The sequence below is a fragment of the Botrytis sinoallii genome (assembly GCF_014898435.1).
Source record: "Botrytis sinoallii strain Bc 23 chromosome Unknown BSIN_009, whole genome shotgun sequence".
Classification (NCBI taxonomy): Eukaryota; Fungi; Ascomycota; class Leotiomycetes; order Helotiales; family Sclerotiniaceae; genus Botrytis; species Botrytis sinoallii.
In genome coordinates this window covers 1952710-2217749 of record NW_024066036.1, presented here as the reverse complement: position 1 = coordinate 2217749, position 265040 = coordinate 1952710, and the positions used below count along the sequence as shown (strand labels likewise).

At 38.7% G+C, this 265040-nt stretch overlaps 56 protein-coding genes across 56 annotated transcripts; 27 read left to right on the top strand and 29 right to left on the bottom strand.

The window, feature by feature from the left end:
• Positions 1 to 1772: 1772 nt before the first annotated feature.
• EAF02_006144 (uncharacterized protein) lies at positions 1773 to 4535 on the top strand (the record flags this gene model as incomplete). The annotated part of the gene is made up of 4 exons (XM_038902192.1): positions 1773 to 2772; positions 2982 to 3346; positions 3403 to 3558; positions 4149 to 4535. 4 exons carry the CDS (start codon positions 1773 to 1775, stop codon positions 4533 to 4535), a joined length of 1908 nt encoding a protein of 635 aa, XP_038758409.1.
• Positions 4536 to 5050: 515 nt separating this feature from the next.
• On the bottom strand, positions 5051 to 6964 carry EAF02_006143 (uncharacterized protein; the record flags this gene model as incomplete). Its single annotated transcript, XM_038902191.1, has 5 exons — positions 5051 to 5266; positions 5322 to 5926; positions 6004 to 6135; positions 6523 to 6625; positions 6743 to 6964. The coding sequence occupies 5 exons, from the start codon at positions 6962 to 6964 to the stop codon at positions 5051 to 5053; spliced, it is 1278 nt and encodes a 425-aa protein (XP_038758408.1).
• A 6932-nt stretch (positions 6965 to 13896) lies between these two features.
• On the bottom strand, positions 13897 to 14889 carry EAF02_006142 (uncharacterized protein; the record flags this gene model as incomplete). Its single annotated transcript, XM_038902190.1, has 1 exon — positions 13897 to 14889. One exon carries the CDS (start codon positions 14887 to 14889, stop codon positions 13897 to 13899), a length of 993 nt encoding a protein of 330 aa, XP_038758407.1.
• A 917-nt stretch (positions 14890 to 15806) lies between these two features.
• On the bottom strand, positions 15807 to 16634 carry EAF02_006141 (uncharacterized protein; the record flags this gene model as incomplete). The annotated part of the gene is made up of 1 exon (XM_038902189.1): positions 15807 to 16634. One exon carries the CDS (start codon positions 16632 to 16634, stop codon positions 15807 to 15809), a length of 828 nt encoding a protein of 275 aa, XP_038758406.1.
• A 31677-nt stretch (positions 16635 to 48311) lies between these two features.
• On the bottom strand, positions 48312 to 49083 carry EAF02_006140 (uncharacterized protein). Its single transcript, XM_038902188.1, has 3 exons — positions 48892 to 49083; positions 48701 to 48826; positions 48312 to 48621 (listed from the first exon to the last, which is right to left on the bottom strand). The coding sequence occupies exons 1-3, from the start codon at positions 48976 to 48978 to the stop codon at positions 48517 to 48519; spliced, it is 318 nt and encodes a 105-aa protein (XP_038758405.1). The 5' UTR covers positions 48979 to 49083; the 3' UTR covers positions 48312 to 48516.
• EAF02_006139 (uncharacterized protein) lies at positions 49082 to 49871 on the top strand (the record flags this gene model as incomplete). The annotated part of the gene is made up of 3 exons (XM_038902187.1): positions 49082 to 49208; positions 49232 to 49335; positions 49530 to 49871. 3 exons carry the CDS (start codon positions 49082 to 49084, stop codon positions 49869 to 49871), a joined length of 573 nt encoding a protein of 190 aa, XP_038758404.1.
• Positions 49872 to 51150: 1279 nt separating this feature from the next.
• On the top strand, positions 51151 to 52111 carry EAF02_006138 (uncharacterized protein; the record flags this gene model as incomplete). Its single annotated transcript, XM_038902186.1, has 2 exons — positions 51151 to 51811; positions 51870 to 52111. The coding sequence occupies 2 exons, from the start codon at positions 51151 to 51153 to the stop codon at positions 52109 to 52111; spliced, it is 903 nt and encodes a 300-aa protein (XP_038758403.1).
• Positions 52112 to 52768: 657 nt separating this feature from the next.
• Positions 52769 to 53472, top strand: EAF02_006137 (uncharacterized protein; the record flags this gene model as incomplete). The annotated part of the gene is made up of 2 exons (XM_038902185.1): positions 52769 to 53327; positions 53378 to 53472. The coding sequence occupies 2 exons, from the start codon at positions 52769 to 52771 to the stop codon at positions 53470 to 53472; spliced, it is 654 nt and encodes a 217-aa protein (XP_038758402.1).
• Positions 53473 to 54001: 529 nt separating this feature from the next.
• On the bottom strand, positions 54002 to 55495 carry EAF02_006136 (uncharacterized protein; the record flags this gene model as incomplete). The annotated part of the gene is made up of 4 exons (XM_038902184.1): positions 54002 to 54753; positions 54825 to 55052; positions 55108 to 55253; positions 55308 to 55495. The coding sequence occupies 4 exons, from the start codon at positions 55493 to 55495 to the stop codon at positions 54002 to 54004; spliced, it is 1314 nt and encodes a 437-aa protein (XP_038758401.1).
• A 1324-nt stretch (positions 55496 to 56819) lies between these two features.
• EAF02_006135 (uncharacterized protein) lies at positions 56820 to 58400 on the bottom strand (the record flags this gene model as incomplete). The annotated part of the gene is made up of 3 exons (XM_038902183.1): positions 56820 to 57298; positions 57351 to 58262; positions 58382 to 58400. The coding sequence occupies 3 exons, from the start codon at positions 58398 to 58400 to the stop codon at positions 56820 to 56822; spliced, it is 1410 nt and encodes a 469-aa protein (XP_038758400.1).
• Positions 58401 to 60083: 1683 nt separating this feature from the next.
• Positions 60084 to 62913, top strand: EAF02_006134 (uncharacterized protein; the record flags this gene model as incomplete). Its single annotated transcript, XM_038902182.1, has 9 exons — positions 60084 to 60692; positions 60740 to 60784; positions 60840 to 60924; positions 61009 to 61273; positions 61322 to 61415; positions 61466 to 61569; positions 61619 to 61817; positions 61885 to 62062; positions 62129 to 62913. 9 exons carry the CDS (start codon positions 60084 to 60086, stop codon positions 62911 to 62913), a joined length of 2364 nt encoding a protein of 787 aa, XP_038758399.1.
• Positions 62914 to 65685: 2772 nt separating this feature from the next.
• On the top strand, positions 65686 to 67808 carry EAF02_006133 (uncharacterized protein; the record flags this gene model as incomplete). Its single annotated transcript, XM_038902181.1, has 5 exons — positions 65686 to 65839; positions 65977 to 66203; positions 66257 to 66693; positions 66739 to 66918; positions 66971 to 67808. The coding sequence occupies 5 exons, from the start codon at positions 65686 to 65688 to the stop codon at positions 67806 to 67808; spliced, it is 1836 nt and encodes a 611-aa protein (XP_038758398.1).
• Positions 67809 to 68221: 413 nt separating this feature from the next.
• Positions 68222 to 72957, bottom strand: EAF02_006131 (uncharacterized protein). Its single transcript, XM_038902179.1, has 7 exons — positions 72616 to 72957; positions 72270 to 72568; positions 72091 to 72193; positions 71438 to 72031; positions 70811 to 71382; positions 69585 to 70731; positions 68222 to 69480 (listed from the first exon to the last, which is right to left on the bottom strand). The coding sequence occupies exons 1-6, from the start codon at positions 72617 to 72619 to the stop codon at positions 70603 to 70605; spliced, it is 1701 nt and encodes a 566-aa protein (XP_038758396.1). The 5' UTR covers positions 72620 to 72957; the 3' UTR covers positions 68222 to 69480; positions 69585 to 70602.
• On the top strand, positions 68331 to 70434 carry EAF02_006132 (uncharacterized protein; the record flags this gene model as incomplete). Its single annotated transcript, XM_038902180.1, has 2 exons — positions 68331 to 69489; positions 69596 to 70434. The coding sequence occupies 2 exons, from the start codon at positions 68331 to 68333 to the stop codon at positions 70432 to 70434; spliced, it is 1998 nt and encodes a 665-aa protein (XP_038758397.1).
• Positions 72958 to 73823: 866 nt separating the features above from the next.
• EAF02_006130 (uncharacterized protein) lies at positions 73824 to 75931 on the top strand (the record flags this gene model as incomplete). The annotated part of the gene is made up of 5 exons (XM_038902178.1): positions 73824 to 73975; positions 74356 to 74376; positions 74428 to 74892; positions 74940 to 75615; positions 75674 to 75931. The coding sequence occupies 5 exons, from the start codon at positions 73824 to 73826 to the stop codon at positions 75929 to 75931; spliced, it is 1572 nt and encodes a 523-aa protein (XP_038758395.1).
• Positions 75932 to 78392: 2461 nt separating this feature from the next.
• EAF02_006129 (uncharacterized protein) lies at positions 78393 to 79331 on the top strand (the record flags this gene model as incomplete). Its single annotated transcript, XM_038902177.1, has 1 exon — positions 78393 to 79331. The coding sequence occupies one exon, from the start codon at positions 78393 to 78395 to the stop codon at positions 79329 to 79331; it is 939 nt and encodes a 312-aa protein (XP_038758394.1).
• Positions 79332 to 79861: 530 nt separating this feature from the next.
• On the top strand, positions 79862 to 81969 carry EAF02_006128 (uncharacterized protein; the record flags this gene model as incomplete). Its single annotated transcript, XM_038902176.1, has 6 exons — positions 79862 to 79986; positions 80181 to 80308; positions 80360 to 80552; positions 80608 to 80737; positions 80840 to 81685; positions 81772 to 81969. 6 exons carry the CDS (start codon positions 79862 to 79864, stop codon positions 81967 to 81969), a joined length of 1620 nt encoding a protein of 539 aa, XP_038758393.1.
• Positions 81970 to 82295: 326 nt separating this feature from the next.
• On the bottom strand, positions 82296 to 83394 carry EAF02_006127 (uncharacterized protein; the record flags this gene model as incomplete). Its single annotated transcript, XM_038902175.1, has 2 exons — positions 82296 to 83214; positions 83273 to 83394. 2 exons carry the CDS (start codon positions 83392 to 83394, stop codon positions 82296 to 82298), a joined length of 1041 nt encoding a protein of 346 aa, XP_038758392.1.
• Positions 83395 to 83877: 483 nt separating this feature from the next.
• EAF02_006126 (uncharacterized protein) lies at positions 83878 to 84664 on the top strand (the record flags this gene model as incomplete). Its single annotated transcript, XM_038902174.1, has 2 exons — positions 83878 to 84056; positions 84112 to 84664. The coding sequence occupies 2 exons, from the start codon at positions 83878 to 83880 to the stop codon at positions 84662 to 84664; spliced, it is 732 nt and encodes a 243-aa protein (XP_038758391.1).
• Positions 84665 to 84936: 272 nt separating this feature from the next.
• Positions 84937 to 87996, top strand: EAF02_006125 (uncharacterized protein; the record flags this gene model as incomplete). The annotated part of the gene is made up of 4 exons (XM_038902173.1): positions 84937 to 85201; positions 85309 to 85866; positions 85917 to 87084; positions 87141 to 87996. The coding sequence occupies 4 exons, from the start codon at positions 84937 to 84939 to the stop codon at positions 87994 to 87996; spliced, it is 2847 nt and encodes a 948-aa protein (XP_038758390.1).
• Positions 87997 to 88293: 297 nt separating this feature from the next.
• Positions 88294 to 89560, bottom strand: EAF02_006124 (uncharacterized protein; the record flags this gene model as incomplete). The annotated part of the gene is made up of 2 exons (XM_038902172.1): positions 88294 to 89031; positions 89117 to 89560. 2 exons carry the CDS (start codon positions 89558 to 89560, stop codon positions 88294 to 88296), a joined length of 1182 nt encoding a protein of 393 aa, XP_038758389.1.
• A 2291-nt stretch (positions 89561 to 91851) lies between these two features.
• Positions 91852 to 92827, top strand: EAF02_006123 (uncharacterized protein; the record flags this gene model as incomplete). Its single annotated transcript, XM_038902171.1, has 5 exons — positions 91852 to 91919; positions 91998 to 92025; positions 92178 to 92375; positions 92445 to 92579; positions 92678 to 92827. The coding sequence occupies 5 exons, from the start codon at positions 91852 to 91854 to the stop codon at positions 92825 to 92827; spliced, it is 579 nt and encodes a 192-aa protein (XP_038758388.1).
• Positions 92828 to 95550: 2723 nt separating this feature from the next.
• Positions 95551 to 97998, top strand: EAF02_006122 (uncharacterized protein; the record flags this gene model as incomplete). The annotated part of the gene is made up of 1 exon (XM_038902170.1): positions 95551 to 97998. The coding sequence occupies one exon, from the start codon at positions 95551 to 95553 to the stop codon at positions 97996 to 97998; it is 2448 nt and encodes an 815-aa protein (XP_038758387.1).
• Positions 97999 to 98024: 26 nt separating this feature from the next.
• Positions 98025 to 99844, top strand: EAF02_006121 (uncharacterized protein; the record flags this gene model as incomplete). Its single annotated transcript, XM_038902169.1, has 7 exons — positions 98025 to 98212; positions 98267 to 98305; positions 98362 to 99010; positions 99066 to 99288; positions 99353 to 99446; positions 99506 to 99621; positions 99720 to 99844. The coding sequence occupies 7 exons, from the start codon at positions 98025 to 98027 to the stop codon at positions 99842 to 99844; spliced, it is 1434 nt and encodes a 477-aa protein (XP_038758386.1).
• A 957-nt stretch (positions 99845 to 100801) lies between these two features.
• On the top strand, positions 100802 to 102144 carry EAF02_006120 (uncharacterized protein; the record flags this gene model as incomplete). Its single annotated transcript, XM_038902168.1, has 4 exons — positions 100802 to 100947; positions 101170 to 101385; positions 101476 to 101715; positions 101772 to 102144. The coding sequence occupies 4 exons, from the start codon at positions 100802 to 100804 to the stop codon at positions 102142 to 102144; spliced, it is 975 nt and encodes a 324-aa protein (XP_038758385.1).
• Positions 102145 to 103817: 1673 nt separating this feature from the next.
• On the bottom strand, positions 103818 to 106202 carry EAF02_006119 (uncharacterized protein; the record flags this gene model as incomplete). The annotated part of the gene is made up of 2 exons (XM_038902167.1): positions 103818 to 105670; positions 106034 to 106202. 2 exons carry the CDS (start codon positions 106200 to 106202, stop codon positions 103818 to 103820), a joined length of 2022 nt encoding a protein of 673 aa, XP_038758384.1.
• A 266-nt stretch (positions 106203 to 106468) lies between these two features.
• Positions 106469 to 108471, bottom strand: EAF02_006118 (uncharacterized protein; the record flags this gene model as incomplete). The annotated part of the gene is made up of 3 exons (XM_038902166.1): positions 106469 to 107280; positions 107447 to 108149; positions 108196 to 108471. 3 exons carry the CDS (start codon positions 108469 to 108471, stop codon positions 106469 to 106471), a joined length of 1791 nt encoding a protein of 596 aa, XP_038758383.1.
• A 452-nt stretch (positions 108472 to 108923) lies between these two features.
• EAF02_006117 (uncharacterized protein) lies at positions 108924 to 111347 on the bottom strand (the record flags this gene model as incomplete). Its single annotated transcript, XM_038902165.1, has 5 exons — positions 108924 to 109837; positions 109899 to 110095; positions 110179 to 110306; positions 110400 to 110462; positions 110937 to 111347. 5 exons carry the CDS (start codon positions 111345 to 111347, stop codon positions 108924 to 108926), a joined length of 1713 nt encoding a protein of 570 aa, XP_038758382.1.
• Positions 111348 to 111878: 531 nt separating this feature from the next.
• On the top strand, positions 111879 to 113831 carry EAF02_006116 (uncharacterized protein; the record flags this gene model as incomplete). The annotated part of the gene is made up of 1 exon (XM_038902164.1): positions 111879 to 113831. The coding sequence occupies one exon, from the start codon at positions 111879 to 111881 to the stop codon at positions 113829 to 113831; it is 1953 nt and encodes a 650-aa protein (XP_038758381.1).
• A 525-nt stretch (positions 113832 to 114356) lies between these two features.
• EAF02_006115 (uncharacterized protein) lies at positions 114357 to 115701 on the bottom strand (the record flags this gene model as incomplete). The annotated part of the gene is made up of 4 exons (XM_038902163.1): positions 114357 to 114419; positions 114476 to 114790; positions 114840 to 115295; positions 115396 to 115701. The coding sequence occupies 4 exons, from the start codon at positions 115699 to 115701 to the stop codon at positions 114357 to 114359; spliced, it is 1140 nt and encodes a 379-aa protein (XP_038758380.1).
• Positions 115702 to 116845: 1144 nt separating this feature from the next.
• On the bottom strand, positions 116846 to 118598 carry EAF02_006114 (uncharacterized protein; the record flags this gene model as incomplete). The annotated part of the gene is made up of 2 exons (XM_038902162.1): positions 116846 to 118278; positions 118337 to 118598. 2 exons carry the CDS (start codon positions 118596 to 118598, stop codon positions 116846 to 116848), a joined length of 1695 nt encoding a protein of 564 aa, XP_038758379.1.
• Positions 118599 to 120351: 1753 nt separating this feature from the next.
• EAF02_006113 (uncharacterized protein) lies at positions 120352 to 121962 on the bottom strand. Its single transcript, XM_038902161.1, has 5 exons — positions 121819 to 121962; positions 121703 to 121772; positions 121598 to 121652; positions 121332 to 121526; positions 120352 to 121267 (listed from the first exon to the last, which is right to left on the bottom strand). Exons 4-5 carry the CDS (start codon positions 121411 to 121413, stop codon positions 120663 to 120665), a joined length of 687 nt encoding a protein of 228 aa, XP_038758378.1. The 5' UTR covers positions 121414 to 121526; positions 121598 to 121652; positions 121703 to 121772; positions 121819 to 121962; the 3' UTR covers positions 120352 to 120662.
• A 1349-nt stretch (positions 121963 to 123311) lies between these two features.
• EAF02_006112 (uncharacterized protein) lies at positions 123312 to 124156 on the top strand (the record flags this gene model as incomplete). Its single annotated transcript, XM_038902160.1, has 2 exons — positions 123312 to 123891; positions 123951 to 124156. 2 exons carry the CDS (start codon positions 123312 to 123314, stop codon positions 124154 to 124156), a joined length of 786 nt encoding a protein of 261 aa, XP_038758377.1.
• A 938-nt stretch (positions 124157 to 125094) lies between these two features.
• Positions 125095 to 125952, top strand: EAF02_006111 (uncharacterized protein; the record flags this gene model as incomplete). The annotated part of the gene is made up of 1 exon (XM_038902159.1): positions 125095 to 125952. One exon carries the CDS (start codon positions 125095 to 125097, stop codon positions 125950 to 125952), a length of 858 nt encoding a protein of 285 aa, XP_038758376.1.
• A 1064-nt stretch (positions 125953 to 127016) lies between these two features.
• EAF02_006110 (uncharacterized protein) lies at positions 127017 to 128721 on the bottom strand (the record flags this gene model as incomplete). Its single annotated transcript, XM_038902158.1, has 2 exons — positions 127017 to 128296; positions 128382 to 128721. The coding sequence occupies 2 exons, from the start codon at positions 128719 to 128721 to the stop codon at positions 127017 to 127019; spliced, it is 1620 nt and encodes a 539-aa protein (XP_038758375.1).
• A 1603-nt stretch (positions 128722 to 130324) lies between these two features.
• Positions 130325 to 130507, top strand: EAF02_006109 (uncharacterized protein; the record flags this gene model as incomplete). Its single annotated transcript, XM_038902157.1, has 1 exon — positions 130325 to 130507. The coding sequence occupies one exon, from the start codon at positions 130325 to 130327 to the stop codon at positions 130505 to 130507; it is 183 nt and encodes a 60-aa protein (XP_038758374.1).
• A 3433-nt stretch (positions 130508 to 133940) lies between these two features.
• EAF02_006108 (uncharacterized protein) lies at positions 133941 to 134258 on the top strand (the record flags this gene model as incomplete). Its single annotated transcript, XM_038902156.1, has 1 exon — positions 133941 to 134258. The coding sequence occupies one exon, from the start codon at positions 133941 to 133943 to the stop codon at positions 134256 to 134258; it is 318 nt and encodes a 105-aa protein (XP_038758373.1).
• A 6691-nt stretch (positions 134259 to 140949) lies between these two features.
• EAF02_006107 (uncharacterized protein) lies at positions 140950 to 141990 on the bottom strand (the record flags this gene model as incomplete). The annotated part of the gene is made up of 2 exons (XM_038902155.1): positions 140950 to 141902; positions 141951 to 141990. The coding sequence occupies 2 exons, from the start codon at positions 141988 to 141990 to the stop codon at positions 140950 to 140952; spliced, it is 993 nt and encodes a 330-aa protein (XP_038758372.1).
• A 588-nt stretch (positions 141991 to 142578) lies between these two features.
• EAF02_006106 (uncharacterized protein) lies at positions 142579 to 143034 on the bottom strand (the record flags this gene model as incomplete). The annotated part of the gene is made up of 2 exons (XM_038902154.1): positions 142579 to 142892; positions 142947 to 143034. The coding sequence occupies 2 exons, from the start codon at positions 143032 to 143034 to the stop codon at positions 142579 to 142581; spliced, it is 402 nt and encodes a 133-aa protein (XP_038758371.1).
• Positions 143035 to 143477: 443 nt separating this feature from the next.
• EAF02_006105 (uncharacterized protein) lies at positions 143478 to 144170 on the bottom strand (the record flags this gene model as incomplete). Its single annotated transcript, XM_038902153.1, has 1 exon — positions 143478 to 144170. One exon carries the CDS (start codon positions 144168 to 144170, stop codon positions 143478 to 143480), a length of 693 nt encoding a protein of 230 aa, XP_038758370.1.
• A 678-nt stretch (positions 144171 to 144848) lies between these two features.
• Positions 144849 to 145686, bottom strand: EAF02_006104 (uncharacterized protein; the record flags this gene model as incomplete). The annotated part of the gene is made up of 2 exons (XM_038902152.1): positions 144849 to 145426; positions 145614 to 145686. 2 exons carry the CDS (start codon positions 145684 to 145686, stop codon positions 144849 to 144851), a joined length of 651 nt encoding a protein of 216 aa, XP_038758369.1.
• Positions 145687 to 157858: 12172 nt separating this feature from the next.
• Positions 157859 to 159028, top strand: EAF02_006103 (uncharacterized protein; the record flags this gene model as incomplete). The annotated part of the gene is made up of 1 exon (XM_038902151.1): positions 157859 to 159028. The coding sequence occupies one exon, from the start codon at positions 157859 to 157861 to the stop codon at positions 159026 to 159028; it is 1170 nt and encodes a 389-aa protein (XP_038758368.1).
• A 78-nt stretch (positions 159029 to 159106) lies between these two features.
• EAF02_006102 (uncharacterized protein) lies at positions 159107 to 160072 on the top strand (the record flags this gene model as incomplete). The annotated part of the gene is made up of 1 exon (XM_038902150.1): positions 159107 to 160072. One exon carries the CDS (start codon positions 159107 to 159109, stop codon positions 160070 to 160072), a length of 966 nt encoding a protein of 321 aa, XP_038758367.1.
• A 40760-nt stretch (positions 160073 to 200832) lies between these two features.
• Positions 200833 to 201561, bottom strand: EAF02_006101 (uncharacterized protein; the record flags this gene model as incomplete). Its single annotated transcript, XM_038902149.1, has 3 exons — positions 200833 to 201053; positions 201174 to 201452; positions 201519 to 201561. 3 exons carry the CDS (start codon positions 201559 to 201561, stop codon positions 200833 to 200835), a joined length of 543 nt encoding a protein of 180 aa, XP_038758366.1.
• A 1189-nt stretch (positions 201562 to 202750) lies between these two features.
• Positions 202751 to 207103, bottom strand: EAF02_006100 (uncharacterized protein; the record flags this gene model as incomplete). Its single annotated transcript, XM_038902148.1, has 4 exons — positions 202751 to 203129; positions 203186 to 203349; positions 203409 to 206629; positions 206746 to 207103. 4 exons carry the CDS (start codon positions 207101 to 207103, stop codon positions 202751 to 202753), a joined length of 4122 nt encoding a protein of 1373 aa, XP_038758365.1.
• Positions 207104 to 209324: 2221 nt separating this feature from the next.
• On the top strand, positions 209325 to 210761 carry EAF02_006099 (uncharacterized protein; the record flags this gene model as incomplete). Its single annotated transcript, XM_038902147.1, has 1 exon — positions 209325 to 210761. The coding sequence occupies one exon, from the start codon at positions 209325 to 209327 to the stop codon at positions 210759 to 210761; it is 1437 nt and encodes a 478-aa protein (XP_038758364.1).
• Positions 210762 to 214379: 3618 nt separating this feature from the next.
• On the bottom strand, positions 214380 to 215363 carry EAF02_006098 (uncharacterized protein; the record flags this gene model as incomplete). Its single annotated transcript, XM_038902146.1, has 3 exons — positions 214380 to 214495; positions 214574 to 215107; positions 215198 to 215363. 3 exons carry the CDS (start codon positions 215361 to 215363, stop codon positions 214380 to 214382), a joined length of 816 nt encoding a protein of 271 aa, XP_038758363.1.
• An 810-nt stretch (positions 215364 to 216173) lies between these two features.
• EAF02_006097 (uncharacterized protein) lies at positions 216174 to 217525 on the bottom strand (the record flags this gene model as incomplete). The annotated part of the gene is made up of 3 exons (XM_038902145.1): positions 216174 to 216404; positions 216461 to 216568; positions 216635 to 217525. 3 exons carry the CDS (start codon positions 217523 to 217525, stop codon positions 216174 to 216176), a joined length of 1230 nt encoding a protein of 409 aa, XP_038758362.1.
• A 365-nt stretch (positions 217526 to 217890) lies between these two features.
• On the top strand, positions 217891 to 219336 carry EAF02_006096 (uncharacterized protein; the record flags this gene model as incomplete). The annotated part of the gene is made up of 2 exons (XM_038902144.1): positions 217891 to 217925; positions 218043 to 219336. 2 exons carry the CDS (start codon positions 217891 to 217893, stop codon positions 219334 to 219336), a joined length of 1329 nt encoding a protein of 442 aa, XP_038758361.1.
• Positions 219337 to 221174: 1838 nt separating this feature from the next.
• EAF02_006095 (uncharacterized protein) lies at positions 221175 to 224407 on the bottom strand (the record flags this gene model as incomplete). The annotated part of the gene is made up of 5 exons (XM_038902143.1): positions 221175 to 221377; positions 221529 to 221874; positions 221928 to 223658; positions 223681 to 223824; positions 223877 to 224407. The coding sequence occupies 5 exons, from the start codon at positions 224405 to 224407 to the stop codon at positions 221175 to 221177; spliced, it is 2955 nt and encodes a 984-aa protein (XP_038758360.1).
• Positions 224408 to 225733: 1326 nt separating this feature from the next.
• EAF02_006094 (uncharacterized protein) lies at positions 225734 to 230594 on the bottom strand (the record flags this gene model as incomplete). The annotated part of the gene is made up of 4 exons (XM_038902142.1): positions 225734 to 227772; positions 227846 to 228826; positions 228877 to 229907; positions 229963 to 230594. 4 exons carry the CDS (start codon positions 230592 to 230594, stop codon positions 225734 to 225736), a joined length of 4683 nt encoding a protein of 1560 aa, XP_038758359.1.
• A 678-nt stretch (positions 230595 to 231272) lies between these two features.
• On the bottom strand, positions 231273 to 232016 carry EAF02_006093 (uncharacterized protein; the record flags this gene model as incomplete). Its single annotated transcript, XM_038902141.1, has 1 exon — positions 231273 to 232016. The coding sequence occupies one exon, from the start codon at positions 232014 to 232016 to the stop codon at positions 231273 to 231275; it is 744 nt and encodes a 247-aa protein (XP_038758358.1).
• Positions 232017 to 242958: 10942 nt separating this feature from the next.
• On the top strand, positions 242959 to 244950 carry EAF02_006092 (uncharacterized protein; the record flags this gene model as incomplete). Its single annotated transcript, XM_038902140.1, has 3 exons — positions 242959 to 243813; positions 243860 to 244022; positions 244089 to 244950. The coding sequence occupies 3 exons, from the start codon at positions 242959 to 242961 to the stop codon at positions 244691 to 244693; spliced, it is 1623 nt and encodes a 540-aa protein (XP_038758357.1). The 3' UTR covers positions 244694 to 244950.
• A 236-nt stretch (positions 244951 to 245186) lies between these two features.
• On the bottom strand, positions 245187 to 246555 carry EAF02_006091 (uncharacterized protein; the record flags this gene model as incomplete). The annotated part of the gene is made up of 2 exons (XM_038902139.1): positions 245187 to 246472; positions 246525 to 246555. The coding sequence occupies 2 exons, from the start codon at positions 246553 to 246555 to the stop codon at positions 245187 to 245189; spliced, it is 1317 nt and encodes a 438-aa protein (XP_038758356.1).
• Positions 246556 to 247162: 607 nt separating this feature from the next.
• EAF02_006090 (uncharacterized protein) lies at positions 247163 to 248385 on the bottom strand (the record flags this gene model as incomplete). The annotated part of the gene is made up of 5 exons (XM_038902138.1): positions 247163 to 247522; positions 247571 to 247687; positions 247739 to 248219; positions 248274 to 248296; positions 248359 to 248385. 5 exons carry the CDS (start codon positions 248383 to 248385, stop codon positions 247163 to 247165), a joined length of 1008 nt encoding a protein of 335 aa, XP_038758355.1.
• An 829-nt stretch (positions 248386 to 249214) lies between these two features.
• On the top strand, positions 249215 to 252806 carry EAF02_006089 (uncharacterized protein; the record flags this gene model as incomplete). The annotated part of the gene is made up of 5 exons (XM_038902137.1): positions 249215 to 249665; positions 249733 to 249753; positions 249807 to 249844; positions 249899 to 252426; positions 252477 to 252806. 5 exons carry the CDS (start codon positions 249215 to 249217, stop codon positions 252583 to 252585), a joined length of 3147 nt encoding a protein of 1048 aa, XP_038758354.1. The 3' UTR covers positions 252586 to 252806.
• Between the last annotated feature and the right edge of the window lie 12234 nt (positions 252807 to 265040).

Here is a 265040-nt window from a genome sequence, read left to right as displayed (position 1 = left end):
TAAAAAATAATGATCTATGAAGAAATAATATATATAATTAAAAATGGAATTTGGGTTTATTACTATAATTTCCTATTTAATAATAGATTGAAAGGTGGGACGGTTGAATATTTGTGATATAGTGTATTGGGGATTGGCAGAGTAGGGTGTGTAGCATAAATACTTGCTGTATCGAATAAGTTTTGTCTATACTCGGTATCTTATCATGCTCGTATATATGAATCTGTCTATGTGGATTGAATGTATTACATATACTGCCTGGCTTATTATGCCCCAGGACGGCTATGTCATATAGAGATGACAGATTTGTTGGTCTAGCTTTGCAGAAATGGGGGCTTTGGTATGATGTTATAGCTGCTAGGTGTAATTAGTATAACACTATCCTTCTTCAATGAAACTTACGAGATTTATCTCTCTTAGTAGATAGATAAGGTCCAGTATGATTGATGGCATGCGAGGGTATCCAGCGTCCGGACTACAGTCTAGTACAACAATATAAGGGTTTGAATGTCCCAAAGCAATTGATCATCTGAAAATGGTTTATTATTCTAATCAAGTTTGATATCTCAGATAGTTGATTGGTTGAATGGGCTTGGAGATTTGATAAACCTTCATTGTTGGACTGCAGCACAACAATTCAGGGATTTGAACGTCTAAAAGCAATTGAAACATCTGAAGATTGTTTAATGTCCCAATCGGATTCAATACCTCAGATGATTTAATTGGTCTAATGGGTTGGATATTTGATGAGTCCTTATTGGGGGACTGTAGTTCGGACTCTTGGATACTCTATTTGTAGGAACGAAGTCTTTTCGATACCGTGGAGGTATGTAGATAGATGGGACTTGCACTTTTTGATCCTTCTGTGTGCTGTATGCAGCTCTGGCATAGTATCGGGACTTTTGTGTATATACGCATCTCGCCTATTCTCTTCCTCTTGAATGCATTTGTTGTGTTGTGCAGTATCTCACCGTCGTCTTCCATATTTACTGGGTGGGTGCCACTTTTCCAATTCCATTCGGTGAAAGTTATCTGTGGGAATTCATGATTTATCTATAACGTAGTGTAATTGAAGAGAAGAACGATAAAGCTGGGAGTCTAGGAGGTTGTAGTTGTAACTCACAAAAATGCTTGTCAATTTGATATTCATCTCTGTAGGACATCATGTGTATGGTAGGTAGTCTGTGTATGGTAGTCTCCATCGCACCTTCCCAAATCGAAATAAGATTCGGTTGCTTCCTCCCCTTCCCTCTCTGATCATCTATGAAGATTGACAGAGTGAGTTCACCTTTCAATTTTGAAAGTGATCCTCCTTAGTTCTCAATCAACAAGAATCTTCTCACTTTACCTATTCTGATTCTACAACGCTACAACTCGACAACTCGACAACTCGAAACCTTCTACAACTCCAAGAACTTACTTCTCTTTGCGACAACACCAAGATATCCATCAAAATCCCTTGAATAAGAGCTTTATAACGGCCTTTCTTCCTTCTTTCTTGATACTTGAGCTCATTTTGCTAGATAATCGAGGGTTGCGGTCAATTTCGACTCAAGAGGTCAGTTATATGAACGATCTATACCCCTTTGCTGCCAATTTATCAAAGTCTGCTTGCTTTTCTTACTGCAAGAATTCAAGCTCCGCGTTTCAATAATTGATTTGAGATCTCACCGAGAAGTCAAATACTTAGTGGAGAAAGCCAATTGCGACGCAGTCTTTTACAATCCTCTTTCCATTAACCAACATCATTTCAGACCAGTTACAACAAAACCATGCCTCCCATTAACAGAGTAACGGAGTTCGTAAACAGAAACAACCCGACGGCCAAAGAATTCATACCCTTCCTCAAGAAGCAAGATGCGACTTTCTGGCATTTGGTATTTTCGGAATCGACGATTTTGGAAGCGATGACATCGCAGGAGGTATTAAAGGACATGCCTCCTCTGGAAGGACAGCAGCTTCAAGTTTTATTTGCAGGATTATGTCTCTCGGGAGAGGAACAAGGCCCCAAATGGATTCTGAGTGATAAATACAATGAGACACCATTGGAGAGGGCAGATGACCAAGAGCATGTTTCCCCGGATTTTCGTGGAGCTAAAATGGAGAGATCAAACAAAAGGCTACGGGGAGCAATGGGAGAAGTGGAAGTCCTTGATTCAGGATCAGAGAAAGAAGATGATGAAATCATTGATTCGTTTCAAAAATGCACAAATTGTCGGAAACCTAATTTCGCCCATGGTTTATTCTATAAGCAGAGAGATAATTTTCTTTGCACACATTGCCAAGTAGTTTCCAGCTTCCATCGCCGCAGATCAGGAACAACTTCAGTCTCATCCTTACCTCTTGGCTCTCAAGCAAATGATGCCGAACCAATCCAGAATAGATGCGAATCTGGAAGTCCACTACTACTCGCAAAGTCGTCAACTCTCAAAGCCATACTTCCGTCTGTCGCAGATTTACCTCATTTCCTAGGTCTTCAAACCCCGGAAACTCAGTCTTGTCAACGCGCAATCAAATCTGATCCTATGCCAATCCCATTATCATTTGATGATTCAAAATCTCCGGATAGAAGAAGTCAGGTCCCAGATATGCCAGTTGCATCAGTTGACCAAGATGCCTATCAGTATACTTCGAGAGGCGAGCCGTCACCCATGAAACTGGATGACAACATTTCAAGTCCACCATCGTTAGTCGCGCAGTCCAGAGAAGAGATTGCCCTGAAGCCATCGTCTCTAAAGTCGCAACCGCTAGTCTCAGAAAAGAAGAATTCACGTAAGGAGATCGATCTAACCGATGAAGCTTCTAACAAGAACAAATCTAAGAGGAATTGGATTGGGAGTCACAAGGTATTGACCTTTCCCATTCGCTCATGTGTGGCTACCTTCAGAATTGGCAAGTACTGTGGCCGTGCTATCAACGACGATGCTTTATTTTTAACTTTGTTGGATCAAAACTGGGAAACATTACGACTGATTGTCCAGTTAAAGCCTTCCTCTTCAAAGCCATGAAGGCGAAATCTGAATCCGTAACTGGTGATGTTGACGCGGTGTTACCTTCTTTCCAAGATAGTGATTTCCCACTGGAGCACATTCTAAAACTCATCATCATCAGCCAAATTTCTACTTGTGCAAAGAAAGATAAAATCTGCGCAGAAATTGCACAAGTTAGATGTGACTTTGAGTTACACAACTTGGTCGAGGAAGCAGGAATGGCGGTTGATCCGACTGTGAATCTCAAGAAAGGGCATCCTGTTGACATTCGAAAAGCTATGTACTACGAGAAGTTGGCTAAGATAAACTTCTCGAGGGCGGAAGGAAACCTGGCCACTTGCACTGAGAAAGATCTGGTAAGTATCATCGTCACTAGTCAGTAAATATAAGAACGAGCACTGATGTATTATAGAAACTATTTCTCGATGATTGCCGCAAGCAAAAGAGAGTTGGCGGTAAAATTTCTCAATTGGTAGATTCCTTTGGTAAAGGAGTTTTGTTCCTCTATCCATTCTTTATGCCCGAACTCCAAAAGGGAGGAGACAAACAGGACCGGATTCAAGAAGTGGTCAGTTGCTCGCCTTAATGTGCTATGTACTTTGATACACTCATCACAAAAGCGCTTTTGCAAAGAATTTGAAAATCTTAGCCAAAGCATTTGAGCCTTTTCTTGTCAAGTTATCTAATGATCTCGACATTGAAGCCTTGTTGAGAGGAATTAGATAGCCAAAATCTACACCCAGAAGGTTTTGAAGATTCCCGGGACCAACAACACAGCGGTGATAGTGATAAGATGGAAGAACTTTTTCAGGAATTCCCTGGAACTTCATCTGTTTTTCTTTGCGGGCAAGTCTCGAATCCGGGATTGACCATTCTATTGGAAGACCTACAGAGATTTGCCGAAGGAAGCTGGCTTTCAGATACTGTTGTAGATGCAGTCATGCAATTTATATCGTGAGAAAAAGCCGAAGGATTTGTACTTGTTGAGGTCATCCAACCTCAAGACTTTCAATAACAAGCCAAAGGGAGGATCAAGACGGTCTTCGTAAGATGTACATTGATTCTATCAAAGGCCCTGGTCTGTACTCAATCAATATGTTCATCATCTCTCTACGTTTGACTTGATTTTGGAGAGATTACACTAACATTGAAAAATAGGGTACTTTGCGTCAAGGCCTTGCAAGTCACTGGACTACCCAACTTGCACAGATTACCACACTAGCTGGACCCGAAGCAACTATCATGATCACCATTAAAGTATGGGACAGCCTCGAAAATGATCACATTCCGACTTTGGAGTTCCAACGATGGTTAACCGAAGTATTTATGTTAAAAGAGAGACCCCAAGACGGTGAGTGTACGGTGAAAAGAATGAGTTCCATGAGACAATTGAATTACGATGATTCTGGAATCATTGCCTTGCACAACTCCATTGCCATTTACGATGGTCAAGCTGATTACAGAAATGTTTTCGGAGGAATGGAGTCGTCAAGAAAGGTACAGATTTTGCTCCATGGTCGTGCAACATGCGAAGAAGTTGTATAGGGATAGAAGAGTCTAATGGGTGGATAACCGAGTTTATTAGTGGGAGGAGAGCTGATTTTATTAATGGGATCGAGATTTTCAAAATGCAATTTTCTCAGAAAGAAGATGAGATGACATAGAAATAAAAATAAAATACAATACAATAAACTAGGTACATTCAACAACAACAACAACCAACTCCATTATTCTCCCTCCAAAAAACGCCCGTGAATACTACATACATACATACAAACATACATACGACCCATTTTCTGCCTTTCGCGCGTACGTACCAATCATGGACTTTTGATTTTCATCAGATAAATAAAAGGCGTGACATGCTTTGCTCCAATCCGCTCCGCTCATCCCAACTGTCTTCATCTACTTTTTTTTTTTTTTTTCCAAATAACAATTTATCCCATCCCATCCCATCCCATCCAAGACTGTTTGTTCTATTCCATATATCTGTACAATTCATCTCTCTTGCCCACTCACTCCTCAAATGTTTTCATTCATCCACACCAGAAAGAAAATCACTAAGCAGCACTATCCGCACTATCGGCACTCAAATCACTCTTCCCACTCCTGGCTCTCGCCGTACTCGCTCTTCCCTCTCCCGCACTCGTATACGCATCTCGACTCTTCCTATCCGCCACAACGACCTTCGCAGCCAACGCATCACGGATTTCCTTCTCATCTCTGTTTCTCCACATTCTAACACCAGAGTTGCTTAGTGGCCAGAGAACTTTATTCTCGCGCATCAATTCTGCGTCGGTATCTGCCGTCACGCGTTCTTTCTCCGTAGACGATTTCATCCCAGGAAGGTGCTTTGACGGATGTGAGAATATCGAAATCGCGGGCGAGCTCGGCGCAATAGTGATCGAGGGGAAGATCATTGACATCGTTTCCAAAGGGGTTTTCGAGTTCGTTTCCAATGGCCATCAGACCGACGATGATGTATGCGGCGGCAATGGTTCCTGGGATGGTAATCCATTGGAGAGAAGCATAAAGTTGGAAGGGGAGAAGATAGACGTAAAGGTAGACGATTTGGGAAATGAGAATGTTATAGCCGATGGGGAGAGGAGTTTGGAGAACACGTTCAGCGGCAGCAGAACAATCGGTGAGAGCGTTGATACAGCCGAGAATTTGACCCAAGACGACGGGAGAATCGAGAGTGCCGTTGCGGATGGTTCCTTCGACGTAGGAGTTTAGGTAAGTGAGAACTTCATTGGGAAGATTTCCAACTGGCTTGCTGGATCTCTTGATGGCTTTTCGGGGGTTACTAGCAGCGAAACTGAGACCGAGGTATTCACCAGTGCGCTTCCACGGCGTTCTCTTTTTCTCGATGAGGACTTCGGGAGTAGTGGCCGATTGAGCATAAGTATTGAGATGATGGGTTAAAGCGGAGAGATCTCGGCATAATGGGCATATGGTTCGAAACGAAGTTTATGTTTGAGAGCAACAGCAAAGGTAAGAACGAGATTGATACCCGTTACTTTTGCGAGAAGATCTTCTTTTCCCATGTCACCTTCACGTTCTTGGATGTTGACCCAGATGAATCGAGCTAGGTTGCGGGATTGGACCGAGAGAGATGCCCATGCTTTACGTCCATCGGAAATAACTATTTTTTATGTTAGTTAAGGCTCTATAACAATGTTTTGATAATTTTGGTCTGCCTCCATGGCAATGGCCCTCGGAGAGCCAGCGGAGCGTCACTTCAAAGAGACTTGACTCTTCAATGTCTAACATTGACTGGTAAGATGGTATCATATATGGGGGGCAAGCCCCCAAACCCCCTTTTAGCTCGCTGCGCTCGAATTTTTTGATGCAAAGTTCCCATGCAGAAAGGGGAAGAAATGAAAGAGGGGAACCAACCGTTCATAAGCAGTGGTACTCTTGAAACTTAATGCCAAAGAAATAACAAAACCAAGGACCGTCAAAAGTAAGGTATTAACAGCCAATTCTGTACCCGAAAATTTCGAAATACATGTAATTAAAGTAGACCAACATGCGATCCAGAAAAGAGGTACTATCATTCGAGGAATAACGGATCCATGAAGGCGCATAAAATATGGAAGTTTGGAATGAGCATCGAGGTTTCTTGGTCCGACCTATTGATGAAGAGGTTGTTAGTCATATTGAGAGGTTTATGGAGGGTTGAGTTTGGGGTGAATCAGATGAAAGGTAGAAGATCTGACTGGAAGCAATGATGAAGGATATAAACATACAAAATAATCGTCCAAATTTAAATCATGTCTGCTTTGCCTCTTGAAACTACTTGGAGTGGTCGCTCCACTAGCATGTGCTTCAAATCCACCCTTAGACCTCATCGTGCTCTGTCTACTAGGAGTAATCTTCTCAGGATTTGGATGAATAACGGTTGGATTGGGATTGTCGTGAGGAAGAGTTGAGGAAGTTAATGGGTCATGACCCCCAAAATCGTCGGCCATGATGTCGGTTTTGTGGAAATTCTTTAAGGCTTGAAAGGTTGGGTCGACTCGAAATAGGAGTCTAGAATGATTGGAGAAAAGAGTGTATGGATGCCACGGTGGGTATCAAAAATTGTGGGTAGATGGTGTTTGTAAAGGAAAGGTCCAGATTCGGTTATGCGTATGTCTGGTATGAACGAATGAACGGACTTGACAAAGTGAATCAGATTTGCTTCGTATCCTCGAAATACCTGGTTAATATGTAGTATATGACTCGATATGTGAATGGGTTCGCAAGTTAACCCGGTTCTTGACTCTGCTATGAAATGCTGGAGCTTGGAAAAGAATTGGGGAAGATCTTAGTCAATGAGCGAGAGTCATGTAAGGTTGTAGATTAAATGGATGGATGGATGGATGGATGGATGGTAAAGGAGGGAGTGTTTGAAAATAAAACTGGATCTCTTCTTCTTTTTTATTCCGATTCGGATGAAATGAATGAATGAAGACTTCCGTATTGAATCTTCGGTGGCTCAGAGAGAGAGAGGGAGAGAGAGAGTCTGACAACAGACCAAATGGATGTGTTTGGATGAAAAAGATGTATTTCGGAGGTTTAAGGATGGATTTAAAAAAAGAAATGTGCAGTAATGCTTGCTTTGAACCCCTGAGAGATTAGATAGGGACCATTGAAAGGTGGAAGGTGTGGAAGGGAAAGAGCGAGGGTCGAGAGGTCGAGAGGGTCAATGAGAAATGATTAATGGTTGATGGTCAATGGCACGAATACTCGTGAATACTATCTAACCTTGAAAAAAGTCAGCTTATGAGCTTAGCATACCGTAATTAAGCCCCCGGGGGACATGGATAATTGTGGAGATGTATATAATTCCCCTGCTTCTATACATTCTTCATCGCGTGTATCAACTAATTAGGGAGTGATTGTGAATTAAAAGGCTTCTTTTTGATTATAGGAAGCGAGATTTGAGGTCAGCTTGGGGGTCAAAATACGGTATAAGTGAAGATATTCTATAATCTATAATCTATAATCTATAATCTATAGTTTATAGTCTATAGTTTATAGTCCTTACTCTTTATCTAGATACTCATTGCTCTCTAACTCACCCTCTACCCTCTCCTCTACTCTCCTTTACCCCATCCCGCATCTATAACAAAAAGCCCAATAACCTTTTCCAAGCATTCTCCCCCTGATATCGTGTTACAAAGTCGTTACAGAATCTGCACACGCGAAAAAAGAAAAGGTACCGACGATATCATGTACACGATCCATCAATCTCATCAATGATAGGCGTACCTTAAAACGCCACTCGCCTCTCAAAACGCCACCCTCCATCCAGAGCCCTGCGTCCAGTACCTTTTCACCATCTGCAACCGATTTTCAAGGATTCTTACGCCATGAACATGTCAAACATGTCACTCCCTCATGAATCATCCTTTTTTCTGGTTTCCCTTCACAGTCAGTCAGTTAGTCTGTCAATCAAGTCTCATTTGGGGAATTAGTCTACAATTTCTCCAACTCTCCACTTCTTTAGACACTCCCGTACCGTATTTTGTACTACATACACTAGTCAGTTACTAACCTACTACTTACTATTTACCACAAACTACCTAGACAGACACAAACCGTTGATCATCCCCTCCCCTCCCCTCCCCAAAAAAAGAGTTCGTGCAAACTTCACACGCTAGGAGACTAGGTAGGGGCTGAGTAATTAATTACGCACACATGCATACTCCATCCGTACTCTACCTGCGGGTCGGGCCACTCTAGACCATCCACGTCAGGGGAGGCTTCTTGGCACGTGAAAAGTTTAATACTGGGTGCCCCTTTTTCCAATTCTTTGGGGGGTGATTAAGCCTTGTGAATGGAGGGCTTACGCCATATGCAAATGCAAATGCAAATGCATCGATTTATTCTCCTCGGCATGCATATGCACAATGAGGTATAAATAAATTAAAGGTAGGTACGAAAATGTTACACGAGGGGCGAAGGACAGGCGAGTTCTGAAAATAGGTTTCATTTATTCAGCCTTGGGGATTTTTGTGCCTGCGGTTTGTAGATGATTGGAATGGGAAGGAATGGTTTTGTTGGTATTCTTACTTTAACGACAACTACCATATCAACACCTATCATTTATTACCTCTATAGAGTTACAAACTAGATACCTAGACAGGTAAACGTGAACATATGAGATGAATTATTCCATACTCAGGACCACTCCATAATTTCCATCCAATCCCATCCCTACAAGGATCCACAAAAATTACAAACAATAGCTCGTTTCATCTCGTATTTCCCTGTGGGAGAATTTTACCACCCCATGCACCACGACCCCAAAACGGCATGAGATCTCCACTTCCAACGGGACCTAATGAAACATTTCTGCGAAAGAAAGTGATGGATCGGCAGATGGGAGTTTGTGAAGTTCTGGAAGATGCGAGGATGGAGAGGCAGGAGGAGAGAAGGATTTGCCGATTCTGGCGATGTAGAACCGAGGATGAGGGGTGGGCTTGGGATTGTAGTGAATAGGAATAGAAAAGCAGAGTATACTCCGTAGAGAGGTACATGAGACATAGTATGTTACACAAGCATACATATAATAGCCAAAAGCTGGAATGCTTCAGAATGGGACTCTGCTTATTCTATTTTACAGATTGCTGTATCTGTCCCCACTGAGGTTATCTAGTACTCGAGTACCTATCCTATGTACGGAGATATAATTTTTCCCAAAAGGATTCGACGCCGTGACAACCGTGGCGAATTGCTTCCTCCTCATTCAATTCCTACCACAATCCATCGACAGGTACTAAATAGGTAACAAGCTCGAGACAGGATAATAGCAATACGTGAGTACGTGAGTATCAATCTCAAATCCATTGGACTAATCTTCCTCCAAACCCCGATCTCCAACATCCCGTGCTTACGAAGTACACCTTGGCCCTCGGCCAGTTGGCTCTTGGAGATATGGAACTTTCCATCTCTCCAATCAATGATTCTCGTTCCCGGCGGGCTCACTAGATGATCAATGACCAATGAGCTTGAATCTGGTATCGACCCCTAACTACCTCCTCATGAATCGAGACCGTCCTCAATGAATACATAAGATCTTACATACATGCATGCCATTGATAAATATCAAAAGAGTCCAGAAGTCTCCATCTTCCTGAAAACTTCTCTCTCATCCACATTTTCTTCAGTCCATCCGAATTCCATTCTTCCATCGCGGGGTCTCCGCTCCCAATAGGGTTTCTCCGGACTCTTTTGGGTTCAGTCTGACCCAGTGCAGTTGAGTTCGGTGAAGTCCAGGTCGGATTTTGATTCTGATGGAAACAAATATAACTTTGGAATGATGGAAGGTTGGTGCGTTGAGACATAGCATATACATACCTATACTATGTTCCTATGCAAAAATTATTTTCACGGTGAATAGATGAATATACCATATCATCATACCTAGTAACCTAATAAACACTACCCAGACAACATCTCAGACATATAATTTCGCGACCTGGAAGGTACACTGTACGTACCGAGATTCAACGCGGTTAATCTTACAATCCCATCTTCACCAGTTCCTTAGGTAGGTAGAGACCTAGATAGGTATTTAATAAAGTTTTCATGTTTTCTTATTCTCTTATTCTCTTGTTTTGGAGCTTGGAAGAGGAGTCATTGGGCATTACTTCGGGTATCGAATTTTCTAATGACGGATAGATACACTCGAGTAGGTACCTAGAGCCTACCTGGATAATAAACGCTTCCCTATTGATTCTTTTACCTCTGTTGAAGTGCAAAATACAAGCCCAAAAACTCAAAAGAAACCCGGGCCATACTTAACACACCCTCCTCATCGGGAAATTCAAATCAAATCTCACTTCTTACGGTCTTCCTAGGTACATAAACCTTCCAATTCCATTTCACCCCCGCCGCATTCAGGACACTCGCGTGACCTATACCGTGAGGTTACCTATACGATGGATGGATTGCCCATTCATTCATCCACTCAACAATTCTTTCATTATACCAGTATACTTTTCCTGAAATCCCAATTCGTAATCCTATCTACCATCTACAAGCCTAATAATTCAACTCCCTCCTCGTGCATACATACATGCGACTAGAAATATGCAGAAAATGCTAGATAGAAATGTATATACCTATTACCTATACTACAACTCCACAATGATAAACCACAGAATAAATGAAAAAGAGCTGATCAATCTTACCCTTGACCTAGGATTTTTCCTCAGCGACACGACATATCTGCTTATTTTATAAGAATACAAGTATAAGTATAAGGTTAAGCTTGGATGAGTATGGTTGGCATTCGGTAAACATTCATTTAGTCAACAAATATAGTTCTACGAGTATATTGTTTAAAAAATCTTTCCAAATATGCCACAAGATATGCAACAAATCTCGAGAAGAGAAGGATAGGTACGATAGTTAAATGGAGACGGAAGGAAAGAGCAAGAATAATCTAGGAGTGGAAGGTGGAATATCTGGATTTGATGTGTTCACGTGACTGGAATACGTGGCTATTCGCAGGAGAAAAAACAGGCGGGATTCGACCACATCTATGATACAATATCATTCAATTACTTTCCTTCAATATTATACAAAATAAAATATCGAAACATTATCTAAACAAAAAGGGGCTAAAATTTCTTTTGATCTTTTTAAATTTATATAAATCATTTGTAAATGATTTAATAAATCATTTGTAAATGATTTATTATTCAATTAAATTAGAAGATTTTAATAGAGATTTAAATTGTCAAATTCCGCCTGTTTTTTCTCCGGCGAATAGCGTGGTGAGGACTTACCTATAAGTACCTACCTAGTGTCCATAACCTTAGTGTAGTCTGGTGGTGGATCGTGGGCTGGTGGGCTAGTAGGTAAAGTTAATCCAGTACGTACGAATATGGTTTATTTTTATTTCTATTTCTTGGACGTCTATGTACACATGCTCGTTGTAATCTAAGAGTGCGATGCGGGTACGTGGGATTCGTATATACCTACCTAGTACATATCTACAGCAATGCATTCTCCGCATATAAGATTACCATTCCATTTCTCTTCTTGCTCACTTATAAAGTAAGATTACATGTAAAATTTACTCCATCTATCCCCATCCCATTTCCCTTCCCGCGATTTTCAAAAAAAAAATAGGTCTTTGGGCCCTAAGAATGCGGAGGAGAGAATGTTTATTTCTAGGATACTTGATATGGATGGATGGATGGATAAATGAATGGACGGGCGAGAACTCGCTAGAAATCGCCACTCCAAGTGGCGGATTCGTAATCTTGGGGCTAGTGCTAATGGTAGGGGGAATGATTGCGTTATGAGGATAGGATGGTTGTTTGGGTGGTTTGGGGTGGTTTCTTTTTGGAACGGGTGGATAGGATTGGGCTGGGTTGCTAGGATTGGTGGAGGGGGGAGGAGAGGAGGGGAGAATGTTGTGGGTTTGTGGGTTTGTGGGTGGTGATTGTATGTGATATGGTTGGTGTGCTGTGGTAGATGGTTTGTTACGTAGGTAATTAATGTGATGGATGGCATCTTGTGATAGATGCGAGTTGAGGTTTGGGGGTTGGAGGGTCGGGGGGTTTGATAGGTTTGTTTGGTGCTTAGTTGGCTTATTGGTTGTTTGTTGGTGGTAGGGAAGTGGGGAAGAGGAAAGTCGAGATAGGAGGTTAAGTGAAGTGCATTTCAGAAGGTAGGTAGGGATATATCAAAGGTGAAGGTGGAGAAGATGTGGCCTATTATCAATACTTTCACACATTTCCGCGAGCAGAGAAGAGACGGGAAACCGAAACTCACTGAGCATTGAGAGGTCTAGGGGTAGATGGAGATGCTACGTATGTGCACGGAGATGGGGATCTGGATGGAGAGTCTGAGGATGATTTCATGATTCTGTAGGAGGTAAGGAGAGTTCATTTTCTGGACTGGTGGGTGAGTTTTTGGAGTGTATTCCTACACAGTTACGCAATTTCTTTTGAATCAAGAAGTTGTGGTATGTGAGTGAGGAACTGTGAGAGGGGTGGGTGATGGTTGAGAATTGAGAGAATGGGGGAATGAGAAGTTCATAGTATTGTAAGTTTGGCAAATTGTGCTGGGTTTGCATGGAGGTGCTGGAGGTGCTGGAGGTGCTAGAGTTTTGGAAAAGTGAGAGAGTGGTAGATGTAGTAAATCGTAAAGGTAAAGGCTCAAAGGGTCTGCTAACTCACTTTGGGGTTTGTGAGATGGTAAGCGAAGAGTGAGAAATGTTGTTGTGTAGATGAATGATGTGGTGGGAGAGTTGAATTCAACCTGTTGCTCCGGTGCCCTCTATGACAGTGAATTGAAAGATGGGAGGATTAGATGTTTGTGGTGTGGTTTATTGGAGATGGTTGGGGTTTACGTTGGGTATGAAGCCGAAGGTTAACTACACAATAGTTACAGAATCATGAAAGAATAGGAGATGATGTGGAAAGAAAGAGAAAGGAGGTACTGAATGTGTTTACTGAAGTGGAAAATTAAACGGAATATACTGGGAGAAGAGAAGATGAGATGGTGAGCATTGATGGTTAGATTGATGAGAGATGATGTGGGGAGTGACAAGAGACTGAGAGGGGCAATGCAGAAGACGGAGAAAAGATAATGGTGGGATGGAGAGTGACTTTAAGATTTCCAGTGGTGAGTTTATTGTTTGTGAGTAAGTTGATTGTTTTGATTCTTTGGTATCTGCATTAGTGTGCACATAAAACTATTGCAAGGCTCTTTTTCACAGTGGAACATGAGTTGAGATATGTATTTTATTACATGGTATCCAGAAACAGCTTCTTCTGCAAAGAACTGAAAGTCAACCCGAGATCGTTTCTTGCTGGTCCTGAAATGTAACATCTACACCCTGCATCCTCGATGCGCCATCCAGTTCTCAATTCACACAGAAGCAATCAAAGGTTTATTATCTGGAAGCTTGCTCTTCACGCCAGCGTAACCTTTGAGCCACCGCCTCAGGATCGCTCGATTTGTTGATGTTGAAAAGCCAATCCGGCGGAGACCAGAAGCGCACCAGCACTGGAGTTTTCCTATTCCAGCTCGGGCCATTTCCCTCGCGGGAGTAATATTGGGATATGAAGGAATGCGCGTCGAACGAGGGATTGGGACGCGCGTTGGTACTCAATATCTGCACGATTTCCAGATTCTCAAACATCGCTAGGGCATCGCGACAGGAATCGAGATCGTATGAATCGCGATTGGATTCGTATGATCCTGCGAACTCGATCTCGATTTTGCGGATGCTTTTCATGGTTTCGACGGCAACTGGGTCGTGTGCAGGAAATAGTCTCTCCAGGGAGAGATGTATTTTGTCAAACGTGTATTGCGTCTTGTTTGCGGAGAAGATGGGGGTATCGATCTCCGGGTTGAAATAGAGCGTACACGGGTACACAAGATTTGGGCCGTGCTCGGGTGTATGAAGATCCTGGTAGAGACGAACGTAGTGGCGGAGTGTCTCGGCGCGACTTTCTCGATTGACAAAGGCAATGGGGATTCTGCTGGTAGGCGGAGTCTTGTGTTGCATGCAGATGAGACGATCTCTAGAACGTTGCTCGTACGGATAATCGTAGGGAACGTACTGGCCGCGTGGGATGGTTCGTACGACTCCACATCGGAGCTCGACTTTTGTGGGTTCGAAACTGGAGCGCCAGATTTGTCGTTGCACTTCGAGTGGTAGTCTGGGGAAGGGTGTGAACTCTGTGAGTTTAGGTGGACCAGTCGTTTGGGTTCCTTTGTCGACACCCCATGGTTTCTTCACGGCTTGAGACGTCTTAGCTAGAGGGGCTTGAGATGTCTTAGCTAGAGGTCTTTCGGTTTGAACCTTTGTGCTTTGTGACTTCTTGGACTTCTTGGCTTTACTGCCGGATGATCGTTTTGGAGTCCTTTGAGAAAGAACCATTAGTTATCATTCAACTTATTGGGAAGTGTTCCTTACATGGTGTTACTATGATCCGTAATTGTTGATTGAGTGAGTTTGTTGGTTGTATGATGGTTGTTGGTTGTTGGGTGTGTGATGGTTGTTGAGTATATTTCTCGAAGAAGTATTGTTCGAAACTGTTGTGTAGAGGAGAAAGGTCTTTACAATGAAGTAGTTGTTGATTGTATTCTCGAGACTGTGTTGTTCGAAAAGGTTGTGCGAAGTGAACGTTCATATAATGAAATATTGATCTCGGCTAATCGGCAGCTGTATCAAAACATTGCCCTAATACAATTCACCATACCGTATTACCATTAGTAAATGACCTCGGGAAGCTGTATATTAATCATGTGGCTCTCAAAGACATTGATAGATGCATCAAGAACATTGCTCGGATCTAATTCACCATATCATATTACCATGAATTAACAAAGCTGACCTATCAATAAGACTTCCAAAGAGGGTGGATAATGAGTTACCTAGGTACTAGGTATTTTTAGATACTTCCAAGGTTGTAATTTCAACGTCTATTCCTTAAATTTACAGAATTTATTGATTCACAAATATAGAATGGCCCTATAGATTCACTTTTCTCGAAAGATACTTTTCAAATTTTACAAGACTTTATGGAATTTGGGAATTCAATCTCATTTTATAGATCAGAAATGAAGCAATAGTAGATTCCCAATTGTTTGATTGTTTGCTGCTTGATTTTGCCAATGATAGCAAACTAAAGAACAATCTATAAAGCTCAGTCACCTGGACCAAACTATCAAGCTACAGAAAGCTTTTTGACAAACCGTCATCATCCTGTAATAAATCTCAATCTCATTCAAATTATCAATGAATGAACTATATCTCATGCTCTCCTCTTTTTGCCATTCCACCAGGTTCCTCTTTCATTTTAACTCAACCAATACGCCATTCTCGTCCTCCTTTCCCCATACAACTTTTAGTTCCGCCTGTCCAGTCCAATACTCCTTCATCCGCCTGTTGGTAAAGTCTCTATGTAATTGGTCGTCAATGTGAACTCTTGCGTACTTGTGCATGATCAAGTAAATACGTTGAAGATTCTTGAAACGCTTAATAATATTTAACAGACTAACCACATCAATTGTATAGTTAAGCCCTGTATAGTCAAGCCTGAGGTTTCCCAATTTTACGTGATACACCCTGACCTCCCGAATACTCTCGAGACATCTCACAATTTCCTGATTGTATGGTGGAAATATATCGTGGAGATCGGAAGATATAGCTTCAACATCCCAGTACATTAGGGTGAGACAGTCGATGTTCGGGTTGAAGTACATTACACGTGGTAATAGCAAATCTGTTGCACCACTCAAGTAGTCATTGGATCCGGAAACCGCTACCTGAAAGGCACTAGAAGACGTTGTTCTTGGATATCTGTAATTTTCTTGATAGAGTGCATAATAATGCTTCAAAGTTTCAGCTCGGCTCTCTCGGGTTGCAGATGCCATGGGGAGGTTGACATGGGTACGAAATAAAGATGAAGGCATGTGTCGGAAGGGAGACGATAGGGGTCTCATGAAGGAGTATTCGCTCAAAATGAGATGTTGTCGTGGAAAAGAGTGGCGCCAAATCTTGTATCGAAGTTCCAAAGGCAAATGAGAAAAACATAAGAAAGTTGTTGCCGGAACAGCTCTGGTTCTTATAAGCTCTGTGATTGTTTCTTGACTGAGACCCCCGTCTGCAATGCTCGGCATTTCTGAACTCAAATCTGTGATTGTATGATTGCCCGATTTCGAGTCATCAAAGGATCTGGATTGGGAAAAAGAGTTAGCTGTCGCCTATATAAATATCTGGATGAGAATGATTCTTACGTAGCTGTGATTGAAAATTGCTCATTCTCTGATGTACTTGATGAGACTTCAACCTTCAAGGCTACAAAAGCCTTTTCTTGTTCCCTAGGCTTCAGGTCAGAGAATTTTCTAAAGGACTTTGAATAGGTAATATAAGATAAGTTGATCTTACATGGTGGACGTCTGGTTTGACTTGATTTGACTTGACACTGGAGTTTATTTAAAACCTTTGCCATTCACAAGATGAAAGTCTGGAAATAAATGTGAATAGGTAGATAACAAGAGTACCTATTGCTTTACTGAAGCTGGGTTGACACGAGAGTAATTGTTGGTGTGAAGTGTTTCAGTCTATTATGGGTAACGTGATTTATCATCGAGTGGACCATATCATCGAGTGGACTACTTTTACCTCAATTCATATTTTCAAACTCATATTATTCAATAATAATTAAATTAATTAATTGAAACTATAAAGATTCTAATAATCTAGAATCTATTAAATCATTTTGACAAATTCTTATATTATGCCCAGTCTTTCCATACTTACTATAATATCGATTAGAAAATGTTTCTCTATTAGAATTCCTCTCTTTTTGATATTCATTATATTAAATCTGAATATCAACCTTTTGTTGAGATAATATATCAAGAACCTCTTATTTAGTAAATACTTTTCCTTAATATAATTAAGTTTTTTTCGTATATCGATATTTACTTAATGCCTTATTCATTATCTAGTCCCCAGTGACCTCCTGGAGGGTAAGCGGGACGTGTAAGGAAGGGCAGGGACGCCTACGAGTAATGACATATATCAGAACTGAGACTAGATTACAAATGCTATAATTAGTAGGAAAGGAGTATAGAGACTATATATGGCTTTCTATAAACAGAATTAAACTATTAAACCTATATAGAGAACTGAATACCTTAAGAGTTCTAGAGATGATTCTTGATCTAATACCAACTAGGGATACAATCATTGAGGAAGACTTCAATGCTCACCATATATTATTCAAGCTAAATATAAGTATAGCACATGATAACAATTGGCTCACAGAATGATCTAGTGATAAAGATCTCAAGTTTATAAATATCCTGGGTTAAGTGATATACAAAATAGGATACATGATTGATCTAGTTTTTTTTAATATCTTAGGAATATATATAAAAGTAAGGACTGATATGTATTATAGATCTGATTATAATACTCTTCTTATTATTATACAAAAAGCAAGCTCAGCATCGAGATCTTAATATGTATATTACATTAGGGAAGAAGATCTATTTCTGTTTCAAAAAATGATATCAGTTAATATAATAGGAATCAAATGGGAGATACAGATAGTAGTCATAAGTATAGCTCTAAATCAAGCTGTCGAAAATATATAAAAGATATTATAACAAGTAATCAAAATGATAGGAAAATTAAATCGGAAGATAGGAAAATCGACCTCCTGGTGAACACCCAATTGTATGATTACTCGAGATATATATTTTCGAAGCCGTATAATTAATAGCGATTATTTTATAAAATGCAGAGTATTCTTATTATATATATGATAGGCTAAAAGAGAATATTGGAGGAAATTCCTTAATGAGATGAAATCAGATTGAGATCTGTATAGAGTGATCGGATAGTATGATCTGAGCTTTATATATTGCTCTTTATCGATTATAATAGGCAAACATATTGCTATATCGAATGAAGAAAAGGCTAAGCTGCTATACTCGGAGATTCTACAGTGCTTCAAAGCTATCGACGATCTCCCAAACTCCGGACACAATTAAAGTAAGAAAAAACTACTCTAAGAAAAGCCCATCTCTATAGAGGAAATGGAATGTAATACTATAGAAGTCTTGAATATATCTCCAAGAATAGATCGGATTATAATGAGATTACTAAAGGCTATCTGGATAGAAATAGGCCTAGTGTCACGGGGCAGGCAGGCGGGATCAGGAATCTATATTCGACAGTGCTAAGAACAATAGGTACAGGGTGTAGACTAAGATGTAGCTCGAAGAGCTATGATATAGAATCTTCCAATATAAAGATATACAGAATTTTCACTTATAAGCTAGCCTAACAAAGCCTAGCTTATTGCTTATTGGTTATGTGTATCTATACCATAACATTACCCTCCTTTTTTAGATTAAGTTCTGATAAGGTAGTAAGTTACGATTTACAATTTCACAAGTAGGCAATTCAGGTCAGGCAGATTTAAATTTATCAGAATATTTATAGTAAAAGTTATAGATTAGTTTTCTATGTATTTTCCAAATAACTAGTAGATTCTTTGGTTAGCTCATTATAGTCAACCCAGCAAATGGTATACTTCAAACGAGATCCTCTACAATCTCTTCTTTTCTAATAGGAATTCAGAATCTTGATAGCTTCGAAATACTCTAAGCTATTGATTTCTACAAATAATGGTAACGGGTTATATTGTTTAGAGATAAAATCATTATATATAAGATATAACAGATTGATATAAAAAACAAAGTGAATCCTTATAGAAACAAAGAGTTCCAATTTATAGATATAAAAGCTTATTAGGCTTAGAATCTTGAATAAATTAAGATTCTTCTAATCAAACTTCTTCTATAAATATAGGGTTTTGATGTTTCTGGCATTTAGCTAGATCAGGTTACCAGGAGTATATCAGTAAATAGGGGAATAATAAGAATTAATATTCTTCGAGTATTGGGCTTGACTAGTAATCAATTTTATCTTTAGATATAAGGAGATTATCTCTATTTTGGAAACAAATTCCTCGGTATCTCTTATAATAGAATAATTGCTTTTAGATAGGGCAGGCTCAAAATCCAAATGGAAATGAAAACCGTAATTAAAGAAAAACAGAATCATTTGGGTATTCTTGGATCAATATTGTTGATAAAGAATTCAATAAATGAAAATTACTTTACTTAATCATCTTACAGATAAACTACATATAATCTGAGATATTGCTCTAATATCATATTAACTCTTTTAATTTATCCATCAGTTTCAGAATGATAAGCAGTAGAGAGTCTAGTGGATACTCCCAAACACTTATAGGTATACTTCCAGAATTCGAATACAAATTGAGCTCTATAATCGGAAATGATTATCAAAGGCAAACTATAAACTTCTAGATATTCTTTCAGAATAAACAAACAATTTCTTCAGAGTTACAGATACTATAGCAAAGCAGGAAATGCTTCATTTTGATTAGGCAATCGATTACTATTATAATGATATTAAAGTTAATACTTTCGGGTAGGTGTGTAATGAAATCTATAAAGATATCTTATTAGGCTTTTTGTGGGATTGGGAGCAGGCAAAGGATTCCTTTCTGGCCTTTACAATTAAGAACAGTGCAGTAGTAATTATAACAATTGCAAATCTATTGCATAATATAATTGTAGTAACCAAGCTAATAGTAATCTCGGAATAACAATTCGAAAGTTCGAATATAGTGCAGGTGACCAGTAGCAGGAGATTTGTAATATAAGCAGAGCAGGTGAGATTTCAGAGAATCATGATCAGGAATATATAGTTTCTCTTGGTAGTACAGTAAGCTATTGTTTTCAGAGTATTTAGCAAAAATGATTCTCGAATATTTCGGGGATCCTTTTTGTAAAGATTTCAGGATAGATTCGGAATAGGGTTGGCTTGGTAGCCTTTTGGAATAGGGATAACAGATCAGCAAGCAGATCTAGAAATGTTTTTCGGTTCTTTAGAGATATTACAGGATCAGGTTCTAATACAGCGAACAGGAGTTCCAAATTCGAATGCGATAGGATCAAAAGGATTAATAGTATCAGAGTTTCTTTGGCTTTGTATGGTGGTTAGCGAATTGTATTTTCTTAATAATCTTGGCTTTTTTCGGTATAATCGATATTGGGGAACAGATCAGAATCTAAGTTTTCTTTTTTTAGAATAACTTTGGTTTGGTGCAGGAAATGTTTATCCCTCTCTTTAAGAAAATCCTCGAATCTTCTGGTTAGGGCATTAGGTTTGGTATCTAGCTTTCCAAAGCGATAGGTAATTCGGAATTAAATCGGGATAGGAATTCGGATTAGCGGGCTGATAGCGGTTTTAGCAATTTCGTTGTTGTAAAGTATTCCAGGTCTTGTGATTTGTAATTATCTAGATCGGAGATGATGTACCTTCAAGTCGGAATACTATTTTTCGAAATAGTGAATAATGGCCAGGAGTTTTTTATTATAAATCTTGTAGTTATACTTAGCAGTGGAATACTTTTTTGAAAAGAATGTGATAGGTTTAGGATCCTCTCCTTATTATATTAAGAGAGGATTCCGCGGAAACATAATCCGATATATCGGTTTTCAGGATCACCTTCTTTTCCTAATCAAAGGAGATCAGAACAAAGGCTTTGGTAAATACTTTCTTTAATTGATCGAAAGTATCTTGACAAGCATTATTTTATAGAAACGGAATATTCTTTTTGGTTAGCTTTATCATCGGGCTTGATTATCTTCAAAAAGTTCTTAATAAATTAATAATAAAATTCGCGAATTCAACAAATGCTTGTATGTTAGTTACGATTTCAGGCGGTTTCCAGTTCACAATAATCCATATCTTTTCTAAATCTATCCGGATATCATTTTTCCTTACAATTAAGTCAAGAAAGATAGTTTCAGATTTCAGGAATTCGCATTTTTCGAATTTTGCGAATAGACCAGCTTTTCTCAATGCTTACAGGACTTTTTGAATATAGTAAATATATTCCTTTCGAATACAACTATATATCAATATATTATTCAGATATATAGTAGAGAATATATCCAGGTATTTATATAGAGAGTTATTAATAAACTTTTAGAATATAATAGATACCTCTATCAGTCCAAATAGCATAACTAGAGATTCGAATAAACCGAATCGGATATAGAATATAATTAGATATTTTTATTCTTTCTTGATTCTAATATTATTAAAGATAGAAATAATATTAATCTTACTAAAGTATTTTATTCCTTTTAAATTGTTTAGGGATTCTTTAATCAGTGGCAGTGGGTATCAATCTTTTATAAATAGATTGTTTAGAACTTTGTAATCGATATAGAAATGGAAGCCTTTATCAGTTTCTTGATAAATAATATAGGGAATATGGTAGGGGAGGAATTGGAATGAATAAACTCTTTCTTCAGATTTTCCTCTAATTATCCTTTCAGAACTTCGAGTTTGGTTTGGGATATAGTATATAAAGCTTCAAAGGGCAATATAGATTCCTTTTGAAATCGGATTTTATAATTATATATCGATGTAATAATATAGCTTATCAATATTTTGTAGGGAAAATATATCTTTTCAATTTTGGAATTTGGGTAGGAAATTATTCAAATCGAACTTTTTTTTCTTTTTCAGAATATTGTTAATCTGTTTAATAGAGATCTAGAATATTTCATACTTTCGGTGAGTATATGCAGAATAGGCTTTTAGGGAGATTGTGGCTATATCTCGATCCTTAAGATCTTCAGGACAATCAGGTAGATATACAGGTTGGACTTTCGGGGGAATATCGGAAGAGCTTTTATTCAGAACGAGCGGGACAGAATGTTATAAAATTTGTAGTACTATAGATTATCGAATTGAAAGGAGTTTATTGCAAAATCGATATAGGATTAGGACTAGTTTAGATGTAAAATCCGTGCTGAATTCACTGAAATATCTACACTTATGCTATCGCAGATTCCGCAATAGCATCAATTCGTTTCAAAAAGAGTGGATTATTAATCTGTGGTTTTATAGTTTGAATATCAAATTCGCCAAATAATCGTGGTTTTTTAGAATATTTCAATTTAAATTTCAATTCGATATTAAAACTCTATATTTAAAATTAAGAATTATATAAAAAAGCTTTAATAGAGTAATAATCTTGAAAAAGTGCTTAGAATTAGAAAAGAATATATTTTGATTTTATCTTTTTTCTTTCTTTTCTTTTCAAAAAAAGAACCTTTTTTTAAAGTATTTTTTAAAGCTATTTTCTATATATAAAATTATTTCAATGGCTAATGATATAATCATTACCCAAAACATCTCGAAAGTGTTTAGGAAGTCGAAAATTATTGATGATGATGGCAATCGAAGGTTTATATCTGTACGAAAAAGAGGTAGAAGATCTTGAACTCGAAGTCCTTCTTTTCCAATTCGTTATTCCAAACGAAAGCCCAAACCTATAGCAAAAGCAATCGAATCTTAAAGCCAACTTCGAGATTATAATATCTTCTTCTCTTTTTTTATTAGAGATTTACTATTTAGTTTCTTTTATAATAACAATATTACCTTTAATCAGAAGAAGATATTTTTTATAAAAAAGAAAAAGCTATATATAGATATTTGATTCAAATAAAGCTTATTTTAATTATATTAATTTATAATATATAATAGGATTCCGAAACCGATGAGAGGCTTTCAACAAATATCGATATAAATAGCAATAAGAACGATAACAATAAAAGAGATATCGATAATAGCTATAACATTAATCAAGACTCAAAATATAATATTTATAATAATTCAGAAAGTGAAAAGAATCTCTTTATTGATATTATTAAAAGGGAGGATAAATCAGTGAATTCGGAAATTGAGACTGAAGATATTTCGAAGAAATCTACAAATCAGTTCAAATGGAAATTCTATGAAAAGCTTCTTTTAAATTTAATGCAAAGTTATTTATAAAAGACTAATCAACAATCAGATCAATTCACTAGATGGAGAATATTTCATTATAATCAATTTGCATAAGCTATTGTTTTTAGAGCATAAGATATATATTAATAGTAATAAGAATCTAACTAATAATCAAATTAAAAAGAAAATCAATTCAATATAAATATCCTCTTTTTTATTATTTATTTGATCTAATTGATTTGATTTAGATTAAGGGATGTTATATAGAGTGTCGGTATCTTTTTAACCTATCTGATTGGAGCACTAGATTCAATGAAAAGAACAACACTATGCAGCCTTATACACCTGATCATCTATGGAAAACGCTTCTATAAGCAAGCAAAGCTAATAATCGAAAATATCGTTAGTATCGAAGTTACTATACAGAGAGCTGGTCGATTTTTCAATTTCTATTCGAAACTTGTACAGCTAGTGGTAAATTTGCATATCACCCTACAGCTTTAATGTAATAAACAATCGTTTTTTTGGATGAGGAGGATAATCTTGCTGATTTAATACGCTTTATACCTTTTTCAGATAAGAGTGCTAAAAGGTGGAATAAATATAGTTTTGGAATATATAAGGTAAGGAATTTATATTTTTGAGATGTATTTTATTATTAACTGATTTATAATTAGAAATAGAGTAATATAAACAATTTATTACGAGCTATATACTATCGAAAAGGCCTTGAAAAACTGTCTCTTCTGAAATTGCAGATAGTTATTTTATATTAATGAATTTTTAAGAGATTTTAATAAATCAAGAAACCACTTTAGCACCTTACATACTCAAATCGATAATTCATTACTCTTTTGGCATTAAGTATACTATATGATCATACAAAACTACTTTAGCAAATATGAGTCCCTAGGGGCTGATATTGCTTTCAAGCTTGTTGATTTTCTACAATATCTAATGCCTGGTATTCACTAATTTTATGGTGAACTGCTGATGTTTATGTGTATAGGCTTATTTCAAGCAGAATTTGTGGATAAGATTTATAGAGAGCTTAAAGAGCAGTATGAAAAGGAAAATAATGAAATACCTCTATTATCCGTTCCTTTATAATAAACTTTAAATAAAGGGTGACGTCCAAGTTCTAATAGCTTTTGATTTGGTAGTTTTATTCATTCTATTCTTTTTATTGTATATTTTATCAATGTAATCTTATATTTATTCAATTAAATATTAATATTATATTTTTCAATATCTTTATCTTATTTGATATTAACAATATATGAGTACGAATAATATCTATTCATCAGTTCTAGGTATATGAATAAAGAATATAGTATGTAATAACTGGCTAGTGAGAAATGGCGAGTGAGAAATGGTTGGTGAGAAACAACTAATAAGAAAACAGCTAGTGAGAAATGGCTAGTGAGAAATGGCTAGTAAGAAAACTGTAAAGTTTAGTTTTTCAAGGTATAATATCCACCAATAACAGGGGTTGCTAGCTTTATTATTCTTTAAAGAAAAATGTTATCTATATCTTTAATAATTTGCCTTTTTGTATGAAATGCATAATGTTGTAGTATTATAAATTAAATCAATAATCTATTCAATTAATAAATAGAAAGGATAGAAAATGTATTCTCAAAATGAGTAATTATAAAGGATTCAGCTATCTTTTGAATTGTTACAAGAGTAGCAGCATTCTATCTCCAATATTCTCTACCAAGTGCAAATTGATTCAAAACCTCTTTAACTAAATGTTGAAAAGGGGTTTTTTTAAAAGCAATTCGATCGATTTTTGATACTTTTTAATCTTTTGTAATGCCACCACTATATTCAATTAATAAGAAAGAAACTTAGAAATCACGAAAAGGTTTACTTACTCCCCGCTTTCCATCAATAAGCTCTTTTAGCAACTTCTGCTTTTCCTTTTTTAAACTGCTTTCTTACACTTTGAACCTTTGCTTTTGAAACTTTCTTTACACTCTTATTTTTAAAAAAAAATAATCTTCCACCTACACCTAGCTTTTATTTATTTATTAATCTCTTTTCAATATTAGTATGTGATATAGCTTTTCTATATAATACATTTATAGTTTTATATTACAACTACAGGATTTTCTGGAATGTAGTGTTTTTAAGGTCTAGATTTGAATTATTTTAATTTATTATAGAAAAGGTTTCAAATATTCAAGAGGTACATACCTAAAAAGCTTCAAGAATGGGGGTGAAAGGAATAAGTGTTGAAAATTAAATATTTAAAAATGTATGTTTGTGAATTAATATATCACGTATCGCGTAATTCAACTAATCATACTACTTATTTCTTATGGAATATAGTTATTTCGAATATGAAAATATTATAAACAGTACAAACAACACGCTTTTAGGAACAACAATAACAATAATAATAATAAACATTATATTTATAATATTGAATTTCTTCTAAGTTTCAAAGAATCAAAAAAATATTAGTAATAACTAAATCTAATAAGAAGAAGCTATAGGGAAAGCAAGAAGAATATTTGTAAAAGTGAAAAGCTAGAAATACACACAATCGAAAAGTAAAAATGATATTTAAAGAGCTAGAAGTTGAAAAAGAGAAAGATAAAAAAAAGCATTAGATTTCCTATACTTTGAAAATACTTCATAAAACTTCTGATTTTTAAAGGTATTGAAGAATAGATAAAATGAAATAGTTATATAAACTCAATTAAATATCGAAATGCAACAATCCCAGTATATAAATCCAAATGAAAATCTGATTTTAATTAACTTTATTTAGAAAAGTATTGAAAACAAAAAACCTTATTCAAAACAACGATAACCCTATATCAGAGTTTGAATCAAATAATTTCGAAATAGATTTTGAGGATTAGAAAATCGATATGATGAGAAAAAGGAAAAGGAAAAAAAGGAATCTGATAATAAAGAAGAAAATAATAAAATTAAAGAGCTTAAAAAGATTGATTTAAAAGATTTGAATATCAATCAAGAATTAAAACAAATATAAAGATATAATGTTTATTGGTTCTATAAATACTAATATATAAATTTAGACAATTAGACTTTCTGGGATTTTGATTTGGATTAGAGCTTGGAAAACTAGCGTAAAAACAGTTTATAACTAATTTAAAAAGTCTAAACGAAAAAATTGATAAAGAATCTTTGGATTTTTTATAAATAAAAGATTTGTTTGGATAGATTTATTTTGATTTTTTTTTATTAGCTATTTCTCTCTAGCCATTTCTCACTTACTATCCCTCACTTATTATTATATCAAATTATTAATATATTAATAAAATATATTTATATCCTAATAAACTCCCTCATAAAATATTCAGTTGTTGATAACATACTATTTGAAGAAATCTTATTTCTTGAAACTCTAATATTTTGAAACTAAAGGAAAAAATAATATTAAACTTCCTGGATCTGAAGAATAGTAGATCTTTAATAAAAGCTATAATCCAAAAAGATATGGATTTTGGATTCCTAAAAATAGGGTAAGATATAAGCAAGCTTGGAATCTATTTTATTATACAAAATAAAAAGAAGATTTCTTTCAACTCCTTAAAGAATTTGAAGAAATGTTAGAAACTATAACAGAAGATAATAGTAAATGAAGAAACCCTAATAATTACTTTTTATTCTAATTACATATACTTATCAAATTCTATTTCAATACAATATTGCTTTTCTTTCTCTCACACTTTTCGAATTTTTTTCACCTTACAATAATCTTTCACATAGCCTCTGCAATTTCTTATTGAAAGTAATTCATAGATTGTAACGAAATAAAGTTTAATTTATTATTGTTTAAATTCATTATTATATCATCCATAATGCTTGGAATACAATTGATAATATAATCAAATTGAACTTCGAATGGATCTTCTTTAAAGCTATTTTATTGAATAAAGTTATATAGAATGCATAAAGCATAAACTATACATATTTGAGTTGTATATAGATATTTTTATTATTGTATTAGAAATAGAAAGCGCATTTTGAGTACTCCAAAATTCTCTCAACCTCATTTTGTAAAAAAGAATATCGAAGGTTGAAAAGCTCTTCTAATGTTTTGAGTATCTTATTGAATCCCAATTACTTTTATAGATAATATCTTACCTTTTTAAATAGAATAAGAATCTGCCCAATATTTACATATCCTGTATTACCTAGATAATAATAATCTTCTGGAATTCGTAAACCTTTTGAAATCAAAATATCTGAAAGCATCTTTTGATTATTTGCAAAACCTTCCCAACTGGCTAATATATAGCAGAATTGTAAATTGAAAATAACTACTACAAGAACATTTTATACAATATACCCTTTTCGATTGAAATAAACAGATTGATCTTTAAAAGATACTATTACTAAAATAAAGGTGCTATTAAGAGCTTCTAGGCAATTTACAAAATATATACAATATTTTTCATCTTCTGTTATTTGAGGAAGAGCGAATTGTATAATTGGATCCGGTAGTTTTATTATTAATAAATATAATATCATTATAGTATTTAAAACTTAATAAAACCATCTTAAAGTATATTAGAATAAATTAATAAATAGATTTATATAAGATGTTTTTCGTATCTATAGATTGTTTCTTTAGAATGAGAAAAGGCTTCAGCTATACTATATATAGTTCCATACTAACCTATAATATAAAGAAATACATATAGTTTTTGATTAATTGAAGTATATTGAAAGTATTATAACTTTGTTTTTTCATAACAAAATTTAATCAAAAGTCGAAAAGTGCATAAAAGCATACACAATTATTCTTAACAACATTGAGAATATTTAAAATCAAAAAGAGATTGTATTTTAAATTCACCAGGAGTACCAATTCTTTTTTTCGAAATTGGAGTACAATAAAAGAGCTAATAATAGTAGTTAAATTATAAATCAAGATAGGAATAAACTGTTTAGAATCATTAATCTTATTATCATTCATTGTGAATAAGAAAAGGTAATTTACAATCTAAATCATTAATAAAATCTAAAGCTATAATAGAAAGAATATTAAAGAATCTACTTTTAAACTAAACTATATATATTCTAGTATGTAGGGAATAGAAATGTAAAGTAATCTAAATCGAAATTAGAGATGATTTGAAGAAAAATAAAGATATCTTATAAACTTAAGTATTTGAAGCACTAATATTATTATAATACTATATGAATATAGGATAAAAGGTTTATAAAAACCTATAAAAACACGGATTATTTGTTAAATTAAAAATGAGGACTACTTTTTCTAATCCTCATTTTCAATCCGCGCCCTTGTTTTTTTATACAAATTTAATGAAAAACGTGGATTATTTAGTATCATTTTAAAATAATCTATTTCTTCTTTACCTCGAAATATACTAAATTTATTGAAATGCGGATTATTTAATGAAATCTACAATTTGATGTCCAAATATGAATTCAAAATCCGCTTTTAAAAAAAACGAAATATTCAGCAGATCCAGCGCGGATTTGTATATTCAAACTAGCCCTTATACTTCTTAAACCAGGCTATACCTAATATTACAAGGTAATAGGCTAATTCAGTTATATATAGAGTAACTCTCTTCTCAATATAATTATTAATCCTAAGTCCAATACAGATATAGAATGTAATCCGATTTCCAGGTAGAATTTTGCTATTGAATCCAATGATTTTAAAGGTAATAGATAATTTGTATTTAGAGATCTTCTGGGATAATATTCAACTTTGATTAGCAAAAGTAGTCTCTTTATAATCACTATCCATTATGATATAGATTAGAAGAATCTCTTTCCCCAGAAGCAGGATAACAAGTAGGATTATTAGATTTGCATAATTATTCAATTCATCTTTTAAAAACAATCTTTGAGTGATAGCAACAGATAGACAGAGTTTACATAGAGAATTGCCCTAATGGCAATTTAAATCAGGCAAGTCCCGTTTCCCGATCTGGACAAGCTAGCCGGAAAGCAGGGCAGTGATTGTAGTAGGGAATGAGGCAGGGATCGAACAGATATTCTACCCCTTGGTAGGCTTCTCGGAGTGGGATTGTATCTGGGTAGACTGGAAATCCCAATTCTAAGCTGGATAGAGCAGGTATTAGGATATGGGCAGTCTCGAATCAAGTAATTGATAAAACTATAATGATAATATTCTCCTTATTTCTTTCAGAACAAATCATTATTAGTAATATAATATTGGGAACTGAGATCTATAGAATCTCCTTTCTGGGCGGGCGGAAGAGTAGCCTTGCTTGTATAGAAAGATTAGATTACAAGATTATAAACAGATTCAAATAACAAAGCGAAAGTCTTTCTTTTAGTAGAAATAAAAGCAATAGAACGATTCCAAGAGATTTATTGTTGGTATTAACAAAACCGATTATCAAATTGTTATAGATAAATAAAGTATTTTTAGAAATTATAGAATGGGAGTAGGTTATAAAATAGTATATCTTATAATTCTCAAAAGATTCTTTGAAATAATAATGGGATTAGAGCGTTATTAGATATCTCGCCTTCCAAAGCTAGTCTCTGGAACTCGGCAAAATAGATACTGAAATCAAGATATTTTTGTTTAAATAGATATAATTGGTTCTAAACATTCTGTTTGCGATTGGGATCCCCAAAAGTATTCTCTAAGTATTCCAAAAGCAGACTATAATTGATGAATTGCAGGATGCTGTGGATAATCTTAAGAAAAATCAATTCATAAACTTTTCCAGTAAATCTTCCAGTAGTATAAGTCAGACAAGCAGAAGCAATAGGAAAACAATCAGAGTTCGAGCTTATCTTTATATATATTTGTTAAACAAATCTTTGTAGATCGGATTGGGAATTATCAAATTCTTTGAAATCGGGAATGCATTTATTCAAACAAATAATAACAGATAGGATGAATATAATAATATCAAATAATTCGAGAATAGGTTTAGTAGGTATTGTTTTAAAGGGTGTAACAGGAATAGGTACAGATTCGACAAAATAATCGAACAGGTGGATATTCTGCACAGCGATTTGCTCGCGCAAGAAGACCTCAATACATCTCTCAATAAACATTTCTCGAATCTCATATTCAAGGGACAGATTAGCTTTTTCCAATCCAGCAGCATACACAGCTGCCGACTGGAGGTACTGGTACCACACTTGAGAATCCTCTGCCACAGTTATACTGAGTTTAAAGGTATCCTCCGGATAACTGGGCAGATGTGAAACTGATATTGCTATTGTAATGATATTGATAAGAGCTACATAATATCACAGGGCAGGCAGGCGGGATCAGGAATCTATATTCGACAGTGCTAAGAACAATAGGTACAGGGTATAGACTAAGATGTAGCTCGAAGAGTTACGATACAGGATCTTCCAACGTGAAGATATACAGAATTTTCACTTATAAGCTAGCCTAACAGGGCCTAGCTTATCGCTTATCGGTCACGTGTATCCACACCGTGACACCTAGTTCTATATACTATTTTCAATAAGTATTTATAGCTCAATCATTTCCCTATAGTATAAAAGCAAGCAGAGATAATTATACTATCAAAAGTGAGGAAGACAAATCAAATATCTCTATGATCATGGCAATCTATCGCCCTCCTCTCTTATATTGAGAAGGGCCCTTAAAAGAATTATAGTAAGATATCTAGTATGAATAGTTTTAATATAAGAAATACTCAGCCCATAACATTGTAATGCCTTTCCGAAACGATCGGCTATAGACTTAGTAGTATCATTCGTTTACAATATAAAAGTAGCGCTCAATAAAGGCCACGAAATCACAATGATTATGCTGGATATACAAAAAGCATTCGATACTCTATTTAAAAACAGATTTCTAAAACGAATAAGGGGATAAAGATTCCTATAGAATCTAATTACTCTAATCGACTTCTTTTTAACCTAAAAACAATTTAGGATTAGACTTAACAAAATAATAACTAGCTATAATATAATAGAATACAATATTCTATAAGGCTTATTCTTTTTGTTAGTTTTGTATATACTTTATTTTGCAAAACTATTTTAGTAAGACTTTAAATTCCGATTCGGGTATACAGATGATATCTATCTATATTGATTATCAATAAGTGTTTAACAAATGTTGTAATGTTAGCAAAAGATATGAAAAGCATATTCTGTGACGATTGCATCATTTAGAATACTAAGGTGAAGAGCTAGAAGAGCTCTTCGGAAGAAAATGGTAATATACAGGATTGTGGATCACGTGAGGACCTAGCCGATCCACTAATATGACAGGATCGTCACACTACCCCCCCCTTCTGAAAAGCTCGCCCTCGAGCGTACTAATAATATTCTAAATGCGATTCTCTAATCCAACTATATTATAATCTATATTCTCTACTATCACTAATATCTAATCCATAGTTTCAATACTAGTTTTAATGTTATCTATAATATAATTTATAACATTATCGATCGTTTTACGGAAATACACGTTTTGTGGTTTTATTGCTTTTGTAAAAGAGGCTTTGAAATCAATAGAAAAAGGTTTCGAAAATTGTTGAAAGATAAAATAAGCGAAAGAAAGAAGATCTGCTTGAAATGCATTTTTTGTTAGTGGTGTTGATAAAGCGATGGAAGCATTGATAGAATGTGGATTGATCTGATAGATTAATTAAATAAGCTGCTTTGTTATGGTATCGATCGTGTAAGCGTATTGATACTTCGAATCAATCAGTTCCTGTAGTTTGCGTGCTAGGTTCAGGATTTTCGGATTTATTGTCGATAGAGCAAGGAGACTCTAAATGATGTAATAATAAGGTATCAGCTTGTTGATAAGTGAGGTCCGCAGGAGTGAAGCTAGGGAGAGGTCTTGATCGGAAGTTGTACGAATAGTCGTATCAGGGAGCGGGCGTGGAAGGCAGTAGGCATTCGGCGAGCGGGCTAGCGATAGGAAGCTTCACAGAAGCGATCAAGAGCTTAAAAATTTATATAACCTTAGTATAATGTGATGATTGTATCATTTAGAATACTAAGGTGAAGAGCTAGAAGAGCTCTTCGAAAGGAAGTGGTAATATACAGGATTGTGGATCACGTGAGGACCTAGCCGATCCACTAATATGACAGGATCGTCACATATTCTGTTAGAAAACTAAAAACAAAATAATCTTTGCACCCAAAAAGATAGAGATGATTTATATAATATAGTACAAGTATTTTATCAATTTGGTATACAAAATAAACTGCAATTGTATTATCTTTTTGATCGTATTAGGATTGGCTTTACAATAACTAGGCGTATAGTTTAATTGTAAACTCATATTCAAATAGTATATCGAAACGTAAATAGCTAAAGACTGGAAATTGATTTATTATATTCAAAAACTAATTCGGATTACAAACGAATCCTTAGCAGTATTTTTATAGAAAGCAGTAATCACTTATTTATATCCAGCCCTATTCTATGGGGCAGAGGTATAATATGCAGGACAAACAAAAACCATTAGATAGCATCGAGATAGGATATTAATAATAGTAAGCACCTAATTAAAAAGAGTGATTTTAGCTATTAATAAGGTCCTATAAATAGTAATTAGAGGAATTCTTCTAGTTTAGTGAATAATCCTGAATATAGTGATAATAAGGGATAGTGCTTTTCTATTAGCAGAAATAGCATTAAAACAAATAAAATGGAGAGTAGCCCTCCATATTCAAATTATTGATCCAAAACATTTTCTTTATCATCAAGGGATAAAAGCTATCTACTCCTCCAACAACAAGAAAGACCAATTACAGCCAGTTAGAATAAAGGTTTAGGTAATCAGCCAATACCTTCCCCAAATTAAGGAAACAACTTTAGCAGGGCTTTATTATATACTAGGATATTAAACAGATTCTATTAAAAGTTTTACAAAAGAAATAGTGATAAAGCAATTTCAGGAATGGTAGAACAAGTGTATACACGATTAGATTATTATATTCTTTGATGGATTGAAACAGATTGATAAGGATGATAAGCAAATAGGATATGGATATGTTGTATATAGAGAATAGATAATAGTATACAAAGGAAATAGTAAATTGCATTACAACTTTTATATATTCGATATGAAAGCGATTAGAATATACCAAGGCCTTCAAGCAATGATTAGAAATATTACTGGTATAAAACAAATGGAAATCTATATATACATTAATAGTATATTAATGATATAAGGAATGAAAGGCACAGTCTTTATTATATTGCAATGGGCTTTCCTCAAATATTACAAATTAATACAAACACACTTGATCCAAATCAAATAGTCGTTAGGCTATATAAGGATCGAACATTCGACAAAAAAATATAACATCTTCAAGCTTTATTGCAACAATGATATTATAAATTACTTTAACAAAAAGCATCAATTTCATGATATATATATATGGACTCGATTCAATCTTACAATACCATGATACCGTCAATGTGCGGTCGTGAGCGACCTGTCGCGCCGCCGAGCGCGTCGGGTCGCGACCCAATCGCTCCAACGACGACGACGACGACCACATCGACAACTGAAGCGAGTGGAGATGGCGACACACGGTCTATCTACAAAGCAATAACCGATCAATTCTATAAGGAGGACGGAAAGCGACGAGTAACCCTAAAGATCGCGAGCGCGATCGACGCGTGCATTAAAACCCTGAGCAAGACGGAACTGAGCCACGCCGACGCGCTGAGGTCTGCGTGCATCGATGGCATGATCAAGACTATAAGACAAGCCGGGCCTACACAGAGAACCCCTACACCAATCACAAGAGCAACCCCAGAGGGAACTGCTAAATCCTATACTGATGCGCTCAAGACTGGGGGGGCGCCTCAGGCACCGAAGGGCGCCAAGGCGAGCACGCCCAAAACGACGGAGACGATACAGGAGCGCGAACGACGGGAGCGAAACAGCCGCACGATCCTTACAAAGATGGGAAGTGGGCAACAGATGATCGCCAATAACCCCTTCGAACTGCGACTGAAGATTATAGAAGCAGTTCCTGGATTAAGGCTCGAACTGATCCCCTCGCTCCATCGCAACAGGACGGGGTGGACCCTGGGATGCAAGACGCCAGAGGAATGCAAGAACCTCTTGCGAGACGAAAATCGCATACGGCTGATCACCGCGCTTGGTGCGGATGATGCTCAAGCCGCGGAGACCTGGTACAACTATGTTGTGCCTCAGGTCCCTCACAACACGCTGGGCGCGCTCACAACACTCCCAGACACGATCATCCGAGAAGAGATCAAGGCGCAGGCAGGAGAGGAACCAATGCAATACAGAGTCTCTAAGTACGGGGTGAACCCTTTCACAGGGAGGGCCAACTGGATTGTTAGTTTCAAGAAGACAGTAAAACCATTCCGGCTATTTAATGTCAGTGAATACTCGAAGCCCCTTGACAGGTCGCGACGCCCTCAACCACAACAGCACTCCAACGGGTGCCAGCTATACTGTAACCCGTATGTGTGTTATCGCCCGGCTCGCTGCTCTAGGTGCAGCGAACTGACTGCTAAACACACCGACGGAAAGATCCATGAGCAATGCCAAAACGATGCTCAATGTGCGGGATGCCTAGGACCCTTCCGATCCGCGCACAGCAACTGCCCAGCGGCACCACGATCAGTCAATGGAAAACTGATCAGGCTCACCCACCGACAAGTGAGAGAAGTCAGGACCGCTGGCCGAAGGGAGACTCAGGAAACACGCAAGGGAAAGGCACCTGCTCCAACGCCAGCCAAACAGCCTCAAGTGGTCATCCCCAGACCCCCTGTACCGGGGGCCCGCATCACTGCCTACGAGAACGAATGGCAACTGGTGGACCGATCACCCAAACGGGCCCGATCAGGGGAGGGCCCCTCCAACAGTCCGATTCACACCCCGGGCCGTAACCCTCCGCGCCGTGCTAACAAAGGGGTAAACTATAATGTAGCAGCTATAGCTGAAAAAGCCTTCTCACCTCCCGACTCTGAAATGAGCGAGGGGAGTGAGTCAAACGCCGACGAAAACCGCCACCACCCCTGTATGAGTCGCACAACCAGTGCGAACTCAACAGGGGGAAGGGGGCTCACGATCGCGTGGGCGAATGTGGGGCGCGGACACTCCAATCATATTACCCTCCTACAGGTCGCTGGAGAGGCTGATATGGATATCATCTGTGTCCAAGAACCCCGACTGTACGATAACTCGGCAACCCAAAATCATGCCGCATATGACCGATACCAGCCGATCGACACCTGGGGAGCGGCTGATGGCCCTGAGCATGGGCCACGAGTGATCACCTACGTACGAAAAGGAGGCAACTTGAAGGTCAGACAAATGAGGCAGACCGGAAGCAGGGACCTACTTTGGATCAATGTTAACGGGTACTCGATCCTCAATGCCTACCGCGCCCCGCTTGATCGCTGACAATAGAATACATACTCGGACTAGAGATCGCCCCAGGGACTGGTACGGTCATCGGAGGGTGACTTCAATGCTAAGTATGATCTGTGGGAACCCGGAGTAGCAACTGCCAACCAAGGTGACACGCTTGCACAATGGGCTGCCGAACAGGGAATGGAGTATATCGGGACTCCTGGTGCCCCTACGCATGCGAGGGGACACGTTCTGGACCTGACCTTTTCCAACCTGATCACCGCTACGACGGTGATCGATAACGACCTGCACAGCGGCTCCGATCACGCCACTCAAGTCACTACCATCTCGGACAGAGGAACCTCTGAATACGAGCAAGCGCACATCCGGATACGCGATTCAGATTTACCCTGCCTGGCAGGCATAATGGCCAACCGCTTAGCGAACCTCCAGAACCCGGACCTCCGATCTACCTACGATGTCGACAGACTGATCGCCAGACTCACAAGCGCACTGAGCGCCTCTGTAGTAGCTGTGGGGCAGAAAGGCCGCAAACCCTACCGATCATCCCCGTGGTGGACCGACGAGTGTAAGGAGGCACACCGAACATACACACAAGCCAGGAGAACTGGAACTGCTGACGGAATGGCAACTGCCCAGCAGGACCTACAGAGGGTCGTGCGAGCATCGAAACGAGCCTATTGGACTAAGCGCTTGGACGATGTACAGGACGATCAGGAACTATACAAAGTCATGAACTGGCACAAGCTGACCCCAGAAGCAGGCCTCAAGGCCCCTCCTCTGGTGATCGAAGGCCAGGAGATCACTGATACCAGGGAAAAAGCCGAAGCACTTCTTTACAACGGTACTCGACCGCTTCAAAGCATCGGACGATCTACAGCACGACCCTCTACAGGAACAGGGCTGCCAGACGACCTTACCATGGAAAAGAACGATCACCGCGGAGGAAGTGGAAAAACATGTAATAGGAGTCAGGAGCACGTCACCCGGAGTCGATCGGGCAACCGTTCGCCTCCTCAAGGCGTGCTGGCCTAGCACGAAGAGTGTAATACATGAGATTTTCGCGGCCTGCCTCAGGCTCAGCTACTACCCTAACGAGTGGAAACTCGCTGAAGTAGTCATGCTGCCCAAGGTTGGTAAGAAGGACAGGACGTCCCCGAGATCGTGGAGGCCGATTGCGTTGATATCGTGTATTGGAAAAGGACTAGAAAGGTACATCGCCAGTCAAATTGCATGGACGGCCATGAGATACAACGTTATCAGCCCTCAGCATTGCGGAGCGCTGCCGAAAAGAGCCGGTATTGATCTCACAGCTGCCTTCACTCATGATGCTGAGCTTGCTTTAGCAGCTGGCAAAGTGGTCACACTAGTAACAATGGATGTACAAGGCGCCTATGATGCACTCCTTAAAAGACGGCTCCTACAACGTATGAAGAAGCAGGGTTGGCCTATGGCGCTCTTGCGACTCGTTGATTCATTCCTGACTGGGAGACGTGTGCGTGTAAGGCTTGAGGGGATCACAACACAGGATTTCCCGGTCGCATGCGGTACCCCCCCAGGGATCGCCACTCTCCCCTATCCTGTATACCCTCTATCTTGCTGAGCTTCTCAATCAAGATAGAGCACAGCGCTTCGGATATGCTGACGATATAGCTATATATCACACATCTAAGGACCTATCCACGAATACACGTATGCTCCGCCGAACCGTTCGACGCATCCTACGATGGGGAGATCAGAATAAGGTCTTTTTCGCTCCGGAAAAGTTTGAGCTACTTCACATATCGAGGAAGCATGAAATTGCAAACCCGGCTATGAGGATAAGTCGGGACCTAGTCATCACGCCGACCCCTCTAGGGCTCACCAACGGAGCACAACCGACCTTACGCTGGCTTGGCGTCTTTTTTGATCGGCGCCTAACGTTCCTACAGCATGTCAAAACGCGCACCGCGAAAGCTATGCGTGTTGCATCCCACATCCGATCAATAGCTCATACAGCCCACGGACCATCTGCAGCCTGCTTGCGAAAAGCGATCATTACCTGTGTACTCCCTGTCGCCCTCTTCGGCTCCGAAGTATGGTTCGATGGGCTATACAAACAACGCCCAAATGCAGGCCATGTTCCGGTCGGCACCGGGATCAAGAAACACGTCGACCTAGTCAGCAAGACGATTCACAGTGCGGCACGGGGAGCTTTACCCGTCTACAAGACGACCCCGACGACCGCACTCCTCGTAGAAGCTGGTCTCCCAGCTGGAATTGTTGCACTAGAGCAAGCCAGACTGAGGTTCGCGTTCGGCTTCAGACAGTGGATGCACAACACCTACTTGTAAACCGATTGAAGCTGTGCATCAGGAAGAGAGGACGAGGCACAGGTACTCTGAAAGGTCCCAATACAAAACTGCAAAGAATGGGACGGGCGATCCCTGCCACCGAGCGCCCCAGACTCTTACGGCCTCACTTCTCTCCCGAGTGCCGCACCGATCCAACGAATGGTATGGACAAAGAGGACGCCGCGAAAGCATTCAAGGAATGGTGGGACTTAATCCCCCAAGAAGACTACTCTGTGTTTTCAGACGGGTCTGAACAATACGACGAACACGGTCACCGCGTGGGGGTACGGCTTTGCAATCTACCGCGGCAAGCAACAGATCGATAGCGGCTACGGCCGTGTACGCGAACAGTCGCATGTTTTTGACGCTGAGGCGATCGGCGCGTGGCGGGGACTAGAACGCCTCCTGAGCATCATTGATCGCCCCTACCAGGGACGAATATGGTTATGCATTGATAGCACCTCAGTAATCTGGGGAATGCGAGGAAGCGCCGCTGCCTCCTCTCAATGGGCATACCACAAGTGCCATCAAGCGATGCAACACTACAATATTGTAATCAAGTGGTCCCCTGGGCATACTGAGATTGAGGGCAACGAGGCAGCCGATCGCCTCGCTGATCAGGGCACGGCTGGGCCGCTTGACCCTGGCCCATCCTGCCTCCCCACAGTCAGCAGCTCCCGCTCTGTCCTACGTGCCAAATGTCGGCGCTCCGAGAGCAGATGGTGGAAGGAAAAAAGGGGCCTGATCTCCGAAACGTACAATGCATGGAAACCGGTATATGATACCTCGGAGCCGGAAAGCCTCAAGCTCCCTCGCGGGGTACTACACAGACTCATAGCGATGCGGACCGGACACGGTGACTTTGCAGCCTATCACATCAGATTCAATCATGAAAATAGCACGAACACCTGTACATGCGGGATTGAGAAAAGCCCACTGCATTTCTTTCAATGTTCAATCAATAATCAGACGCGCGGCGACTGGCCGCTTGCACCAAATCGACTTCGATCCGAATGGGACGCGATAGCATATGTCAACCGCGTCCTGCGAACACAATATAGCTTTACTGACCTTCTCGCTAGATCCAGATTCTATACTAGGATATGCTCAAACTACGCGAAACTACGCGAATTCCAACCTGCTCCAATACCCCGAGGATGAGCTCTCCACCCCAATCAACCTAAGACCCGCACCGAACAGCCATAAGCGCTCCGAGCGCTCTCCCGATCGACAGCGATCGACCTGATCATCCGCCGACACCCGGATGGCATACGAAACAAGGCCCTCTGAAACAGGACCACAAACCCTTAGACAGAACAGCCGCAGGATCGCCATGAGCGGTACTGAGCGGGGGAATACCAGAGGCAACAAGCCCCTGATTAGCTAACATTACACTACTATGAGCGGCTGGAACGCTAGCGGCCCGTAGGCCCGCTCCTTAGTACGTCTAGAATACCCCTTGGGAGGTCAGATATTAGACGTTAATCACTATAAATAAATAAATAAATAAATATAAGGATCGAAAAAAATAAGTATATGGATATACTTACTAATAAAGGGATAAGAAAATCAGCCTTAGGGTATATAAATCAATCGATAACAAGTAGTATTTGCTCTATAACAAAAATTACTATGAAATCAGTAGTATAGATATAGTGGATTAAACAGAAACCAATACTTTCCAAACAATACCAGAAATGGAATTCAAGGAATATAAATAAATGCCTTAATGAATTAGAATTCTTATAAGCTACTCTTTACTACATACTAGTGATTTGTTCAGCATATAGCAATTTCAAAAACTATTATTAACAATTTAAATATAAGGAAATAACGATCCATTATTTATATAATATATACAATGTCACGGGATCACTTCTGGGAGTATTCAGAAGCTTTACCGCTGAGCTAAACGCTCAAAAGACTAGGAGATAGAATTGGAAGTTCTACCTTACTCTCACATATATAGCAGGACAGGACAAAACAGAAAGGGCTTAATGTTATCCCGTGACACCATTTCTCTTCTTAAGATATAATCTCTATACCATCACCTACTAGGAGATTTCAGGATTCTGGATTCTAATGTTTCAGGCATTCAGATAAACAGACAGGATCTATATATGCTAGCCCCCAGACCAATGGCCTATAAGCTATAAGTGGGCCCCCCCACACAGCTTTACTTATAACTAAGAGTAATTCTATCTAATGTCACAGGATCACTTCTGGGAGTATTCAGAAGCTTTATTGCTGAGCTAAACACTCAAAAGACTAGGAGGTAGAACTGGAAGTTCTACCTTACTCTCACATATATAGCAGGACAGGACAGGACAGAAAGGGCTTAGTGTCATCTCGTGACACTACCCCCCTCCTTAAGGTATGGTCTCCATACCATCACCTACTAGGAGGTTTCAGGATTCAGGATTCTGGATTCTAATGCTTCAGGCATTCAGACAGGCAGACAGGATCTATATATGCTAGCCCCCAAACCAATGAAGGCTTGTAAGCTATAAGTGGGCCCCCCACACAGCTCCACTTATAACCAAGGGTAGTTCTACCTAATGTCACGGGATCACCTTTGGGCGTTTAGCTCAGCGGTAAAGCTTCTGAATACTCCCAGAGGTGATCCCGTGACAGAATCTATAGAATTTTAATTAGAAAAAGAAGATATTAGTAATATAATAATAATAGATATAGAAAATTGGATAGCCAGATCTAGATTTTCTGAAAATCCTAGATTTAAGAAAGTAGAAGCTCTTGAAAAAAAAGAAAAACCTGAAAGCGAATTTGAAGATATCCAATAAGAATTGGAAATCTAGGATTCTCAAGATATATTAAACAAAGAAAGGTTTATAGAACATATATTCAGGGAATGAAAGCTAATAAATTATATTTTATTAATTATATCGAAAATCAAAATACCTGAAAGCTATAAAAAAGCTATAAACGATTCTGTATATAGTATATATTGGAAAAAAGCTATTCAAAAAGAGCTAAATAAATTACAAGTTTTTGGAATTTGGGAATATATGGAATTGCTTAAAGAAAAGAAAGCAATAAAATATAAATGGATATTTATAATCAAATATACCCCTATTAGCTTAATTGACAAATTCAAGGCTAGGCTAGTAGCCCAAGGATTTAAGCAGATTCCAGGGGATGATTTTCTAGAAATATTCAATCCTATAATCAGATAAGAAAGCTTAAGAGCTTTATTAGCTATAAAAACCTATAAGAATCTGGAAATATGCCAAATAAATATAATCAGTATTTATCCAAAAGCTGAACTACATACTACGATATATCTTAAGCCTTTAGAAATATTAATAAAATATCCAAAAGATAAAGCTTTGTTTTTAAAAAGATTATTATATAGTTTAAAGTAATTAGAAAGAGAATAGTATATTAAGGCTTGTAAAGAATTAAATAAATTAGGGTTTAATTCAATTTATAACGATTTAAATATATTCAGAAATCCGAAAACAGATATATTAATAGGATTATATATAGATAATATAATTCTATTAGGATTCAATTTAAAGGATATTTAAAAAATCATAAAAAGAATATCGAAGATTTGGGAAATAAAAGATTTAGGGGATGTAAATAAGATATTAGATTTATAAGTTATCAGAAATCAATAAAAGAAAATCCTGAAAATAAATCAGAAATAATATATTGAAGATTTAATTGAGTGATTCAGAATAAATAGAACTAAACTTGAGAAACTATTAATAAATAATCGAAATATATTGATTATAAAGTTTTCTGATAAAGCTTAAGTAGATTAAGCTTTATATTAAAGTATTATAAAAGATATATTATGGACAGTTAAAGGTATCCATATTGATATAGCTTATATATCAGGATAAATCAGTTAATATTGTAATAGGCCTATAATAAAGTATTGGAATATTGTAATAAGGGTATTGTAATACTTTAAAGAAACTATTGATTATAGTTATCACGGGGCAGGCGGGCTGGATAGGGTTCTAATAACTTTGCCCTAATCTGGCAAGGCTATACTGATTCGGGTAATAGGTTCAGATTGAGGATTAAGATGTAGTTCAAAGAGCTACAATATAGGATCTTCTGAGTTGAAGATATACAAAATTCTTATAGCGAGCTAGCCCGATCGGGCCCTAGCTTGCTTGTATTCTGATATGAGTATTCCTTTTGGTCCTTTCTGATAGAACCAGTATATCATATAAGCTTATATCATAACATTATTCTCCTCCTAAGGGTCGAGCTCCGTCGAGGCGGCATATTATGATTTACAATCTATAGGCAGGCAGGGCCTGGTTAAGCGGGACCGGGTTTATCAGGGTATTTATAGTGGAAGTTGTGGATTAGTTCTTGTATATTTTCCAGATAGCTTGTAGATTCTTCGATCGGCATATCGTAACCAACCCAACGGATAGTATATTTCAGGCAAGGTTCTCTATAATCTCTTCTTTCCTAATAGAAGTTTAGGATTTTGGCAATCTCAAAACACTCGAGATTGTCTATTTTTACAAAAGGTGGTAATGGATTATATTGCCCAGAAATAGGATTATTATATACAGAATATAACAGATTGATATAAAAAACAGAATAAATCTTTATCAAAACTGGGAGCTCTAGTTTATAAACATAAAGGCCTATCGGATTCAGGATTTTGAAAAGCCCAAGATTCTTTTAATCGAACTTCTTCTGTAAGTATAAAGTCTTGATGTTTCTGGTATTCAGTCAGATTAGATCACCAGACAAATATCTACAGACAGAGGAACGGTAGGTATCGGTATTCTTCGAATATCAGGTTTGATTAGCAATTAGTTCGGTTTGTAGGTATAAGGAGATAGCTTCTATTTTAGTGATGAATTCTTCGGCATCTTGTATAACAGAATGGTTACTCTAGAACAATATAGGCTTGAAGCCTAGACAAGAATGGAACCCGTAATTCAAGAAAAACAAGATCATTCGGGTACTTTCGGACCAGGTGTTGTTGATAGAGAATTCGGTGAGTGGGAGCCACTTGGCCCAATTGTTTTGTAGGTAGACTATATACGACTGAAGGTATTATTCCAGTATTGTATTAGCCCTCTCGATTTGTTCATTAGTTTCAAAATGATAAGTAGTTGAAAGCTTAGTAGCTACACCCAAGTACTTACAGATATATTTCTAGAATTCAAAAACGAATTGAGCTTTACGATTAGATATAATAGTTAGAGATAAGCTGTGAAGCTTTTAGATATTCTTTCAAAACAGGTGGGCAACCTCTTCAGAGTTGTAAATACTATAACAAAATAAGAAATATTTCATTTTCATCAATCAATTGATTACTACCATAATAACATCGAAACTAATATTTTCGAATAAATATATAATGAAATCTATTGAAATATCTTGCCAAGCTTTCTACAGGATTGGGAGCAAACGGAGAACTCCCTTTTAGCCTTTGCGATTCGGAATAGTGCAATAATAACTATAGCAGTTATAGACCCATTGCGTAATATAATCATAGTATCCAGACCAGTAGTAGTTTTGGGATAGTAATTCGAAGGTTCGGGTATAGTGTGGGTGATCAGTGGCGGGCGATTTGTGGTATAAACGGAGTAGATAGGTTTTCAGAAGATTATGGTTGGGAATGTATAGTTTCTCTTGGTAGTATAATAGATTGTTGTTTTCGATATACTTGGCAAGAGTGATTTTCGGGTGTTTCGGGGATCCTTTTTATAGGGATTTCAGGATAGATTTGGGTACAGGGTTAGTTTGGTAGTCTTTGTGGAATAGGGTAAACAGGTTGGCAGAAAGGTTTAGAGGGTTTTCTGGATTCTCTAATTGTATTACAGGGTTGGGTATAGATATGGTATATGGGATTGCAGGCTCTATAACTTTGCTATTTTCTGGTAAAGTTATGGTATTGTTGGAATCCAAGTGGTTGGTGGTGTTGATAGGGTTGGGGTTTTTCTGGTTATGGGTGGTTACAGTGAAGTATATTCTTTTAGCAATCTTGGATTCGATTAGGGTAATAATAGTGGGAAATAGATCGGGATCCAGATTCTCTTGTTTCAGAATAGTATGGTTTTAATGTAGAAAGCATTCATCTCTCTTCTTAGAGAGATCTTCTAATCTTTTAATCAGTATATCGGGTTTGGCATTTAGCTTTTCGGGGTAATAGGTAATTCGGAAATTAAATCGAAACAGAAATTCGAATTAGCGGGCTTGATGGCGGTTTAATAGTTTTGTTGTGATAAAGTATTTCAGATTTCTATAATCAGTGATTACTTGAATTGATAATATGGTGTTTTCTAACTCGGGATGCCATTCTTTAAAGTAATGGATAATAGCTAGTAGTTCTTTATTATAAATCTCATAGTTGTATTTAGTTACTGAATATTTTTTAGAGAAAAATATAATAGATTTAAGTATTTCATTATTATTATATTAAAAGAGTATTCCAACAAATATATAATCGGAGGCATTAGTTTCTATAATCACTTTCTTTTCCTAATCAAAGGAAATCAGAATAAATACTTTGGTAAATGCTCGCTTCAATTGATTGAACACTTCTTAACAAACAAGGCTTTACAAAAACAGAATATTCTTTCTGGTTAGGTTTATCATTGGATTGATAATCTTCGAAAAATCTCTAATAAATTATTGGTAAAAGTTCGAAAACCTAATAAATACTTAGATATCGGTTATACTAATAGGCAATTTCTAATCCACAATTGTTTGGATTTTCTCTAGGTTTATTTGGATATTATTGTTTCCTATAATAAAACCTAGAAACTTGATTTCGGATTTCAGGAATTCGCACTTTTCGAATTTAGTAAACAAGTTGGCTTCCCTTAGTGCTTACAGGATTTTTTAAACATAACAAATATATTCCTCTCGAGTTTGGTTGTATATCAAAATGTCATTTAGATAAACAATGCAAAATATATTTAAATATTCTTGTAGAAAATCATTAATAAATCTCTAAAAAGTTGCAGGGGCCCCTATCAGCCCGAACGGCATGACTAAGGATTCGAACAGTCCGAATCGGGTATGGAATGCAATCAGGTATTCCTGCCCTTCTTTCATTCTTATATTGTTGAAGGCAGAGATGATATCGATCTTACTGAAATACTTCATTTCTTTCAGATTGTTTAGAAATTCTTTTGTTAATGGTAAGGGGTATTGATCCTTGACCGACAAATTGTTCAAAGCGTAGTAATCTATACAAAATCGGAGGCCTCCATCGGCCTTCTTGATAAACAAAACAGAGGAAGCGGCGGGGGAGGAGCTCGTAGTATCACGGGGCAGGCGGGCTGGATAGGGTTCTAATAACTTTGCCCTAATCTGGCAAGGCTATACTGATTCGGGTAATAGGTTCAGATTGAGGATTAAGACGTAGCTCAAAGAGCTACAATACAGGATCTTCTGAGTTGAAGATATACGGAATTCTTACAGCGAGCTAGCCCGATCGGGCCCTAGCTCGCTTGCACTCCGATACGAGCACTCCTTTCGGTCCTCTCCGATAGGACCAGCATATCACGTGAGCTCACACCGTGACAATAGTTTAGAATATAGTCAAATAAATAAAGCTACAAAACTATAAGGATATTGTAATACTGATTATGCTAGGAATATAATAAATCGAAAATCGATATCAGAACACCTATATTTATTATTAAAAGAATTTATAAATTGAAACTCAACTAAACAATACTGTATTAGTATTTTAATAATTGAAACTGAATATATAGCTTTATTAAAAGCTAGTAAATAAGAATAATAATTGAAAGAACTATTAAAAGAGTTTCATAGAGAATAATATCTAAACAAAAACTTAGAAGTATTAGTTTATAATAATAATTAAGAATATATAACATTAACTAAGAATCCTATAGCTCACAATCACACTAAGCATATTGATATCAAATATCATTATATTAGAAATCTAATAGCCTATAAAAAGACTATAATTGAATATTGCCCAACTAAAGATATATTAGTAGATTTACTTATAAAGCCATTATCAGCATCAGTATATATGAATTGTATCAAAGGGTTATTAAAGATCTAATAAGAATAGGAATATTTACAAAATACAGGAAGGGGATTGTTGAACCTTAATACCTTATATTTAAGGTTACTAAAAATAAAGAATAATCAGAATTAATAAAGGCTTATAGAAAATTCTAGTCTTATAGCGATAACGACATTGATTAGAAATACAAAAAATAAAATAAAAGGTTCTAGATAATCCTGAAAGGCCTATATATACAAGTCCTTTATTATTGTAAATAAATAATCAAATTGAAATCAATATTCAAAAAAGGACAATATTAAATCTGAGTCACCACTCGCGTATATATTATATATCACTTATATATATATATGATAAACCTCTGAACAAGAAGTTTGCCTGCTTCGGATTCCTTCCAATAGTCTGCCGGCTGATTTGGCATGTTTGTTTTCCCAAGGAGAGATCACTACGCTTATAAAGAGTTGACTTCTTCTTTAAAGAAAGAAGATATCGATTTTTTTCTCGTGCTAAAGCCCAAAGCAACGTACTTAATGCGGCAGAAAGATTGTACTCCTCCTATCACATCCTTCATCAATCAACAGTTTCGCCTCGAAACGGGAAAATGCTACGGAATGCTCATTCAACGAATTTAGAATGTTTTCAATTACGCGAAGATAGGTGAGAAGGAAGAGCTATCGGATCGTCTACGGTACAGCCCCGCTGCCATGGACGTCGATGCTTCTTTATACGCCAATAATAGTTCATAATATATGGCAGAATTTTTTCGTAATGATCTGCATCGAACAGTCAGTACGAGCTCTGAATATCAGAAACACGAGAGAAAGGCTCCATCTCCTCGAATTTGTAGAAGAGATACAGAAAGAATGTTCTCCTTCTCTTCCAGGGACAGGTCGATTTACGGTTGATTAGGCGTTATATGCTGGCAGATTATGATTCTGATCTGGCGGACTGTGAGAGGGTGACGCCACTTGTAAAGGCCAAAATAGAGAAGATGATTAAAAACATGCAAGACAGATTCCCAGGGTTTGAAACTCCAGGAATCTGAGTATTTTTATGCCAAGAGATTAGTTTTAGCAGTATACTCGGGACCGGCTATCAACAACAGTTGAGGCAGATGATACGAAGTCAGAGGAATACATGGAAACAATTTCCAGGAAAACTGGTCCGCGAATTATGAAAACAGTCAACTTTTTGTTCATAAAAGAAACTTTATAAGCGGAAGAAAGGGGGTTTCATAAGAAAGCACGTGAAACTTCCACACTAAGGATCTCATATACAAAAGCAAAATATGATGAAATTTGAGATTCTCAAACACCGCAGCCACCATACTCTAGAAGAATGTATAATTATAGTTTCTTAAGCGCTGTACTAAAGCACATAATTTCAAGGCAATGTAGTCTTGGGCAGTACCCTATGTGATTAAACTTTAGCAGACGGAAAATCTAAAAACACAGAATAGACTACTATTTCTAGCAGAGGTGACTATTTTAGTTGCCATTAGCTTGAGATGAAGACGCTTGGAACTGAGAGACCTGGCGAGGTCATTTATGACTCTCTAGCCCAATAATTCGGCACCATCATGGCCAGTCAAGTCCTTTCATGATGCAAATCCAAGGTTTCGTGATCTACCTAAGTAGCAAGTCAATTGGCATAGAGCAAAATGAATAAATTTCCTGGGGCGAGAGTCTGTATAGTTGCTTGAGATAGAGATTAGCAGAAAATAAGCATGATTTGTTCAGAGACAAAGATTGACGGTCAAGAAAGAGTAGATTGTAGCCATGAACGCCGAGGTATGGTGTGACGAAAGTGCAGTTTTGCAAACAAACAAGGTGGAAAAGAAGTGATTGGCGAGTCTATTCTGCTCTGAGCCTAGAGACAAATTAGATATTGAATTCTTGAAGACTAGAGAGAATTTATATAATGGATGTCGTTGGAGCTAAATTCTGCCCTTGCTTACCGCCAAAGCTTCTTTCGTGACCAATTCGAGATCTCTCCACACCCACTAATCGACACAGAAAGAACATCAACACGGACAAGAAGAGTAAACTACGCTTCTGGCAGACAAGTTCCCGGGGCTTTTAGAGTATTTTGGTTGCCAGGAGACGCTCACATGACGCTTTTACTTCTGAATAGCTATAAGTCATGACAAGCGCGATGTTTGTCTGTACATGTCTAAACGCTGGGAAGTCTTTAGCATTTAGATCACAATTTAATTCAAATGACGGGCCATGAGTTCATTGCTAGCTTTTAGATCTTTCAATGACAAGCTTCGAAGAAATGCGATGCTAACAATTAAGATTTTCTTTTGAAAAGATAGAGATAGGAGAAAGTGGTTTGGATTTCTAACAACAGAAAAGATGAGAATTCCCAAAGGCCGTTTGCCAGTGATAACACAGCAAAAGCGCATTTTCAATCTGCTATATTCTTCTCCTCACTTGCAAACACTATAGTCTGCTGCCACGAAGGTGCACTTTCCAGAACAGCATGTACCCTGGGGACCAGCGATGCTCACGCAAGTAGCACCCTTCGCCAAACACTAAATCGGAAGGCATTGTCAGTACAACCCTCATCCAATCATGTATCATATCTCAGGACACGGCACAAATGACACGAACCTTCTTCTTTCGAATGCAGTGAGCATCGTCTGCCACTCCCGGTTCGTTTTCACACGACAACCCATCGCAGCATGTGCCAACAGGACCGGCGAATCCAGAGCAGAAAGTACCCTCAGTGAGACATTGCTATGGTTCAAAGATCAGATTTGATAATTCAAAATCCTGGGGTAAGGGTGGAGAGAAAGAAATACTGTGCATGCTTTGTCTTGAGGAACAGCCACGGCGACAGTCGACACTACGAGGAGCGCGAAGATACTGAGGGATTGACTGAGCTTCATTTTCTGACAAATTTCTGGAAGTTTTATTATTAGATATGAGAGAAGTTATCGATGAGGAAACGAATGAAGTTATGGGATATCAATCCTTTTATCTCCTCATAAGATGTCCCTTAACGCCATCATAGGTGCATCGATCTCATCAGCTGTTTATGAGCTGACCCAAGCTGAACGTCTGCCAAGCGACTGCCAAGAAGATTTACGAGAGCCCCTTGCTTCCCCGAATTATTTCGGTATGACGATCACCCTTTAGCAGATCGTATGCATGACCGTTTCAAGTCTGTGAGTGGTGCGCTATTTTACCCCGCATCATATCAGCATATCGCGAGCAAATCTAGTTACCTAGCTAAACGACAACAGGTATGTAACCCAGCAGGAAGAAATATGTAATCTCAATGACGACTGGCGGTGAGCCAAAGAACTTGTTGACTTGAACAATCTAGTTTCTCGCACAGTAATAGGATTTTGTACATGTTCACAGCTTTCAGGCTTTAGATACCTATGATTTGAAGTGGATACAATCTGATACTCGAAACCAACATATAATTGTGTAGACAGGAAGGCTTTCAATTTCCATTGTTATTGATCATTCCACGTGGGGAACCGAACGGCATTGGACTCCTGTCTCAGAAGATGACAGCTTTTTTGTCTCATTAGTTCATAGTTTCGAGACCGTCCACCGTGTTTCCAAGCACTTCTTCGAGGAAAACTTGACCCCAAGTATGGCTCACAACCCGAACCAGTTCAAAAGGGGTCCAGATGGACCATGGTTACTTGTCGAACTTCATTTTCTTAGTGAGCAGCATGCTTTTGGATTGGTTTTGTTAACTTACCACAATGCTGGGCAGGGTCATATCCATATTTATACATGGCTGGTATCACGTCATACGACATGAGCTCTTGAGCCTGAACATTCCAACCTTCTAGAATATCCATAGGGATCCCGTTCTTTGCGATAAAATTTGAGCTCACCGTTGTATTTGCTTGGCCATGTTCTGTAAGTTCTAGCATGCCCCGTGCCACCATTCTGTCTGTAGACGCTTCGATTATTTACGAGCTTGAATATTTGGCGAATCAAGACGCGGAAGACAACGATTTCTCGAGTATCCAGAATGATCATCTTTAGATTCTGATCCCTTGAGAGTATTCCATTTGGTATCGCTCTTTGCAGCTAGCTTAAGTATTTCAACATAGCTGTTGAAATCGTCGATTGAGGTATATTTCAATACAAACATAGCTCATGATATCGGAAAGTCTTCTTGGTCTGACTGCACAATGATCGTCGAAGGCCAGGGGCTAGCTGACTTTAGTTATCATGTACACAATTCCCTCATTCCAATGAGAACGGTATTACCATGACATAATCTTGATCATATCGGATGTGTCACCGTAACTCGAAATCCATGCACATCGCACCTATCAACAAATTATAATGGTCGAGTGACCTTGCATCAGTTTGAATTGAGTCAATGGTTCTTTAGAATTGTCACTCCATAACTATGTAATCATATTCTGGTTTTAGTTCTTGAATAATCCTTTGGCCGTCGCTAGATTTGTTGGTTGGTTCTTACCGCGCGGTACTGTTCATGGTGTACTTGTTGGTCACTAGGAATTGAGGATGTCTTGGACTCCTAACCAATGACACGAGGAATTTCAAAGCACAATTCTTTATTTGAATTGCTTAATCAAAAAATCTTCCATCTTCTGTGCGGGGAGTCTTTGATATTGTACAGGAAGGCACATCTCAAGATGGTTTTGCCAAAATCGCAAATACCTTTCATATTACTAGGCTTGTTTATATTGTTATTGCCGTTCTAAATGATGGAAAGTTGAAATTTTGCCTGGGTTTGTGGTGCTAGTTACCCCTTGCAGACTGAAGACATCATAAAAAGCCGCGTTGAAGGTCGAGTTCAGATCCCAAAAATCATTGATGGCCAGAAATCGGGTTGGATAGGTCTTCACCTGTTCGATCGATCTCTTCAATGTCTCGTGAGCCATGAAGCGGATTCTAACCAAGATTTGACCTCCGCTACCCATGACCAGCTGCCGAGTGAAGCGAGTGATAACATGTTTTATATTTAGTACAATGCCTAACTGCAATATTTGAACCATAACACCCGTGCTATACACATAGAGATACCATACCTCTTTGAACCGTGTAATCAATGCTACCCCATGCCTGGGTTTTTTGGAAAAAGCAAAGACAAGGCGGCAAAAGACCCAGCTACCGCCTCGGTACAATCTAATAGTGATAGGCCAAAGCAAGAACGAAGAAGACATTCGGATTATGTCCAAGACAAATCATCTCATCGTCCTGGTTTATTCACATCCAAAACATGGCATACTCCCACAACTGGTGAGCCCAGCCCGAAACTTCCCAAATCAAAAAAGCATGGACGTGTGAGATCGTTATTCAGCCATTCAGACAGTTCGAAGGATGAAGATGAAGACGGTCTTGAATTCAAGTGTAAAGGCGACGGGTCTCTTGTGAGAGACGGGGGTTCTTCAAGCAGAGACAATGCTTCTCTTAAACCAGTCCAACGTAAAGGTTCGACTCGTAGTCGATCCACGGTTAAACCAAAAATTCCAAGCAGCCGTTCTAGTTCGAAAAATTCATTGGCCGCACGAAAAACAACGTCATCAGATGCGCCTCCGACCATGCTGAAATCACCATATACAGAATTATCAGCAACTTCACATATTAATCCACGCCCGCGTAGAGACGTGTACGACCCAAGAGATCGAATCGAAGACTCTGGTGCTGTATCTGATCCGAAATACTGCCGTGGAAGAGATGATAGAAATTCGAGCAGAAGTCGTGTGAGAGATGCGAAAGGTATGTTTCTGTGTTTCATCACTTATTTTGTTAGAGTAATAAGTTAACAACAAATTAGTCAAGCCCCCCAATAATGGTTACGATTCTTCCCGCAATGGACATAAGCCATCTTCTAGGAGAAGGGAGAATCCCGATTCCTCGGCCCCAAAAACTGCTGGGAATAGAGATAAGATTGGATATGTGGCGAGAGTCCCTCTCAATGATCATAAGCCTCATACTTATCAGGTTCAAGACTACAGAAAATTTAATTTAGCATCTCTCAATCAGCATCGTGTGTATGAGCTAGGGACTCGTGTATGATGGTGAAGGTCTAGGCCTATAGGAGTCACGATGTAATTTCTTCTACATTCGCTCTTTTCCCTCCATTTTCAGCCGGTATTTTGTTATTTTTATTGTCATTTCTTTTGATTGAGGTGATTGATTAGTTAGCCAATTTGTATTTATATCTTTATTACTATTTTTCTCCACACTCATGAAATATAGAGTGTCTACTCATTTTCAACGGTATTTCATGATTAAGTGTCCCTCGACTTACTCGAGCAACAGACCATTCTAAATATCAATATCAACTTGCGTCATAAACACCATCAACTTTTGATCTTTTGTTGTATTACAAAAGAAAAACCAACCGTTGATCCTTCAAGAGGCTGGAGCAAGGCAAATTCACAACCGCTAACCGCCAACCTCCGCCCCCCTCAAGCACACACCACTCCAGGTCAAAGTTTCAACTAACCGTCATAAATCCTGTTTTACTGCCACAACGAATCTTTTTCTCATACAAATTACCGAAGAAAAATGCCATGCAGGTGTTGGTAATATCTTATAATGTAGCGTCGCGGTACTATCCATAGTGGAGAATCATTATTCTAAAGTAACCTTAACACTAACCTTTTACTCCACAAACACCCCATTTCATTCCATCTCAACCCATCTCACACCATCTCATCTCATCTTAGCATGCCCTTCCTCACAAACAAACCTCTCATCTCCTCAACCCTTTACCAAACCCGCACACGCAGTAACACCGACCCCAAGCCCCCTAAAACATCACATTCCAATTCTGCATCCATAGACTCGGGATATGCAAGTGGATGGGGAACCATCCATTTCTGTTCCAAGGGACCATTCACTTCTCGACGAACCTCTATATTCAACGACGAACATCTAACTTGTGAGGGCCATCCTGTCATTTTCGAGTATGGTGAAGACATCAAGGTATTCTACATCGGGGAGGCAAAAATCGCGAATCTGAGGGAGAAAATGGGGAAGAGTCGGGAGGTATTTATCGGAAAGGCAGCGCGGAAAAGTAAATCGGGGAATAAGTATAAGAATGCAAGTAGTGCGAGTCGTCGAGACAGCCAGACATCAGGAAAACTTTTCCAAAAACCGAAACCGATTCGAAGGGGAAGAATGGTGAAAGATGAGAGGGGTCATGTGAGAGCTGTTTATGAAGATGAGGAACCTATTGATTTGGGGAGGAGAATTGCTAGGGAATCTATTAGGGATATCTCGACTCGTAAGTGTGTGTTGTGTTCTTGGCAGGGGGTGACGCTAATGTGGGTTTAGTTCTTAAAGTGCCGTTGGTGCCTGTAAAAAATACGATGGATGGAGAAGGTGAACATAGTGTTAGGGCACTGTGGAGTTGGGGGTTTGGAAATTGATGGGATTGTTTGGGATTTGATACTTTCACTTCCAACAAGGCGTCGTGGAAACAGGAAAATTGGTGTTTGGAGACTTGATGCATACTGGGAATATACTGAGGATTGGGCTATTCTAGTATGCTTTTTGCATCTTGATGTTAGCGAGTATATGATATTCACTTAAATGTTATTGTGGATGGTTCTGTGAGGAACTCTATGTGCAATTTTTCATTGTCAGCTGAGAGCAAGCAGCGACTTCATATTGATGTCAATGATATACAAAGTGGAAGGACGAAAGATATTCGAATCAAGGAGGTCAAATACTAAGAATGCGTCGAAGGCAATGTCTCATGAAGCTGATAAAAACAGAGAGTGTAGTTGTAAAAGTTGCGTATATACTTTTCTAAACCAACGCTATCTTGAAATCTATTTTACAAGTCATTAATCTATGGTGACGTTCGCTTCTTTTGAGGCTCATATCCATGATATTTAGTAATTCGTGCTACTCGTCCGCTTTTCCCATATCTATCCCGTAGCATCTTCTCCTAAATCAAGCGAACTTCTTAACATGCATCCCAGTTTTGCTCAACCTAGCTGCGATGAAAAAAGCCACTGTTGCAATAAGCAATGCTCCACAAAATGCTATGGTAGGAACATATCCGGAACTCGAGAGGATCTGTCCAGCAACTGGTGTACCGACCAAAAGACCCAATCCACCAATTGCAAAAGCCATACCCATTCTCGTGCCTACGACGCCCATGTGAGGGCTAAGTGTTACGATGATCGTGGGTGGAATTGATACGAAACACCCTGTGGAAAATCCATAGAGAAGGGCGAATACGACCAGACCGCCAACAGAATGAACACCAGTCCAGCCGAATGCCACAACACTTGCGATGAGTGTTCCTGGTATGATGATATTTAAGGGTCCGAATTTATCGGCAAAGTAGTTGGGGATAATACGACCAAAGATAGATGCCGCATTGATGGTACTCAACATATAGAATGCCGAGTTTGAATTCATGATTTTTTCATCCATGGCGTAGGATGAGATGTAGTAAAATGGAATATTAAGACCCATGAACCCGAAAAAGAGGCCGATAGTGAAGAGTAAGTATGGTAGTTCTTTGAATGCGGCCAGATCTATCAGCTTTCGCTTTTGCGATGGCTTCACACGCATCTTCATTATGCTGATGGAGATAGAAAGAGTAGCGAGGAATATAAATCCAAGGGCTCTTGTTGTCCAACCAAAGCCGATTTTAGGTTGAAGATTATGGAAAATAATTGGGTAAAGTACGCCACCTGAGAATATTAGCTACCGACTCGTTCCCGCTGTGTTGAATGGTATGATAACCAATGAGAAAATTACATACCAAGTGAACTTCCACTAGCCGCAATGCCAGTTGCGAAAGCTTTCCGTGTTGAGAAATAAGTGGAAACGATCGCAACACTAGGAACAAAAAGACATCCCAATCCAATCCCCATACACATAGCTTGTGCAAGCACAATTTGCCAATAGCTTGTGGAGATAGATGTCATCATCATCCCGAAGACAACCATGAATGTCCCAGTACACAGGAGGGGACGAAAGAGACCGGCATCTAGGAAGAAGTTAGTTTTTCGTTATTTTAAGACAGGTAAAGGGGGAAAGATTACCGAAGAGAGGACCAGTAAAAACCCCCACAAGTAAGAGCAAAAAAGCTTGTATAGAACCAATCCATGAGATATTAGATGGTGATTCGTGAGATAGTAAACCATTTTCATAAAAAGTTTGGAATGCACCAAACATATTTACTATACCCCTGTTGTCATTGTCAGCTTTAAGTGGGTGCCATTTCTTGGAATGAAAATCTTACCATGAATTAAAGAATAAGAAGAAACTCCCGACCACTTGAAGCCATGCAACAACTCCTCCATTTGGGATATCGGCATGAGGATTCGGCGCAACCCGAGGAAGTTCTTCGGCAATAATGTCAGAATCATTACCTGATAATTTTTCTCGCTTTGATTCAATCGACCCCCCAGCCGAAGTATTTTGATCCATATCGGTGGATATTTGATCCGTCGGGCGATTGACGGGATCGGTTTCAGATTTGTGATTGTGAAAAGTATGTGTGGTTACTATGGTACCGGTATGTGGCTTTCGGCGGAGTTCAAAAATTGATGGTATCAATTGAGTATTATCCCTTGTATATCAAGCGAGTACATTCTCCTCTCTTATATCCATCCTTTCGCGCTCAGAAGGTCCCGAAGTGAGAGACTAGCAACAGATTCACAATCTTGAGAGCGCGGATTGATACAAGTAGACCGCGGATGTTGCGGTAGGATCTCTTATATTCTTATATCCGCCAATTATATGACTCGCTAGCGCTAAGATCGCCCAAGATGTGGAGAAAGATCGTGGAAGGTGTCAAGAGTGGATATGAGACATGGGAAGATTTCTTCAATATCTTCTTTTAGCCCGAGCGTTTCTGACGGTATTGGGACTCGGGAAATACGTATAAGGCCGAGTTTCATGTCGGTGATCCAATGGAAAGGCGAAACTCATGGCGGTGGGTGATATCGATTTTGAAAGTGAAGTCAGAAGTTTCACGGAGATATGGTCGTTGGAGCTGTACTTTGAGGCGATGTCACTAGTTGTGGCATGAGATCGGCGTCAGCAGTGATCAGTCATCTTCTTCACGTCTCTTGGGCAGGATTGGCCTACAACCCTTTGAAGGTTTGTCTTGCATCACCCTCATTCCCATTACCCTCATTCCCATCGCCGCTGTCATCACTATCATCCAAAATATCGGAATCGTGTTATCTCGACATTGAGAGAACGCAACAAAAGATATCAAAGGCATACGTTGCCTAATATCATCAATGCTGTCTGTATCCGGGAGAAGATAAGCCGGCGAACTTCTCAAAATAACATATCGATGAGCTCAGTATTTTCACGATAACTATTGATAGTAACTTTCTGCACGATTGGAATAGATGACAGTGTCACCAAATGATAGGTCACTCGCATCCTGTATAACCTTAATTATGCGGTGCACTGTCTCTGATATTGAGTTCGTACCTACCTATCTAGGTAGACTTTTATCGATTTGCGCTACTCATCCCACCCGAAAGTATATAATACCTCACGACCGCTCACTCACTCACCCACGACCATGCATAAAAGATTAATCTTCACAATCGATCAAGACACAAGAATTCAATACCAGAATGGAATTGATCTTCATACTGCCCTTGTATAACTACCTAAATATATCGCCATTCAACGTGATCAGATACAAATACTACTATCTCAAACCATCAACCGTCAACCATTAACCTGCTCAACTCTTTTAATTTAGTACAGGGCTACTTCCAGCCTCGATCTATGCCTCTCCATCTCTTAAAAGCTCAACTCGTGCAGCAGCATAAGGCCTCAACGGATTGCCAGCAGGTTTGATACCGAGCAATAGCGTTATTTGTACCTCACCAAACTGTCTGCGGTTGTCATGGAATAGACGAACGTTGTCTTCAGAAACAACATCCCCTCGCACAGGACTATAGAATGTGACCGGTGATCGAGGTCTGGCTTTGACGATGAGATTCAACTCGCTGGCTAGATAAGCAATTTCGGTACACGATGACGTGCAAGCAGTGACGATTTCTTGTCGAGTCTTTCCGCTGAGAAGACATAGAGGTAGAAGTACGTCGACTAACTCCTTGCCAATTTTCTGAAAGGTAAAGTTATCTGGGAAATAACATAGATCTCCATATCCAGTTCTTATTGGGTCGTCGACAAAGCGTGTGCTGTTGTTCCGGAGACAGAAATAATTCTCAACCGCATCATCAATCTTCTCGGGATATCCTAGAGTATGTTAATATTCACTCATCTTCAGACGATACAGGGTATTACTGACCTTGCAAGTGGGGGTTTATACTGGCTCGAAATTGTTCTATGTCTTTTGGCATGCGCGAAAAAACAGCTTCCAACAAGTATCGTGATACCAACGCCCGAAATATTGTTCTCATGCTCAATTTTTCCAGGCTTGAAGATTGGAAGTAGTCGGGAATATCACTTAGATTCATAATTCGCAAAGAGTTCACAAGGAGTGAAACGGTTGTTATGCTTTTCCTATTGTTCCGGTCGTGATCATTGATCTGGGCAATGTTAGGTCCAGAAAGTGGAAGACAATCATCCCGTATGATATTCTCGCTGGCGAGCATATCTAAAGTGTAATCGACAAAGCGATGAATGCTTTCAAGGCGTTCTTGTACTTCTGCAGATTCAAGCGGATGCTGCATGATTACTTCGTTCTCCAGTGGTGATGGAATAAACGAAGAAGATTTGTTGTCGGTACAATTTACCGGTGCTGGTGTGGGCTTTTCCAGACCAAAAGGGCCCCAGAGCAGAGGAACATTTCCTGTAAAAATCGGATGGCTTGCCTCGTGCTCGGCATGGGTTATTCCATCATCATTGAATGTACAACTTCTGCTGATGTTTTCGGCCGTGCTCTCGTCAACGATGCAAAGTGCGCATCTGCTCGGCCGAGTGAACTCTGCAATTTTCGAATTTGGGTTTAACGCCCTACATGGTAATCCGCGTACAACACAGCGCTGGCAAGGTCCGCCGGACTTTGGAATACCAGAGACTTGTATTTGCTCAGCTTTGTATTTGTTTTGGTCACCCTGTGACAAGCTCTTGTACCATGGCGCTGTGTGGACAGCAAAGACATGTCGCTTCACCCCCAGTATCCTCGGAGCCTGTGGCATGTCGAGAACTTTCGATGTCTTTGGGTTTACTGGCAGGCTACACTTATTGTTGAGTTTCACTATGACAATTCGATTAGCAAGTTTCAACAATGGAAACCAAAAAGTGCAAAGAAGCCACACCACCAAAAAGACAGTTTCTAGTAATTAAGGGAAGTCAATATGTCATGGTTTCACTTACTGCAATTTAGACATGGCATCGTTCGCTGTTTGGACGGAACGTTTTCCGTTCTTTTCGGCCGCCTTGTGCATTCCATTTTGTGTGTGTGACAGTGGTCACACTTTCCATCGGCATCCTTCAAGTCGTATACACAATTGATCTTGTTTTGATAGCACAGCTCGCAGTGCCCGAGTGGATGGCTCGTTGAATCGAACTTGTAGTTTGGAGGGAATACAATACACTTGACTTCTCTTGACAGACAGCTTTCACATGCTGGTGAACGCTCAGTCCCGAAATCAGTCAAGTCTTTAATCTTCTTTGCTTTTCTCTCACTGTCTTTCTCTGCCTGTATCCTTTTTTGCTCGGCCTTTTCTCTCCTCCGAATTGTAGTTTCGCTGGTTGTGTCTCTCGGCATGTTGAATAAATAAATCGATCGAAGATGACGAGCTTCTACTGAAATGAGGATGAAGATATTACAAGTGTAGAACCTCAGGTACTGATGTATCGAGTGCTTGCAAATAGATGCTAGAACACCCAATAATTAAACACAAGATTACTAGGTAAACTTAAGATATCGAAAAACACAACCACAATCCAAATCAGGAACAATAAACAACAGAAGATAAACAATAAACAAACTGTTTGTTGTTTATCTTAACCTTTTCAAACAATTTATTATTCAGGTTGTCCCGAGGATTCCTTATTCCAAAACATAACAACAACTCGACGTTTGTCTTCAATATTCTGTTCTTTGGTCCCGATGACTGCGAAAGTTTTGGAGTTCGAGACTTCCCTAGTACCACCTGAAGAAAAAGTAAAGAAATTCGGATCGGGATGTCAAGATTTGCACAGAAAATGGCTCAGTTTTGGGACACGGATTCCAACAGAAGCCATTCGAGCGAATGAGGCAAGTTATATGGTATTGATCAAGGAATACAATGCCAATATATTCGGGACTACAGACGGGTATCTACATCGTTGCTGCTAGGCAGACACACTCGGTGTAGTGGTTTGAAGCTTTCTGTGGACACCTGCATCGCGGCTAGCCCTGGTTTAATATTGCGCCACTTGGTGGCGTCGAGGCCTTCCCTCCTCTAAAATCAATGGAAACCCAGGTAGGTATGCGCGATTAATAAAAGTTCTTGTTTGAAAGATCCCCTGCTTCACCACATCAATACCCGACATTTTTGTTCAATACTTGATCACGGATACGTTGCAGATATTACAGGGGGGCTACTAGGCAGATGGTGCATGTGCGGCTTCGCACAGTGCCGGGAAAAGCACATTTCTACAGCAAAAGGCAATCACTGCTTCAAGTTGCACTGAAGATACAAATCAACTGGGCAAAAGAAAAACTATGTACTTGAAAGAGCATTTGCAATCTCCTGCATTCTGCATCACGGGTGTTGTGCAGGATGAAAAAAGAAAATCACCCCTCTCTATGTGGAGATCTGACGGGTAAAGCCTTAAAGTCACGTCAATCGTTCATGCGAACGCGACTCTTGTTTATAGAAAAGTTGTCTGTTGTCAACAAACCCATCAGAAACTCAGGCAGATTATTCCAGATATGTTTACATCTTTCATATTCCAGCTTATTATTCTTTCAATCACTCCGTCTTTTGCAACAACTTTTCTGACTTCCATTTTTACACTCATTCTCAGTTTTCACCACTTTTCTTTTGCAAAGTATATCCTAGTACTTCTTCCACTTCAATAAACAGTCATGGACTCTAATTCAGGACTATTCGTTGGCTTGGACATCGGTACCTGCCTCACGAAAGTATGTTATCGAGTTGGAAGAAATGGAACGACGCATGATATCTTCCTTGGGTCAACAGCCTCCCCCGACGTATGCTCGACAACATCAACAACTATCCCTTCAGGATTATACTACCCCCCTGATTCCAATGTCCCTCTTTGGGGAGACGATATTACAGATGCAAGATTATCGATGAATTTTGATTCTTGTAGATTAGTTCGATATTGGAAAAGCGGTTTGCAACCAGGCTCCCACTCTTACATGGATATCGTCGCCAAATCACAGCTTCTAAAACTCAATGTTGATCAATTCCCATTTCAAATGGCAGTGCATCTTCTGAATCGATTATTCTTTGATGAATCTGCTTTATTGAAATTGACGATGAGACGAGCATCATGCAATCTAGGAGATGTTTGTCTGGTCTTTGGAAAACCATCAGGCTGGCAGATGTCTACTTACAAAGTGTTTCAAGATGCTGCAGAATCTCTTGGATTTACTCGTCGTCAGATCAAATTCGTTTCTGAAACAGAGGCATTCTTTCGAGAGTATCTCAAGAGTGGAGAAAGTTTGGATGTAAGTTTTCATTCTTTCAATGACCTCCAATGCTTACAACCGTACAGAAAGATGATGCAATTGTTATTGCTGATTGTGGGGGTTATACTGTGGTTTGTAAACTCCTGTCACTTCCAGTTTCACTCCCATCATGCTGATTCAATATAGGATATTGACGCTTACCAAATAGTTGGGTTGGATGAAGACAAGAAGTCGGTGACACAAGTCTCCCCAGCTGGCATTTTACCTTTGAGTAAGTACACTGTGGTAGCCACTACAACTTTCATTCTAGACTATGTCCTTCGCCCGCTATATTACTTACAATTCACGGTTTAAGGTCTTCCATACGGCTCCGAAAGTGTGTGGCCCATCGCGAAACAATATTTTCGCTCTTTACTCGAAGAGAAGAATGATTACATCGAGGATCATATCAAACGTATATTTGATGATCTTTTGCCTGTTTGGATTTGGCAGATTCAAAAGGCAAAGAATATACCAGGCCATCTTGCTTCGGATAATTGCTACGTCTTTTATCATGCCTTGATACGTGCAGATGAAACCAGATCTCCGCCTTGGTCAGCTGGCATGCTAAAAATACCATGGTATGATATAGTATCCCATTTATGCAATACATACTAACAAAACATTAGGAAAACAATCTTTGGATTCTTTGAAGAGGCATCAATTGATCCAATTGTAAGTGAGTTACGAATCTTTATCAAGCGGCTCCCTATAAAACCAGTCGTAAGTTCTCATTGGCCGATCAACAAGTATCTCGATGCTAACAAATTTAGCGTGTGATTCTTGGCGGTGGATACTCCATGATGAGTATTGTTAAAGATGCCTTGTTCGAGCTTGGCAAGGAATTGAATATTAAATTTTGCCAGCATCAAGATAGGTATGAATCTAAAATAGAGCTTCGAAGAAACAATCCTGACTTTCACAAGCAAGCCAGTGGCAGCTGGGGCTGTTGATATGGCCGCAAATCCTGATATCGTGGAATCAAGACTTTTAAAGTCTTCATATTCTATCTGGACAAAATTTCCATGGTCGGAAAAGGAAGGACCACGTGATATTTATCAGCCCTCCCGGAACCAATTTGATCATTCGTGGGAATTTAAGGCTCATGATTGGATGGGTAAAGTGGTATTCTTCCTCTTTCTTATTATCTTACTAGGTACCCAGTTTCTAGTCGGCTAATAAATTGGTTTAGGGTGACAAGATCTCGTCGAAACAAATCTTCACCTCAGATAACAATGAATATCTCTGGCGAGAACGATTCGTCCGTGAATATGATGACCTTTCTTGGCGGGAAACCATAAACGCTTGGGATGTTCACCCTGGACCAGGTAGATTCACTGTTCCAAAGAAACTTCAAGGGGCACAGTGCGGTATGCAATCAACATTTGCTCTCATTCTCACAGCCTACATTTGACTAATTCTTCCCGAAACTTTAGAAACTATTACCTTGAATGTTGATTTTCGCAAAAAGATTTCGGACCACTCCGTATTGAGAAAGAAGAAGGGATATTTCTACATACGATACTCCCTGGAACTCCACCTAGACGGAGATTCTCTAACCTTCCTGGTCAAGACGAAGGACAAGAATGGGAACCATTACATAGTGGAGATCGACGACCTGGGAACTACAATCTCTTCGGTGATTTTAACAGGAGACTGCGCTCAAACCCGCGAAGAACGTAGCTCGAACATTTCAAAGTCGACAATAGTGGATAAGATCAGTTCTGCTTCTACTTGTGGGAGCCATGTTAAGGCATCGAGTCAAAATATTGGTATCAATACATCTCCTGATGATGCATCATCTCAAGCATGCAATTCCGACAATCCAGTGACACCAACGCCAACTTTGGTCGATCCATTTGAAAAAATTGAGTACGACTCGGTGAATCTAAATCTCCTGCTGGATCAACACCATATAAGTAGCCAAGAATTAGAGGATCCCTTTTCGTCTAATTATCCGCGACAAAAAAGTGATCTGTATAAGCCAGCCCGTCGACCACGCAAGGGGATGAAGAGCAAGAAGGCTCCAACCTTGGAGACACCCCAGGTTCCACGACCGACAACACTCGATGACATAGGATTACCTAGGAGTGATGGCTCTCAAAGTATCGATGAACCGTCATTGTTGGTATTACCATTACCATCACCTGTAGTGCCAGAAGATACAATAGTTGTGCGGCGTCGAAGGATCTCCTATACAACCCCTGCACGACTCGGATGACTTTAATTTAATGGCGCTCTGTCTGGATTCCGCTTCATGATGTGTATTCTATTCTTTTCATATTCACGATTGTTTTACGGGCCGGGCTGTACTTAATTTTCACCACACTCTGGAGGTCTTGGTGAGGAAATGAAGGACACTGTATACACTCCCAATTGATGAGTCTAGATGGAGTTGTTTATTTTATTCTCTGATATTGACATAAGGGGGGTCGTTGTAATTATTTCAGCTGAGTTGGATAAGTGGCCTTATGTGTCTTACAACCCAACCACTGTAAATGTCTGTTTAATATTTACTTGATGTTTTTCAGATGATATCGCATGGGAATTGGTGTAATTCAAAAACATACAATTGATTTCGTGAGACGTTAGGCGTTGATTCCCCCACAGCTACTCCCCACAAATACGGAGTAATAAGCTTAAACTTTAAGGTTTGCGATGTTGATTAGTTTCCTACCTATCCTATTTTATCTTCGATCGGTGGCCCTTGCCTTATCAATACCTAGACACCCAGCGATAAGTAGGTGCTCCTCACGTCTATATGAAATCATTTATGCAAGTCTAAAATAAACACTCGAACGCATGCCGGCAAGCTTGGCTTATGTGCCAATGATGAATGGGCAGCCATCCTAGGTATTTTTGGTATCTTCAAAGTACTATGTCTTGAGATGCCCAAGCTGTGAAGTTATTCTTCTATCTTCCAATGACATTAATGGAGATTAACATCGTCAAAAATTCTCGACAAAATAGACGAATTGCTTTCCATGGATTATGATCACGCTGCGCCGTATCTACACAGATAAAGATTGTCCTATTGGAGAGTCTCTCCACAAGATAGAGTCCATTTCAGACATCCTCGACTGCCTACAAACTATCTGACTTGATCTATCATCAATCTTCTAGTATAAAATCCTAATCTCGCTATCATCGTTCTCCCCAGAATTAAACTTGATAGCTCACCGAATAAAGAAGTTTAAAAATTGGCAAAGCAACAATTCTCCCCCCACCTATGATGTACAGAGATAATCCAGCTCTCAATGATGCCTCAACTTCCTCTGCAGTCTCATTACATACCAGTGATGGGTATGAGGATTGAGATGAACTATCTCCTGCTTATTCATATACCGACGAACCTACTTCAACACCATCCGCGAGCTCTGTACCTACCCATCCAACTCGAGGAGTATGGTACTGGTACAACTCCCTTTTTGTTCTCTGTTTTGAGAGATGCATAATTATATCTAATGCTTTTCAGTCCTCCTCCCGATCTTCCTTTCTCACCCCATGACCTTGATGGCAGCGAATCCCGAGCCTGTCTTCCAGACTTCTCCACAAATGCAACTACTTTATATGATATGATCCGAGAGCAAGTTAAGTGACCACCAGGAAATCATGTGAACATCACTGGTTGGTACAATGAACGAAGCGTCAAACAAGGGGACCAAAAGCAAAATCACCGACCTTTTGAATCGGATTAACATCACTCATCTCCTCGCTCGCGGTGTTGGTTCGAACAGAGAAATTGAGTGTTTGCCTAACAGTATCAGAGGTTATGGAGGTGGCAGGATCCCAAGTTCCGAGCCGATAGTAAACGCAGATGAAGAAAGCCAGACTGATGATCTCAAAGCTTGGTGTGAAGCTTATGTTTCAAATCCTGCCGGCGTGTAATCTTTCATGCTTAAACGAGAGGTCATAAATCACGATACCAGGAAGTTAGAGCCACATCCCCGATCTACTCTTGTCGAGACAAACTATCGAGGGCATGTCGAAATTGATTTCCTTTCCGCCCATAAGCGACTTACAGTCTATTCATTCACCTGGCAAAATAAATGAATGGCGTATTACGACCTGGATCGGGTGGGTGTTCTACCCAACATTCTTTTGGCTCATCTCATGGCCGGTATTGTTTTTCCTCACACATAAATCCGAGGTTGTCAAAGTGGTCTTTCCTTACGCAGTGGAGGTCGTCTAGTTGACGATGGAGGTGGTCGAACTTGTACAGTTATGAGTGAGGTGAAATGGATCAGTTTATGGGGAAGTGTTATTAAAAGAGCTGCGATGAGTAGGATGGTATGTTAAGATCGATGTCTTGATGATGTTCTCCCTTTTTACTTGGTTCTTGCCTCTGTATTTGTACTCACCCAGCTACACACTGAATTGCTTTCAAACATCATATGAAGTCATGATAGAGTTTTCATAAGCTTACCTAACGTGATTTATCAGCATGTAGCCCATATTATCACACCCACTAAGGTAACCTTACCGAGGGTGCCAGTTGTGGGCGCCGATGTGGTCCGTGTATCGAGCAAAAACATCAATACCTCTACAACGTGATTCATCAGCATGTACGCTGTATCATGATATGAGCTACCCCTTTTTACATATAAAGTTTGTTTACATAGGTATATTCATAAACTTTCTTTATTTAGCAATATAGTTTTTTGAAAACTTTAAACGATAGAATTTAATTATATGGATATTATAAAAATCTATTCTAAAGACTTATCAATGCTCATCTAACAATGACAAATGCGGGGCGCACAGCATTAATTCGGCACTTCATGTGGACAACACAGAACTAGAAGTTGACGAGACCAATCAAAGCTTCCAATTGAAACGGCGGGATGTCAATATCATCATGAGCGTTCTCTGATACTATCTTTGAACACAAAATGGACCGGGGATCGTTGATATAAAATTAAGCCACAACCCACACTGCAAAGATCAAAACATCTTCTTCAATTCATCGCATTATCATAGCATTTACTTCAACATGTCGCCTTCCACAACTTGGCCTTATACAGATGATAAGGGGAATACTGAGAATGAAGCCGCCACGGTTACGGAAGCAGTTATTGAGACCGACTTGTTGATTGTTGGGGCCGGACCTTCTGGGGCGGCTTTGGCTTGTTTTCTGGGACATCATGGTGAGTCGATGCGGATTTCTCAGTGCCTCGGCACGTGACCTTTATTGAGCCCTCCAAAAGACTGTCTTTTATGATCAGATGACTGCGGAAGAAATCACGGGCAAAGAGAAAATGAATAATGATACTGACGTTCGTAGGCCTACGAGGAATGCTTATCGCGGGCACTCCCGGTACAGCCGATACCCCGCGAGCTCACATAACCAACATGGCCGCAATGGAATGTCTGCGCGATATAGGTTTGGAAGAGGAGTGTTTGCAAGTGGCTGTCAAGGGTGATTCAATGTTGCATACACGATGGTGTCGTTCTTTGGCTGGCGAGGAGTATGCGAGGATTTACTCTTGGGGAAATGATCCAAAACGTGCCGTAGGTCGACAAGCAGGTGATGATAGCATTCTGGTGACTAACAATTCTCACAGGGTGATTATGATGCTGCTAGTCCATGCAATCATGTCGATATTCCTCAGACGGTTCTCGAGCCGATTTTGATCAATCGGGCTACTCATAGTGGATTTAATTGTCGATTTGATACCTCGTTTTTGTCTTTTGAGCGAGACTCAACCTCGGGGGTAATTACCAGCAAACTGCAAGATAATTTGACGAAACAAATATATCACGTTCGATCAAAGTACTTATTTGGATGTGATGGAGCTCGAAGTCAAGTCTTGAGGCAATTACAGATCCCATTGATCAAGAAACCTCAACAAGGGTTGGCTATCAATATATTAGTCAAGGCCGAATTGAGACATGTCATGGAAAATAAAATGGGAAACTTACATTGGGTCATAAGACCTGAAGACAAAGATGCCACTTTTGGTTGGAATGGCTTGATAAGAATGGTGAAGCCATGGAATGAGTAAGTCCTTTATGAAGTCTGAATAGAAAGATGCTGACTTTCCAGGTGGATGTTCATTCTTATTCCATCTCCTGGTTCCGAAACGAACTTTAATCCTTCAGACGAGGAGTACTTAAGATGCGTCAAGGATATGATCGGAGATGATTCAATTCCTGCAGAAATACTTGGAGTCTCCAAATGGACGATCAATGAAACTGTTGCAGAATACTACTCTGATGGGAATATGTATGTACCCGAGCCCCCTTATCAAAAGAATTCCCTCGCTTACTTTAATAAGATTTTGCCTCGGCGATGCAGTCCACCGCCATCCACCAACCAATGGCCTAGGATCCAACACATGTATTCAAGATGCATATAATCTCGCCTGGAAGATCGCCTATGTCCTGAAGGGAAAAGCGGAAAGCAGTCTTCTCGATTCATTTAGCCCAGAACGCCAACCAGTTGGTCAATCCATCATCACACGAGCCAATCAAGGACTTAGAGACCACGGTCCAGTATGGGAAGCTTTAGGAATGATGGAGCCATCCATTGAAATGCGACGAAAACTTTTTGCAGAACTCTCGCAGGTGACACCTGAAGGGGCAGCTCGGCGAGCACGCTTTCAAGCGGCGATTGAAGGAACGGCACGCGAGTTTCATGGCGTTGGTATTGAAATGAATGAACGTTACGAATCTTCTGCGATTTACCTCGCGGATGAGAAACCAAGACCAGCATTACCGGCAGACCCGGTTCTTGAGCATGAGATTACGACTTATCCTGGAAGCCGTTTCCCTCATGCGTGGCTGAATACCAGACTTCCAGGAAAACAGTTTTCGACTATCGATCTAGCTGGACATGGAAAATTTTCTCTTTTCACTGGAATTGGAGGAGAAAGATGGAGAGCTGCTGCTGCGAAGGCCGCAGAGGTTCTTGGAATTGAGATTAATGTATATTCCATCGGTTGGAAACAAGATTATGAGGACGTGTATTTTGATTGGGCGAGACGCAGAGAAATCGGGGAGAGTGGCTGTGTGTTGGTCAGGCCGGATAGATTTGTAGCTTGGAGAGCTATGCAAATGGTTGATGGACCGGAGGAGAAGTTGTTGCTTGTTTTGAAGAGCATCTTGAGGGGTTAGACAATATTTGCTTGTTTTCGAAACACTTGAACATCGAACATTATGATTAGATTTTCATATTTCTTAGTCGAGCGAGGCAGGGATCATAGAAAGGGAAGCTTTTCCGGTGCCTGATTGTATTTAGCCATTGCTTGTATCTACTGCATCAAATGGAGAATATCAAAATACACCTTGTATTTTTTTGTGTCTTGATGATGATCGATTCTATTCAAAGCAAGTCCCACATCTCGAATCTGCAGCGTGTGCTTGTCGAATAGACTTGTTTGGTGCGCTTCTACATATGATGCGGGGTTGTGATTCCACGACCCCGCAATGGTACAACACAGCATCTGTAAATTTCCCATCAGCCAATAAATGTTGTCGAGTCATGATTTTCATCGATTCATGCCCAATGGAAAGGAAGGAATGTTTTTACCATCAATCCAGGAAGCAAAGTGATTAAGCTTAAAAGGAGCTCAGCTATCGTTGTATGCGCTTTCTTCCTTCAATTTCAAAGAAAGTCTATATCGATACTCAGGAACAATGCTCTACTCCGAAGGCAACCGTCTAATATATCGCTACGATGCCGAAGAACTCTGGATTGATTCCTGGGGACCAAATGCATTCCGAATACGTTCTACCAAAGAATCTCAATATCCCGATCCCTCTGAACTCTGGGCGCTCCAAGAAATCGACTCTCCAATACCAACTATCAAAATCGAAGACAAATCAGCATCAATCACTAATGGATCCATCCGTGCAACAGTTTCCTCTCGGGGGAAGATAATCATCTACAACGGCGAGGGCAAAATTCTCCTAGAGGAATACGCACGTCATCGTCTCGACGTCACCGACCCCAAATGTTCCGCCATAAATGTCGAAGCCCGGGAATTCAAACCCAATCCCGGCGGCAGCTCAACGCATCATCTAACCCAACGCTTCGAATCGCAGGACAAGCACGAAAAGATATTCGGCATGGGACAATACCAACAACCGTATCTCGATCTCAAGGGTCTGGATCTCGAGCTCGCGCATCGAAATTCCCAAGCCAGCGTCCCCTTTGCCATCTCCTCTCTTGGCTACGGATTCCTCTGGAACAATCCCGCAATCGGACGCGCGGTGTTTGGAAAAAATATCATGAGCTTCGAAGCGTATTCTACTTCTTTTCTCGATTATTGGGTTGTGGCTGGTGCTTCCCCGGCGGAAATCGTACATCGCTATTCAGACGTCACGGGAAAGGTTCCCATGATGCCCGAATACGGACTGGGGTTCTGGCAATGCAAATTGCGCTATCAGACGCAGGAAGAACTCTTGCAAGTAGCGCGTGAATACAAGAAGAGAGAGTTACCGATTGATCTTATCGTGATTGATTTCTTTCACTGGCCGCGTCAGGGAGATTGGAGATTTGATGAGAACTTTTGGCCGGATCCGGATGCGATGATTGGGGAATTGAAGGAGATGGGGATTGAACTTATGGTGTCGATCTGGCCGACGGTGGATACGCGGTCGGAGAATTTCGAAGAGATGCTGGAGAAAGGTTATTTGGTAAGGACCGATCGGGGCATTAGGATTGTGATGGATTTTGAAGGCGATACGATTCATTTCGATGCAACGAATCCGGGGGCGAGGAAATTTATATGGGAACAAGCGAAGAAGAATTATTATGAGAAGGGAATTAAAGTTTTTTGGTTAGATGAAGCGGGTTAGTACTTTTCATCATCTCATCTCATCCAGTTTGATACTATGCGTCTGTAGAATTTAATAATCTACCTAGGTAGGTAGATATCAATAACTGACCTGCCGCCCAGAACCCGAATATACAGCCTACGATTTCGACAACTATCGCTACCATCGAGGCACCAACCTCTCAATCGGCAACACCTACCCCGTCGAATACGCCCGGGCCTTCTACGAGGGCATGTCCGCCTCGGGGCAAACCAACATCGTGAATCTTCTCCGCTGCGCATGGGCCGGGTCCCAAAAATACGGCGCGCTGGTCTGGAGCGGCGACATAGCTTCCTCGTGGTCTTCATTCCGCAATCAGCTTACTGCTGGATTAAATATGGGACTTGCGGGAATCCCATGGTGGACGACTGATATTGGGGGTTTTCATGGAGGAGATCCAACTGATCCGGCTTTTAGGGAATTGTTTGTGAGGTGGTTTCAATGGGGGACTTTCTGTCCAGTTATGAGATTACATGGGGATCGGGAACCTAAACAGCCACAGGTGGGAGAGGGAGGTGGATCGACTTGTTTGAGTGGTGCGGATAATGAGGTTTGGTCTTATGGGGAAGAGGTTTATGGAATTTGTAAGAAATACATGATGATTCGAGAAGAGATGAGGGATTATACTAGGGAGTTGATGAAAGAGGCTAGTAAAAAGGGAAGTCCAGTTATGAGAACTCTATTTTATGAGTTCCCGGAGGATAAGAAATGCTGGGAAATCGAGGAACAATATATGTTTGGGCCAAAGTATTTGGTTTGTCCTGTGTTTGAGGCTGGGGCAAAGGATATCAAGGTTTATCTTCCAGCGGGAACATCTTGGTCTCTGGTTGGTCAAGAGACAGATAAATCTTGGGAGGGAGGGCATGAGATTGAAGTCGCTTGTTCTATTGACACTATACCTGTATTCACTAGACAAGATTAGAATGAGGGTAATGTCAAATTATAATTCTCAAGAAGTTTCGACAATGAGCCGAGCTTCTTTTTTCCAAGACCCGAATTGTTGATCAATACTGATTACTAATATGAATTTTGTTGTTCTGCAGGATTAAAAGGTAGAAATGCCATATGAATACGGGCTTCATATTCCGGTTTATAAGCTGGCCTTTCCCCGACTTTCATATGGCAATATCAACACCAACAGTCCTGCTGCAATAAAAAGAGCCCCGCTTGTATAAACTGGCGCTGAAGTCTCGAGATTGGCGAACATTGCAATAATCGGCTTCAGAAAGATTAGTCAATATTCATAGGGAATTCTCAACCTTCCTGTAATCTAAATTAATCAACGAGGGAAAACTTACAGCCATAATGCCGAATATTCTGTTCGAAGTCGCGGTAAGAGCATTGCCCGTACCGCGATCTTTCGTAGGAAATATTTCCGGTGTGTATGCGTACAAAACAGCATACATCACATTGGAACAAAAGTTAAAAGCACAATTCCAACCCAATAATGCAGTAGACGTCATGGCTGTGGTGGAAGCGTATAAGAATACTCCAGTCGCTGTTGTACTAAGAGCGAGAGTTCCTTTTCTACCCAAACTTGGTACCTCAATAAGGTAACCACCAATAAGAGCTCCAGGAATCCCAAGCACTGATATAATCAAAGAGTTGCGATACGTCAAATATGTACTTCCATCTCCAAATTCAGCACCTCGAGTGGCTTGGATATACGGAAGAAATGCGTTATAGAGTGGATATCCAAGACCAATAAATGCCCACACGAGCATAATCAAACCTGTAGAGAAGGCCAGCTTCCTTGTCGCAAATAAGGCACGAACATGAGATAAGTCCATTTGATGGAGTTTTCTTGACAAGGTTGCCGAGGCGTTGATATGAGGAAGGGTGCCGCAATCTTGGAGACGGGTGACAGTCACTAATATAAGTTTAGAATGGTTCAGAATAGGGAGAAATGAATGGGGTATACCTACAATTTGACTGTTTCCCATTTCTCCTCGCAACTTCCTGCACAACCTTAACTGCATCTTCATCTCTTCCTTTTCCCATCAAATATTTCGGACTTTCGAATATCGTAAAACACGTGAAACGAATGAAGAACTCAATCATAGAGATGCCTCCCATAACGATAAGAAAATATCTCCATCCCATATTCTGTGATCGAGTGCATGTTGAACCTTCTTGGCACGTGAGGTTTCCCAAGAGAGGCCAAGCAATTAAATTCGCGATAACTTGAGCTACGGCCCAATCGACTGAAAGAACAGTAAGAAGATATTGATGAGAACCAGGAAGAAACTCGAGGAAAACTGCTGAATCGACGGGAAGATTCCCGCCCACACCAAAACTCCACAGAGCAGCAAAACATCCAATAGCGGCAAAATTTGGTGAACCGGCAGCAATCAATCCAAAAACAGCGGTGATACCAAGCGTAGCATTAAAAGCTAAACGTCGACCGAAAATGTCGCAACCAAAACCCCAAAACATAGCACCAGCCAGAAGACCAATATTCTGAGCTAAAGTGAGTAGAGGCGGGTGCTTGGGCGAGAATTCATTGGTAATCGACGTGACTATGTTCATTGTTAGCTTTCTGACTAGATAAAAAGACAAATCGAGATCGAGCATATACATATAAGTGATGTAACAATTGGCCACAAGTTATCATTCGCCCAGCCAAATCCTACCACAACAAATAGTTGCCATTGATACCATCCCATGCCAATATCTTGAATCTGAGTAACATCACATGATTAGCGAACATCACGTTTGAGCAGAGCCACCTGGAAGTGGTAAGATTTCCAATCTTACAGCTTCATTTAAGACTCGAGCTTTTGCTTCATATATTGGATCGATTGTTCCAGGTGGTATCGCAGTCAAATTTAGACTCTCAACTTCCGACCGTTGTGTGTAATCATTGTTGACATTTCCGTCTTTGACATCAGGTTCACCATCGTTTTCATTTGAGGGAGCAGGGTCGTTATTAAGAGTCTCGTTCGCCATTTCAGCTTCTTCGCTGGTCGGTAATCTCTGGTACCTCATCAAGATTGCTGAAACCTGAGAAGCAGGCCTCACTAAGTACTTATGAATCGTTCTTGCTATCGGAAATCCTAGGCTAAATTAGTGCACGCCTGACGTCTGTTGTGTAAAGCTTCACTCATGCTGTGGAATAGTGAATTCAGTTCTTGGGATGCTATTGGACGTTGCAAGCCAAGAGCCCCGTCTGGATTCCTGTTTGGGAGGGATATGGTAAAGATGTGGCAGGTGAAATTCAATGTTCTGATATCAAAATTGTGAAGATCTGCGGTTGGGTGGCCAATATCAGGCAATCAATCTCTGGTAAGGTTAAAGTTGGTGTGTAAGCCTTCAAAACGGCGAAAAGACAGGCCGATCTCAACAAGTAGTTCGAATTGGACGTTGCATTAGGGTTTAGTTTGACCCATCACAGCAAGAGCTCATGAGGCCGCAAAGCAGCAACGGGGTGGTAGCGTACAAGGGTAAGAGTCAGAATCGAATTGTAACGCGGAGTAATCACACCATGCAAGCCCCAGATTTCATCGAGCACTTTCCCACTCTGAGCCACTTTGGATTTCTTTGAATATTGGCTTCGTACATTTACCTAAACCTCTGATTGGATATTAATAACCGGCTAGTCGTCCTCCGTGTGCAGATCTTCACCAACTAACCGCACACCGCGGGCACAATGTTGTGAAAGAAGCCGAGCTCGCATGACAAGCTATTCCCACACCCCAACATGTATATGATCGCACCTACAAACGGTTAAATCGATTGACAAATCGGCACCTGATGCTGGCTCGAGTATCAAGTGATGTACAAGAGTGTGATTGTACTATGCGGCGGTTCTTAATTCTTCAACTGCTTTTGTTGGTCTTCGTCGGATTCCATCAGTAAATCTCAGTCAAACATTGCTGAAGCCCCCAGCTTTCCACCTCTTTGAGGCCATACTAGTACTAGTCTCTTCTGCTCAATCATGATGATATTGATGTGCATAGTAAAATGGGTAGTTGAGTGATGGACAGACGAGCAATTACCTTCGGCTACAATTCATTGTAGCATTTTGGACATCTACTAGAGATTTGGGAGTTAGAATTCTTGTCGTGGAACCCGGTAGATTGAATCTTGGCCTGAAGACGTGCATCTTCCTGCCCTCAGTATGAAGGAGCTCTAGACCTTTTGCTTAGAATCATTTCAATATACTGGAGAGCGACTGCTTGTATACGTTTTCCATAAGCTCGCACGTGAGATATCAAAAGAATCAACAGTCATCTGCCTGTTGGCGTCCAGATACCCTAGTGCATTCTGCTCCGGCTTTGAACGTTGCATGAACATGAAATCCAAATTTTTATGCCATCAAAAATCCTTAAAGATGCGTCATGGAATGCCGTCGCTGTCCAAGTGAAGCTCAATAGGAAAGAAACTGCGAGATGCTTCAATGCTTACGCCCGTATCGTCCGCATCCCTGGACGCTTGGCGCTTACGGCCGAACAACATCTGCTGTCCGTCCATGAATTCGTTCAACACCAACTTATTTCATCCATCAATTGTCTTTTCAGAACCTTCTCACCTATGTTGAGGCTGAAACGGTTGGAATATCTCTCCGGTTACTAGACTGGCGTGCGGATTTAATCTCACCCACGGATTCATTCTCACCAACCTTTTTTGCTTCAAATCACCAGATAATCAAATGCTATATAAGATGGCCACTTCAGATGCATGATACGAAACGTCAACGACTAGTTTAATCATGTTTAACTCCACTTGCCTCGAGAGCCATGAATAAAAATACCCCCAAACTAGAGTCTTCAGCCTCCGATGAACCCATTTCCGAACCTAAACCCAACGCGCGAGGAAATGGTCCTAACATCCCCAAATAGAGGCTCGTCTGTCTATGTATCAGGTGATTTTCCGATCTCCCTTAGACTTTTAGAACTACGTTAACATTGTAAAGTCTATGTTCCGGTCTTTTCCTTGCGCTGCTCGATACCAGTATCGTAGCAACAGCTCTTTACACCATTGGTGTTGAATTCAATTCTCTCAACTCTGTTTCATGGATAGCTCTCGCATATACCCTATCCTATTTGGGCTGTGCTGTTTTATTCGCACGAATTGGTGATATTGCTGGTCGAAAGAATGCATATATTGCAGCATTCATTATATTCTTCGCATTCTCAATTGCATGCGGGTTTGCGCAAACACTCAACCAACTTATTGCATTCGGAGCTTTGCAAGGCATAGGCGGTTCGGGTCTTTATTCTCTGACAATGGTCATCTTCCCTGAAATCAGTCCCCCGGGAATGAGGAGATGGATTGGAAGTTTGGCTGGCGCAGTGGTTGCAATGAGCGGAGTGCTTGGTCCGGTCATCGGAGGTATCATTACCCAGTACACAAGTTGGAGATGGATATTTTGGATAGAGTAAATAAACCGACCTATTAGAAGAGCCAAAGCTAACAAATACACAGTGCACCAATCGGAATCGTGCCTTTAATATTATTCTATCTCGTCTGGCCAAATGAAAATCAACTTCATCAATCCAAACGTAGACCTCTTCGGCAACTTGATCTTGTCGGGGCATGTATTTTGATCATAGCTTCTATCCTTTTCGTCTTTGCATTCCAAGAAGCAGGTCTCAAGACAAATTCTTGGAATAAACCACTATTCCTGATACCCGTAATAGTGGGAATAGTCTTTTGGATCTTACTATTCGCTTGGGAATTCATAGTGCAGAGAAAATGGGAAGAAAAGCTCGCAACGATGTTCCCATGGAGACTCATCAAGAACAGAGTCTACATGTTCGGTTTGTCCACGACTTTACTCATGGGATTTCCTTACTTTGTGGTAATTTATAGCTTGCCGCTACAATTCCAAGTTGTGAATGGGAAGAGTCCGTTAACCGCAGGACTGGGACTATTATCTATGTTAAGATCAACAGCTATAGCGAGTTTTCTCGGTGGAATGCTTAATGGAACGAAAAACAGAGTATTTTTGACTCTACTCGTGGGATCTGGACTGAGTGTTATAGGCACTAGTTCGCTATCTACATTAGCGAATACTGAATACGTGGAAGCTAAGACCTATGGCTTTTTAGTATTTGTTGGGCTAGGGTTTGGATTGACAGTATCTACAGTATCGATGCTAGTAAGTACTCCTACTGAAATATTTCTCACTATGTTGTCTTTAGCTAACGACACTAAAGTCAAACTACGAATCATCCATCCGCGACCACGCGGTCGTACAAGGCATCACATCGCAAGCACGTATTCTAGGCGGCAGCATAGGAATAGCAGCCAGTACCGCTATTCTCAGTTTAGCACAACAAACACAATTAAATGGCATCGTGAGTCCGGAACAACTTGCTTCATTAGAGTCTTCGGCAAAGACAATGACATATGCGCAACTCCATGCAGTGGGACAAGCTTACTCAGATTCTTTTAGCGAGGATATGATAGTATAGTTGCGAGTGTTTGCATCATAGTAACGATAGGGACGTGGAAGAAAAATCCGGTTACAATTGAGCAGAGACTTAGGGAACAGATCGCGGAGGAAGTGCAGAGGTTGAAGGGTCAAATCACTCAAGTGAGGGTTTCGGAAGAGCCGAAGTCCTGATTGTTGGAAATTATCGAGAGCAATTTAATGTATCTACATCATTTATCATCAGAGATGATTTGTCTGCAATGCTGTATTCCTAGTCTTGTCCACCCAATCAGCTGAGATATCAGTGGGTATCACTATCGTCACATAGAGAGGCGCACCCTTTCTTATGATTCTCATCTTGAGCTAGTGTAACAACAAGTTGAATAAGCGAAAGGAGATCAAGAGGTATTCGATGAGAAAATGGACTGAAAGAGAAAAGGATGTTCTTTATGCATGTACCTTGATAGCGAAGAGATTAGTTAGGAGAAGTGGTGCTAGATGGAGCAGATGAAGCTGGCCCAATGTCCTAAGCTAATCAGATTATTTTTTAATTCCACAACATCAGAAAGGGCAAGAGAACCTAAATTCTTGGTAGTCTATTAGAAAATACTCATTGTTCGGTTAAATCACTCAACTAAAACGATCTGACGCTCTACTGAGCTACAAGAATCTAGAATATATCTAGCTAATTCCCAAAAACGAACTACCCCCACGTTTTTCCTCAACCATCTCAATACTCGCAAAAGCAGCTATCACCGAACCTATTCCTTCCCATTCGCTTTCTCCCACGAGCCCAGAAAATCATTCCAAGTCCTCCCAAACCTCAAATTCAGCCCAAACAATGACTCTTTTCTCCCACTATCCCTCTCGTCTGATTCATCTCATCTTCATTATTCACTAACTCCAAATTGCCGACTTGCCGAGACCGTCTGCGACATCTCACTTTATGACCGTCCAATTTTTATCAATATCATCAGCAACATTCATTCGGTCTATAAGTACTATTTCATCAAAACTGTCGCACATCAGAACAATCTAATGCAAATAGTCTTTGACGGCACCAATACCACGAATCAGACCAACCGCTCCCTCAAGTCATCTCCATCGAATTCCAACTTGGTAAATCCATAGTCGAAAGATCCAGTTGGTACGATACTAACCCGACAAAGCAATAGCACGCAGGCTCCGAAGACATCTCGAATTCTCCCATTCCTACAAACTCAGACCTTAGGAGCAGCTATACTAGTAAGCTATGTCTATGCAGATTGAATTGTATCGATCTGAAGGTATTTTGATAAGTTCTTCCTGGGTACCGACGGGGAAAGAAGGGTAGTGAAGAGTAAAGAGTGGTTAAAGAAGCAACAAGTGTCGGTTGTGCTTGAATATAAAAGAATATGTGCAAAGTTAGGCCAGCGACCTGAGGTTGGTTATTGGTTTTTTTCGATGGAAAACATTGTTAATGAATAGCACAAACCTCCTGTAGCCTTGTAAAATTGAGGTGAGATAATGGGCCAAAGGTTTGAGATGAGTGGAAGAACATACGGCAACGATTTTCGTTTGCGGAAAATAGGACGAAGTGCTTGGATAGAATGAGACACAAGACATTTTGGGCGGATGATATTTTCAACTTGCAGCTTGTAGCTATCTGACTACTTGCCGGTAGTTGTGATTACCAATAAAATCGTTTTGACACCGCAAAACTCGATGGATATCTTTAGTGAGGTCTTTCCAATGCTTGACATCTACTTAAAACTCGAAACTAGCATGCCGATGGAGCTTTTCTTGACTTGAGAGTTGCCTGCTCGAACAGTATTTCCGAGTTTACAACGAGATGTAAAGGAAATAGTGAGAGAATACATGAAGGAAAGGTAACATGAGAATAAATGGAAATCTCGCGCGTAAGTTCGAGGTGTTCCTTGGATGAAAGCTTGACTTCCTGGGCTCAGATCTGAGTATTTCATTCAATCCACCAACTTTGGTGAGCTTTAGAAACAGACAGAATAGTTGTGGAATGCGATCTTTGTAGTACAATCCTGATGAAAGGATATGATCCTGCAGACAAAAAGACAATATGCTTTGAAGGGCTTTCGAGGTTTTTGTCAGATCAGAGTCTATGAGACAGACCAATATAGACCTCGGGACTTCGAAGTGTCGAAGTTCCGAAGTTTCAGGTTGAAAGAAGATCTGGTGATAAAGTTAGTTCAGATATTCACTATCTCTTACCCCTCCCAAACTTAAAATTAAAGGAAAATTTTGAAAGTGAATTCACTCCATCATGCCCAAATGAAAAGCTCAATGGCATGAAAAGTAATGTGGATAGTTTGAAGCCTCAAAGCTGAAACCAAAGACTTGACCTTCTTCTTCCTCAAGGCCTACAATAGAAATGTATCTCCAAAGACAATAGCAGCAACAATCATTCAGTAAGTTATATCTGCTGCAATCTTTGGCTACAATGCTTCGTACCGGGTCGAACTGACAGCGAGATACAGTCTTTGTTCCTCATGGCTTACACATTCGTCTTGCCTTGCAGATCGGTCTCCCGTGGCCTTATCAGCCTCGATTCCCATGATGAGCAAGTCAACATTATGGGTCAAGAAAGCGAGTACGATGCAGATGTAGAATATACCGATATCGAGGAGGAAGTTCCGGAAATCGAAGTCAATAAAGCAACCACTGCAACCACTCAAGCAGCAAATCCCCTAATCATCGCTTGGAGACCCCTCAACACTACACAATCGGGTATCTCAGGGGTTGAGGTTGCTCAGGTTGATATCTTAGCTCAAGCTAGTATTCTTCAAGACGGAAACTGGCACGCTGTTCATACTTCGCAGATTGAACCTGTCCAGATCGGTCTTCCTCGATTTGGTGGCTGGACACCCATTAACAACCCACCGACCAACTCTTCACCAATCAGTCTCACGCAAGTGAAAACTTTGGAAACCGAGGATACTCGATCTAGCGCCGTCCATCCTAGTGATTGGTCGGTCACAAGTGGCTCACAGACTGATACTTCGCAGGCCACTAGTGTCGAGCTCGAAAAGCCATCTAGCTACCCACAGATCTGGAACCTATCGCATTTGCGCTCGAGCAACACAACAATTCCCGCCATGACGAACATGGTTAATGCACCCCTGCTCAAGCTCCAGTTCAGAAGATATAAGAAAGAATACACCTCCGCGACCACTCAAGAGCAAATCAAATGGTTCAGATACCGCATTGCATGCTTGAATCTGGACAAGAAGAGCGATGCAGATACTGAAATGGCAGATATAAAGTTACAATGGGGCAGACTCTGGGAGAGACGTAGATGGTTGAAGCAAGAAATGATGAAGATCAAAAATATTGATACAATGGCAAGACGTCGACGTCAAGAACGCCCGAAGTATGATTTGAGGGCAGCTTACGATATTGGATTTATCAAGTCACTTAAGGAGAATTGAAGGACGCCGAGGAAAGTAAAGGGCATTATTTTCAAGAAGTGGGAGACCTGAGGTACTTACATCCAGCAAATATCTTTTTTGGTGTATCAAAGGTCTTTTACCAGCAGTGTATGGTGGAATATGATGAGTTATCGACAATTATTAGCATAGGGGATATTCCAAGATAAATATGGGTAACAATTATAACATACCAAACTCTACTTTTCACTCACATGGTGATCAAAGACCTGTCATCTCCGCAATGAATCTGATAGTGAAGATGTACAAGATAATCATAGGCTAGATAACATGAAACTTCGTGAACAATAAAAAGATAACGATGATGCGTTTGGAATGAAGCTATCAAAACCACGATTACTGGAGGAAAGTAGGGTATAATGCGCTTGCAATTCCGCCCAAAAAACCAAAAATGGCAGTTGCGCTGTCGGGTAACTCTTTTATTTACACCAGGCAATTCCTTTCCATCAATCACAACATACAACCAACAACCTTCTTAGCAATCCTCCCATTCACCAGCAATATCTGCAAAAATGGCGATTCTACCTGGGGTTCCATTTATCAGAGTTACAGTTAACGCTCCTAAGATTTCAGCAGAATATCCCGATCTTGACGACAATGAGGATGAGAACACGCAAAATGGCCCTCGACACAAGATGTCCGTTTATATCGAGTCGAAATCGGGTGCAAATTTTGGATTGCAATACCTCGTTGATCCTGCGAAGATCCCAAAGCATAAAAAGAAGAAAAATTACTGCCTGGGATTTTTTGCTATAGTTGATGGAAAAAGATGAGGTAATTATAAAAATCAGATCTTGTTAAGCATCGTTCTTAAGCTGAGCATTTCAACAGTTCAACTGTAATTTGCAATGAGGATGGATTCAAACCCAATATCTGGGATCATACTTTGACAGGAGACCGCCTTAGACAACCCGGCAGCACAAAATTGAGACCCTTCCAGTTTTCTGAGATTCAAATAGGTAGACCGATCTTCAATTCAATCTTACACATAGCTGATGTTGATTCTGTAGGAGACGACGTCCCCTTCTCGCACAACCCAAGAGAAGTCTCGCAGCTCGGAGAACTCATAGTCCAGGTTTGGCGTGTCCGTAAAGTCGTTCCGGTGGATACTCCGATCTCCACACCGGATCAGGAGACGATGCCAATAAACACAAAGTTTCACGAAAAACAGTTAAAGGGCAGAGCTGTAACCCATACAACAAAGTATATGAGAAGATACAGTCTACAATTCAATGCGGAAGCTGACCTATTACAACAGGCTTGGAAAACCACAAAAAATATCGGACCAAGAGACATTCTATCAGCTTGAATATATTGATCCAGTTAGCAAGCCACTGGCCGAGTTCCATTTCAAATATAGATCAAGGGAAGTTTTGCAGCAGATGATGGTAAGTGCCTTGTTAGTCTTCTGCTTTCTGAAAATCAACCTCCAATTATCAAAGGATTGTCAAATGTTTTATTAGATAAGAAAAACTGACCGTAGAATTAAGATACTTCCTCAAGACCAGGGATTGACACCAAAAGTTAATCGAGCTCCTTTGCCTTCGAAGCCTTTACCCGGGGTACCAGTTCAACCTGCCTTGATTGAAAGCACAAGCAAAAGGCCTTGTGTTCTTAACAAGGATGCTGTTAAAGGAATCCAAGCATCGACTGCTCCAAAGCATAAGGCTATATCCGAAATGGCCACACCACCCCCACCAGCCACAAAGTCAGTGATCACAGGAAGATCTTTCGATCCGGTAACTGGTGCCTTCTTGTCAATGCCAGTACTACCCCCGCTGTCAGTTATTACTGGCAGATCGCTTGATCAGGCAACGAGCAATTTGTCCACCAGTACCTTCTCCTCATTAGCACCACCAGCACAGAAATTCGGTCAAATGGTTCCCAAAATTACGACTGGCTTGGCATTTGCACCATCCCCAAACGTGCTTCCAGTAAAGCCAACTGCTTCCAGAGAAGAGATCAGATATCCATCAGTTCCTGCTTTTGGATCAATTTCACAGGTAGCAGCACCTAGTTTTGTTTTGAAAGCTAGACCTGCAATGCCAGTAGAGTCACCAACAGAAGCAATGTTTAAACCGAATGCTGTGGCCTTCGCATCAGGTGAAATGTTTGAGAAAAGCACCGACAATCAAGGAGGAAAATCGGTAGACAGCCCAAACAACAATCAAGAACCTTCAACACTTCCAGTCACACCTGCTACACCTAAGCCTATCAGCCAAGTAGCTTTGGAGCCTGGTGCCACCCCATTTACACGAGTACTGATGGAAATCCAAAGAAGTTTAGGTCAATTAAGAGACATAGCAAAGGGTTTTAACGTTGTCAACGTAGTCGAGGTATGTGCCATCATTCAAAGATTTAATCCAGATTGGGCCATCAGATACCTCTGATGTATTATCAGTGACACTAACTTCCTATGCAGGTCCAAGAAGAGATCTCGCGAGTCGTTGATAAAGTGCAGGCAGAGGTCGAAGGACAGGCCAGATCTGAGGTGACACTGAAGCGCGAACATGTAGATGAACGCGATGAAGATGAACCCGAAGTTATCCTTGAGCGTCCTGTTAAAAGACGACACATCTTTACAGCCGAAGATGAAATCATTGATCTGACTACCGACTGAATCGAGCGGGTCGAAGCGAGAGGAAAAGCAATACTGTTTAGCTGAAACTGCTACACATGAATGAACATGGGAGAAAGGATTCCGGCGAAAGAAAATTCCGCAAAGTGGTATTGGGAAGGATTTGATCGATCATTGGGCAGGAGCGATTTTGGCGCTTTTATAACTTTGGGTGGCATATTTATCTTCACGACCACATATGTATACGAGTTGTATTGATGCATATGGGGAACATGCCGAGAGTTCTTATTATAATTCATAATGAAAGCTGTACTATAAGAAGGAACAGAATCGTAGAAAGAAAAGCTGAAGGATATAGCAATGTGACATCATAGTAATACCTTACTTGCGACGCTCAGAAGCCAAGCAGCATCATGCCATCCATCGGCTTCATTTGGATTAAGTGGTGGCATTTGCTCGGTAACTGGTGTGTCACTCATCCCATCGAGGGTGTGTCGCGACGGTCGTGATGACAATGATGATTCTTCTCCTTTCTCATCTGATGTGTCGAATTCGGCTTCTTCTCCATCTTCTTCAACAGCAAACAAACTCCAGCCTAGTAAATTTTCTACCAGGCCTCCAAGTCCCAGTCTGCTCGCTCTAGCCAACTTCTTAACCGTTGCTTCGTCTTTTCTTGCCTCGTCACCATCCTCAAGCCATTCTTCTTCCACATCTACAAAGTCTGGCTCTGCAGGGTATTCTTCATGTGCGAATTCTGTATCGAAGTATCCTCCATCTTTATCTGCTGTCATTGGTGTAATCAGCGCCGCTCTACTCCCTCTCCTGCTATTCGCTCGGCTTCCTATTCTACTATTTGCTCGACTGCCATGTCTACTCGCTGGCCTATTGTGTGCAGGCCCAAAACTTAAACTTCGTCTCGTTGTGAGTGGTGAGAACTCATCATCCGCATCGAAACTTCCTCGTCTACTTCCTCTTCTGCTATAATGTTCTCTTTCTCTGGCGAGCTCCCGCTCAAATGCATCTTCATCCTCATCCTTCTGCAAACTTGTTGAACTTGCGCGTGAGACGAGCCATAATTGGCCCTTGGACTCTCGAGTGGAGGATGATATCATGGCGCCGGCTCGCAGAAGCCAATCTGAATCATTAGGGTTATCTTCACCGAATGTACTGATCTTTAGATTATCTGGAGCTATCGTGTTTCTTAGATGCGAGTGGCGTGAGGGTTGTAGTTGTGCCGAGCGGTGGCCTGGTGCGCGGGGTGTGAGAGGAGTAGGAGCGAGGTGAATGCTTGATTTTGATTTGGGGATTGAGGAGATTCATAGGGGCGGGTTTGCGTACGGAAAACGCGGGATATGAGCGAGAGAGAATTGAAGGCGTTGTAGGAGAAGAGCGATTGTCAATATAGGATGTATGGTCGGGAAAATAATCGTCGTTTGAGGGAGGAAGTTTGGTAGTTAGTGGTGCCATGGTAAGATTTGTGAGATTGGATGAAGATCGATTGTGACGTCGGTTATGGGAGAGTGTTGTTGAATGCGATATCCATTATGGTCTATCTGAGAGGGTCAAGAAATCTATCGGAGAGAATTAGAATATAAAGTCTACAATGTACAAGTATCTCAATGACGCGATGGTAACTGTAGAAGAAGAATCGAATGTCTATTGAATCAAATGGGCCGAGAAGTGGAATGTTGATAGAGTGAGAAGAGAAGTCTCACCACCAATCCTCTGATTAAACCTGGGGTTACAGGGAAAGTCACACACTAAAGATTTAGCGTTTCTCGCTTACACGGTATGAGGGAATGCACCAAACAAAAAAAAACTGGCTTGTGAAAATGACCGGGATACGATTTTCCGACGAATCATTGCCTGAACAAAAAGGATGACTGGAGATTTATTTGCATAAATTTTTATTTTTCACATGTTTTGATAAAATATATTAATATCGAGAAGATGAGAAATTTAAGAGGGATCCAATATGAGCAATGGAAGCCTCCTGCGCAATATCAGAACAGACCTATAACGGCGGCGGCGTGGGATCTGGCAAATGATGCTGTCGTTTGTACCGCTGGTCCTACCGAAAATGACGCAGTAATACAACTTATTAGAGTCAAGACAACCTCGAAATCACAGTATATATAATTTTCTAATTGAGCGTCTTTGAAGTTTGCTGATTTGAAATCGCAGTGAGGATACTCTCATCACATCATGGGAAGCGCCATCACCAAATCCGGATTTGGCCTGTGACAAAGTTTTAAGTCTTCATCATTTTGGAGATAGCTTGACAACATGTCTTGTTCTTGCAGGGGGCGACATCATTGTCGTTAGAGAAGATCCTCAACCTGGTGAAGGTCAGATTGAAATCATGGGCTCAGTTGATGCTGGTATCACTGCGGCAAGATGGTCACCTGATGAAGAATTGTTGGCAATCACAACCAAGGAAGATACCGTCATCTGGATGAGTCGCAGCTTCGATGGCGTTGCGGATACTACCATGACCAAAGAGGACCTGAAAGCTTCGAACCATGTATCTGTTGGTTGGGGTAAGAAGGAAACGCAATTCCAAGGCAGAGGAGCCAAAGCTTTACGAGATCCGACTATGCCTGAGAAGACTGATGAAGGTGTTCTAAGTCAAAATGATGATTCGAGTGTCACTATCAGCTGGAGAGGCGATGGAGCCTATCTTGCTATATCTACTATTGAATCGGCTTCCCGTCGTATAATACGAGGTATATTCTAGAGAAGGTGAAATTGATAGTGTCAGCGAGCCAGTAGATGGTCTCGAAGGCGCTTTGAGCTGGAGACTTCCGGAAATTGATCGCCGGCATCCAACGACTGAAGAAAAGAATCGATTGTAGTGTTTTTTGACGTAATGGACTACGACATGGAGAATTCAGTCTACAGACTCACTCAAGAGCAACGCCAACTTCCTAATCAGTACATCAAATTGGCTTGGAATTCTGACTCTACGGTGTTGGCTGTTGTGATGGCTGATGCACTCAATTATGGACAATGGGTAATTATCATTGGTCCCTCAAGCAAGAGGTTAGAAACCATCACGCCCCTTTGGTTGCCACTAACCCTATCGCTTGGCACCCAGAAAAGCCGCTGAGATTCTTGTCCGTTGCTGAGGACACTATTGATCTTGCAGAGTATATTTTTACAACGGCGCGTGGTACTTTGGCACCACCAAACGATTTTGGAGTGCTCGCAGTTATTGATGGACAAAATCTCATGGTAACTCCTTTCCGGGTAGCTAACGTCCCACCTCCTATGGGTCATCACGAAGTACAATACAATCCAATGCCATCGATGTTGCCATCAATGCTGATGCTTCATTACTTGCCGTTTTACATCAAGATGGCATTTCAATTTTCGAAATAGATGCTACCAAACGGGTCGCACCTACTCCGACATTGTCTGGTCAATATACATTTGACTCTGCGATAAAATCTACCATTTATCAACAAATTACTTTCAGTGGCAAGAATGAAATACTCGCCTTGGGTCGAACCGAAACTGGCCCGGTTGTTCAAGGATACCATCTCGCTGAGGTGCCTGGGGAGATGAAAGAGAAGGCTCTTGAAAATTACCCTACATCATCTGTATCGATATTATCAAGCTTTGTTGAAGATGGTGTAATGCATCCATACGTCCAAACTAGCTCTGGTGACCTTCATAGCTTAGCTTTCGGCGATGCGTCCTTATCTTCTTGCAATTTCTCCAAGCAATTACCTTGGGTAGATATCATACCATTCGGTGACGGTCCAAATGCTTATGGAGACGGCCGCATAGCTTTTGGGTTGTCTAGTAACGGTCATTTGTTTGCAAACACACGCTTACTTGTCCGAAACTGCACATCATTCTTAGTTACACCGGCACATCTTATATTTACTACCACCACACACCTCCTAAAATTTGTGCACATCACAGAAGTCCATGGTACGTATTTCTGAATCTTGCTGCACTGTTTCAATGCTAATATCAAACAGACCTTGAAGTTCCGGCAGATGACCCAGAAATTGACGAGAGATGTAGAAGCATTGAAAGAGGAGCTCGACTTGTCACCGCAATGCCAACCTCTCTCAGTCTAAACCTACAAATGCCTCGTGGAAACTTGGAGACTATTTTCCCTCGTGCAATGGTCCTTGCAGGTATTCGAAAACTTATCGAGGAAAAGAACTACAGAAAGGCTTTCACTCATTGCAGAACGCAACGAGTGGATATGAACATTTTATATGATCATGCTCCAGAGCAGTTCTTGTCGAATGTTGCACTTTTTATTGACCAGATCAAGAAAATCACTTATATCGATTTGTTCTTATCGTCATTGAGAGAGGAGGATGTTACCCAAACAATGTACAAAGAGACAAGAGTTGTCTCCCAAAATGGCAACGTATTACCTACCACAAATGGTACTATCGCTCCTCAAAATCCTGTTGATATTACAGCCACCAAAGCTTCAAAAGTTAACAAAATCTGCGATGCTGTTCTCGAAGTCCTCAAAACTCGCACTGCAACTAACCTACAGAACATTATCACATCTAATGTGTGCAAGAATCCACCTGCATTGGATGATGGCTTATTGGTTGTTGCACAGTTGATGAAGGAAGATGAGGCTATGGCTGATAAAGCAGTTGAGCACATCTGTTTCTTGGCGGATGTCAATAGATTATATGAGAATGCTCTTGGTCTCTATAACCTCGATCTTGCTCTTCTAGTCGCCCAGCAATCGCAGAAGGATCCCAGAGAATATCTTCCTTTCATGCAAAATCTACAACAAATGACCGAGTTACGTCGTAAATATAGCATCGATGATTATTTATCTCGCCACACCAAAGCGCTTAACCATCTCCACGAACTCAACGCCTTTGAGGAACTTCAAAAGTATACTCAGAAGCACGCTCTCTACAAAGCTGCTTTAGCTATATACCGATATAATCCTGAACCCCTCGCTGTCATTACCGCCCTCTACGCTCAACATCTCGAGTCTAAATCCTCTTACAAAGAAGCAGCACTCGCTTACGAATCCCTTCACAACTACGCAAAAGCTACATCTTGCTATCTCGCCTCCGGACCTTCTCAATGGCGCGAAACTCTTTTCTGTGCTCTCACCGGCGGTGCAGATGGAAAACCAATGAGCGGCTCCGCACTCACCGAGTTAGCAAGCACATTGTACGATGCCCTCATCGAAAGCAAAGATTACTACGCCGCAGCAACCCCTCCCAACTCGATTACCTCTCCTCTCTCGAAACCGCCTGCAGAACCTTCTGCAAAGGATATTTCTTCGCCGACGCCCTTCACCTGATTGCACTCAAAGCTCGACCCGATCTCCTCGAGAGCGTAATCGACCCTGGTCTCGGTGATGCCCTCGCTTCAAGCACCGAGTTATTAGCAGACTGCAAAGCACAACTCCTAGCCCAAGTTCCCCGTATCCGCGAACTGAGACAAAAAGCACTCGCCGATCCACTCGCTTTCTACGAGGGCGAAAGAGGAGGCGATGGCGAAATCCCAGATGATATCTCCGTCGCGGCTTCTTCTCGCGTTTCGACGAATCGCTCGCTTTTTACTCGCTACACGGGTAATGGAAGTGTCGGAACCGTTGGAACGGGAGTCAGTAGAGCGACATCTAAAAACCGACGCAGAGAAGAACGCAAAAGAGCCCGAGGTAAAAAGGGAAGTGTATACGAAGAAGAATATCTCGTCGCCAGTGTCGGCAGATTAATGACGCGCGTCGAGGATTCCAGAGGTGAAGTCGAGAGATTGGTTGTGGGCCTCGTGAGAAGAGGTATGTGGGAGAGAGCGAGAGCGATTGAGGGTAGTATGGCAGAGGTGGTCGCTTTGTGTAAGGGCTGTGTGGGAGAGGTTTTTGGTACGGCGGATGCGGCTGCGAATGGAAATGGAAATGGAAATGGAAATGGAAATGCAAATGAACAGGCAGGCGCGGAAGGTCAGGAATACAGACCAGTAGGTGGTGATGCGGTTTATGCGGAGAGTTTGCAAGCGGCGGGGAGAAAGAAGGAGGCACCTCATCTTTCTGCGTTTGAAAAATTGACGTTGTTGGGTACTTAGTTTAGGTCCTCTGGGTAGTTTAGGAAAATTAAGTTGTGGTATTTCGGGAATCTCGCTCAGAAGTGTATTAGTTGGAAACTCAACAGAGCTTTTGAAGGTTGTGGACGTGACGTAGTTTACATGCGCAGTTTATCCACGCATCTATTTGTGCATGTGGAAATATAATGGAAGTGATGTGCGCTGGGATTTGTTGTACATACTACAAACACCACGAATTCCTCAAAGGTCCATGTGCCATACAATTCATATCTTTACATTTTTCTTTCATTCCAAATACATAATATACATGCATGATCATCAAGCAGCCACTGGCACTGGCTCTGTGGGTGTAGATGTAGATGTAGAAATGCTCTCGGCTTCTCCAGCTTCTGTAGCTCCAGCCTTTCCATCCGTGCTAACACCCACCTGTCTCATGATCGTTCCTCTCCTCCTCGAGATTACCTGTCCAATCTTCAATAACATGCCTCTGGTAAGTTTACCCTTGCCCTTGGCTTTTCGTAATTCTCTTTCTCTCTTATTAATTTCCTTCAATGGCGTCCTCATTGATGCAATTGTCTTCTTCTTTGCTTCGTTTTGTCTATCTTCCTCCAATTTTCTCTCTAGGTATTCGGGATCGTGTCTCGTTCTGAATTTGGAGTATTTATTTCTCAACTCGTTAATCACACTTCCAGGCATCGGTGGCGTAATGAGCGTGGGCACGAATGTCTTTTCTTCAACTTCCATTCGCAGGGTATCGCAATCGTAATCCTTCTTTTCTCGAGGTTCGACTTTAGGCCATGGAATTATAATATTGGGACGGTCACCGGCACCGGGAATTATGCGCTGCCATTTGACGGTTTGGGCGTGACGGTCTCGGAAAATCTTGTGGTGGGCAAGCTTTTTGGCAATGACATCGCGCGTCAGGCCGGTCACAGGGTCTGTGTATGGAAATACTAGTTTGACGTTTTTCAGGGAAATGCCTTGAGGAACGGAACGGGTGGGACGACGGTCTTGCTCGGAGTCTGATAACATCCATTTTGGTACTGCTATATCGATCTGATAATTTTGTTAGTTTGTGGCAATGAAACATTCATGGTGGGGGGTGATTGGAGACGAAGGCACAAAAGATCACAAATCATACCATGTTCAATCCATCGCATGTAACTTCCGCCCTCTGTTTGTCAACTTTTTCTACCTTCCCAATCTTTCCCTTGTCCCGCCCTGAAATCACAACAACTCTATCACCCGCCGTAATATTTAGATGTTTCTTCCCTCCCCATAAATCCAATATCTCCAATATCTCTTTCCTCCTCGCAACCGGAACCTCACTGAAATGAGCCTGAATGGCTCCATACGTCTCAGCCTGCGAGCCAACATCTCTCTTTGGAGCCAACTCGTTCAATTCCCAATCCTCCCTTCGCACCACCTTATTTTCCTTGATCCTTCTTAGATTTTCCGCACCCCATTGCTTCATCCTATCCTGCCGAAGGGCAAAAGCATCGAGCTCATTTTTGCGCTGCCTCCTTGCAAGCCGGCGGGAGGCTTGCTTTTCGGCGAGGATTGTACGCCGAATGACTTTTTGCATGGTGGTGGGGGAGAGGAGGGGGGATTCGTTTGGTGGTGGTGAGGGTGCTCAGTTCAACTTTTTTTGGATGGAGCTTTCGTTGATAATAGGCTAGTGATCTTTGGGTTAGCGTAGAATTATTGATCGGGGTGAGGGTCACGTGGGAAGCTCGGGGCTTGAATTGGACTTTAATTGGTTCAGGGGCTAATGGATCATGTGTTTATGTGCCAAGTGAGGCTATCCAATCAAAACATTATCTTTAAGTTTCAGGGACTCGGCACGTGAGGCAGATTTCATTGATTATCTTGAGTGTTCCAAGGTTGTGTTGAATCCATCCATTCCCCAGACAATGGATTTTCAAAAGATGACCTCGATCGTATTCACAAAATGTTGAAATGACATCAAGAGGGTGGAGAGAAGACAGATGTCATAGCAGAGAGAAGAAGGTATCGGAATATCCATCAATCTTGCGACTCTCATTCGCAGTCCTGTCTTTCCTGGTAGAAAGGAAATGAGGCGCGAATGAATGAGTGAGGCGTAGATTGTCTAGGAGCTCAGCCCCATATGAAGTGCGTAAACTTCCAAGGTTGACGGATATCTCCTGAAGTTGGGGACGTGCTCATCTCCATCAAAGGAAGGGAAGTTTCGATAACTCAACACTTAACAATTGGAAGGTCAATCATGTTGTGATACCGTGTGTGAGATACTATACAGTCTATGTATGCGGTGATACGATACGCCTGTATATACGCCTGATCGAAAGCGTAGAAGGAAGCATCCGTAATCAGAGTCATGTTTTTCAAGCGTACGAGCCAAACTATATACTAGTCATTTCATTCATCCCGTCAAGTCTAGACTAGACTTTTAAGCCTGGTGTCAGGACTCAGGAGTCAGGAGAGGAATTGAATGAAAGAAAGAAAGAAAGAAGGAAGGAAGGAAATATGGACTTTGCCAAGGAAACATATCAGAGCTTACCACTCTCTTTACAGTTATCATTCAATAACGATACTGTATTGATTTTAAAGTTGCAGTGGAAGGTTGTCGCTAGCGCATGAATGTATGTATATATACATATATGTTTTTTTAAGTACATATTCCTTCATGTTGAACAATGTTTTAGTACTCGTAGATGTGGTGGCTCAAATGAATATCAAATGTAAGGATCACTAAAAGTCCTTTTCATATATATTTTAGATAGTACACCGATGCTGAGAAAGACAGAGAAAGACACCAGGCAAAAGGAATAAGAAAGAAGAATAAAAGGAATCAATGTATTTTCGTAAAGGCAGAATTGTAAACAAGCCGTCGAACGGCTTAGGTACTTCCTTGTTCATTGTCATCAATCTTTTTGTTTCCTACCCATGGTGACATGGTGTGAGGTTGGTGGAGTGAATGATAGTATGGTATGGGATGGTATGGGATGGTATGGGATGGTATGGGATGGGTGCATAAAATACGTGGAGAATACTCCGTACAGCATGTCACCTTACCTAGCAGATACTAATGTATGAACCTTGGTAGCCCCTTAGTTGATGGCTAGGGTGATGATTGAGGAGAGTTAGTGTTGATAGCCGGAGATGATAGATGATAGATGATAGATGATAGATGGTCCCCTCGCAGACAGCAGACAGTAGTAGCATCGCATCTACCTACCGTAATAACAAGTATCCCTTATGTCCGACGGTTTGATGTGAAAATAGATGCTCCGTAGATAATGAATCAAACAGATTCCTCCCTGGTCTACCCACCCAAGCCACCTAGACAGCTAATGGAATAATACTGCCTCCTTCCCACATACAATAGACGAACAAGAATACATACTGTCGATGGCCATCACTCACTCTGGATGAACTCTAGTACGGGATCGTAGATATCATGAAAAGAAAAGAATGAGTGACATTGTATCCAATCAGATGAATCGTAAAGCATTCACGGTTTCTTTGAAAGATTCCTCACGCTGTTCCCCATCCAATCCAATCCCTTCATGGATGGATTGATTCACCGCATCAGCCCAGTTGCCCATAGCCCAGATTTTTTTTATTTATGCTGGATGATTCCCATAGTAACCAAATTGAATATTGGCTGCCTGATAATTGCAATCACAAATCATAAGGCCATAACATTGGAACCGACTAGCTATTAGGTTTCTCCAGAGGTTGCCTTCTTGAACTCATTTCCACCTTCAACAACCTTTCCAATTAACGAACTTTCATCTGCAACGACCCATACGATCAGTTTACATTCACAACAATTTAATCAACAACTTCACTCAGTCGCTCTCTTTAACAAACCTTATCACAACCTTTGCCAAAATGGCGGAAATTAGAAGAAAGCTCGTTATTGTCGGAGACGGTGCTTGCGGTAAGACTTGCTTGTTGATGTAAGTACCCATCTACCTTCCAACGGCTCTCTAGTTGATAAAATCAATAAAAGTTATATCCACTAACAAATCTTCCAGTGTCTTCTCCAAGGGAACCTTCCCAGAGGTAAGCCTTACACCGACTCCTTGGAATGATATGCGAATCAAATACAACGCGGCCATCGCGTCAACTATCTGTTGACACTGGCGAGCATCGAAGCTGTTGATGGAATCTCATTATATCATCAGATCCAATAACTGATGCATCTTCTACTATAGGTCTACGTCCCAACCGTCTTTGAGAACTATGTCGCCGATGTCGAGGTCGATGGAAAGCACGTTGAGTTGGCTCTATGGGATACGGCTGGACAAGAAGATTACGATCGTCTCAGACCTCTATCATACCCAGATTCGCACGTTATCTTGATCTGTTTCGCCGTTGACTCTCCCGATTCCCTTGATAACGTTCAGGAGAAGGTACGATTCGATAGATGATTCCATCTGCTGTTACCTTGATAAGACGATTACTGACACGTGCCTGAACAGTGGATCTCCGAAGTCCTCCATTTCTGCCAGGGCCTCCCAATCATCCTCGTTGGATGCAAGAAGGATTTGCGCCACGACCCAAAAACCATCGAGGAATTACACAAGACCAACCAAACCCCGGTCTCAGAAGATCAGGTAAGGATACATCAAGATACGGCGCAGTTTGAAGACAGCTGCATGACCGAGAACGAAGTTGATTAAAGAAAGAATCATGCTAACAATTCTATCAACAGGCTCAACGTGTTGCTGATAAGATTGGTGCTTACAAGTCTCTTGAGTGCTCAGCAAAGACCAATGAGGGTGTCCGTGAGGTGTTTGAACATGCCACACGTGCTGCACTCTTGACCAAGAAGGAGAAGAAGAAGAAGTGCATTGTCCTGTAAAGCTACTGTTATCGACTCTTCTCTTTCTCTAATGCGATCGGATTTTATTTTACTGCGAAAGTAGCTCGGTTGGGTGACAGGTTCATGCTAGCGAGAAGGAATTGTTCTTACGGAGTGCATTGCTCTTCAACGGCATATTAATCTATCATCCTCTTGATTGATAATACATGGACCAACATCTTCAAGTTTCTCGCACCAATACCGAACACTTCTTTCTTACTACACATCTGGGTTTCGACACAAATATCTCAGGGCATACGAACGGACAAATATGTCTCTTTTCTTCCGCAAATTGTGCCACGTTAGTTTCTTCTCTGGTCTGTCTTTTTTCTCGCAAGATCTTTGTTGTTTCCTCTCATCTTCTTTTTCATGCGTGCGGTCAAGAATGGATCTGAATCATAAGGGTGCTTGCTGCGTGCGTTACGTCCGTTCGTCCTCATTATTGCTCCTTGCGTCAGAGCGGGCTGTGTAGGGCAGGGAGGGCAGGGAGGATAGGGAACGAATGGACTCTCGCATTTTGGTAAGGTGTAATAGCAATAGGCGTAGTCTATCAAGAGATGTTTTCTGAGGTCTGATATTGCACCAATACACTTGAGGCGTTCATTCTTTTTATTTTACACTGGCTGAGTATTAATGGATGGGTAAATAGGTGGCAATGATCTTTGCGTTCTTTTTATATTTGATATTTGATGCGTGCGTGTTTTTTGTGAATTTGTGATTGAGGTAAGTGATTTTATCATCTTTGTCTTTTTTCTGGCACTTTACATGCGTTTTCCGCCTCGTGACTTGATTTATGCGAAACACTGTTCAACGTCTAGAACTCAACTACAAAAGATTGTTTTACTTGGCCTGCTAGATGGGAGGCCTTATCGTTCCTTTTAAGCTGTGATATAACGGAAAGCAATGGTTCGATTAAAAGCTCGCATAGAAGATCGAGCTTGTGCTTGAAGTCTGCATGCATTCTCAAAACCTTGATTTGGCATAATAGAAATATGAACATACACGTGTCTTGAAACGTTTCTCGCCATTCCCAGCCCAAGTCCTGTCTTTACGCATTCATCAACATTTTTTTCAAGCCGGTAGTACCCATTGGCGACCGGAACATGTTCTTCCACAGTCTTCTTTTTGCAGATGCACGTGTAGATCGGCTTTTTTTATTGCTGATGTACAGGAAAGTAAATTCCTTGGGGCTTTACATGCAGACCCATTGTAATGTTAGATTTCCTATATAAAGGTTCGTTTTTCCCCTCGGTGGGTTATCTATACAATATTCAACAATACATTAGATTTCGTTATTCTACATCATTGTAACTTGATAATCTATTTTTATACACTCATCAGTATTATAATAAATCTTTGTTATAGTCAAGATGGAGAGAGGATCCAATTCTACCAGCACCCATTCCGGTGGTGCTCCTGGTAGAGGTGGAGGCGATAAGCGGGGGGGAGACAAGCGGCAATATCGTGATCCCACGGGTGATAAGCCTAACCAACAATCTGATGGAAAGGCTGGTGGATCGCACGGTAATGGAAGTGATAAAAGTGACGAAAATGCGGCAGGGAAGAAGTCAGGGAATAAGAAGCCGAAGGTTAAGAAGTAGATGGCAGATGGCAATGATATATTCATTGCTTCCATCGAAAAGAAGAATGGCAACGCGAGCATCGCATCCGAGAAGCGTCAAACAATCGAAACTTGGTTCGGATAAGGATACATTCAACATAGCGAAATATCAAGATAGATGACTCATTTTTTGTAGGAATGATCTCAGACAAGAACGAGATGGTCAATGGGTGTTTTCGAGTAGGATTGGATTGTTAGAGCGGATGATGCTTCGAGGAGCGGAACTTGAATTGAAGGTGTTGCAATGGAAAGTAGCTATAGCTAGCGCTGAATGTCATACTTTTACCCATACATGCATTGTAATGTTGGTCCTTGTGTTTGTGATTGACTGCGTAGTGAGTGAGTGTTAATGGTTGGATGGGGTGGGATCAGGGAAGATACCTGGGACAATGTAATGGTGAGCATTGGGAGGGTAGTTGTGGTTAGGAGATGGTGCGAAGGCATGATAACGTTTGCTAATGAGCATCACTGGCGAAGCTGCTGTGTGTCGGTGATATATTGATGTAGTTGGAATCGTGAAGTGATAGTGATGCCTCTTTTGAAATCTAAGTTGCAAGATAAGATCAATGGTTCATTAAGTGCGTTATGTATGAAATATTGCTCGGTGTTGAGAGTCTCAGCATGATATGCAGAAGTTATAATTCATTCGGGAAGATGCTGCACGAGGCGAAGAAGTTAACTTCTCGAGAGAATGTGCTTAGGAACCTCTGTCAAGTTGATACAAAAGTGAAAACCCAAGGATTACTCAAGATTCCAGTTTCAAGAGAGCTCTTGATAACTTGTCTTCGTAACGTTTTCGGGATGATTTAATAAGGCTCGCGAGTAAAAAATTATTTATTTTGGTGTCTCCAGACAATCAGGTGATAACTAACTTCTTGACTTCACTTCTTCGAAACTTCACTTCATTCTTCACTCCGCTTACAGCCCACCATAATTGAAATTCACTTTACCTACCTACACCAGGTTAAATTCTCATTCTGCTTAGCGCCGTTCAGGCCGCGAGGCTGAAATGAACATGAAGTAAACTTCTCGTCAAGATTTGTTTATTCCTCCACAACAAACGAAACAAACACAACCACGACTGGAGTACATCATCATCAAGATGTGTATGTTCAGGATCACTACTTATGATGAGTGTTGGGGCCAGTACACTCACTTATTAATTTGCGCCAACGAATCATCCAATAAGAATGAACTTACGTCTCCGCAAGATCGCGTTCTTTCGGCGTTGAAATGTCCAAACTTGAAATCTGAGCATATCAACATCGGAGGTTCGAGATGTAATTGCAAACTCAATCCGCGAGCCTTCGACACTGTTTGTAGCAGGATGTGGGGAGGTGACTTTGTTGGAAGTGTTAACTGTAGCATGAATCCCGGATCTGCAGTAAAATTTCAATTTCGCGGCCGAGAATGGGAGAACTGCTCCAACGTGGATATGCTACTTAGAGGAGGAGATCGCAATGTTCCAGATGGTTACAACCCAAGTGCGCAAGCATGGAATGATAGTGAGTGGGATGGAGACGATAAGCAGGTAGATTGGAGAGACAAAGATTGGGTCATGTTGGCAGAGAAGGGAATGGTTACGTGGCAGAGCCGCAAAACTCGAAAGCCCAGTAATATTCAACATCCGATGATACCAGGAGGTATTCAGCTCCCTGAGGAGACTCAAACTTACGAAAAGGTTCAACTGGAGAAAAACGAAATGTTTTCGACCGAGCACAATTTGTCCAGATCAAAAGGTCAGAAGCTCCCTCCACGGTATAATGCGACAAACCATCATGTTGGCAGTATTGATGATGCTGTAGTTGAGTGGAGGCAATTGAAAGACCAGAAAGAAGCCGCTGCAGATGGTCGTCAGCATTTGCCATCTCGTCCGCCAAGCGTTGGTCTGCCACAACACCAGAGGAAAGCTTCGGCTCCACATATCAACCAAGTTGAATATGGAAGAAAACTAAAAACAAACACCGATCGTCAGAATCAACAAAGCGTGCTGTCATTATTGACTACTACTGCTCGAACCCAACCAATATTTCCAACCGGTCCAAAGGCTATGTCAATTCGAGAGGCAGAGCGACCGCGTAGAGAGAAAAAGAAGAGCCAAGGAGTTCAATCGGGGGTGCAATCGACTGCTGATACGAAAATGCGTTCAGCCATTCCAATTGGGCCGAAATTCATGCCTATTTGGCAGCTGGCTCAAATTCTGAAGGAGAAACAGGGAAAAGAGAAGAAGAATCTTGGAACACCGCCGGGAAATCACCAACAAAGTTTAATAGACCCTGCTACTACTACTGCCATCCGCGAGAATAATATTCACGACCAGGACGCAAGTGAAGCAAGACTAGAAGTCCCTGCTTCCTTGGAAACTTCTTCAGCTCCTGTTGCTGCGGGTGAAAGCTTGCAAGATCAGCGCGAGAGGGGACATGATCAGAAGAGAAACGAATTCTTACAAAATGCGTACACACAACGAGTTGTTTTCCGGGAGGAGAAATCGAAGGATCAAGGACACGAATCTGGTCTGTCTGTTCAGGATAATTTCCAACATCTCAACACGCACATCCCTAGCCGAGAGGATAATGACCCCTCTACCGTTGAGACCATCGAGGTTTTAGGTAAACCATGGAATGGAGTATCGGAATTTGTCGTTTCCCTAGAGTATAACGATACTTTGCCGGAGTCTGATGACAGGAATTTCGGATTGAACAACTACATTCCTTCCGAACAGCCGTTAGAAAAATTACAAATGGCAGACCTTAATGAGGCATCGAACTCTACACCTAAAGGTTTCTATGAAACTTCGCACCAAGCTTCAGTCACACTTGTGGGAAACCCGCAAGTAGCTCCACAAAATGCTCCGGATTCTTCCCGCAGAGATCCGACACCTCTTGAGCTATACCAAGTGGAAACATCTCAAGCGAAATATGCAAGCCCTGAGTCTCATCCTCATTTGAATCCCAGTGAAATCGAACTAGATGCCGAAAGAAGAGCTAAGCAGCATCAGGAAATTGCAGAGCAATCAAGACTCCAAGCTCTTGAGCGGGAACAGAAAACTCAGGATGCTATACAGACTTGGAGACGATCCGATGTCTTTAAAAAAGAACCAAGTTATTCACAGGAAAATTTCCAGAGAAAGGCAATTAGAAAGCTCCAAGAAATTCAAGATCAGTCGAAGATACCAGGCAACCGAAACGAGCAAGATGTTCTCCATGATTTTAGTCAGCTTGACGCTTTTCTACAAGATTTCACGCTTTCTCAGCAAGATACCGCTCGGGAGATGTGGATGGAGGAAAAACACAGGGTTGATAGGAAGTTGGGTAAGTTTTATGGAACCGTTACTACTCGTAACAAAGAGGCCACAGTTAGTCCACGTGTAAGCAACAACGTATTCAAGCAGCCGCGTCAAGAGAAAATCAACGAGGAAAATGATGTTGAAGAGAAATCTGTTGAAGACAAGTCTCTTCCTCAGAATAAAACTTCACCTACGAATAACTCTCACCTCCCGCTGAAATCTGAATTACAGAATCTACTCAAAAAAAGCGGAAGCAAATACTGATGGCAAACATGCTACATGATCAAGACATGAAGGAGAGATTTGTGCAGGATATTCCTTTCCCGCAACAAAACTTGGCCAATGATAGTTGGATTATTGTAGCAAAAATGGTAAATCACCGCTTACAGAAACTCCTCGATCAAATCAGAGCATGCACGGTCATTGAAGGCGTGGAAAGTTATGCTGAGGACGTTGAATATAGTGAAGAGGAGCACCGGTACAAATGACCTTTTTGATTCAGAAGACTGTAAATACTGATATGTTCTACTAGGCAAGTTCAGGAGAAAATACTGACAAAGGTCAATCGAAAGTAGGAACCAAAATACCCCCCGTCGTACTATTCTTGCTTTCGCTAACTATTTAAAGACTTCGCGAGCAACTCAGGAAATTTGAACCTTCAGCAAGAAATCGAGAAGGGAGAAGAACTCGTGGAGCAGAGAAGCAGAAGAATACCAATAATCGCAAATCTTCCAAAGAGGAAAACCAAGATGGTGATGGTGTTGATCTTTTGAATCACACTGGTCGTGCGGAAGTTACAAATAATCAACAGGAAGTGATCAGCACTTCACTTGGAGATCAGGTAATGGGAGATATTACGGATGCTGATGATGAAGCCGATATTGAAGTACAACAAAAGCGAAAGAGAGACGTCCAATACTTTGATTATGCTCCATGTAAGCCTGCCAAGAAGAGGAAGTCTAGCGAAAATAAGCTGGCTGGTGAGAGCGAACAGGCACGCAACCAGAGATTGAGGGATTTGTATTATTCTGGACTCATTGCGAGTATGGAAGATGTCACGGGTCTTGAGAAGGCTGACGCTGCCAAACTACAAGTCGAGAACAAACGAGACCAAGATACGCGAAAGGGTAATTCCCAGTATTCTGATCCAATGATCTTGAAAGATGAGATGTCTAGCAATAATAAACCCCAGACCGAGAACTCTGAACGCAAAATACGGGTAGACATTGACCACGAAGCTCAGGACACAGGCACTGAGAAAATAAACGAGAATATCGTCAGATGTTGTAAAGTTTTCGCTAAATCTGATTGAAAAACAAGCTAACATTTAGAACAGAACCCCCTTTGCCTTTCACCGCTCGTATCAGAAGCAATTCCCGAAACGGCCAAATGAATCACTGCTCGAGTTTCGCGAGAGAAAGCTTGCTGCATACATCGTCAGCGATGAATACAAACAACGTCAATCAGCTGGCTTAGGCACTAGGAGTAGCAACGTGACTAATGATCTAGAACAAGCCAACAGTGATGAGGACCTGTCAGAGTATTTACCATCAGGTGCGTATCTTTCATCCAATCTGACTAAAGAAGAATCATGCAGAGCTTACTAGATATACGATAGGTATGAATCAGTCGAGTTTGAGCAACCAAGTTGGTACGCATGCCATGAATGAGGAGATGACAAATTCAAGACTTCCGCGTCAAGCGAAGAATATGTAGGAAACTAGTCACCTGCCTAATAGACGTTTTGAATATTCGCTAATTAACTTTAAAGTTCTTCTCGAGAAGAATATCTTCGAAAGCAAGACGCCAGAATACTTGAGGAACAGAAGCAACAAGTTGGTAATGATTACCTGAAAACAGAAGGCGGCAGCCGATCGCAAAGCAGAGGTAAGTTCTTTTCCTGTCCATCTTGACTTGTCCCGTATACAATCACGCCGCGTAGTGGTGCATCACTGGAGCCTTTAAACTTAATAACATAGCTGTAGGTAGTTTCAGATCTCAGCAACAACTCCAGTCGTTCGATACAAATTTGTCAGCGGTAGTCCAGCACAATGATGCGGTTATGGCAGGGAGCAATGTTGAGACAGCTATTGATTTGACGTCTGATTGAGAATGGGGGTGAACATTGGCTAGTGGTTTGGGAACAGTACCTTGTACAAGTAATTTCTTTGCGTGGACATCGTCCTTTAGGAAGTCATTCGGTAGTTAGCAGGGTAGTAGGACAAACACTTGTCATTCTAAAATCAAGTGCGCAGCATATTCTTGATTTGTGGACTTAGCAATAGCAATATTTGATACTGCTTGATGTCGATGTGCTTGCAGCGGATCTACTAACGGTGACTATACTAGCTATAGGCTATAAAGAGAAGCTATCGGAAAGCTCTGTTGTTGAATCGCATTAATCACAGCCAGTGGGATTATACGATGCTACAGCCCTTTGGAAGAAACTGGTACTCTATGAAATTTCTGTTATGCTTTTCCAAGATGTGAATAACCTTGCTAAATAACATAAAAGCAACATAATGCTCTAATGCTTTGAAGTCATTTTTCACTATCATGAACTTATCATCCAAAATTTCAACAACCCCATTCACTAATTCCAGCATACAGACTTCTCTGATATCATCTGACTAGATAGTATACAGCAAACCTTTACTGTAGCCAGTGAATAGACAATCATGCCGCTATAGTTCCAGAAAGTTCCTTTGCAATCTCTTGCGCCATAAAAAGGAAAAAATCTTCTCAATTTCCAATTCCTGCACAACAAAGCTTCTTTCGACTTTGTCACAGAAAATTCCCGACTTCATCCATACTAGATATAAACAATAACTGTACATTAAAAAAGTTGTTTTTATCTATCTTTGAGTTCAAGCTAGAGCTTTCAATATAGGGAAAAGTCTTTCAACAACTTTGTTGTTTACTTTTTTGCCCACCTCAGCTTAAACCCCGACTTTTGCAACTCCGTCACATCCACCCTTATTTATTCAGACTCGAGCTTCAAGACTCAATTTATTCTATTACTTGATCGTCAGCCTCATCACATCTCTCAGTCTGCAGCTCTGTCAGGATGTGTGTAGATACTCTCATCACCTACACTGCTTGCAGTTGCAAGATTATGATCAAAACAATTTGTTTTGATCATATTCAGCATACACTCAAGCAAGAAGATAGGAATCCATGTCCTAAGAACGTTCATGGTCTTTACACAATGAGGTAAGCAGAGTGTGCGATTTTACTTTTCTTGGTCTTTCCATTGGTCTGGATTTCCAGATCCTATGAAGTTGCTTTTTTTCTGGTCAAACTTCGGAGCATACAGCATGCACTTCCATCTCTGACATGACTTCGGATCCCCTATTCATCTCTTATGCATGAGTCTTTCATTTAACCCCCTGAATTTCTCACCAAAACAAGAACTAATAAATACGTCTCCTACAGAGCAAACCCCAACCCATGCTTCCTCAAATCAGGTAGTAAACTCGAAGACGGCCGCATTTTTCGACATGGTTCCCACCGCACACGTCACTACTACGAGTTTGAACACGACCCCAATGATCCCAAGAAACGTTGGGAGAGCTGGGAACGTAAGAACCGTGGCAAATCTCGTCAGAGAGCGGATAGCATGGAAGCCAATGTCAGTGCTGGTGAAGATAGGTATGTTCGCCGTTGCACTTTGTGATCCCAAGCCTACCAGCAAAACTTGACTTGTAAAGTTTTGACTGTGACTAACTAGCTTTGTGATAGGATGAAGTTAAATCTTGAGGCTGATGATAACGACAGTCACAAGGAGAGAGAATCTGAGATCAGAGAGTGGCAAGAGGTGACTAAGAACAATAGACCACCCAGAGTGAAGGTTGAGGAGACGGTGACGGAGAAGGAACAGCCTGCTCCCGGTCGAAAGACTGTCAATCATGTTCTTTATGACATGTTTGATCCTCGCAGCGATGATGAATTCTCTGATGATGATTGGAAGCCAGAGCCTAAGTATATCATCCCATTCCCCTATACAAATATCGATCACAAACTAACACAACCTATAGGGTTGAAGTCGACCCAGAAGATACAGTCCCATGGTCCTCCAACAACGCCCGCTCTTTCTCTGACCCTACACGTGCAAGTGGCACCACCACCAACCAAGACGAATATACCTCTCCAAAGTCCCGCGACGACGAAGGAATATTTAACAATCACAACACCAATTTCTTCTACGGCGCCGAGCCCGATCGTCCCGCTACCCCTCACTCACAATTCAACTTCAATCCTCCCTTCACCGGCACACACACCAAATACAATACCGACAAATCAAACTCCAGCCACGGATCCAGCTCTGCACGCACCGACAAGGCCATGGATCTCGGCTCTCCTAGACACCGAGCTCCGATGCCAGAAAAAGACACCACCAAGAAGACATGATCTCTACCGGCCTCGGTATCCCTCCATGCCCGTGGATGCCAATTCCAGCTTCTGGGCTGGCCATCTCAATCAAACAGGTTCGAGTCGTCCTTCTCCGTACTTTCCCAGCCCTTCTACTCTAGCTCCATCTAATGCTGCAGCTGGTGTATTATCTGGCTTCTCCGGAGCTCGTGATGAGAACACTGCGAGCGGAGATGGAGAAATTCGGGGTGTGTATGGTAATTACACTGGTGAAGAGAGTTACGAGAGAGAGAACAAAAAGGCTCGGGTGGAGAGATCGGATGCTAACAATGTCGATTCCGATAATACCACGAGTTCTACCAGAGACAATGGAAGTGGTGGAGTACCCCAAAACGAGAGCGAGAAGCAGAATGTTAATGACATGAACGATGCTGGAGATGACGTCGAGATGGATGAATAAGCTGGCGGTATATTATCTAGAGGAATTTGTTCTGGCTTACGGTAGGTACTTTGAGTCGATGGTATTGCGGGTCTCTGTGCGGTTTTGAGTTGACTCTTCGAGTTTTGATTGATGCGGTTGAGGGATATACCTAGGTATGCAGCTATGAAGACGTTTCAATTGCTACGAAGTTGAGAAACCGGACAGGTAGGTAGGTAGATCTCGAAAACGTTAGCATAGGGTCAGGGATGGTTTGTAAGATAGATAGGAAAGGTTCTGATACTGGTAATGAGATTGTTCATTGCATTAGGTTTTTAATAGCAAATTGTGTTTATTAGCAACGATATGGATCCAGGACAATAGAAATAGCAATGGGATATGATTCTGCAATAGAATGGGGATCAGCAGAGTAGCTCATCGGCGAACGTTCCGCATTCTGTTCCTTCGAGGATAACTCATCTACCATTAGCATCTAGTGAAGTAGTGAAGACTTCTTCACATACCCCAAGTGGGGCTAAGTTATCAGACCAATTTAGTTAGAACCAGAAATTGAAAGTTTCTGGTTATTGGTCCGCAGTCTATACCTCCGAACAGCCCGAGAAGGAAATTCTATAAGTCGATGAGAATTCTCCTCGGGAAACATTATATACATACCTTTCACGATTTCTCATCACATCCATCACAAGTGCACTCGCCCATCTACCAGCAGTAGATGTCCACATTACGATCACCATTACCATTGTACTTCGAGCACTCGGCTGTTTTGATATGTTATTGAATTTTTTAATTCTGTTTTCTTTCTGTATCTATAATGGTTGGCTGTGCACAACCATCTAATTGATGCTCCAGGCATTGTACTCCTTACCCTCCAGGGCTCCTCTCAAATAATTTCTTCTTTTCCAAGGCCGCACGAGAATCTTTGAAGGAAAAAGTTTTGCGCGAGACCTGGATAAGTCATGCATAAATTCACCACCATTATTTAAAACGTCTCTAAACATTATCTGATTGCTGAGTCTATTTCCAGAACCTTATGGAATCTCTTAGAAAAACTAAAGAAAGATCGGATGTATAATTCCTCCAGGTCGTTATCATATTTTCTAATGCGGAGAATAAGCGATTTCGTCGAATGAGGCATAAATAACAAGCGTAGTGGTCGATTGTGGTATGTGATGAAGAAGGGCATTGTCAACCTAAACAGTCGTATGTAACCGAGTGGAAATAGAGACCATCTGGTTTTGACGAACGATAGATAGAGCATTACTCAAGATCTTTTTTATTTTCGAAGGGAAATTTGAGCAGCAGATTTTGATGCCAATGCTTCTTTCAACAACTTGTTTGCAGCTGCCACTTGCTGAGAATCGTCTTTGATACCTTTCAAATTGTCGAGCATTAGACGAATCTTTGCAGTAGGAGTGTGATTGGGACATGCAGGTATCAGCTTCGAGTAAGCAAAATTACAGTCTGGACAAGACTGTACCTGAGGCCGAGATGGACTTGGAAGGATTGGTGGCATTGATGACAAGGAAGTCCGCTGATGTGACGTAGATCCAGGAGGGCGACCTCGTTTACGTTTCACAGGGATCTCTATGGCTGGAATCAGTCGACTAGTTGGACTCGATCTGTTTGAAACACTGAATTCCGAACCAAGTTGGATAGGATCTCTTGCATGTTGACCAGATGATGGGCAAGTGGTGTAGCATTTAGGCGATTCTTTGAAATGTGATGGCGGATATTGTAGATCGGTAACTGGCATAGACATTCTATGAAGATCCTCTACTGGTGTTCTAGACGGCGTTCCTTGATGGAATGATCCCGCGAATCCTGGTACAGTTGCTGGATATGTTGCTTTGTGAAAGCTTTGCTCCGATCGGTTACGTTCCTCTGCTTTCAACAGTCCAACGGCGTAGTTCATGGCCTGTAGTTGACTTTCTGCACTTTCTCGTAGCTGTTGATCAAGTTTTTGTATGTGTGCTGCGTGATCCTCAATAGGAAAATACTTGACACCCGACTTTTTCTCAGCTATTTTGCGTTTCTTGTAAGCCAAGTCACGTTTGGCGCGTTCTGCGTCACGTGGTCTATAAATTCGAAATTGTTGGTCGAAAGCTTCTTGATAGTACTGTAATCTCTGTACCCGCTTTTCAATTCGTTGCACGTAATCCTTGAGTTTTTCGTAGTAACTTTCACTGTTGTCATGAATTGGAAGACTTAGCGGATTGTTGTCCAGATATGCAAAATCATTTTCGAGCTCTTTTACAAAAGGAGTTCCGGCATCTACGAGTTGGTCTCTGATAGAGTTGTCGACTGCCTCGCTTTCGGCTGTTTTGCGTTTCTTATAGGGTGCTCGCTTCCTCGTCTCGCCGTTGGGAGGTTCTTGTTGTCCATGATGCTGGATTGCTGATTTCTGTGGATCTGAAGCCATAGACATTCCTTCAACTTGACGATTTTCTTGCCTATACTTCTCTGGATTGTCCCCGGATGGTCGAACCAGCTCCTCAAGTCTCTTTCTTTCACTGCCGCAAACCAGTCGTAACTTTTTTATTTCGCTACAAAGCGCAACATATCGCGATGTTGGATCTTCTCGCTTCTGTAACTCTGGTTCGCAGTATTGTTTGAGTTCATTGTGACGTTCGATGAGTTTGCTACCCTGATCAAGCCACTCTTCTGATCGTCGTTGGTATTCCTGTAGCTGCCGTGAGTAGTCTAAAGCACGATTATCCTGTGGTGGTACTAATTGATTTCTCGCTTGTACCCAATGTGCGGTGTCTTGCTGCAATTGATGATTTTCTTCCACCAATTGTGGAGAGAGCTCTTGCCAAAATAGTCGAACCTTTTCTTCTTCTTGACTAAACCACCATAGTGGTTGATCGAGAACTTCTCGAATACGCTCTTGCAGATACTTGTATTGATCCTTGATATCGTGCTCATTTTGATTCGATGCTACCAATCCTTGTATATTGTTCCTACAAATTTCGAGGAGATTGTGGCCGATATCAATCCAGTCTTGTATCTGTCGAGTGTTGAAAAAGACGCGCTGGTTGTTAGTGCTCACTTGTTGCCAATTTTCTTGGTCTGTATAAATCTTCTGAAGTGCGATCGCCGGTTCTTGGTCTCCAGTATAGTTATCATCTGCTTATCGTTAGCGGGATTGATAACCCAAATTGTTGATCATTGCAAAGAAACCACGAGAAGAAGTGAGAGATTATAAATAGTGGCTTGAAGAATTCTGTTCCTTGACAGAATCCGGAGTTAGCATTGCAGAATCAAGCAATCCATTGGATGTGGTATTTTGCTTTAAGCTAGAATGCATGAACACTTAAGTGGTTCGATGTGAAACAATGGCTTCATCGGCAGGATTGTCTCGATACTCTTCCAGCGAAGCTCGCTTCTTAACGGCCCCTGAAACGTGCGAATGTGCCACTTTTTGACGACCATCCATAGTGAATGAACACAATGACGATTAGATATCCCTGTTATGCTTCCCATCTTTACCGCGAATTGATTTCACAGAAAGATTCTTGTTGCTAACTGTTGTTGATTCAAGTGCAGAGCTATCTGGCTGAATCTTAGAGCCACGTTCCTGCTTACCAATTTTTTTAGGGGATGGTAACGTGAGAGTGAGTGATCGAAGACGTGGTTTAGCACCTCCTTGAGTGTTCATTTTGCGTTTTGATTCATTGAAAATGGACGTGCGTTTTATACGCCTTTTAGATTCGTACCTTTGACGCCTTGATTGCTCGTTTCCAGTTCTCGGCATTGGCGACTTCATCCGCGTCGGACTCAGCTTCGGACTCCCTCGCAAGCATTTCCGCCAAAACTCGTCATCGCTATCAGATTTTCGAGTCCGGCGACCATCTTTTCGTGGCGGAGCCTTCGGGATCATCCAGATCCATTAGCTCAGGATGTGACTTTTCGTAGTCAAACGGTCTAAGCAGTTAGTAAATGACTCGTTAAACTGTCTAAAATGACTGGCACGTGACTCACCTGTCGGGCGCGGCTTTCCACGGCCAAACGTTTGCTGTTCTTGGCAGCTTCAAGGGCTGCATCTGCCGCACGCTGTTTTAATATAGCATCCAATAATAGCGCCTTTGGAGCAGCCGGTTCGTCTTCTGTGTCTCCGAAATCTTCTACCAATCCACCCTTGTCTTTGATCCACACACGAGCATGTGAGAATTGAGATTCTGCGGTGCCATCATCATTAGTAGTATTCTCGACCTGAGATCGATCGAGGAGTTCGTCAACTGATGCTGGATCGTAGTAAATATCTTTGCTATTGTCGTCAAGAAGAACCGCTTCAGCGCCGTGTCTAAGAATTGCCTCAAGATTGTCTCCTGCATCGTCCTTCACATCTATACTTTCGATAAGAGCTTGATCGAGAGCCATCTTTTTACGACAAACTTGTACGATTTGCTCTTCTGCACTATCTTTAGTCACTAGTTGGAAGACAAGTACCTTTTTCTTTTGGCCGATGCGATGAGCTCGAGAGAGAGCTTGAATATCCTGGTGAGGATTGAAGTCGGGATCCATGATTATAACGGTATCTGCAGTCGCCAAATTAATTCCGACACCACCAGCTCTGGTAGAAAGGAGAAACGCAAAAAGTTCTGAGTTGGGCGCATTGAATGCATCGATGCGCTTTTGCTTCTCAAGCGTACTGACGGTACCGTCTAGACGCTTGAAAGGGAGTTGGAGACCATTCAAAAAGTCTTCAACGAGATCAAGTTGCTTTAAAAAATTGACTGAAGATCAGAACTCTGTGTCCTCGAGCTTGCAGCTTCGGGAGCATGATTTCCAATAATTGAAACTTAGAGGAGGCATCGATTAGATTTCGATGAAGGGCTTCATGACTCAATGAAGTCTCCTCGATAGCAGAACTGTACAAGAAAGGATGACAAAGACATTTACGCAGTTGCATCAAAATGTTGTTCAAATTTCCTCTTTCTGTGGGACGGAGGGCCCTTTCTGATTTTCCGATGATTGATTTGATCAACTCTGGATTCTTTGCTAAGATTGACTTGTAAAGCTGTTTCTGTAGAGAGCTCATAGAGACTGGTATGATTGTCTGTGACATGGGAGGCAGGAACTTCAACACTTGTAACTTGGTACGCCTGAGAAAAAATGGTCGAATGAGCTCATGAAGTTCGGGAAGATTGTCTTTTGTTAGCTCAGCATATTTTTCGTCCAACTCCGCGGCGTCAATAGAGTTATCTAAGAACTGTAGAAGGTTAAAAAGTTCTCGCTTGTTATTCTGCAATGGTGTGCCAGAAAGAAGAACTTGGAATGGTATTTTCAAGGCTTTCAAAGCACCATAGAGAAGATTTTCATCATTCTTCAGTCGTTGGCCCTCGTCTACGATCATGCCAGCCCATTTGACTTTTTTGAAGAAGCCTTTGCTGGAGTCGTCGACTGGTGCCTCGTATGAAGTTACCACGATATCAGCACGGAGATTAGAGCACTCATTGGGATACATTTCATACTTCATGGCCATTTCGCGAGCAGACCTTGCACCATAGTATGCAACGACCCGAAGGCCAGGTGCCCATTTTTTGATTTCTCGACGCCAATTGGGACAAGTCGAGTTTGGTGTAACAACGAGAAAAGGGGAGCACTGGCGCAATGTTAGTGGGGTCAGTCGAGGATTGTTTAGCACTTACCTTTGGTTTATCCTTCACAAGTGACGCGATCAAGGCGACGATTTGAATTGTCTTGCCAAGACCCATCTCATCAGCCAGAATAACATTCTTTTGTTGATGGAAGTTGAACAGTAGCCAGTTTAGGCCTTCCAATTGATGTTTCATCATCTCGCCACCGATCAACGAATCAGGTTGTTTCTTCAGTACAACTTTCTTCTCAAAGTTTAGAGAACGAAATGCATCAATACGCTCCTTTACAGCGCTTGCAGGCGATTGCTTGAGTACTGCCCATAACATATTCGTTGTAAGCTGAGACAAAGTCACTCCAGCGATCAGCTTCATCTGGGGATGGTGGTTCCTCCCAAACAGATTCATCGTAGGTCAATCCTCTAAACTTGACTAGAACCTGGACAACCGTCGTTGATATGAGCCTTGTCGTGTTCCTCGGACTTGGTCTGAAGGACATGTCATATTCGACATCGAAAATAATCTCCATTCGTAGGTATTCCTCCGAAATGGCCTCTTCAATGGTCCATTTTTGGTAACAAATTAGCACCCTCATCTCTACGAATGAAAGCTTTCCCGCATTGTAGCCGGTGCAACACCCCAAACCCAGGATCCAGGCATCCAAGAGCATTGAAAGTAAGACTTATCCTCCCACTTGATGAGATACTCCTTCTCATCTTCGCGATAATCATGGAATACACTGCCTTTCTTATAAGGCTTGGGGTCTAATAGTCTCCATGCAACTAAAGTTTGCATTTTTGCAATAGACCGATAGCACTCCTTGCACTGCCAATCCTTAGTGTATTCTTGTATTCTTTTGAAGCGCGTCTCTTCCGTTTTCTTTGGAATGACCGATTTCTCAGAACGTGATGGTAGATGCTCAAAGTGGAATCCACGCTGGCACCCTCGGCATCGGAATAAAACATTTTCTGGATTGTTGACAAGATCTTCGCGAACATTGTGATTGGGTCATCGCCGTTATTTTCCTCCCTCAACTTCTCTTCCTGCTTCGCGGTTTTCTTTACGGAGAATGCAGCACAGGATGCTCCAGGCTCATTACAGCTACTACAAGCACCAAGTTGAGGGGCGAGAGGATCTTTTTGACGGACAGACCGATACAGCGTCGACACTGCATAACGAAATGTTCGTCGCCAAACTTTAGTGACCATATGTTCCCGACCTGATCGATATCCTAGACAAATTCTATGTATCGACGAGGAGCATCCTTGGCAGTAAATGAGTTCACTTCGTCCTTTGTTAGAATTCTTGCCGGTTCCACCGCAAACATCGCAGTCTTGATCATGAACCAAAGCAAAGGAAGACTTCGCGGATACCGGTCGATAGATCTCTCGAATGCTTATGACTTTAGGTGCGGCCTTTCCAGCTACTTCGTCAGCATAAACCTCTTCGTCGATGTCAACTTCTTCCATGTTCTTGCCAGTTTTGTTTCCACGCCTCGATATGCGAGACGGGAGCTCTGTAGGTAACTTAGAACTATAATCAGATTTAATACCATGGGCTTGTGGCCGTCCACGCTTGTCAGGCTTCGAGGCTCGAGCACTACTTGCGCGTCGTCTCTTAGGTTTAGCATATGCAATTTCGCTTCCTTCAGATTCGACTTGCAAATCACCAGCAAGCTCGTCCTCCTCCTCTTCGTCTTCCATGTAATTGGGCGAGAGTATTTGCTTTTCTGGGAGCAGCAGATCTCGTTGCTGTACGTCCTGATTTTCGAGATCCATGGCCATTTGAAAGAACAGGTCCCGATTCCGAGTCATCCTCGTCCTCCTCATCGTCATCAAATATGGGTCGCGAAGACTGTCGACTTCCAGCACGAGTACTTCGGCGTGCCTTTTCAATTTCAACAGTTGACATGTTGTTCACAAGACGACGCTTTTTCTTTGCATTTTTCGGGAGCCTGTCATCGTCAGAGCTTAGCTGAATGCTGCTGATGTCGACAAAGTTGTTGTAAGTCAGCTGTCGGCGAGTGCGTTTGCCAACTCTGGAAGACATGCTCCGGCTGGAATTTGATGGATCATCACCGTAATCGACTCCGAGGCTTCTCTGCTTCTAAACTCATTCAGAGCATTGTTGCCGTTTGGAAGGTGAGATAACCTGTTGAACGTGATCTATAATTGGTTTAGTCAGAGTTTGAGCTTAAGTGATACCTCTTGGTGTGAAGACTTATGAGATAATATGAAAATCTTCATCAATAGACATACGCGCAGTTTACTGCTGCCACCCACAACGGGAAACACGGATGGCTCCATTGACACTGGAAATAACTGAAGAATTGATGTTTGATTGAAGCAAAGGAGATGATAGAAGGGACAGATGTCTGATAAATCGAGGTTGTTCTCAATAAAAGTATTTTATTGTGGTTAATTGAAGACCAAAGATGGGCATGGCAAACTCAACTACAAGAACTACTTGAAATTTTGCCAATACTAGCAATAATAGGCAAGAGTGAAGTTATCAAACCTGTCAAGCTCCGTGGTGAAGTCAAAGTTGAAGTCAACGATGTAAAGGGTAGAAGTTGTGTAGCAAAATATGTGGCAAAAATTAGGCCACTTAATTTGACCTTCTTCTTTTAGAAGGAGTTCAAATGCTTCAAGGTGGGATGGCCACTTGAATTGTGCGCAAATGTTGGAAAAGCCAAACATTCTGGTGAATTTTGGAAGTGCAATTTGATAGTAGGGTGGTATCACAGTATCTCTCGAGAGCTGGGTGTTTATTTGAAGCAAAAAATCCCAACTTACGTTTTCTTGTCTCTCATCTTCATATTCTACTCGATACAATGTCTCGCCATCCGAACCGTTTATCTCCTTGAGCACCGAATATACTGTGTCGTCTTGATAGGGAACGTATTCCTCGGGGTTCCTGGGTCCCGGAACCATGACGACGATTGTGTTATCTGCGTCTTCTTTTGCGCCTTCCACTTGTTCCTCGGACTTATCTTCGACATCCATGGCAGTCTCATCTCCGTCCTCATCTAGATTGTCATTTCTTTCAATCGAATCTTGGACAGACTCTCCACTCTGATGCGCCAATGCAGAAACGGGATTTCGATTTGGGTTTGGAGTGGGCTGACGAGAATTTCGAGGCTTTAATAACTCGACCGAATCTATTTCCGACTCATCACTATCAGCAACGCGGCTGGGTTGAGCCATATTGCTCGCAGATTTGCAGGAATCGTTTGCTTGTTTAAGACGAACTGGCGCACTCGTGGGTTTTGGCTGAGGATATTCCTGGTAAAATTAAGTTAGAATATACAACTGAGAGTAAGAGAAGTTAGGTACCTAATATTAAAAGCAGTAGACAAAATATTGGTGATCAATGTTGCTTGCGATTTAACTTTCAAAAAGATCTTTGTAAATTTGGTAGTTTTTACTGTTAACCGGCCGTTTGACGCGGTATAATCTAGGAATAAAGTTTGTTGTAGGGTACGGAAAGAAAAGGAAATACGGCTAACTCAAAAGAAAAGAAATGCGCGAAAGAGAAAAGAAATCTAAAGAGACGCCTACATTCACTGATGTTGACCAATCTTGAGTTCACAAATTCAAGATAAATTCAAGTGAATCTGATAAAACGCAACGCGTCGATGAACGCCAGGATTAAAACCCCGAGACCCGTACTTTTGGTCGGCTTCGGTATGTTCCGCTATCAAAGTTTCTTAGCTCAACTTTCTTCTATTACCAAAAATGATGCGGAAATCTCATCATGGCACCATCAATGCAATGAGTACAATAATTTTAACAGGAGCAAAAGCTTCTCAAAGAGTAAGTTACATTCTTCAACCGTTATATTCATCTTCTTGCTTTGTAAGATATGCTTCGATCAATTCTGGCATAAACCGTGGGCTTCGAAAGTCTCAAGGAATTGGGTTCAGAGGGAAGGAGAAAGGACGTCCCAGTCAAAACGATGATGGTGGCGGCCGAGGGTTTCAGATTTCTGGATCAAAATCATATTCAAAGCCCCGGCAGGATAGGGGCTCCGGCGATGACTTCGGAAGCAAGAACAAATCTATGTACACACGAGTCAAAGGCAATGGCCGGGACGATGCATTGAAGTCAGAGTATAAGACACCTTCTCCCTTCGGAAATCGTCAGGGTAGGGAATACTATAAGGATGGAACACCTGAAAAGTCACAGAAATTTCGGGCCAAAACCTCATATGGAGGAGAATCTTCTGACAGGTACAACGAATCACGAGGTAGCAAATCTGGTTATGAGAAGAAATCTTATGGTTCTTTCGAGGCCCGGGACGAAGGCTCTGGTTATGAAAAGAGATCTTTCAACAGATCTCAAGAACTTCCAGAAAGACGCCGTTTCGATGGGAAGAATTATGAGCGCAAATCTCGTGACAATAGTTCTCACGATGAGCAGAAATCCTACTCAAACCCTGAAAGAGCAAACAAGTCCTTCGGGGTAGGGCGTGATAGCTCAACAAGATGGAGCAAGGGTCATACGTACCCTTCAAAATACCCTTCCCGCGAAGAACGACTAGCCACGAAAGCCACCAAGTCTGAAAAATCTACAGAATTTCCTTCTTCAGAACCTTCCTCGAAATCTCATTCTAGTTTTTCGACACCCAAAATAAGTTCCACTTTTGCTCAAAAGATGCCTATCACCATCCCATACACGACACCAGCTTCTGAATTCCTTTATGGAACATCTGTCATCGAAGCCGCCTTGAACGCGCGACGCAAAAGAAGCAGAAAGCTCTACAAACTTTACATTCTCAAGGGTGAAGATCGTCAAAATGCAGAGCGAGACGGCGCCATAGCCAAGTTAGCTCAAAAGAAAGGAGTCGAAGTTGCTATAGTAAGAGGGCACGACTGGCTACGAACCCTAGACAAGATGAGTCAAGGCCGTCCACACAACGGATACATACTTGAAGTTTCTCCTCTCCCTCGCCTCCCACTCATAAGTCTCGGCTCGATAATCGACCAGGATGATAGCTTCGCCATTAAACTCACCCCTGATCACCAATCCCGGGAAGAGATCGAAGTCAACGGCAACGACACCATAATCAAAGTCGCCAAAGATTCCACTGGTCGCAAACCCCTCATTCTTCTCTTAGACAGCATAGAAGATCCCCAAAATCTCGGCGCCATCCTGCGCACAGCACTATTCATGGGCGTAACAGCCGTCGCGATCTCCACCCGCAACAGCGCCTCCTTCACTCCCGTCGTCTTTAAAGCCTCCGCCGGCGCCGCCGAAAACATCGAGATCTTCTCCGTAAACAAACCCGGAGGATTCGTCAAGGATTCCCAAGCCGCTGGATGGAAAGTCTACGCAGCAGTTGCACCACCTGCTCCTCGGAAAGCAGATTCGCGACACATGTGGCCTCCCGCTTCTCAAGAATTCGTCTGGACCCACGACCTTCAAGATCCCCTACGAGATGATCCTTGTATCTTGATGGTTGGAGGCGAAGGCGAGGGTCTGCGCAAAGCTTTGAGAGATCACGCTGATGTGCATCTTTCGATCAAGGGTGCAGGTAACCGTGGCAGACTCGATAGTTTGAATGTTAGTGTAGCAACCGGCATGTTATGTGATGCGTTCATGAGACAAACAAGTCGAAAGACTGTTGAGGAAGCAGTTCAGGAAGTTGAAAAGGAATCGGAAGAGTTGGATGAAAACCAGATCTTCTGAATGTATAATTAAATGAGTTATTTGACATAAACTCGCAACTTCTTTAGAAAACCGGTACTCAGAGCTAGAGCGAGTAATATAAGAGTTTAGACACCCCCAAACAATGAAGGGCTTGTAGACGTCTCTCTGGTGCCCACTGCGCCATTGATTTATAAGATGATCATATTATCACATATCACATTGAAAATCATTGCATAATAAAATAAACATTTCAATAATGGGTATCATGAATTTAGTCTATCTTTTCTCATACAGGTAGCATAGCTGTACATCCATAAATATAAGCAACGAGCCCAAGCTCCAGACCTGCAAACAATATTGCCTACGCCGCCGAATGCATGGTAGGTCATATGCAGATTAAACCACGCTAAAGTTGAAGAAGTGGGAGAAGAAGATTTTGCGTGGAGTTTTGGACCGAAGAAGCGGATATTCGGCTTGACTCGATTATTATTTGGATTCAGACGATGGATGGCCGATGGACGGGGAGTTGGGAGTGCCAAAAGCGCGGATAGAGTCAGGAGTGTATTATGTAAATTTCGTATGAATGATATCGGGATTCTCATGCCAGTCATCAATGCTTACCCACATCTGTAATATGGGTTAGTAATCTTACGCCAGAAGGCTTGAGAGATCTTGAAACATACCTTTCTAAATGTGCTCAGACCAGCCAAGATACTACCACCAATCCAGGTTGAGTATTTTCTCTCCGGTGGAGCGAAGATCTTAATTCTCATATCCTTAACTGCTAATCGTTGTACTTCGTGAAGTAACCTGTCTCCAAACCCCTTAGTTAAGGTGCTACCACCGGACAAAACAATGTTTCCAAATAGAGACTTCCTGAGGTCCAAGTCTGTGCGATTGATTGCGTCCACCACAATTTGATGGATACCCGGGTATTCCAAACCGATAATCTCGGGATCAAACAGAATCTCAGGTGCTCTAAATCTTTCTGCTCCAATCTGTGAAGTAGTCAGCGCCGTCACTGCGTGTCAATGGCAGATTCCTTACTTTGATCTTATTACCATCAGGTAATGCGTATTCAACAACTTTCCCATCCCCCAGCTTTGCACCAGACCATTCCTTTTCTTCACGTTTTGGATCTCCTGCAACATAGCTTACTTTTTCCTTGATCATTCTCACAACCTCCTTCTCTGCGCTAGTATGGAAAACGTATCCAGCTTTCCGTAATAAAGTTTGCATATATTCTGTAACATCTCGTCCAGCCACATCTATCCTTCGTATTGAGCTTGGCATGGCGAAACCTTCATATACTGGAACTGCATGTGAGACTCCATCTCCGGCATCGAGCACTATTCCAGTCGTTCGCCCCGATGCGTACAGTGAAAGGACAGCCTGAATTGAAGTGTATAGAGCGGGGACGTTGAAAGTTTCGAATAGAATTTGTGCAGCCGTATCTCGATTGCTTCGGGGGTTGAGAGGTGGTTCTGTTAATAAAACGGGATGCTGCATGAATGGTATTAGTGATCTATCGACTACTGCTTAATTTGCCAGATATGAAGCAATAGCAAACAACTCCACTTTAGACCTGAACCAAAAAACTCACCTCTTCACTCAAGGTCTTGAGACCTTCTCCATAGACATATTCCCATATCCTCTCCATATCATCCCAATCTGTGACTATGCCATGTTCCAGTGGATATTTAATCTTCAGCAGTCCTCTTAATTCTTGCGCTCGTGATCCGATAAACACATCTCCTTCCAAGGCACCAGCCAGAACTCGCAAATGTTTTGGCCTCCCGACGAATGAGGGGAAGTAACATTTTGGCAGATCGTCACCAGCGAACCCAGCTCGAATCGTACCGGAACCATTATCTAAAACGATAGGAGCATTGTGCAGTGTGTCCGCCATATTGATTGTGGGGAGTAGTGGGATGGAGGGAGAGCCAGCAGGCAACCTGAAATTTGGTTGTACGATGCTAGACTTTTGATCGAAGTGTTAATTCTCAATCCTTCAAATGGCGGAAAGTAGGTATGGTGAGATGGGGGTTGTGGTATCAGTGGAATTTACCAATTTGCTACTTTAATGCTGCTGTACGTCGCGTTTGGACGCGAGCGCCAAGATATTTTGACAGGGGTAGCTGTGGGTTTAAACTTCACTTCATACTATCTCATTTTCCTCCACAAACCTCCACAAAACAATAATCACAGTCATCAATCCATATTCCACTTGCCTACGAGGATAGTACTCCGTTGTATATTCAAATTCAAATACTAAGCATTTTATGGATATGAGACCTCTAATGCAGATTGTCCAAGATGTTACTTCACATCTAGCTGTGAACTATGAGAACTATGAGCTCTTGAAGGAAGATCATCAACTAGCAATCCATGAAGCCGAACCAGTCCCTCCCTGGTATCAGCTTATGTTTCTTCGATTGGATGAGAGGGATAGGTGGATTCAACGGGGATCTACTTGCTTACCCGCGATTCAAACGCCAAAGACTGTGGCGAGGTTCTGATTTTCACTAGAGCAAATAACGCAGTCTTGCACAAGCTAGTGAGACAAGACTTTTATTGATCTTGGTTTGAAATGAGTTAGAAAATGTCATGCTCAAAGCTAATATAGATTCGGGATAGAGACCGCCTCTCCAGCTTTATAGTCTAGTCCTCTATGATATTCATGAGTTTTGGCATCTGTCCATTGACTACTGATTTGTTTTAGATACACTGTGGTCACTTTGCATTGACAAGAGGTACCTTGAATAGATGTACTTGTAAGTCGTTGAAAACATGCGGAACAAATTAATTATTATGGCTTTTTATACAGTATCCCGGCCTGCGCTTTGCTAATATCGCTGAAATGCTTAAATCGCAGCTATCCATTTTTGCTATAATCGATATCTTTGGCCCTCTTCCATGTCATTATAACGCCAGTTTAAGATTCTGCACAGTAAGTGCTACACTCCGGTGTCCTCATCTAATCAAGTCCTGCGAACAACACAATTCAACTAACTTGAGCCTCGGAAAAAGTAGATGCTATTCCATAACTTTCTTCAAGATAATTGGCGGAGTAGTTCAAAGGACAACGGGAAGTAAGTAGTGATTCCGTATCCTCTGAGGTAATCGACAGACTCCTTCAAACGCCCGTAGTAATCCTTATCCAACGAATAATGGGCAGCGCTTACTCTTTGAAGCAGTTCCTTCAAACAATCATCTCCAAGAGAATCGAAATCTCTCTTGCAACGGAATGAGCTATTATTATCCCAGCCATAGAGCGGGCCCAAGGCTTCCATCTTTGTATATGAACACTCACCCAAGAAGATCGCGATTTCTATGGCAGGAAGTAACCCTCCTAACTTCGTGCTGAGTTTGTTGACATCATCAACAAATCCAACCATCTTTCTGCCAAGCAAATCCACGGTTGGACGAGATCCATCTTTGACGAAAATCTCGAGTCTGCGCTCAACAGCGGCGTGAGCCTGTTTTATTTTTGCGTGGAGTTCATCGTAGTCCTTTCGTGCATGGGACTTTCCTACTTCTGGCATCCAAGACGAGAATAACTTATAAGATTCCGGGAAATATCCGTTATGACCAGTAGCCTCAATCTCCTCGATAAGCATTTCCATGGCATCAACAGGCCTGAAAGTTGGATCTTCCTCCCTGATAGCGTTTGAAATTTGGACAAGTAAATTGTCGGCAGCCTGGTCGAAATTTTCAGTCACCTTGCGACCAAGAAGGTCCTTTTTGCGTTCGACATACGAGTGCCGACCAGCAAACAGAAGCAGGTCAAAAGCCAATCCCTTGGCCCCAGCCATGGACAACAGTCGTTTGACCTGTGGAAGGCTCTTTTCCACGCTGGGAACCAAGTGACCAGGGACATTTGAGCTGCGTGAAGAGCTACTATGGTTTCTGGCCACAGCCGATTGTAATTTTTCTACTATATGGTTGTAGTCGGTCAATATCAATTCCTTCGTGCTATCATAAATAGCCTGAGCGGCAGATGGTCCTTCTACCCAGCTTACTAGTAAATCTCTAGTTCTCAACAAGTGTGGTATGAGGTCGTCATCATCTGCCTCGAAATGTTTTCGTTGGTCGTTCACTCGAGAAAGGTGTTCTTCCGGCTCGAAATTTGGATACTCGTCCTTCATTCTTAAGCAGAGTTTATGTACTAGGGAGTCGCAAGGGCCGCAGACAGCTCGGCTTGTACGTGGAATCTTGCCATTGTCCGGTGCCAAGTAGGAGTGCTCGCAGAGATAGAGTGCAAGCTCAAAAGCCAGTGAAGCTCCACGAGACATTCGTGAAAGTCTTCCGATATCCGCCAAGTATTTCCTAGTTGCTTTGAAATTGATTCTGCTATCTGGTTTGTGGCTATATCGCTCCAAAAAATCGCCATGATCCTGATCGATCCAATCACGTATGGATGACGCATAGAAATTTCTAGACGCAGAATCCATGTTGATAAGTCTCTGGATCTTCATAGGGGCACCTAAATCAAATTCCAGTCAGCCATGATTGGGGATGAAAAATGTCATTCATGCACTCACGGCCAAGTGCACGTTCACTGATAATAAATCTGTAGAGTTCAGAAATGTGCGATTGCACATCGAACTCCTCGACGTCCGCCGCTGATCGTTCAGACTTGACTGAAGGCGTCACGGTAGCTTCGGCATGATTGTTATCGGTGCGCTCTTCGACATTATCGGAATTCTCAAGCTTGATTGCTTTACTTGGAGTTGGCGATATGTCTTCGCTAACATCTGAATTCTTCCTCTTGCGTAATGAAACAGCTGATGCGTTGTTGTTCATTTTGTCATTGATTTAGGATTGTTGATGAAAATGAATGTGGAGGTGGAAGTGCGAGGGTCGAGGGTTGAGCAGACTGTACATAAAATATACATCCAAATTTCGAGGTCACATGGTAAAACAAATCGGTTCGAACACCGAACTAAGAAAAATTCACTACTTTCAACAAATTGAAATTCATCATAAAATCATCAAGTGTAGATTTATGATTGTTCCTTGGAGGGTTTGGATTGTTTTTCAAGCCCATCCAGAGTCTTTATGAATGCACACTTGTCTCTTTGATGTAGAGAACCATTTGATGAAAATTAGAGTACTTCAATTTTACTCTAGGCTTTGAAAGGTGCTGCTTTGTAGCCCGTTGAAGTTTAGCACTGGCTGTCAGACTATCATTGTTGCATATTATCTCCTTCAGTCATTGGTTGTATGTTGGCCCTTGAACTCTACTACCTTATGTCAAATTGAGAACTGAGAATCGTGGATAGTTTCAGGGTGTCACTAGTGTTTACTACTTGCGTGCCACAACCTTAAATTGAGAGTAACTATTTCATATTCAGTATCATATAGCTGTAGCTGTAGGTAAGTTAGACGTTATCAATGATTCAATTCTCAATACGGTAACTTAAGTTAGTCCAATTAGACTTGATGTTCACGCTATGTATCATCTCAAGCTTTAAAACATCTAGTCAAGTATGTGAGTAATGATGTCAGTAGCTACCAGCCTATACTTACCAATCATTCTTCCTCGGTAATCAATATTTCTCAAGATTGAATTTTTCAGTGAAGAATTGCATTTTGGGGCTTTTGTCCTATTCAGCTACATCTGAAGGGAGATCAGTAACTTCCAGGTAAAGATTGGATATTGAGGCTTTGATGTTCAAATGTATGTGAAATATCGAAATGTACTGTTGTATTAACCCATGACGAAGGTCTCAATCTGTTCATGATATTAGCCATGAGTTTACATAATATAAGCAAAGGTGTATAGATACAAAGATTGATCTATAATCTAAAGTGCAGAACAATCGGAAGTCTAGTACATTGTTGTCTTTCTCTGAATTAGGTAATAGTCGCTATATCTACAGACAATCATAAAAATATAAAAATATAACAGAGTGTAAAAAGGCCAGAAAGGGGAACTTTGAAATAGGAAAGAGAATACTAGGTAGTCCCGTCACCTGAGTAGGCAAGAGAAATTTGTGGATCTGGTCGAACACTATGCTTCTGATAAAAAGCCCGGCAAACAATATACACCCTACTAAATCCACACTCGTCGCATCCGATTTGAGGAAAAGCACTGAATCATTGGTTTATCCCAACTTATTCACACATGGTTTGAATCTTTACATATCCCTGATCTGTTTTAAGCATATTTTCAGTGCGGGCCCTCCGCAAAAGGTCAATTTTAACCTTACGATACATCTGATCAAGTGTGTCATCGTGTCCCTGAGGTTTGGATCTTGCTTAAGGTGACAGATTGCAGTGATAGTGATACTGGCGATGCAAACACTTAATTGCACACTTTGCAGCAAAGATATAAAATCTATTGATAGAAATACATGAGAGGCCTCTCTTTTGATACTGATAATAAGACCCTTGCCAAATAACAACCCGTGAAATAATAGTATACATACAAGAAAAATCTAATTTAGGCACCATTTGCCTACACAACCTTCCATGGTTTTCTTTTCAAGGCTCAAATTCCCCAAACTAACACCGAATGATACAATCCCAAGCATCACCAATATTGAAACAAGGCAGCAACATCCTCGTCCAAGATAACTCATAGCCATGGTTTGCACCACCAAATCCAACTACCCAATACCACCGCAGTAAGCGGTCCCGTAACCGCCCAATATAACCAAAACCACTCACTCAAAACTCCACCCATACGTTCCGCCTGCCAATCAAACATCGACCCACTAAACAATACCGCAATATACGCACCAGGTAGAAACGCCATCAATAGAAACGCAATCGTCTTAATTGCATTTGCATCCCCTTTCCGAGCCTCCATCATCGAAGTAGTAATTTTCGATTCCCGTTGCATGAGCAGGTTCTGTACGCTACCTATCTGAATCTTGACGATTCTTCTCTGTGCAATGACACGAGAAGATAGTTCGACGTTCCAGCCGAGAAGGAATTCGCATTTTTCTCGGAGGGCGATGTGGCTTGTTCCATCCAGATCATGCGTCGATTCATCGGGAGAAGGGTTGTGAAATAGGGGCCGCGAAGAAGTGCTTGCAGGAGATGAATATTGGATCTTACTTTTACTTCGTAAAAGGCTAGACGGGTGGATTCTCCATTTAGCGAGCGAGAGATGAAGGGGAAGTCTGGGAGGGGCGATTTGTCAGGTGTGCTGTAAGAAGGGGATGAGGTGGAATGGTAATCGTGATCGTGGATTCCGATTGCGGATTCGAGGTTTCGGAGGCGGGATGTAGTTCGATCTAACTGCGTTCGGTGAGTGTCGAGCATTAACTCGGCCAGAATTAGAGGAAGGAAGAGCGGATGAGTTAGGTATGTGGATTGCAATAAGATATAGTGAATAAATGACTCGTGAGTTGGATCTTTGGAGTTCTCGAGGAGAAGAGCCGTGGTTACTTTGGTATTCTGGTTGTAAGAAAGACCAAGGGTGATGGATTCAAGGCGCCAGCGATGAAAGTGAATTGCTAATGCTAATAAAGAGTGAATCCATGTTAGTAACAAATAGTGAGTTAGAGGGTGTGAATTTAAACGTACCCATACCCAAATGATTTCCATGAGTATCAAATAGAGTATTATGAGAGAATCGTGGAGGTTCAATTTGGTCCGGTGCTAACATCTGTGCAAATGCTGCTGGTAGTTGAAGGGCGGCTCATAATCACTTGAAGTGTATCATCACTGAACGTCATTCCAACAGCTTTCTTATCGGAATTCATTGCTCGATTTGTAAACCTATGGCCCTTTGATTAGTTCGGGCGTCAAAATCATGAGTCACGAGCTATGTGATGGAGGAGATCACAAACAGCAGTCTTAGAGCACCTATTTTTGATGTCTCGTTATTTGTATGAGCAAAGGCATCTATAAAAACGTTAGAGTATGAATTAATCACACCAATAGACCCACATTACCTTTTTGTTCAAGCCAGCTGGGAATTTGATCTTCTGGTATCTTTCCTCGGATTACCTCAGTGGGACCATTCTACAAAATCTGCTAGTAAATATCGAGAATCAGGGGTTTCACGAACGTTTTTCGGCCATATCTCCACAAAAGTAGTCCTCCTCAAACCTCTTGTGGACGGACTTGGAGTTGACGAAGTCGGCGTACTTTCTCCATATTCTGCTATCGCGGGGAATGCGCTAACGCGTCTGTGCTGCTTCCGCGGCGGCATTTCTTAACTCTTTCCTTTCATATTGAAGATCTTCTGAAGGAAAGAGTTCATTCCAAAAATTAATCGCGGATGGCAACTTAGGTGGCTGATCGTCCTCGTTTAGAGGAGTGGCCCCATGAAGACTTAGCCGCGTGTAACCACATCGTACTGATTTTCATACGCAACCTCGATTTAGCAGCAATCCCCCTGAATTTCTCGTCGCGTAAGCTCAGAATAAGCCACTGCATGATAATATGACATGCAGAATCAGCCTGGTGGGATTCATATGTGAGATCTGATTCGTGGACTACCGCGGCAGATGTTTCAACAATGAATTTAATTGTGCAAATCCATAACTTCGCCCTGGGTGCCGACTACGACGTTGGGGTACAAGTATAATGCGAGGCTGACAAATATAATTTCGGTATTGACGAATTTTGCGGTTTATGTTTGTCTCATTGTATAAAGGCTAGTCTATTTTGAACTTAAAGTTTGAACTTTGTGTATAGCCTTCTACAATTACCAACCTAACATTAGCAGGTGGTACCGTGTCAAGTCAGAGGGAAATCTAATGCGGCTTGCATCTAGTTCTCGCTTGGGATCATCCCCTTTTCTGGAAGTGTCTATTCAAATCGTAGGTTTCAGGAGACGTGGTATAATGATAACGAGCTTATTCCATCTTTTCCTGGTACGCCGATGAAGACGTGCTATGAAATATGAATGATAATTCAGTCGGATCATTTGGAAACGAAGAGAACAATAGCGACTTGATTGAATGTATAGATCATGCTTCTTGGCCATCTTGAAATTGATCATTCTTAGCATTTGAGTTGCGTCCTAAAACCCAACGAACCAAAACAGCAATCATGGATGAACGGAGATGAAATTCAGGCAGTTCTGCCTCACGAGACGTGGTTGAAAGATTGCACAAATCATTATTTAGGTAGCTTTACTTTGCTATGGCAGCAAAAAACTCGAGGAAATTGAGAGAATATTGCGGGTCCATAAGTTTCTACCACTCTTCGATCAGCATGACTTAAGTCAGTAGCTTCCTCGTATCATGCGGCCTTCATGTCAGATCTGAAGGAAAACAAAACACATACGCATGTAGACAAGCAGAAAGAAACAGGTCGCAAAACTGATTCACGGAAAGCTACATGACAAGGTTGCACATGACACTATATTTGATTCGCCATTATGGCTTGTCATTTTGATATAAATTCACCCTGGTACTACCAGACACATCTTTTTAGAATCGACTTTAAGTTATCGTCTCCAAGCCCTGGCACGATTAATCGTTGTCACCCATATCTTCGCGCAACAAACAATTGTTATTCCACTTGACTATTTTCCAGCAAGAATTTCTCGTTATGTCGGACAAAAGTCCTAGAGAGATCTCTTATTTTTGGAAGGATGCCCTTCAGTGGACTATTTTCTGTGGCATAAATCCCGTCGATTACCCAGCTTTCAAAAATGGCCACTTCAACAGTACAATCTTGGAAGGAAGCGATCCACTCCAGTCTCTGGAAGAACTTAGAAATTCTAAAGAGCTCAGTGATGAAGAAAAGGCAGTCGTTGAAGGCTGTATCAAAGTATCCAAACCTTTATTTAATAATCCTACGTACAATAGCCACAATCCCTTTTTAATAGAGTACGAAGACCTCTGGAACGAGGTCAAAAAACTCAATCAAATGTTCGGGAATGACGGTGTTCGTCAAGGCAGATGCTCTGTTTGTACGAAACGAGTGCTAGAAATTGAGTACATTTTCGATGAAAACAGAGTTTTGAAGAGGATGGCAACGGATGATGCAGTCCCAGTGGAAGAGTTGAGACCCAGACTTTGGGATCCAAAATTTCACGATTCCTTCATGAGGGCAAGGGATAGGCAGTCGACGACAATTCCTAAGGAATACACTTTGAGTGATAGAGAATTTGTTGTTGAGCCTACTGGTAAGTCTAGTCCCCGTCGATGAACGTTGATGAAGAGTATTGCCTGATGGATATTGTAGATGATACGAGCTCTGGAAGCACGGAGGATGAACTTAAAGAAGGAGTTGCAAACGATTTAGATGAGTTGGTAGAGCGGGATGAGATGAACGTTCGAGGTGAGGCAAAGGCTGAGAGTACTGACGATGGTGATGAGTTGGCTGCAGATTTGTCGGATAAGTTTGGCCCTCTAACCTTGATTGGCACGGATGAGAAGGCTCAAGAGTAAATTGTAACACTCATTGTGTGTGCGGTGGCGGTTCAGTCTCACCGTGGCAGAAAAGAATCAATTAAGTTGATGATGATTTGCCTGACAGTGACAAACTCGGTGATTGCTAGGCACATGACTCAAAAAATCGTTAGTTGTCCCGGTTGAATTGGTAATAAATGTAGCTCGTGTATGTAAAACTGCCATGTCGCTCTAAATCTTTCCATGTCTGCGTTTAGCTTCGCCCTGAAAAGGTGTACAGTCGTACTGCTTTGAGAGGATTGAAGTCTGTCAACTGGTCTATAAGTTGGTGACTTTATTTAGTCACCATCGTTCCTGACATACTGCAAATGTCGTCTTTGCTTTGCCTCAAGCCTGCTTCCAAACATTGGAAACATAGGTGTAGATAATCTGCTGGTCAAGTCCAATTAGCCATCTGTTGGATTTTTGAAACCGCCCAGAATTCTGACATAAAGACAATCTTTTGAAATTGCCCAAAGCTCCCGTGAAGTTCTCGAGGACGTGACTTTCCGTTCCTACCTAACATTTAAATCATCGGCAAGTATTTCCTTCCATACAAACCCAAGTTCGAGACTAAAACTTGTCAGCGCCGATCAGTGATGAAATCCAAGATGCCAGATGTGCACTACTGGGTGGAACTTACTAGATACTAGCTTCAACCACCCCGCCCTTAAATATGATTGATGACACCTTGAATATCGTTTCAATTTACTTTTAATACAAATCTCTACCAAAACTACCTTACCTATGTACTTTACCATCAATTGTCAGTCAATTTGAAAAATTCAACCAGCTTCATATATCATCATCACCTATCATAACCACTATTCGTCATCAGGTGTTCTCAATATTCATCTCTATTCTACAACTTTACCTCGAAATCATATCAACCTCTTCTATCAACCCTGTCTATTGAACAAATCCAAACTTGTTATACAATGGCCGAGCATCCTTCTCAGATTCAACTCCAGCCCGACCAGAAAGAAGTCATCCGAAATTTCATGAGACTACCCTCCGAAGTACGTCGTAGTATCTGGGAATATGTCGCTGAAGAAGCAATAAAAATCTTCTATGTCAATGACGCTCAGGATACAAGCATCTTTCTAAGCGATAACGAAGTAGGTGGAATTGTAAGGAAGGAAAATACACACAACTGGCCCAATACGTTCGAGCTCCCACACCTTCGTCGCCTGACTACCCTCAAGAAGAAGGATCTCGTGTTTCCCCTCCTCCATATCGACAGAGAGGCCAGGGAAGTGGCATGGAAAGCGTATATCAGTGTGATAAACGATCTAGGGTTTCTAGAGCACTTCTTCAAAGTACTCTACACGAGAAAATATCATTTGAGTAAATTCACTCGGTGCAACCAGAGGGATAATGCAGACACGATATTCGTGGATTTAGCGCAGACGATGAAAAATCTACAATCCCGCGCGCTGATAAGTCCTGGAATGGGGTACGACTGGACAAACAACGGAGCCGTCCAGCTATTGACTGATGTTCACGAGACTCTACATTCCCGCGTGATGGAACCTCCCGGATTTGCGTATTGGAGTCTACAACTCATGCCGGGGGCTGAAGCGTCCGACCAGTTAGACGAGCAACGAGGCCCTTTCATGTCTAATGTGTTGCTTCCACAACCTAGTCCCGAGCCTAAGTTATGGGAGCTTATAGAAGGTGCTTTTGAACCTACTTTCGTCCGAGGTATGACGGCATACTTGGATAATTTCGAGATGAAGTACATTTTAAGGCAATGTCTTGGAAGGATCTCGACTCTCCTCGACATTTCCGATTAGAAATGTAATGTCTCTCTAATTCAAATTATGAGATGCCATAGATTGAGGAATTCATTTGAAAGAGGAAAGAAAAAGGGCAAGACAGGGGGGGAGGGGTTCAAAAGGTATAGAAATCATATGGTCAAGAGAAGAGCAAACAGAAGCGGACCAGCCAGAAGGAAAAAGGAAATAGATAAAGGGGGGAGAGAGAGAAGATGCTCACGGATCGAACTTCCAAAGCTCTCGAACCTTCAGAACAGAACCATCCTCATATCAAGAATTCGTTCAAATGCGACTATTTGAAAATGAACCCATCAACAACTTTATTCTCGTTTTCAATTTCAGCAACTCTCTTTCTCCGAACTCTGCGCACCTTTAACTGCCTATGTATAAGACTTGATGGTTTTACATCTTCCTACAGAACCCCCGACTTCAAAGCACAAGACTTAAAACTATCCAGCCGCTCAACACTCCTCCCAAACAAAATACTTATAAGAGAATATCACTACAAAGTTTAGTGACCCAACGACTCTCATCCTATACATCCCAGACATCGCCTCCAATTCACCCGCATACGAATACTGAACGGAGCGCGAATGAGAATAGTAGTAGGAGTAGCGGAAGTAGAAGCAGCGAGTCATATCAAAACAGAGGCACCAGAAGTAGGGGATCTTAGGTTTTACACAGGGAATGAAGTGATTTGTGCTCGAATATTTATGTGTTATTTGGAAAAGGTTGTCTATTTTACGTTGGGCTTGGAATATGGGATGATGTTCACAAGTAAGATGAGAGGGCGAAGATGAGGAAGCTTAAGATACTGACTTGGAGCTCCTAAAGTAGATACTGGAAAATGATAGTCATATTAATAGTCCCGAGATAACCTCATAATAATCATGCTAGTCCAACTACCTGATCCAACAGTGATTGAATCTGATTCAATCCGCTTATTCAATGTGCCCTTCATAACTTCATACCGAATGTCGCCTCAAGTGTCTCCCATAAAAACGCCACATTATGCTATGCCATGCCATTCCCTTAAAGCCCATTTGATAGAACATATGCAGTAGCTCTTCTGTACCAAAATTCTAAGCTCCCGTCCCACCTTCAGGCGTACCTTTGGTTTTGTCTCCGCGTTTCCAGAACTTTTGCAACCCCTTTTTAATTGAGCCTGGCGTCTGTGGACTTTTTTCTACTACAGGACTAATTGCCTTTGCCTCGGGACCATTTAGCCCCAAAATGCTCAACATGCTCAATCTCCTTTGCTTTTTCTTCGCCGCGAGACCAGGTTCAGGGACAGACGAGGAAGGGGGCCATTCACCATCCCGTTTCCATCCTTGTACGCAGCTCTGTATGACATCGGATAGATTGATAGGACAACTAGGTGTCAGTGATTGCAGAATAACTTTGTCGTATATGGTGCTGTAGGCTTGAGGGGTGATGCTCGCTCTCATTGCATTATCTGGTGGTAGTAGTGATTTAGCAATTGGCACTTCAGTATCCCATCCTTCTGAATCTGAGCAATCATCCACAGGTTTGGGGGCATTTCCATTTGAATGGACTGGTAAATTTTCGATGGCGTGAAGCTCCCGTCCGGATGGAGGAGGGACACGTCGGGCGCAAGTCCATGCATCACGTCTTTCTACATAACAGTGTACCCCTGTGTTCCACTCCATTTCCGCGGCAAGCTTCTTTTTGTGTCGGCGTCTTCGTGCAGCTCGTCTTTGTTTGACCAATTGACCTACACCATCCGGGTTGTCAAAACGGAAAGGACTTTCTCTATCCGGAGAATTAATGTTGATGGGCCCTTTGGGCGAAGTAGGATCTTCACTCTCGCTCTCAGTGGGATCACTTTCCCACTCGTCTCTTTCTCGCCACTCTTCCTTATACGCAGGGCTATCCGCACTGGTGACTTGGAGTTCATCTAAAGAAGGCTCCTTAAGTAATGCATCCATTATATTCATAGGTTCGTTTTCTTCGGCTGGCCAGGTCCAAGTCCAGTCCTGCTTCACATTCTTCTCCAAGTATTGTCGAACTGCTTCTTTTTGAGTCGCCCTGTCCTTACTTGTCAGCTCGGCCTCATAGACTGTCAAGGCATTTGGATGTGCCTTGACACGAGCCATTCTCCGACGAGCTGCTTTGATTTTGACGACATTCATATCTTCATTCGGGGTATTCGCGAGATCCGCAGTAGGATTGGCGCTTGAAGTCTGTGGATCTGTAATAATAGAGTTTATTGATGATTGACAATGCTGTTCAGTGTTAGGAGATATTGTGGTTGTGGCAGCGGTCGCAGATGTAGAGGGCTGGGTTTCGGTCGGGGGGTTTATATTTTCGAGTGGTCGTACGGTAGATATTGGTGGTACGACTATTTGGGAAGCAGGTATGATTAGAATGTACTTTCCACAATGTATTCACATGATGCAAAGATTAAACATTAGCGGTTGTCCTACCTGAGGTGGTATTTTCCGCAACCACTGCCCCTCCTGTTGTTGCCGCATCCATTATCAACTTTGACTCGTTATCAACGGCAGATTCTTCGACTAGGCCAAGGCATGATTGCGAATGATTGTCTGGAGCATTAAGCTCTTGTGGATCTGGTGCAGATACGGGTACGTTATCCAACATTTGAGTTGTAGATGATTCCAAATTCATCTTAGCTGTAGTGGCTTCTGGTTCTTTAGTATCCGTAGTCGCATTTAGATCAGAAATATTATGGTGAGGGTTGGATCTAAGTTCGTCCGAAATCATTACTGGATGATTTACCACGCCGGCAGATAAATCTTGAGACATATCGCATGATTTAGTAAGACATCTGAAGATATGACAGAAATATCTTATATATACTAGGCTCTTAATTGAGTTATTGGTATCGAAGATATAAATTTTGGAGGGCCAAACCGAACATTTGATAAGATGGAAGAACTTGCTTTTTATGACTAATCAGTACTAAAGGTTAATCCTTGAATTGATTTGCTTGGCTTTCGGTAGGTACCGTTTGTGAAGATCTGAAGAATGTTGCTTATTCTAACGTTTATACTGCATTCAACGTTACATTAATACGCACTACATCTAGACCATTATCAGTCATGACCTCGTTCTTCTCCCGAATGTCTCTAGTGCTGTGCATTTCTCAAAGGTAATTGGGTATCTAGATCAATGGGATCATGAAGAAGCTCCTCGTATTCTTGTTCTACGGTAGCAGAAAGTAGCATAAGTCTAGATAGGTACTCATTAGCATATTCACGTATCGATGTATATATTCCCTGGGGGAAAAGACATAGGGCCAGTTTAATGATGATTTGGATACCATATTAGCGACTCCACTCGACGCCTGTGTTTGCTTTACTAGTTAGCATGTAACTGCTAAATGACCATGTCACGTGATTGAAGATAGCACTATGGTTTGTTCTACACCAACCTTGGAAGCTATGTAGAGCACCGGTGTCAATAGGAGCCGAACGTCAAGTCTCGCACTTACCCTTGATATATTTCCAGGGTTCAGCGCAATATTCCATATCAAGATCTGCTTGATAAGTCTGTATATTGCAGTGGCATATCGCCAGCTCGATTTCTGTTTTGCTTTGAGTCTCTGTATGTCAATGAGATCGTCTGGATTTTGGTGGAATCCCGGGATTGTACCACACTACAACTAATTCTCTAATATCGGAGCAATGGCATCGTATTTAATAACTTCACAGGTTTATTCCTTGATTTTGAAAGACTGATTTTCGACCCTGCACATTCCAGCCTCTATTCTACAAACACCGAAGACGATGTATAGTTGACCATCAATAATCTGAAACAAAGTTATCTAGCGGTTGTGCGCTAAGATTGACTGAGATCTTCAAGCTCGAGTCTTGCTACAAATGGCTTTTCGAAGCTAAGCATCTGTCTTTCCACAACCATTTTTCTTCACTGGTGTGTTGTCCCTGGTCTGCTTTTCCGCAAACCTTGTTCATGAACCTCTCAGCAATAAGATGAATCATGAATTTCTTGACTTCCCTTTTAGATATTGGTAGAAACATATCTGTGATTTCTGCGAAAGCAACTCCGTCTATGTTCCATTTATAAAGTTCGATACCAATGACCAACCCATTGACGTGCCGGCGTCACCCATATTTGCCTTGATCACTCCACAAGCAAATGATATTTATGGTTCATTCTCTGAATCAAAATATATTCAGCTCCTATTTTAGGCGTTCTTACGCCCAAGGCACTCATTCTATTATGGTCATTAGCTTGCCCAATGACAATGCTGCAGAAATTACGGATGTCTCGACACCCGTAAACCTCGAGTAGTTCTTTGTATCACCGTTTCCGAAGACAAATTCAGTCGGAACAAAGGTCAGGAATAATCGGAGGACAACTAACGCCGATGACTTGCCACAAAACCATGAGGCTTGCTAGTATCTTATCGGAAATCACTGCGGTGGATAACTGTGTACTTGAGCCATCGAGCACAGTCATCATTAGTCCCGCCTATCAACAACTTTGGGCCTTTAGAGCTGGCCTTTCTGGTTTGGAGTCTGATCCTACGGAAGCTGCGCAAATATTACAGCACATTGGCCGCCTTTGAATATGTAAGGAATTAGGGGCTTCGCTGTTTGATGAGTTGCGGCGAGGTGTCTATCAGACAGTAAGTGATAGCTTTACTTGACAAAGCCAACAGCCTGCATGATCAAATGGCATGCTTCCTTCACCCGCTTCATCACCAGGGTCCCTACACTCAGCCATGGATCGACCTACTAGATCTCTACTGATTGCCATACCATAATCCGAAGCCTTCTCAATGGTTTAAGGTACCGAAAGAGTTTTATTGCAAGTCGCCCCATTTCGCAGATTGTAATATATATATATATGCTAGATTCGCTAACACTAGAAGCCCGGTCGTAATACTCACAAACGTGTAGAACATACAGATGTGTATGTAACAGCCTCGAAATATCTGCTCTGTTGCCAATACACAGGACACAAAACTCCAGGGGCTCTATAAAAGCGCACTGTAACTCTAGGTATAATACTTTTTCTCGTTCTCACAAACGATCATCAATACAACAATAATCAAATGTTTGAAATTTTAGCATTCCAAACTATCACAACTCTATTTACTTCCACTGGGGAGTATCTTCTTCACATTAACGTTGTCGACCTTTGTAATAATAAAAATGCATAGAGACAGTCATGTTTCTGATGAGGCGTCAAAGAGTAATGAAAATGAAAGATCCACCAGCAAGCTCCTCAGGGCAGGAGTGGCAAGACTGAAGAGAAGAAAACTAAGCATACAATAACCAGCAATGGAGGCAATGAAGAGTACCGTGGAAAGGATTTCAGAAAATGAGCCCGACGTGCCAAGAACGGGTGGTGGTCTAACTTGGAACAATGGCGCGATGGTGAAGCTCATCTGCGTGCCAGAGGACTCTGGATGGACGTGGAAATCTCATTTGAAAGATATAGCTGATGAAAAAAAACCAATGTGCACGTGAGGGTAAGCCAGTATGGTGTTGGGACCCAAGGAACATCGACCGGTGGTGCCGCCAAACAGCGGCGGAAAAAACTGCTGCATCCAAATGGACAATAGAAGGGGAATATAAAAAACCTTAGAAAGATATATATGTACCATGGAATCTCTTGGAGTTCAGATTGGCAGGAAAGACACCGTTGCCTTTCGGGGAGGCAGGAGTAGAGAGGGGCTAGTTTAGGTTTGCTATCCTTTCTCGCTAATTCAAGCAACGGATATGTAGAGGCTTCGGGTTATAGAGGTGTTGTGAATTATTATAAACTAGAGCGTTGATGCTTGTTATAACGCCAGAATAGAGTTAAGCATTTGACTTCATGATTTTTCAATATATTTTGTGAAATAAGGATCCTGATTCAATAAGCGGGAAGGCTGCTAGTGGCACATAACTCACTTGTTTCAAACCCAGATTGCCTTTCGTTCTATCGACAACGAAGACTCAGTAATGTATGTTCAAATCTCTCTGACATAGCCTTGCACTAGGAGTTGCGTGCCTTCTCTTCTATCTGATGTGGCTTGCTAGTCTAAAAAGCAAATAATATGTAAGGTGCTTATACTTGGCACCTCCCTATCTGCTCATAGTCTCAGGGTGAAAGATCATGCATATTCAATCAAGAAGCCACGGATTGCTGACTTCTAAAATATATAGATAGAACGGGACCGGATTAATGGAAACGCTCGCTAGCAATACACCAACACTCAAGCTCTGGATAATCTGTGGAAATGATACGATATCTAAGTCTGTGAGATGCAAACGTCGAATTTGTTGCACATCTCATTTGGGTCGCCCTCGGTCAAGCCATATTCTCGGATGGAGCGAACCAGAAGAGATTATGCAAGTAAGAATCATCTTGAATGGTTACTACGCTAGGTACTGATTGCCATTGGGCATCAACCTGGAGTACCAGAAGAATTTCTCCACTGGGCCTCAAATGCAACCATCTTGAACTAGAGGCCTCATCAGACTATTGAGAACCGTTGCACCTATTAAAACAGATGAGGAGAAGAAAAACCGGATATTGTTGCACATCTCAGATGGCCTTGACCCTCGCCTTGCACTGACAAGGTATTTGATGAGCGAGCACAATTGGAAAATATGAGGATATGGGAGCGAATGTAAATGAAGGTCCAAAGGTAGAAGACGGTGAGCATGGTATTTCCAAAGGTCGCAGGAAAGCTCCCTTAATCGACTTACTATCATTCCCTCTTACTTCCCGAGCACAATCTCGCTCTACCGCTTCGTTGGATACCAGCTTACTCATCCTAAGCAATATCCATCGAAAGGGAATGTTGCATATCCTCAAAGGCCGCCGACCTCATCTTCGGGGGAAAAAATGTAAGACATGACACCTGTAGCTCCACTTGGCAAGGATATCACGCTATAGAAAAAAAAGGCCGCTTTGAAGGTCGCATCAATTTAACCATTGGGTATTATTGGGATGCTATGGGTTATGGTCGTGATTTGGGTCGTGATGATGTGGCAATATTGAGAGCGCCCGCTCATGGAAAAAAGGAGGGCAGCTTTAAAAGTATCAGAGCGATCTGAGGTAGCTGGAGTTGCCCAGGTGGGAAGAACACCGGGCGAGTGCAAGTGTGGCTTGAGTGTAGTGGCTGATAAGTGGCTGATAAGTTCAAAAAAGGTTTCACAGGCGAAGAAAAGTGGATACCTGTCGCTTTCGGGAGGCTGCAGAAGAGCGTTTACTCCCTACTGTGTTACCCGTAGAACGCCGAAGAGCCACGCTGATTCCTTAAGGCGAGACGCAAACAGAAACAAAGACTTGGCATCGAAAAATCTCATCCAATAGTACCCAAATTTGTGTTGGCCATGTCGGCGACCACTCCTTCGCTCCGGAGAAACGTCCGCAAAAGGTACAAGACCGATCTCGGTGATCAGCCGAAATTTACGATTGACCGAAACATCTTCACGGATCTTTCATCTTGAAGAAGTTAAACGTTGATTGCTTGAAGGTAAGAATGGGATTTGTTGCACGTCTGAAAAGGTCGGCGACCTGGTTGTTCCTTGCACAGGATTGATGTCGGCGACAAGGGTAATCTCTGTGGGAAATTTACGGGATTGAGTCAGATGTACCGAGATCAGGTGCTAAGGAGATGTGAGCTGAATGATACCGCCAGACCGTCAAGACAGACTTTTGTTGCAGATCTGAAAAGGTCGGCGACCTGAAAATCCCCCCGCATCCTCAGATTAATATCACATAGCCTATGATAAAGGTCACCGGGTATCCACTTGGTAGAATCAAAGTTCAATCTACGACTCCACACAACCATCACCGTCAACCCCACGAGTCATGATACTTCTGGTCATAGAAAAGGGACGTCCAGAAGTTGAGTAAATGGCAAATTTTGTTGCGTCTCTTAGTCGGCGATTGGATTATTCCACCAGCTATACCAGGTTCGTGATGGTCTTTGCTTCATCGTTCGAAAGTATGACCCTCCGGTACAAAGGCGAGTGTGTTCAAGACCGAAGCAGTACCGCATGTCAGAATCAGGGGAAATTACTATCCACCGCTTTTCAATAAAATCTGTTTTTGTTGCATCTCTCATCGGCGACCTGGAAGAAAGGGGAAGACATTTCCACTTGAATGAGCTCCGCTTACGAGCTACGAAGTTGCAAATTTCTTACTCATTGACTTTCAAAAAATGGGCTACTACTGGAGCACTAAATCACCGAGACAATATAAATGATACTTCCGCGGAAAAGGAAGCAAACCTAAAAGAAGAGGATATAACTTGTTGCACATCTCAAATGGCCGGTGACCTCGCATCAATGTCCTCGTCCGAGGGATCCACTTAGGGACTTCATCTTAAAGTGATCAGGTCTCAATTACGGTTGTTGCCGAAACCATACGCATATTGAAAGCTAAAAGCAAATCGTCCTCGCCCATCTTTAGATTTTTGACATTTGGTTGCAAATCTCAGGGGATTGGGCATGAAATCTTCATTTTGATTTGGGTAGTGGGGCCATGCAGTTATGGGCAAAGTTCTTCGTGGAGTCGCGATGACAAGTGTTTAAGAGGTCTCCAGAATGCCACGCCGGATATCTTCCTAATACTCTTGGAAAAAGACGGATCGTTGCACATCTTAAAAACGTCTGCGGCCTTTCCTACTCTCATTTGCAAGCTCCTATTTGCCATCAGTTTCCCGTTTGTCGTCAAAGGCTGATACGTAATAGGGTCTATAAGTGGAAACAAAAGGTCTCTCCCAAATTCCTAATCCATCTCAATAATGAAATCTCAGAATTCTGTTCCAATGGTATGAAGATCACTCGCGAACGGCGGTTATCAGAAGTTTCGAAGTGGGTTTGTGTTATATCTCGAAGCTCATGTCGCAAGCACTTTTTTCTCCGTGTTTTGGCCGAAAAACGAAACCAACGAGATGTGAAAGGCGATCTTAAACTCAGAGTACCTTGATATTACAAATTATCAATTTCAGGATGCTATGCACGTGATAGCTTGAAGGAGAAACTCTTCACTCGTTCACAAAACAAGTTTAATGTTCTTCCGATCACATGTATAATGAGCTCAATTGGAATTTCAATTAGAGTGATGGGATCTAGCATTGAGCTGTTTGTTTAAGCTTATATTAAGTTCATGTATTACTTCGGTGAGAATCACTATTGAATAGTGGATGTTGAGTCATCCGGGGTGGTAACGCATTCTTTCCTTGCTTGGAGCACCTGTTAATCTGCTCGCGTTAGAGGCTTTGTTAGACTTCTATTCAAGTTCACGCTTGGTGTGCACTTCACACGCATGTCGTGAGCTCGTTCTTGACTTCAATCTCGCACCTTGCGCAGAAGTCATTACACCCTTTACACTGCTAATACTTGCTTACACTGAAGTCTTTGGTTGTTTTCCTTCATTTTTAATTGTTCTAATCTTCTATTTTGTCTTCCATGCGTATTCTTCGTAATACAGCAAGGCTGGTACTCATCCACTGTGTGGTCTTGATGACATTAGGTCAACTAGTGCATTCAATCTTCTTGAAGAGAAGACTGAGTTTTGTAACATACCCGAGTAGATTTTAGAGATCTCCCGAGTTTGGTGTCTTTCGACGCATTTTAATTTTGTTCATTAGATTGATCAGGAATGGCGAGCAATCGGGCACACAATAGTCAAAGAACATAAAAAATTAGTGTCTCCAAAAATATCCTCGCGATCAAGAGCTGGATGGAATCTTATTTATGATTATCTTCAAACCTGCGTATGTGTTTAAAAAAACATCAAGGCTCAGTGGGAACAGTAGAGGGGACTCGACGAGAGTTTATTGTTACACGTTTCAAAGCATCTACCCACTACCACAAGCCTCGTCCAAGTAGCCTTGATTATTGGTGGCTATGATGAATTCTTTCGTTGAGTGGCCAAATATCTGGTCAAATTGCAGTACGCAAATGATTTCATTGAAGTGTCGCTGAGACTTCGAAGATCACTTTCTCGCCCCTCCGGGCATCTGTAATTGTGGATGCAGAGGTATACTTAGTAAAAATGGTTTGAGCGAGTCGCTACAAGCCTTCTCTGACCTGCTAGTTCTGGTAAGCTGAAAGCCAGTAAAAGGAAATCGAGGCCGTTCAGGTGACCGAAACATTTGGGTACCAGATTAATTTTGCTTAGGGCCGCAATTGAGGTCGGGCTGATCTGTCATTATGACTGAAGCAGAAACTATTCGGAGTATAGATAATTGGGATTGAAAAGGTCCGTGGCCTTTTGAAATGTGCAACACTCGGAGCAGCCGCTTTCTAAGTATCGAGCCACGTGTGTGTAGAGAGGCCAAAAATGGTATGCGTGTAGCTGGCTAATCATACTGAAGTATAAATCATTCTCGATGTATCAGTGGCGTATTGAGTTACGGCGACACGATCAAGATGTGCATCCCTTTATCTTTTCTTGCATTTAGAAATATACCCTGGAAATGTTTTGTTTTGAAAGGTTAGTTTTATGTTATTCAATTGATATTCAGTGATTGTATCCATCGAATGCAACGGTGTCATGTCAATAATCATAAATCAAAAATCAGATCATGGTGTATATCGGGTACTTGGTGTATTGATGGCTTCATCAACGACTCAAGTGATTAATAGAAAAATGAAAAGTTGCATATCTCAAAAGGCCACCGACCTTGACTAGCCTGCCACATCTCTACTGCACTCCACTCGCTACGTTAGCATTATACTCTAATGTAAGATTACCCATATTTCCTTTGGCCGGACAATGACCACGCTACGACATGCAACAAAAATTTCTCTTTCCTTAGCTACCCAAGCTAGACCAAGTGTCATATGGGATTGTTACATATCTTAAAAGGTCACCGACCGTCTCTCATTTGTTTATTCGTACAATTACTCTGCTCCTCAATAAAATCAATATGTTTGAATTACAGTTGCCAAGAAGGCCGTTGAAATAACCTTTTTTGGTGGCTGTGGCGGCAACTCCCACCCACTCAACTGGGTATTAAATCCTACATCACAAGAATCTAAAAATATTTAATTTCTTCAATCACTACCAATTTAAACCCGACTTTTAATGAAGCAACACCTGCCATCGCGCTTGGTAGGCACAAAAAGTGTGACGAGCTCGGATGTGAGCGCGATGTAAGCGCCGCGAATGGGATCTGCGAATTTTCGGTTCATCGTGAACCCGTAGTTTTTAATTGTTTGATTACACGGCCCGTTCGGAGACCGTAAGTGGGATTAAAGCTGAAGCCTTAAATGCGACCAGTTCCATTTTTAAAATCAAATCTTTTACATCTCATGTGTCTTTAATTTGGGCAATGATGGGCAGTGATGTTGATGGATCCTTGGTAGGGAGCCATGAACTAGGGATTAGAAGGTCGCTGGCCTTTTCAGATGTGCAACATTGAGTCTATGGAAAAGAATCAGTCTTTCTGTATCTGCTGATTCATTTAGAAATATGATTTCTGGATAAAGTTGATCGCTATGAAAACCATGTGCGTCTAATTGATCTCTTCAAACCTCTCGTATTTCGTTCAAAGCACCAAACCACATTATCGCTCTTACTAAATTTGTTTCATAGAGATACAATTTGATTTTTCCCTTTTAAGGTGAACTTTAGTAGATACCTCATAAGTTTACAAGCTTAGAGCTACAGACTTTTTGCACGGAAGTCCGTGCAATTAGTATAAGCCTTCCAACCGTTATCGAGACCTACCGGCCGACTATGCAGCCACTGCCATTTTTACATCACTTGACATTATATATCCCACTTTTCGATAAGTCTCAGACTGAATAATTGTAGTCTTTGACTGCTGCTTATTGAATGGGGCTTTAATCTCTTGAAGAGGTCGCAGGCCTTTTGAGACGTGCAACATTTGGACGTTTGCGGTCAGGTCTTATGATGGTGTTATGTAAATTACGACATGATAGGGCGTGAATGATAGATGCTGCTATCACTAGAGCTTTTACCCATAATGGTCCGTATTTGTGGGTATTTCTTACTTGGGGCTCAATATAGTACCAAGTAAGTCGTTTCAAAGTGTAAGTTACTTCCTTCTCACTTTCCCTCTGATGACACATTGCAGGTAGTCATCATGGTTATGGAAATCACTCTTCTCATCCTCCTCTTCTACTGCGATATTTACAAAGCTTTCAGATTCTGATCATAAAATTTTATCACTACTGTTTTCTATCGGTTTCCACAGGTTTCGGAATGCATCCAAGTTTAGAATCATTTCTTCCATCCCTTTCTCCATCGTACAAGTTCTTTCTATCTATTAACAAATATGGTGGCTATCTTGTTTATTATCTGTCTTCTATTAAATGTTCTCTCATTCTTATTGCTTCCCGCGAAATGATCTAATTTCTTGTATTGCGTCATTTACAATGCATATTATTAGTTTAATAGTCAATTTTTAGCTGTAATTTCATCCAACTCATTCGTTCCATTTCTTCATAACCTAAGTTTCGGTCTATCTTCAATTTCCGTACTTATCCCATTCACAATATCGCTTGAACAAACCAAGATCGGCTACCCCGGCCTTTATCTGTTCTCATCTCCCTTCACGCATACACCATTCCATTGTTCTAATCTCAAGCAAATCTGTTCACGAGCTCGGAATCTTTCCCGAAAGATCAAATTGTACTCCACACCCTTTGTTCCTCGCTTATTTCTTTGTTCCTTCCTCGTCTCTATCCTGCACGTCTAGGTGGTCATTTCTTTCTACCTCATTAGTTCCTTTCTTCCCTCGGTACCTCGGACTCCATCACCTAATTCCGCGACCAGCTAACCGCAGCTCTTTCACCACTCTATCCGTTCTTCCGTCATCAATTAACTCAACTTGGTCGTTTTGAACTTCCTGGTAAAGCAGCAAGTATTTAAAATTTCTTTGTTCTCTTATTCCCGAACGTTCCTGGGCATTGTTTTCAAGGTGGTAAAGCAGCAAGCCCCTGCGAATTCTTTGTACGTTTTTCACGTTTATATCAGGCGAGGACGTCAGACGGGAAATTCGGAGTCGGACATACAGCGTGATGCGTGCGTGTGCGATGGATCTGGAAGTTCGGAATCAGGGGAAGGAGATAGTTCTTTGTTGGAGACGAGATTGGAGATAAGAATTAGAAGGGATTACGTAGATGCGGCCGTAAGGGAGATCTCTTTGAGTGAGAAAATCAAAGTTCGGATTGATGGGCTTGAGGGAGGTGAAAGGTTGGTGTGATGGGGGAGATTGTGGTGAGATGAGGTGATTGAGAATTCAGGTGAACAGACAGGGTTTCTTTATCGACAGCGGTGATCATGAAAATAGAGTATATTTCGGAGTCCGGCTGGGTGGTGTGAAATGGGGCTATAGGTGGTTTAATAATCAATGAATTCCAAGGTTAGCACTGTATCGAATGAAGTCTTAGACCAAGCTAAAGTCATCGCAATAAAAACAACCCCAAATTGGTAGAACTGAAGTTATTCACAACAAGTAAAGAGAGGATTCTCTTTCCAACTTTCCAGGGAATCGAAAGTAAGAGGAATCAATCCCTAAATATACTTTTTCCATTTGCCTAAGTTTGTTTAAATCTAGGAACATACCAATCACACTGATTTCTTATCCTATTTATCCCCGTGTATTTTTTCGATCCGTGAAGATATTATCGTGGATTAGTGCCTCTCGGTGCATCGTAGTCATAGTTTCTTTGTTCTGTTTTCACCCTTCACTAGCGGATCGATAGTTAAATCATACATATAGAGAAATCTGATATATGTGAGAATGACCAGTTTCACCGGATTTTTCTCCTTAATGCGCCCAAATCACTTTCCCATCCCTGCAAAGTTGACTCTGTAATTTTGAAAACAGCAAATCGTCCATCTCGTGCTCACACTAGAGTTATTTCATTCCAGCTACCTTTCCCCCACCTACCAGCTAACCGTCAGTCTGTAAGATATGAATCTAAAATCGCTCCCTCTCACATCCAAAACATCACCTTTGGCGGAGTGGTATTGAATATTGCTTAATATTGGAATGATGTAATGGTTACAATGGTCCACGTTGATAGTGGAACACATTGGGAGAACAGCTGGAGGCCTTTAGACCTTTAAGCTGAGATTTTGCTATTTTACTTTTGAACTATAGAGAGTTATTATTTTTATCAGGAGGAAGAGGTTATTTTCGTTTTTGTGGATGGAGGTGAACTGAAAGTGGGGCGCGAAAGTGGATAGAGATGGTGAGATAGGACGACAGCAGATGGGACGAGTATGTATTTTGGGGAATAAGGTGGAGAGTGAATGATTAGGGATCGAGGTGAATGAGGTGGGTTGCTTCAATAGCTGTGGAAGAATGGTCAATGGATCATAATAGGAGTTCTTTTGCAGTTTTGATAAGTATCAAAAAAGGTTCAATCTGCTTAATGGGAGACAACTTACAACCTAACTTCTGCGCTACCACTGGAAAAGCTAGGCTTACAATTTGAAGAGGATATTTCAATACCTCAAAGGTCTATGAGGCAGATATTTAATGCAAAATTAGGTGTCTTGCTATTGATTTGCTCTCAACCTGCTCGCCATGTTTCTCATAGCGTCATTTTCTTTCGTAAAGTCGGAGAAGCCTCTCGTACACACTCTAATATAAATTCTATCTAGGTGGGATAGGAATTTCTATGTATCAATAAGTCTTTCGGTGGAATTCAGTTGCAACTTGAAGTCTTCTATCTAACGGAACGAGCCGCGTTCAAGTAATGTTTCCTCTCGATGTTCACTTTACTCTTGCAAACACCTTTACACATAAAATTTTGACGTGATAATCAGAAATACACAATGTACGAGAATCATGATGTGAAATCTGCAATTAATGTTAGCCTCTCTATGCTGCTAATGCTAGTGTTCTCTATCTTGAGCTCAGATATCTGCTCCCATGATGATCATCAAAATGCTCCCACAAATATGCTCTAAACCTCACTGAGCTCCGAGTCCTAATAAGCTCGAAAGATAGCTCCTGCCCATCCGTCCAGCCACTGATATCCATCGCTTCAAAAGGATCACACAAAGGAGTATTCCTCAACTCAAAGAAGACTCATCACTGAGCTCCGAATCGTCAACAAAGTCTGAGAAAGTTTCTTCTTGCAAAGCTGTTGTATCACTGACATCCGAGTCATCGAAATAGTCTCGCACAGACATTGTCTCCTCGGTATCCCCATCGCTTGAAGTATCTCTCGGAGAAGTCCCATCATTGAGCTTCGAATCCTCAGAGAAGTCCGGAAAAGTATTCCTCAAAAAAGCCGCATCACCGAGCTCCGAATCCTCGTTGAAATCCGGGGTAGCATTTCTTTGCAAAAGCGTCGTATCACTGATATAAGAGTCTTCAGAATCGTCTCGAAAGAATATCTTCTCCTCAATATCCCAATCACTCGAAGTATCTCGCATAGACTGTTCGTTATCCACAACCTGCTCACCAGAAGGTTCCGTCAGAAGTATCCTATCTATTCTTGATATTCTTGGCGCCAACTCAATCTCAGGAGACCGTTCTCTCTCAAACGGGTCAAAAACTCTGGGCTCAAGACTTCCATCCTCTTTCCTGATCAACAGCGCCCTCCCCATATATTCACGAAGCGAACCATCATTACCCGCCATAAAAGAAACGATCAATCGGAGAGTTAACGAAGATTTCGCATTCATATAGGCAAACAAAGCAAGCGAATCACCGAAAAACGGATCCCCCTCAAACCCCGTATCTAAATCATCGAAATGTTCCTCCCATCTCTCCACAAGCAATTGCCGGTTCACCGGATGACTTTGAAGAACAATTACAAACAGCTGTCGAAAGATATGTCCTGGAAGAATCCGCAGTGCCGTGACAATTCCTCTCATGGTGGTTTCTCTCTCCTCTTGTCGTGCTTCGATTTCTGCTTGCATGGTTTCGGCTTTTTGTTGGATGGTGGTAATGTCGAGGTCTCTCGTGGCGATCAGACGAGCGATGACGTATTCAAGCTCATAGATTTGGAGTTTCATGGCTAGTTTGTTGTTAGTATTTTTACTCGTGCTTGAGGGGATCCACATACCAGAAGTGATTACCTCCCGTCCGGCGGCAGTACGCGCCATTTTGTACAACAGACTTTGTAGCTTGACGATAAAAGTTTAAAAAAGTTGATATTGCACCAAAAAAGACTTCTTGTTGTAGACCTAGATATTCTGTAGAGGCGATCTAAAGGCTCAATCTGTGTTGTATGATCTGTGGTTGAAGTTGTGGAGGATAAGAAGGAAAAGCGAGAAATAATTTTCAACCTTTAAATAGGTAGAATAATAGATTCGTGTATTTGGCAGCTTGGACTTTGTTAGCAATTATTACAGTTGATATTCACTTTCATCTTGTCACTAATAATTTTAACACTGTATTTAACATTTTATGGTGTGCAGAGGACATAGATGTAGATTTTTTTTGGCATGTAGTCAATTGTACTGCATCCTTTTTATAACTGCCAGCACTACCTTTGTGATGTGCCTTTCTAGTCATCACCAGAAACCTTCCGCAAATCAAGAATTTGTATCAGTCTGGCAGAGCAGATGCAAGGTCTTGTTCAGACTTAGACATTGTTGAGAGAATCCTGGCCAAAGTTGCGAATCGTGAAAGTACCATCTTTCTGTTCAACCAACAACTTTCTCTTCAAGGATTCCTCCAGGAGACTATCTTTAACAGTCCAGTTTTTGATTATGAGCTGGAGAGTTGACAAATGGCATGTTTTGATCCGGCTCATATTCAATTTTATTCCATGTCATTGTCGCAAGCCATCCCCTAAAGAAGAGATTCTTCTCAAGTTTTTCTATGACAATTCGTTCGGCTTCATAAGCTGGAAGGCAGCTAACAGCTTGGAGCAAAGCTTCTCGTGCCATTCTTTCTCTCTCTTGAATTTCATTGAGACCGTTTTGAATATCGTCCATGTCGAGTTTGTTATCCTTAATAAGTCTTGCAACGTTTCTACCAAGCTTATATCGAGATTGACCGGCTATTAAATGATTCAGCAGTTGTTTTAATTACAATCTCAAGGGATAATACTGACCAAGATTAAGATCATCGCGACTAGCAATGAGGCTATTAGATGATGAGCTAGACTTGGGTTCAGCGCCATTTCCAGATAGACTTGTCATGGTGGTTCTTGTTGTGATGGTAGAGGAAACTGTGGTTGACTGTTAGTAAATACCATCAACTCAACATTCTGAAAATATATACCAATTTGGCGCTGTCTTATACGAAGTTGTTATGAAATATAAAATTGAAAAGGTTTAGAAAATTCGACAGCCATTCCTGTTGAGCTCGATGGCTAGCAGCGCGCTTGACCGAATTGGAACAAACTTCATCTTTGATACTCACCTTCAAGATATCTCCTCATATCACATCGAGGTCACAACATATCAAAGAGCAAAAAGCTATCAACTTATAGTTCGGTTAGATGAGTTTCTCAATCCGGGCATCTAATCTACTTGTCGATTAGTTATTCTTGAGTACCGCAGCACAAAACTATCTATCGTCATAATGACCATTCGTCAATCCTCCCCTCTCCTAAACCCTCTCTCAATCAGAACCTCTCCCCTCATCCCCTCATCTCACCACCCAACTCCTCCACACGCTTCACCACACCCCCATCCAAAAACCTCCTGACCTCCCATCTCTCATCCTCCATCTTCTGCAACAACAACCCCGTCAACAACCCCCTGACAATCTTATTCCCTACCACCAACTCCTCCACCACATCCCTCCACCTATACACCACCACCTTCCCCTCTCTCCTCCTCACCTCCTCCGCATCATCCAGCAAATTCTGCAACCACAATCTCACCAAGCGATTCCGACTCAGGAAGATTCCAATTTCCTTGACTTCCTGCGAGGAGCACGTATCAATTGTTTTCAAAATGAGATATTGTCTCGTTGACTCTTCTCCCGTGGCGACTCCAATATTATTACTATCCGGACTTGGTACACCACTTGCGCGCTCGTTGATCTGAGAGAGGATTTTATTGTGGGTTTCCTGGTAGAGGAAGTATTCTTCGTCTTGTTGGCGGGTGGTGAGGAGAGTTGGGGAAGAGGGAGTAGAGGATCGTGCTCTCCTAGGTGAAGGAGGTTGAGATCTGGATGGTGAGATGGAGGAGGATGAGGATGAGGATCGGGATGGTGATGGTCTAGTTCTCGGGGGAGATGGACGCACTTGCTCGTTTTGATATCGGGGGTGTATAGTGTTAAGATTTGGATGAGCGCTAAGGGGCCAACCATGCGTATTGTTCTGCATTGTGAAATGCTTTGGATGTATATTATTAATATGCGCAAATTTTTATGTAGTGGAATATTAGACCGGATCTCGTTGGATGCGGCTGGAATGAACTAAGTAGTGTTTTCTTAGAGTTCGATACCCAGAAGGATTGTAGAGAGATATTTAAAGACTTTGAAGTGAGAGATTAGTAAAACAATGCTAAATTAATACTGCAAACTCAAGTCTTATTGCTGTACTATTGTATGGGATCCAGAAGAAGGATATCACCGTAAGTACCTATTCACAATAAGATCGCTAACTTCGATATGGTAGCTTAGCCGAAGATCTTTTGACGGGGTAGCTCATTCTGCGATGCCCGAGTAAAGCTATTGAGAAATCAAGAAATCGACCTGCTGAATATCTTTCAGACGGATCAAAATGCCGAGGTTCTAGAAGGTCTGATGAACTAAGAGATCCTATTGAAAGAATTATCTCAAGGAAAGGAAATCTCAACAAACGAAACAAGATTGGAAAACACAGAATTTTTCCAAGATAAAAAAAAACACAATCTTGAAGACTTGAATCCTCCAGAACTACCAATTCAAAGCCATCACATCAGCAATTTCTCACATCCACGCCAACTTCACCATCTCCCCTCCAAAGTCCAGACTCAACCTCTAACCAATCCCCATCAAAGCCACTCACACCAAACACCACCTACTCAACTCCTCCAATACCATCCCCCTTCTCCCCCATCCAAAAATCAACCCTCCAAACCCTCCAAACCCCCTCCTCAAACCCAAACCTCCTAACCTCCACCCCTTCCCTCCCCACCCCCAAACCCCTCACCACAAACTCCCGAAACTCAATTCCCCTCTGCGGATGATTTCCCATCTGCACAAATCTCCTCCTCACATCTACCTCTTCTATCGCATTTACAATCTTCTCAAACTCATCGAGACGATCTCGATGTAGATACTGCATCATCGGGGATAATTGCAAAATATCCCCCTCGGAAGCATTCTCCTGAGAAGCTGCTGGGTAAAACAATGCAGGAGCTACGGGATTCTCAGTGCTGTAGGATCGGCGAGTTGATGGTCGCGGGAGCATCGGATTATTCTGTGTAGTGAGTGTTCTTTTGAGGATTGGGGGTTTCTGGCGTCGGTATATAAATGGGGGATTGATTCGAGGGATGGGGATGAAGGAATGTTGCGCGGGAGAGGTGTGGTTTGTCGGAAGGTTTGGCGGGGAGAAAAAAAGAGAGAGGTTGTAGTCCTGTGATAAATCGGGTGCAACTACGGAGTAAACATGATGTTAGAGATGTGGAAGAAAGTGTGATGGATGATATATTATACATCTATATCGATTCGCACGCGTTTCCTCTCCTTTTCCTTTCTTTCCCTTAATCCATCTTGGAAACAAACCACAAATGACCTTAATATAATCCAGCAGGAAGAGTAGAATCTCAAGAAATGTACCTACATAGTTGACGAGCTAACAAACTATCTAAATCCATCCACTCGGGCGAAGCATCTTCGTTTTGATTTTCTGCCATGGCAGCTGGCTGGAAGTTCGATTAGTGTTTGATGTGAGATGGTATAATGGAGTTTGATGATGAGGTTGCTGATAACACAAGACAGTGTAATGAAACTCCACGTGTTCTAATAGAAATAATCGCAAATCAATCCCCCCCTCCCCCTCCGCTCCTGCCCAAAAAGTATGAATTTTGAAAACACCTACTAAGGTATCCTGGAGAGAAAATGCAATAACAAATAGAAAACCATAAACCCATTACAAGCTAATTATTTCTCCCAGCAACAAATGAGAAGCAACTAGGTGCCATAGAATTTCTAGATACCTGCACTTATCTATCTAGATACCCAACCTATCATCCAAAAGATGGTAATATAAAGCCATCACACATTCATCTATCATCTATCCATCCAGTATCAAGAATCCAGATCCTACTACATATAAATAGTGAAGATTTTATTCAACAAACCACATTATAACATAAAGCGAAAGGAATACACTACATCTACCCGAAGAAGAAGAAACATCTAATAAAACATACCTACCTAGTAGAGATACCAATCTCGTCCAAAAAATCAATAAAAAAATAAAAAATCAAGAAAAGATAAGTGACTCCCCCTTTTTCAAACAAACATTTACCAAGACCAAGACCAAGTTCAAACTCAAATCTATCAACCACCGACTAGAATACGTCAGTCCCCCAACAAAAAGGAATACCTAGGTAACGTCACCTAACCATAAAAATCACCCTCGTTACCCCACTCTCAACCTTCTAGAAGCAAGCAAGCAAGCCGCTCCTTATTCCGCGCGCGGCTAAAAGCGTCGATCATATATCCACATATCAACATATCCCATTTCATCCCAGGAAAATTCATCACATCCCATCTCATCCCATCTCATCAACAAAATCTCATTCTCTTCTCCTTCGCCTCTTTCTCTTGTCCCTCCTCGTTGCCACTCCTCCACCCACCCATTGACCCAACCAACCCCCCCCCCTAAACCTCCCCAATCCCCACCAGAAACCCCATCCATCCATCATCTATCCACCCAACCAACCTTCCAGAAACTTCACAGAATCATAGAACCCAGCACATGAATAATGAAATCATACGATCTCATCTCAACTCAACTCACTTCAACTCAGGTCCCTACCCCCCCACATCGACCCCTTACCCCCAATCCCTCCCCGATCTCCCTCATCCCTATCAATACCTCCGATCGCGCATACAAACATCCTTCATAAGTAAGAAGGGTCTTTCTCTCTTAACTATTACCTGCATGCATATATGCATGGTCACCAACCCCTAGATTGGACCCCTAAATTACCCGTCTACCAATTAGATTCTATTGGTCTGTTATTGGGAATTTTTATGGATATATAAGTAGTAAGTAGAGCTGGGTCTATTGCGGTGACGATACGATACGATTCGAGAAAAATTGAAAAAATTGAAAGTTGAATGAAGACTCCAATCTTTTCTTTAGAATTAGATATATTGGGTTAGCCTACCTACTTACCTGCATGAAGTATTTTCCGGGATCATTGGTTCTTATCCACATTATGAATTGAAGCATAATTAAAAATGATACAAATATGTAAGAGAGAGGAATATATTCACAATTACAGTTACAATGACAGTGGAGTAAGTAAACTCAAACATCCTCGCGAGAAGGAATACATGTATGCATTCCACTCCTCCGCGAATCAAGGAATCGCATGTAGGATGAGGCGGGGAAAATTATCCATCGCCGTTTTATACTCAACCAATTATGACGCGGGGATGGAAATAAACCAATCGGACGGATGCGATGTAAGGGAACTATGGCATGTGATTTTTATGTATATATATATGCGGGTTGGAGATAAATAATCAACTGCGACGTGAAATATAGAAAACATAAATGCATAAAATTAGATGAGATGAGATGAGATGAGATGAGATCGATAGACAGGAACGGAAAATTAACTCGGAGAATTGATTCGGGGATAAGGGGTTTGGTACTGCCGATGGTGATGATTATGAAGATGAGGATGAGGTGAGAATGTAATTGAGTACTACTCATAGGTGTTTATTTAGTCCGAATTTCTAGGCCCGAAACTATAAAGGCCGAGCACGGCATTTGTCTTTAGGGCCGAGGAAAAATCCATATCTATCGGAGATGAATGAATAAGCACAGAGGAACTACACCTAGTAGGTATGTGCATATGTAACTTAAGTTACTGAGACAACGAGAATGTAATGTGAGAAGTACCAACTCATGTGATAACTATCACATGTCATGAAACTCATCATGATCTACTAGGTACTCTACCCTACCCTACCCCTCTTCTCAAAACCATCAATCGATGCATCAAAAAGGGGAAAACCTTCTTCCCACCGCCTCGCGCACCTCATCAGGAAATGCGGTTTTGATCGGTCTTCACTCGAAGCCCCCCGAATCAACTATCTGGCCACTACTATAGCACCCAAAGTCGAACGATATATACATTCCCATCACAAACCCCTCGAATCCAACCTCCCGCCCGAACTGCAAACCGAAGATCGCCTTACCAACCATCGAAGTGAGATGAAGCAGCTTATTTAGGTACTTCCCTAGACACCGAACCTGAAAATCATGACACATTTCAATCCCAATCTGTACCCGTGAAGCGTACCTGAAATCTTCGCATACCACACGCACAATTATTTCTGCAGCGGAAAATTATCTAGTTAGCTGCCAGTCAGGTACCAAAAAACACGTGTTGCTCGTTTCTGGTAGGTGTAAGTGAATACACCCATACATCTCTTAGTATGCACGAATCCATTATGCATCTAGAGGATGATACATATGTACGAATACGCACTTGAAAACCAAAAACAAAGACGGGCGTTGAAGAATACCAATTGGGTATCGCGATGTCATTTATCGGTCTGTCTTGCATTTGGTATTGTGTATTGTTTTCTCTCCGTTGTGAGCCAAGCATCGTGATGAGAAGGTTGTACAGAGTTTGTTATTTTGAGCGGTCTGGATTTAGGTCGGTTAGTCCTCCTGCAGGCTTGGGAGTGAGCGGGTCGCATGGAAAATTGTATGGAGGGCGTATCCTCCGTAGGTCGAGGTAAAATTGATAGATGCCATCCATCGTAAGCGCCCAATTATCTTCCTTTACCCTAACCTTCCATTCGGCATTCACGCCGATATGGAGCCAATTTCTCAGCCCTCTTTAACCATTCCATTCCAAGCAAACTCTAATCAACCTAAAAGAGTCACGTCAATCATTTTTTCATTCAGCATCAACAAGTCAAAGTCAGCAAGCACCAGAACGGAAATCAAGACATCCCCAAACCCCGTAAGGCCGTCGGTCCAAGTCCATCTGCTCTCTATAGCATAGACCAACCCAAACCCCCACCTCGTACACACTCTCAGCCGGCGACCCCGAAACCCTATTCTTCCCTCTCATCCTTCCCTTCTGTTCTTCCTTCCCACGAGTCCCACGACCCGGTCCACTCCAAGTCTCTAACCCAGCCCAGCCAGCCCAAGCACACATCGCCACTCGGGATTTCTCCAATCGAATGATCACTGTGACACCGACCGAGTAACGAACCAGACAGGGATGTGGTAAATTAAACCCAATAAAGTAATACGCTAGAAGGCTGACAGCACGATGGAATAAATGAAGGAATACGCGTGGCGCTCTTCTAGAAGCTTTCCTTTTTGGAGAAAATTTTCTTTCACTGGAACGTGAAGGGATGTGTGCAGAAGGGTGTGGGTGGGATGGTTTGTGATGAGATTTTGATGGGAAGATGGCGTGGAAGACCTGGTAGAATGTTCGTTTCTTTTCTCGAGGTGGATGGTATGTTACACCTACTTCCCTACCCGTAACACCATGTAATGATAATGATAAATGATAATATAATGTGATGGAACAAGAAGCATCAGAGAAAATTCCATTTGCCTTCTCGAGCTAGAGAGTTTGGTGATGGTGTGACTAAATCCCACACTCCATTTCAATAACCACACCCTTCATTCCCATTCATTCATTCATCATCGTCATCATTATGCAGATATGCAGATATGCATATTGAATATGCATGTACATATGCATCCACACATTTCCCATTCCTTTTATAATAATTGAGCTTTGATAATTTCAAAAAAGTGATCCGAACGCACACTTAGTCTACTCCGTAGAGCCTACCTGCTAGGTAGGTAAACACAGCGATCATCACTCTATGGAAATAAACTCATCGATCGGGCAATAGATAGGTAGGTCGGTTGGTATCTATCATAGACATAAGACAGAAAATGATCATACATACCAAACCTCACCGGCCCATAGAAACATCGAGCTGCGCGCAAAAATAAAATAAAATAAAATAAAGTAAAATCGAGAATTGAATCAAAAGTTCAGACAAAGGATGTGTGTACTCCGTGTACAAGCTGCTCAATCCAAATCATCACTCACCAGTTCGAGAATACCTCACATCCTCATTCCCTCCTCTCCGAGCCTCCTAAGCGATCTAGACACACCTACCAGCCGCCTGTCTCTCCATCTCCATCCCCATCTCCATCACTGTTTCGCCGCTGAAAGTTGAAACAAACTATTAAATCTCTTCACACTGTATCACTTCTCCGCGCCCTCCCTACCCTTCCCGCCGAACTTCCCTTCCTTTCTTTTTCCGTCTGACAGCTTGGCTAGCTTTGTTTGATGTTTAGTTGGGAGGGAACTGGTGAACCTTGTATTTTTTCAAACATTCTATCTATAATATGTAATACATAACCTTGGAATACCTAGGTACAATATATAATGTACCTGCCTATACACGGCTCGGTTATCAAGATACGTATCGGCATGATCCATCCTGAAAATCCTGAAAATCCCTCGGTACGATGGTCTCTAGTATGTATGTACTCCGTATTGAAACTCAAACTCTCATGGCGTATAGTTTGTATGAACTGCATTGATTACAATAATCTATCCCAGGAGAATGAAAAGAAAAGAAAGAAAGAAAGAAGAATAATAGTTAATACATACTACATATATACTATATAACAAGCCGAAAATACTCTAGAATTCTATCTCTTCTCTATCTACTCAATATCGTTTTGAATAAATGCCGACCTCAATTTAGCTAGTTTATATTATACTAAAAACTACTAAAAGTCACCTGTTTCAAAATTCTACATTAATTCTAATATAAAGATTAAGATGTTATTTTAAATAAATATTAATTAAATCACTTAATATTATTAGAATATTAAAAGAACTAATTATTATGACGAAATAATAAAAATTCAATATTATAAAAAAATTCATATATTCTTTATATTCTTTATATAGGGAAGAATACTACAAAAACCGATGTTCTTATAGAGATGTTTTACTATATATAATAAACTCTAATTTACTCATTATAAAACTCATTATAAACTTCTCATTATAAACTATAAACTATTAAGATACTTACTACTTACTACTTACTACTTACTACAAACTACTTACTACTTACTACAAACTACTCACTAGCAACCAGCAACCCACAAAGCCGAGGTATTATCATTCTCTGCCGATGCTATGCTATACTATTATCTACTCTACCTGATAGACTCTAGACTCTACATATAAAAATCTCAATTTTCCCATGGGAGATCCTAGGTGTACATCATAATAAGTATCAATCAATCAATCAATCAATCAATCAATCAATCAATCAATCCAGCAAGCAAGCATCACAACATCACACCCATACCATATCACCACCACCACTCTAAAGTTTAAACACCATCTCATATTCACCATCCCTGGCTATCTATATATCTACATACATACTCATACCTATCAAATACCAGATACCAGGTACCAGGTCGTAAGTAGAAACCAACCTCGAGCCAACCTACTCGTGCTGCCAGAAAGTATGCAACTCCGACGCTAGATGCACATATCACAAGATGGTAAACTATAAGAGGACTAACCTGATTTTCATAGCGCCGGAGTTGCATACTTTCTGGCCGCACGAGTAGCACATCGCACCATACGGAAAACTCAGAAATCCAGAAATATCCGCATCTTTTCTTCAGATTCCCGGGGATAGGATATGGGAGTTGTGGAATGCGATGGGAGGGAGAATTGTATTGTAATTTTTTCTTTTTGTTTTTCTTTTTCTGTGGCTTTTTCTGCGGCTTTTTCTGCAACTTTTTCAATGGTCTTTTTCTATAATCTTATCTAAAAATACTAAAATACTAAAACACTGAAATATATACATATATACTAATTAATAAACTCCTTTCTTATAAACTTATACTCAATTAAAAACACTAAAACCAAAACCAAAACCAAATTCATCAAATCAAATCTATAAAAATAAAAAATAAAAAATAAACGAAAAATCCTAAAAAGAATCGTTTTCAAAATTCAAATTTAAATATCAATATTAAATTGATTTTATTTCATATTATAATTACTTTTGAAATCTTTTTGAATTCTTTAAAGGAAATTATATAATTAATTAATAAATATATAATTGTTATTTAATGATTTAAAGATTTAAAGGAATTATACGAGTAACAGATATTTATTTTAATTTCAATTTTTGATTAAGATATAATTTTTAATATTTGGGGGGGGGGGTTTGATTGTAGAAGAGGATATGATAAGAAGTGTGAAATTTTGTGAAATTTTATCAAACTTCTATATTTTCTTAATTATGTTTGGGAGTAGGGCTTAGAAAGAATAGATAAATAAATGAATAAATGAGGTAGTATATAAAATATAATATATAATGTATTAACGAGATTGAATAGATAACATATAATATAGAACTTACTCTATCTTACCTCGCAAGTTTGTAAGTTTGTAAGTTGTAATCTTGTAACTTTGTGAGATGGGGGATGGGATGGATAGGCAGGGGATGGGATAGGGATAGGATAGGGATGGCGATGGGATAGGGAAGGGGATGGGTAGGCAGGGGAAGGGGATGGGATAGGCATAGGCATAGGGATAGGATAGGATAAGATATCAATAATACCTTGAGAGTTTCGGAGACAGCTTGATTGGGATATGTATGGAGTATGTATCATCTATTATACGTTGTACCTCGTACATTATGTGAAGGGGTTCTCCTTTTCTTTTCTTTTCTTTTCTCTCGCTTTTCTCTCGCTTTTTTATGGTTATGGAAGAGCCGGATATGAGATGGATATATGAGAAAGATATTCTTCTCCAGGAAAATGAGAGTCTAGACTCGGGAGGAGGTAAGTAGGTATCATAGACGAGGGAGGATATATTGATTCGTGATAACCTACCCACCTACCTATCTACCTTCTCGAGATGGTTAGGGCTTGTGTTGTGTGTGTTACGTGACGACGGGTGAGGAGGTGGTCTAGCTTTCTACTCCGTATGCTTATTTGGAATGGAGGCTTGTGAATGGAAGATGGGTGCGAGGGGTGGACGGACGGTGGGTGTTACGGGTGAGGGGTTGGTCTGATGCGAGATGAGGGAGTGATGTTTCTTTGACATGACATGATATTTGAGATGGGGATGGGGATGCATTGGATTGGATGGATGGATCAATGATCTATTGGAGGATGGAGGGGATGTTGTGCATACTTCACGTGGTGAGCAGATATGTAGATGTACGGTATCGGTAGATGAGTTGTGGTGAAGGTACGAAGTAGGTAGGTGAGGAGAGAGATGAGGAACTAGTGTAAACGTGCGAATCGACTAGAGAAAGCAAATTAAAGGCATAAATGAGAAAAGAGACTAAGCAAGCAAAGCAGACTCCACACGAACAAGGCGATGGGGAATCGTCGATAGCACACCCAACCTCCCAACATCGGCAGTTCCTCTGTACCAGTCCCACGCCTCCGGTAGATGAAGAATGAAGAAGCCCGAACGGGAGGCCGTGGGAAAAGTTAATTAAATCAAATGAGGGGTTAGACCTTGGGTGTATGTGGCTCAGGTTGATCAGAAGACGGTGATTAGATACGGTATCGAGATGATGTGATGATCTTCACGACTATCGGATGTGGTGGGTGGACTATGAACTGGTTTTTCATGATATGATGGGGAAAGGAAGGTAGCTCGATTGGGGACATGATGGACGGGCAACGTCAGTGTACGCAGTCTGTACGTAGGATAATTACCGTTTGGGACGGCTTCTTATCGGTAGCGTGAGACTTTATCGGTGGATTGAAGATGAGGTGAAGGTGAAGGTGAAGGTATTTGATGTTGTGTCATTGGGAGAGGAGAATTGGGGATCGAGTGGGTATGGAGGTTTGCTGTGATTGGTGACCTCTGGAAGGGATCTCACGGAACTTGCCTTGTGTGATATGTCGGAGGGAGCAGAAGGGGTTTGGGATGGAATGACAATGTTCATGTGGTTGGTGATACGATTACTTGCGTGTTTCCAACAGAGAGTTCTCTGGAATGGATGGAAGGGATAGAAGTATGGAGAGAACGCCACGATTTGCCATCGGAGTGTAATTTGTGTAGCACCAACGGTCTTGGGAAGATTTCAAGCATTGCATAGCCTTCCCAGTCCTCAAACGCGGCACACCTTCATCAAGAATCATCCTTTCAAGTTCCCGGGAGAGTTGGGACAGATCATTTTCCACGCTTCACAGTTCCATAAGGGATACCCTAGGGAGGACTTTACATCATGTCACAGATTGTGCTTGCCTGCCCCATGCGAAGAGATCCCCAGCCCAGTTGTCCTCCTCATGCTTATTAATAATCCAGATCCACTTATCTCTCCTCCGAAAGGCATCGCGCAACGCCGTCAGCATCAAATCATTCGAATGATGGAACGATTTATCGATTAGTGTTGGAAGAATCCATGCGTGCCAAGAGGAAAGCCAGAATCGAGAGCTAGGCCAAGAATCTCATTAACTCCGTTGGATTGTTGATTGCTGCTGATAAACCTGGCTATATCCATGTCGGGAGGGAAAACGTACGAAGGATACAGTTTTCCGTGAGGGGATGAAGAGAGACGCGAGGTGCTGCTTTAATGAGGGATGCAGAACCACAATCTATATCCTTGCTCAAAGAAGCATCTGTGGACTTTGACACTAATCCTAACTCGGATGTGAGCGCATGATGAAAGTGTGACGAGACGATGATTGGATGACGGGTGGTACGCTCAATGGATTCCATGGATTAGCAAAGAATATGATGATTTGATTCGATGGCATGGAGCGTGGCTAACAAATCTTCTAGCGCTTTTCTAGCGTGGGTGGATTCTTCTTATCCTTTTTGAATTTATTTTATTTCCCTTAGCGTGATCTCTCTCCCTCGCTCTTTTAAGTATTTACCCAAGACCTCCCAGGACCACGCGTATTTCTTAGCGGATTCAATTCCGTCTCAGATTCGTAAGGTGACGGGGATAATAAACTCCCACCATCGACCGGAGGGGAAAAGTTCCAGAAGTTCTTTTCTTGATGTTCTTTTTGCTCCTGGGATAATATTGAATAAATTGCATATCGACGGCATTCGAGTATTATACATGAACATCATATATGAACATCATACCCGGTCGTTGTACCAGGTCGTTATATCTGGCGATAGTTTCACGATCATCGCAAGAGAACATCAACCGTCGTGTGCACATCCCCCAATTGAGGAAAAAGAAGCAAAGACAATGTTCACCTCTGAAGACATTTAACACTGAACATTTCACATCATCACGGCATCCGATAGATATATCAACCAACACTCACGCTGTCTCTCTTTCACGACATTACTGAAAACACACGAACGGCGGTGCAAAGTCACCCACCGCCCACCCAGCCACTGGTCGCCAGCAAGCAATGATTAATAAATGATTATCAACCGTCACAGTCACAGTCCCAGACACTCCCAATCTTTGTATCACCACTTCCGTCACTCTTGATCCACTTTTTGAAACCAGCCAACGAGTAAGAGGTCTCATTCGAATCAGCCTTGGATCCACTCACCCACTCACCCACTCACCCACTCACCCACTCACTCACTCACCCATTCACAGATCCACCATCACTGGCCACTTTTAGAAAAGTCACTCTTCTCTCCTCTTCTCTTTTCAGTGCAGTGCAAGCAAGACAAGGCCACACAGCAAACCAGACCATACATCCCAGACCAGATCATATTACGCCTTTGCCTCTCTATACTTTTCTAACTTCTTTTATTGGGAAATCGAAAGAGTTACAAGTTACCTACTGTTAATATTCACGTCACACAGCTTACACAGAAATTCAATCAATCATCCATCAACCCTCCATCAACCCTCCATCAACTCCATCGCCCATCACTATATTCCTTGACATAAAAGATCTATATCTTTTCATAATTCATACATATACACATATATCCCTAGCATATATATTCATTCTTCTTGGCCAGACCCAACCTCGTATTCAAGAGGAGATTCTCTCCCACAAATTGGTCCAACTTCCCAACTAGCATCACTTTGGTCTACCGAATCCCGATCCCTATCTCATACATATCCACCCAGAATCATCCATCCGCGCCATCTTCACCTGCTCCACTCATCTCACTTCACTCCTCTTTTGCTCCACCATCCACACTATCCCTATCCTTTTCTGGAACCAGCCAGGATCATGGTTGTGATTGTGGTTTGAATCTTCAAAGGGAAAGGAAAGAGAAGCAGGCAGGGAAGAGAAGGGAAGGGAAACTCTTCTGATGATGCTAATTCTTTAGTGGAAAAGATCCATAATTCTCACTTTGCACTTTACCTTTGACGACTCTTCTACCGCCGCCATTTTTACTTTTTTCCTCTTGGGAACCGTAGAAATCGTTCATATTCACACCCATCCCTTCTAAATCTTTATTTTTTACCGTTGCTCTTACTTGTTTTTATTATAATTATCATTATTAAGGGAATTGGTTCAATTGTTAGATCGATTCAAACAATTATTAATAAAAAGGGTCGGAGATATTACCATAGCCATACTCCGTCGTAGCGTCAATTCGATTATTCAATCATTTTCATAGATACCTAGGTACACCAACATCCACCACATACATTACCATACATACCACATACCACATACCGGTACAGACAGACAGACAGACAGACAGACACCATACACCACATATACACACACACCTTTACATACACACGAGAATCTTCATCTTCATCATCATCATCACCAATTCATCGTCGTCGTCAGACTTTCAATATACACCACACGTCAAAACACAACACAACACCTCACTACACTACATTACACTACACTACACTACACTGCCTGCACTGCAACAAATCACAATCACAAATTCCAATTACAATCTCTTACACCTAGAGTCTCTCTTTGTTCCACCCGCCAATAATATCTTGCACATCGGATCTTATATCCCTCAATCTCGATTTCTCAAACACGAGGAGCTTTTCCGTTCTATATCTATCGTCTGGCGCATTCTCAAACTTGACATCTTGTCAAAGCCCTCATTTAAGCTACTATCTGATTCGAAACCCACCTACTCTGGTCCCAACTTCACCGAGGAGATTACTCTGAAAATCTAGATTTACTACGTCGTTTCGAAAAATCGGATCACTCCTTCAATCCTTCCATTTCACTGTTCTTCTATCCGGTCTAATACTTCATTTTAATCTTTGACGTTCTTACTTTGCTGAGACTTCATCCATTCTCTATTCACCAAACGACGAAAATAAACTTATTGCTAAGGATTCACATCTCAGCCTGGTTTGATTATAGAAGGTCACATTTGTATTACTTGACAAACGTCGCATTACGAAGAACTTGGAAAAAGAAGGCTTAGTTTTTATTCAGCCTCTCACCATTGCGACCTTGTTTCTCACTTCGATACACAACGTTTCCGAACTTCAGAGACTCGTTTCCAGAAGAATATCAACCGCCACGACCTTCTGTGCTTATCCGGTTTTGTGATTCAACACCTCTTGGAGTCGTTCAATCATTGGAAAAGTCCCCTGTCAAAATTCGGTACTCTGCGGTAGCCTGCATCCCACGAGATTACGACTGGCTTGCCTTCCACGCAGGCTTCATCGAATCGAGTTACTGTACCTTGCAGCAAACACCTATTTTGACGACCTGCTTTGGACTAATTTGTTTCTGACAAATGAGCGGCACACAATAGCACTTGCTTTTCTCTTCACACCCGATACATTCTACGAGATAGAATAAGTGGGAAAGTTAAATCATATAGGAGAAAGCAATAAAGTGTACACACATTACAAATAGTATCCATGAGATACCTTCGAAGCGCGATGCGAAAATCGAAAACAAGGAAACCTCCCCCACTATACGTTCAAACGTACTCGAGAGAATCATCACCGCGTTGTTCATCCGTCATTTCGGACTGCGACGCGGACGACGAGGGCTTCATGTCGTCAGGAGAATATTTACCGTCGAGTTCGAAATCTCTCAATCTTTCGATCCCACCTGGCCCTTATTGTCCCAGGCGACCAACGTTACAAGAGGTCTTGTCGGATGCTGCACCACCACCATGGACGTTGAGCGCCTTCATGGCATACCTGTCACAGAACCATTGTTTGGAAACCTTAGAGTTTACCATGGATGCCACCAGATACAAGAAACATTATCAGGCGACATACGGCCGGGATCCATACTCACCACTATCCCCAACCGATCAAGATTCCGAATATGTACGAATGTTATGGCGAAAGTTGTTGGATGCATACATTGCGCCAAATGGGCCACGAGAAGTAAATCTACCTTCTGATGTTAGGGATCGATTAATTCATTTACCGAACATATACGAGGCGCCAGACCCAAGAGAATTGGATCAAGCCGTCAAGATCATATATGAGTTGATGGATGAATCTGTGTTGGTTCCATTCTTGAATTCAATTGCTCCTCCATCACGTGCCTCCGATCACAGCCCGTGGGCCTCGAATGAGTCATTTGGTGACGCTGCTGCCATGGCCGAATCTTTGGAAGAGCGATCTATGTCTCATTCTCGACTACGCACGAGAAAGGGAAGTCCACCTCTCAGTGGAGATAAGATGTCTCATTCTCACAGCCTTCCATCGCAAAGACCACCTCAACATCCACATCTTACTGCTGCATTAGGTCGCGTAACTTCTGCTCGCTTATCAACATTCATGTCTGGATCCTCAGGAACCTCCTCAATCGAATCCGAAAGTCTCACAGACGACACTGATTCGCCATCTCCAATGGAACCCATCACTCCTCCAACCACTCCACCAACTTCAGATACTGGTTTCGTAAGTGATTCGCCTGGAACTAGCCCACGTCATTCTCGTGAAGGAAGTGTTAGCTGGAAGAAGGTGGGTGCGAAACTCGGTTTCAAGAAGAGTCGATCTGCTCATGGATCGACAAGTAGTTCGCGACGCCACAGCGTGAGTGATGATCAAAATGGTAGTCAACCATGACGGGAACAGGTCGCGTCACCACTTTCTGATGCTTTTTCTAATATTCCTTGCTCGATGAATCGACCAATCGAAAATCCCATGAACAACTCCACCTTGACAAAGCAGGCATCGCAGCCTCGCGTTGACACAACACTGAAATCAACTCAAGGAGCATCACCACTTATGGTCGCGCATCCTGGTTCACCAGTTGATGTTTCCGGACGTCGGCCTTCGCTCGTTGCAAACCTAGCATCAATGCATGTTGGCAAGGAGAAGGATTTTTCATTTGGGTTTTCTAGGTCCCAGACTTGGGCAAACATTGAAGAGGGGAGGAGTATGAGTAGAGGTATTGGAGAGGATGACGTGGCCGCAAAACTGGGGTCAGCTATAAATGAGAAGGAGATGGCCAAAGCGAAGATGATGCAAGTTGCAGGCTCGCCGTTCTATATTCCAGCGAAGGTGATTGAACGAGAGGAACCAAGAAAGTCTTCAGAAACGACAACTACCGATACCGAAGTTCATGCAGACTTTGATTTCGAGGGAGATAATGGTACTTGGATTTCAGCACACTCGGAAGCTCACTCGTCGAGGACAAGCCTAGCAACGACTACTTCGTCAACTAGTACTATCATGGACGATCGGTCTCCTGACGAGTCACTATTAGCCGATGCAAGCGTCGCGTGTTCTTCTGCTAGCAGTATCTATTCCTGTTCGACTGTCAGCACCAATTCTTGTGCAAGCAGTACCAGTACCGATATATATGGTTGGGAAGAAGAACTTAAACGTAAGAGTAGCGAAGGTTCCCCGACATGGGATCACCGAAGTGAGCTTGGAGCTGCCATGAGACGTCTTCCAAGTGGTGGTAGAACAATGGGTCCTCGTACTGAATGTTCCGGAGTTCAACAACTTTCTTGCAAACGCGCTGATGGAAAGAGAAAGAGTTTGTTGTATCGCGTATTGAATATTTCGTCGACCAAAAGACTTAATGATGAGATACCACCGGTACCAACGATGCCTTCTTTTTATTCGACACAAAACGATGCAGCTGAAAGGGCTTCACCTTGACAACTTTCAATTCTTGAACAATATTTTTATACAACTTTGGAGCGAGATACGAAAACTGAGAAGAGACAAAAACATGGAATGTGGCATATACCTTTTGGAGTTTTCTTGTATTGGGATGGGATTAAGAACTTTTCTCATTATTTTATGGTTTCATTTTCTTTTTTTTATTAGATCAATGTCTGTCACGATAAGGAATGATGAATTAAAATGGCATGGGATGGATTGGCTGGGATGTTAACGAAGGGATGGGCAGGCGTAGACTTGGGATTTGACTCACTTTTTGTTGCGATGGAGATGATTATGGGAGGGTGATATCAGCATGCATGCATAAATGGTTTTGGGCGTTTCATAATGAGGAATTGAATTGGATGGCATCTTGGAGGGATATCTGCTCGTCATGTGTATTTATGCATTGCATTGCATTGTTTGCAGGTGGGATTTATGGATGGGGATGAATTGATTGGGGAAGGGAGTGAAGAGATGTTTGTATATTTTTTGGAGAAAGGAAGGGGAGGGGAGGGGAGGGGAGATTAATTTTGAGGGTGGGTGAGAGTGATGGTGATGGTGATGGAGAGAATTGATGATTTCACAACTCCAGATTATTATTTTCGTTTTGTGATGTGATTTGATGTGATGTGATGTGATGTGATATGATATAATGTGTTACTTTGATAGATGTGATATAATGTGATGAATGAATGAATAAATGACTTGATATATACTGTACTGAATAATTATGTATTCTATTCTAACGTGGTTTAACACCGAGTGCACCATATCACCGAATACACCACTTTTACCTCAATTTACACTCTCCAACTTCAACATACGATTTATCAATCATTTATTATATAATCAACAAGAAAAGAAGCTCAAATACTCTTAACTATTAAAGCTATTCGAAAAAATAAAAAGCTCAGCATTCGTAAGGCTACCAAGCTATATAATATAACATATACAACACTTCTCTGCAGAATAAAAGACTTGCCCTTCTATACAGAAATTCGAATAAATAGTTATAAAATTATAGAATTAGAAGAAAAAGTAATTATTCAATATATATTCGATATGGATTTAAAAGGATTTCTATTTAAACTAAAGAATATAAAAGATATGGCAAATAATATTCTCAAATCAAGGAATATAAAATGTATTAGGAAACTCTAAGCGTATTGATTTGTAAAGCGTCGAATTGAATTAAAAATGCGTTTTAGTTGTATTTATAACTTTCAAAAAGCTTTCTATAAAAATCCTAAGCTTATTAAAAAATGATTTCGATTGATTATAAATATACAAGCGAAATATAGCATTTTGAATAGAGATTTCTATAATTTCAATGAAATAGGCTTTATAATAGGAATTATATATATAGTAATAGTAGTAACTAATACTAAACGAAATGGCAAAAACAAGGCAATACAATCAGGCAATCGAGAATGGGCTATAACAATAATATTCAGAAATGGAGAGGGTGAAACTATTCCCCCATTTCTAGTAATTCAAGAATAAATTCATCTCTCCAATTAATACACCGAAACGAATCTTTCTATAGAATGGGCTATTAAACCTATATCTAATAGATGAATAAACAATAAGACAGATTTAGAATAATTAAAACACTTCGATAAGTATACTAAGAATCAAAGAAAAAGCAAATATCGAATATTAATATTTGTTAAAAGATCATATATGAGTTGGTGGAAAAGCCTTAATATTATTAAGTTCTACATAGAAATACGATATATATATGTGGACTCGATAGAGTCACATGCGGGCTAATCCCGATACAGTATAACGTGATATGCGGTATAAGCATCTTTTCTAACACTCCCCTATGCTAATATTGCATATCTAAAGCTATATAGCCTATCGAAAGCTATAGGGCATTATGTTGTAAATCGGGGCTATAATTGATCTCAATTAAACTAAACGGTATAATCTATATCGTATAGATATATGTATAGCATTTGATTACTCTCATTCAGTAAATCTCGAGGGTCGCTAACAAGTACTTTGGAGCTAGCGAGTTGATTCCAACAAATACTAAAAAGTGCTTTGAGATTGTAATTATTAAAATCGCTATAAGATCAATAGATTAGATTTTATATATTCTTCCAGGAATCAATATCTTTAATCAATTTTTAAAGAAAAACCTTTCCTCTAGGATTACCCAATATCTAGTATAAATACTTTTCTAAAAGTATAAAAATCATATTGATAATACGATATCTATTGATCTATAGAGTTTGTATCTCTACAACTCTTCCCTCTTAATAGAAAAACTGGAATACAATCTCCTATATAATCACTCTAATTATATAGAATCCCTTGATCCTTGCTTTCCTTTATAAGGATATAGAAGATGTTATACATTTTTTTTATATAGTGGAATGCCAGGGTATTTCCTTATAGAGTATATCCTACAATTCTTCCTTTCCCTTTTAAATATATTTAAAAGGGGATATAAGACTAATGGTAATACTTTTAATCATCTTGATCTTACTGGTTTCTATTATAAGAAGTGTAGGAGATAGTTTTATTATTTCCTATCTAAGTATAATAGTATATGTTTTTCTATTACCATAGTTATTCGCTCCTCCTTTATATATGGTTTTGGATCGCCTTTGGTTCCCTTTGGGATCTCTAGCTCTCTATACTCAATGTTTTCGGGTTCCTATTGTCATGGTACGGGTAAAGACTTATATTGTACCATAAGGGTAGAAGAGCTATGGAAAAGTGAAGCCCTACTTATAGGAAGTAGGGCGCGCTAGTATTCTGTATCTGAGGCACGAAGGCAACTACAGATCATGTAGTTGGTGCTGTGATAGTACTCTCTGTTTAAGGCGATTGGTCTACAATCACAATATTAATTAACCTTCTAGAATATAAAATAATACTAAAATACTCTAATTTCTATTATTAGATTAAAATGAACTTTTTTAGGAGTAGTAATCAATTGATAGAGCTTTTTAGATTTGCTTCAGTCTTGATTTGGGAATATACTTGGTATAAATACTAGTAGGGGATTAGGAGTAATAGATCTTTTGAAATCTATCCAAGCAAGTGGTTCTGGCTTATCTGGATTTGCTAAATGGAAAGTGATGATTGTATCTTCCTGGCTGCGAAGGTCTTCAGCAGGTTATCAGAATACTAGGTAATATTTCTATTTGATTTGATAATGAAATCCATCCTCATTATAATAATTGAATAGTTTATCGAATTCTTATTGCTTAATTTCTTTGTTTGTTTTGTTATCTCTTTTTAAAATACATCCTTAATTCTAGTGGAATTTAATATTGTTGATTGTTTTTGATTGGCTAATTTGAATAAACAATAGAGTAATTGAAATAATAAGTTGTAGAATACTGGAAAGATTTTGAAACTAGTAGAAAGCTGGAGTAGACAGACTTGTTTGTAAATTTTGATAATCTTATAAGGACTGTCTTATTTGTTATCGCTTTTCTTTATTGATCAATTAGTTTTTATATTTTTAATATTAATTTATATTCTATCACCCTTTTTGTATAAAGAAATATTGATACAAGTCTTATTAGTATAATCTTTATATTTCTGAATAAATTGAGCAACTAGAGCTTTCAATTTTGTTAGAATAATATCAAATCGATTTGTAATCTCATTGGTTTTCAGGAATTCGTGCCTATATTGATATAACAAATTCGAGGGAACAGATAAGAAGGGCTCAACACCAAAACGTGGATGAAAACTGTAATTAGCGAAGAATGGGGATATACCAATAGTCTTCGAGATTATATTATTAAATACAAACTTTACAAGCAGAAGCTAATTGTATTAATCGTTTTAATAAAAATTCATAAAAGCTTAAAGATATTGTTTTATTATAGTATTTATTCTCTTTGTTTGTTTATTAGATTTAAAATAAAATGAAAAGGATTGTTTCAAAGTGATCGATAGGCATTCGGATAAGTGTTTCCAAAATTCTGATATAAATTGCAAATCTTTGTTAGATATAATATTATCAGATGAGTTATATAAATAATAGATTTTCTCAACAAACCAATCGACAAGCTTCTCTGCAAGAGTTCTACAATTAGAATGAAATGATATATTTTTGTTAGGCAGCAAACAATTGTAATAATATATTGATACTTCTTACCGTGGTATTTGTTAATTGGTAACAGTATAATGTAATCAATAAAGATATCGGACCAAAAGCAAAATAGTATAGGCAAAGGTTCTAGGAATCCAGGTATAGCAAGGCAGAAGACTTTGATTCGGAAATAGAATTGATAGACTTATATATAAATTTTGATTTTTCTTGATATATTGAGTTATTAATATATATGGGAAACAAGATTAATAGTCTTAACTTAATCAGAGTACCCAACAGATCTAGTGAAATACATTCAATATATAATCTGGATACAAAGTTTAACAAAGAAGAAAACGAAAAGATAATTGCAATAGAAGATTTTATTATTAATTAATCTATAATCTTAAAGAACAATTTAAAGATCTTTTTGAATAGATAATAACTAATAGCAAACAACTAAGTTCCAAAGGGTTTTATATATAATAGTAATTAATTCAGATAATTTGTATACTATATTGATAAGATTATTAATTGGCTTTTCAATATTAAAAATAATTATATTTATAAAGACTGCAATAAGATCGATATCATTGTTAACTTATTGAATAAGGTTTTTAAATATAATATTATCAAATACTTTTTTTAGGAGAATTGTTTATAAACAATTTTTAATCTAATTATTATTAGAATCAATATGAATAGAATAATCTTCTACCTTTCGGCTCAATGTATTAAGGTGAACTGTCTTATAACCAGAATGGTATATAATATAAAAATTGAAGCTAAATAGGAATTCAATTTATCTAGCTTATCTTTGATTTAGTATCTTTGTCGATATAAAGTACTCTAGATTCTTATAATCAATAATGATTTCGAATAGCTTTTGGGTTTTATATAATTCGGATTTCTATTCTTTTAAAAACTTAATAATAATTAGTAATTCCTTATTATAAATCTTATAATTATATTCAACTATATTATATTTCGAGGAGAAATATATAACCGGATATAGTCAGCCCTTATTATTATATTAAGAGAGTATTCTACTTATAGCTTAATCTGAAGCATTTGTTTTAATAATTATACAATAATAATAATCAAATATTACAAGAATTGAAATAGAAACAAAAATATACTTTAGATCTTTAAAGATATTCTTTTGATTAGTAATTCAATTCTATATATTCTCTTTTTTTAATAGACAATTTAAAGATTTTGTAATTTTAGAAAAATTGTAAATGAAGTGTTAATAAAAATTAGCAAACCCTAAAAAATATTAGAAATCTTTTAGCTTAATTAACAATTTCCATTCGAGGATAATCTTAATCTTATTAGGATCTATTTCGATATTATCAAAAATAATAATCAAATTAAGATATTTTGTTTTTCTTATTTCAAACTTATATTTATTAATATCAATTTATAATCCAGTATTAATAAATCTCTAAATAACTTTGTGAACTTGCTTTTGATAATTTGTAATATTTTCAGAGTAAATCAAGATATTATTTAGGTATATTGTATAATTCTTATTTAGAAAATCAAAAAGAATATAATTGATATAATTCTGAAACGAGGTAGAAGTATTACAAAGACCGAAAGGTATTACTAGGAATTTGAATAAATCGAAACAAGTTATAAAAGCAATTTTCTATTTATAATCTTTTGTAATCCATAATTTATTGAATGTGATGATAATATCCAATTTGATATAAACTTTAATATAGCATAAAGTATTAAGGGTTTCTTTAATTAGTAGCAGTAAATAATGATTCTTAATAATAATATTATTCAATTCACAATAATTCTAACAAATTCGAATACCCCCCCCAGACTTTGTAATTAGAAGAAATAAAGTGATTGATTGGAAATGGGATTTATAAATAAATTCTTTATTTAGATTATTATTAAGCTATTTACAAACAACTTGAAACTTGACTAAGGATATTAAGCAACCTTTGTTATATAAAAACTTTTTGTTTAATATAATCTTGATTTTGTGATTTCAAGAGTATTATAACAAAAGCTTGTTGATAAGGAAGGATAAAAATCTAGTGAATAGATTATAAAACCAAAATAATAGTTTATTTTAAATTTTTATTGTAACTAGTATAAATCGATTGGTTTTTTTTATAAACTTTTTGATATTGCTTTTTATAATATTATAATATAGTTGAATAGAATTATTTGTTATTATATGGTATAACTCACAAGCTTTATTTAATTTATTTCAGATTACTTTTGTAATATAAACTTTCTGATCTTTATAGAATTGAATAAAGCTATTAACTATAAGGAACTTTATATTATTCATTTTCTATTGAATATTTTGTAAAGTGTTAGTCGATTTCTTAAAGGGCTTTTATAATAATAAAGGTTTAATAGGAGTAAAACATTTTGGTTTTATAGTGGTCTTTTGTATATCCTAAAATCTGTAATGATCCGCGTTGAGGCCGGTTTCAGGATTGGCCGATTTGGTATTATCTTGGTGTAGATTTCTGTTTTTCTATTGATTTGATAAATATAATAGCAATTTGAATTAAGTAATATTGAATCAATAGGATTTATATTATAAAGGTTTCTATCAGTATTCTTTTCTATAACTAAAATCGGAGGATCATATTCCAAAAGTATCGATTGGTCTTAAAATAAAAAGAAGGAAATTTGGAGATTTTTGTTGATAATTTTTTCAATAAAGATACGATATAAGGTTGAAATAGATTTCTTTAAAGTAGATTTCAAAATAGACTTTTTAACAAGTGTATATAGTATTGAATTAAGCGCTGTGTCTGCTGGGGTTGATATATTGTTATGATTGGGAATGATAGTTGTAATAGAGTTAATTGGGCAGTAATATCTGGAGCAATATGTGGATATGAACTTAAGAGTTATTGTTGTCCAATTAATGATAGAGTTATGGTGTTGAAGTTATGGAAGATTGAGGATTATAGAGTTTGTGTTGGAAAGATTGGTAATATAGAATAAGCCAATTTCTTTATAATTGTTAATTCATAAATCTAATAGTGTATATTAAAATAAAATATCAGAAGTCCTTCCATCTGTAAATAATAGATTGCAGATAATAAAAAGGGGATATATAGGGATATTAAATTTGGATATGAGGGTTCTATTTATAAATCTATATCCTGCAGCTCTATTATCTATTAAACCAATAAATGAAATAATTACATTAAGCATAAGGAAAATTTCCGTTGAGATTTTAAGAGATTTGCTATTTATTGTTGTCACGAGAGAATATGCCTATATAAACCCAATTAGCTTAATGCTCTTGGTGATATCACTTTTAGCGTGATAGTTATGAGCCCGGTATGCGTTTATAGCGCAGTGGCATAATTCTTCACTTTACCGTACTCTCTTGTAGTGGTTTTTCGTGGGCCCACTTATAAGAGGGTATTTCAACAGACCCACATTAGTCATCTGATCTTGGCCTATTGGAGCTAATGTGAGGACCCTGCTCTGTTGCCCCACTATCTCCGCTCAGCCTATTAGATGTATCCAGAGAGAACCTAATACTAGTTGTATCCAATCAAAAGAGAACCTAGATTTGGCATCACATGGAGATAGGAAGAGATTTGCGCATTTATGACTCAATGAGGCTAGTACAGAGATTACTGCCTACAACCAGCTAGTCAGCAATCTCGGGGGTGTGTCACGAGAGAATTAGCCTATATAAACCCAATTAGCTTAATGCTATCGGTGATATCACTTTTAGCGTGATAGTTATGAGCCCGGTATGCGTTTATAGCGCAGTGGCATAATTCTTCACTTTACCGTACTCTCTTGTAGTGGTTTTCTGTGGGCCCACTTATAAGAGGGTATTTCAACAGAACCACATTAGTCATCTGATCTTGGCCTATTAGAGCTAATGTGAGGACTCTGCTCTGTTGCCCCACTATTTTCCGCTCAGCCTATTAGATGTATCCAGGGAGAACCTAATACTAGTTGTATCCAATCAGAAGAGAACCTAGATTTGGCATCATATGGAAATAGAAGGAGATCTGCGTATGACTCAATGAGGCTAGTACGGAGATTACTGCCCACAACCAGCTAGTCAGCAATCTCGGGGGTGTGTCACGAGAGAATATGCCTATATAAACCCAATTAGCTTAATGCTCTTGGTGATATCACTTTTAGCGTGATAATTGTTTTAAGATATAAAGAATCCTTAGATATAATCGATTTCTTAATTCACAAAGGTAAACTTTTTATAAAGAACCTCGATTTGCGATTATAAATCGAGATTAGTTTTTTAATATGCTTAGTTAGGGAATTGAATTTCTGCTATCATCCGAATATACAAAGTCTTTGATAAATCTGTTTAGATCTTTGTTATTAGTAAGGATTGGAGAGGTATATCGAAATGGTGCTGTAGCAGTCGGGAAATGATTAGCAAACAGGAATATATTCTGATAAGTAAGACTATAAATGTTATAATAAGATTTAAGATTGTAATAATAATTGGTAACAGGAAAACGATGGATATTCGGAGTGTATTGATTTGTAGCGGGGGGATGATCGGGGTATTGTATGGTTCCTGAGTTGATATTATATTTTGCATCATTGTATCGCTTTTCTTCGCAATTGAATTTGATATAACCGGGCTTTTTGTAATAAAGGCAAAGGCCAAGATCTAGACATTGTTTTTTATTATAATATAATAAGGGTCGCTGGTCTTGGTGAGCAGTATCTAGTTGTATAGGATTTCTAAAGAAATTAGGTATAGGTATTACAGCAGCGATAGCAAGCTTCTTTTTATTGGATTTTTTTTAATCACTGAAGTTAATACCTTAGTTCTTATATTTATTTATTTATTTATTTATAGTGATTAACGTCTTGTGGAGGACCTCCCGAGGGGTATGAAAGACGTGACTAGATCTAGAGTTACAAATACAGAAAGGCGCTGATGCGCACGCTAGTAAAACCTCATAGGGTAAACCCAGTTCCTTCTATATATCCTAAACAAGCCAGTGTAATGATCGCAAATAGGGCCGTTTTTTTTGATTGGCCCCATATTCCTAGCGCTTCCTTCTGCTCATGGAGAGGAGCGCTCTGATTGTACAATTACTTCTGTCATAGAACCATGTTTTATAGACAGGAGCAGTGTGTACAGGTGTGCCGCTTCAAAGAAGCGGGTGTGTGTGTGGTGGTGCTCCAGAGGAGCGGAGGGTTCGGCTATTAGGCCGCTCAAGAGGAGCGGCCGGAACGGTGGTTCTGCTTGATAGCGGAGTGGCGCATAGGCGCAGTGGTGGTGGCTGGAGGGGGGATCACTAGTTCCTCCTCAGCACTCGATCGATCGCTTTTGCGGCCCATAATAGAGAAGCTCTATTAGGGTTAGCGGTAGATTGTCGAAGCTCAGAGGAGCTGTGTTATGAGGTCCACACTAAGGTGGCCTATGAGGCGGCATATAGAGTGGATCCATGTGGATCCCAAAGATGGGGATTGGCCCATATATACGAAAATTTCGTCGCTATAGCCTTAAGTCGTAGAACAGTGGGAGAGTGGCCCGATCACTTTACCACTGAACCAGCCGGGCTCCTTGCGGAGGACAATGGTCTTTTTGTCTTAGTTCTTATATTGATTATCAAGATGAATCTTTTTCTTTAAATTATTATAAATACTTTGTTATTAGATTACTTATATATCGATATCAACAACAAAAGATTTATTAAAACGATTAACTGAAGTATCGATTAATTCTTGTGAGACTTTGAGTTTAAGATCAGCGATTTATTATTCAGCAATCTTTTTGTATTTGATAATAAGCTGTTTGAATTCGGTAATAAAGTTATTAAATAGGGTCTTTTTCATTTTATATTTATTATAATCTATGAAAACTTTGTGTAAGAAATCTAGAGTCTGGTATTGCTTGTTTAATTTATGCCAAATGCTTATTACAGTATATTATCCAGAGGGCTAAAGGTCGGAATCATATACATTGTCTGTAATTGTATCAAAGTGTATCTGATTATTCGTATAAGCAGAATCAGAAAATAGACTAACAAGAAATATGATTTTCTGAAATTCTGATTTATTTTCGTAATCTGTAGTCAAACAGCGATTGACTACATTATGAAAAATCGTATATTGATCTTAATACTTTACAATATCTTGCTCATCACCACTAAACTTTTCGGGAATAGTGAGATACTTACAACAAAATGAAGCTTGCGAATTATTGTAAACAGCAATCTTCAATATTTCAATTGTATCTTTCAATTCGATAATCTTTGATTGAATATCAATGGCTTGGGCCTAAGCAATAACAGCTTAGGCTTGTAATGAGTTTGTAATCGATTCGATCAATTCAAACACAGCTTGAGCAATAACCGATTTCCCTACTACGTGCACGTCCCTGCTATATGCACGATCTCGATCACCCTTTTTGAATAACTTTAAAAATTAATAACAATTCCAATTTATAAGATAAAGAGCTAGCAATTTAATTGATAAATGATAAGATACAATACTATCTAAAAACATAATAAAATCTTCAGATTTTGAATTTCGATGGAACTCGTAGTGCTCGCCCTCTACTAGATTGCAATATAACCTCCTCCTCCTTCCCCTTCAAATTATTAGTCTTTATAGCATCAGAGAATTCTATAATCTTTGTTAATGTTAGATTTATAGTAAAAAAAGCTTTGGGAAACTTTTTATTTCTTTTGATTAAAGATTTTATTGATTTTAGAATCTTTTTAACCTCCTCTTTCGTATTACATACAATCTGATAATCAACCTCCTTTTGCAATACCCTTTTTTTTGTCTTAATCTCTTTCTATTCCTTTTCAGCTTTCTTTTTAGCTTTTATCTAAAGCTTAGCTTCTTTCTCTTACTTCTCTTTAAATACTTTATCTTCTTGATATACTCTAGCTTTAATAATAGCAGAAGATAACCATAAAAACACACCATTCCCTTCCTCTCCAATGAGATTTAAACACTTTGAACAAGCTCTTTTCCTTTTTTCAAGCTTTAGAGTCTCTTTTAAACCTTTAGATCTATGCCCCTATATAGAAGCTTCAGCTCCTAATATAGTTGTAGCCTTAAAAAGCTTTAAAGTAATCTTATAAATAAAAATACAACGAAATTCTAATTTCATTCTACATATCGCTTTTGATATATACAGTGTAACAAAAATATCCCTATGAGTTTTAAATGATGTAAATAGCGTAAAAGGAGCTTTCAGAGCAATACAGTCGATCATAAAACTCCTATTCATAGAATATATACCCGTTTTTTCAAAGGATTATAAGATATTATACTTCATACAAGTAAGCTCCCAAGCCTTTTTAAATATACCTCAAAACATATACTTTATCATATCAACAATCCCCTCGCTATTATACATCAAATCATTCAATAATGTACTATAATTTGTTAAAAGAATACCGAAGATTTCAACATCGAGAGGCTATAATCGATATATAAAATGAGGGAGAAGAATTAAAATAATAATCTTTAATTTATTATATTTTGAAAGGAATTCTATATTAATATAATTAGAATAACCATTAACAATAAGTAGACGATATCTTCCATCTGCTTTTCGATATATAGTAGGGTTGAATATGTTTATAAGCCAATATAGGCCAAAAGCATTCGACGACCACCTATTACTTGAGGCTCTAAAATAGGCTTTATCCTTTTCTTCTACATCCTGAACCCATATATTTTGTAGATCCTTTGAGTCTCCTTTATAAATAAGAACGGAAGGGAGAGCTATCCCATCAGTACATATAGCTGCTAATAGGGTAATAAACTCTCTTAATCCATCTTGCTTAGCTTTTGTCACTCTGCTTTTATTATAGGCGCTAGCACTTATTATCCTCTTTATAATCCTCCTTATATTGATTATAAAGCCCTTCTCATTTCAATTATATATATCTCTTGGCTGTATATTGTATTTTATAATTACTTTTATTAATTAAATTAAAAAAAGAGGGGTATTAGTAAAAGTATTTTAAGTAATAAAAATCAATAACAATAGAAAATAGCTCAAATCAGATTATAAAAGTAATCAAATATAGTAATATTATTAATTTTTATATATAAATTATTAATGTAATGGAGATATCAACTTTTAAAATGTGTTGAATGCTTTTTGACAAAATTGTTAGTCTAATTCTTTCCCATCTCTTTATCTAGGATTTTTTCTGCAAGGTTTCTGATTATATGGCTTATAGGAGGGATAGATCTTTATATCAGCTTGTTGATTTGATCAACTAAAATCTTCTTCTGATTGTTAGAAAGTGTTTGTTTCGTATCGGAAAGGAATTGTTTTTTCGAGATGGTTTTATCTCTATATCATCGGGAGAGTATGAATCAATCAATTTTAAAGAAATTAGTTGTCTAGATATATTTAGGAGCTTGAACCCTTTTCAAATGATCTAATACAAGTTTTATACAAGCCTCTAAAGGTATATCATTGATGTTTGAAGTCATAATGTTGATATTTTCAAAGTCGTGCACGTAGTAGGGACGTGCACATAGTGGGGAAATCGGTTAACGAAGTGTACAGCATTTGGATTATTGAATAGATTTGTAAAAAAAGAAATATCAGTTTCAATAGAGTTGAGAATGTAGTTCAAGAAAAGGAACTGCAGAGGTAGACCAGATGCAGGCACTTCTAATACAGATGCTTGTTTACCTATCTTTGATGCTTTTTGAGGCTCAAAACATTGGCAATAGGGTGTACAATGGATCAACGGTGGGTGCGATCGGTGCGATCGGATAAGGTGTTAGTAGAGCTTTGGAAATAAAATGGGAAATAAAGTTGTGATAGTTTATTTGATGATAATACAAACTGTCATGGTACGGGTAAAGACTTATATTGTATCATAAGGGTAGAAGAGCTATGGAAGAGTGAAGCCCTACTTATAGGAAGTAGGGCGCGCTAGTATTCTGTGCCTGAGGCACGAAGGCAACTACAGATCATGTAGTTGGCGCCGTGACACCTATAGACTCTCCGGTTCTTTATATACTCTTTCTCTTTCTTGATTGTCAGCATAGTTATTATCGATATAAAAGATCGAAATCAAAATCATATAAAAATAATAATCGAAAAGAAAGACAATCGATTTATACTTAGTAATATATACTGATTTGTCAGAATAGGATATATTATACGAATTATAGGTAAGTGAAAAAATATCGAAATCGAAAGGAAATGAGATTGAGAGCTGAGATATTGTAAAATGGCGGAACTAATAAGTAAAACAAATTAAATATTATAAAAACTAATATTAAATAAAACAATAATTTAATAATCATTATACTTATTAGATTATAAATATAGATAATCGAAAAACTGTTGAAGAAATAAAGGGGGATAATAGGAAAATTTCTAAAACGAAAAAATCTTTATTAAATCAGATAGGTTTTTATAGCTCCCCTATAAATTATATCCAAAGTATTTTCAACTTTAAGGTTTTCTATAGATAATCCTTAATTGTATAAAGTTTAATTGATTCGTAAGGCACTATTGATTGCTTATATTGTATTATTGCTATCAATGTAGAGCTTATAAGAATCGAGATAAAGAAAAGAATTGAAAGATGGGAAATCGAGGGAATCGTATTATAATTAGAATTCTCGAGTTATCGAAAGAAGATAAAAATAAATGATAATTATCTACCAAAGCTTTGTTGCCTTTTCAACCTTATAGGTTGGATCATTGTAGTACTGTGCACCTGAGTATTTCGTATAGTCTCTATTGTTTTTAATCTTGTAGATTGGATTATTGTGATGTTGTGTATCTGAGTATTTTGTACAGTCTTCACTATCTTCAACCCTGTAAATTGGATCGCTGTGGTGCTGTGTATCTGAGTATTTATTACAATCTTCATTGTAATAGCGCTGTGTGTTTTACAACACTATATAGAATACCGGAATCTTATGATGGCATTGAAGCTAGATTCATTTGCTAAACGAAATCATGTTCCCCTAATCACTCAATTGTATTGGGCTAGATACCATCTGGATATCTTTTGGATTTGATTATATTTATAAAGGTAATAACCTTTGGATTTGACAAAGTTGCTATTATCTATCGTAGTATTAATCAAATAACTCTGGAAAACTAATCCTAGTGTTATATGAATCTGGGCTTATAATCTGTTAAAAGATTATATATAAGTTGATAGAAAAGCCTTAATATTATTAAGTTTTATATAGAGATACGATATATATATATGGACTCGATAGAGTCACATGCGGGCTAATCCCGATACAGCATAGCGTGATATGCGGTATAAGCACCTTTTCTAACAATATTAAATAGATATAAAAGCCACAAATCAATAGCTTTTCAAGTATACTATAAAGAAAACGATATTATATACTTATGTTTACTATTTCATTCAAATCATTTAACTCAATCATTTGATATCGACTATTTTAATAATCTAAAATATTTATATAATAATCAAATTAATAGATTTATTGTGTGAACAAGGGAATTCACTTCAAAAGAATGACTTCAATACAATGGCTACTGTATCAAAGGTATTTAGGCGAATGCGAAGGAGACTAGCTCTTTTAGTAGTGCCTATATAAGGCCTACTACTTCCCCTCATTAGCTAGCTCTTTAGACAGAATACAATACAGACATTTAGGGGCCTACTGATAGTGGGAACCACGTCTCCTGTATTCCTGATCTCATTATTGAATCAATACTAATTAGTGATATCACAAATTACTTAACTTATTTATTCGAAATACCTTTTCACTTTTATTTCTTTTATTTTCCATTATCAGCATTATAACATCCCGGGCAAACACTAACACTAGCTCTAAGCAAACTAGCAAAAAACCTGATACTGGTAAAAAACCTGTTCCATCTGATTAATCTACCGGTATAGAAGGATTTATCGATATAACAACTAATAATACCAATCCTCTACAACAAAAATTCAAGACTTTTCTTTATGAAAATATAATCAATATTTCTCCTCATCCTTCTGCTCCTTTCAATTTTTATATTCCTAACAAAATAATAACTGAAAAAAGAAAAACTTAGAAAACTGTTAAGGATTTGAAGTTCAAAAGAAAATCTCAAAATTATTCCTTTCCAAAAGATCTTAATAAAGCTAGATAGTTTTATAAAGGATATATATTCAAAATGGGGATAGAGTATTAAATCGATAAATACTTTCTTTTTTGAATAGCTGTATATTCGAATACAAGGATCATTAATACATTTCTTCAGAATATAGTTATATTCGATTTCGAGCTTATTCAACAAGCCCTATTCAGAAATATTGATAAATTGATATTATATAACTTTTACAAGATCTTATAACATTATAAAGTTTATATCAATATAAATACAAATCTCGATAATGTTTTAATAAAAGCATTTCTCTATAAAAAGTATTACAATTGGACTGTAGAATAGCTTCTAGAATACCAGATTAATAAAATACAACTATTCATATCCACAAAATGGATTTACCTTTCTATCAAACTCAGTTCGAGACTACAAGCCAAACTTTTTGTTGAACTTCAAAATGATAATCTAGCTGGTTATCTAACTTTACCAAAACCTGGCAAAGTTATAAGTGGTTTGATTATTCCTCTTAATATGCATAGAGGATTAGCTTTATTCCAATTTGGGAATATACAAATTCTATATATACCTTTACCAGTATCAGAACCAGGCTCTAGAATTCCACTAATTGATATTTCTACAGAATCACCTGGTAATAGTGATGATTCGGATGATGATGATGATTGGGGTGGTGGTCGAGGTGATAATAATAGTAGAGGCGGCGGTAATGACGGTAAAGGTGGTGGTAGAGATAATAGGGATAGGGATTATTCTGATTGTTTTAATTGCAAGGATAATAATCAATGCAATCAGAGCTATTGTTTTATTAATCTTTTGAAAATCTATAGGGATAATAACAGATATAAGGATATCAATAATTCTTTTGATTTAAAGATCTCTATATTTAAAGAGCATTATTGCAAAGTATTTATATCAATAAAAATGACTATAATAGCCTTTCCGATTATACTCGCAGGCACAGCTAGAAACTATTATCAAGCAAATCTTAGCAGTTTTTCTAATTTGTATTAAAACTTATATAATATGATAATCAACAATTTCGAAGGATCTAAATATCAATGAAATATATTTCTCAAATAGAATAATATCACTTTCAAGGATTATATTAAGAAAAATCTATCCACAAAGCCTCAGGAAGTATTTAATATAATAATTACAGATTTATACTTCCTTCAGTATATTATTCCTAGGACAATACGCGATTCTCAATTATACTATATTAGGATTTTGTCTGCGTGTGATAGTATTCCGAAATGCCACTCTGCGATATACAATCTTTATCTAATTGTTGTAGAGCTTATTAACCAGATTAAATAGATTATCGACTTTTATTGAAAGGTATTTCCAAAACTATATTCTCTATTTGAGATATTCCTTACGAATCGATATTTCTACAATAATGCATCTTTGGGCTTTTCCTTTCGAAAATCTTATAATAAATACATTAATCGATAATCCTTTTCTACACCAACTAATAAGGGCAAGGACGATTATTATTTTTCTGATTGTAAGAAGAAGGGTTGTAGATACTATAAGTATATATAAAAAGAGAAAGATTGACTTAAAACGAATTATTATATTAAATATAACAATTTCAACAATAAAAGCTTTATGAAATGATATGATCAGTTTGTTACTAATATCAAACAAAAAGATGATCAAGATGGTGATAATGATAATGATAATAATTATCTCATTGATCAGTATCTTATTAATACAAGCAATTCTGAAGGGGTCTTTAGGATATTCTTTACTTCAATAAATACTTGTAATGATTCTTTAATAACAACTAATCTCAATAATACTGTAAGCACTTATAAATTGATAATTAAAACATTCACTACAAGCAGTAAGCAATATAATACTAATATATTCTTCAATATCATGATCGATATAGATATGGCTAAAAGATTATCTATCGGATATAATTAGTATTTAGTATAAAAGAAGATTGAGGATGTTGAGTATAATAAAGTTACTATTGGATAAGTGATAATCCAATATGATATTAGAGTAATAACTATCTTTTCAACAAAGCTTGCTGCCCATCCCTTATAAACTCACCATTCAACTGATCACTCGAATACACTACACCTCTAAAAACCGCAAACCCAATATATAATACAAGAGCCCTGCTGCTCGGCTAAACAAATAGCAACCCACTCTTGCTTCTTCTCCTCTACCATAAGGATCGAAGCCCACAACGAGCCTATCCACCCGGGAACCAAGCTCTGCCTCAACAACAACCCGGATCAGACATTCCCTTCTAGAAACAGAAGCGGATCGCACCCGCAGAGGAGCGAATAGCCCCTGGCATTGAAGTTAAATTGCTAAATTCGGTCGCGACGATCACGCCGCTCAAATAGTTCCTTATCTTAGCACGTCTAAATACCCTTAGGGAGGTCCAAAACAGACGTTAATTAATATAAATAAATAAATAAATAAATAAATTAGAGTAATAACTTCTATTGGTTTGTTTTATATTAAGCTTCTATTTGGAGAAATAGAATGGAATGTAATAAAAGCCGACCTTTCATTCTTGCTTTCTTTAACTGATATGGACAAATTTAGGTTTAAGTATAATAATCTTAATGATGTTACTATTATATCTAAAGATATTTATTCTGTGTATCAATAATTCGGCTATATATTTTTGCTATGGAATGTTAATATTGAGGGACTGATTAATTATTCTATTAATAATAATAATTGCTATCTTATCGAAATCGAGTTATAACAAATTTATTATTGGTTTGGTTATCTATTTATATACAAATTCTATAAAATGCTTAAATACTCCAAATACAATGAAAACTTTAAAATGATCAAATAGCTTACCAAGTTTTATTACTATTATCAAATCCATAGCAAGTCGCTCAGTAGATTCAAATTCTCTTTACCCAATAAGGATTTTGAGTTTAATTATATTATACTTATTGATATGCTTTATATTAATAATGATCCGATTCTATATATTGTTGATAAAGCTATACATTTTCAAGCTGTTTAATGGCTAAGTAATATATTTGTGAAGTATATATAGGATAAACTCTGTGAGTACTGGATCGATATATATATTAATCCATTGGAGTATATCACTTATAATACTGGTACCAACTTTATTGGAAAAGAGTTTCAACAATATACTATATCAATATCTATTTAGATAAAGATAGTTTTTATGGAGGGTATATCATTCGATCAATATTGTTAAGAGATTTTATATATTATTGCAAAGATTTTACGAAATTATTTACAAAAAGGTTTATAAACTCAATATTCACAAGGTAGTTATATTCTAGATGGTTGTAAAGATAATTAATAATACTGTTAGACCTGATGATTTAGTGCCTACTTTATTCGTTTTTGATACTTTTTCTTGTATAGTCGATACTAGCTCTCCGATATCTATTATTCAATAATGTGCTATTGCGATTTTTAAAGTTATAATAGAGGTTTGTAGATTACATAGTTCTATGCAAGTACGAGAGGCTTTGAATATATGTAACGAACCCTCTACAACTATACTTTATGACTTGCTATTAAATAATAAGGTTTTGATTTGGAAAGAGAGCAATAGAATAGTTATCAATAAGTGAAAAGAATCTTTTTCATTTATTAATATGAAAGAGGAGATATATACTCTTAATCTACTTTATGGATTTACAAAATTTAGATTTATATTAATAAAACTATATTATAAATATTTAGAAACTAAATATATTAAGAAGATTAAAGAAATTGATTATAATATTAATCTCAAAGTAACTTTATCAAATTCCAGTAAAGTTATATTGTCTTCTTCAAGAATAGCAATTATATATACAACAAATCCAAAGGAATCTCTCTTGGATTTATTCAAAAACAATTAGATGCTTATATCAACATCTTTCCTGCAAATGGTTATATCTCAGATTCGAGCTCATATACAAGATTACTACCCCGAATGTTTTGTTGCTAATCCCAAGGATTCTATTATGTATAAGGAATCCAGAAAGAAAGAGATTGATGGATTAACAGCTAAAGGTGTATTCGAGGTTATATTACTTTCGGATATTCCTTTTAATACACATATTTTTAAATCGCGATTTATTAATAAAATCAAGAATAAAGGAATGGATATTGAATTCCGCAAGTCGAAATTAGTTATTCAAGTATATAATAATACTAATAAGATATCTATATTAACACAATCCCCGACAATTCAACAATCATGTCAATACATTTTAGTTTCACTAACTACGAGTACTCGAAAAACAAGTATAGAAATGTATATTCGAGATATCACTCAGGTGTATACTCAATCTACTTTGAACTTGCATTACACTTTTTATATCTATATTCTGAAAGAAATGAATCTACCAACTAATATAATTTTACTTATTATTAAGCCATTATATAATATTCCTAAAGCAGGAAACCATTAGTTCCAGATATACCATACTTATCACTGCAAGAAGCTTAAGATATAGTAATCTACATATAACCCTTGTCTTTTATATATATCGTACAGGACAATAGCATATCACGATGGAGGGGAATGATTGGACAATAATGGTATAAGTATAAGAATGTGTATATCTCCTTATCTACAGTTAGAACTGATCTCTTCTTGTAAAGAAGAGATCGAATTATATACTGGGTGATCTTCGAGTATCGATCACGGGAACAGTGATCGATCCTGCGGCCGATCCGATTATTGTTGTTCCGCTCCGGAGTATTCTATATAATGAATACCTGACCATTATATAATCTGATTCATGTGATCTACAATATTGTTTTCGTTATATATCCCTCAGATCGTAATGATCTGTATAAACAAATAAAGGAAATTAACGCAGTTACACCTTATTGAAGCTTCAATATGGTCTAGATCATACAATGAAATCATTTTATCCTTACTATGATAAGACTTTAATATCCATTTTTTATATAATTGATATAAAAATATAATACAAAGGAAATTTTGATACACCTTTAGTCGTTAGTAAGTCGTTTGATTCAGGTATTATGGGGTGATATCTCTTATTTTTCACTATATTGCCTGAAAATTTTCAAAGGATTGTGGATAGATACTTTCTTGAAGCTTTATTTCGCTATATATACTTACTAATCTGCTATTACAAATAGAGAATATAGATTCTGATCCTTATATCTATAAATATATATTATAATATTAATATTATTATCCAAATAAAGTAATTGAATTGATAATTATAATAATAATGGTGTTAGATTGTTAGAAATATTCAGGAGGTTTAGGTGATCTTTGATTAAGTAATCTTATTTATATACAGGGTAGATATGATTTATAATATATACTCTTTTCTTTGAATTCTTTTTTTTCTAGATATTAATATTATTATATTTTGTTTCCTTTCGAATGGATTATTTGTCTTCTAACAAACGTAATCCTGATCGGCCCAAAAACTTTGAAAAGATAGGGTACCGTAATTGGTTAAGAAAGTATTCCTTTGCTATTCCTTCTTTTTTTTCTATTTATAATGAATTCTCTTTTGAATTTGTATTTGAATATAATTCACTTCTATCCCCAAGATTCTCTATTCCGACAGCAACTAATCCTTTAGCAATATTATTGACTACTTGTCCAAGTAGTTTTGCTATTGTTAATTCTATTCCTACTTTTATAAACCCTGTTGCTAATCAACCATTAACTCAGCAATTACTTCTTTCTGAAATCTTTCTGGAAATCTTTTGATTGATTTTTTTCAACTGTTTCTTTCTGTTTTATTATCGAATAATAACCTTGTTAATTTCAATTATGCTACTTTTCTTATTTGGATATATTAAGTTTATTAACATTCTTTATTAGGAAATACTATTAATCCTATATTTCCTTTTACCTCTATTATTGTTATTCCTCTTATTTCTATTCTTATTACTATACAATAAGGATCTCTGTCTATAACCCCACTAGAAATAGATATTATCATTACTCCTGGGTTGATTATATGCTGATTCGAAATTAGATATAGTTTGTTCGAAAGTATGCTTTATATGGTATTGCCCCAGAAATTTGTTGTGACAATTCTGAATTATATTCTTTCTATAACTTGAAAGGAGTGATTGTTTTTAATTCTCAAAAGGCTATTACGATTTTTGTAGGATTAAGGGAAGGTTGCTAATTGGTTAAGATTAAATATAAGGATCCGAATAATTTTGGAATCCCTAATCCTTTTGATGACCGATCTAGATTAATCATTGCTATGCCTGCTAAGTATTATCCTTTTTGCAATCCAGATAGTTACTTTCATATTCCCTTTCCCTTGTATAATAATTCTAATAAGCATGGGTTCTACAATCTCCGTATTTCCGATAATAATCCTAATAACAATTTGCCTTTTACAGATCTTCAGTATATAAAGATTAAAAGTGATCCGCCAAGAGTATCTGCCAAAACTTGGTTCTTATAACCTAATGAGTTTATCAAAGAGCTAGTGAACGATTGTTCGTATCTTAGCTATATAAAGTCCTTGGTCTTTAGGCAAACGAAAACCTCAGGTAATTGCCATAAGAATCTCGGCTATACTAAAAGCACTTGTTATTGGAATTGCAAAACACATATATATAAAGTCGCTTCAGATGCTATAGTCTTTATGGAAAAACTTTGTACTAATGCTTATAAGGTATAGAATAAAAAGGTATGTATTTATTTCCATTCCCAATTGATTATAATGTTGATAGCCAAGCTAAAAACTGGAAAAGCTTTGCGGAATTCTTTGAGAGCTTTTAGTAGAGTTTGAGGCTTGTAAATCTACTAATTGTAAAGCCATTACAATCGATTTTACAAAAAAGGATTCTTCCATCAAAAAGTATGTTCCTAAGGATTCGGTTTTGAAGATTTTTGTGAATAAAGATAAGTCGCTAGCTTTTATTTGATGTTTTGAGAATGAGACTTGTAAAGCAAAAAGGCTTGCTAAGAACAAACAGTGCGAATTCAATCTGCTCTTGGAAAAGGAAAAGGCTAGGAAATGTACTGGATCAACTGGAAGAATTCAATCTCCGGTTAAAAGGAAAAAATGAATATATTTTTAGCTAGCCTTTTAATTTAACTCTTTAATCTGTATACTGATATTCTGTAGATTGAGTATTAATCGAAAGTGCTTGAACTTCTGTTGAAATAGATTCTTAGTTAATCTATTTGCTGTTATATCGGCAATAGGTAAGTAGATGATATTGAAATTTTTTTTGGTGTATTCTTGATGTAACCATATATTCTGTATATCAATATATCTGAGTTTAATAATAATCCGTTTGTTCTCTCTAATTACTAAGTATATTGATTATGTATTATCACAGAAAATGGTTATTGGTTCTTGAACCATAAGATCAATCTCTTTCAAAAAATGTAGAATAGCTATTATTTCTTTTACTATTCGTTTTATATCTAATAATTCTGCTTTGATTATAGAAATAATTATAATAGATTGATGTGATACTTTCCAAAAAACTAATCCCCTAAAGAGTGATATAATATATCCTTAAGATAATCTTCTGGTTTCCTTATCATCTGTGAATAATATGTTTGAGAATACTAGAAGTTAAGGGATTGGCTGGAAATTGTATTTTATGAATAAAAAGCAAGTATTCTATAAATATATGATATAATAATCAATAGCTTTTATATAATTAGGAGATAGATTGGTAAGGAAATGACTTAGCTGAAAGGCTGTAAATGTAATATCAAGGCGGATTATAATTATTGTATACAATACTGATTTTATCTTTTCTTGGTATTCCTTGATTATTGATATGATAACTGTTCTATTAAACTTGACAAATTTGATGATTGATAGTGGTGTATATGTACTATCTTTATTAAATTTGAATTTCTTAATAATCTTTTCAATATAGATGTTGTGTGCTAGCCAAAGTTTCTTTTCAAATCTATCTCTCAAAACTCTGATCCCCAGAAACTATTTAGTATTACCTAGATCCTTGAGTTTATAAGCTGATTTGATCTGATCAGTAATCTTCGTAGTACTAGGTTTATTGTTTTTATGATATATAATCTGAAAATCATCGACAAAGAAGAGAATTAGTACAGTGTACTTCTTGTTGAAATAAATGCACAGTTCTTCTGTGTATCCAATCATTCCAATTGATTTCAGAGTTGATATGAAATCCTTAAACCAGATAGATAATAAATCATGGAATCTATATAAAGCTCTATCAATAATCATATCCTTTTTTAGTTTCTTGAATTCATCAGGTAGTAAGTATACTATAGGATTGCTAGTTGGATTGCGCTATACGTTCACAAAAGTGTTAACTACATTATATTGCTTGGTCTCAAGATTATACTTTGCAATTAGAGATATTATAATACAAAACGATTGATTTGCAAATGTTGCTGTATATATGCTTTCGATTGTAGTTTTCTTCTGTAGATCTCCTCTTATTATAAGATGTGATCGATATTGAGTGATAAAGTTCTGATTATCACTTTTGTAGTTGAATATTCAAACCAATGGAATAGATTTGGTAGATTCTGATCCAGAGTCTATCTTATGCCACATTTCCCTTGAACACAGATTATCGATTTTCTTTTGATAATCAGCCTTGAACTACGGTCCTAGAATGTGCTTATCAAGCTGTTGATATCGATTTAGATATTTGGATGTTTGAGAAAGGTGAATATGTGGATTATCTTCTGAGTTTGGAATCATTGGATTGGATAGCTGAATGTTCTTTGTTGTAACCGCTGCGGCGATCACATTATGTATTGTTATAAAGAAATATTTCTTCTCTTGATTTTTGATCTCCTCGAGATTAGGCTAAAAGGTAGAATGAAAATCATATAGGGATTTGTATATTCTACTATGATTTCCAGGATTGATCCTTGAGCGGGCGAACTCAGAAATGTTGATATAGAATATACTATTCTGCCTGTGTCTCTTCCGAGAAGAACTCAATCATGCTTGGTCTAGTTGATCATCTGTGAATGACTGATATTAAAATAGGTTTAGGTTAACTTTAGGAATCTTTATCATCATATTGCGAGCTCTTTTTCGAAGATAATCGTTCTGAAAGATTAAAACTTCTTTTGATTGCTTGATTGCTTTTTGATTAGATAATCGCTTTAGCGATTCAAGCTTTTTTATAGTGTATTCCGGGTTTGGATTCCAATCTATTGCCTTTCGAGAAGGCTCTGCACAGTGTCGGGTGTAAAGTGAATAATTAGTCAATAGAAAGCCAGGATCACTTTCATACTCCGCTTTGAGTACTACAGTCGGAATCCCTGTATCCTCTATATCTATTACCTCCAAACTATCATTATCTTCTTTAACAAAACTCCTAGGATTGGGTACCATTATCTTCTATTCCTGAATAGCTAAATTCATAGGCTTACTATATCCTATCCGTATTTAGATATTATAATCCATAGGAATAGCAAAAGCCAGTCTTCCATCCACATTTCCTGGCGTCGGAGCAATATATGGCTATGGGTCCCCACCATCTTCTAGCACCGGAAAGCTGTCTGATAGTCCGGGGGATAGTTGGATGAACTTCTCTTCACTTAATATCTTGCCTACTTTCTGCTTTTTATTCCCTAGATAATCATTTTCTTTAGAGTTCTCAGAATATAAAGAAGATGATTGATTATCTGAAATACATATAATAAATAAGTTTAGGAATAATAGCTAGTCTACCAATACAGTAAAGGTGTTTATATCGTTATTATCGTTTTCGATAAGAGTTCCATCCATATCTACATAATTAATAATATCTAATAGTCTAACTGATTACTTTAGCTGATTTGCGGGTATAATATTAATCTGTTAACTAAAATAATTCTGTTTATAGGTAAATGTTTTATTAAAAACGATATTTCGAGAGATAATAACCTAATCGAATATTGGTATTCAGATATAATAAATCTATATACCAGGGATATATTTAATTAAATATTCAACATGTGCTCAAGGATTTGTTTTATATTATTTTATTAATACTCTAATCTTATATTTTTTATCTAAAAGATATGCTTGGTATCCATATTTATAAGTTGAATTTCAGTTAGATTGAAGATTATCAATAATCTTGATAGTAAGTGATGGATTACTTTCTTTTAGGTATAATCGGAATTACTCATTTAACACTTGATTTGGTGATTTGAATGATCTTGCCTTTAGGGGATTAATGTTATAAAGATAGGTAGCGGTTATTATAGTCTTTGTCCAAAGCTTAATTAGCAATTCTATAGATAATTGCATTTTGATTTGCTTGATTATCAACTCTTGTTCCGCTTGTTCAGTTTCTCTATTAGTCTTGTGAGTATAACTAGGGGAGAGCTCAAGCTTGATTCCCTTAGTCTCAATCTATTTTTCAAATACTATATAATCTATAATTCCAATAATAGAGGTATCATTGTTCTACTTGATTACTATAATCGAAAATCTGTACTTCCTGTAAACCCAGGCAAAGTAACTCTAAATAATCAGGAATACCTTATTATAAGTCCTTCTTACTAAGAAGTAGCTAAATAGCTTTCCGCTATATATTTCTTTAATAATTAATAGCTATATTGCTCTGTTGAATGTATGAGGGAAATCAAACAAGTCTTATTGTATCTTATAGAATGGTCTGGGTGGTTGATGATTATTAGATGCTTTGAAAATTATTTGTTTTACATATATATATGTACAATTAGAGTATTCTTGTTTTAGAGAGTCTTTAATCTTTACTCCTCTTATAGCAAATATCAAGTATTCAAATACTTCTTTTTCAAGATGTTCTACTTTCTTATACTATAATTCTGCTTGATCCTGGGATGCGAAGACTCAACACCTGTACGCGGTGCATCCTACGAACCTCCAGCTCTTCTTCAAGAGTCTGCAGAGCTAAGATTGAGTCGCAGATGGAATCGGAAGAATTGGAAAAAAAGGGGTTTTGGAAGATATAGGGAAGGAAGGATTATATTACGATTTTGCGATAGCGATTCTTACGAAAGATGAATACCAGCAAAGCAATACGGATATAAAGATTATAAAAGCCCCAGTTAGATTCAACATCTGCCTTTTATTATTATCTCTATAGATACAATACGGAAAGTTAGCCTTTTCTCTTTTTTGGAAAAGTCTTTTCAATATAAAGCTTATCGCCACTCTCTTTGAATTACAATCCTTTCTTTTTCTTTAACTTTCAGTTATTCGAATACAACTTTACGATACAAAGAATGCCATTGCCTTTTAATTAATTCTATATTCTGGGCATCGATACGATATAACGTTTTTCCTTCGATTTTCGAATTTTCGAATTTTTCGAATTGATTTGTATATAGATTATAGAGCTTAGAGTTCGACTCTACCCCACCATTTCAACAATTTCGATTATATACATTTAATAAGAACTAGAGAATATCAAGTTTATAAAGATATACAAAAGACTAGTTTAAAAGAAATAAAATTAAAAAAAGAATAATACTTTCTATTTTCATTTCACTAATAAAAGAACCTTTTGCTATATTGAAAGCAACTCGAAAAGAGATAACTCTTGCTCCTTATAAAAGAAAAGGATAGCAAATTGGATTCCAAATTTGAAAGAGAATTGAATATCGGAATACTTTAATAGGATTAGAGGTAGGGAAAAAAGGAAAAGGGAAAGGTCCTAATGGATAAAAACATTATATTTCTATTTGCACTCCGAATAGAGATCGGGCAGAGTACCCCAATATTTGTTTTTATTCTCCCAAAATTGATCATATCTACTATAGATATTCACTAGCATTGCTAAGCTTTTAGAGTCTAGCCGTCTTATATAGTTATGGACTGGAGCGGGACGTTAAACTAAATCAATCAATCAATCAATCTGCTTGATCCTTTTTGGGATTAGGGTGTCCCTTAATCGTCTAAAGGATTTGTTGATCTTACGAGAAGCAGTAGGATATATGAGATTATAATTTGAGATTGGAATAGGAGAATAAAAGGAACAAGGCTTCATTTCTAAGAATACAAGGTTGTTGTATCTAATACACTGAGTATATATCTTACTCTCCATTATATCCCCAAAGCGTAAAGTAGTATCGAAACCATTAAACTATAAATCTAGTTTAAACAATCATACCTTGAAAACAATATTAATATGAAAACCAGGAATCAGAGTGACGTTTGTGAAGATCAGATCCTTACCATTAAAAATGCCTTTCATCATTCTCTAACCTCTTCCAACAACTTGATAGGATGCTAGTCCTGAGTCCACTTGATTATCCTTGGAGAATTGATAGTATAATTGGTTATCCAAAAGAGATATATTGTTAACAATATACAATACTCCACAGTTATCAAGGAAAATAGAATTATAGAATTCAAACTCTGGTTTTGAAGTCGAGTTAATTGCGAACACCTTCAGCATGATAACACCTATAAATTTGTTTAGCATTCTGACAATAGATAGAGTGGTATCATAAGATGATCCTTTCATCTATCCCTTGCTCCTGAAAATACTGTAAAGGTACTTCCACTTGTTTATAATTCTTTGCCTAATCTTCTTAATCTGATCTACAAAAAGAGTTATGCTTAGGTAATCAATACATTTCCCGATCAAAGCAATTTCTACCTTGCTACAATCCTTAGAATCCTATTTATGAAAGTTGCGCTTTTGTTTATCTTTCTTAAATATATAAAGATATTTTGCTTTCCCAATGTTTTTATCAAAATGGGAACTCTTGGATTGATCTTGTGAAATTCCTTTAAACAAAACAAGTGGTTTGGGCTGCTCGATAGTATAGATTCCTTTTGCTTTAGATAATACAATATCGCAATTCACAATACCCTCGAATATCGTAGCTATCTATTAAAGCATTTAATATTCTTAATTTAAGTAAATCTTTTCATCAATCTTATCGATTTTATGTTGAGCCTATAAAGATGCCATTCTGATTCTAACAGCGTTGAGGAAAGTGCGGGTGGCTAATAGTCCATGAGTATCTGGAAATCTATATGCGGATACCTTTGAATAAGCAATACCCTAATCCCGAAACTATTTGACCGGATCAGTTTGTTCACTGGATGCCTGAGCAATCAGTGTATAGTATTCGGATTAAATAATTATTTCAATGATTTGATGAGATAGTGCTAGTTTGTTACAAAGCGAGAGGACTATTTTATGAAGTGGCTGAGCCTTTGATCCCTTGTTTGAGAAGGATAGTTTTATAAGATGAGCTGGATTAATAGTTGATTGGATTTATTTATAAACTTGTTGATAGAATTTATACTTATCATTATATATCATTTTCTTATTACAATATAACCTATCAAAAGCAATAAACAAGGGAATTATATTAACAACAGATGTAAATATAGGCTCAAATAATAGTAAAGGAGTAACTGGGTGATCAGTTGATTCTTTTATTTCTGTATCCCTATCTTCACTTTTCCGTTTAGAGTATTTAATATGATATTCAACGAGCTCTGCCTTATAAATGTACTGCTTGACCTTATCCTATTCCTATCAAATGTTCTCGAAAGTTAAAGGAATAGATAGAGCTGCAGTCAGCCAATCGATTATTTCGAATAATGATTCTAAAAAAAGAGAGACTAAAGGATTTGTTTTGATAAAAGTTTAGAATCAATCTTATTCCAAATATTTTCTAACTAATATTTAACTCTAAGAGCATTATATTAGACTAACCAATCCGATTGGGTGGTAAGATATACCAACAAATATATATATTGTATTGATATAATTGATCCGGGTATTTGGATAGTGAAAATTTGGATTTTCAGATATGGATTGTGATATACCCACTCTTGATTATAAGAGTGGTCTATAGCAAGATAGCTGTATTTAAACGCGAACCGGGCTCATAACTATCACGCTAAAAGTGATATCACCAAGAGCATTAAGCTAATTGGGTTTATATAGGCATATTCTCTCGTGACAATATACTAATAATAAGAGAACTGAATTCAGCATTATAAAGCTTCAGATAAATGATATACTTATTATTAGGAATAATGTATTTATATAAGCTGAGAATAAGTAACTCAAGCAAGCTGACTTTATGGCTAAGGATTGTAAGGAACTCATTTATAATTATTTATTAAAGTTTAATGATATCACTCTTACATTTAAGAATAATAATATTTATCTTAACCAGGAAAAGCAATACAGCAATCTACAACTCGTATCTACAGGATCTATAGATATACATAGTATGCGTAACAAGGTTTGAAAGTATGCTTCTATACATAAATAATATATTGCACAACGAGCCCGCGGAGTATACATTACAACTATATATCAACCTGAGGTATCTTTCGATCTGTTCATAACAGCACAAACAACCCAACCTGATAAGGATGATATTGCAACGTTAAATAAGTGTATTAAATAGCAAAAAGAAAACTCTACTAGAGAATTCAAATATATACCACTTGACTTAGATTCACTTAAGATTGTTGTCTTTGCTGATATCTTTTTTACAAACAATAAGAACTATTTGTTCCAAATAGGTTATATAATTGTTATAATGGATAAATATAATAATGTTAATATTATTTATTGGTTATCTATTAAATGTAAAAAAGTTATATATAGTGTTTTGACATTCAAACTATATGGATTAGTTCAGGGATTCGATATTGGTACAGCAATTACTTTTACAGTTAGTGTTATTCTCGGCAAGGAGATTCTATTAATTTTGTATATTGATTCTAAGTTATTATATAATCTATTTATAAAATTGGGAACGATTAGTGAAAAGAGATTAATAATCAACATCATAGTATTACATTAATCCTATGAGCGGAGGGAGATTGTTAAAATGATTTGGATTAATAATCCAATTAATTCGGCCGATGTGATAACAAAAAGAAAGCTATATCAAGCTCTTACTGATCTAATCAATATGAATAAAATCGATATCAAGGTAATGAAATAAATGAAACAAAATTAAAAAAAGAGATTGATTCTACTGATAAGAGGTTAGGGACTTTAGCCAGTAAATAAAGGATTTTTATAATTTTATGAATTTCTTTTCAGCTATTATATTTGAAGTTATAAAAAAGAGTTCTAAATATGTAAACAAGGGAATTCATTTCAAAAGAATAACTTTAATATAATGACTACTATATTAAAGGTATTTAAGCAAATATGAAGGAGATTAGCTCTTTTAGTAGTACCTATATAAGGTCTACTACTTTCTTTCATTAGTTAGCTCTTTAGACAGAATACAATACAGACATTTAGGGGCCTACTGATAGTGGGAACCACGTCTCCCGTATTCCTGATCTCATTATTGAACCAATATTTATTAAAATACATATCAATTATATTTCGAAGATTGAATTCTTTATAGCTTTTAAAACTATATACAAAGAATCAATCATCTTTCAGAATATAAAAACAGGATTTCGAGGAATAGGTTTAATTTCATTTAATCCTAAAGCTATACTCTCGAAATTAGATATTCGAATTTGCATATTTATTTCTCCCTCTTTTGATCTAGATTAATAGATCTCTCAAATTTCTTATAATTCAACAAAAACTCTTTTATAATCAACTTTAATAAAATCTCGAATAATTCATTATTAATCAAGCTCCCCTATATCTATATTCGAAACTATACTAACTCTAACTAAAAGCATAAAAAGATTAGCTTATAAAAATACACTTTTAAATATAAAAAATCATATACTTCGAAAAGCAAATAAAATATTAAGCAAATATCAATATATAAAAAAAACTCAATTATATTAAAAAGAAATATTTACTAAACAAAAGACTTTTGATATATTATCTCAATAAAAAATTGATATTCAGATTTAATACAATAAATATCAAAAAAAAGGGAATTCTAATAAGAAATATCTTCTAATCGATATTATAATAAATATAAAAAGACAGATTATAATACAAGAATTTGTTAAAATAATATAATAAATTCTAGATTATTAGATTCTTAATAGTTTTAATCAATTGATTCAATTGTTATTGAATAATATAAGATTGAAAGTATAAATTGAGATAAAAGTAGTGCATTCGGTGTTAAACCACGTTATACTTATTGAAACTAGATAAATAAATATCTATAACGTAGTTTAACACCGAGTGGGCCATATCACCGAGTGGGCCACTTTAAAATACACCAAAATTAACACTTTTTTAATATTTGTATTTTAATAATCAATTATTATTTTTTAAAAGAAAATTAATATAAAATAATAATAAGAATTTAGCTCTTATAAATCTAATTTTAATATAAAATTTCTTATATTTTCTAAAAAAAAGTGGAAATTGTCACAATTTTCGTTACAAAAGAAATATTTCTATAATAACTATTATTATCACGGGGCAGGCGGGCGGGATAGGGTTCTAATAACTTTGCCCTAATCTGGCAAGGTTATACTGATTCGGGTAATAGGTTCAGATTGAGGATTAAGATGTAGTTCAAAGAGCTATGATACAGAATCTTCCAAATTGAAGATATACAGGATTTTGCTAAGCAAGCTAGCCCGATCGGGCCCTAGCTCATTTGCACTCCGGCGCGAACGCCCAATTCGTTTCCCTCCAAGGGGACCAATATGTTACGTAATCTTATACCATGATATTATCCTCTTTCTAAAAGTCGAGCTCTATTGAGGCAAAGGTATTATGATTCAATTGTCTGGAGGCAGGCAGTATTCAATCAAATGGATTTTGGTTTATTAGAGTATTTTTGATGGAAATTGTAAATCAGTTTTTGTATATCTTTTAGGTAATTTGCAGGTTCCTTGGTTGGTGTATTGTAGCTAACCTAATGGATAGTATATTTCAGATGAGATCTTTTACGATTTCTTCTTTTCTAATAGTCGGCTCTTCTAAGCGGCCTCCTAGTTCCTAGTCGGGGAAAGCGGTTGTCCCCGGAAAGCGCTTGTCCCCGAAAAACTTCGAAAATATTATAATAATTGAATTATATTAATTACAACCTTTATAAATTATATGATTATTGATAAAATATTGATTATTATCATTTATTCATTATACCTACAATAACAGATGAAGTTAAAGCTAAATATGATGAAGCTATTCAATATTGTTTGGATTATTTACAGGAACCTCTTTATATTGCTATACGAATTTGGAAGCTTGATAATCACTACGAATAATTGAAAAAGGCTGTACAATGTAGGTGTAATAGGTTAGCTAAAGGGATTTCTAGTCCTGCTAATGGAGGTCAAAATAGAATATTGATTGAAGTTCAAGAAGTGTATATCAAGACTCTAATCCATAATCTATTGAATTGCGATATTGTGTTTACTTACAAACTTATTTTCAATACAATTGTATACCTCAAACACACTAAGAATCTAAAGGCAAAAGATTCTACAAAACGATGGTTTAAAAATTATTAGAAAAAGATGAAACTATATACTATTATTACAAATCCTTTTGCAAAATAATATGCTCAAGTACAAAAAGAAGAAAATGTTTTAGAATAGTTTAAAAATTATCAAGAATGCCTCAAATTGTTCAATATTACAAAGAAAATCTAGATCATAAACTTCGACGAAACAGGATTTAGAGCTGGATATATATACAGGCAGAAAATACTAGTTCCAGATAATATTCTTAAGGTAAGTATATTTTGAATGTATATTTATATGAATAAATATTAATTATATAATTCTATTCTATTAGTCCTGAAGATCGACGCTCTATTACTGTATTCGAAGTTATCGATACTGTTGGCAGCTCTTCTCCACCTCCTTTAATTATAATAGAAGGAAAGGATTTAATACAGAATTGGTTTCAAACTATTTTACTAAAAGAAACACGAATCATCCTTTCTGCGTCAGGATTTACTACGAATGAGATAGCTATTACCTTCCTAGAGCATTATATCGAAAATTCCGACTCTGGACTTGAAGTGAAATGGAAAATCCTTATTATGGATAATTATGATTTATATTTACAATTAGAATTTATATGATTAGCAAATAAAAACCATATTCAATCATTTTGCTTTCTTCTGCATTTCATGTATTGTATGTAATCTCTTGATGTAGGCATATTTAGGGTATATAAATACTATTATCAATTAGTTATTCAGGAGGTATTGATAAAGTTCATTATTGAATATAATACAACCTATTTCTTGCAAGATCTAACAAGTATTCGATATAAAACATTTATCCCAAACAATATAAAATCAATATGGAAAAACTCAGGATTATATTCTATTAAATCAGAACTCTGTATTGCTAATATTAGAAAATTCAACTGCCTTTGTAAATCTCTATCAATCATTAAAGATGAGCCTGAACTCCCTTCTTATATTACACCAGCTCGGCCAATAAAAGTAGCTTATAATTTAGGTTATTGGTATCGAAAGATTCATAAAGCTAATCTAATATAAAGTAATCCTACTCGAGTAGACGAATTCGATATTTTCATTAATAATATATAAAATATACAAATCGATATTATATTGATTAAGATAGAGATAGCTTTTTATTATAAAAAAAAACAATAGAACTTTAAAACTAATTTGACATTCAAGCAACAGTTTATAATCCCTATTACTGAAACTTTAAAAGAATTAACCTTAAAGAATACAAATAGAATTCAAAAGCAACAAAATAGTAAATTAAATAATATTATTAAGAGAAAGGATTGTGCTGCCTTTCTAATTATATAAAGAATTGAATGTAATGAAATATTAACAAAAAGTAAATAAACTAAAAAGAGGAGCGATTGAGAATAAAAGAGTTAAAAGACTATCAAAAACAAAATACCCCAATGTCTTTTTATTTAATTACTTCAATAATAGATCCAGAAGTCAAATAGAAACATACAAATATTATATAAATAGAATTAGAAAAAAAAAAGAAGCGAATAAAGGATTTAAAGGAATTAAAGAGATTGAAAGCTTCTAGGATAATAGGGAATATTAATAACAATAATGATGATAATAGCGATAAGATTGCTTTTATAATTGATACCCAAAATGATATAGAATTAGGATTATAACAGGATTATATTCCTTTTATATTTATAGAGAACTCTCAGGAGAGAGAAAGTGAAAATAATGAATTTATATATTTCAGTAATAATAATAATAATAGAATCAATCTTCACTCTTTATAATAAAATATTATTGAAAAGATATATACATCATCTATTATAATCCTCAAATGATATTAATAATAATATTTAATTAGAGTTGTATTAATAAACTAATTTCTAAAAAGCATATATATCAGATTTTCGAAGTTTTTCGGAGACAAGCGCTTTCCGGGGACAACCGCTTTCCCCGACTAGGAACTAGGAGGCCGCTTAGAAGAGCCGACTATTAATAAGAGTTTAGGATTTCGGTAATCTTAAAACACTTGAGGCTATTTATTTCTATAGAGGGTAGTGGCGAATTACATTACCCAGGAATAGGATTATCGTATACAGAATATAGCAGATTGATATAAAAAACAGGGTGAATTTTTATTGAGATTAGGAATTCCAGTTTATAGGTATAGGGGTCTATCGGGTTAGGATTTTGAAGGGCCTGAGGTTCTTCTAATCGAGCTTCTTTTGTGAATGCAGGGTCTTAATGTTTCTGGTATTTAGTTAGATCAGATTATTAGGTAGATATCTATAGACAAGGGAATGATGGGTATTGGTATTCTTCGAGTATTGGGTTTGACTAGTAGTTAGTTTGGTTTATAGATATAAGGAGATGGCTTTTATTTTAATAATGAATTTTTCGGTATTTCATATGGCAAAACGGTTATTCTGGGATGGTATAGGTTTGAAGTCTAGGTAGAGGTAAAATCTGTAGTTCAAAAAGAATGGGGTTATTCGGGTACTTTCGGATTAGGCATTGTTGATAGAGAATTCGATGAGTGGGAGCTATTCTGTTTAGTTGTCTTGCAGATAGGCTATATATGATTAAAGATATTGTTCTAGTATTGTATTAACTCTTTTGATTTATTCATTAGTTTCAGGATAATAAGTGATTGAAAGCTTAACGATTATGCTTAAATGCTTACAGATATGTTTTCAGAATTCAGAGACGAATTGAGCTCTACAATTAGATATAATGATTAAGGGTAAGCTGTGGAGCTTTTAGATATTCTTTTGAAACAGGTAGGCGATCTTTTCGAAATTGTAAGTATTATAATAAAGCAAGAAATGTTTCATTTTCATTAATCAGTTGACTATTATTATAATAGTATCAAAATCAGTACTTTTGGGTAAATACATAATAAAATCTATTGAGATATCTTGCTAAGCTTTTTATAAGATCGGGAGTAGACAGAGAACTCCCTTTTGATCTTTGCGATTCGGAATAGCATAATAATAACTATAGCAGTTACGGATTTACTGTATAATATAATTGTAGTATCCAGACTAGTAATAGTTTTGGAATAATAATTCGAAGGTTTGGGTACGGTGCAGGTGACCAACAGCGGGTGATTTGTGGTATAAACAGAGCAGGTAGGTTTTCAGAGGATTGTGGTCAGGAATGTATAGTTTTCTCAATAATATAATAAATTGTTATTTTCGATATACTCATAAAAATGATTTCGAGTGTTTTGGGGATCCTTTTTGTAGGGATTTCAAAACAGATTCGGGTATAGGGTCGGCTTAATAGCCTTCGTGGAATAGGGTAAGTAGGTTGGCAGGAAGGTTTAGAGGGTTTTCTGGGTCCTTTAGTTGTATCGCAGGGTTGGGTACAGATATGGCATATGGGATTGCAGGCTCTATAACTTTGTTATTTTCTGGTAAAGTTATAGTATTATCAGAATCCAAGTGATTAATAGTATTGGTAGGGTTAGGGTTTCTTTGGCTATAGGTGATTATAGCGAAGTGTATTTTTTTAGTAATCTTGGATTTGATTAGGGTAACAATAGTGGGAAATAGATCGGAATCCAGGTTTTCTTGTTTTAGGATAGTACGGCTTTGATACAGGAGGTGTTTATTTCCTTCCTTAGGGAGATCTTCTGATCTTCTGGTTAATGCATTGGATTTAGCATCTAGCTTTTTAAGGTGATAAATGATTCGGAAATTAAATCGAGACAGAAATTCGGATTAGCGGGTTTGATGATAGTTCAATAACTTCGTTGTAGTAAAGTATTCCAGATTCCTATAATCAGTGATCACTTGAATTAATAATGTAGTGTTTTTCAATTCGGAATGTCATTCTTTGAAGCAACAAATAATAACTAGTAGTTCTTTATTGTAAATCTTATAATTACATTCAACTACCAAGTGTTTTTTAAAGAAGAATATAACAGGTTTAAGTATTTCATTATTATTATATTAGGAGAGTATTTTAGCGGATATATAATCGGAAATATCGATTTCTACAATTATTTCCTTTTCCTAATCAAAAAAAGCTAGAACAGGTACTTCAATAAATACTTGCTTCAATCAATCAAATGCTTCTTAACAGGTAGAGCTTTACAAAAATGAAACATTCTTTTTGATCAAATTTACCATTGAATTAATAATCTTTAAAAAATCTTTAATAAATTATTGGTAAAAGTTCGAAAACCTAATGAATACTTAAACATCGGTTACACTAGCAGGTGGTTTCCAATCTACAATTGTTTGGATTTTCTCTAAATCTATTCGGATATTATCGCTTTTTATAATAAGGCTTAAAAACTTGATTTCGGATTTCAGGAATTTATATTTTTCGAATTTAGTGAATAAGCCGGTTTCCCTCAATACTTACAGAACTTTCTGGATATAGCGAACATATTTCTCTCGAGTTCGGCTATATATCAGAATATCATTCAGGTAAGTGGTGCAAAATATATCCAGATATCCCCATAGAGAATTATTAATAAACCTTTGGAAAGTTGCGGGAGCCTCTGTCAGCCTGAACAGTATAACTAAGGATTCGAATAGTTTGAATCGGGTATAGAACACAATCAGGTATTCCTGCTTTTCTTTCACTTTTATATTGTTGAAGATAGAGATAATATCGATCTTACTAAAATACTTTATTTCTTTCAGATTATTCAAAGATTCTTTATTAATAGTAAAAGATATCGATTCTTAATCGATAAGTTGTTTAAAGTGTAGTAATCTATATAAAACTAGAGACTTTCATTAGCTTTTTTGACAAATAAGATAAGAAAAGCGATAGGGGAAAGCTTAGCTGAATGAATTCTTTTCTAAAATTCTTTTCTAGTTATTCTTTCAGGACTTTTAATTTGGGGTGGGATATAGAATATAAGGTATTGAAAGGAGAAACAGTTTTTTCTTGAAACGGATTTCATTGTCACGGGGTGACACTAAGCCCTTTCTGTCCTGTCCTGTCCTGCTATATATGTGAGAGTAAGGTAGAACTTCCAGTTCTACCTCCTAGTCTTTTGGGCGTTTAGCTCAGCGGTAAAGCTTCTGAATACTCCCAGAAGTGATCCCGTGACATTCATAGTTGTATAGTTGATGAAGAAATAGTTTCTTTGTATTTTTTAAGGAAAAGATATCTTTTCAATTTTGAAACTCGAATAATAGGTTTTTGGGATCGAATATTTTCTTCTTCTTATTTAGAATATCATTGATTTGTTTGATCGATATCTAGAATATTTTATATTTCTGGTGGGTATAAGTCGAATAGGCTCTCAGGGAGATTGTAGTTATATCCTTATTCTTTAACTCTTCGAAATGGGTAAGTAAGTATATAAATCAGGTTTTTGAAGGAATATTTGATAAAGCTTTTATACAAAACAGACGGAATGGAGTATTACAAAATTTGTAGTAAAACGAGCTATCAAACTGGAACAAGTTTATTGCAAAATCGATACAGGGATTCTGTTTCTTAAGCCAAATTATCTTCAACACAATAGGATAATAGGCTAGCTCGGTTATATACAAAACAATCTTCTTTTCGATATAATCATTAATTCTGAGTTCTATTCAAATATAAAAGATAATTCGATTATCAAATAGAGTGTTTCCATCGAATTTTATAACTTTGAATACTATAAACAATTAATGTACTAATATTTTCTAAAAAGATATTCAATTTCAATCTATAAAGATAATTCCTTTACATTGTTATTGATTATAGTATATATCGGAAAGATATCTTTTTTTAAGAGTAGGGTAATGAATAGAATTATTAGATTTGTATAATTGTTTAGTTTATTTTCTAAAGGAAGGCCATAAGTAACAGCAATAGATAAGTAGAGGATACACAAAGGATCGTTCTGATTGCGATTTAGGTTAAACGTATTCCGTTTCCCGAATTGATTGAGCTGATCGGCGAGTGAGGAGGAGAGCGAGGTAGGGAACGAATAGGGACTTAGCTTTTTAAAGGACTATTTGATATAAGGCTGATTCTTATAAAACTGGTTATAATAATAATAACTCGAAGTTGAATAGAACGGATATCAGAATACAAACAATCTTATATCAAATGGCTAGCAGAACCATAATGATAATATTCGTTATATTCCTGCTGCGAATCCAGGTTCTTAGTAGTATATTCCTTTTTTCCTAAGTTCAAATCTATTGGATCTTTAGGAGTAGATTTTGGGCTAGCAAGTTGTAAAGGCAAAATAGCGATTATTCTTCAGAATAAAGTTTCGGAAATAACAAAACGAATATAATAGATTTGTTATTAGTATTAACAAAATCGGTTATTGAATTATTATAGATAATTAGTATATTAATAAAATTCACAGATTGAAATAGGATTATACAATAGTATATCTTATAGTTTACAAGAGATTCCTTGAAATAGAAATGGGGTTAAAGTATTATCAAGCATTTCTTTTTCTAAAATAAGTCTTTGGAATTCTATAAAGAAAATATTAAAATCAAGATATCTTTACTTTAATATATATAGTTTGTTTTATATATTTTATATTCGATTAGAATCCCTAAAAACGTTTTCGAGATATTCGAGGAATGCAATATAATTAGTGAATTGAGGAATCCTATAAGAGATCTTAGATAATATAAGCTTATATACCTTTCCAATAAGTCTTCCAATAATATAAATTAAATAGATAGAAATTATCGGGAATTTATTATTATTTGTATTCAATTTTCCATATATCTATTAAACAAATCTGCACAGATCGAAACAAATATTATCAAACTTTTTTAAATCGGGAATATATTTATTCAATCGAATAATCGGAGCAGATACAATAGGTTCGAGAATAGAGTCAGCAAAAGTTTCAGAAAATACAATTTTCAAACAAGCAAATATAATAAACATGGATTCGGCAAAGCAATCGAATAAACAAGCGTTTTGAATAACAACCTACTCGTATAAAGCAGCTTGAATACATTCGCAAACTAGAGATTCGGAAATTTCGTATTCAAGCAATCTATTGATCTTTTCCAATTTGGCATAATATATAGATGCCGATTGAAGGTATTGATACCAAACCTAAGGGTTTTCCGATACAAAAACGCCAAATTCTGAGAAGTCCCCAAACTAGCCAGGCAGATACAAAGTAGTTATCATGAAAACGATATTTTAATGAATAAAAGCTATATAGTATTATAGAGCAAGCAGGCAGAATAGAATTCTAATAACTTTGCCCTAATCTAATAAGGTTATATTAATTTGAATAATAGATTCAGATTAAGAATTAAGATATAGCTCAAAAAGCTATAATACAGAATCTTCCAAGTTGAAGATATACAGGATTTTGCTAAGCGAGCTAGCCCGATCGGGCTCTAGCTTACTTGCGCTCTGGCGCGAGCGCCCAATTCGTTCCCCTCCGAGGGGACCAATATGTCACGTGATCTCACACCGTGACAATTATAATAATTCGAATTTTCAATAAATAATTAGATTTTCATATTATTTATATAATTAAATTTTATAATTTCAGTTTTTAGAAAATTCTATCTATAAATAAAGAAAGTGCACGGTTACGCACAGACGAATTTTGTATGTAAAAATAATGGTTCACTCGGTGTTAAACCACGTTAAAACATACAAAAATAAAATAAAATGAAATTTATAGCAATCTATTCTTTTCTTCTCTACTCTTTTCTTTTCTCCTTTCTTTTTGCTCAGTTACTTTGAGTTGGGAGTTGGGAGTTGGTTGGGAGTTGATTCGTTTAATTTGTTTATAATCTTGGGCTTGTGGTGGGTAGGTAGGTAGGTAGGTAGGTAGTTGTGTGATGGGTAGGTAGGTAGGTAGTTGTGTGATGGGTGGATGGATGAATAGATAAAGAGATAGATAAAGAGATAGATGAAGAGATGGATGAAGAGATGGATGAAGAGATGGATGAAGAGATTCGAATCGATCTCTCTTGAGGGGTTTTTTGGGGGTTTCTCTTCGGGGGGTTTCTGGGGGGGAGGGGAGGGGGTGTTCTTTTGGGGATTGTATAGATGGATAGTGGATAGTGGATAGTAGATAGATGGACAATGGATTATATGTGAAGAGTTTAGAAGGGAGAGGGAGAGTGGTAATATTATTCTGCCTGCCTGCCTGCCTGCCTGCCTGCTAACTAGCCAGCTAGCCAGCTAGCTAACTAATTGATGATTTGATTCCTTTTCCTTGTTATCACAACCCCCATACCCAACCTGATTTCCTGATTTCCTGATTTCCTGATTTTCTGATAGGCATAAGCTCAGAGGAGAATATTTGTGTAAATACATCGCATCATAGGCTATCTTGTCTACTTGTCTCTTTGCTGAGGTTGAGATTGAGATTGAGATCGAGAAGAGGAGAAAGAAGCAGAAGCGAGTTTTAGGGGCGAGATTTCGGGGGTGGGGGTGCTGAGGGGTGTGCTGAGGGGTGAGCTTGGGGATTTGCTGAGAGGGTTGCTGAGAGGGTTGCTGAGAGGGTTGTGGGGAAGGTGAGAGGGGGGATTGGTGAGATTGGTAGGATTGGTGGGGACTGTGGGTTGAGGTTAGTTTTGAGGTTGGGGTTTATGAAGTGGATGGTGTGTTGGGAATTTATTTATGAGATGAAAAAGAAGGAAAGGAAAGGAAAGGAAAGGAAAAGAGATCTTCATACCTGCAGAAGAAACGCCAGGAACCTCGGGAACCTCGAGAACCTCGCTAGTCTCAGGAGAAACCGAAACCGAAAATCCATCGTCCGTCTTTCTCTCAGAAGTTGCGGCTGCGGCAGGCGTCGGTGTCTCCGGGAGAGGAATCTTCGCTGCGATGGAAGATGGTGTGTTTAGGATGGGGGTTGAGGTTGTGGTTGTGGTTGGAATTGGGGTTGAGATTGGGGTTGGGGTGGAGGGGAGGGGAATTTGCGATGGTGTGATGGGTTTGAGGATCTGGTATGCGGCTGTGGTGATGAGTTGTGTTAGTATTTATGGATAGAGATAAATATGAGGATTCTGGGACTACATACCAGAGCGCGATTGGGGTGTACTTGGAGTATTTGGAGTATCCATAACTGCGAAATAATCACTGTATTGTTTATTGAATGATGAGATGGATGTGAGAAGACGTTGTAATGTAAGAAAGATTCTCAGGAATTAAGATGGGGAAGTGAGGATTTATGTAGTGGGATTTTGAGGGGTTGTGTTTGTGATTGTGTCATTGGGAGGGGAGGTAAGGTTGTGCAAACAGATAGTTTTATTTGCTAGAGATTCCAAGGTGGGGAGGATCAAACTTATTAGAGATTGGTTAATCTTGGAAGTGGTTTGTACCTAGGCTGGTGTGCTTGGTTTTCACGGGATAGTATTCACTTTTGTTTTGGGACTTCGCTCAGGATGCTCAGGTGTGGTTAGAAGGATGTGGATGTGTAGCATAGAGATAGGTAATAGATAGTTTTGTGTCTGAGTAGGTAGCTTTAAGTGTATTGTTAGATGAAATGTATTTGTTTATATGATAACAAATGTAAGCAAGTCACACGAGTGTGTGAATCAAACAACCTGCAAAACTAATTCTTATTGTCTCCATTTTGTGAATTCCGTAAATTGTGCTATTCATCTTAATCTTCACCAGAGCCATATTGTAAGCAGGCAGTACTCTAATCCGTCATTATTCACCTAGTTTTATATCCAGTTTTGACCTCCTTTCATGCAAATATTTTTGGCCTCTCAACGAACGTACTAGGAAGAAGGAAATATAAGAAAAGAATCTAAATTGCGCAAGTACTAAGAAATTGTTCATTATCCTTTTCGCTCAATGAAACGCGTATTGGTATAACTTTCCTATTATATCATGTCCCAAGCTTACTACTCGACCCCTCATTTCACCTCTTAAATGATTGGGCAAACACCAAAATACCCTATGCTTTAATCTATATTTGTATTGCAATTCCTCCTGAAATTGAAAATACAGGAAGCTAGTACTACAGATAAGCTCTGCGAAACGCTAGCCGCGCGCTAGCTACATTAATACCCTCATATACAGTCATATCATCAATAACCCAATGACCATCTAAAAATCCAACGATAAAGGAGATAAATTAAAATACAACAAGATTGATTGATAGCAATCCCGAGAAGAAGAGGAAATCTATTTGTAATTGCCAAACAAAACAGAATCATCGGCAAAAGAGTGAAGAAATCTTACATGTAAAACAAAGCGAGAGGTCATCTATGATAGTACTACGATCCCTTTTCAAGGATTTTTTCAAGACTCGGCTTTCTTCGTTGCCTTTGTTCTGAGCTTCATCATGAAATATACCAATGCATAGATACCAACAACGAACACCACAACAATCCCGGCATTTCTCCATCCATAGGATTTCTCCGGGAGATTCAGGGTCTTTAAATAGTCTCCACCATGAGTGTATTGGCACACACGACAATCAGCGTTAGCTTCTGGATTCAAAATATTGATTCCTGACCCCATGCCACGCTGATAGATATCAAGATACTCGCCGCATGTTTGATTTGGAGACGGGTCAAAGATGGCGAGTTCGTCGGTTGTGCAGTGAACAGGCTTGTCCCAAGATGTGAATATAAGCAGGGCACTCATAAGATAATTGTAAGGGTCGAGATAGTATATCCTGCAGAAGAAGGCTGTTAGATTTTGCTTCAGTGCGAAAATAAATATAAAACTTACCAGTATTTCCAGAAAGGTTCAATTTGGCTGTATGGTACCATGACACCGCAGAACGAAACCAGAGTTGTAATGACTAATGGGTTGACAAGTGATGCAAAGACAGCGTTGGGGGCGTAAGCGGCAATCGCCTGTCCGATAGCAGTATATAAAAGTTCATACAATATCTGAGTTCATGTTAGTCCACAGCAGTGTAGACAAAGAGGGCTGGGCCAGAAAAACTTACCACGACGAAAAACACACTCCCAGCGGAGTTTGCTCCAGAGGGAAGACCAGCTGTGAAATACCAACAGACATAGTACAACAAGGCGCAGACGATTAAGTAAGGAAATTCCGAGACAATAAGCCCTGTAACAAAAGGAGCCCAATGATACATCTTACTCTTCTTTTCCCGTGCCTCATAAATGTCGCGACGATCGATAAAAAGAGGCTGAAGCTGGGCAATAACACCTGGGGCCACAAAAATGAAGCTGAAAACAGTGAAAAGATTACGCTGAAGATCTGTAAGATTATCCCCAATCATCCAAAACGAGAAGCCGTTGAGAAGGGCTAGACTGACATGCATAGCAAACTTGTTGTTGAGATATTCAGTGTTTCGAAAGAGTGAAACATTCATGCGATGTGTCACATGCTTAATCTGTGTCCACTGGGAAGCCGCGAATTCGTATCCATCAACATTATCCTCTACAGACCTTGTGGCTGCCTCGCTTACCATAGTGTCCAATTTCTGGGAGAGCTTCTCGTGTTCTGGAGATTGCAACCAGACTTGGTTCCAATCTCGACTTTTATCCGAATTTCCCAACCCGGATACAACATCGATCATGTGCTCTGCTGGATTGGCTTCTGGAGGACAAGGTTCTCCATGGCGTGCGAAGTAATCTTTCATCGTGCTAGCGTTTTCACCGATATCACCAAAGTAGACAGTTTTACCACCTTTCGCAAGTAATAGAAGGGTGTCAAACTGTGCAAACAATTGCGCCGAGGGCTGATGAATAGTGACCAAGACAGCTTGCCCAGCTCTTGCAAGTTTTCGAAGAAAGCGAACCGTGTTGTAAGCAGATTGCCCATCAAGGCCCGATGTAGGTTCGTCGAGGAAGATAAGAATGCTTGGCTTTGCTACCAACTCGACACCGATAGTAAGGCGCTTGCGTTGTTCAACTGAAAGTCCGGCGCCAGGACGACCGACGAGTGTATGTTCAAGGTCATTTAATTCAAGAAGATCGATGATTGTGTCCACATAACGTAGCTTTTCCTCGTCAGGTATATCGCGAGACTGGCGTAAAAGGGCTGAAAATTCAAGGGCCTCTCGAACAGTTGCCAAGGACTCATGAACATCTAGTTGTTCAACATAACCAGCAGAGCGTTGGAATGAGATGGGGATGGGGCGACCATCGACTAGTACAGATCCATGAATAGTACCTTCCGTTTTGCGCTGTGCCAAGACATCAAGAAGAGTTGTCTTACCCGCACCTGAAGAGCCCATTAGAGCTCCAAGAATGCCAGGTTCAACATATCCTTGAACGTTATCAAGAAGAACTCTGTCACCACTAGGGGTTTTGACAGTGTAGGTCAGATTTTTCCATGTAAAAATGCTCTTGTTGCGGATAAGGTCTTTGTTGACGCTCCCACTAGGCGTGTCAGTTCCAGAGACGGACCCAGACTCAGGCAGAGGCTTTTCAAGAGCTTGTGCCTCCTCATCTTTAGGTTGTAACAGATGCTTCGATTTTTGCTGTTGTTCTCGAGGCACGAGAAGACTCCGGCCACCTTCTCCTGGGAGTTTCCATTTGGAAGTGAAGAATATTGTAAGCCCAACAAAGAGTACCCACCATGCGCAGACGATGCCAAAGTTGCGCCATAAGTGACTATGGCTGAAGGACATGGATGCAAGATATTCGTCACCTGTAACGCTTGTGGCTCCAGGGACTGCTCCACCAACACCAATACATGACTGCCCACCCTCACCAGGTGTATATCCGGGACCATTGGGAATGAGGTAAGGGCCAACACAATCCAATTGTTGCCCGTGGAACTCATTCCCAAGAAGAGATTCGAAACCGTACGCCATAGGGTCAATCCAGTAGATCCAAACGAACCATGGATGCATGTCAGGCTTAGTAATCATGTAGCCCATATATGAGAAGAGGCCGACCGTTGCAAGACCTGAGACTTTGGTGGCAGCATCAAAAGTAGGGAAAGCAGCGCCGATGAACCGGAAGAGAGATGTCATGGACATGGCAGTCATAAAATTGACGACCAAGTAGGTAAAGAATGCACCAGCTGTTCTCTTAAGACCAACCATGAAGTAGAAAACAATACCAAAGTGAGTGACCTGGAACAATAGAATTGGAAAGTCGGCAATAATTTGGGCAAAGCAAACAGCTGCGGGGTGATATAGAGCGAAACCACGATGCTTAGCCAAGATAGGCCTGCTTGTGAACGAATCTGTGACTTCCGAAAGAGCTATAAGAGCGTTGTATAAGATCGAAAAAAATAAGGCACCACCCTTGAGGAAAAGGCCTGCTGAATTATCAGGAGCGGCATAGAAGAGTGAGCCACCAACCAATGCTTGAATAACTGTGGCGCCTTGCTTCATAATGAGTGTTGACTTGTCACCCCACATAATCTGGTACTGTCTGGTGACAGCAGCCTTAATCTGAGTAATGAAGTCGGTGGTAACTGGAGAATTTTCAGACACTCCTTTGTGCTTCTCAAGGCGTACCATCTCTTTGAACACTGATGTATTTTCCTTGGCTTCCTCACTTGTTGCATAACTTTGACACTCTCCCAACATCTGAAATTTGATTTCCGATTGCTCGTACGCGGCACGGACCTCACCGGCTGTACGTGGAAAGGATTTCTCAAAGCCAGGAGCAATGCGACGTTCGGTGGGTACAGTCACACCGGTCAGAAAATCTGACCGATTAGAACCAGAATCTCGGATGAATCCCAAGCTTTCCATGAAAGGAACAGCATCATTCTGTTTTCCGTAATAGATTTGTTTTCCCTCGTCAAGGACAAGGACTTTGTCGAAATGTTCGTAGATACCGTTGCCAGCCTGATAAAGAGTGACAATGGTTGTGAGCCCCAGAACGTCGGTCATGACTCGAATTGCCTTGATCCAATCTAGAGCTGTGCTAGCGTCAAGTCCTCTTGTTGAGTTATCCCAGCAGAAAACACTCGCTCGAGTTGTTAAACATTCAATAATTGACACACGCTTCCGTTCTCCTCCAGAAACACCTCTGGTAAAGGCGTCGCCAACCTTTGTAGAGGCAGTGTGAGAAATACCCACTGAACGTAGGAGAAAATCCTTGTTAAACTGGGCGTACTCCTCAGCTGTCTTGATACCAGGCGGTAAGTGATAGGGAGTCTTCATGCGAGCGGCAAAGGTGATAGTATCTTCGACTGAGAGAGTAGGAAACATGATTCCTCTTCGTTGTTCATGATAATCTGGCCACGATATTGTTTAGCTTCTTTGGCTGACATATTCCCAAAGCTAACATCTCCTGTGATCTCTTCATAACCTAGTCGGTTATTTGAGAGTACGTTGAGCAATGTCGTGCAACCTGAGCCAGGCCGTCCCAGAACAAGCATCATCTCGCCTGGCTTGACGCAGCCGTATGAGTTGTCGATGATCGTTTTCATCGGAGTTTCTTTGGTTGTCTTATGGAATGGATACATCTGGGAGAGAACATTTTCATTAAATGTGGCGTCGCTGCTGATGCCCTTGACGGTGAGGTTTTGCCAGGTTACACCAAGTTTTCTAGGAAGCTGCCCGCCTTCTTGGTCTCGGTCTTTGATTTCTTGTACCTCCGATGCCATGTGCCATATCCTTTCATTCCGTGACATGACTCTTGTTGCCCCCATATCCTCAACTTTGGTAATATTAGATATTCCATCCTCTAAACTGAGTTCGCTTTCCATTATTGACGAATTAGGCGTTAGTCAAAGGTGGAAAACTGTAATTGGAAGGAGAAATATGAATCAGGTGGTTTTGTGTAAAAGAATTCCACAAGACGGCCACATGCTGAACACATATATAGCGAAGATTGTGGAATTAGAAATCTTAATCTTAAAAACATATCGGTTCTATGATACGTAGATAAATTGGTGTATTAGAGAACCTTCCGTAGGTGAAGGCGGATGGCTGTTACAGTATTGCATTTTCGTCTTATTCAGACCCAATATGTGGACAATTCAATGCAGATCTTTGAAGCCTCCGGAAAATGTGGGGTGGAAACATTAAGTACGTTAAAAGCTTCGGGGCAGTCAAAACCCTCCGCAGCCAATGATAAGTGATTTAATGATCTTTAAAGCCCCACTAGGAACGTTGATGTGTACTCTGATGCTATCAGAGCATGAAAATCAGTGAGCCTCGAAGCCTCAATTTTGTAGAAAGGCACAACGGAGAGAACACCGACCGCTTACGTTAATCAAGTTGTTGAGGATTAGAATGATCATTCTCCGGCATGGACTATAATGCTTCGTCTTGAACCATCATATAATAGTACCAGTCAACCTTATTGCCTTTTTCACCAAGCAGCAGATCGAGAAGTCCGTCTCAGATTGATACGTCCCCCGCGCCCGTCTGTCCTTCCAGAATGACACTTTCATTGACTGAATTCTCTCGATAATGACGTGGCAAATTAAATTTTGCAGTTCAGAATAGCGTTTGAGCAAAGGAATTCGCACGATAACCAGTCTACTTTCAGCTCTCCGAACCGTCGACTCTAGCTTATCTTACCTTCTAAATGAACTTCGGTGCTTCCACTATATTTGCTTTCGGATTGGCGCCATGAGGCATTCCTGGATCGAGTTGTATAATCTTGAACTGCTCTTTTCGGTTGTCGCTTCATTGCGTCTTGGAAGCAAAGGTTTCACAATTTTTGTTAATCTAGAAGACGAAATCGCGCACAGTTTTGGGTACGGCAGTTCTTGATTGATCACAATCAAAGATCTTGGATAAGTTCGGCAGGTATTTAAGAAATCGTCCTTTGTGTGCTGGCCGCTTGGGATGAGCTCTCAAGATACCCTTTCAATACAATCTGGGCAATCTTCTCGGCCCTTTTTCAGATTTTGTTCAGGATATGGGTCCACATCGCCATGAATTCTCGATAGCTGGCAGATTTGCTACAGAACTAGGTTGAATCCCACTAAGACGTCCTCCAAGAACATCAATATAGGAAAACCTGTAGCTACAAAATGCCAGATGAAGACTGTCCCTGCGGCTATCCACATACACAATGCTAAATTACTCTTTTGATTGGTAGCCTACTGTGAAAAATCTGAATGCAGCCTATCTTCCCACACAATGTAGCAGCCTTCAAGGCCTGATCGTAGTGAACGAAGGAGTCGACTTGAGCGTAGTTGCCGAACTGTCAGGTATGCCTATGCCCTAGAGCAGATATTCGCATCTTGAGGGTAGCGTCTGAAATTATCCCGTCCTTGTTGTTCATGATAACAACAGATATGAAAGGTATTTTTTGGGGGGGGGGGCGAGTCTCCTTTGACAGGAAGATCAGAACTCATTAGCCCACAAAAGATCTGACAAGGTGAGGATAGACAATATTCTATGTCTATGGAAGAAGGAAATCCATCACAGATCCATCATTTGGCAACCTTGAGATCTGGTGTATTGCTCGAAACCTCCTTCTGGCATCACGACTAGGAAGACACTAGCTCACCATGTCCAGATCAGAGGGCAGCTTTACGAGGGCAGCTTTACGAGCAGCCAAAGTCACGTGGATATGATACAAGAATAATAAGCTTGGCAAATATGTGGTGGTGGTGAACATCAATCAGATCTGGCGGCTCAACCACAACTTGAGCAATCGGAGACGGAGAGCCGATCGCGAGCAAAGATTTTGAGTCCCATAAAATCAATCTTAAAATTTAAGGTTCATGCATGGTTCCATAAAATGCTTAGTAATAAAGTTTTGGTGGGACCAAAAGATAAGCATAATCGGCTGCTCACAGAAATGAATCCAAGTTGATCACTAATCCATACGGACGTACACTCAAAACTCTCCGCGGAGGGTTTCGAAAGGCGTGACCCAGTGGCTTTGTGCATCTTTTGGTAAACATTTACTAACTACTCTGTTGACTGTACGTATTCTGGACATTCATTGATCCACGGAAGATTAACATGGGCGGTACAGCGGTTCATCCATCACAAAGACGATTTTCGTGCGAGTGCTGTAGAAAAATCAAGGCGAGATGTCAACGCTTATATGCACACGACTCCAAATGTTCGCGGTGCACGCTTCTCGACCTAGATTGCATTGTAGGACAGCAAAAGAGAGTTGGAAGACCGCGACGAGCTGCTCCTGCAGATGCTCAGGCACACAAACACCGAAAGAACATAGGCTCAACTTTCAGTAATCGGCAAGTTACCCCAGCCAGGGTACACAACCATGTCGCAAATCCCACCACATCTCATGAATCTCCTTCGAATAAGGAAGGAAACCACCACAATTGGGGCATAGACCTTCCAATGGACACTTCAATAGCTACGCTCGTTTTAACAGATAATGAAACTTATCCCGGAGCACAAGTATGGCCAGCTGTTGATATAAACTCTTTTGATCAAAACCTCCTTACATGGGATGCTTCCAATGACATGGATCGCAATTTTTTCTTATCCAACAACGATTTGACCTTCAGCAGCGCTTCATCATCTGCCTCCCCCCTCAATGCGCGCCCCTCGACAGCCTCGTCGCCTGTCGATAGTATTCATGGTGCCGAAGAAGATATCTCGGAGACGCCAGGGGCACATCGACTACGACCTATCACAACCTTAGATGCAATGGCTGAGCTTTCCAAAATCAACCTCGATTTGCACATCCGCATGGTTGCTGTGGAAGCGAATAAAGCAACATTGGATTTCAACGGCATCGTTTATGAAAAAGGCCCGCTGTTTATTGAAAATCTTACGCTGGCTCAGTTTCTGTTGAAGGCATCCCAAGATTTGAAGCTTGTCTTGAGGCGGATCATCGGCGGCCGAACGGCTCGTGGCATGCCGTATTCTACGCAAACAACAGAGACAAAACTACTGGAGTCATTAACATTATCATCACAAGCATACTTAGGAAAATCCCGTAATCCAACATCGAATCCTTCATCAAATTTCTCCCCCTCTTCAGAACCATTGTTTGCACCTCTTGCTCTAATCATCACAAGTGTCTTCAGCCAACTCCTTACACTCTGCGAGCTGATCGCTGAACTCATGATTATCCGCATTGATCAGAGTGCCACAAACCCTGTTGTACAACTCCCTGGCCTCAATTTCGGCAGCTTGTCCGTGGCAGACCCATGCATACAGGGAATGGTCTTCTGCGAGATCATTGCACATATAATGCAGGGTATCGAGCAAGCCCTCGGCCTCGATTCAGTCCTCGGAGTGGGCGGAAGTGGATTGCTATCCGCGAGACAAAAAAATGTGCTTTGGAGCGAGCTGGATGGAAAACCTGGAATTGTCCCAGGTCAAGGTATCATGAGGCCCATCAATATACGGAAGTCGTTTGGAAGACTTGCAGTAACTCTGAGGCAGATTTCTATGGATCAAACTTTCATGTACATTTGAAATTATGTTCACGGGATTACACGTTGGTTGGTACTGGTATAATGCGGAGTTTACGTTTGTTTGTTTTTGGACTCGCATGGGCGTCAAGAGAATGTTTACTGAATTATGGAGAGGATGTCGCATGAGCTACAATTGACGTGCTTATTTTACTGTATCGGGAGACATGGGGCATTGTATTATAGAAGAGCGTCACTAACTTTGCAAACCTACTCATAATCAAGAAATCGCCTGGGCCTGGTAGCAGGTAATAGTATCACCCAAAAGATGGATGTGCTATTATCATTCTCAATATTGTAAGATTACAAAAAAGTAAGATCCCACTCCCGAAATAACCGCATCCGCTAACAACAATCCACAGAAAAAATATCATCAATCGCTCAATCATATGAAGAAGATTCGCGTCTCATGCATCATTATTGGCGTTAGTTGGCGGGATTAGATGGGCTCGCCCAGATAGATTCCTTCTGGTAGCACTGATACGTGTCGTTCGCTGAGAAACTCCTAATAGATTACTAGAAGTACCTACCTGTATAGCAGAAATCATATCGCAAATCGAATAACATAGAATAAAATGTATAACAAAACCTATTAATAAAGATAAAATAAAAATAAAAATAAAAATAAAAATAAAAATAAAAATAAAAATAAAAATAAAAATAAAAATAAAAATAAAAATAAAAATAAAAATAAAAATAAAAATAAAAATAAAAATAAAAATAAAAATAAAAATAAAAATAAAAATAAAAATAAAAATAAAAATAAAAATAAAAATAAAAATAAAAATAAAAATAAAAATAAAAATAAAAATAAAAGCTAATAGTCGGCTCTTCTAAGCGGCCTCCTAGTTCCTAGTCGGGGAAAGCGGTTGTCCCCGGAAAGCGCTTGTCCCCGAAAAACTTCGAAAATCTGATATATATGCTTTTTAGAAATTAGTTTATTAATACAACTCTAATTAAATATTATTATTAATATCATTTGAGGATTATAATAGATGATGTATATATCTTTTCAATAATATTTTATTATAAAGAGTGAAGATTGACTCTATTATTATCATTGTTGCTGAAATATATAAATTCATTATTTTCACTTTCTCTCTCCTGAGAGTCCTCTATAAATGTAAAAGGAATATAATCCTGCTATAATCCTAATTCCATATTATCTTGAATATCAATTATAAAAGTAATCTCATTGCTATTATTATCATTATTGCTATTAGTATTCCCTATTGTTCTAGAAGCTTTTAATCTTTTTAATTTTTTTAAATCCTTTATTCACTTCTTTTCCTTTTCTAATTTTATTTATGTAATATTTATATATTTCTATTTGACTTCTAAATCTATTATTGAAATAATTAGATAAAAAAACATTAGGGTATTTTGTTTTTGATAGTCTTTTAGCTTTTTTATTCTCAATTGCTTTTCTTTTTTAGTTTATTTATTTCTTGCTAATATTTCATTATATTCAATTCTTTATATAATTAGGAAGGCAGTATAATCCTTTCTCTTAATAATATTATTTAATTTACTATTTTGTTACTTTTGAATTCTATTTATATTCTTTAAGATTAATTCTTTTAAAGTTTCAGTAATAGGGATTATAAACTGTTGCTTGGATATCAAATTAGTTTTGAAATCCTATTGTTTTTTTATATAATAAGAGGCTATCTCTACCTTAATCAATGTAATATCGATTTGTATATTTTGTGTATTATTAATGAAAGTATCGAATTTGTTTGTTCGAGTAGGATTACTTTATATTGGATTAGCTTTATGAATCTTTTGATGCCAATGACCTAAATCATGAGCTACTTTTATTGGCCGAGCTGGTGTAATATGAGGAGGGAGTTTAGGCTTATCTTTGATGATTGATAGAGATTCACGAGAGCGGTTGAATTTTCTAATATTAGCAATATAGAGTTCTGATTTAATAGGACATAATCCTGAGTTTTTCCATGTTGATTTTATATTGTTTGGGATAAATGTTTTATATTGAATACTTGTTAGATCTCGCAAGAATAGATTATATTATATTCAATAATGAACTTTATCAATATCTCCTGAATAACTAGTTGATGATAGTATTTATATATTCTGAATATGTTTATATCAAGAGATTGTATATAATACGTGAAATGCGGGAGAAAGCAGAATGATTGAATATGGTTTTCATTTGTTAATTATATGAATTCTAGTTGTAGATATGAATCATGATTATTTATAATAAGGATTTTCCATTCCACTTCAGGTCCAGAATCGGAATTTTCGATATAATGCTCTAGGAAGATAATAGTTATCTCATTTGTAGTAAATCCTAATGTAGAAAGGATAATTCGTGTTTCTTTTGATAAAATAGTTTGAAACCAATTCTGTATTAAATCCTTTTCTTTTATTATAATTAAAGGAGGTGGAGAAGAGCTGCTAACAGTATCGATAACTTTGAATATAGTAATAGAGCGTTGATCTTTAGAATTAATAGAATAGAATTATATAATTAATATTTATTTATATAAATATATATTCAAAACACACTTACCTCAAGAACATTATCTGGAACTAGTATTTTCTGCCCGTATATACATCCAGCTCTAAATCCCGTTTCGTCAAAGTTTATGATCTAGGTTTTCTTTGTAATATTGAATAATTTGAGGCATTCTTGATAGTTTTTAAACCATTCTAAAACATTTTCTTCTTTTTGTACTTGAGCATATTGTTTTGCAAGAGGATTTGTAATAATAATATATAGTTTCATTTCTTCTAATAGTTTTTAAATCATCGTTTTGTAGGATCTTTTGCTTTTGGATTCTCAGTGTGTTTGAGGTATATAATCGTATTGAAAATAAGTTTGTGAATAAACACAATATTGCAATTCAATAGATTATGAATTAGAGTCTTGATATATACTTCTTGAACTTCAATCAATATTCTATTTTGACCTCCATTAGTAGGACTAGAAATCCCTTTAGTTAATTTATTGTATCTATATTGTATAGCCTTTTTTAATTATTCATAATAATTATCAAACTTCCAAATTCGTATAGCAATATAAAAAGATTTCTGTAAATAATCCAAACAATATTGAATAGCTTTATTATATTTAGCTTTAACTTTATTTGTTATTGTAGGTATAATGAATAAATGATAATAATCAATATTTTATCAATAATCATATAATTTATAAAGGTTATAATTAATATAATTCAATTATTATAATATTTTCGAAGTTTTTCGGGGACAAGCGCTTTCCGGGGACAACCGCTTTCCCCGACTAGGAACTAGGAGGCCGCTTAGAAGAGCCGACTATTATAAGCTATAAGATATAAGCTACAAGCAACAAGCAACAAGCAATAACCGAATCAAGAAAATACCTAGCAAAACATTCCCTTTTATAAACAGCAACAACACACCATCAACATACCTCACGAAACATCATTAAAACTTCGAAATCACATCTACCTATCAAACTCCATAATAAACGAATGTAAGTTATATTCTATCCATTTCCAATTCCATTCAATTCTAATATATATACTCTAAAAACCCCATCCTCATCTAAATCATCATCTCTATCTCTGTCCCCAATCCCCAATCCCCAATCCCATATTCCCTCCAAGAAAGTCTACAACGTAGCCATACCCAATGCCAAAACACCCATAAAGAGGGCAGTAAGACTCATATTATTAATACTCGCGGTCGACATAGCGGTAGTAGAAGAAGTTGATTTTTCCGTCGCAGCTATTGTATCTCAAATATTAGCCTTCATTCATTTCATCTCACCCCCCTCTCTCTCTTTCAAAAAAAAAACAAACTTACCATTTGAAACCGCAATTCCCATACTCTGACACTCAGCCATCAAAGTAGCATTGGCCTCCAACATCATAACCTGCATACTCGCCACGCTAGCGGCAGCCTTAATGTTCGCCTCCTTTGTCGAATTGCCCTTGGCAATCTTACTCAATTTCGAATCATCCATCGCTAGATCCGCAATCTTTTGAAGAGCAACCACCATTTTACATTCATCGGCCATGAAGACCGCAGGACAAGCTGCTTGTAATGTAGCATTTGATTGTAACGTTTGAAGTTTCTCAGCTGCATCTGATGCTTTGAGTTCGATTTCTGCTACTTTGGTCATGTCATTGTTGACGGTGGCGGTAACCAGTGTTTCATTGGCCGCGAAGTCAACGAATTTTTGCAGGAGAAATTGTTGGGTGCATGATGAATTGGTCATGATTGCTGAATCAATGACAGCACAGTCGGCCATGAGGGTAGTATTGCTTTGAAGCTCCGTAAGTTTCACAGAAGCGGCGGAAGCCTGGGCTTGGAGAGACGCAGCTTTTGTTGCGTCATCTGGTGAATATTAGTCTCACTATCCTAGGATTGATTTATAGAGAGCTGAGAAGATTGGTGAAATTCAGAGAATCTTGGAGTATAACGTACTTCCGGTGATAGCATCAACCTCGGTTTGATTGCTGGCCAATTGAACCAAGGCGTTTAACTTCAACATTTCTTTGCATGTCTGTGTCTCAGTAAGGGTTCCATTATAACCCTGAGCTGCCACAGCAGTGGAGAAGAGGAAAGAGACAAAAATTGTTGAATATTGCATAATTGTATGAAAAAGATAGAACCGGTCTAGATAAAGAATAAAATATTAAACGGACCTGCCGGGAAGTTGAAATGTATAGAAGGAGTGAAAGAAGATATGAGTGTTAGAGTAAAAAGAAAAGAATGCTCGTGAGCGACTTTCAATACTTATATCGACATTTGGAACTTTGCACACTAAATCAAATGCATTATCCCACATACATGAAGCCAATTCATGTTTCGGATGACAAGAAACCGTGGACTATTGACTTGAATTCGAGAACAGATGGATAATTGGGTTGGCTGTGATCATTTGAAAGCTCTCGAGCCCATGTATTGGAACAGATCATGCTTGGGAATGCAATAATCATCCTGTCTCGCTGACGAGTCTTCTATCTTTGAAATCAGACCAAAAACGGCTAGATTATCGAACTCGCTGACTTTTCAGACCTTCTTGCAGGCTTCCATACTATACCAATTTCTCTAACGTTATGTTTGCGAGATTTGTAACGCTACTCCTTTCAGTATGCCTTGCAAGTATTATGGGGTTATCTTGATTTAAGAAACGTGGGTGAAATTACGCGAAACAATCAGGTTGCAGATCTCCCGCTTTGATAAACCTCAATTGGTGAACATTTGTTGTTTCAAAGTATCGACAAAGTGTCAATGCGGCTAGGCTATGATGAGAAGGGACACTTGTCATTGGGTATCTATTTAGTTATATTGAATATGCAAAAAAAAACGTTCTTTCATGGAGCCGTAGTCTAACGTTTTGTGTGACGACACTAACGTTTTAATCTCGAAGGCGCATTAAGCTTTCTACTGTGAAAGCTCAAGCATCCCTTCTCCGTTCTTTTCTCCAATCCACAAATTTGTGGGAGAATAATCTGCTGAACCATTTCAAAGGTTCCTCGGCAAAGCTACTAGGGAACATGTTCCATTCGATTTCATGTATCTTCTTGTTCACTAGGTCATTCCCAATTTGAACCGCTTCGCCATTTTGTTTATATTCTACATCAGCCTCGATAATAGCCCCATTTCGTGCCGTGAAGTTGGCCTTGAACTGTATCTTTGCATCAGTAATGTTGATCATGTTTCAATTTCCCGTGCTACACTCACATCTTGTGGCAAGTCTCTGGGAAGCGGAAGCTGTGTGTTTTTGTTTTTTATTGATGTATCTGCGGAAAACGAAAATTGGGGAGTTTGTGAGAATATCCAATCTAAAGACTGTTTTCCAAATTGTCAGCTTAAGCTTCTTCAAAGGGGGAAAGCGGAAAGGGTCTAATCACGCACAGTAAGCTCTTCCAAACCTTTAGATATCTCGGGAACTTCTTTGACATCCTCCCGTAGGAGTATTGGTTCTTGAAGACCATACATAGCACTAAACTCCTCTACTACCGCTTGTTCGAATGCCTTATTTTGGATCTTGACATTTGCAACTGAAGAACTAACACTTTCCACGCCACGAGCAGTGATGAATCTCATTGCCGGGGACCTCAGGAATTTGCCAATGTTTGCAATATTTGGAGAGTTTAGTAAACAAGTACCGTGGTGAAGAGATCTTTCCTTTGTTAACTTGTAGGCCGAACCTGATACCTTATATACTTTGAACCCGCTTGTACCCACGTTTGTTGGCTTCAATACTATATCATGTCGAGCATTAACCATAGCCCGATCAACACCAAGTTTATGTAAAGCTCTCACTACCATCTCGGCATGCTTGTCGCGATCGAAATGCGACGTGGGACATATGACACAGTAATTGACATTTCCAAGATCGTGAAAGACTGTTCCCCCACCCGAACGTCGTCGAACCAATGCTACATCTCCAATTGGGGATTGTGCGAGTAGACCAAGATTCACCTCATTCCAAGGGTTTTGATTTCGTCCAATAACAATACTGCGCTGATTGGTATAGAGGAACAAGATGGTAGAATCTGCGGGGGTCTTTTGTAGAAGATAATGTTCGATGGATAAATTAATGAAGGGATCATTTGTTCGTGATATGTATATTTGGGATTTGTTGAGTGGATTGGTAGCTTCTTGGACGAATCTCCCTATTGATACACTACTGTGAGTGGAAACATTTCTGCGAACAAAGAACTCTTTGCTTATCGTGCTTCTGCCGCGTAATATGAACTGGCGCATTAATCCTCTCGCAGGAATTATTGATTTTTGGTACATTTGGAAATACCCAAGCACCCAAGCAGCCAATATACTCTCCGGACGTTGAATTTGTTGACTTCCTCATACAAAATTCGGAGATGGTTCAGATAAATTGACATTTCCAGATTTCCTAGTGAATTGACAAGGGTATTCTTCGGGATATTACCACATTACCTCCACCAGACTCTCGATGACCAGGGGATTTCTTTTCCCATCTCACATCATCCCACATCATCCCGCCGAATCGGGTCCGGGCTCCGAAAAAGTCAAGAAAGAGTCAAAAGAGTCATCAATTCTTTTTTGGATTTTCATTTACATATAATAGAGACTCTCGTTGATACCCTTTTCTACTTTATTCCATATTCCTCACACTTCTTCGCAAAATGTCTACATTTGGTCAATATTTCAAAGTTACTACGTATGTACAAAACATTCAATTCAACTGACACCATCATCACCAAATTCAAGTCCACGCAAAGTTACCTCTCCATTACACATTCAGCATAAAAGTACTAACTTCTCTTCCTTCTCATAGCTACGGAGAGTCGCATTGTCGCTCTGTAGGATGTATAGTCGACGGAGTTCCACCAGGAATGGAGCTCACAGAAGCAGATATTCAACCCCAGATGACTCGTCGTCGTCCAGGTCAATCCGCCCTCACCACTCCCCGCGATGAAAAAGATAAAGTCGAGATCCAATCTGGCACAGAATTCGGAATCACCCTTGGCACACCTATTGGAATGATTGTTCGTAATCAAGATCAACGACCACACGATTATGGAAACAAAACAATGGACCTTTACCCTCGTCCTTCTCATGCGGATTGGACATACCTCGAGAAGTACGGTGTAAAGGCTAGCAGTGGTGGTGGAAGAAGTAGCGCAAGAGAAACAATTGGTAGAGTTGCAGCAAGTGCAATTGCTGAAAAATATCTAAGACTCGCACATGGAATTGAAATTGTCGCATTCGTTTCTTCCGTTGGCAGTACCCATATGTTCCCACCAACCGTCGAACACCCAAGTCCCTCCACAAACCCCGCCTTCCTCTCACTTATACAAGACATTACACGGGAACGTGTCGACGAATTTGTCCCGGTCCGCTGCCCTGACGCTAAAGCATCCGAGAAAATGGCCGAAGTTATCGCAGAATATAGAGATAAGCAAGACAGCATTGGAGGAACTGTTACTTGCGTAATCCGTAATGTTCCTTCTGGCCTTGGTGAACCTTGTTTTGATAAAATGGAAGCAATGCTTGCTCATGCTATGCTCAGTATTCCAGCCTCTAAAGGTTTCGAAATCGGATCCGGATTCGGTGGCTGTGAAGTCCCAGGTTCCAAACACAATGATCCATTTATTCTTGCTACTGAAGTACCACCCCTCGAGACTGGTGCATCAAAGAATGGAATCCCTCGTCCTAAGTTAACAACTAAGACAAACAATTCTGCTGGTATTCAAGGAGGTATCACAAATGGTGCACCCATCTATTTCCGTGTAGCTTTCAAACCGGCAGCCACCATTGGTCAAGCCCAACAAACTGCCACTTATGACGGTAGTGGTTCCGGTATTCTCGAAGCCAAGGGTCGTCATGATCCATGCGTTGTTCCTCGTGCAGTACCTATTGTAGAGGCAATGGCAGCTCTCACAGTCATCGATGCATTAATGGCACAACAAGCCCGTCAAACCTCAAGGAGTCTGTTACCACCTCTCAAAAATATTGTACCTGCAAAATACACACTAGTAGGCGGTGAAGCTGCAAAGGAGAAGATGGAAATACAGGATAAGGGAGTTGCAGGTGGTATTGATGGGGAGGTTTTGAATGGATCAAATTAGCTCACGCTTTTAAGTGTAGATTGTAAATAGTTTTAGGGCAGAATAAAAGCGTTAAATAGGCTATTTTCTTGAAATTCGGCGTTATGTCCTCTGATCATTTTAAAGATCGAAAGACGATGACAAAATAAATCTGAATTTCCACTCTCATTTTCTCTTACCGATGCATGGAATTATTTATAATCCGATATTTCCCAGCTGGATCTAGAATTAGAACCAGCTATCGAGATGAAATGAAGACTAATGCCCCTGAATAATAGCCGCCTTAACTACCTACTCGAGCTACTCTAGGCGAAACCCCAACCGAGTGAGCATGCATTTCGCCAAAACAACCTTAGTTCCTCATCACTTCAAGCATCTCGACCACACAGCTTAAAATAGGAATAAAATTCGACATTCAAAATAAATCTCTATTCTTCTAAATCCTCATAGAACACTGATCCCTGTGAGTTTCTCACACATTGGAGTCGAGCCCCACATAAAACATAAAAAAATGGAAAAAAAATCTCGCTTAGAAAATTTGCTAAAAAGAACCGCCCGTCAACTTCTCATCTTTTGATCGGTGAGAGGAGGGAAGGTGAGGATTTTTTGGACTAGCGGCGAATCGAACGCCGGACCTCTCCCATGCTAAGGGAACATTATACCACTAAACCACAAGCCCGTTTTTTGTTGATGGAAGAGGGGAAATGGGTATTATAAAGGAGAGATAGAAGTGGGGGGAGAGGGAGATTGAGGTGGGGTTGGGGAATGTGAGAGATTGGGGGGAGGGGGACGAGTGGGGTGGTAGGATGGGGGAGGGGGAGGAAAGCTAGAGGTTTGTTGTTGGTGTTGGTTTGGAGTTTGGAGTTTGGGGGTGAAGGTATAATTGCGTGGAAAGATGAATGGATTGTGCGTACTTCATGTTGTCAAGGGCAAGGTGAGATGAGATATACATTGACTGGAAGTATCCAGGTCTTATGTATAACATTCATCATCTCTCTCGTCAGCTCATATAATATCTACATTGTCTGTTTGGGAACTTTTTCTATTGTTCTAAGCTATCTTGGATGTTTGGGATATTCATGTCCTGGCTGCCTGTTTCATAGTCCAGAAACTTGGGTTGCTCTTTTTTGTCGGGGGGATAGGAGATTTAGACATTCTTGAGACATTCTGTAGTCAGAGAGTGGGTGCTTTCTAGTGAAGTTTCATTGTGGTTTATATCAACTCATTATAGGAAATGGAGAATTGCTGAATTGCTTGCTAAATGAGGAAGTTATTGCTACTGTATTTACCTATTATTTACAGTCTGTTCATGATTCTTATGTTTTGGACTTTTTTAATTCGTTGCTCTCTAGGAAATTGTATATTTTTCCTAGCTTTTTCATGGATGTTCTTGCTGTTATTCTCCGGCCCAGTTAGAGAAAGGAAAGATTCTATCCATTGCATCACATTGTGATCTAATTAGCAAAGTGGGTGAATGATAAACTTGGGGCTTTCGGAAGATGCGAATCAAGGTGTGAGCTATATAGATTAGTATTTAATTGGCTATTTCAATGATGTGGTTCATCCCGTTTGTTTATGTAGAAGAGTCGTAGTAGAATGAAGGAGGGAAGGGAGTCAGGAGGAAGGGAAAGGATGAATGAGCCATGTAACTAAATCACTTCGTTATCCTAATCAGTTTTAAGGGGGATAGGAGAAAGAAATGAAGACACCAGAAAGCGAGATGGAATGAACGGGTTCAACGGGTGGGATGAGTTGCATATTTCCATGGCATTTAAATCTCCTGACCCATCCGACTCATAATGCAAAGAAGTGTATATATAGAGCCCATTTAAAAAGAAATCCAACTTGAACGCCCCTAGTTACCCATGCCCTTTCAGTTTCCATGTGGAAAGGCGCTTTACAAAAGATGGCTTCCACTTCGTCGCTGCCAGTTCTAATATTTCTTTCAAAGTCTCCTCTGTGATTGGAAATTGCTCCCCCAGCCTTTCAAAGAAAATTGACATCATACCTTGTGCCGCGTACCCCTCATTCCTTGTTGCGATTTTTAATATTTCTTCTGTAACTGGAATTCGATTTCCTTTTTTTTTCAAAAAAAAGCTTTATTATAAGATTTCCTCTGTAGCTATTCCCTGCTGCTTTTTTAACTATATCTTTTGTAATCAGAATTTGATCTTCTCTTTTTTCAAAGAGAAGTTGTATTATTTTCAGCCCACTGCAAATATTCCCTGCTGCGATTTTCAGAATTTTTTCAGTGATCAGAATCTGATCCCCTTTTCTTTCCAGGAGAAACTTCATTGTTTCATATCCCTGCGTGAAGCGATCCGCCGCTGCTTCGACTATCTCTTGAGTGATTAAGATCTGATCCCCCTTTGTTTGAAATAGTAATTCCAATACGGAAAATCCATCATCTATACGCCCTACTATTTTTTTGATCGTCTCTTCTGTGATTGGGATCTGATCCCCCCTTTTTTTAATAGCAGTTTCATTAGAGATGGAGTGCAAGGCCCGTTCTCTACTACATTTTTGACTATTTCCTCTGTGATTAAAATCTGATCCCCTCTTATTTGAAATAGCAATTCCATTATAGAAAATCCACATTTCTCATTCCCTACCGCTTCTTTGATTATCTCTCTTGTAATCGGAATCGGATCTCCTCTTTGCTGAAATAGCAGTTCCAGTAGAGACTCTCCCCACTTCAAATTTCCTGCTGCGATTCGAACTGTCTCTTCTGTAATCAAAAGGTCTTCCTTTTTATCAAATAGAAGCTTCATGATATTATATCCTTCATTTTTGTTTTCTGCCACGATTCGAACAACCTCTTCTGTAATCAAAAAGTCCTCTATTTTATCAAATAGAAGTTTCATTATTTCATATCCCTCCCTATTTCCTGCTACAATTCGAACAACATTTTCTGTAATTGAAAGATCCTCTCTTTCTCTGAGCAATAGCTTCATTATATCAGTTCCGCAGTCGTAATTAGCTGCTGCTATCTTGACTACCTCTTCTGTGATCGGAATATTCCCATTTCTCCGCTCGAGTAAGAGCATCATTGATTTGGAAGATGATAATGACGCAATTTCGACCACCTCTTCTTCTGAAACTTGAGCGGCGCTTTCTCCTGTCTCGAGGAGATGCTTCATTGCTTCTAATTCTTCTGTCTCCCTCAAGAGTCCTCGCTCTTGATAATATAACTGCAGATCAGCTATACTGAGTAGTGTTTGTGGGTGTTCGACTCCTTGTAGTTGTTTTCTTGTCTTTATCAATCGCAGAAATAAAACTTCTGCATCATCATACAGTCTCAAGTCTTTCAATATCAGAGCTACGTCACGCAATCTAATTGCGTTATCCCATATTCTCGACCCAGTCTCTGAATACCCATCCAGGTTTAGATGTTCTCCTGCTTCTGAATTCTCACTCATATATGAACACCCCTTTGCTTTCGAATACTCTTCTGCTGTCGAATGCTCATCACTATCGGAATTCTCCTTCGCCTCTGAATTCTGTCCAGATTCTGAACAGCTCTCCGCCTTTACGTGAATCTTCACCTCCAAACTGTCACGTATCTCTTCGCTTGATTCTATATCTTTCTTCGCCCCTTGAGTCCCATCCGTCTCTAAATCTTCCTCGAGCATTGAGTTTGGATTGATAGGCACTCTCAAGTTCTCAGATTCCAGACTTACCAACTTCTTCCGAGACCCCCCCAAGTCCCATGCAAGTAGTAAATCCCGTGGGAAAGTTGTTATTGAACGCAAAATTTTGTACCACTCTGATTTCAATTCTAACGTGAAATCCATAGGAGTTGCTGCAATCATGATGACAGAGAAATAATCATCACAAAGCCTGATAATCGTTGGCTTTGAAACTCCTTGTAAAATACAGAAGATGTCACCTCTCTGTATGTTTTTTTCCATCATTGGGATATTCCAAGTAGTCTGCATTCCCATTTCGCTTTCCAAATACTCAAAAGCATCAGTGAAAACGATTTCCACCTTTTGCGTGTCATTCCAAGCAGCATCAACGTACACTGAACTCACCAAGCCAAGAACACAACCTTTGCTTTTGAATATTGCTTTCTTTCTGTCTTGCGGGATTATCACTTCTATCTCTTTACAAAGAATGAACTGGACAAGCTGCTGAAAGAGTTGTTCCCATAGAATGGTGTAGTCGGGGAGTAAGCCTGCTGAGGTAGGATTATCGGAGCACATGGCGAGTAAAGCATACACTTTATCAAGGACATCGGTCGATTCCCGGGTATAATATGTTTCTATCAGCTCGCTTAAAGGGCGAATATCAAGGGAGAAATTGTCCGAGCTATTTTTTTGCATATTTGGGCCGAAAGTTTGCTTCCTTCATGAGGTAAATCACCAAACGAATCAATCTTTGCAATTTTGGATAAGCTTCGAGAGAGTCCTTCCATAAATTTAACCCTGAACAGAACGCGTACCCATCGATCTCAACAAGACCACACATGATTAGTATGTGTCGAGCTGCGGCAACTTCTTGTAGCACCTATACCAGCTTTTAGTAACAGTTAAAATACTATCAAGCGATATTCCCTTACCCAAATGCGCCGAAACCAGGGACGTTGAACTAGTGCAAGAACTGCCATCCGCGTTATGCTATTTGAAGAGATTTCAGATTGGCTTGCGGCAATAACTATTCCTTCAAGAGCTCGATCACTATTGTCTGCCGCCTCTCCCAGCCAAATTACCGCTTGACTTGCTTTGCTGTATATCTTCGCCATAAGCTGAACCTGATGGCCTCGCTCATTTAAGTCCTCTTGATTGATACAAATAGCATCTATCCATATAATGCGGTCTAAAATAGGATCTCGAAGACGTGAGAGGGCAAAGTGAAGGTTTGCCCTGACAGTCAAACTATGCCCATTTACGCAAATGGAACGAGAGTTGTTTGCATCTCCCCATACATAAGATAAAGCTTCATATCGATGAGTACCTCTGCCGGAATCATGTAGTGGGTACACAAAGAGCGTACAGTTGATATCGGCCTCCTCGTTCTCATTCGGCAATATGCGAAGCAACCGAATTGTGTTAGACTCCAGCGAAAGCGACGAATAAAGAGATTGAGACATGGCACAGAACTCGCACCCAGAGACTAGAACTTCTTTGACATGGAGATTTGATATGGAACGTGTGGTAAATTAATGTTTCAAAACGATGGGCAATGGGAAAGTGGGGGAGGGGTGAGATATGTTCCCTAAGCTGACCCACCATAACTTGCTTACGAATTGATCTCCCACTAATTTTCATTGATTGGTGGAGAAAATCCCCACTAATCTTTTTGGGAAACCATGTGAACCCATTTACAATGGTTGGATGGGTAAGTAATGTAAAACCCACCAAAAAGCGACCGTGCTTTTCTCCATATTTAGAGGCTTTAGCCAATCATATCGTCACGCTGGTTGAAAATTTATATGGTGAACTCTAGGTGGTGGAAGTATTGTAAAAGTCACGTTTTATTCAAAATTATTTACTTTTTTATTGAAATTAATGATTTCGATTGGATTTCAAATTCGAATCCTTATCCTAAGCCTATTTGGAACCTATAGAAACCTTCAAATGCTTCAAATACTAAAAAACTATTAGAATTGATAAAAAGCAAGTAAAAGCTTCAAAGATTGAATTTTGGGGGGAACAGCTCAATATCTATTCGAATCGCTTAAAGCAGCAGCAAAATCTATAAAAACAGCAAGATTTTAGTAAAAGTGGGGTTTACATTACTTACCCTTCCAACCATTGTAGGTCTCTTGACAACAGTGCATATTATACAATAGTTCCTAGTCTGGGTTTCCTATTTCTATATCTTTCGTTCTTTAAGCGAGATCCTTCTAAAGGGTCTAATTAGCCCGTTTAAGCAACAACAGTTTCCGATCAATCCTCTCCCACAACAACCAATAGTTAACCGATTATGATATAGCCCTCGAGTTGTCATCTGTCAAACAATCAACATAAATATAATCAACGTTAATGTAATACAACATTACAACATATCATTTAACTATCCATGTGGCGTCTATGGATTTTACAACTGCTTGAGTATAACTTGCATAACAAAACAATACCAGTCAAAATCCTCCAAACCTTCTTCACCTCCGATCTGCACCTAAAACATAGCTATACCAATTAGAAGCTAACAATCTATCAGCCCTTAAGACTCAATATCTCTAATACATAGATTCAGCCTTGAAAGTAATGTCTCAAAAATCAATAACGCATCAAGATAATATCCACCCACGCCGGACGAAAAGTTGCACCTGGCCTGGACCACTTCAAAAATGTCTATCGGTTCCGATTCCCGAGAATAAAAAAGCTAAAGCTTTTTCTCCGAGTACAAAGATCCAGCTAGCTTAGACTCCCTTTGAAGGCACTATACCTAATCCTTTGTATCAGCCAACCATCTACCTACCACTTCCAAACGTCAACCTCCTTCCCCTGGTCTCACTCGAGCCACTTAATCCCTCGAATCCCACAACTCTCCCCCCTAAACTGGCACTCCTTTCATGTCCTCTCTCGTTGTCCCACCCTCTATTTCCTCTAGCCCTCCTCGGCACACCTCCTGTCAAGTGACCACCACCCTTTCTCAAAGCCTTCCTTTCCCTCTCCAAATCCTCCAGTCTCTTGACTTCTACTCCAACGCTCCTCACTGTATTTCTTGATCCCTGACTTCCCATACTCCATACAGATCTCGCGCTTCTCATGCTATCTCTTCCTACACTCGTGTCTCTTCTTCTCAAGAATCCTCCCATCTCCTTCTCCCAATCTTTGCCATTCCACGTTTTAAACTTCTCGATCTGTTTAATAACCCCTTCACCAATCTCTTTAACTTGTACTCCAATCCCTGCACCATTCTTATATGGGTCCTCGATTTCTTCTTCAATGATCCCATGACTAGACAGTACAGAGCATTCTTTAACATGCACAGGACTTGGTTCTTTGGGCATCACCAAACAATCCTGATAGAATTCAGGATCGCGAAAACTAATGACCGAGTCTTCAAATCGTGTATGATCAATCTTGTCATCACCACTTAGCACCTCTTTCATCACGATTTGATCAATTTTGCCCAAATCGTCCCCAGAACCAAAGTCTGATGAGCCGTCCTTATCATCATCGATAGCATATGGGTCTTTCGCCTTGCCCTTCTTCTTCGGAATAGGCGGCATCTCCTCATTTTCATCATCATCAATTGCGTATGGATCCTTCGCTTTTTCCTTCTTTTTTGGCACGGGTGGCAGATCCTCATCATCATCTTCATCAATCGCATAGGGATCCTTGACCTTCTTTCCTTTCTTCTTGGGCATTTCGTCCTCATCACCCTTATCCTCACCGCCACCACCCAAGTCATCATCTTCATCCAATGCATAAGGGTCTTTAACTTTTCTTGCCTTCGGACCCTTCTTTTTAACCGGCATTTTTGGTTCAGCTGGCTCCTCAGGTCCTGAACTAAAAATATCCAACAAATCACTTACACCTCCCTTACTCTGAGTCAAATCTGCCGCCTCATAATGCGGCTTAATTTTAGCTTTCTGAATCGCTTCTACTCTTTTTCTTTCCGCCTCAATATCATCCGCTTCATCATCTATCACCTCACTTGGCGGAGGGGGTGCCCTCATTGGTAACAATTCCAGTTCTGGAAATGGTACTTTTCCATCCATAGTCATTGAACCTCTTCTCCCCAAGCTCCCCGAATGAAACGCATGTTTCTTTTGTCCATCCTCAATTCTATAATCCATCCAAGCAATCTTAAGTTTCTGACTCCACCGTTTGTAAAACGGCTCTGCAGCTTCAATCGCATCCAGTTCCTCATCAGATAGTCCTTGAGAATTACTAGGATCACTACTATTCTCAGTATACATACCTGGTCTTCTTCTCCTCCTTGTACCATAAGAATGCTCCGATCTTCCCAGACCCTCATTTCCCGGTTTCAAAATCGCAAAATCCTTTGCTTCAACAGCCGACTCTACACCCGCACTTTCATGCCCCCTGGCATGTCTTTCATGGCTGGGAAATCTACACCAAGCTTCTGGGAATTGTTCAATTTGATGGATCTTCGGTTTGCCTCTCGAGCCAAATTTTCGACTTTCGTATTTGGATTTAGATGCAACTCCAGCCAGTTGTGCCTCCCAATCTCCAAAAATGTCGTCTCCGTCTTGATTGTCCTTGCGTGCTTTGGATCTATCTGATACCGCACCTTTCACTGCTCTCATCCAAACAGCAGCGGAATCATCCTGACTAGTGTCCATTCTTCTCCTATTATCCTCCCTAGTCGTAGAGCGATTCCTAGCTCGTGGGCCTCTCCACTGTGGTGCTCCACCTTGAGGATCATTTCCACGCCTTTGAACTTTTGATTTTGGTGCAGCAATTGGAGCGATTGCAGGTGCTTCCTTGGGGTCTTTCTTTTCCTTTGGGGGAGAGTCTGAATCGTGATGACCAAAAGCTGATATGGGGAATGTTGGGAAGGTGAGGGGTTGGAATATCAATATGGGGGGTATGAAGAATCGATGAGGCACCAGGGAAGTGAGGTGTAGGTAAGTCAATATGCATAGCAGTACCAATACGTGCAAGAGTATCAGGCATATGAAGTTCCGGATTCGAGATATGCATAGTTGTGGCCATGCGGCCAAGATGACCAGTTAGGTGAAGTTCCGGAGTCGAGACATGCATAGATGTAGCCATGTGAGCCAGAACACCAGGCTCATGAGTGTCAGCTGTGTTGATACTTGGAGACTCAGGAGTTGGTAATCTAATGGATGGTATACTAGGAGGTATGGATATTTTCCGTTGAGCCTCCTTTGCGGTCATCTCGGCACCCAAGCCTAACCTAGCATCCAACGCAGATGGTCTTCGTGCAGTACCAGACTCGGATCTACTGCCTCTATGATCATCTGCGGGACCATCGTACCCACCCAAACTAGATAGGCGCTTAAATCTGCGAAATGCAGAAAATTTACCTTTTACTGGAGTATCGATCGAATCATCAACAATTGGGGTTCTTCTTCTTTCTGTAGTTTTCTTCGTTGGTGTTGAATGATGCGCAGAGCTCCTTCTACTTAAAGTTGTGGGAGTAGAGGTAAATCGATACCCAAATCCTGGTCTATGCGGTGGAGGAGCAAGTAATGGATCCTCGTCCACAACATCACGACTTCTATTTAGCGAGCAAGCTCTGACAAGCTTCTGAAAAGGAGATTTGGGTTGAGGGGTGAGTGAAATATCAAATTCTTCGCGGAACTTGCTTGATATTGGCGTACTTGGAGGTCGACGCAAATCGGACGAAGCAAACCGTGCTTGAATATGACTTAATTCCAGTTCTCGTTCTCGAAAACTGGTAGTTTCAGAAGCAAAAAGCGAGCTCTCATCAATTTGTTTGGCGGAATATCTGCTTAAAGGGGCTTGAAGGCTCGTTAAAGATACATTGATTGTGGTAGGGGTGTCGCTCCCTAATGCTGCTGGAATTAGTGGTGAGCGAAGAGGAGTCATAATCCCGTCAATGGCTTGCTATAATGTTAGTGAATCATAACTTGTAATGCCAAAAGACTCATACCTTGTGGCTCCACCATTGTAGGAATGCTTCTGCTTGTGGACATGAAAGGAGATAGCTCAAACCGTGAGCATTCTGGCGAAGGCTGGATGCTATTGGGTACCGTAGGGTAAAATGAAGAAGTTCCATCATTTGGTAATTTTCCCCAATTTGGTGGGAGTAGCTCGCTCAAGGCAATTGATGGGCATGAAGGGATTGATATTGTTTCCGATGGGTTTCGCATATATCTAGCACGACTTTGTGTCGCAGTACTAATTCCGGAAGCTTCACGGTGATGCTCCTCCCAGCTGACTAGTTGTGGTGACGAGCAAGAGCTCTGCAGAAGACGTTTAGAGATATCCATATCCTGCAAATGCATATTTGAAAAGCTTCCGCTTCCATCAACCCCACCAAATCCAGTATCTGAACGTGGTGGACGCATAAATGATGGCTCTTTTGGTAAAGTACTACCTTCCGAAGTAGTGATAGCCTGCGAAGATGATCGGAGTCCATGAGTTTTTAGCCAACGTGGCAGTGTTTGAGTTCCTACGTTTGCAACATCCGTCGCTGATTGAATTGGAGCCTCAAATTGTTGACTTAACCTTCGAAGATGTGCTCCACGATTAGTTTGATGAGAAGTATATGACAATCGCCAACTCGAAGCCGTGCTTGGATCAAGGGTAACAAAACTTTGCAATCTTTGAGCCTCTGCTAGAGATGCTGAAGGTATAGCAGAAACTTCACTGTCTGTTTTCCTGATGTGTTGTTTTCCAGGCTGGAATAAGTCAGTTTCACTGGGCGTAGGACAAGGACCAGGGGAGCTGTATCTTCGCGGTGGAGTATTGACCGGTTTGAGAAAATTGGAGTTTGGGTCACCAGGACCTAAACATGTTCGAGACTTTCCTCGATCTGCTCGTTTTAAAAGAGATACTTTGCTGGTGTCATCAAGCTTAGTAGCTAATAGCGATATTTTACTCGTGTTATCATTATTGCTTGTAGAAAGGGAGATCTTGCTGTCATTGCTAACTGCCTCCGATCCAAAGGAAGAGCTCTGCCTAGAATAACCAATTAAAATTATGTCTTTTGGTTAACTTTCAAGAATTTACTCACTTTCGGAAAATTGGAAAGTTGCCACTGTCCTCTGGTAGAAGAGATTGCCTCTTCTGACCCTTTTCGGTGCGCATAGCGGGGCAATCCACTGTACTTGTAGACTGAGCATCCTCATCATATCCATCATCATAACTTAATTCCTCTTCAATTCTCTTTTGCCTTATTCTTCTCAGTTCCTTTCTTCGCTCGACTTCTTCCTGACTGGTCCCTATACTTCTTCTTTTATCGGCTTTTGCGATTCTAGGTTCGCGGGAAAATGTCTTTATTAAACGGCTTTTGACGGATTTGAGTGTGTTAGAACTGAGCATTGGCTTGACCTCCTGTCGTCTTTCGTCCTCGTCATCATCGTCACTATCTCCTTCATCGACTACCACAATTTCGTTTTCTTTATCGCTATCAGTGGAACACTCTCCTTCAAAAACGGCTCTTATTTCTGTTGTATCTTCCGTTTTTGTAGCCGAACTCCATGTAGTGGCTTGTGTTTGTAGCTCCCCAATCCTTAAGTTCGATGTTTTTCTTGGAGACTTCCTCAGAGTGTTAACTGGGGTAAGAGATGGTGATCGTACAGGACGAGGTGAGACTGCATCGGGAGAAGGAGGTTGACGACTGGTGCAACAAGTGGAGGAGCCCATCTTCACCCAGGCTGCGGAGGCGAGATGGGATTATAACTAATTCAATGAAACCAAAATTTTATGGTAATCCAGAATTGTCTTTTGTTTTGTTATTATAAATCAAAATATGTGGAAAGATTTAGATCTTGATCCTACTTAACGTGTTCCTAGCATTTGGGAAAGTACAAAGGAGGAGGTACATATATGAGAACGGAAAGTTCGACTGATCAAGAAACCCTTCCAGTTTAGAGAGAACCCACTACCGTTTTGACTACGCTTTACAGGACGAAGTTTTAAGAATCGCACTCGCAACTACCCACAAAGCTTGATTGTATGTCAAGGGGGTAAAGTAACAACACGAGAAAACCACGAGTCTTGTGCTAGTACCACTGACCCAATTGCTTCGAATACTCGTTGTTATTTCAAAACATCGTCTCCGTTGTCAAAGGGCAGTATGATTGAAATTCGTCCCTCAGCCTAAATAAATGACCTCGCGGAGTCGCTTTAGGAACCAAGAAGATATAGCACTTGACGATAAATTGCACATTCTATTTAAAATTGTTATCGAATGTGGCAATGAATCATTACAGTAGTAGTAACAAGCCACGGCAATATAAGTACAGACACATACATCCCAACCGAAGGCCAAAATCTAATATCTATACAAACATTTTTTTTACCAACAATATCAACAATACTCTACCACGTGGGTGGCGCTTTTGCCATATGCTGTCCCTTCCCATTATATTCTGCACTCTGAGATAACAGAAGCCTAGCCTTTGTTTCTCGCTCAATTTTAGTAGCCCATCTCTTGTTCATTAAAGCAAGCTTTGCATTGTAAACGTTCCATAACTGTGGCATGAGTTGGACATCCTGAACACAATATTCCACGATTGCTGGATCAAGTGGTCTGTCATTGAAGACCTCATATCTTCCCCCCTTTTCTGGCGCAAATAGTTGTACTCCGCGCTTCTTTATGGCGCTTCGAACCTCGAGCTCTTCAGAAGTTTGCACGAGATCTTGATCCATGCATTTTCCAAGCCCCCTGAGAAATTTCCGATTGTGAGATCGAGTTGCAAGCTCCATGAGTTGAAGGTCGATGACCCCTTGTAGTTTCACGCCGAAGTGGCTATACAGAGCATCAGAGTCATTTCTAACGTCGAATATGACTTTTGGAATGAATTTAGACTCCAAGATTGCTTTCAAGGTAAGGCCAGATGAATTGGGAGTGGAAAATGCTTGTTCACGGAGATTGTGAACATCCACGAGAAAGGTCTTTTTATTTGGGAGGATATGGACTTGGAGGATCGCGATTGAGCCTGTACGACCAATGTTGATTCCCTCTAGGTCGATATATACAGAGGGTGGACTAGTGGGCAGATCACTATGGCCCAGTGAGTCGATCAGTTCGATGATACCCTCGGGAGTGTCGGTAAGACTCATTGCGGGGATAGTAGAAATATTTATTTCTTTGACTCCAGTGGTAAGACCTTTAATACAATCTATGATTGTATAAATAATGTTTGGTGCTTTGAAAATAGCCTTTCCAGTGAGTCTAGATCTTTACTTTATCAGCGTTTATGATCAACAACAAGATGAAGTTTCATGAAGTGGCAATCTGCTTAGTAATAGTGCCAAGGAAAGCCGATAAACTAACCCTAAATGGAAAAGAGCTCCAGAAATAATTTTTAGGCTGCTTTTAAGCTGTATTTGTGGGGAATCAAGAATGGTAGCGGACATGTTCGGTTTGATGAATTTAAATGGACAAACATATCTGGAAGTAAAATGACTCTCTATCAGACTCAATTCCAAGAAGGAATCTCGCACATGTTTGCCCATCAAAGGCACGTTGGCAATCATGGTGAGTCCCGTCCAGCTAATTCTGCTCAAGGCACTACCTCGAGAACTTATCACTCCAGTCCCTGTCTTCTCATATTATGAGAGAATCCAAAGAGCACTCGGGTCAATGAATTCTTACGCCTCCTCAATAAAGTCATGCGAGATTTCATAAAAACATCGTATGGTCATTGGATGGTAAGGCTCTATGAATGAGGAACAGGTTATTCATCTATTTATCAACGTAACTGATCATAGCCAAGCCTCTGATTATGTGTTATTTCCTGCCCTTCTTGATCCCATATTGAAGTAAGACTAATAGATAAATGATGAAAACTGATTTCTCCTTCAGAGCTAATGAAAGAAGCGTTTCTGCAATGAAGTGCCACTTGGGAATGTCGCAATGTAGGCCATTTGTGCATCATGCGAAATTGGACTTTTCTACTTGCAAATCTGGTGAATTTGTAAGATATCTCTGGACTCGACCAATAATGAAGACGAACTGAAGGTCCATTTCATCATAGCTATTACTTCAAGATCAAGCAAGGCTATGAACTTATATCTGGATAGCTCAACTAAAGCTTAGCCAGCACATCTGACCACACCTTCTACACCAAATATTCGGCAAAAGAAAACAACTCTTTGCAACATTGAATGTAGCATTCTACATCAAAAGCCTAGCTCTCATCAAGTAACAAACTGCATTCAAACAGCAAAAATGAGGATAGAAAATCGGCGAAAATACGAGCTCTATTCCATACCTCAAATAATTGAAATCTTTCGTGTCCGCTTGCTTGACTTTCGAACGAGATACATCTTGATGACTTCTAATCGAGTCATATAACGTAGATTTAAGTACAGATATTAGCCGATTAGTTCTAGCAAAAACCCCCTTTAGTGGCCTTGCTGAGTATTGGCGGACCCCAGAGATATAGCTCACGGAAAACCATCTGTGACACAAACGACAGGATCGAAATTTTAGAGTGTGATTTCCACTCCAAAAGTACTTTTCGCATGACAGTTGATAATTTACGAAACTGAGTGAAAGTTTTCAGGAGTGTAATTGTACACAACCCATAAGCAAGAAAGTCGTAGGATTTTTTTTGATTTTTTTTAAGAAAACTTGGTAAAACACCTTAGGTTTGTAAAGTTGATGGATGAGAAGGGTTCACTATCTCGCGAGTGACACGAAAAGTGGTACATACAATATATTTCCTTATTAAAGTTTTAATGGGATTTTAGATTATATGTTTAGCTCTTAGTTAGCTTTATTATATATCAATATAAAATTTTAAAATAAATATTACAAAAATATTTCGAATATAAGCTTTTTAATAATATAATTTTTATTATCTTGAGATTTTTATAGCAAAAGTTATAATTTATTGAATATTAGGTTTATTTTGAATTTAAGCATAATTTTTACTTAGAATCTTAAATATTTAGAAACTTCAACTAATTATAATTAATTCAATTCTTAATTTAAAATACTTAAAAAAACTTTTTTTAAAAGATTAAAAAGTAATTTATAATATGTATAAGATTTATTTATTATAACTTTTAATTGAGTAATTAGTATATATTAGAAAATTAATGACTTAAAAGAATTTTAGTGAGGAATCCTTATCAAAATTTAATATTATTAATAAACTCAATAATTTCATAATTATATTAATAAATTATTTCAAATAACAATAAAATTCTAATATTTTTAGAATAATATTTCGATATTTAAATATATTTTAAAGCTTTAATATTGTTATCTAAAAACTTATATTAATTTTTAAAATAGATATATAATCATTTAATTTTTAAAATATATAAAACTTTTAATCTATAATATCTTTTGATTGAGATTATTTTATATAATATATTTAGTTAATATAACGTGATTTATCATCGAGTGGATCATATCATCGAGTGGACCACTTTCACCTCAATTCACACTTTCAAACTCATAACAACTAAATCAATTGATTGAAACTATGAAGATTCTAATAATCTAGGATCTATTAAATCATTTTGATAAGTCCTTGTATTATGCCTAGTCTTTCCACACTTATTATAGTATCGATTAGAAACTGTTTTCTTATTAGAATTCCTTTCTTTTTGATATTTGTTGTGTTGAATCTGAATATCAATCTTTTGTTGAAATAATATATCAAAAGCCTTTTGTTCAATAAATACTCTTCCTTGATGTAATTAAGTTTTTTTTTTTTTTGTATATCGATATTTACTTAATATCTTATTCATTATCCGAAGTATAGGGATACGATGACTCTCACCTATATATGGTGTATCCTACGAACCTTTGATTGTGCGATCGGAGAGCTAAGTAGAATCAGCTGGAGCTGGGTGATAATTGTATACTAATTGGAGGCTATATTGAAAGCAAAGGTATATATAGCTAATCACTAAAGGGTAATTACAAAGATACTTGAAATAAAAGATTATTAGCAAAATAGAGATAAAAACTATTCAATAGTGAAAGAAAAATAAAAGCGGGATTAATATAAAATCATACTTTTATAAATCTGTATGGAAAGTAGAGCTAGAGTATATCGTAATAGAGCATTTGCAAAACAGAATTAGTTTTTGAAATAATAGATAATAAAGCTTCTATAATATAATTAAATCTGACTAAAACCTATATTGGAAGTAGAGCCGATATTCTTAACTTGATAAACAAAAATCGACAAAACATTTTTGGAGTGCTAATGTGTAGAGTTTTCATAATCTAATAATATATATAATCTGTAGATATACCGGATTGGATATTTATAAATGGTAAGGGAAGTAATAGAAAGTATATAAAAGCTAGAATAATATTTACTGGGGCTGGCAGAAATATATATGGAATAGGAAAAGGGATGTTTTTAGTATCTTATCTTCAAGTACATGGGAGTGGTATAGTGGCAGAGGAGTTCTGGTATAGGAAGGACGCTTTTAGCAAGTTATATTCAACAATACTCAATCGGTATTATAATAATAGAGGATCTTAGATAAAAATCAATTCTATAATATATATATACAACATATTCCTAATGCTCTACTTTCAATTACAAATTATATATTAAGAAAATGGATTTTACAAATAAAGCTTTAATTAATAAATTAAAAATACTATAGAAAAGCTATCTAACTAAGATTTGAAATAACAAGTTTGTAAGATATAGTCGGTCTTGTTATATAAAAGAAATCTAGTAAGGTAATATGAAATAGTTACTAGTTGTAAAGCATAGTATATAATAATAGTAATAGTGACACTATCTATATAGCTTGAGAGGATGAATATATATATCGATCTATAATCGGATACTATAAGGCAAAGGGCATAATGGAGATATCAGATAGGCTTAAGAAGTAAATAGGAATGGAGATGTAAAGAAATGGTTTTGGTTTTAGTTAGAACTTCTGAAGGTAATTATATAATAGATAGTTTAATATAATCAAAAGATTCTACAGAAGTCTAGTACTAGTGGTTTTATCACAAGTAAGTTGGGAAAGCGTCTGTAGGTGTAGCGAACCTACTTTGTATTATAATATATTCTAGAAAGTAGTTATAATATAATTCATTTCTGCCAGACTCACAAGCGCACTGAGCGCCTCTGTAGTAGCTGTGGGGCAGAAAGGCCGCAAACCTACCGATCATCCCTGTGATGGACTGACGAGTGTAAGGAGGCATACCGAATATATACATAAATTAGGAGAACTAGAACTACTAATAGAATGGCAATTGTTTAGTAGAATCTACAAAGGGTTGTGCGAGTATCGAAACGAGCCTATTGGACTAAGCACTTGGATAATATACAGAACAATCAGGAACTATACAAAGTTATAAATTAGTATAAGCTAATCCCAGAAGTAGGTCTCAAGGCCTCTCCTCTAATAATCGAAAACCAGGAGATTACTAATATCAGGGAAAAAGCCAAAGTACTCTTTACAATAATACTCAATCACTTTAAAGTATCGAACCATTTACAGCATAATCTTTTACAGGAATAGAATTATTAAATAACCTTACTATAGAAAAGAACAATCACCGCAAAGGAAGTGGAAAAATATATAATAGAAGTCAGGAGCATGTTACCCAGAGTCGATCGAGTAACTATTTGTTTCCTCAAAGTGTACTAGCCTAGTATGAAGAGTGTAATATATGAGATTTCGCGGCCTACCTTAAACTCAATTATTATCCTAACAAATAGAAACTCGCTAAAGTAATTATACTACCCAAGGTTGATAAGAAAGATAGAATATCCCCGAGATTATAAAGGCTGATTATATTGATTTCATATATTGAAAAAGAATTAGAAAAGTATATTACTAGTCAAATTGCATAAACGGCTATAAGATACAATATTATCAGCCCTCAGCATTATAGAACGTTATTGAAAAGAGCTGGTATTGATCTCACAGCTGTCTTTACTTATAATACTAAGCTTGCTTTAACAATTAGCAAAGTAGTCATATTAATAACAATGAATATACAAGGCGCCTATAATACACTCCTTAAAAAACAGCTTCTATAATGTATAAAGAAACAGAATTGGCCTATAATGCTTTTACAACTCGTTAATTTATTTCTAACTAGAAGATATATGTATATAAGACTTGAGGGGATTACAATATAGGATTTCCCGATCGTATACAATACCCCTCAGGGATTACCACTCTCCCCTATCCTGTATACCCTCTATCTTGCTAAGCTTTTCAATCAAGATAGAATATAATGCTTCGGATATACTGATGATATAGCTATATATCATACATCTAAGAACCTATCCACAAATATATATATACTTCGTTGAACCATTCAATATATTTTACAATAAAGAGATCAGAATAAGATTTTTTTCGCTTCAGAAAAGTTTGAGCTATTTCATATATCAAGAAAACATAAAATTGCAAATCCGGTTATAAGAATAAATCAAGATCTAATTATTATACTAATCCTTTTAGAGTTTATCAATAGAGTATAATCAATCTTACACTAGCTTAATATCTTTTTTGATCAACACCTAACATTTCTATAGCATATCAAAACGTGCATTGCGAAAGCTATGCGTATTGTATCCTATATCCGATTAATAGCTTATACAGCCTATAGATTATCTATAGTCTATTTGCGAAAAGCGATTATTATCTATATATTCCTTATTACTCTTTTCAGCTTTAAAATATAGTTCAATAGGCTATACAAACAATACTCAAATACAGATTATATTCCAATCAGCATTAGAATCAAGAAATATATCAATCTAATCAGCAAAATGATTTATAATGCAGTATAAGGAGTTTTATCTATTTATAAAACAATCCTAATAATTATACTCCTTATAAAAGTTAATTTTCTAATTGGAATTGTTATACTAGAGTAAACCAGATTGAGGTTTGTATTTCGGCTTTAAATAATAAATATATAATACCTATTTTGTAAACTAATTAAAGCTATATATTAGGAAAAAAGAATGAGATATAGATATTCTAAAAAATTCCAATACAAAACTGTAAAGAATAGAATAAGCGATCCCTACCATCAAATGCCTCAAACTTTTATAGTCTCATTTTTCTTCCAAGTGCTGCACCAATCCAATAAATGATATAAACAAAAAGGATGCCACAAAAGTATTCAAGGAATAATAAGACTTAATCCCCCAAGAAAACTATTTTGTATTTTCAAACAGGTTTGAATAATATAACAAACACGATCACCGTATAGGGTATGGCTTTATAATCTATTATAGCAAGCAATAGATCGATAGCGGCTATAGTTGTATATACAAACAATTATATGTTTTTGATATTGAGGCGATTGGTGTATAGTGGGGACTAGAATGTCTTCTGAGCATTATTGATTGTTTCTATTAGGAACGAATATAGTTATGTATTGATAGCATTTCAGTAATCTGGGGAATGTGAGAAAATGCTACTGTCTTTTTTTAATGGGTATATTATAAGTGCTATTAAGTGATATAATATTATGATATTATAATCAAATAATTCTTTGGGTATATTAAGATTAAGAGTAATGAGGTAGCTAATCGCTTTATTGATTAGGATACAACTGGGTTGCTTGACCCTAGTCTATTCTGTCTTCTTATAGTCAGCAGCTCCTGCTCTATTCTATATGCCAAATATTAATGCTTCAAGAATAGATAATGGAAGGAAAAAAGAGGCCTGATTTTCGAAACATATAATGTATAGAAACCGATATATAATATCTTGAAATTAGAAAGTCTTAAGCTTCTTTATAAGATATTATACAGATTTATAGTGATACAAATTAGATATAATAACTTTGCAGTCTATTATATCAAATTCAATTACAAAAATAATACAAATACTTATATATACAGAATTAAAAAAAGCTTATTGTATTTCTTTTAATATTCAATCAATAATCAGATGTATAGTAATTAGCTATTTATATTAAATCGACTTTAATCTGAATAAGATGCAATAATATATATCAATTACGTTTTGCGAATACAATATAACTTTATTAACCTTCTTACTAGATCTAGATTTTATATTAAGATATACTTAAACTACATAAAACTATACGAATTCCAATTTGCTTCAATACCCTGAGGATAAACTCTTTATCCCAATCAACCTAAAACCCGCATCGAACAGCTATAAGCACTTCAAGCACTTTCCCAATCGATAATGATCGACCTGATCATTTACCGATATTCGAATAATATATAAAACAAAGCTCTCTAAAACAGAACCACAAACCCTTAGATAAAACAGCTATAAGATCGCCATGAACAATATTGAACAGGGGAATACTAAAAGCAACAAGCCCCTAATTAGCTAACATTACATTACTATAAACAGCTGGAACACTAGCGGCCTGTAGACCCACTCCTTAGTACATCTAGAATACCCCTTGGGAGGTCAGATATTAGACGTTAATCACTATAAATAAATAAATAAAAATTATCCGAAGTATACAAATCTCTGTATTCAAAAGTGTATTTTTATAAGCTAATCTCTTTATACCTTTAGCTAAAGCTAATATAATTTCGAATATAGATATAAAGAAGCTTGATTGATAATAAGTTATTCGAGATTTTACTAAAGTTGATTGTAAAAAAGCTTTAAATAGATTATAAAGAGTTTAAGAGATTCATAAATCTTGATTGAAAGAGGGGGGAGTAGGTATACGAATTCGAATATCTAGTTTCGAAAGCACAGCTTTAGGATCGAAAGGTATTAAATCTGTTTTTCGAAATTCTGATTTTATATTCTGAAAAGTAATTGATTCTTTATATACAGTTTTAAAAGCTATAAAGAATTTAATCTTCGAAATATAATCAATATATATCTTGATAAATCTATCAATTTGATTATTATATAAATATTTCAGATTACTAAAACAGTTAATATTAAATAACTGAATTAAATGACTTGAATACAATAATAAATTTAAATATATAATATCGTTCTCTTTATAGTATACTTGAAAAACTATTAATTCATAGCTTTTATATCTATCTAGCACCAATATTCGATATTTGCTCTTTCTTTGATTCTTAATATACTTATTGAAGTGTTTCAACTATTCTAAACCCGTTTTATTGTTTATTCATTTATTAGATATAGATTTAATAGTTCATTCTATAGGAAGATCGATTTCGGTATATCAATTGTGTTGGGACAGGGATCATGTGACAGGAGCCATGTGATCGCACTAGTGCAGGCGCTAGCGCACCAACACTATATCGTACGTTTCGTAGCCTTTAGCTTTTAGAACAGGAAGCAATATTACAACAGTGTGAATCATTAGTACTATATTGTCTTCACCATCCTTATGGTGATACCAATACTAATCAGTAATATTACAGATCAAAAGCCTGGCATCTTAATTTCAAATGCAATATGGATTTGTGATTAAGGTTAATATTTCTTTAAAAAGGTATAAGTTTTTGTATCAAAGCAATATGATTTGATATCTGTTTTTGTATAAATAAAGACTGTTAGCAATGTGATGGTAATTCTTGTATTTAATATTAATCCAATATGATTTAATATTAACAAAAACCGAGTTTAGTTGATAATGTGGCGATAATCCTTATATTCAATCTTAGTCTATATTTTATTTTTCAAAGTAATGTATGTTGAAGAGTATGAATCAGTAGCTACCAGCTCGAGCCAAGCAAATACACACTTTCTACAAAAAAGCAACAAGTTTGCCAAATTTTGGCAAAGTTATATTTCAATATTTCACCTTATTTCCTACCTGCTATCCATCGATATGACAGGATTATATGAAAATGATTTCATGAAGTACAAGTTGAAATACAAAGATAAGAGATTAGCTAAGAAATGATTAAATCACCCTATCAATCTTGCTAAAGCGAATATAAAGGAGATTAGAGATTTCTGTAGATATAAGCTATACGAATATCAGCGAAAGAGCTATTTCGATAACGAATTATAATTGGATTATTTTCAAGCTCTCAGCATACATTTGCTATACAAGCTTCGGTATAAGCTATGCTCATGTGGCTTGTTTGTTGCAAAGCATCGCATTTGCACAATACGACCTGTTTACAAAGCTTTAGTTGATATAATTCAATCACTATACAAAGTGTGAACAAACAAAGAGATCGCTGATACACTTGAAGATAAAGAGTTTTCATTTCGATTTATAAGTATATTAAACAGAATAGCACCAGAACCCTCTCTTTTCGAAATATCTATTCAACGAATCAATTCAGTACCCCCTCTTTCCGAAAATTCAGTATTACCGGAACCCCCTCTTTCCGAAAATTCACCATTACCGAAACCCCCTCTTTCCGAAAATCCAGTACTACTACCAAAACCCCCTCTTTTGAAAATCCAGTACTATTATCAGATAGTAGTTTATTAAATAATAAGAATAGTTTGAATAAGGATAAAGAAAAAGAAAATAAAAATAGAGGAAGAGATTTTTCATAAAAAGGATATAATGAAAATAGGAATAGCAATAGAAAAGGAGATATAGGAGAAAGTATAAGAGAAGATGGAGAACAAGTATACTCTTTAGCTTGTTTTTGCCCAGTTATTATAATATAGGAATTAGCTTATCTGAATAATAAAGATAGAGAAAACGATTTTCCACAAATAGGAATAGATTAATTGAGATAAGGATTATATGAAAGATAGTTTCATAAAGAAAGAGAGAAAAAGAGGGAGAGGAAGAGAGAGAGAAAGAGAGAGAATATGTGAAAGGGATTAATAGCACAGATGGTTTCACAGAAAAAGGGATTAGCTAGAAAGAATACGACCCAACAACTTTAGAGAGTTGCCAGTGTTGGGACAGAGATCATATAACAGAAGCTATGTGATTGCATTAGTACAAGTGCTAGCGCACCAACACTATATTATATGTTTTATAGCCTTTAGCTTTTAGAACAGGAAGCAATATTACAATAGTATAAATCATTAGTACTATATTGTCTTCACCATCCCCATGGTGATACCAACAAATTGAAAAGATGAATCTGTTCTTGAATTACTAGAAATAGGGGAATAGTTTCATTCTCTTTATTTCTATATATTATTGCTATAGCTCATTTTCGATTACCTGGTTGTATTGATTTACTTCTATTATATCTTTCAGTACTAGTTATAATCATTCCAGAGTATATTATATTCATCATAAAGCCTGTTTCGTTGAAGTTATAGAAATCGCTATCCAAAATACTGAATTTCGCTTGTATATTTGTAACCAATCGAAATCAGTTTTTAATAAGCTTGGGATTTTTGTAGAGAGCTTTTTGAAAGTTATAAATACAACTAAAACATATCTTTAATTCGATTTGATACTTTACAAATCGATATGCTTAAAGCTTTTCAATACGCTTTGTACCCTTCGATTTAAGAATATGATTCGCTATATCTTTTATTTCCTTAAATTTAAATAAAAAACCTTTTGAATTCATATCAAGAATATATTGAATAATAATTTCCTCTTCTAATTCTGTAAGTTTATATCGATTCGCTCAAGTTTCGGGATATGGAGTTAAACTATTCATTTTATGGATAAGGGTTGTACAAGGGATATTATATAATTGGAAGGTTTTTCGAAGACTCAGTTTTTTGTTGTTTTCGATAGCTTTGATAGCTAAAAGCAAGTGTGTTTTTTTATTGTTAGGTTGTATAATAAATGATTAATAAATCGTATATTGAAGTTGGTTATGTTTATTGAGGTGAAAGTGATCCACTCGATGATATGGTCCACTCGATGATAAATCACGTTATTATTATTTATTAATATCATATAATATGTAGAAATTTGAGTTTATTATATGATTAATTTGGTTTATTATTAATTTTTGAAAAGAGTGAGTTGAATGGAGTTTATATTCTAATTATATTGTGTGTGCCACTTTTCGTGTCACCCGCGAGACTGTCAAGCTATTATTGGAAATACGCTAAGGCCCGCATGCAGCATTGCGGCCGCATTTACCGGCGAATTGAGCTACGAAAGCATTCTGGCCAAACCATTGAATCCTCCCAACCCAGTATCTCACAACATGCTACCACGATAGCAAAAATGGCAAAAGCCAAATCGCACAGCAATCGCAGAAACGAAGAATCATCGAATCGCAATTCGGAAGAAGATGTTGGACTTCTCGCTGAAGAAGCAGGAAGTGAAGATGAGGATATCATAGACCATTCTGGACAGGCACAGGAACAAGGACATAATGAAACACATACACCTCGAACACCCAATCGTGTACGATTCGATTTACCACCTTCGCCGAATGGCGAATTGAATGCGAATAATGGAGCGCCGCCTGTCTATGATGATGAAATACATGCACATCCCTCATCTCGAACCCAATCTTTTACACCTCTCTTGACGGGCATCGAAGCACCTTCAGTAACTGTTGCCTCTAGTCCTTGGGACGACGATGAAGATGTACATACATGGGCTGAACGCGAGCGATCCCGTCCCAAATCGAATCTGCGGAATGCATTTATGAACATGGCGAATAGTATTATTGGAGCCGGTATCATCGGACAACCTTACGCATTTCGTCAAGCCGGACTTTTGGCTGGAGTTATTCTTTTGATCGCGCTTACGATTACGGTGGACTGGACTATTAGACTTATTGTTATCAATTCGAAATTGAGTGGACGGGATAGTTTCCAGGGGACAGTGGAGTTTTGTTTTGGGAAGACAGGATTGATTGCTATCAGTGTTGCGCAATGGGCTTTTGCGTTTGGGGGTATGATAGCTTTTTGCATCATTGTGGGAGATTCAATACCGCATGTTTTGACTGCGGTTTTCCCAGGATTAAGAGATGTGCCAGTGCTGGGGCTACTGGCGAACAGGAGGGCTGTTATTGTAGTTTTCGTGTTGGGAATAAGTTATCCTTTGAGTTTATATCGGGATATCGCCAAGGTACATTTTCTGGACAACATTCAGGAGTCATGCTAATTCGCAACAGTTGGCGAAAGCAAGCACTTTGGCACTGCTCAGTATGACGATCATTCTATTCACAGTTGTAACACAAGGATTTATGGTACCCCAAGAAGATAGAGGGGATTTTACCACACCCCTCCTCACCATAAACGATGGCATCTTCCAAGCCATTGGCGTAATATCCTTCGGTTAGCCTCCACCCCTTTTTTCCACCCCTCTCCAATTCAATTCATCTCAACTAACACACTCTCCAGCCTTCGTCTGCCACCACAACTCCCTCCTAATCTACGGCTCCCTCCAAACCCCCACCATCGACCGATTCTCCACCGTAACCCACTACAGCACCTCCATCTCCATGGTCGCCTGTCTCCTAATGGCCCTCTCAGGCTTCCTAACCTTTGGCTCCAAAACCCTCGGCAACGTCCTCAACAACTTCCCCGCCACAAACCCCCTCGTCAACCTCGCCCGTCTCTGCTTCGGCCTCAACATGCTCACCACCCTCCCCCTCGAAGCCTTCGTCTGTCGCGAAGTAATGTTCAACTACTGGTTCCCCGGTGAACCCTTCAACATGCATCTCCATCTCATCTTCACCTCCGCCCTCGTCGTTAGCGCTATGATCCTAAGTCTCGTAACCTGCGATCTCGGCGCAGTATTCGAATTAATCGGCGCGACTAGTGCGTGTGCGTTGGCATATATATTACCCCCATTATGCTATATAAAATTAACGAGAAGAACGTGGAGAACGTGGATGGCGGGCGCGTGTGTAGCGTTTGGGGGCGCGGTCATGCTTATTAGTCTTTTTCAGGCGTCGAAAAAAATGATTTTGAATGAAGGGGGAGTGACGAAATGTGATTGGTAGGATAGAGGGGATGGAGGTTTTATATGGTAGATAGAATATAGTGTATAACATGTATAATAAGATGCCGATGAGCTTTGCTAAACTATTCTCTGGATTCCAAATTGGGTTCTTGGTATCTAGTGACCTCATCGTTGTTTAATCGTCAAGGCCTGTGAAATGTAACACGGGCTAGCCTTCACACTACTCGTCAACGTCCCGGTCGTACTTGACAACACCATTATGCTCAAGGCCTACCCACGATCAATCACAAAAAGCGCTTCATATGTCATTCATTTATATTAAGCCTAGCCTACTAGTATCAGATCATCCGAGCCATATTCTTCTAAATACAAGCAAGCCAGATCAAATTAATACAGCAAGCAAGTAAGCGACATGTCTAAAAGCATTCCCTCTGAAACATACGAACGACGATTCTTTTATGTGACCACAACGCCGGGGAATATCATCAAAGCAGCAATTTACAAGAAAAGAGAGAAACACAGAAATCGAAAGCTTAAGCCTTGGACTTCTTGGCTTTCTTAGCCTTGGTGACCTTCTTTGCTGGAACTTGAATCTCGGCTTCAACCTCAACTTCAGCTGGGGTTTCGACAACCTTGACTGCTGCCTTCTTAGATCTTGTCTTTCTTCCAACTGGAGCTTCGGGTTCGACCTCGGCTACGGGCTCAACGGGAGCTTCGACAGCCTTTGCCTTCGCAGCCTTCTTTCCCTTCTTTGGCTTCTCGACTGGAGTAGCTTCAGTTGTAACAGTGGTTTCCTCCGTGGTGATTGTGGCAGTAGGAGTTTCCTCGACGACCTTGGTCTTCTTGACCTTCTTAGCCTTGACTGGCTCCTCAACTGCAGGGGCAGCTTCAATGGCCATGACAACATCTCCATCTCCAGCAAGTTCATCTTCGCCATTCTCAATCTCCTTGACTGGCTTCTTGGAAACACCCTTTGCGGATTTTATCTTTGGTGCCTCGAATTCGTAACCGATTTGCTTCAATTTCTCTGCGGCGATCTCGCGCTTCTTCTCGGCCTTTTCTATTCTCTTCTCCCATTGCTCTTCTCCAGCACCTTGCTCTAATCTGCGACCCTCAATCTTGTTCCAAGGAACCTTCTTGAAGCGACGGTTGGCACCCTTGAACAAATCTTCAGGGAGTTGCTCATCAGGTACCAATTTAACCTTCAAGATATGGTTGAACAGCAGATAGTTATCCATAGTCTTGGCTACAATTTCTGCGACACCCCTACTGGCGAATTGAATCCATGCATAATGCTTGCTTGCACCGGTTCTTCTATTTCTTGACAGACGAATCTTAAGAATATCGCCGAATTGAGAAAAGTAAGCTCTCATTTCCGCCTCGTAGAAACCGTGAGGAATGCGACCAATATAGACAACACCTGGAAGGTCATTGGCAGCTTCTTCGGCAGCCTTCTTGATAGCCTTCTTTTGCTTCTTGCTGAGTTTTTCGAGGGCGTTTGGAACTTCTTGACCGGGCTCGAGTCCACCTTCTTTAGCGTTCTCTTCCTCATCATTATCCGATTCGAAACCCTTCAGGAGAGCTTCAGTTTGGTCATCCTCTTCTTCCTCTTCTTCGGATTCCTCGACTGGTTCTTCAGGTTCTTCAACAACCTCTTTCTCTACAACCTTCTCAACAACCTTTGCGGCCTTCTTAGGTTTGGCAGCTTCCTTGGCTTTGGCGGCTTCTTTAGGCTTGACGGCTTCGGTAGATTTTGGTGACTTCTTCGCCTTCTTTAATTTTGCAACCTCGTCCGCGGGGACGGCAGGAGCAGTGGAAGCTATAATTGAAAATTAGAATAATCGATGGAAGAATTATAGAATAATGCATACCTTTACGCTTGCGTGCTGTTATTTCAGCCATTGTATTTAAATTCGTAAGATTTGTTTTGTTTAAAAAGGTTGTGTCGTGGATATGATAGATAAATGTTTTTGCAGATAGGATTTTAGGATTTTAGAATGCAGTGTGATTGTCCAACAAATTTTTTGGATTTTGCCAAACAATCTCCACGAGAATTCTCTCGCGACCGGAGCGCTATACCTAATTGAGTTAGACCACTTCAAGGCGGTGAGAGCGCAGCTCAGAATTCCTATCGAAATCTTTCTTGGCATTTCATTATTGAATTCATGATTCTCCATTTCATTGTTGCGAATCTAGTCATACATTTATGTCCATCCCATGCATTGAAGAAAGATTATTCTGGAATATCTTATTTGCTCAACCAAGTATTGGAAAAGTACAGTGGTGTCATGCTTAATTTCTTCATGATATACTCATTTTAGAAGTACATCTATCTCACCAGCTTGTGAAGACTAGACTATTTGCAATAAAGCTTGCTTCCTTCATTTAAATCTTTATAGAAAGAGATTCATCAATCATTCTTTCTACCTTCCTCCAGATTCTACAAGCCTTTTGATTTGATCCACAAACGCCCGCAAATGCACCTTTCCTACAAGCCAAATAAACTAAATTATTGTTGTCTAGCCTGTCTCTCGACCTCATATGTAAAGTCGAAATATCCCTTATCAAATTGGTGCACTCTGACATAACCATCCTCACCACCACTTGCATATCCCTTTCCGTTTGGATCCACGGCAACAGTGTTTAGAGGACCGAAATGTCCACGAACTCTACCGATTTCCTCTTCGAAGATCTTGTGGTAAAATCTGGCTTCGAATTTACCCTGGCGGGCGGAGGTTGTTGTGACATCCATAGCAGCTTGTCCACCACCGAGAATGACGAAATCCTTTTTGGGGGTGATAGATGCGCTGTTGAGAGGAGTATCGGTGACGTAGGTCTTCATGACTTCGAGGTCTCGGGCATTGACAAGCTATACTGATTAGTGTTTTGAAAACTTGAAAGCGTGCATGTAATTTACCTTAGCAGACTTGTCCTTCGAGGCAGTGATGAAGTAGGTTCTATCGGGCGACCATTGAAGGTCTGTGACTTGAAGATCTGGTTCGTGGACTTGAGTGTTGAAGAGTAACTCTCCGGTCTACCAAGCCTGTCAGTACCTAGAATATACAACACCAGTCTAGATCCTTACCTTGGCATCATATTGAGAAACACTTCCATCTTCGTGCCCCGCAATGATGTATTTAGACATATAACTCCATCCTGCAACAGTAGCCTTGCTCTCCGCGCAAGTAATGGTCAAAGCCCGGTCGTCGGATTGTGGTGCGTTTACGTCCAGGTTGATGTCCAATACTACGATCGTTCCCAAGAATCCCATACGTTGTTCGGTAACAGCCAACAATTGTGTAGCATCCTCGTTAAATTCGACTCTCTTAACAGCAGTGTTGAAATCCCAGGTCTTCAAACATTTTCCAGTCTTAACGTCCCATAACCTGACGGTGTTGTCTGCTGCACCACTTGCGATGATTGTAGTTGTTGGGTCCACATCGACTGTCCATATAGCTCCCTGATGACCGTGGTAGGTGCCTAATCTCTCTCCGTTGTGTGCGTACCATGCGCAAATGTGCTGATCCTTCGCGGTTGAGAAAATGATGTCGCCATCTCTGTTATATCTATTCGTTCGTCAATACCGCATGTATTTTGTTATTTCGACGGGTGTTATATACCTAATTTGTGTAAGAGCACGCTCCTATGTGATTGTTAGCAAATTGGGGTCATGTATTAAGCCAACGGGGCATCATTTATACTGACATGTCCTTGCAATAGAATGGGCCTCATATTTGCGATTCAGTATTGATAGTACTAGAATCGCGATATGATGGAGGTTGGAGGTTGGCGGTTGGTATTTAGATAGGGTTGGATCGAAATAATCTTTGTGCCCCTCAAAAAGTTCGATATCCTCTAGGGATTTGACTCTTCAAATGTGTGCTATCAAAGACCAATCATAAGCGAGAGAAGATGCGGACAGATGCGGGACTTGGCCAAGTGGTGAGAGGAAATCTTCTTATTAGGCTATGAGTCGAGTTGGAAGATCCACTTAAAAAATCATAGCAAAGACTCACAGCTGTGACACAACATGAAAATATTGATAACGTGATTACTGAGGGGAGTGAAGGAGGGAGTGAGGGGAGAAATAAGAAAGTGATGCTTCAGTCATAGGTAGAGAGACGAGAACTGAAGGCGTGAAAGCTTGAATGGGATGATTTGCACATTTCATAAGGTAATGGCCGGACATTCTATCCATTCTATGAGTCTTTCCTTGACTCATTCTTTCCTTTCAGTAGACGACTAGGTGAGCATTTCACGAAGAAAGAAGAAATATGCTTGATTGATTGCTTTTTGGTGTATTATTCATTTTTTGACTCAATGCTTTGATCATCTTATCTCTCACCGATATGTTTATATTGAAAGCTCTAAAGCTAAAAAAGTACCTACATACTAAAAAATTGTTGTAGTCATTCGACGGGCTCATCAATTATCATTCATTCATTGTGATTATAATTTTGATTCTATTACTACATCTGTATCTGTCTATCTATCTATCTATCTTGTCATTCCTTCGCCTATCAAATCAAATCACCTCATTCGTTTGCGGCACAGTGCAGAAATGTTGATCGGCAAAAGAGCCAAAGTAGCATGTGGTGCCGCCCGCGTTTATCCTCACAATGTGTACATGTTACCTTCTTTGAATTGCCTCACTCTGACCAATTCTTCGTCAATTCTTAGATCAAGAGCTTCTCTTCCTACTCAACACCGAGCACTGTTGAGTTCTCCAGCCCCTTCAGCTTCATCTGTCCAAGCTGCCCAACAGGTACTCCAATTGCGGGGTCAGCCATTCCGCTCAACTTTTTCTTCCCCCACAAGGGTCTCATCCATATCCCCCTTCACCCCGCAAAGCAGTACTACCAGGCAATTCTCAAGCACGCCAGCGACAATGACAGCCACCAAGATCGATGGCACTGCCATTGCGAAGAAGATTCGTGAGAAGATTCATGCTGAAATCGACGATGCCCAAAAGACAAACCCAAGATTTAAGCCTTCATTGAAGATTATCCAAGGTAAATTCCCCCAAGACATTGCTAGAAATGTTCGATGAGCAGCTTATGCTAATATAATTTTTCACAGTGGGTGATCGCTCTGACTCGAGTATGTATCTGTGATTGAATACTGTCAAAAATGACTCACTAATGGTGGTACAGCTACCTATGTTCGCATGAAGTTAAAGGCCGCACAAGAGGTTAGCTACCATTTCTCATCATTTCCAAGCATACACTGATTCATGAGTAAATAGGCAGCGATCGAGTGCGAACTTATCCCATTCCCTGAGAGCGCAACTGAAGCCGAGGTTCTTGACAAAATCGAGCAATTGAACAATGATCCATCCGTCCATGGTATTCTTGTCCAATTACCTGTCCCAAAGCACATGTCCGAATACAGCGTAACGTCCGCGGTGTCTGATGAGAAGGATGTAGATGGTTTTGGAGCATCGAATATTGGCGAGCTTGCGAAGCGTGGCGGGCGTCCTCTTTTCACACCATGTACACCAAAAGGTGTTATGGTCTTGCTCGAAGAGAGTGGAGTTGACTTGAAGGGCAAGAATGCGGTCGTTCTTGGACGTAGCGATATTGTGGGAAGCCCTGCCAGTTACCTCCTTAAGAATGCCGATGCTACTGTGACAGTATGCCATTCCAGAACCCAAAATCTCGAGCAATTCATCAAGAATGCCGATGTTGTTGTTGCAGCCATTGGAAAGGCCAACTTCGTCAAAGGAGAGTGGTTGAAGCCAGGTGCAGTGGTCATTGATGTCGGTACCAACTTTATTCCTGACGAGACCAAAAAATCTGGTCAGAGACTTGTTGGTGATGTCGATTTTGAATCCGCGTCCGAGGTTGCATCTCAAATCACTCCAGTACCTGGTGGAGTAGGACCAATGACTATCGCAATGCTATTGCAGAACGTTGTTGAATCCGCAACAGCTTATTTCGAGCGTCAAAAGGCCAGAGCTATCAAGCCTTTGCCATTGAAACTTCAAACCCCAGTCCCATCGGACATTGCTATCTCGAGAGCTCAACACCCAAAGCATATCACACGTGTAGCACAAGAGATTGGCATTGCTGGTTACGAACTTGAACCTTATGGAGCATACAAAGGTAAAGTTGATTTGAGCCTACTTAAACGTCTTGAGCACCGCCGCAACGGTCGTTATGTCGTTGTCACTGGTATTACCCCAACACCTCTTGGCGAGGGTAAATCTACGACTACTATGGGTCTCACTCAAGCTATTGCCGGTCATCTTGATCGCATAGCTTTCGCTAATGTTCGTCAACCAAGTCAAGGACCAACCTTTGGTATCAAGGGAGGTGCTGCAGGTGGTGGATACAGTCAGGTCATTCCTATGGACGAATTCAACCTCCATTTGACTGGTGATATTCACGCAATCACAGCTGCAAACAATTTGTTAGCCGCTGCCATTGAGACCAGAATGTTCCACGAAAATACCCAAAAGGATGGCCCGCTTTACAAGCGTCTCGTTCCAGCAAAGAAGGGCAAGCGTGAATTCCAACCTATTATGTTCCGCAGACTTAAGAAGCTTGGCATCACCAAAACCAACCCCGACGAGCTTACCGAGGACGAGATTCATCGTTTTGCAAGATTAGATATTGACCCTTCGACAATCACCTGGAGACGTGTTCTTGATGTCAATGATCGTCATCTGAGAGGTATCACCGTCGGTACCGCTGGTACCGAGAAGGGACAAACTAGAGAAACTGGTTTTGATATCTCTGTCGCTAGTGAGTGTATGGCTATTCTTGCGCTCAGTAACGACTTGAACGACATGAGAGAAAGACTTGGTCGCATGGTCATTGGATCATCCAGAAATGGTGATCCTGTTACTTGTGATGATCTTGGTGCAGGTGGTGCTTTGACTGCATTGATGAAGGATGCTATTAAGCCCAACTTGATGCAAACATTGGAAGGAACACCTGTTTTCGTCCATGCCGGACCATTCGCAAACATTAGTATCGGTGCTAGCTCAGTTCTTGCGGATAAGCTTGCTCTTAAGCTCGCTGGTACTGAGCCTGACGAGAATCACAACGAGAAGGCTGGTTTTGTTATCACTGAAGCAGGTTTCGATTTCACCATGGGAGGAGAACGTTTCTTCAACATCAAGTGTAGATCATCAGGACTCATTCCAGATGTTGTCGTCGTTGTTGCAACTGTTCGAGCACTCAAGGTTCACGGTGGTGGCCCACCAATCGCTCCAGGTGCCGCACTCCACCAAATCTACAGAGAGGAGAATGTTGAGATTCTTCGCAAAGGTTGCGTCAACCTCAAGAAGCACATCTCCAATGCCAGATCCTACGGTGTACCAGTTGTTGTCGCTATCAACAAGTTTGAGACTGACACTGACGCCGAGATTGAGGTTATCCGAGAGGAGGCTATCGCTGCTGGTGCTGAAGATGCTATTCCAGCTAATCACTGGGCCGAAGGTGGTAAGGGAGCTGTCGACCTCGCCAAGGGTGTTATCGCTGCAAGTGAAAAGGAGAAGAACTTCAAACTTCTTTACAGCCTTGACGGAGATGTCCAGACCCGCATTGAAGCCATTGGTAAAGAGATGTATGGAGCTGACAAGGTCGAGTTCAGTGAGATCGCTCAAAAGAAGGTTGATACATACACTAAACAAGGGTTCGGAAACTTGCCAATCTGCATTGCAAAGACTCAATACTCTTTGTCGCATGACCCAGATCTTAAGGGTGCACCAACTGGATTCACTGTTCCAATTAGAGATGTGAGATTGGCTGCTGGAGCTGGTTATTTGTAAGTTTTTTTGCGTGATAACTTTATTGCTCTCTCTAACATAATTCTAGGTATGCACTTGCGGCAGATATACAAACCATTCCTGGTCTTCCTACCGCACCTGGATATCTCAACGTCGACGTTGACACTGAGACTGGAGAAATTGATGGTCTCTTTTAAAAATATATTCTCGCATTTTTTTGGTTTTGTATGTCGATTAGCGTTTCAACAAGTTAGTTAATATGAGGGCGGTAAAAACACATTCAACGTGTCAGGGTTGCATTTTCAACAAAAGGCGTTTATAGATATACGACTGGCTGATAAATAGCTATATAGTATATAGAGATATCCTATCATGTTTAACTCATGATACAAATGAAGTTTACGATGTTCGCAATTTGCATTGCTATCTTTCCCTTTTTTGCCATTCATGTGATTTGATGCTAGTTCTTGCTGGTAGCGGCTGCTTAAGTTGTCACCATTTGGGCTCGTTTAAGACCTAACCTTGGAAGTTCAATGACAATGATAGTGAAGCGTCATGTTAATCATGCGCGAGAGGGATCCTCAGCATCAAATAGTAGATGTTCGAACATGTGTAAAGAAAATTGTATGGAACCAGCTTCGATCTCGTGAATATAGTATAACACTGAGCTAGAGGAAGTATGTTGGATTTCAATATTAGATGCATCAATACTTACATATGGTCTGGAATTTGATTTTTAGCGCATTGGATTTTGCATTCTAGATCTCGAGGCAGAGAATATTCTTAATCTAATCGTCGCTTTTTCGAAAGAGTGTAGTGACTCTGTTAGTAGACTATTGTAATTTGTAAAGATTAGCGGATTAGATCGTGAATAGTTTATAATTAGGGTTTGAAGTTTGAGGTTTTAATAGGCTGTTTTGCATTCTAGAAATGTATAATTGTTGAAGTTGTATGCAAAATGGATTTTTGAGTTTTTGAAAGGAGGATTTGTTTTTGAAAGGGTGGTTGGGGGGTTATTAGGGGGTTAGCGAGGTTTTTGGGAGGGAGGGATGTGGAGGTCTGGAGTTTGTGTCGCTAAATAGATGGGGAAATCTTGGAGTGGGTGGGTAGAGAATTAGATGGTTGGGAGTTGGAGTGATGGGTTGTGAGTAAAATAAATTGTTATTGTTAATTTGTGGAGGTATTTCAGTATTCGACAATGTCTTGTTGAATATTTAATATAGTGGTATTTTTTCCTTGGGTGGAATTGTATGGGATGTTGAACTCTAGCAGGGATGTTATGAAGAAAAAGCAATATTGCCATCCGTTCAACAGCTAGTTAGGTACATTTATAGTAGACCCCTGAAATCATCATAGATACCTTATAGGGAATTAGGGCAATTTAGGTCGGTTCTATATCGGATATTCGACCGTATTGTAACTGTTATATTCACCTCTTCTGATTTAATTTAGATTATAATTCCTTCGAATAAACATTCAGACTAAACATAAGTTAGACAGTTGTAGAGCTCTCAACAGTTATAAAATAAATGTATTGCTTAGTAATCTTGAAAATTGAAAGCTATTCAAACCTTCAATATTAAGAATTCAATCAATCATATATATACTCTCTATTACACCCCCTATAAAACCATACTCGATACTATCAGACTAAACTTTAACTAATTTCAATTATTCTGAATTCAGATTTTCAAAATGTATTGAATTTGTGACGAATATCACGTGACATACGTGATGACTCATCACAGCTAAGTTCAAGGCTAGCTTGAATTCTGACTGATTGATTGATTGATTGATTTCATTTACGTCCATCTTCAGTCTAAGACTATATAGGACGGCTAGGCCTCTAGAGGCTCTAGCGGATAACTTTTTATTCTACAAAAATGGATATATACGATTTAGGGAAATGAAAACAAATGCTGGGGAACAGTGCCCGCTCATTATACATATTACATATAATAAGAAAATTATAAAAATCAAGAAATTGTAAGGAAATCAAAGCTCTCTTTTATTTTTTTAATTACTTTTTTTTCATTCTCTTTTCTCTTTCCTTTTCTATTACTATTCCTTTCTCTATCTCGTTTTATATAAGAGCTCTGGCCAGGTATTATGCTCTTGTCACGGCGCCAACTACATGATCTGTAGTTGCCTTCGTGCCTCAGGCACAGCATACTAGTGTGCTCTACTTCCTATAAGTAGGGCTTCACTTTTCTATAGCTCTTCTATTCTTATAATACAATATAAATCTTTATCTATACCTTAATAATTTATATCATCTTCAAATAAACTATCACAACTTTATTTCTTATTTTATTTCCAAAGCCCTACCAACATCTTATCCCAATCACATTAATTAAACACCCATCGTTGATTTATTGTACACCCTGCCACCAATATTTTAAGCCTCAAAAAATACTGAAGATAAATAAACAAACATCTATACCAAAAGCGCCTATATCTAGCTTACCTCTACAATTCCTTTTTTTGAACCACATTCTCAATTCCACCAAAGCCAATATCTCTCTTTTTACAAACCTATTTAATAATCCAAATACTATATATTTTGCTACTACTCAAGCTATATTTAAATCAATCAAATCGATTATAGGCTTATTACAAGCCCAAATTGCTATTGTTTAAGCTCAAGCCATCAATACTTAATTAAAGATTATTAAATTGAAAAATACAATTAAGATATTGAAGATTGCTATTCACAATAATTTGCAAGCTTCACCTTATCGCAAGTATCTCATTACCCCCAAAAAGTTTAATAATAATGAACAAGATATCGCAAAGCATTAAGATTAGTATACAACTTTTTATAGTATAATCAATCACTACTTGACCGTGGATTACAAAAATAAATCAAAGTTTTAGAAAATCATATTTTTTGCTAGTTTATTTTCTAACTCTACTTATATAAATAATCAGATACATTTTGATATAATTACAGACAATACGCATAATTCCGATCTTTAGCCTTCTGGATGGTATATTATAACAAATATCTGGTATGAATTAAACAAATAATATTAGACTCTAAATCTTTTATACAAAGTTTTTATAGATTATAATAAATATAAAATGAAAAAGATCCTATTTGATAACTTTATTATTGAATTCAAGTAGTTCACTATCAAATATAAGAAGACTATTAAATAATAAGTTGCTAATCTTAAATTCAAAGTTTTATAAAAACTAATCGATACTTTAGTTAACCGCTTCAATAAACCTTTTACTATTGATATCAATATATGAGTAATCTAGTAGCAAGACATTTACAATGATTTAGAGGAAAAGATTCATTTTGATAATCAATGTAAAAACCAAGGTACTAACTTTAGCGATCAGAAAAAACCCAATAAAAAGAAGCCTACTATTGTTGCTGTAATATTTACATCTGATTCCTTTAGAGATTTTATATAATTAGATACTGTTTGTTAAGGTTAGTAATCTTTATTATATTATAATAGAAAACAATATTTAGATCTTGGCCTTTGTTTTTATTACAAAAAGCCTAATTATATCAAATTCAATTGTAAAGAAAAGTAATACAACGATACAAAATATAATATCAACTCAAGAACCATACAATATTCCGATTATCCCCCTGTTACAAACTAATACACTCCGAATATCCACTGTTTTCCTATTATTGATTATTATTACAATTCCGAATCCTATCGCAACGCTTATAGCCCTACTTATCAAAATACATTCCTACCTACTAATCATTTCCCAACTACCGCGGTATCATTTCGATATACTTCTCCAGTCCCTATTGGTAATAGAGATCTAGGCGGATTTGTTGAAAGCTTTATACATTCGGATAATAGTGGAAATTCAATTTTTTAGTTAAGTATATTAAAAGACTAATCTTGATTTATAGTTGCAAATCGAGGTTTTTTATGGAAAGTTTGTCTTTGTGGATTAAGAGATTGGTTATATCTAAAGATCCTTTGTATTTTAGAATAATGAATAACAAATCTTTTAAAATCTTAACGGAAATTTTCCTTATGCTTAATATAATTATTCTATTTATTGATTTAATAGATAATAGAGCCGTAGAATATGGGTTTATAAATAGAACCCTTATATCCAAGCTTAATATTCCTATACATCCCCTCCCTACTATTTGCAATCTATTACTTACAGATAGAAGGACTTCTGATATCCTATTTTAGTATATATTATTAGATTTACGAATTAATAATTATAAAGAAATTGGCTTATTCTATATTACTAATCTTTCTAATACAAACCCTATGATTCTTGGTTTTCTATAGCTTTAATACTATAACCGTACCATTAATTGGGCAATAATGACTTTTAAGTTTATATTCATATATTGCTCCAGATATTGCTACCCAATTAATTTTGCTACAACTATTGTTCCTGATTGTAATAATATACTGATCCTAACAAATACAATGCTCAATCCAATACTATATATACTTATTAGAAAATCTATTTTGAAGTCTATTTCAAAGAAATCTATCTCAACCTTATATTATACCTTTACTAAAGAAATCATTAACAAAAATCTCCAGACTCCCTTTTTTTTATCTTAAAACTAATCAATACTTTTAGAATATAATTCTTTAATTTTAATTATAAAAAGAAATATTGATAGAAATCTTTATAATATAGATTCTACTAATTTAATATCATTCAATTCAAATTACTATTATACTTATTAAATTAACAGAAAAACAAAGATCTATATTAAGATAATATTAAATCAGCCAATCCTGAAACTAGTTCTAATATAAATTATTATAAACTTTAGGATATATAAAAGACTACTATAAAACCAAAACGTTTTATCTTCATTAAACCCTCTATTACTATAGAAGCCCTTTAAGAAACCGACTAATATCTTATAAAATATTCAATAGAAAATGAACAATATAAAGTTCCTTATAGCTAATAGCTTTATTTAATTCTATAAAGATTAGAAAACTTATATTACAAAAGTAATCTAAAATGAATTAGATAGAGCTTGCGAATTATACTATATAATAACAAACAATCTTATTTAACTATATTATAATATTATAAAAAACAATATCAAAAAGTTCATAAAAAGACCGACCGACCTATATCATTTACAACAAAGATTTAGAGCAAACTACCACCCTGGCTTTACAATCTGTTCACTGGATTCTTACCCTCCCTTACCAACAAGCTCCCGCCATAACACTCTTAGAATTACAAAATCGAGATTATACCAAACAAAGAGTTTCTATATAACAAAGATCGCCTAATATCCCTAGCCAAACTTTAAGTCGTTTGTAAATAACTCGATAATAATTTAAATAAAGAATTTATCTATAAATCCTATTTCTAATTAACCACTTCACTCCTTCTAACTACAAAGTCCAAAAGGAGTATTCGAATTTGCTAGAATTATTATGGATTAAATAATATTACTATTAAAAACCATTATTTATTACTATTAATTAAAGAAACCCTTGATGCTTTATACTATACTAAAATTTATATCAAATTAAATATTATCGCTATATTCAATAAACTATAGATTATAGAAAGTTACAAATAGAAAACTACTTTTACAACTCGTTTTAGCTTATTCGAATTTCTAATAATACCTTTCAGCCTTTATAATACTTCTATCTCATTTTAGAACTATATCAATTATATTCTTTTTGATTTTTTGAATAAGAATTGTATAATATATCTAAACAATATCTTGATTTACTCTGAGAATATTATAAATTATCGAAAACAAATTCGCAAAGTTATTTAAAGACTTATTAACATTAGATTACAAATTGACATTAACAAATACAAATTCGAAACAAAAAAAACAAAATATCTCAACCTAATCATTACTCCTAATGATATCGAGATGAACCCCAACAAAATTAAGACTATCCTCGAATAAAAGTCGTTAACTAAACTAAAAAACCTCCAATGCTTTTTAGAGTTTATCAACTTCTATTAACACTTTATTTACAACTTTTCTAAAATCACAAAACCTTTAAACTGTTTATTGAAAAAAGAGAATATATAGAATTAGACTGCTAATCAAAAGAATGCCTTTGAAAATCTGAAGTATATCTTTGCTTCTGTTTTAGTCCTTGTAATATTTGATCACCATTGCTATACAATTATCGAGATAGATACTTCCGATTAGATTGCGAATAGAGTATTCTTTCAATATAATGATAAGGGCTGATTATACTTAATTGCATACTTCTCCTCAAAATATAGTATTGCCAAATACAATTATAAGATTTATAATAAGGAACTACTAGTTATCATTAAGTTCTTAAAAGAATAGAAACTCGAACTATATAAAACTCAAAAGCTATTCGAGATTATTACTGATTATAAGTGTCAAGGTACGGGTAAAGACTTATATTGTACTATAAGGGTAGAAGAGCTATGGAAGAATGAAGCCCTACTTATAGGAAATAGGGTGTGCTAGTATGCTATGCTTGAGGTATGAAGGCAACTACAGATTATATAGTTAGCGTTGTGATAGTATTCCTCGCTCAAGGCGATCGGTTTATGATCATAATATCAATTGATCTTTTAGAAAATAAAATAATACTAAAATACTCTAATTTCTATTATTGGATTAAAATGAACTTTTTTGGAAGTAGTAATCAATTGCCGGAGCTTTTTAGATCTACTTCAGCCTCGATTTAGGGGTGTATTTGGTGTAAGTATTAGTAGGGGATTAGGAGTAGTAGATCTTTTGAAGCCTACTTAAGTGGGCGGTTTTGGTTTATCTGGATTTGCTAAATGGAAAGCGATAATTGTATCTTTTTAGCTATGAAGATCTTTAACGGGTTGCCAAGATGTTGGGTGATATTTCTATTTGATTTGGTAATAAAATCCGTTTTTATTATAACAATCAAATAATTTATCAAATTCCTATTGCTTGATTTCTTTATTTGTTTTGTTATCTCTTTCTAGAATACAATTTTGGTTTCGATGGGATTCGGTTTTATTGATTGTTTTTTGATTGGCTAGTTTAGATGAGTGGTGGAATGGTTGGAGTAATGAGTTGTAGAATACTGGAAAGATCTTAAAACTAATGGGGAGCTGGAGTAGATAGGCTTGTTTATAAACTTTTAGAATCTTATAGGGGCTATTCCATTTGTTATTATCTTTCTTTATTGGGTGATTGGTTTTTATATTTTTAATATTAATTTATATTTTGTTATCTTTTTTATATAAAGGGGTGTTGGTGTAAGTTTTGTTAGTGTAATCTTTATATCTCTGAATGGATTGAGTGGCTAGGGCTTTCAATTTTATTAGGATAATATTAAATCGGTCTGCAATCTTGTTAGTCTTTAGAAACTCGTGTTTGTGTTGATATAATAGGTTTGGGGGAATAGGTGAAGAGAGCTTAATGTTAAGGTGTGAGTGAAAACTATAGTTAGCGAAGAATGGGGATATGTTGGTAGTCTTTGAGGTGGTATTATTAAGTGTAAACTCTGTGAATGGGAGCTAATTATATTAATCATTTTGGTAGAAGTTTATAAAAGTCTGAAGATATTGTTTTACTATAATATTGATCCTTTTTATTTGTCTGTTGGACTTGGGGTGGAACGAGGAGGATTGTTTCAAAGTGATCGATAGATGTTTGGATAAGTGTTTCCAGAATTCTGATATAAATTGTAAATCTTTATTAGATATTATATTATCAGATGTATTGTGTAGGCAGTAGATTTTTTCGATAAACCGATTGGTAAGCTTCTTTGTGGATAGTTTTATAACCGGAATGAAATAATGTATTTTCGTTAAGCAATAGACAATTATAATAATATATTGATACTTTTTGTTATAGTATTTACTGATTGATAGTGGTGTAATGTAATCAATGGAGATATCGGATTAGGGGCGGAATGGTATTGGTAGGGGTTCTAGGAATCTGGGTGTGGCAAGATGGGAGGCTTTGATTTGGAAGTAGAGTTGATAGGCTTGTATATAAGTTTTGATTTCCCTTGATATATTGAGCTATCAATATATATGAGAGATGAGATCAATAGTTTTAATTCGATTAGGATGTCCTGCTGGACCAATAGAGTGTATTTGGTATATGATCTGGGTGTGAAGTTTAGTAAAGAGGAGAACAAAGAGGTAGTTGTAATAGAAAATTTTATTATTGATTAATTTACAATTTTGAAGAACAATTCGGAGATCTTTTCAAATCAATAGTGGCCAATAATAAGTAATTGAATTCTAAAGTATTTTATGTATGGTAGTAATCAATTTGAATAATTTGTATATTTTATTGATAAGATTGTTGATTGGCTTTTCAGTATTGGGAATGATTATACCCATAAGTACTATGGTAAGATCAATATCGTTATTTATTTGTCGGATAAGATTCTTGAATGTAGCGGTATCGAATACTCTTTTCGGAAGGATTGTTTGTAAGTGATTCTTGATTCGATTGTTATTAGAATCGGTATATACAAAGCGATCTTCTGTTTTCCTATTCAATACATCGGGACAAACTGTTTTAAGATCCGGTTTGTATATAATACAAAAATTGAAATTAGCCAGAAATTCAGTTTATCTAGCTTGTCTTTAATTCAATATCTTTATCGATATAAAATACTCTAGATTCTTATAATCAATAATGATCTCGAATGACTCTTGAGTTTTATATAGTTCGAGTCTCCATTCTTTTAAGGATTTAATGATAATTAATAGTTTTTTATTATAAATCTTATAATTATATTTAACAGTATTATATTTTAAAGAGAAGTATGCAATCGAATATAGTCGGCTCTTATTATTATACTGAGAGAATATTCTATCTACAGCCCAATCAAAAGTATCTATCTTGATAATTATACAGTAATGATAATTAAATATTATAAGAACTAGAATAAAAGTAAAGATATATTTCAGGTTTTCAAAGGTATTCTTTTAATTAATAATTCAATTCTATATATTCTCTTTTTTCAATAAACAGTTTAAAGATTTTGTAATTTTAGAAAAATTGCAAATAAAGTATTAATAAAAGTTAGTAAATCTTAAAAAATATTAAAGATCTTTTAACTTAATTAACAACTTTCATTTGAGGATAGTTTTAATCTTGTTAGGGTTCATTTCGATATTATTAGGAATAATAATTAGATTGAGGTATTTTGTTTTTCTTGTTTCGAATTTATATTTGTTAATATTAATTTGTAATCTAATATCAATAAGTTTTTGTATAACTTTGCGAATTTGCTTTCAATAATTTATAATATTTTCAGAGTAGATCAAGATATTATCTAGATACACTATACAATTTTTATCCAGAAGATTAAAAAGAATATAATTGATATAATTCTGAAACAAGACAGAAGTATTGTAAAGACTGAAAGGCATCATTAGGGATTTGAATAAGTTGAAATGAGTTGTAAAAGCAATCTTCCATTTGTAACCTTCTACAATCCATAATTTATTGAATATAGTGATAATATCCAATTTGATATAAACTTTAGTATAATATAAGATATCAAGAATTTCTTTAATTAATAATAATAAATAACAATTTTTAATAATAATATTATTTAGTTCACAATAGTTTTAGCAAATTCGAACACCCCTTCCAGACTTTATAGCTAGAAGAAATAAGGCAGCCGATCAAAAACGGGATTTGTAAATGAATCCTTTATTTAGATTATTATTGAGCTATTTACAAACAATTTGAAGTTTGGCTAAGAACATTGGGCGATCTTTATTATATAAAAACTTTTTGCCTAATATAATCTCAATCTTATAATTCCAAAAGTATTATAACAGAAGCTTATTAGTAAGAAAGAATAAGAATTTAGTAAATAGATTGTAAAGCTAGAATAATAATTTATTTTGAATTTTTATTATAAATAGTATAGATCGATCAGTCTTTTCCATAAACTTCTTGATATTGCTTTTTATAATATTACAATATAATTGAATAGAATTATTTGTTATTATATAGTATAACTTACAAGCTCTATCTAATTTATTCTAGATTACTTTTGTAATATAAGCTTTCTGATCTTTATAGAATTGAATAAAGCTATTAGCTGTGAGGAACTTTATATCGTTTATTTTCTGTTGGATATTTTGTAAGGTGTTAGTTAGTTTCTTAGAGGGTTTCTATAGCGATAGGGAATTCAATGGGGATAAAATGTTTTGGTTTTGTGGTGGTCTTTTGTATATTCTAAAACCTACAATAATCCGTACTAAAACCGATTTCAGGATTAACCGGTTTGATATCATCTTGATATAAATCTCTATTTTTCTGTTGATTCGGTAAGTGTAATAGTAATTTGAATTGGGTGGTATTGGATTAGCAGGATTTATATTATAAAGGTTTCTATCAGTATTCTTCTTTATAATTAAAGTCGAAAGATTGTATTCCAAAAGTATTGATTGGTCTTGGAATAAGAAGGAGGGAGTCTGGAGACTTTTATTGATAATTTCTTTGGCAAAGGTATAATATAGGATTGAAATAGATTTCTTCAAAGTAGATTTCAAAATAGACTTCCTAATAAATATATATAGTATTAGATTAAGCATTATATTTACTAGGATTGATATATTATTACAATCAGGGACGACAGTTACAGTAGAGTTAATTGAACAGCAATATCTGGAGCAGTATATGAATATAAACTTAAGAGTCATTGTTACTCAATTAATAATAGGATTATAATATTAAAGCTATAGAAGACTAAGGATTATAGAATTCGTATCGAAAAGATTGATAATATAGAATAAGCTAATTTCTTTATAATTGTTAATTTATAGATTTAATAGTATATATTGAAATAGAATATCAGAAGTCCTTCTGTTTATAAATAACAGATTGCAATAATAGGGAGGGGATGTATAGGAATATTAAGTTTGGATATAAGGGTTTTATCTATAAACCCATATCCCGTGGCTTTACTATTTATTAAGCTAATGAGTAGGATAATTATATTAGGTGTAAGGAAAATTTTTATTGAGATTTTAAGAGATTTGCTATTTATTATTTTAAGATATAAAGGATTCCTAGATATAACCAATCTCTTAATCCATAAAGATAAACTTTCTATAACAAATCTCAATTCGCAATTATAAATCAAGGTTAGTCTTTTAATATACTTGGCTAAAAAATTGAATTTCCACTATTATCTGAATATACAGAGCCTTTAACAAATCCGTTTAGATCTTTGCTATCAGTGGGGACTGGAGAGGTATATCGAAATAATATTGTGGCAATCGGGAAATGATTAGCAGACGGGAATGTATTCTAATAAATAAAATTATAAACATTGTAATAGGGTTTGGGATTGTAATAATAATCGATAACAGGAAAACGGTGGATATTCAAAGCATATTGATTTGTAATAGGGGAATGATCAGGGTATTATATAATTCCTGAATTGGTATTATATTTTATATCGTTGTATTGCTTTTCTTCACAGTTGAATTTGATATGACCAGGCTTTTTGCAATAAAGATAAAGGCCAAGATCTAGATATTATTCTTTATTATAATATAATAAGGATTACTAGTCTTGGCGAATAGTATTTAGTTATATAGGATCTTTAGAGAAATCAGGTGTAGATATTATAACAGCAATAGCAGGCTTCTTTTCATTGGGTTTTTTTTAATCGCTGAAGTTGGTACCTTGGTTTTTGTATTGATTATTAAGATGAATCTTCTTCTTTAAGTCATTATAGATATTTTGTTATTAGATTACCTATATGTCGATATTAGTGGTAAAAGGTTTATTAGGATGGTTAACTGAAGTATTAATTAGTTTTTATAAGATTTTAAATTTAAGATTAGCGATTTATTATTCAGTAGTCTTCTTGCATTTGATAGTGAACTATTTGAATTTGGTAATAAAGTTATCAAATGGGGTTTTTTTTATTTTATATTTATTATAATTTATAGAAACTTTGTATAAGAGATCTAGAATCTAGTATTGTTTATTTAATTCATACCAGATATTTACTACAATACACTATTCAGAAAGCCAAAGATCGAAATCATATATGTTGTTTGTAATTATATCAAAGTGTATCTGATTGTTTATATAAACAGAACCAAAAAATAGGCTAGCAAGAAATATGATTTTCTGAAATTCTGATTTATTTTTATAATTTGTAATTAAATAGTAATTAATTGTATTACAAAAAGTTATATATTGATTTTAATACTTTACAATATCTTACTCATTATTACTGAACTTTTCAGAAATGATAAATATTTGTAATAAGATAAAGCTTGTGAATTATTGTAAACAGTAATTTTTAATATCTTAATTATATCTTTCAATTCAATAATCTTTGATTGAATATCAGTGACTTGGGTTTGAGTAATAATAGTTTGGGTTTGTAATAAGTTTGCAATCAATTCGATCAATTCAAACACAGCTTGAGCGACAGCGAAGTGTATAGCGTTTGGATTATTGAATAGATTTGTAAAGGAAAAAAATATCAGCTTCGACAGAATTGAGAATGTGGTTTAAGAAAAGGAACTACAAAGGTAAGCTAGATATAAACACTTCTAGTATAGATGCTTGTTTATCTATCTTTGGTACTTTTTGAGGCTCAAAATATTGGTGATAGGGTATACAATAAATCAACAATAAGTATAATCGATACAATCGAGATAAAATATTGATAAAGCTTTA

What these genes read in the sequence shown, in the direction of transcription:
- EAF02_006140 (XM_038902188.1), bottom strand. Translation starts at nt 48,978, where the DNA reads ATGAAGCTCAGTCAATCCCTCAGTATCTTCGCGCTCCTCGTAGTGTCG. An exon ending in CTCAAGACAAAGCATGCACA is followed by an intron (nt 48,827 to 48,891) that starts GTATTTCTTTCT and finishes TTTGAACCATAG; the next exon opens with CAATGTCTCACTGAGGGTAC. An exon ending in ACTGCATTCGAAAGAAGAAG is followed by an intron (nt 48,622 to 48,700) that starts GTTCGTGTCATT and finishes CTTCCGATTTAG; the next exon opens with TGTTTGGCGAAGGGTGCTAC.
- EAF02_006131 (XM_038902179.1), bottom strand. An exon ending in AATTGTTACATCACTTATAT is followed by an intron (nt 72,032 to 72,090) that starts GTATATGCTCGA and finishes CAATGAACATAG; the next exon opens with TCACGTCGATTACCAATGAA. An exon ending in GAATATTCGGCATTATGGCT is followed by an intron (nt 70,732 to 70,810) that starts GTAAGTTTTCCC and finishes ATCTTTCTGAAG; the next exon opens with CCGATTATTGCAATGTTCGC.
- EAF02_006113 (XM_038902161.1), bottom strand. Translation starts at nt 121,413, where the DNA reads ATGTTAGCACCGGACCAAATTGAACCTCCACGATTCTCTCATAATACT. An exon ending in TGGAAATCATTTGGGTATGG is followed by an intron (nt 121,268 to 121,331) that starts GTACGTTTAAAT and finishes ACTCTTTATTAG; the next exon opens with CATTAGCAATTCACTTTCAT.